Source organism: Heptranchias perlo, unplaced genomic scaffold (genome assembly GCF_035084215.1).
Source record: "Heptranchias perlo isolate sHepPer1 unplaced genomic scaffold, sHepPer1.hap1 HAP1_SCAFFOLD_219, whole genome shotgun sequence".
Classification (NCBI taxonomy): domain Eukaryota; kingdom Metazoa; phylum Chordata; class Chondrichthyes; order Hexanchiformes; family Hexanchidae; genus Heptranchias; species Heptranchias perlo.
Genome location: NW_027139233.1, coordinates 134 through 288491, shown reverse-complemented (window position 1 = coordinate 288491; position 288358 = coordinate 134). Strand labels below are relative to the sequence as shown.

At 45.7% G+C, this 288358-nt stretch overlaps 3 protein-coding genes across 8 annotated transcripts; 1 reads left to right on the top strand and 2 right to left on the bottom strand.

The window, feature by feature from the left end:
* Positions 1-13192: 13192 nt before the first annotated feature.
* On the bottom strand, positions 13193-36263 carry nprl2 (NPR2 like, GATOR1 complex subunit). Its single transcript, XM_067978070.1, has 11 exons — positions 35771-36263; positions 31527-31618; positions 29685-29853; positions 28889-28997; positions 25525-25661; positions 23590-23687; positions 20763-20799; positions 20479-20572; positions 16652-16769; positions 15749-15891; positions 13193-14747 (listed from the first exon to the last, which is right to left on the bottom strand). The coding sequence occupies exons 1-11, from the start codon at positions 35840-35842 to the stop codon at positions 14680-14682; spliced, it is 1137 nt and encodes a 378-aa protein (XP_067834171.1). The 5' UTR covers positions 35843-36263; the 3' UTR covers positions 13193-14679.
* Positions 35786-48178, top strand: cyb561d2 (cytochrome b561 family, member D2). 3 transcript variants are annotated; one of them, XM_067978072.1, is made up of 3 exons: positions 35786-36387; positions 39686-39723; positions 45233-48178. In XM_067978072.1, the coding sequence occupies exons 1-3, from the start codon at positions 36264-36266 to the stop codon at positions 45734-45736; spliced, it is 666 nt and encodes a 221-aa protein (XP_067834173.1). In that variant the 5' UTR covers positions 35786-36263; the 3' UTR covers positions 45737-48178. The 3 variants fall into 3 exon arrangements, with proteins under 3 accessions (XP_067834173.1, XP_067834175.1, XP_067834174.1); XM_067978074.1 differs by lacking the exons at positions 35786-36387; positions 39686-39723 and adding an exon at positions 40066-40417; XM_067978073.1 differs by lacking the exons at positions 35786-36387; positions 39686-39723 and adding an exon at positions 42407-44145.
* Positions 48179-139548: 91370 nt separating this feature from the next.
* Positions 139549-255581, bottom strand: LOC137310114 (protein SSUH2 homolog). Of its 4 annotated transcripts, none has more exons than XM_067978079.1 (12): positions 255465-255581; positions 184569-184667; positions 183774-183846; positions 182982-183111; positions 177319-177379; positions 174980-175104; positions 172387-172449; positions 154633-154715; positions 153137-153229; positions 145202-145307; positions 144664-144771; positions 139549-141868 (listed from the first exon to the last, which is right to left on the bottom strand). In XM_067978079.1, exons 1-12 carry the CDS (start codon positions 255505-255507, stop codon positions 141728-141730), a joined length of 1125 nt encoding a protein of 374 aa, XP_067834180.1. In that variant the 5' UTR covers positions 255508-255581; the 3' UTR covers positions 139549-141727. The 4 variants fall into 4 exon arrangements, with proteins under 4 accessions (XP_067834180.1, XP_067834178.1, XP_067834181.1 ...); XM_067978077.1 differs by lacking the exon at positions 255465-255581 and adding an exon at positions 196945-198258; XM_067978080.1 differs by lacking the exon at positions 255465-255581 and adding an exon at positions 192847-193900.
* Positions 255582-288358: the final 32777 nt, after the last annotated feature.

The window sequence follows — 288358 nt, the reverse complement described above, 5'->3', positions numbered from 1 at the left end:
CGTGCTGTAACCTTTCTATGATTCTATATCATCAAGGTTGACAATTCAGTGCAGTACTGTGAGAGTGCTGCACTGTCGGAGGTGCCGTCTTTCAGATGAGACATTAAACCGAGGCCTCGTCTGTCCTGTCATTCCTGTAAAAGATCCCATGGCACTATTTTGAAGAAAAGCAGGGGAGCTCTCCCCGTTGTCCTGGTGAATATTTATCCTTCAACCAACATTGCTAAAAAACAAATAACCTGGTCATTATCACGTTGCTGTTTGTGGGACCTTGCTGTCCGCAAATTGGCTGCTGCGTTTCTTATATTACAGGTGTGTGTAAAGTGCTCTGCGGTGTCCTGAGGTTTTTTTCTTTTTACTGATTGCTCAAGCAGCTAATGAACTGCTAGCAATGATGAGCAGTGCGTTAATACAGCTGTGGAGCGAGCAATATTTCTGTCAATTGGCTCAACATCGACTACAAAAAGGCTCGATTTAACCATGAGCCTGTGCGTTCGCTGTCCTTCCGATCTATTTCAGCGTGACCTCCCACATTTACACCATCACTTTTAATTTGAATACAGGACACTTCACTTCCAGTTCAGCATTGGCTTACATGTGAAGGTGGACAGCTATTAAAGCAACTTTGTGATGATCGTAAATTAATGATTTTAAGATCATAAGAACATAAGAAATAGGAGCAGGAGTAGGCCATACGGCCCCTCGAGCCTGCTCCGCCATTTAAGATCATGGCTGATTTTTGACCTCAACTCCACTTTCCCGCCCTATCCCCATATCCCTTGATTCCCTTAGTGTCCAAAAATATATTGATCTCAGCCTTGAATATACTCAATGACTGAGCATCCACAGCCCTCTGGGGTAGAGAATTCTAAAGATTCACCACCCTCTGAGTGAAGAAATTTCTCCTCATCTCAGTCCTAAATGGCCTACCCCTTCTCCTGAGACTATGCCCCCTAGTTCTAGACTCTCCAGCCAGGAGAAACAGCCTCTCAGCATCTACCCTGTCAAGTCCTCTAAGAATTTTATATGTTTCAATGAGATCACCCCTCATTCTTCTAAACTCCAGAGTGTATTGGTCCATTCTACTCAATCTCTCCTCATAGGACAACCCTCTCATCCCAGGAATTAATCTAATGAACCTTCGTTGCACCGTCTCTAAGGCAAGTATATCCTTCCTTAGGTAAGGAGATCAAAACTGCACACAGTACCCCAGGTGTGGTCTCACCAAAGCCGTGAACAATTGCAGCAAGACCTCCTTACATTTGCTACCTTCCATTCCACAGGGACCATTCTAGAATCGAGAGAATTCTGGAAGATCACAACCAATTCATCCACCATCTCTGCAGCCACCTCTTATAGAACCCTCGGATGTAGGCCATCAGGTCCAGGGGATTTGTCGATTTTTAGTCCCATTAGTTTCTCCAGTACTTTTTCTCTACTGATATTAATTACTTTAAGTTCCTCACTCTCATTGGACCCTTGGTTCCCCACTATTTCTGGTATGGTTTCTGCATCTTCTACTGTGAAAACAGATACAAAATATTAGTTTAACATTTCCTTGTTCCCCATTATAATTTCTCCTGTCTCTGCCTCTAAGGGACCCATGTTTACTTTTGCTAATCTCTTCCTTTTTATATACTTGTAGAAACTCTTACAATCCGTTTTTATATTTCTTGCTAGTTTACTCTCATTCTGTTTTCTCTCCCTCTATCAATTTTTTGGTTGTCCTTTGCTGGTTTCTAAAACTCTCCCAATCCTCAGGCTTACTACTCTTCTTGGCAACATTACAGGCCTCTTCTTTTAATCTAATACAATCCTTAACTTCTTTAGTTAGCCATGGATAAATCACTTTCCTTGTGGAGTTTTTATTTCTCAATGGAATGTACATTCATTGAGAATTATGAATTATTTCTTTAAATGTTCGCCATTGTTTATCTACGTCATATCCTGTAATCTAATTTCCCAATCAATCTTAGCCAACTCGCCCCTCATTCCTATGTAATTGGCTTTGTTTAAGTTTAAGACTCTAATTTTGGACTTAAGTACGTCACTCTCAAACTCAATGTGAAATTCTATCATATTATGATCACTCTTCCCCAGATTACTAATTAAGAGATTACTAATTAACCCTGTCTCATTACACAAGACAAGATCTAAAATAACCTTTTCCCTGGTTGGTTCCACGATGTATTGTTCGGGGAAACTGTCTCGAATGCATTCCATGAACTCGTCCTCCAAACTGCTTTTGCCAATTTGATTTGCCCAGTCTATATGAAGATTGAAGTCCCCCACGATTATTACATTACCTTTGTTACGTGTTCCTATTATTTCTTGATTAATACTCTGTCCAACAGTATAAAAACTACTCCCACCAGTGTTTTCTGCCCCTTATTATTTCTTAGCTCCACCCATACTTCCTGATCCTTTCTCACTACTGTCCTTATGTTATCCTTTGCCTCCGCCTCAGCCGCCTCAGCCGCCACCACCTCTTTTTCCATTTTGCCGATCTTTTCAAAAAATCAAGCACCCTGGAATATTTAGTTCCCAACCTTGGTCACCCTGCAACCATGTCTCGGTAATGGCTACTAGATCAAATCCATTTATCTCTATTTCGGCCATTAATTCATCTATCTTGTTACGAATGCTTCGTGAATTCAGATAAAGTGCCTTTAATTTTAACTTTGTACCTATGTCGTTGGTTCCTACGTGGACCACGACAACTGGATCCTCCAAGTTCTTCTCCAGCCGCGGATTTTGCTGAATTCTCCTGGGTTCAGCCTCAGTTGAGTACATTTACTTTCTCAGACAGGGCTCTTTCCGCACAGTGACCAGGTGAAGTGGCCCTGGCTGGAGGCCAGGTGAGATGCACCATCTTAATGGCAGGATAGGTCTTGCATTTACATAGAACCATTCACAAGCTTAGGACATGGCAAGATGCTTTACAGCCAATGAAGTAGTTTTGGTGTAGTTACTGCTGGAATGTAGGAAACACTACAGCCAATTTGCGTACAGCAAGATCCCATAAACAGCAATGAGATAATGACTAGATCATCTGGTTTTTTTTAAGTGATGGTGGTTGAGGGATAAATATTGGCCAGGACACCGGGAGAACTCCCCTGCTCTCCTTCGAATTTTTTTTTATTCGTTCATGGGACATGGGCGTTGCTGGCGAGGCTGGCATTTATTGCCCATCCCTAATTGCCCTTGAGAAGGTGGTGGTGAGCCGCCTTCTTGAACCGCTGCAGTCCGTGTGGTGAAGGTTCTCCCACAGTGCTGTTAGGTTCGGAGTTCCAGGATTTTGACCCAGCGACAATGAAGGAACGGCGATATATTTCCAAGTCGGGATGGTGTGTGACTTGGAGGGGAACGTGCAGGTGGTGTTGTTCCCATGTACCTGCTGCTCTTGTCCTTCTAGGTGATAGAGGTCGTGGGTTTGGGAGGTGCTGTCGAAGAAGCCTTGGCGAGTTGCTGCAGTGCATCCTATGGATGGTACACACTGCAGCCACAGTGCGCTGGTAGTGAAGGGAGTGAAAGTTTAGGGTGGTGGATGGGGTGCCAATCAAGCGGGCTGCTTTGTCCTGGATGGTATCGAGCTTCTTGAGTGTTGTTGGAGCTGCACTCATCCAGGCAAGTGGAGAGTATTCCATCACATTCCTGACTTGTGCCTTGTAGATGGTGGAAAGGCTTTGGGGAGTCAGGAGGTGAGTCACTCGCCGCAGAATACCCAGCCTCTGACCTGCTCTTGTAGCCACAGTATTTGTATGGCTGGTCCAGTTAAGTTTCTGGTCAACGGTGACCCCCAGGATGTTGATGGTGGGGGATTCGGTGATGGTAATGCTGTTGAATGTCAAGGGGAGATAGTTAGACTCTCTCTTGTTGGAGATGGTCATTGCCTGGCACTTGTCTGGTGCGAATGTTACTTGCCACTTGTGAGCCCAAGCCTGGATGTTGTCCAGGTCTTGCTGCATGTGGGCTCAGACTGCTTCATTATTTGAGGGGTTGCGAATGGAACTGAACACTGTGCAATCATCAGCGAACATCCCCATTTCTGACCTTATGATGGAGGGAAGGTCATTGATGAAGCAGCTGAAGATGGTTGGGCCGAGGACACTGCCCTGAGGAACTCCTGCAGCAAAGTCCTGGGGCTGAGATGATTGGCCTCCAACAACCACTACCATCTTCCTTTGTGCTAGGTATGACTCCAGCCACTGGAGAGTTTTCCACCTGATTCCCATTGACTTCAATTTTACTCGGGCTCCTTGGTGCCACACTTGGTCAAATGCTGCCTTGATGTCAAGGGCAGTCACTCTCATGGTGCAATGGGATCTTTTACATCCACCTGAGAGGGCAGACGGGGCCTCGGTTTAACATCTCTTCTGAAAGACGGCACCTCCGACAGCGCAGCACTCCCCCAGTCCTGCACTGGAGTGTCAGCCTGGATTATGTGCTCAAGTCTCTGGAGTGGGGCTTGAACCCACAACCTTCTGACTCTGAGCCGCAAGTGCGAACCACTGAGTCAAGGCCGACACCATAGGAGGAAGCCCTGGGGTCTGCCCATGTCTGGGGTCGGAGAGGCCACTGTGGGAGGGCCCAGAAAGCAGAGTGCTGGGTTTGACTTGATAACTTGTCTTTTGCCAGTAGGGCAGTTAACTCTTTAATCTGTAAATACAGAAAGTGCAAATAGGTTTAGAGAAATTTCAACTTGAGAACACTTTCCAATTTATAAACTTCCCATTTTACGACTAACCCCTACTGTGCAATGGATGAGCTAACCCGTGATCGGCCTCCAAGGCCTGTCAGAATATTCAACCATCTGCTGCTTCTCCTTCCTACTTTGGTGCCTTTTTGAACATACCGGAAGATTGGCTTGATCACATCTCAGAAATGAGCTGGCCAACCTTTAGATTTTTGGGGATCTGATTGGCAGAAAAACTGCCCTTCACAGATGGCGTTCAGCCAATCAAAGGTCAACTCTGTGGAGGTCCCTCCCACCTCCAAAAGAGATGGTAAGAGCCAGAAGGCAGGATCAAATTGGTCAAGTGTGTAAACTGAAAACATAGTTACAGTAATACAACAGGACACAATGACAAATAGGCCAGGGTTGGGGGGGAGGGAAGAGATGGGGCAAGGTTTTATTGTTACTTAAAATTATTATAGAAAGAAGAAAGACATGGATTTATGTTGCAACCTATCAGCTCCCCTCCAAAAATGTCTCAAAACACTTCACACAATGAGTTGCTCTCGCAGTGTAGTCAGTGTTATGTAGGCAGACGGGGCAGCCATTTTGGCACTGTAGAAAATTAATCCCCCTGCCTCCCTCCTCAAAATCTACCCAATCACATTGCAGCATAAAAACACATTCTGCTGTACAGCCCCCCTCGTACGCCTCCCCCTTGGGCTCAGACTGAGGCTTGGGCTTTTGATAATAGTTAAAGGTCTCATTAAAGTTAGTTTTTAAACTGACAATTTAAAACCACGATTTTAGGTTTTATTTTTAAATGCTGAAGTCGGGAGAAAATCACTGGAGAAAACAGTAAAATTGGAGAAAAAGTTTTTATTTTCAACAATTGTTAAAACTCAAGAAAACCAGCAAAGACTTAAAAGAGGCAGTCAAGCTAAATGACAACCCACAATTACAGAGTTCATGGACACCAATTGTGGATTGTCAAATTCTCACTTAACCCCTAGATAATGTGTTTAAAATAAAAGTAAAATTAAAAATCTCACATTTCTTGCTGTGGCTCAAGTCACTTACCTGCCACTATGATTGTGGGATAAAAAAAATTCTTGGAGATTATGCACAGGGGAACACTTACGGTTTTACTTTTAATAAACAATACCTTGGTGTCAGACTTTGATTGATGACCTGAGTTTTCAGGAAACTATCAATGTGGGCACTGCTATCTTCACCTCATACCTAACTAGGAATGAAAGATTGGTGTTTGTGGCCATATAAAGAATATAGCCCTCACAGAGGTACCTAAAGAGGATTCTGGTCTCCTTAAATATTCCGAATTGTACAGTCTTCATTAATTTTACTGACTCCAGAGAATTAAATTACTTTATTGGCTCCAGAGAAAAGAAAGACTTGCATTTATATAGTGTCTTAGACATCCTGAATGCTTCAGAGCCAACAAATTACTTTGAAGTGGAGTGACCATTATTCTGTAGGCAAATGTGGCAGCCAATTTGCACATAGCAAGGTCCCACAAACAGCAATGAGATGAATGAACAGATGATGTTTGTGATGTTGGTTGAGGGATAAACGTTGGCACCGGGGGGAACTCCCCTGCTCTTCGAATCGGGCCATGGGATCTTTTACGTCCACCTGAGAGGGCAGACAGGGCCTCGGTTTAACGTCTCATCCGAAAGACGGCACCTCTGACACTGCAGCACTCCTTCAGTACTGCACTGGGAGTGTCAGCCTGGATTATGTGCTCAAGTCTCTGGAGTGGGGCTTAAACCCACGACCTTCTGACTCAGACCCACTGAGCCATGGCTAGTTTGTGCGCTGATGGCACGATGGGATGTGCAAGCATTTCCAGACCCGACTTTTAGATGCAAAAGGACTGGAAAAGATCAACAGGTCCACCAAGCATGTCCCATTCCAACACCATCAACCTATCCCCTTGTTTTTGTTAAAAAACAATTGGCAAATTGAAGGCTTTTTCCTCACATTCAGGAAGATACTGGTTTTTACTGATTCACCACCCAAAAAAAACTTGTGAATTTATCAACAACGTGCATTTATACATCACCTTTATCTTACAAAATATCCCAAGGCATTTCACAGAGGCATAAGGAGAAACAGACACCGAGCCAAACAAGACATTAGGAATTTGGTCAAAGAGGTGAGTTGGTAAGAGGATCATAAAGGAGGAGAGGGAGACAGAGGGATTTGGCAGGGGGGGGGGGGATTTCCAGAGAGTGGGGCCTTTGTGGCTGAAGGACTAGCCGCCATTGTGAAATGAAGAGATTGGGGGACAGAAAAAAAGGGAAGCAGAGTTGGGGGAGGGGGTTATAGGGCTGGAGGAGGTTATAGAAATAGGGAGGGACAAGGCCAAAGAGAATTAAACACAAGGATGAGAATTTTAAATCGGAGGCATTGGGGGGCAGGGATCTAATGTAGTTCAGCGAGGACAGGGGTGATGGGTGAGTGGGGCAGGATACAGACAGCAGCGTTTGATGAAGCGGATGGGCTGAATTTACAGAGGGTGGAGAGTGGGAGGCCGGCCAGGAGAGCATTGGAATAGTCGAGTCTGGAGGTGATAAAAGGCATGGACGAGGGTTTCAGTGGTAGATGAGCTGAGATAGGGATGGGGACAGGCGATGTGATGGAGATGAAAGTAGGCAGTATTTATGATGGAAAGAATATTGTGTTAGAAACTCAAGCAGGACACCAAACATATGCTTCTAAAATGGCCATGAGTTTACCTGCACAAACCTGCAACTCCATTTGCGGCGCACTGATGAAGAAGCCTCCACAAGCCTTGGACCTCATTTAACAGGCCTGCCCAGACTCTTCCCTACCTGCCCTGAACTGTTCCACCTCACTTCCACCCTCACAGACCTGCCCATCTGCTCCCTCCCCATTCCTGCCTCAAGCACCAGTCCCAGGTGATGCACCCAGCGTTAAGAAAAAGAGCTGCCATGGCCTCTTCATCCCATCAGCAACAACGTGCATTTATACTGCACCTTTTAATATGAAAAACTCTCTAAGGCGCTTCTCACAAATGGAAACAGACAGCAGATCATGGAGAGAGAGGTTCTGAAGGGCGACCGATGCCTGGCCAAAGTGATGGATTTTCAAAAAGCTTTTAAAAGGACAGAGAAGGCAGAGATCCAAAACCATTTACAAATGTTGATGCTGCAGATTTATGTGCAATACTCTAGTGCTGTAGAAGTGTTACTTCACAAAAAAGATTTATTGTTACTAATTCTTAAATTGCTGCTGAGTTTTTAAGAGAATTACTGTTAAGAGTCACATGTAATGTAACCTAATTAATTAAGTTTGAAATCAGTTTGCAATAGAGATGTTTTTTTTGATTATCCAACTCAACAGTAGGTTGTTCACCGCTCATAGCTGCTAGGATATGGGGACCATGGCCTGAAATCTTTGCTGACAATTTCACTTAGTCTCACAAACGGCTCCAGGAAATGATAGAATGGAATGCATCACATTTCAAGATCAAACTCTGTGTACGTGTGTGGGGGATTACAGTGCAATTATTAAGATATGTGGCCTTTCTCTACTCCTCTCAGTGGATAATTGGTGTGGTCCATTTCCACAAAGGTGCTGCTGTCTTCCCCCAGTGGGTTTTCACAATGCAAGAGCCAGACCAGAGTTCCGGGGCTGGGGGGGGGGGAGGGGCACTTTTACAGCCAAGCTCAATTTGTCTTCTCCTGATGGCCACCTATGCCTGCATCACTGGATTCCTTCCCTCCCCCCTCCCTCCCTAGTCTAGGACACTCAGGACATTTGCAGCTCCCACCAGTCTCAGCTGGGTTCAGCTCATTTTGCATTGAGGATTGAACTTGCAACCGTGCCCATATGGCTCAGTTACATCAGACACTCTATCCACTGAAGCATTGGGGAACCCCCGTGCCAAAACTTGGTAAGGAGTTGTGTGCGATTCATTGTGGAGACTCAACATATATTCATGTGTGTTTTCGACAAGTCGCTCCACATAGAGCTAGGTCTTGTAACTGAATGTAGGCAATGTAGGAAACCTGCATTCTCTGTGGAGAATTCTCCTGTGTACTGGATATTGGGACCATAATTCGGTTGTCACGACTTATTTAATTTGGGGCTTGATAATACTGGAGTCTCTTTCTTATCACTTGATGGCACGGACCATCTCCCAAAGAACCAACAGAAGTGTCTCCAAACTTAAAGATGTGAAAGTTTGGTCCATTTGCCACCACCAATAACCATTTATCAAAATCACTATTCTCAGTCTCCACCCTAATTCTACATTGATCCAATTGCTCTTCTAATGTATTAGGCACATTCCAGGTTCCTCCTCTGATACCCAGTGAGTGACTGGGTGCAGTGGCTGCCTGGTGCCACTAGGAAGAGAAGACAAGGAGCTGCTGCTCATAGGCTTGTGGTAAATAGCAGCAAAGAAAAAGTCTATTTCGCTCTTGGAGGCAGATGCACCTAAGAAAGACTTCACTCGTCACTGGACAGGTTTGCAAGGATTGCTGGAGCAGACTCCTGAGGTTTTATTTGGAAGCACTGCTAACACTCAGCAGCTTCAGGATAAAACTGGGGACTAGGATTCTTCTCATTTGGCTCCAAGAAACTCTGCATGTCAATGCCCCAACAGGTAGGGTGATCTGGGCTGGACTGGCAGCAGGAAATTTACCAGAGCTCTTGTACTGGTAGGCTGTTTTGGCTGGTTAAATTCCAGTTGGACCTGGGTGCCCACTTGGGAGGCTGTAAGCCTCAGCTCTGCCCCTCTACATTTAAGCATTCAAGGTGTGTCCCTACAGGGAGAAGAGTGCATACTCTACATTGAGCAAACAAACTCTAACCTGTGTGGATTTCTTCTTGGCTTGGATACTCAAACAGGGCGATAGGTTTGTGGGTGTCTAAAATTATTGTAATGACTTACACGACTGGACTTTTTCAGAAAAAGGATACTGCTTTGCTCCACTAACTGCTGAATTTACCTCCCTCTAACAGGCAGGGATATCTGGACTAGAAGAAAGGACTTGCATTTATATAGTGCCTTTCATGACCTGAAGACATCCCAAAACGCTTAACAGCCAATGAAGTACCCTTGAAGTGTGATCACTGTTGTAATGTAGGAAACGCAGCTGTCAATTTGCACACAGCAAAGTCCCACAAACAGCAATGGGATAATGCCCAGATAATCTGTTTTAGTGATATTGGTTGAGTGATAAATATCGGCCAGGACACCAGGGAGAACTCCCCTGCTCCTCTTCGAACTACTGTTGTGTTATTATTACCGTAGAGGGCAGACGGCACCACGGTTAAACATCACATCTGGTAGACAGCACCTCCGAGAGTGCAGCACTCCCTCAGCGCCTCACTGGAGTGTCAGCCTAAATTTTGTGCTCAAATCTCTGGAGTGGGACTTGAACCCACAATCTTTTGACTCAGAGGTGAGAGTGCTACCCACTGAGCCACGGCTGACACCTACACTGAAGGAATGTATTGGCAGATCAAGATATGTAGAACCTAATAAGTGCTGCCCAAAAGGACCGAGTATGGCCAAGCGACTAGGAACGGTGATAAGAATGGGATACCAAGCACTTCTCTATCTCCAAGGATGACCACTACCACTAGAAACATGGATCCAAACCAAACGAGATTGACTAGTAAATAAAGACAATTGGGAGGGAAATCTCCACCCTGAAATGTAACGAATTGGAGGCATCCAAGTCCGACACAATTCATCTCCTTGAAGGTTAAGTTTCTATTGATTTTAAAAGGTGACTCAGGAAACATGCACGAAAACCATCCGAAAGAGATACTAAGTACAAAGTAAAAAGCAGAAAGCATGGATTCAGTAAGAACTGAATCAAGGTCATTCATTTGCAGTTTTCACAGAAAAATGGGCAGGATTGTAGGAAACAAGGGGGATAACTTTAATTCCAAAGAATGGGTGGGGTTGGGAGGTTAAAATAAGAGCTTTTTCCAGCGCGACTGCATCTTGGCTCCATCGCGCCCAGTTCTGGGTTAAACGTGGGCCGTTTGGATGCGTTCACGCAGCCGAAACCCGCAAGTCCAGTCCTCAATTAATGCCGGCAGACGCATCATTAAAAAGGGGCAATTTACCTACTTGAAATAGGTAATTTTTTGTTGATTCTGAGCCTGAAATGTATTTTACTTCACCTGCACGGTTTTTCCATGGCTTCTGAATCTCGCCATTGAAACGGAGGCGAGATGCAGCCGATTTGGCCTTTTAATCCTGTGATTGACATATTAATAACAGCTCAGGTATTGCAGCTAGTCTCTCAGGCAAACATTTGGCTAAGAGTCCCTTGTATTGGGTCTCTAGTCACTCTTCCAGCCATCACTCAATTAAATTAAAAATTCAGAAAATAATCAATTGTTAACATCCTGAATCAATCTTGAGTATGTGCACAAGCTTATATATATTTTTAAAAAAGAATGATGACAAAATCTGAAATATTGGAATATTCTGTAGTCAAGTACTTGAAAGAATCATAAAATTTTATTACAACTTGACTCTTTTGCTAAGTTATAGCACTCCAAATATGTTTCCAATTCTCATCCATTCTTAACCTTTATGATATCCATCTCTTCCCTCTCTCCATCTTTGGCAATTGGCTTTCTATAGATATTTATTACAAGCTTAGACTCCCACAACTATTTGGATTGTGTTTCTTCCCACCCCACTTCCAGTAAATACTTCATCCCTTTCTCTAATTTTATCCTTCTCTGTCATATCTGTTCTAATAAATCTATTTTCCACACCAGAGTTCCTAAAGGTCCTTCTTTGTCCTCAGCTGAGTCTTCCCTCAGCAGTGGTTGACGGGCCCTTTGATTGAATCCACTACATTTCCCGTGTGCAGCGGAAAATAACTGCCAGGAACATCTGTTATGCTTTTCATCTTTTAATGCTAATGCCAGTGCTGTTAGGAAGTTCAAAATACGAATATTACCTATATTGCACTGATCATTAAATCTCTTCTCTCCTGCTCAGCCTGGTATATGTTCCTTATTCCTGGCCTGAATCTGAAGCCAGCTCTTCATGCCGTCCTCCCCGTGCAGTCTCAATGCAGACCAGCATGTACTGCAGTGGGTGAGAGATGCTCATGGCTCCCATTGACTCCCTGCTCAACTTCAGTATGTTGGCTACAGGTGTTTCCTTGTTTAATATTGGTTTATGTTGTTTGCTGGCTTCTCCCCACCAATATGGTCAGTATTTAAAAACCTAAAGTTGGTTGTAAACATAAGGAAGTGTAGTGTAGAGTACCTTAAAAATACAGCAAGGTGTGTAACCTGCAAAGAGTAAACATCTGTGGAAATCCAGGATGGTGGAAACACACATAGAATCAACACTAGAATCCTCAGAGCAATAGGCAACCCCAAAGAATGAATCCCAAATAACATGAAACACAGAAGCCAAGCAAAAATGATTGAATAGTTAGTTAACAAATCTACTTGAATTACACTTGTGGCTGGTGGCGGGAGTACGTGTCCTGCAAATAGCTCGGCAAACTTCCAACCCGACGAGAAAACTACCAATTGGACTTGTTGCCGAGTTCTTGGGAAGCACCAAGACACCCCATCCAGAAATCGGATAAATCCCAAGCTCCTACCTTATTGCCCCTTCCCCCATTCGTCTCTCTTTCTCCCTCCCACAACCTGCTTCTGTTCTCCTCCATCTCACGTTCTTCTCTCCCTCTCCCCTCTATTCCTCCCCATCTTTCATTTTACCTCTCTCCTTTCCCTCCTCCTCTCCAGTCCTTATCTTCTCTCCCCTCCCCATTCCTCTCCCTCGCTACGTCTCCCTTCCACTCCTCCTCACTCAGTCTGCCTTCACTGTCCTTCCTCTCTCTCTCCCTGTCTTGGTTCAATTATCTCCCTTGGTTGACCTGAAACGTTTCATTGGTTTTGACTCCCCATGTGCAATGCCAGGGGAGATCAACCAGCAAAAAACTGCAACCAATGAAAAGAAATCTCTCCCCCACAGCACCCCCATTGCATCACTTTCTACATCTCTCGGTATAATAATCGTGGCCCCCACTCAACAGAGCAAAAAAAAAAATCAAACCCCACCCACTGAGCAAAAACTGGGAACCAAGCCAATGAGCATATACTCGAGAACAACCCCCCCAAAAATGATCATAAGCCCAAATGCATCCACGCAGCATGGGACCACAAACACTCCAAAATTCCAGAGACAACAAACCTTCTCCTCCCACCAATGAGCAGAAATTCTGGCATAGGACCTCAAACACTTATTCACCCCCATCTCAGAAACCCAGAAACAAAAATAACTGCCTTTGATTGAGCTGTGATCGCAGATTCCAATGCACTCACTCCACTTGTGGGTTTCCCCACGGGAAAAATCTACCCGCCCGCTGAGTTCTCGGCTCCAAGTAAAAATCATGCCCAAGATTCTTCAACATAAGAAATAGGACCAGAAGCAGGCCATACGGCATGCATACACGCATTCAATTCAAAGAAAGGTGAGCGATTTCCACTATTTTATTCCACTATACATTGAGGATAAAGAGAGAAATAATGGATAGCTAGGAGCAACTTCCAATCTGCAAATTAATGGGTTATATAAAGGATTCAGTGGACCGAGTTAGGCTGAAATCCAATCGAGAGGTTCCAATAGTTTTGATGTAGACTAATGGATGCCCAGGAGGAAATGAGTAGCAGTAGATTATGTAGAGGTCAACAGATACCAGTACTGCCAGTGAGGGGTTTGTGTAACAGCATTTTAAAGCCACATACTGAGAGGTTTATGGGGGGTGGTTCTGTTCATGTGGGTTTATTTTCTGACGTTGGTTACAGAAAGGGAAAGAAAGTGGAGGTGAAAAAGAAAGTGGGAAAAAGAAATTAATGAAAGAAAGAAGGAATGAAACAGCAAGGTACCTTTCAGGTTGTCCAAAAGCTCTTTACAGCCAATTAATTACTTTTGAAATGCAGATATTGTTGTTATGTAGCTAAACACAGTAGCTAATCTAAGCAAAGCAAGGTCCCAGAAACAGCAAATGAATCACTAAGCAGATAATCTGTTTTTGGTGGTGATGGTTAGGATAGAACATTGGCCAGGAGACCAGGGAATACCCCTGCTCTCTGAATAGTGCAATGGGATCTTTTACATCCACTTGAACAAGCAGACTGGGCCTCAGTTTTCCTGATAACCCTGCAGTAACACACCCAAGTGGTCATTCTTCAGTGTTGGCAGGCACTTCAACTGTGAGGGCATCACAGCTAACTTGATCTTATCCACAAATACACACACCGCAGGGGTCCATGGATAATGATCAGGAGTAGGGACTCTAGCTGATTTTCTTCCTGAGCCCAGGAGCACTAAGGCCAATTAAAGCACCCCTACCACTGTCCCAGCTAACTCAGCACAGACCAGGGACTGAACCTGATTATCTTGGGGTTTGTATGGCCCAGCACTAAACACAATCAGTACACATTACACAGCACAGTGGCTAGCTGAGGAATATTTACAAGGAAGTTTGGGGAGGAGGGGGGAGTTAACACAAAGAATGCATTATAAAACATGGGGGGGTGGGGAAGAAGGGAGGATTTGAATGAAACAGCTGGGGGAAGGGTCTGGTCTATCCTGGATACCCATGAATAAGGTGAATGCATACAGAAGGAAATAGCGGAAGGTAAGGACCATGTAATACAATTTAAACACATTATTGAAGAGGAAAGTGGCTCCTTTCCTCCTGTTGGTTCTGGCTTAGAATCTACTTAAGGAGAAATACTTTCATACACATCTTTACTTATTTTTAAACTTAATGTAGGAGGGTCAGAAGATTTCATCAGTGCTGCGGGCCAGCACAGCTCAGTCAGCACCATCTATTACTACTTTCTTGCATTCCTTTACAAAACTGTCCTTCGGTCTGGCAACTCTTGAGCCCAGACAACTTCATGCAATTGCAGAGTCCAACACTCAGTGATTGTCCTGACAACGTGCTGCACTCTCACTTCCAGCACACGATGATATTCGAGTCGTTCTCCAGCCTCTCGTCCAATTCCTTGTAACTAATTCCTGAGAGGAACAGAACAAAAAACAGTAGACTACAATTCACACAATGAAGTATCAAACAGTCCTAGCAGCTGGTCTCAGATACAGCAGAGGTTAGGTGTGGAGTAAAGTGGTGTCAGCCGTGGCTTAGTGATAGCACTCTCGTTTCGGAATCAGAAAGTCGTGGGTTCAAGCCCTACTCTAGAGACTTGAGCACCACATCTAGGCAGGCACTTCAGTGCAGCATCGAGGGAGTCTGCCCTCTCAGGTGGTTGTGAAAGATCCCACAGCCACTGTTTGAAGAGGAGCAGGGGAGTTCTCCCAGTGTCCTGGCCAATATTTATCCCTCAACCAACATCTCAAATAGATTATCTGGTCATTTATCTCACTGTTGCTTGTGGGAGCTTGCTGTGTGCAAATTGGCTGCTGTGTTTCCTACATTAGAATGGTGACTGCACTTCAAGGTGCTTCATTGGCTGTAAAGCACATTGGGTCATCCTGAAGTTGTGGAAGGCACTATATTAATACAAGTTTTTTCTTTCTCTTCTTATCCCTCTTCACAGTCCCATCAAACACTCCCAGGGCAGGTATAGCACAGGTTAGATACAGAATGAAGCTCCCTCTACATTGTCCCATCAAACAATCCTGGGGAAGGTACAGCACAGGTTAGATACAGAGTAAAGCTCCATCTACACTGTCCTGACGATATGCTTCAACCTCAATCTCAGAGATGCATTAGTGAGACTTTTTTTCCATTTCCCACACCAGCCATCCTGTGGCCTCTGACTGTGGCTCCCAACTGTAGTGATAATTAGAGGCGGTTTTGTGCTGTGGGCCCATACATACTATACTACTCAAAATGAATTCACGTAAGACCCTTACCGCCAGGACGAGGAGATCTTAACCCCATTGTCTGGACTGTGAACACACATCTCAGTCCTGAAATCGTCTTATTCCCTGCATCACTCTGTCCCCTCGTCTGATTTAATTCCAGTAAGGGATTGAGCCCATACAGGATGGCTTACCTGTTTTGCAGCAGATCTCATCGTAGCTGTGAGAGCCGGTGTAGAGACGCGGTGGTTGGCTCCTCTCGTCCCGGTTGATCTTTACTGGATACTTGTGCAGTCGGCGAATCAGACCTTTCATCAGACCAAACTGAATAAGCTTCCTGCAATCAGAGGAGAGTGAGGCAGGCTGGGGATTCTGCAGCGAGTGACTCACCTCCTGACTCCCCAAAGCCTCTCCACCATCTACAAGGCACAAGTCAGGAGTGTGATGGAATACTCTCCACTTGCCTGGATGAGTGCAGCTTCAACAACACTCAAGAACCTCGACACCATCCAGGACAAAGCAGATCGGCACCCCAACCATCACCTTAAACATCCACTCCCTACACCACCGATGCACCGTGGCTGCAGTGTGTACTATTTACTGGATGCAATCCAACTTGCCAAGGCTTCTTTAACAGCACCTCCCAAACCCACGACCTCCACCACCTAGAAGGACAAGGGCAGCAAATGCATGAGAACACCACCACCTTTAAGTCACACACCATCCTGATTTAGACATATATCGCTGTTCCTTCCTTCATCATCACTGAGTCAAAATCCTGGAACTCCCTACCTAACACCACTGTGGGAGAACCTTCATTGCACGGACTGCAGCGGTTCAAGAACAAGGCTCACTGCCACCTTCTCAAGGGCAACTAGGGATGGGCAATAAATCGCCCACATCCCAAGAATAAATGAACAAAAAAACATTAAATAAAACCAACAAGACCAGACTGAGAGGGTAGGGAGCCCATCATCCTCATTCATGAGACTTCCTTGCATAGATAAATTATGCTGAAACAGTACAATGAGGGAGTTACAGTTTGTCCACAAATAGCCAAGATAAGAGAAACCGGAATCCCAGGCTCAACATCTCACCTCTCGTCCACGTGTTGAAGCTGCTGAGCATAGCGGGAGCAGAGATCACGGGCTGTGGTGCCGGGGCTGAGCCCACAGTATAGCTGGAATACATCTCGCAGACTGGCACGCTTGTGTCCTGTGGGAAAAGGCAGCAATTAACAGGTCTTAAAAGGCCTCCCACAAGAGCCCATTGGTGGCAATTTGAAACTGCACTTACCTCTAGTGGCATTGAGAATATAGGCAACTTTAGGGCATTCAGTCCAATAAACCCACTCTCTAAATTGACTGATCGCAATTCCAGGGATTAACTTATGTCTCACACAGCAACAGCATTACCTCTTTGTATTAGTACTGTACTCTCTTTCTCTAGTAAACAATTTTACAACACCAAGTTATAGTCCAGCAATTTTATTTTAAATTCACAAGCTTTCGGAGGCTACCTCCTTCCTCAGGTGAACGATGTGGAAAAGTAGTGATTACTACTAATTCTCACCACTAATTCTCACCTGAGGAAGGAGGTAGCCTCCGAAAGCTTGTGAATTTAAAATAAAATTGCTGGACTATAACTTGGTGTTGTAAAATTGTTTACAATTGTCAACCCCAGTCCATCACCGGCATCTCCACATCATCTCTTTCTCTAGCACAGTATAGTACCATGTACATAAAAACACAGAATGCTGGAAATACTCAGCAGGTCAGGCAGCCTCTGCTGAGTGTTTCCAGCATTTTCTGTTTTTATTTCAGCTTTCCAGCATCAGCAGTATTTTGCTTTTGATATGGTTCCTGCATGTTTCTTTTTTAAAACCACAAATACTGGGCTGATGGTATCAACAATGTTTCCCAAAAAATCCCCTAGATCAGTACAATTTATGACTGTTCTATTCAATATATTAACCAAGGGATTGGTGTTTGTAGCATTGTACACCAATCACCGTCCACTAATTTGGTAGAGCGATTATCCCATTTAAAATAAATTGGTTAACACCTGCATTACAATAGCCCACTGAGCAACATCATACATACATGGTAAGCATTTGTTCACTATTATTACCAACATTAGTTCCTAGGCTATAGTCCCTCACTCCCACATCAGTTATTTTATATTGTACTCACTTGCCATCTACTGGCTCAGTTTCCAACAGATCCAAATCCTTGAGTCTATTTGGACGGTTTTTCATTAGTTGTTCTGCCTCTAATTTTAGCATCAGCAAACTCAGCTCGCTTAATGTCTTATCCAATTAGGAACATAGTAACAGGAGTGGGCCATTCAGCCCCTCGAGCCTGTTCCGCCATTCAATTAGGTCATGACTGATCTGTGTCTTAAACTTCATTTACCTGCCTTGGTTCCGTAACCCTTAATTGCCTTGCCCAACAAAAATTAAGGGATATGGGCCAAAGGCAGGTATATGGAGTTAGATCACAGATCAGCCATGATCTTATCAAATGGCGGAGCAGGCAGGAGGGGCTGAATGGCCTACTCCTGTTCCTGTGTTCCCATCAATCTCAGTTTTGCAATTTTTAATTGACCCCCAGCCACAACAGCTTTTTTTTGGCAGGGGTTTGGGGGAGGGGGAGGGGTGTGGGGTGTGGAAGGGGAGAGGAGAAAGAGTTCCAGAAGTGCTTCCTGACATCACCCCTGAACGGCCTAGCTCTAATTTTAAGGGTATGCCCCCTTGTTCTGAACTCTCCTACCAGAGGAAAGAGTTTCTTTCTATCTGCCCTTTCTAAACCTTTAATCATCTTAAACACTTCAATTAGATCACCCCTTATTCAAGGGAATACACGTCCAATTGACGTAACAATTAAAATGAAGCTAACAGGGGCCCCCACTTAAAGAGTGATTAACTTATGACCTCTTTCCATCTTGAAAAGTTTCAATTTATTGGAAATTGTCTCTTTCCTGTTTTGTCCCACCCACTTTAACCGCTGGGCGTGCCGGGGTACCGTGTCCGCCGGCGCTGGGCTACCATTTTACAGGTCTAGATTGCCCTCTAGTACCTTGTCTAAATGGCCATTAACCTGAGTATTTGACTGTGGAGAGCCCAATGCCCAATCCTGTTCTAATCCGATGTCACACACACACACACCTCCAACAAAGGTCACTGGATGGTGACCAGGAATGGGAACCCTGGGCGATTTGCTTTTTGCTCCCTAACTCAGGGTTTTCCTCACCCTGACTGAGATCAGCACAGTGGATCAAATATGGGACAGATCTTCATGGCGCAGCTACACACAAGAAACTCGCTAGACCTCTGGACAGCCATCTCCTGTTTAAGTTAATTTCCTACACAGTGCTCTGTTCCACTTCCTATGCCATATCATGGCCACTAATCTCAGATATGGACCCCTGTTAAATAGATTTGAAAATCTAACTATATGAAATGGCCCCATTTCACTTGTCCAATAGACCAAGAGCATCTGGGAAAACTCCCGCAAGTCAGCTAGCACCACTTTCCCTCCATGCTAGCAGTGCCTTATGAAGTTGTACTTCTCCAGATATTCTCCACTATATTTTTTTTATTCATTCATGGGATGTGGGCGTCGCTGGCGAGGCCGACATTTATTGCCCATCCCTAATTGTCCTTGAGAAGGTGGTGGTGAGCCGCCTTCTTGAACTGCTGCAATCCATTCTCCCACAGTGCTGTTAGGAAGGGAGTTCCAGGATTTTGACCCAGCGACGATGAAGGAACGGCGATATATTTCCAAGTGGGGATGGTGTGTGGTATCTCAGTCATTTCAAAGATTTTTCTCTACATTTCTGTTAAATTTATTAGTTCCAGGTATGATCAGCTATTTTATTTAAATGGAGTTATGTTTGTTAGGGACATCTCATGAGTTTAGTGAATTTTTCAAAATGCTGTTAAAGAAAAACAGCTTGCACCTGTAAAAAGATCTGGGGCCAGGACCATTCCAGGGCCAGGATTTGGGGAGGGCAATAAGAGTTACTCATGAACCAGTGTGTAATTGCTTTCTGTTAGGTCTGTGTAAGTGGTCCTGACAAGCCCATGGTTGTGATCTTCTACAAAAAGTTAGTGCATGCCCTTTGCTTTATGGCTTCACATGGTTACTCTTGGACCGGGAGTATGTTGAATTATAAAGGCACTTACAGGAGATAACCATGTATTATTTGATAAATGTATGGCTAGTGATGCCAGTTGGGTAACCATGGGCTCCCAAGCTTGCTCAATTGATGTAGGGAGGTGGGGAGGAATTTCCCATCTTTCCTGAAATTAGCCCCATGTTTTTTGCCTCCCCCAAAAGTCAGTGGGAGGAGAGGGCAGTGCATGAAGTCTAATAGATTGGGTGATTATGGCTGGGCATGATGGGCTTTTCTCATTTATTTGCAATTTAAAACTATAAGGTGGTCAAGTTGTGTAATCTTCATCGAGTTACATCGAAACTACAGCACAGAAACAGGCCATTTGACCCAACTGGTCTATGCCTATTAGCATACCCTTCTATTCCTTTCTCCCTCATGCTTATTTAGCTTCTCCTTAAATGCATCTACGCTATTTGCCTCAAATACTCCACGTGATAGCGAGTTCCACATTCTAACCACTCTCTAGGTAAAGAAGTTTCTCCTGAATTCCCTATTGGATTTATTAGTGACTATCTTATATTGATGACCTCTAGTTCTGGACTCCCCACAAGTGGAAACATTTTCTCTACGTCTACCGTATCAAACCCTTTCATTATCTTAAAGACCTCTATCAGCCTTCTCTTTTCTAAAGAGCCCCAGCCTGGGCTGAAAGGGCATGCAGTTCGGAGTGGGCATGATGGGTGTAGACAGCAAGATGCCATTTAATTTTCAATGCTTTTTCACTGAACAAAAACATTCACCATACCTGGTTTAGTGACATACACCAGGCACTCCTCCTGCAAGGACTTGTCATCCACCAGATCCTGCACCCTGGGAGTTGGGCAGTACACATTAGAATACTGCAGAGGGGAAAGGAACAGAAAGCAGTTAAACAGCAACAAAACTAGCGATCAACGTGGTTAGTGCAGGTTCAGTACAACAAGGGTTTGTTTTGCACTAAGGGGAGAGGGAAGGTGGCACAGAAGCAGCAGCTAATTCCAAGCTACAATTTGGGAATATAGATATACCAACTGCCGTCAATACACTCACCTGGAATATTGGGACTAAAGTCACAACTCCATAGTATCTGTAAGACAAGAGCACACATAACATTCAGTGTGAGACTTGCACTGAACAATGCTGGCACCATTCCAGGAGCACACATACCACACTGATCTGGGCAAGATATAATCTCCCATGCCGAATAAGCTGGACAGACCCATTTTAAAGGTAGGGCAAATTAAGAAATCATGAAGAATGGAATGAAATAAGGTCCCTAGGCTTATCTTCCCAAATGACCATAGAACATTCTGAGCTGCTATACACTCTACCCCAATCCACTGAATGTTCTAAGAGGGGTAAAACAACCACACGTAAATTACCTAATCCCAAATTCCCAGATCCTGCTCACCAGTTTATGAAGCTCCTAAAAGGCATTAAAATGTCAAAAAGATTTAGACAGAGAGGATGGGCTCTGACTGTTTCGCTGCAGAAGGAAAAGCCAAAGAACGAGTTCCAACTAAAAGAATGAGGGTTTTGACTAGAGTCAGTGGAACACAAGATGGGAAGGAGAGGAGGAACAATGTAAATTCAAAGCTAATGGGAAGGAGAAACCCCATCAGCATGAGGCAGAGGAGAATGAGAAAGAGCGTCATGGGCACTCTTGGACTAGCACAGAAATGCACATCAACAGAGTCTGGTAGGCGAAGAAATGGAACACTTTGCCCATAATTTTATTAAATCTAACTTCGCTCTAAATTTTAAAGATACTGATAATTTTACACCATAAGTCCTGGCCAGAATGGAGATGATTGGGTAATTCCCCCGTCAATCACACCTGGAGACTACACTGCTGTAAGTAACTGGGATAATTTGTATTATGTAACTATCCTCCACTGACTGCATTTGGCTGGAGAAATAATCCTGCTGCACTCGGGAGACTCTCGGGAGAGTTTCAGTCACGAGTTCTGTCTGCTGTAGTTCATAAAGGCTCTATTTAAATAAGCTGAGTAAATAGACTATTTGCTGTAAGTCCTGTCCCACCTCCACTCATTGGCTGATACAGTGGTGTCAATACTCACACTGTAATTTTATTTGGACATCTGTGTTAGTAACAAGCAGTTAGTCAAACAAAGATGTATGGACATATCGTCTCATAACATCACCTATCCTCATTTTCTCGAGTCAATCCATAGTGCAGAGCAGTGGCAAGTTTATTTTGTACTTGGGATGTGCCAATCGTTGCTCTGAAGAGGTGGTGGTGGGCCTTCTCCTTAAACCCCCGCTCCTGTTAAGAACAGAATGCGATGATTTTGACCCAGTGACGATGAAGGAATGAAGTTCAAATCAGGATGATGTGTGACTTTTAGCATAACTTGGAGATGATGGTGTTCCCATGATCTTACTGTTCTTGTCCTTCTTGGTGGTAGAGGTTGTGGTTAAGGGAGGTGCTTTGAAGTAAGTTTTGTGAGTTGCTGCAGTGCATCCTGTAGATAGTACGTACTGCAGTAATAGTGTGCCAAGGGCCTTTTCTTGTTGAAGATGGTCATTAACTGACACGAATGTTACCTGCTACTTATCAGCCCAAGCCTGGATATTACCCACATCCTGCCGAAGGCTGGCTTAGGCTGCTCCATTATCAGAGAAGTTGTTACTGGAGCTAAACACTGCAGAATGGTCAGCGAACAGCCCTACACCTGACCCTATGACAGCGGGAAAGTCATTGATGGAACAGCTGATGGTGGTTGTGCTGAGGACATATTAGTGAGGAACGCCTGCAGTGATGTCCTGGGGCTGTGATGACTGGCCTCCAACCACCACAACCATCTTCCTGTGTGTCAGGTATGACTCCAGCCACTGGAGGGTTTTCCCCTTGACCCCCACTGACATCAGTTTTGCTAGGGTTCTTTAGTGCCATACTCCGTTAAATGTTGCCTTCAGGTCGAGGGCAACTCCCCCTGGTAATCAGCTCTTGGGCCAGTTCCTGGATTAAGGCGGTGACATTTTGTGGTGACATGTTGTGGTGACGGTCAGTGCACTGAGCGACGAATCCAGCAAGGGGCTCAGAGGGGATCATGAGGCTGATGCATCCCAGATCACCGTTCAGAATGGCTGAATTTCTTGCAGGAATAGGTATGTAGGATTCCAGCTGTCTGGCCACCACCTCGCCTCCCCTCATCTGTCACAGGTGTTTCTGTGGGTTACAGTATGTTTGGTGTGTGATTTTGAGTTGAACTTCTCATTCTTTACTGTACGTACAAGTTGGGGGGAATGGTTAAAGCTTTTAAATGACCAATTTTGCTACAGGTTTTGAGGCCCATATGGATAAGCAAAATAGTTCAATAAGTAGTTAAAGGGAAAATCCAAACACACAACTGCACATTGAAATTACATGGAAATCAAGGATGGCAAAATATTTCCAAAGTAGAGATCTGTCTTTCAGCCGGATGGCCATTATATACATGTATTTGATTTGGGAATGTTTCAATAGGCAGTGTAGAGAGAGCTTTACTCTGCATCTGACCCATGCTGTACTTGGCCAGAGGATATTTAGTTGAATAGTGTAGAGAGCTTTATCCTGTACCAAATCGATTTTATAACCCAACTTGGCAATGCTTGAGCTGACACTGGATGTTAAAAACAAAAAAGTGCTCTATTCCCTATCACTGACAAGTCTCACCCTGATCAGCACACTTCAAACCAGTCACTGGCAGGGGCTGGTGTGGAGAGGAAGGCCAGAAACTGAACAGAAGGAAAACTCTGCTTTGCAGGTGGTGAGTTTCCCATTAAAGCTCTGTTTGCATAACTAGTCAACTAACCAAAAGGTAAAATGGGATTAAATAGTTTGCAAGAGACTGAACCGCTCTGTCCTACTCACAGTAAATTCTGTACTGCAATCCGCACCAAGTTCAACTCCACGTCTGCTTCAGCAGAGATCTTCTGGATATGACGGAATCCATCGATGTATGGCAGAATCTGAGGGAGATAGCAACAGCCAAAACTTAGCGCAAAGCCACCGACACAACTATTTGATAATCATCAGTGGACAGTAGCTGTCCACACACCCAGGCAAGTCCCTGCAGTGCATTTAAGTGTTCGGTGGCTCCTATAATGAATTGCTTTGCCTTCTATATATCTGCATTTCTGTACACAGTGGTGAGAATGTGGAACTCGCTGTCACATGGAGTGGTTGGAGCAGGTCGCACTGGCATAGTTAAGGGGAGAAGGAACTAGAGGGATATGGGGGCAGGGTAGGAAGATGTATTTAATTTGAGCCAAACAGCTTCTGTGCTGTGGATTTTATATAATTCAATGCATATCCGACAAGAATAATTTTAATAAAAAGGGATTTTTTCTTTGCATCAGCAAAGCATGACTGTCACTCACATAAGAGAAAGACACACACACAGTGAGAGAATCACGTGACGAGATCAGCCAGACACAGCTCGAGGGCTGAAGCATCAGATCAACCAGTCACACGAGGACAGGGCCACGTCACTGCGAGGCCAACCAGCCGTGTGGTCGCAAGGTTAGCTAGTCAGAATGACAGGGCTGTGGGGTTGTAAAAGAAGAATGAACTTGTATTTTTATAGCACCTTTCACAACCTCAGGTCGTCCCAAAGCGCTTTGTGGCCAATTAATTACTTTTGAAGTGTAGTCACTGTTTTAATGTAGGAAATGTGAACCAATTTGCACACAGCAAGATCCCACATCAGTAATGAGATAAATGACCAATTAAACTGTTTTATTAGTGTTGCTTAAGGGTTACATATTGGCCAGGATACCAGAAGGACTCGCCTACTCCTCTTCAAATAGTGCCATGGGATTTTTACATCAACCTATGAGGGCAGATCGGACCTCAGTTCAACGTCTCATCTGAAAGACGGCACCTCCAACAGTGCAGCACTCCCTCAGTACCGCACTAATGTCGGTCGAGCTTATGTGCTTAAGCCTAGGAGTGAGATTTAAGAACCCAGAACCTTCTGACTCAGGAGGTGAAAGTGCTACCAATGAGCCACGGCTGACACCTAAGGTCAAGCAGTCACACCGTAACAGGACCGAGCCTTTGCAAGGTCAGCCAGTTATACAACAACAGAGCCAAGGTGCTATGAGGTCAGGCGGAGACACATTGACAGGGACGAGTGTTTGTGAGGCCAACCAGTCACACAGTGACAGGAGGTGAGCCACGTGGGGTCAGCTAATCTCACAAGCCACTACAACATCCAACTGCTTCTTAAATGATTCCGGAGTTTACACTGCCACTACTCTATCCTGGAGTCCTTCCATGTGTTGAGCACTGTGTGTGAAAAATTTCCTGATACGAGCTGTAAATTTATTAGTTTGACCCTGTGTCCATTTGTCCTACTCTTATAATTTAAATTAAGTAATACCCCAGATTTATCTTTTCCATACCATTTATCATCCATAAGATCACCTCTCAGATGTCGACTTTCAAGAGCCCAATCTTCTCCTGTCTTTCCCATAACTCAGACACTAGGGATCAGTCTTGTGGCTCTTCTCTACACTGCATCCAATGGTTGAATGTCTCACTTGTGTCAGTGACTGGTACTCAAGGTGTGGTCTGACCAGAGCTCTGTATATTTGAATCATGACTTCTGCTAACTTGTGTTCTAATGCAGTGCAACAACTTCCCTGGTGTGTCCAGGGAAGGGGGCAGTTCCTTGGCCAGACAGCCTTTTACAGTGTCTAGAATTTCTTATGGAAAGCCAAGGCTCCTGGTGGAGTGAGGTTTTCACATACTTACAGCATTCAGACATACAACTCCCTGTTCTTCTCACGACCTCCTTCTCACCTGCTGCGTAGTGAGGTCCCAGTGGATTTTGATAAAATCCTCTTTACACTCGGTGAAGACCGGCACGTCATACTCTTGTACCACAGGCTGGTCCTTCCGCTGGGCAATCACCTTCAAGTGAATGGTATTGGATTCATCTGCGAGAAGGACAAACCACAACCTGCTTGGAACATAGCACCATGCATCTCCTTCCCCAGCAGCAATGCGAACCATTCAAAAAATGGGATTGCTTCGCCTCCCTAGCCCCATGCGCCCCTTCAACAGAGAGTGGGATATCAAACTCCCTATTAAATCACTTTCCAACTGGAAGGAGTCACAGAGAGTTCAAAACCACAATGTGGTTCACTCTTAACTGTCCTCTGAAGTGGCCTAGCAAGCCACTCAGTTGCATCAAACCTACAACAAAGAATAACTGTAAAGAAGGACTGTAGTGGTTCAAGAAGGCGGTGCACCACCACCTTCTCAAGGAAAATAGGTAATAAACGTAGGCCTTGCTAGTGACACCCACATCCAGAGAATGAATAAAAAAAACTTGCTCAAGGGCTAATGGTCAAGACGTGTCTTCAAGATTTACATTTCTGAGCCACTATCATTGGCAATTGGTCTTTGTTAGTGTGTGACTATCACATCCACTCAAATACGACCAAACACACAAAGCAATCACAGCAACATTAACAGGTAAAACACACCAAGAAACCACATGGGGCATGGGACAGGAACCTCACAATTCAGTAACAGAGAAGCACCATCCTCCAAGAACATCTAAATAAATTACAGTTGCCAAGATACTGTGCAGACAACTTGTCCAAGGACTAAACAAATACCCAAACAAGGAAAATGATAAGGAATCTAACTGAAGACAATCAGCACTAAAAATGCTGTGACCAACTACTCATAAAATACTTGTATATAACCGAGGCACAAATAAACTTCAAACAATGAAATCACAATACCCCTACTACACAACAGGAAGATGGTAGTGGTTGTTGGAGGCCAATCATCTCAGCCCCAGGACATTGCTGCAGGAGTGCCTCAGGGCAGTGTCCTAGGCCCAGCCATCTTCACCTGCTTCATCAATGACCTTCCCTCCATCATAAGGTCAGAAATGGTGATGTTCACTGATGATTGCACAGTGTTCAGTTCCATTCACAACCCCTCAGATAATGAAGCAGTCCGTGCCTGCATGCAGCAAGACCTGGACAACATCCAGGATTGGGCTGATAAGTGGCAAGCAGCATTCGCGCCAGACAACGACCATCTCCAACAAGAGAGAGTCTAACCACCACCCCTTGACATTCAACAGCATTACCATCGCCAAATCCCCCACCATCAATATCCTGGGGTTACCACTGACAAAAAACTTAACTGGACCAGCCACATAAATACTGTGGCTACAAGAGCAGGTCAGAGGCTGGGTATTCTGCGGCGAGTGACTCACCTCCTGACTCCCCAAAGCCTTTCCACCATCTACAAGGCACAAGTCAGGAGTGTGATGGAATACTCTCCACTTGCTTGGATGAGCACAGCTCCAACAACACTCAAGAAGCTCAACACCATCCAGGACAAAGCAGCCCGCTTGATTGGCACCCCATCCACCACCCTAAACATTCACTCCCTTCACCACCGGCACACAGTAGCTGCAGTGTGTACCATCCACAGGATGCACTGCAGCAACTCGCCAAGGCTTCTTCGACAGCACTTCCCAAACCCGCGACCTCTACCACCTAGAAGGACAAGGGCAGCAGGCACATGGGAACAACACCACCTGCACGTTCCCCTCCAAGTCATACACCATCCGGACTTGGAAATATATCGCCGTTCCTTCATCGTCGCTGGGTCAAAATCCTGGAACTCCCTTCCTAACAGCACTGTGGGAGAACCTTCACCAAACGGACTGCAGCGGTTCAAGAAGGCGGCTCACCACCACCTTCTCAAGGGCAATTAGGGATGGGCAATAAATGCTGGCCTTGCCAGCGACGCCCACATCCCATGAACGAATAAAAAAAAAAGCACTGCATAAAAGGAACAGCAGTACAACTAGAGGAAACATGGCAACTGGCCCATCATAAACTAATACCATGTGTTCGACTACCAGCAGTGCAAACCGGCAGCAAATCTAACCATAAAATCAAGGGTTGGTACTTTAAAGCATCTGGTGCAGTAACAGCTGGAATAGCATTCCAATCATTCCTGCCCATTTAAACTACTGGCCCCAAGGTTTGTGATCATGGGAACTACTACAAAAAAAATGGGATTGCTTCTTTCAAACACACTGCTTTGCCTCCCTAGGGTACGGCAGCCTAGTGGTTATTGTACTGAACCAGTAACCCAGAGATCATTGGAATAAATTGGATAGCCCAGTGGTGAAGGATAGAATACTAGAGCCTGGTCTTCAGTTGCTTCCAAGCCTTTATTCAAAGAGGTTAACATTACTCTCCCACACCCTAGATAAGCTCTCTTATAAATGGATACGAGAGTTCCCAATTGATTCGCACCACTTGAATACAATTAACACTAATTGATATAAATCATATGGATACAATTAACAACCATGAGTTCAAATCCCACCATGAGAATTTGTGAAACTGAATTTAATAAACCTGGTAATTTGTGGGCAGGCAGCAGAAAAAAAACCATGAAAGCTGCCGGATTGTGGTAAAAGCCTAACTGGTTCACTAAGGTCCTTCAAGGAAGGGAACGTGCCATTCCCTTCCTGGTCTGGACTACATGTGACTCCAGCCCGATGTAATTTGACTCTTAATTACACAGAATTTACAGCATAGAAACAGGCCATATTGCCCAACTGGTCCATGCTGGTTTTTATGCTCCACACAAGCCTCCTCACACCCTACTTCATTTCACCCTATAAACCTAACCACCTATTCCTTTCTCCTTCATGTGTTTATCTAGCTTTCCCTTAAATGCATCTATGCTATTCGCCTCGACTACTCCCTGTGGTAGCGAGTTCCACATTCTAACCACTCCCTGGATAAAGAATGTCCTCGAGGCTAGAAGGGATGGGCAGCAAGTATTGCCTTGCTGGTGTCGCCCACACCCCACGAACAAATAATTTTTAAAAAGATCCTGTTGATGAGAGAGTTAGCTGATCGCAATTGCAGTGGAAGGTGCTGCAATTGGCCTCAGTACCCCTGTGCAAGGGAGTGGGGAAAAAAAAATCAGCCCGGGTGGCCATTCCTCATTACTACCCAGTGCCTCCTATGGGAAAGTGCGTGTATCAGAAGTTGATCAGGACAAGATTGGAATATGCATACATTCTTTTATAATTTAAACCTATACATACATACCTATAGGTCTCAGCAAACTTCATAGGCCATACAAAAAACTCAAGTACCCATGGGCGTACCTATTGGCAATGAACACTCTCCACGGGCATTCAACTCCTCCAGAATAATGGTCATTAGCGGGACCAGTTTCTGCTTGCTGTCCTCGTTGGAGATGAAACCGCTCTCCAGCTAGAAAAAGAAAGCCATTATTACAGAATGGACTTCGCAGTGTCAAAGGAAGCTGCTTCATCTAGCCCAATATACTTCACAAAATCCACTTTCAGCAATGCCACTGGGATGAGACTCCCCCGTTTCACATCTGACCCTTTACTGATAGTGGAGAGGAGATTTATCATCAAATCTGGCTTCAACTCCCAAGTTCTTGGCCTGAAAGGACAGTACGCAAACCTATTGTGCCACCTGGTTCCAGACAGTTTTAAAACACTTTGGCATGTATGCCAGCCCAAACAGCGACTATCTTTACCAGTGTCCATTCTGTAGTGCCCAACCACTAAATGGACCGGGGAGAACTGCACAAAAAGCACCTGGAAGCTTTGGCACTTAACTCTAGTCCATCTTGTCTGAGTACTGACACCTCAGTGACACAGCCATGGGGCCTACTAATAATTTTTACAATCACAAAATGCCATGTAGTAAATAGCAGTCCAGGTGTTAAGGTTACTTTAGATAGTATTGTCTTGCCAATTCCAATAAAGTTGCCTGTAAATATTTTATACCCGTGGAATTTTCAGAATGCATCCAGGACTGCTTCCTAGATCAGTATGTTTCTAGGGAAGAGTGACATACCACTAGTAGAGAGAAGTTTCCAGAAGGCTGAATGGCCTTTCTCACCCTAGGCTATTCCTGTGTTCTTACCTCCAGTGTTGTGAGGTAGCCTGCCAACTTTTTAACTATTGGCTCCAAGGAGCAGGTCTTGGCCTTTGCATCACAAACAAAGCCCAGATTGAAGAGCAGCGCGTTTCGGACATACTTCTTGTGTTCTATGCACATAGGGCAGCCAATCAGCTTCTTGTCCATAGCAGTGCTTCACAGCAGAGAAAGGGAAAAAAAAGCCTGATTAACAGAAATACAGAACCTAGGAACAGGAGTAGGCCATTTAGCCCCTCGAGTCTGTTCCGCCATTCAGTGAGATCATGGCTGATCTGTGACCTAACTCCATATACCCGCCTTAGCCCCCTATCCCTTAATACCTTTGGTTAACAAAAATCTATCAATCTCAGATTTAAAATTAACAACTGAGCTAGCATCAACTGCTATTTGTAGAAGAGAGTTCCAAACTTCTACCACCCTTTGTGTGTAGAAATGTTTCCTGACTTCACTCCTGAAAGTCCTGGCTCTAATTTTTAGGCTATGTCCCCTAGTCCTAGACTCCCCAACCAGAGGAAATAGTTTCTCTCTATCTACCCTTAGTTCCCCTTAATATCTTGAAAACTTTGATCAAATCACCCCCTAATCTTCTAAATTCCAGAGAATACAACCCTAGTTTGTGTAATCTCTCCTTGTAATTTAACCCTTGGAGTCCAGGTATCATTCTAGTAAATCTACGCTGCACTCCCTCCAAGGCCAATATATCCTTCCTAAGGTGCGGTGTCCAGAACTGAACACAATACTCCAGATGTGGTCTAACCAGGGCTTTGTATGGCTGTAGCATAACTTCTACCCCCTTGTATTCTAGTCCTCTAGATATAAAGGCCAGCATTCCATTAGCCTTTTTGATTATTTTCTGTCCCTGTCCATGATATTTTAATGATCGGTGTACGTGGATCTCTAAGTCTCTTTGCACCTCTACTGTTTTGAGCTTTTCACCATTTAGACAGTACTCTGATCGATCCTTTTTAGGTCCAAAGTGGATGACCTCACACTTGCCTACACTGAAATCCATTTGCCACAGTTTTGCCCCTTCATTTAATCTAACAAAATATACCAGTTAGCTTGAGCGTGATGGCCCCTATACCTGGCACCACTGTGTACTCCGCCCTCTCAGGTATACGTAAAAGACCCCATGGTACTATACGTAGAAGGGCGGGGGAGATCTCCCCGGTCAGTGTCCTTCCCCAGCCATCAGGGAAGATCTAACAGCCAGAAATGAAGCCAAAACTTGTGACTTTCAACAATTAGTGCTAGGAGTAAAATAAGTCAATAGAACCAGAGGGGAGATGAGGAGACTTTTTAAAAAATGAGTTATGATGATCTGGAATGCACTGCCTGAATGGGTGGTGGAAGCAGATTCAACAGTAACTTTCAAAAGGGAATTGGATATATACTTGAAAAGGAAAAAATTGCAGGGCAATGGGGATAGAGCAGGGGGAGTGGGACTAATTGGATAGATCTTTCAAAGAACTGCCATAGGCACAATGGGCCGACTGGCCTCCTTCTGTGCTGTACGATTCTAACTGAAAACGCTGCTGTTTATTTGTTGTCACAGGTGCTGGGGAAATCCATACAGGGCAGATTACACAGCACCAGGAGCTCCAGCCTATTACAACAGCACTTCTGTTTGAATAAACCTATGATCACGCCTAAGGCATCAAGGGGTATGGGGAGAGAGTGGGAATATGGTATTGAGATAGAGGATCAGCCATGATCATATTGAATGACGGAGCAGGCTCGAAGGGCCAAATGGCCTACTCCTATTTTCTATGTTTCTATATAAAGAGGGCATGAGCGTGTAAGGGGTTTATAAATTGTGCAACTTACACAGTAATGAGTTTATTCTGTAACTCTGGCTTGGTTATGATGTACACCTGGACTGTGTCAAACAGCTCCCTTGAGATGTACTCCTCAGGCACCTGTAATAGATCCAGATATGTGATTCAAAGACTGATTGAATAGCCAGGTGATATCAATTTTTGCTGATTCCTAAATACTTGGAGTCACCAGACAACAGGTTACCTAATAAACCAGCTACAGTGAACGAGCCGCCATCGTTTATGCTGAAACGAAGGACATCTTAAATGTAATAGCAGCTCTGTGCCCAGGCTCCCAGTATAAATTCATTAAAGCCAGTATTCTCACTGATATACTGGAAAAAAACTTTGATGTTGTATGATAGGCTTCTAGTCTGATACTCTTAATTAATCACCTTAAGTTATTTCTCCCCACTACCAGTAACAAACCTGTAATCTCCTTCACCCTAGTGTTAAACTGCTCTTAAAATGGACTGAGTACTGCCAGCGGCCCCTGATGCTCAGGTCTTACGCAGTCAATGGCAAAGAAAAGAAAATTTGCCAGACTTGCTACGGTCAGTGGCAAGGAAGACCAAAAACAGATGTCATCACCGGCAGCGGGTGACCCACACGTCAGGAGTCGCTAGCTCAAGAGCTATATAAAAGCAGCTTTATACAGCTGACAATGTGCTCTCTAAGGTGTCAGCCGTGGCTCAATGGTAGCACTCTCACTTCTGAGTCAGAAGGCTCTGTGTTCAAGTCCCACTTCAGACAGTTGAGCATAAAATCTAGGCTGATGCTCCAGTGCAGTACATCTGGAGGTGCTGTCTTTTGGATGAGACGTTAAATCGAGGCCTCGTCTGCCCTCTCAAGTGGAAGTAAAAGATCTCATGGCATTATTTTGAAGAGCAACAGGGGAGTTCTTCCCGGTGTCCTGGTTAATATTTATCCCTCAACCAACATCACTAAAAAACAGATTATCTGGTCATTATCACATTGCTGTTTGTGGGACCTTGCTGCGTGCAATTTGGCTGTCACATTTCCTACATTGCTCTTACAAAGAGTCGAATGGCCTCTTTCTGTGCTGTAACCATTCTATGATTCTAACAAGTTTGGAAGGACAGAATCTCCAACTGTACTGTACTGCTGGGTGTGGTTCACGTTACTGGAATCCTAGTGACAGCACTGTCGGTCTCATCACCCGTCACGCTACAGTCGCACCTTTTGCCAAGTTCAAAAGCAGATGGGAGGTGGCATCAAAGCTTCATGTTTTGATAGTTTCTTTCTGATGAAGATTTATTGGGAACATTAATAATCGCCTCCACATTATGAGATACAGGAACAGAAAAAAAACATTTAAAAAAAAACCCAGACCACTGCAGTTCTGATTGACATTTTAGAAATTTCAGTCCAGAGCTGAAATTTGGGTGACAAACCCCAATTCATAACCTGAAAAGAAATCCAGGTACTAAACAACTACGTGAATGCTCTGCACCCCTGACATGCCAGCATGGCTATTATAGCTGGTGTCTCTGGATGGAAGTGAACCATTCCAGACTCAACCCAGGCAGGCCGCCATCGCAGGCCCATCCTGCTGCTGGAAGATATACCAGTGAAGTACCGCAGGTGATCACACCCTGTACTCCGTACATGCAGCAGCTGACTTCAGTACCAGTGGGGTAAGAGAGGCCCTGAGACCCGCCTGATAAGGTGGGTTTCATTGGCACCGATGATGGCGGAATTAATGGTGCTGCCGAGGGTGGGGCACAGCTGGCGGGCAGGTGGGGCGCAGCTGGCTGTCTTGGATGCTGCTTCTGCTGCATGGGGAGACCGGGGGGGGGGGGGGGGGGGGGGGAGACGGTGTGACCGGGGGGGGGGGGGGGGGCGGTGTGACCGGGGTGGTGGGGGGGGGGGTGGGCGGTGTGACCGGGGTGGGGGGGGGGGGGGTGGGCGGTGTGACCGGGGTGGGGGGTGGGCGGTGTGACCGGGGTGGGGGGTGGGCGGTGTGACCGGAGGTGGGGGGTGGGCGGTGTGACCGGGGTGGGGGGGGGGGGGGGGGGCGGTGTGACCGGGGTGGGGGGGGGTGGGCGGTGTGACCGGGGGTGGGGGGGGTGGGGTGGGCGGTGTGACCGGGGGGGGGGGGGGGGGTGGTGGGCGGTGTGACCGGGGGGGGGGGGCGGTGTGATTTGGCGTGGGGGGGGGGGGCGCGGTGTGATTGGCGTGGGGGGGGGGGGGGGGGCGGTGTGACCGGGGGGGGGGGGGGGGGGGGCGGTGTGACCGGGGTGGGGGGGGGGGGCGGTGTGACCGGGGTGGGGGGGGGGCAGGCGGTGTGACCGGGGTTGGGGGGGGGGCGGGCGGTGTGACCGGGGGGGGGGGGGCGGCGGTGTGACCGGGGGGGGGGGGGGAGGGGGGGGCGGTGTGACCGGGGGGGGGGGAGGGGGGGTGTGACCGGGGTGGGGGAGGGGGGGGGGGGGGCAGGCGGTGTGACCGGGGTTGGGGGGGGGGGGGGGGGCGGTGTGACCGGGGTTGGGGGGGGGCAGGCGGTGTGACCGGGGTTGGGGGGGGGGGGGGGGGGGGGCGGTGTGATTGGGGTGGGGGGGGGCGGTGTGACCGGGGTGGGGGAGGGGGGGGGCGGTGTGACCGGGGGGGGGAGGTGGCGGTGTGACCGGGTGGGGAGGTGGCGGTGTGACCGGGGGGGGGGGGGGGGGGGGGGGGGGGGGTGGCGGTGTGACCGGGGGGGGGGGGGGGGGGGGGGGGGGTGTGACCGGGGTTGGGGGGGGGGGGGGGGTGGCAGTGTGACCGGGGGGGGGGGGGGGGGGGGGGGGGGGTGGTGGCGGTGTGACCGGAGGGGGGTGGCGGTGTGACCGGGGGGGGGGGGTGTGACCGGGGGGGGGGGGGGTGGCGGTGTGACCGGGGGGGGGGGGGGGGGGGGGGTGTGACCAGGGGGGGGGGGGGTGGCGGTGTGACCAGGGGGGGGGGGGGGGGGTGGCGGTGTGACCAGGGGGGGGTGGCGGTGTGACCGGGGGGGGGGGGGGGGGGGGGGGGGGGGGGGGGGGTGGCGGTGTGACCGGGGGGGTGGCGGTGTGACCGGGGGGGGGGGGGGTGGCGGTGTGACCGGGGGGGGGGGGGTGGCGGTGTGAACCGGGGGGGGGGTGGCGGTGTGACCGGGGGGGGAGGGGGGCGGTGTGTGTGACCGGGGGGGGAGGGGGGGCGGTGTGTGTGACCGGGGGGGGGGTGGGGGGCGTGTGTGACCGGGGGGGGAGGGGGGGGGTGTGTGACCGGGGGGGGAGGGGGGGGGGGTGTGACCGGGGGGGGAGGGGGGGGGGTGTGACCGGGGGGGGGGGGGGGGGGGTGGGTGGCGGTGTGACCGGGGGGGGGGGGGGGGGGGCGGTGTGACCGGGGGGGGGGGGGGGGGCGGTGTGACCGGGGGGGGGGGGGTGGCGGTGTGACCGGGGGGGGGGTGGCGGTGTGACCGGGGGGGGGGGGGGTGGCGGTGTGACCGGGGGGGGGGGGGGGCGGTTGTGACCGGGAGGGGGTGGCGGTGTGACCGGGGGGGGGGTGGCGGTGTGACCGGGGGGGGGGGCAGGCGGTGTGACCGGGGTTTGGGGGGGGGCGGTGTGACCGGGGTGGGGGAGGGGGGGGCGGTGTGACCGGGGTTGGGGGGGGGGTGGCGGTGTGACCGGGGGGGGGGGGTGGCGGTGTGACCGGGGGGGGTGGGTGGCGGTGTGACCGGGGGGGGGGGGGGGGTGGCGGTGTGGACCGGGGGGGGGTGGCAGGCGGTGTGACCGGGGGTTGGGGGGGGGGGGGCGGTGTGACCGGGGTGGGGGAGGGGGGGGGCGGTGTGACCGGGGTTGGGGTCGGGGGGCGGTGTGACGGGGGGGGGGGCGGGGGGGCGGTGTGACCCGGGGGGGGGGGGGGTGTGACCGGGGTTGGGGGGGGGGGGGGGTGTGACCGGGGGGGGAGGGGGGGCGGTGTGACCGGGGTTGGGGGGGGGGGGGGGTGTGACCGGGGGGGGGGGTTGTGACCGGGCGGGGGGGTGACCGGGGTGGGGGGGGGCGGTGTGACCGGGGGGGGGGGTGACCGGGGGGGGGGGGGGGGGGGGTGACCGGGGGGGGGGGGAGTGACCGGGGGGGGGGGGTGACCGGGGTGGTTTGTACAGGTGCTCTCCGGGGACCGGGACTATTTGTGCCCGGGCTGGAAGCCCCTCAGGTGACACCGGCTGTCTCTCTCCGCCCGGACCCCTCGGGTGGTCCCGCCTCTGTCTCTCCCCGGTACCTGGAACGTGATTTTCGGCCCAAGGGTCGGGTGAAACTCGCTGAAAAACACACACTCGATTCTGCAGCCCATGGCTCGGCCCGGGGGGGGGGCCCGGCTCCTCCGCTTTCCTGGGCCCGGGGGGGGGGCCCGGCTCCTCCGCTTTCCTGGGCCCGGGGGGGGGGGGGCCCGGCTCCTCCGCTTTCCTGGGCCCGGGGGGGGGGGGCCCGGCTCCTCCGCTTTCCTGGGCCCGGGGGGGGGGGGCCCGGCTCCTCCGCTTTCCTGGGCCCGGGGGGGGGGGGGCCCGGCTCCTCCGCTTTCCTGGGCCCGGGGGGGGGGGGCCCGGCTCCTCCGCTTTCCTGGGCCCGGGGGGGGGGGGCCCGGCTCCTCCGCTTTCCCGGGTCTGGGGCCCGGGTCCCGACAGTTGGTACCAAGTCCTGTGTCACGTGACGAGGCCGCACACCGGCTTCAAACGTGATGACGTAAGCACGCAGCAGGCGAGGTGCCGGTCGCGATGGCGGAACCAGGCACCGAGTTCTGGCTGTACCGCGTGCTGCGAAAGACGGCTGGGACAGTGGCGCACCTTCTGGGCCTGGGATTCACAGTTGTGATCGGGGTGGTCAGTAAGCCGGGGACCAGTGAGTATCCGACAAGTGAAAGCGAGGGCCGAACCCCTGCTTCAGGAGAGGGGGAGCCCCGTACGGAGTGCGCAAGCCACGTCAGTGCACAATATTTAATTAAAGGGGAGGGGCTCCAGGGGTATTGTGACATCATGGGGAGGGGCTCCAGGGGCATTGTGACATCACGGGCGAAGGGCTCCAGGGGTATTGTGACATCACGGGGGAGGGGCTCCAGGGGTATTGTGATATCACGGGGGAGGGGCTCCAGGGGTATTGTGATATCACGGGGGAGGGGCTCCAGGGGTATTGTGATATCACGGGGGAGGGGCTCCAGGGGTATTGTGATATCACGGGGGAGGGGCTCCAGGGGTATTGTGACATCATGGGGGAGGGGCTCCAGGGGTATTGTGACATCATGGGGGAGGGGCTCCAGGGGTATTGTGACATCATGGGGAGGGGCTCCGGGGGTATTCCGACATCACGGGGGAGGGGCTTTAGGGGTATTGTGACATCACGGGGGAGGGGCTCCAGGTGTATTAGAATCCGAATCATAGCATCTTAGGTCAGAAGACGGCCATTCGGCCCCTTGTGCCTGTGCCAGCTCTTTGAAACAGCTGTCCAATTTAGTCCCACACCTGCTTTTTCCCCCATAACCATGCAAATTAATCCTCTTCAAGCACGTGTCCAATTGCCTTTTGAAAGTTTCTATGGAATCTGCTTCCACCACCCTTTCAGTGTGTTCCAGATCTTAACACCTTCTGTGTGAAAAAAAAAATCTCATTTCCCCTCTAGTTTTTTTTGCCAATTATTTTAAATCTATGACCTCTGGTTACTGACCTACTTTTCTCCCTACTTTATCAAAACCCCTCATAATTTTGAATGCCTGTTAGGACTCCCCTTAACTTTCTCTGTTGTAAGGAGAACAATCCCAGCTTCTCCAATCTCTCCACATAACTGAAGACCCTCATCCCTGGTATCATCCTCTGTACCCTCTCCAAGGGGCCCCAGGTGTAATGAGTCATCATAGAGGAGAAATTCCACGTCTGTTTTGCCAACACGAGGGAGGATTTTCAAATGTGCTGTGCCACCATACAGGAAGGAGCTCTTAAGTTGTTTTGTCCTCCTGGGCTGCTTCGGTTTATACCATGGAGCTGGGGGCACATATATAAAGTTTAAGTCTATGTTCCAATTTGGGATGTAGCCACCAATGAGGCAATATCGCCAACAATGGCCCATTGTAACCCTCCAGGTCCATACAATTCAAACAGGACAAGACAGCAAATAGGAAATATAAGGATGCATAGAAACTGAGTTGTCTGTGCAAGAGATGCCCAAACTTTGGACCCCAGCCTTCTAGTCCAGGAAACCTAGTCCTAATTGTGCAGGTTTGTCCTGTTCGAGTTTCATGGCCCTGGAGGTTTGGAAAGGGCTGCTTTCACTGCTGCGGCCTCATTGATGGACAAATCCAAAAATCATAAGGCAAGATCTGTTAGCTCGGCCACTAGAGTTATCTGCAACTTAATAGGGACATAGATTTAACCTTTATATATGAACCCGATACTCCATGGTACATACACCGATGCAGCACATGAAGACAAAAGCTTGGACACCTCTGCCCTGTGCTATGCGAGTTGCATTGCTAGGGCTTGCGGACTGAGCTGCAAGTGGCCCATAGACGTTGTCTTATTGTGTGACATGTTGATTGAAGACTATGAAGAAGTCAGCACCTAACTCCTTCTCCACTCCAGCGTTTTCCACATATGGCACGGCATTGAGTCAGTAGAGTATGCTTTTTCCAACATCTCTCAGGCCCGCTTCAAGATATCTTCCTCTGTTACATTGTGGTTGTGCTGGCGCTGCTCCAATTCTCGCTCCTACTTGGAGAAGCTGATCACTCATGCTTCCCATTTCCACCTGTCCCTCACCTTTGCCCGGATCATCTCTTCCCTTTCTGAACTTTTCATTCTCCATCTCTAGCAGTGAGCTCAATACAGATACATTTCTATTACTAGCTCCCACATCTACTTGGATTACATTTCTTCCCATCCTCCTGCAATCCATTTCTCTTGGTTTCTCTGATTCTGTTGCATCTGCTCCGATACCTTAGCCATTGTCCATGTGTGAGCCTTGACAGCAAGTCTTGGCAAGCAATTTGGTCACGGAGGTAACACAGCTGAGTCCAATGCTCACACGTGTGATCGGCCAGGGTTTCTACTCCTCATTACCCCACTCCCTCCACCACAGCTATGGGGTGTTTAGGCTAACTATAGATCAAAGCTTTTTGGTCTCCAATGGAATCCATATTCTAATACTGAGGAGGAGGTTAAGAATGAGCGAGTGGCCGTTTCTGGAACCGCTGAGGCCAAAAGGGAGTCCCTTGTTCTGGTAATTCCCCAAATACGGAGCCCGATGGTTGAATTGCCAGATGGAAGTGAGGGTAATTGCAGCCAGCCAGTGTTCTGAGCAGATTGCCGAGATCATTTGAGCTAGAGTGAGCATCTGGGATTTCTACTTCCTGAGAGGTTTGAAAAGCTCTGTAACCCAGAAGAAGCTCTCCACTCATCTTCAGGAGAGGAGAGAGAAAAAATTAAATCTAAAACTTCCTTCCTATTAGTGCTCTTGGGAAGAGCCGGCACGGGCACAATGGGCCGAATGGCCGCCTTCACCTCAGGAAGGATATATTGGCCTTGGAGGAGTTTCAGTGCAGATTCACCAAATGATACCCGGGCTAAAAGGGTTAAATTATGAGGACAGGTTGCATAGACTAGGCTTGTATTCCCTCGAGTATAGAATAAGGGGTGATCTGATCGAGGTGTTTAAGATGATTAAAGGATTTGATAGGGTAGAGAGAGAGAAACTATTTCCTCTGGTGGGGGAAATCCAGAATAAGGGGGCAGAACCTTAAAATTAGAGCCAGGCCGTTCAGAGGTGATGTCAGGAAGCACTTCTTCACACAAAGGGTAGTGGAAATCTGGAACTCTTCCCCAAAAAGCTGTTGAGGCTGGGGGGTCAATTGAAAATTTCAAAACTGAGATTGATAGATTTTTATTAGGTAAGAGTATTAAGGGATACAGAACCAAGGCGGGTCGATGGAGTAAAGATACAGATCAGCCATGATCTAATTGAATGGCAGAGCAGGCTCGAGGGGCTGAATGGCCTCCTCCTGTTCCGATGTTCCTACCCTATCAATCTACCTTCTGTGCTTTATGATTCTTTGAAAGTGTTTGTGACCCAGTGTTATGATGAAGATGTCATTGTATTTTATCTGAGGTCCCTGAAAGAACAGCTGATGATTTCACTTTATTTTTTGTTCTAGGTTTATTTTCTTGGCATCCATTTCTGATGGCTCTAGCTGTGAGTAATCTACTCTTGTATATTGTGCTTGGAGATATTTATCAGAGGCTGCCTTTTGGATCAGGTTTTTTTTTTGCTTTGAAGGATATGCTACTCTCCAAAGATAGCTCAATCTTCCCCCGTCCCCATCTCTCTTAAATCCACACACATTCTCCATCCAGGAACAGGGAGCAGGTTCATACCGAGGTCTCTGCTCTCTTCAGCAGCTCTGCTCACCTACACAGCTGAGACAGGAATTCAGCGGAGTGGAGGGCCGAGCCTGCGTTCTGTCTCTGTGTGCTGGCCCACTGCACCGCCTCGGTATCATCCTGATTTTAATTTTATTGCAAAACAAAGTTGCATCCTGAGAACTTATGTCCCACCTGCCTCTCTCCGTCACGTGAATGCAGGTTTTAACCAGAAACGCTGCCCGCTTTGGACATCAGTGAGTCGGCACGTTCTTTCAAAGCTGTGTCTTGCTGGGGCCCCTGACTTGTCTCCTACACGGAGGGTGGAACAGTTGAATCCCAGAACGACATGCCATGCAGACTCACTTCAGTTTGTAGTTCCACTAGTAGGTTGCCTGTGACATTGCTCAGGTTGATTCAGAGGATATGCTGTTTTATAAGGACAGGAGCGTAGGAATTGTTAACGGAAAAAGACCAAGGTCCATCTATTTCGCCTTCTACCATCCTGATAGTCACCCACTACAAAGGTAATGGAGTTGTTGATTAATCATAGCAATCAATCTCTAGCATTATACCGTGTAACGCACAAAGTATTATTCTGTTGTTACGGTGAAGCTGTGTTTCAGCTGGTCTGTCCTGTTGAGACCACAAGGTCTATTTGCTGTAAATAAGATCATCCTGAGGCCAGCTGGTAATTTATTCTGTAGATTGGCAGCTGCTTGTAAACCTTGGGCCATTGTTATCGAGGTCAGAAAAAACAACAGGAAATGACTGGCTTTTTTTTAAACACTATTGACACTTGGAGGTGTGTCCAGTAGCTGTAGATAGATAGGTCAAGGAGCAAGCTGGCAGCTATGACATTTCCATGCCCGTGAGTTGTGTGGCCTTCCACAGGTGAGACCTGATGAATGAAGCTCTGAAGCAGCGGAGTGAACATGGCAGGACTCGAGTGAGGCACGGCTACAAGACATGTATTAAAAATTGTACATTCTATAGTGAGCCAGCAGCATAATGGTGCGATATTTTAATGGGCCAATGTGCTGTGGTAAGATGTGGGCTTTTAGCCAATGATTCCTTAAAGCAGAGAAGGTTATAAGGGGAGATTTAATTGAGGTGTTCAAGATGATGAAGAGTTTTGATAGAGTAAATAAGGAGGGTCGGTAACCAGAGGACACAGATTTAAGGTAATTGGCAAAAGAACCAGAGGGGAGATGAGGAGAAATTTTTTTACACAGTGAGTTGTTCTGATCTGGAATGCACTGCCTGAAAGGGCAGCGGAAGCAGATTCAATAGTAACTTTTAAAAGAGAATTGGATAAATACTTGAAAAGGAAAAATTTATTAGGCTGTGGGGAAAGTGCAGGGGGAGTGGATCTAATTGGATAACTCTTTCAAAGAGCTGGCATAGACACGTTGGGCCGAATGGCCTCCTTCTGTGCTGTATGATTCTGCAATTCCCATGTTCTAGATTTCACGCCGAGTGAAGAATGAAGCTTCCCTGCCAGGAGTGTAGACCTGGCCACGTTTCCACACCTCCTAGTGCCCAATTCAACAGCATTGGTAGAGATTTGAGAGCTGCCCCTCCTTTATCAGCCTGGGTACGGTGCACGGTGCGAGGGGCAGGGTCCAGCCAGATGTGGTGCTTGGCGAAAGGGAGCAGGATGTTGCCCTTTCTGCCAAGAAATGGGATGGGAGACCAAACAAAAAAAGGAAGAAGGAGCTTATAGTAATTTCTGAAAGCTTAAAGAATTCTTGGTTCTATTCTGACCATTCTTATTTTCCTGTAACTTATACATTATTCAGGAGAGCAGAGGTTATCTGTTTGTCACAGGAAAACTCATGCAAAATTCTCTTTGTTTCTCTATTCTGGTATGAGAGAATACAGAATGTTAAACGTGTGAAGTTATTGATCAATGATTTATCTCCTGCAATCTTGCTCAACAGCTCTTGAGGAGCATGGGGCAACTTCCCTCAGAGTTTCTTTCCCCTAAATCAACAAACTTTTGCTTTTTGAGAGGTTATTGGCAGCATTTACTCTGACTGTTATTAATTTTATATGAGAGATATTAATACAGCATATAAATCTTTGCAAGGGTTGTCAGATGTGCATACGTACTGAGAATTGGGATGCGGGAAAGACAACACTAATTGATGGGTGAATATTACACCACTAAAGAATGGATAGAGAAAGCAAAGAAAGAGAGACGTGCATTTATATAATGCTTCACGACCTCAGGACACCCCAAAGCACTTTACAGCCAATGAAGTACTTTTGAAGTGAAGTCACTGTTGTAATGTGGGAAATGCGGCAGCCAATTTGCGCACAGCAAGATCCCACAAACAGCAATGTGATAATGACCAGGTAATCTGTTTTAGTGATGTTGGTTAAGGGATAAATATTGGCCCAGGACATCAGGGAGAACTCCCCTGTTCTTCTTTGAAATAGTGCCATGGGATCTTTTACATCCACTTGAGAGGGCAGACGTCTCATCCAAAAAATGGCACCTTCGACAGAGCAGCACTGGAGTGTCAGCTTGGATTTTGTGCTCAAGTCTCTGCAGTGGGACTTGAACCCATGACCTTCTGACCCAGAGGCAAGACTGTTACCCACTGAGCCACAACTGACATCTATTCATCGGCTCAGCCGGGTGAGGGTTATTGAAAGGTTGTGAACGATGGAGCTATGAGGTGAATGCTGGGTTATCAAGGGCACTCTCCGCTATTAACAATCGAGGAAATAAAACCAAACAGTAATTGATAGGAAATGTTGTAATATTGACAAACTAAAATATATTCCAGTAGTATTAAGGAGTATAAGGAGCAATGTGCCAGTGCTTGAGGTTAGTTTGATATGTTTCACATAACCAGCTTAGAAATGCTTGGAAGATATAATGTGAGGGAGGAATAGCTAGAAAGTGACAGCTTCTGAAAATTACAAGTGTGAATTTAACTTTGGATAATGGGAGGTCTGAGTCAGTTTAGATGAAAATGTGTATCATCAAAGTAAGGAAATTAATAACCAGAAATTGCTGTAGATTATCAGGAGAGGAAGAGATTAACATGGAACGGATGGGGAAAGGGAGGGTGATAATTATGGAGGCTATTAGTTACTCTAAATTAAAATGGAGTTGAAGGCAGAAAAGAATCATTGAAAAGGTCATTTCATGGAGCTAATGCAGGACTCTTTCTTGATATGGCTTGTTACAATGAGGATCTAGAGTGCTCCAACTTGATGTGTATTTAGCAGTCCGTTTAAGGGGGAGGAACACAATCACCGGTGATTTTCAAGCTTTTTGATGATGTGACATAAGCAGAGGCTAGGTGGAACAAAACGTATTGTGGACTTCAGTGAAGGCAATCGTCAGAAGGTTGAAAACTGGGGGAGGGGAGAGGAAGGGAAATAGAAGGCAAAATACAAACCTCTCTCTCCCCCTCTCTCCTCCTCTCTCTTTTCATATAAAGATTTGAAAAGTTAGAAGTTCCTATAAAGGAAAAACACAACTTTTAAAAGACTTAAGGAAACAAGGGAGGTTAGAAAATCGAAAAGAACAAAGAGGTTCCCCTGCTGGCTCGGTGGTTGATTGCATTACATGGTGTGATACTGAGTAATACAGACCAGCAGGTGTTGCAATTAGCCTCAGTGTTCAAAGGCGAGGGAGAGGGGAAAGAGCAGCCAGAATTCCTACTCCTGATCTCTGTCACTATTATGGAAAGTTTGCATTTATGAGCATTGGGCTCAAGTGTGATGCTCCCAAAGGCCAGAATAGCCAATATTCACCGTCTGGGTGAGTTGCTGCACAGACTCTGTTCCAACATCACTTCAGGAGAGAAGGGAAGGGAGAACATTGAGAGGATAACTGTTTAAAAGCATAAACTGGGATGGGAAAAAAACATTGTACAAATCTTAATCTAAAAAATAATGGTCTTTTTAGAAACAAAGAGGAAAAGTGCGTAAGATAGTATATTAGAAGGAATAAGAGAGGAACGTTATGAAGAGCAATGATCATAGAACTATTCAATAAATTAAAAATGAAAATGTTAATGGGGGGAGAGAGAGGATCCTTTATCAGCGTTTTCCTGTATCCTGTCCAGGAGTTTATGAGAGCTGCTAGAAGAGCTGCTGCAAGTATAGAAGCCGCATTCAAATCATGGATGGCGTCTTAAGAGCTGCAGAGGAGGCAAGAGGCAATAAAGAGACCAAGCTTCTTATGGGTAGCTTTAGAAATGGAGGAGATTGAATCAGAAGAGGCACTGAGGTAAAGAACACCAGTACATGAAGGAGTAAGAGGAGTCATCAATGGTATGACGTGATTGTCATTGGTTGGGCAAGTGAGAGATGTGGAGAATTGAAGGAAACAAGATTTCCATTGTCCAGATCAATGGGCATGAAAGAGATTGCGATTTGGTGCTTCAAACACAGCACGGTGAGAGTAACAGAGGTTGTGTGCACTGAGCTCATGCTTCGCAAGGAAGTTGATGAAGTTGATATTGATGAAGTGGGATTCATCAATAAAAGAGTGTCGAGCTAGAGGGTGATTGGAAAAGATCATTATGTGGAGAAGAACTAAAATGGGAGGGAAAGAGAAAAAGAGTTCTGGGGATCCCCTGAGTTGATGGGTAAAGAGTGAGAAGGTTAAAAAAATCAACTACTTCACAGATAGAACAATTTGACAGGAAACTAGATAGCCATGGGGGAAGATCATGTAATGGTACCTTGTTTAGGAGGCACGGTGCGAGACCCTGTAAGAGGCTTTGGAGGTGTTCAAGAGAGTAACAAGTGGGTCACTAATGTGTTTAAAAACAAGAGTTACGGAGGAGGGTAACTTAGATAGAATGATCATGCTGAAAACTACATTGGCAATGGAGGCCAGAACTTTCAAGGTGATGGATAATCTGAGAGTTAACAGCAGGTTCCACATCTTTAAAAAGTATATCTAAAGGCCACAGGACAGTAGCTGCAAAGGTAAGATCAACTTTCTTAGGGATAGGAAGAACACAAACAAGGAGAGGGAAAGCCGGACTAGGAGTAGGAGAGACTGAAGAGATGTGTAGGACATGGACAAGTTGGAGGCACATGTCTTGAAGACAATAGGGTGGACAGGAGCAGAGGCCTTATTAGAATCCCTAGAGTGGAGGATCTGACTGACATAGTGGGGATAAAACCTGACTTTGGCCCAGTGATAGAATGAAATGGAGTGAGTTGAAAGGGAAAGGCGAGCCAAAAAGTTCAGCGTTTTCCTTCAGAGAGTTAGCCAAATCGCCAGGACAGAAGAGGCAGGAAAGGAGGATTCACAGAAGTTTTGAGATGTGCAGAAATTTAACTGTGCTTCTGTTTTCTCCTAGTTTTCTTTCATTATGACTCAAGCCATTCTGCTGTTCTCTCCAGAGAGTTCCCCTATTCTGTCCTACTCGAGGAAAATCAAAGTCCGATCCCACTGGGTGTTGCAGGGGCTGACCACAGTATGTGCTGTACTAGGTTTAGCCATTATCAGCTATAACAAATACCTGAACGACAAACCACATTTTACCAGCTGGCACGGTCTGGTTGGCCTGGTAACCGTCCTGTACATTTGCGTGCAATCTGTTGGCGGGGTGTCGTTGCTGTACCCCAAACTAATGAGGAAATGGTCCCTGGCCAAACTGAAACTCTACCACGCAACCTCTGGGCTGGTCGGCTACCTGCTGGGCTGCACCAGTCTCCTGCTGGGCTTGTGTTCGGCATGGTTCACCGAGACCGTGACTGGCATTAGCTGGTACCTAGCAGTTTGCTGCCCTGTCCTGTTGGCATTGGTCCTCATGAACCAAATCACCAGTGCCTACCTGAAGAAAAAGAGGATGCAGCCTTGAATAAACTCTTCCGTCCTGTCAGCAGACTCTCAGCAACCACCTGGACTCTTGCTAACCTGTAATTCTAAGGCAGTAGAACTCTCAAAACCAACTTGAATGAGTCCACGAAGACTCCCGATCAACGCAGGCGATTGATGCCCAAGTGAGCAGTACAGGCAGATCAGTGCTAAACTTGGGTGTTAAGATCCTACCCCATACTGACTGGGGCTGGAAGATGGAAAAGTGGATCTGATCATTGACCTGATTGTTTCCCGGCTGGTGCTTTGTGATGCGCCTGAGAGTGTCGGGGTATCTTCATGTACGCTTCATCTCTAATGGAAATGCCCCTGTGTGTTGCCACTGCAGTGAGCAGTGCTGGATCCTGGTTACGGTAATCTTCTCTGAATGTTCCTTTTGTCCGTTCTTAATGATTGAAGTTCAAGAACCTATTCAACAAAATGGAAACAAACTTTGTTCTCATGAGCCGATGTTAATTACTTGGAGTGAAGATCAGTGTGCAAACCATCAGTGTTGTGCTGTATTTAAACTAAACCTTCTGCATTGAGGGATCTATTATATTAACCTGGAATTGTTTAAAACCTATCGTTTTTAACTCTTTAGTTGTTTATCAGCTCTCACCATGTACAGTAATGATATCTCTTATACCAAGCCTTCTTCATTCCCTCATCGTAGTCATTTACAACCAGGGGAAAGGGTAACTTCGGTCTTGTTTGGGATAGGCTGTTTATTTATTAATGTTTTAATTTTAATTGTGCTGTTTAATTCTCAACTTGCACATTCCAAATCCATTGCCGTGTAAATGTTTAATCTTGTTTGCTTTGTGTGTGTGCCTGTTTGTTCCTCAGTGTTCCTCCTGCAGTATTGTATAAGTGCTTTGCCCCATTTGTCATATATTGAGGGTTTTTTATTGCTGGTTGGACATTGTTTGAGTTGGGAAGATCGGTCTGTACAGCACTGGCATGGACTAAGGCCATACCAATAGTCAACGGGGATGAAATTGGATCTGGAGGGGGACTCAAAACAGGCCGACTGTTATACGAGACGCCCGATAATCAGTTCCATCGAAGTCAGTGGAAGGGAACATGAGCTGGAGCGTTTAACAGGCGCCCAATGCAGGACCGTCTGTTTGGGACCCCCACACAGGACCCCGATATCCTGGCCCAGCTTTATTCAGCTGCAATGCAGATCTTCGGCTCCAGAGAACTGCTTTCAGCTTCAACAAACAACTTAAACTTGACATTATGGTGAGACCAGCCCTGGAGAGTAATTGTACTGTGGTCCCGTGTCCTTGTGATTCTGTGCCCTGAAAGGGACCGCATCGACCCCAGCAGACGTGAGGTTCTTACTGCGAGGGATTTGCCTGCACCTGGCCTCTTGCAGTTGCTTTTGCCTGTACTGCAGCAACCAGAGGCTGGACGTGTTCAGACAGTAAGAGACCAAAGAGTTTGGTAGAGATAGACTGTCACCCTGAACAAGGGGCGATGTGAGATTGAACTGTAACTCAAAGCAGTCTTTATTTTAATATCTGAGAATATCTACAGGCACCGAGGTGATTTTTCTGGGTGACTGATGATGTACAGTATTCTGATTCTCAGACTTAATGTACAGTCCTCAATCCCACGGATGGTCAAGGAGAGTCCTGCAATAGAACTAAACACAGTGGAGTAAGTGACCTCCAACAATATCTTTTTTTTCAAAAAATATACATTATTCATAAAATTTGCAGCAATACATACAATACAGTTGTCATCACATTCCAAACGTACACAATACAGAGTATACAATTTGCAGGTTACATCAAGTACAGTTCAATGAACACATTGTACATAATTACAGTTCATGACACTCGAGGGTGCCTCATTGCATTACACTCAATACAGATTATTGATTTCAGATTCATTACAGATACATTACAGATTCATTACAGGTACATTACATCAATTTGAATTTTACATTCTGCCTGGGGGGGGTGGGGTTTCCCTGATTGCAGCCCCTCTGTGTACAATGGCGGGAAGGCTCTAAATGGTTGCCTTTCCCCACAGAGCCTTTGCGGCGGCCGCACCCAGTCTCAGTGCGTCCCTGAGCACGTAGTCCTGGACCTTGGAATGTGGACCTCCAACAGTATCTGAGCATCACGGGCATCTTTCTGTGCTAACCCAACTCTCCCGAGTCAGCACAAAGTGACTTCCTGTTTGTTTGGGATCCCAATAAGGTTAGTATTGAAACATCCTGTCACCAAGATAGCTTCAATATATCCTGTTGGTTGGAGTGAACTTAATGATGGTGCTAAAGGCCTGTCAGATTCAAACGTTTCTGCTCTATTGTTGGATTTTATTCCTAATCAGCTTGTGGCTGAATTCCATTGGTTTACTGGGGCTGTTTGTACTGAGCCATGCAGTCAGTGTCTGAATAAGCACAATAAATGATCACCTTTCATCGGTCTGCCTGAGTGCTTCGTGACCTGTGTTCACTTAGGCCCTGATTCCTTTGTAAGAAATGCAATGTGAGTGGCCTGGCCCAGAAAGACACCGTTCAGCAGGGGCATCCCCTGATTTCCTTGGGCGAGAACTCCCAGGTTGTTCCCTTTCCTCAGTCCACTACTGTTTCATTTCTCTTCGTGTTGGCACTGTGACAAACATGTAGCATTTTTGTTTGGCTGGGTGGCTGTCCCTTTAAATTCAGTCACCACACATGGGGAGGAGGGAGGGGGGGTTGTGGCAGGTAATTATTTTTGAGTCCCAGCGTCACTTATGAAAATCGAAGCAAGCCACGGTGAGTGGCATAAAATGGCCGGATCTGTTCATTAAGCTGAGTTAGTGAGTCAGGAGATAGTGAGATTGATTGGCATCTTCACAGTGAGAGATAAGTTAACTCCTGTAGTCAGAAAAGATTATAAAAAAGAATAAGACTACATATAAAAATTATCTCTAAAATAGCCCATTGTAAATATATCGTTGTGTAATATTAATACAATTAGATTATTCACCTGTTCATTGTTTTAAAAACTTGCTTAATATTTTAAACTTGAATGAGGCCTGATGTGACTCTACTGCTTTCAAAGTTTGGAGGCATAGAATAAATTCAAGTAGTTTAGAGATAATTACCAGACAGGGATTGCTGTTTGTTATTCCGGGAACGTAACTGAAAACTCACCCAGGTCTTAAGGCTACGATAGATTATCTTGAAGATACGGGGAGTTGGGACTCGCTGATGGGATGATTGAAGATCTGAAAGCCAAAATAGTGTAGAGTAAGAAAGGTAGAAAAGACTCAGAAACAGTGGTGGCTTTCATAGAGCGCACACAATTTAAACCCAGCAGAATATTACATTTTAAAATAGTTAATAAAAGGGGGCGGGGGGAATGGCACAAAGATGATTTGAGAAAGTGATTGGATTAATTATCTTGTATAACTGCAAAAGAATTTCAACTAAAGGATGAAGAGCTTCAACGAGAGTTACTGAGACACAAGGAAGAGAAAGATTGATGCAGACACACAGGGATCCGGTGACTGACGGGTGAAGGGCGCTGACCGATCGCCCGTGTCCCCGGTGAAGGGCTGGCCGCGATTTTGAGGCACCGGACTGAGGTTAAATGTGGGGCGCGATGGTGGAGAGAGGAGGCCGGCCCAGAGTAGCTCTGTGTTCAGGTGAACTTGCCTTGGGCGGACCATTCCTGCTGCATGGCCCCATGGAGCAGGTCGGAGGGGCTGGGTGCCTGGGACAGGTGGGTGTCCAGCCTCAGGGCCTTTCACCACTTCACACTATTCCCCAAAGGCAGAGTGTGAAGGCACAAAAACAACCACAACTCGGGCAGTTAGGTGAATGAGCAGACTACTATGTGACCTCCTGACAAGTCCTGGTGCATATTCAGCTTCTCCCTACAGTCAGCTGGAGGGAGATACACAGTTTGGTGTCTTCTCAGAGCCACAGAGTAAAAACCCAACTGTAACAAAACGGGGTTTAGTGCAAGCGATTGCTGGCCCAAACAACTGGGGCCAGATACCAAACCCAGCCGTAAAACATGAGACTGCAGAGCGTGAAAGGATATCTGATGGTAGGAATAAGGCAGCATCCTATCACAAGTACGCCGACCCCCGAAGGATTAGGTGATACTGGCTGTACCCTGACAGTGTTATGATCAATACAAAGAAGCAAGGATCACCACCTTTCATGATCTCACTGGCCAAAGACCAACAGAATACCACTCGGGGTCCGGAGTAAAGAAGTAAGAGTATCCAGGCTTTTACCATCCTGCTGAGGAATGATTTGAACGATGGGAATGTTCTGACTAAGAATGAGAAAGCTTTGGTGGTGACTGGAAATCAGGCAAAGGTTTCAGAGCCAAGCCAGTCCGAAATATGGTAATGGTGGGAGCACTGAAGGAGTAATCAGGTCCTGGGGTGATGCCAAGCCATGTAAAAACACGCGAATGGGTCGGAGGTTTCAATGTCCTGCAAGATGCAATCAGCCAGAGTATGGAAAGAAAGACTTGCATTTATATAGCACCTTTCACAACCTCAGGGCGTCCCAAAGCACTTTACAGCGAATGAAGTACTTCTGAAGTGTTGTCACAGCAGTATCAGCCTAGGTTATATGCTTAAGTCTCTGGAGTGGGACTTGAACCCACGACCTCCTAGATACTTAGGGGCAAGGGTGCTGCCCGCTGAGCCTCGGCTGACATTTCAGACTGAAAGGCGTTAGCAGAAGCTCAGCAGATTGGCTCTACAATCGAGGGCATGTGGGCTTTATTGGGATGGTATAGTTATGAGGATGGACTTTTGGCCAGACATTACAAATCCAAACCCACTGAGGGACAGGAATCGGAGGAGTACCAAGAGATTGTGGTATTGCTGGCATACCTGAACGATTTACGAAAGGGAGCCAATGTTTTGGAAACTTTCACTGTTTACTAATTTGCTTGTTTGACTTTTAACTAAATTCACTTAATATGATGCTCTACCACTTAATGAAAATGGGAGAGATTCTAAAGGGGCATAGGATAATTACAGTAGTTAAAATAATTAATGGAAAGATTGGTCTGTTTGTTACTCTGGATACATTACCAAAGGCTCACCTAAGTAGTGGGGATATTTTGTAAGGTATAGGGAATTGGGTCTGACTTTTGAGAGTGATCTGAAATTCAGCAGCTGGAGGATCTAGAGTAAGATGGGTAATGACCCAAACATGTAACCCTTCCTTTGAATGGTTGAAACGAAAATGTTCCCCACAGCCACAATACTGCAAAGCTTTACTCCCACTGATTACAATCCCAAACCGCACAAAAGGGGTTTCTACCCACTCTGGATCTCTGATAATGAAAACCTTCCTTTTGATGGGGAAGTAGTCATTCTGCCGCAGATCATCTTAGCGGCCTGGCTAGCTTCAGTCAATCTGGAAGGTGCATTTCTCTGCGTCGTGATCAGGGAGTCTCACAGGATGTACTTTCAGTTCAACATGGGCAGACTGGACCACCAGTACACAGCACAGCCATTTAGATCGAGTCCATCCCATGATTTTCATCAAATCTCTTGGTTTCTGGAATATTGGCTGGTCTGAGTGTTGAGGATGGAACCGTTGAATAAAGCAGACCAGACTGTATTGTCTCTGCTCGAGTGCATAGGAGTCAACATCAACAGGAAGAAATCTCATAGGGCTCTCCCATACCCTTCGTAGGGACCTGGCTCTCGATGGCAACAGACATAGTGGGATAGAACTTCACTTTCAGGCTGCCCGTTCCTGCCGGGTGGGAGGTATGAGCCATTTTGTGGCACGGGTCTCATTTCCATGCTGCCAGCGAGCTGCACGCCACTAATGGGTGCCCCGCTGCAGCTCGCTGGCGTCAGGACGGCGCAATATCAGACGGCCCAGGCACCGTACTAGTGCCAAGCGGAGGGAGGTGACTGGGAAGTAGGGGCACTCCTATTCCTCATGGCTCCAAAATTATAACCTGCAGAAAAACATCTTGGGGCCATTTGGAGCGTCCGGCAGCAGTTTCTTTAAGGGCTGCTGGTTAGGCCAATCTACACCAGGACACATGGGATTGGGGGGAATACACTGGCATGGATTGAGAATTGGTTAACAGACAGGAAACAGAGAGTAGGCATAAATGGGTCTTTTTCCGGGTGGCAGGCAGTGACTAGTGGGGTACCGCAGGGATCAGTGCTTGGGCCCCAGCTATTCACAATATATATCAATGATTTGGATGAGGGAACGGAATGTAACATTTCCAAGTTTGCAGACGACACAAAGCTGGGGTGGAACGTGAGCTGTGAGGAGGATGCAAAGAGGCTCCAATGTGATTTAGACAAGTTGGGTGAGTGGGCAAGAACATGGCAGATGCAGTATAACGTGGATAAATGTGAGGTTATCCACTTTGGTTGTAAAAACAGAAAGACAGATTATTATCTGAATGGTGATAGATTGGGAAAAGGGGAGGTGCAACGAGATCTGAGTGTCCTTGTACACCAGTCGCTGAAAGCAAGCATTCAGGTGCAGCAAGCAGTTAGGAAGGCGAATGGTATGTTGGCGTTCATTGCAAGAGGATTTGAGTACAGGAGCAGGGATGTCTTACTGCAGTTATACAGGGTCTTGGTGAGACCACACCTGGAGTATTGTGTGCAGTTTTGGTCTCCTTATCTGAGGAAGGATGTCCTTGCCATGGAGGGAGTGCAACAAAGGTTTACCAGACTGATTCCTGGGATGGCAGGACTGACGTATGAGGAGAGATTGGGTCGACTAGGCCTATATTCACGAGAGTTTAGAAGAATGAGAGGTGATCTCATCGAAACATGTAAAATTCTAACAGGACTAGACAGACTAGATGCAGGGAGGACGTTCCCGATGGTTGGGGAGTCCAGAACCAGGGGTCACAGTCTCAGAATACGGGGTATGCCATTTAGAACCGAGATGAGGAGAAATTTCTTCACTCAGAGGGTGGTGAACCTGTGGAATTCTCTACCATAGAAGGCAGTGGAGGCCAAGTCATTAGATGTATTCAAGAAGGAGATAGATATATTTCTTAATGCTAAAGGGATCAAGGGATATGGGGAAAAAGTGGGAACAGGGTACTGAGTTAGACGATCAGCCATGATCATTTTGAATGGCGGAGCAGGCCCGAAGGGCCGAATGGCCTACTCTTGCTCCTATTTTCTATGTTTCTATGACACATAGGCCCCACATGTCCCTTAAAATTGCAGCCGGGGTCCTATCTACATCATGGGTCCCCAATTCACACAGCAAAGAGGCCCAGCACCTGAAACAGGTGGGTGCTCAGACTGCTCATGGGAGGGCCCTTTAAAAATGGCATCAGCATTAATGGGCAGTAAATCTATCGATTCAATTCTGAGGCAGTTACTGCCCTGTTATGGCCCCATTACGGCCCCGTTACTGCCCCGTTACGGCCCCGTTACTGCCCCGTTACGGCCCCGTTACGGCCCCGTTACTGCCCCGTTACGGCCCCGTTACTGCCCCGTTACTGCGCCATTAATGCCAATTCTGGCTAGTTAAAATCGGCCCTAGTATCTTTTTCAGATTCAAAGCGATCCCAACTCAACGGTCAGCACTGAGAATGGGACCCACACTCTGAGCACAGCATTCCTGTAAAGGCCAGGATCGATGGCATCAGCCATCATCATCGTGCCCCACATACAGATGTTCCTTGTGTTCTGCATAGTTAAATCTGCTGCAGTGCCCATCAGTACATAGGATCATAGGAACAGGAGTAGGCCATTCAGCCCCTCGTGCCTGCTCCGCCATTTGATAAGATCATGGCTGATCTGTGATCTCACTCCATATACCTGCCTTTGGCCCATATCCCTTAATACCTTTGGTTGCCAAAAAGCTATCAATCTCAGATTTAAATTTAACAATTGAGCTAGTATCAATTGCCGTTTGCGGAAGAGAGTTCCAAACTTCTACCACCCTTTGTGTGTAGAAATGTTTTCTAATCTCGCTCCTGAAAGATCTGGCTCTAATTTTTAGACTGTGCCCCCTACTCCTAAAATCCCCAGTTGTAAGGAATCTTACAACACCAGGTTATAGTCCAACAGTTTTATTTGAAAATCACAAGCTTTCGGAGTTTACCTCCTTCGTCAGGTGAGTCAGCGGAAATAGTTTCTCTCTATCCACCCTATCCGTTCCCCTTAATATCTTATAAACTTCGATCAGATCACCCCTTAATCTTCGAAACTCCAGAGAATGCAACCCCAATTTGTGTAATCTCTCCTTGTAACTTAACCCTTGAAGTCCGGGTATCATTCTAGTAAACCTACGCTGCACTCCCTCCAAGGCCAATATGTCCTTCCGAAGGAGCGGTGCCCAGAACTGCTCACAGTACTCCAGGTGCGGTCTAACCAGGGTTTTGTATAGCTAGTATCCTCACTACTCTCTGAGTACTTAACATAGGCTCTGACATCCTCCTACCATGGACTTGGACTGACACCAATGTTAAATGGCCTCAACCTACAAGCTATGCAAATCAGATATAACTCTCACAATCCTCCATCCCCAAACCAATTGCTGCTTAACATGAAGGACAAGAAATTCAGCTGGCTGATTTTTGGGTGCGTGGGGGGGGGGCGCAGGGTACAATCCCTGTGCCTGAATGGATTGGCCTGAGGCGCACCCAATATTGGACCGCGGGCCTCATTGCCGTAGAGCTGGCGAGCTGCAGACAGAAGCAGGCAGATGGGCGGTCAAACGGGATGGAAAATTGGGCTGCTGCAAAGTCAGCAACTGCCCTCAGGAAAGTGATTAAAAGGTGGTGGGGAGGCTGGGAAGGAGGGCGATCAGATTGGGAAGGGGACAATTGGGTCGGAATGGGGGCGCAATCAGGTTGGGAGGTAGCGGTGGCCGGGATTGGAGTGGGGGGGGGTGGTTGGTGACGATCGGGGGGGGGTGGGGTTGGCAGTCGGGGGTGGGGGGGTGTTGGTGCCGATCGGAGGGGTTGGTGGCGATTGGGGGAGTCGGTGACAATCGGGGGAGGGGTGGCAATTGGGGGGGTCACGATCGAGGGGTGTTGGTGACGATTGGGGGGGACAGTGGCGATCAGGGGGGACATCGGGGGGGTGGCAATTGGGGGGGGTTGGTGACGATTGGGGGGGACGGTGGCAATCAGGGGGGACATCGGGGGGTGGTCCTTCGGGGTGGGGTGGTGACGATCAGGGGGGACGGTGGCGATTGGGGGGACATCGGAGGCGTGCCAATTGGGGGGGTTGGTGAGGATTGGGGTTAACGGTAGCGATCAGGAGGACGGTGACGATCGGGGGGGGACATCCGGGGGGATGGCCCTTCGGGGGGGATGGCCCTTCGGTGGGGGAGTGGGGGTTGTTGACGATCGGGGGGATGGAGGCGATTGGGGGGGGGGGATGGTGACGATCGGTGGGGAGTGGTGATCGGATGGGGGGGGCAGTAGCAATCGGGGGGGTTTGGTGACGACCGGGGAGGGGGGGTACGATGGCGATCGTGGGGATTGGCGATAGGAGGTGGGTGGCGGACAGTGACCAGCAGCAGCCTGCATGCTTTGAAGGTGGGGTCTGGAGGAACACTCCTGCTCCTCCTGGCTCCACATTCAGGTCAGTATATTTTGAAAACTTACCTTGTTGGTTGCAGCCTGCAGTGGTCCATTTAAGGATGGTCTGTTAGTCCGCGTGTAGGCCTGGTTTTCCTGAGTACAGTTGGTGTCAGCGCAAGCTGCCTCAGGGCAAACCAATCTTGCAGTGGGGACCTGAAACAGGTGTAATTTGCATATGCAAAGTGCCTAAGGCCTGTTAGAGGCGTGGGAACTGCACGCCGACTTATTGGCCTTTACCAATATGGCGGGTGGCGCACTGCTGGCTTGTAATGAGAGGCACTTCTTGCCTGCCATATTGGAGGCTGAGGAGTCCATTTAAGAACATAAGAAATAGGAGCAGGAGTAGGCCATACGGCCCCTCGAGCCTGCTCCGCCATTCAATCAGATCATGGCTGATCTTCGACCTCAACTCTACTTTCCCACCTGATCCCCATATCCCTTGAATTCCTCGAGTCCAAAAATCTATTGATCTCAGCTTTGAATAAATTCAACGACCCAGCATCCACAGCCCTCTGGGGTAGAGAATTGCAAAGATTCCCAACTCTCTGAGTGAAGAAATTCCTCCTCATCTCAGTCCTAAATGTCCGACTCCTTATCCTGAGACTATGCCCCCTAGTTCTAGACTGTCCAGCCAGGGGAAACAGCCTCTCAGCATCTACCCTGTCAAGCCCCCTCAGAATCTTATATGTTTCAATGAGATCACCCCTCATTCTTCTAAACTCCAGAGAGTATAGGCCCATTCAACTCAATCTCTCCTCGTAGGACAACCCTCTCATCCCAGGAATTAATCTAGTGCCCGAAAAAAGGGCTGTGTGCAGCCGAATTTCTAGGCCATCGTGTCCAAATTGCTAGCAATGGCTGTCAAAGAGAAGTATGCCTGTTTGTCAGTGAAGTAGAACAAGGGAGATAGGGGGTGGAGCAGTGCAACCTTAGAGTGCTATCCTTTCATTTCTGGAAACCAATTCCAGCCCAGAATCCTGGGGCAATCTCTCCATCCTTTGTAATTTTGTACTGGGAAAGGCCATCTTGTGTTAGAGCTTTGTATTTTTTGTATAATAATAGATTTTTAAAAATATAATAAAGCAAAATAATAATAGTGTTCTAGGTAATCCTATTCCTTCTTTGTGCTTGTGTAACATGTGATGGGGGTCAAAATAATTCTGAGCTGCTTCCTATTCCATTTATGCACTGAGATCAAATTAGTTATCCCATTAAAGAATCTTTTTGAGGTACTAAGCAGATAGTGCTTACGATGTAATTAGTTTGTGTGGCCATTATCTGAATGCACTGTATCTTTCTCCAAAGGGATGTGCATTGGGATATCCAGCGGATGTAATTCAATCCTAGTTCAGTCTACTTTATCCGTCTGCTCTGCAGTTATTTTCTTGTAGTGATGGAACGGGATGCTCTTTTTGGTCCACTAAAAATCGATTTTCTTTTTAACCTTTTGAAGGATAATGTTTGCCATTAAGTGGCATTACCTCAGACACAAATTCAATCTTCAATAGCGGGTGGGTACAGCATTGAAAAACATGGAGCAGCTTATCCATAAACATCTGACATTTGACCCTGCTGCCTGTCACATGATGCAACAAAAATGGAGTTGTTGATTAATCATAGCAATCAATCTCTAGCATTATACCGTGTAACGCACAAAGTATTATTCTGTTGTTATGGTGAAGCTGTGTTTCAGCTGGTCTGTCCTGTTAAGACCACAAGGTCTAGTTGCTGTAAATAAGATCATCCTGAGGCCAGCTGGTAATTTATTCTGTAGATTGGCAGCTGCTTGTAAACCTTGGGCCATTGTTATCGAGGTCAGAAAAAACAACAGGAAATGACTGGCTTTTTTTTAAACACTATTGACACTTGGAGGTGTGTCCAGTAGCTGTAGATAGATAGGTCAAGGAGCAAGCTGGCAGCTATGACATTTCCATGCCCATGAGTTGTGTGGCCTTCCACAGGTGAGACCTGATGAATGAAGCTGCCACCTTACTCAGTGTCTCATCATCTTCAAAAGTGACCTCAAAACTTACCTCTATGACCTTGCTATCAGTTACCTCTCCCAACTTCTGCTTCTTGTGGGAAAGGGGCCATATAATTGGAAGCCTAGGTTGTTACTGAATGTTGGAGGAAGGGAAGACAGGGAATTGCACAGAGCCAAAGTCCTGAAAAAGAACGAGTCAGAGAAAGGAGGGAGAGGGAAAACAGAGCTGTAGGCCAGTTAGCCTGACATCAGTAGTAGGGAAAATGCTAGAATCTATTCATAGAATTATAGAACCATAGAAATTTATGACACAGAAGGAGACCACTGTGTTTGTGCCAGCCGAAAAAAAGCTATCCAGCCTAATCCCACTTTCCAGCTCTTGGTCCATAGCCTTGTAGGTTACGGCACTTCAAGTGCATATCCAAGTACTTTTTAAATGTGATGAGGGTTTCTGCCTCTATCACCCTTTCAGACATTGAGTTCCAGACCCCCACCACCCTCTGAAAAAAATTCTCCTCACCTCCTCTCTAATCCTTCTACCAATCACTTTAAATCTATGCCCCCTGGTTATTGACCTCTCTGCTAAGGGAAATAGGTCCCTTCTATCCACCCTATCTAGGCCTCTCATAATTTTATACACCTCAATTAAATCTCCCCTCAGTCTCCTCTGTTTCAAAGAAAACAACCCCAGCCTATCCAATCTTTCCTCATAGCTAAAATTCTCCAGTCCTGGCAACACCCTCGTAAATCCCCTCTGTTCCCTCTCTAGTGCAATCACATCTTTCTTGTAATGTGGTGACCAGAACTGTACACAGTACTCAAGCTGTGGCCTAACTAGTGTTTTATACAGTTCTAGCATAACCTTCCTGCTCTTATATTCTATGCCTTGGCTAATAAAGGAAAGTATCCCATATGCCTTCTTAATCACCTTATCCACCTGTTCTGCTACCTTCAGGGATCTGTGGACATGCACTCCAAGGTCCCTCACTTCCTCTACACCTTTCAGTATCCTCCCATTTATTGTGTACTCCCTTGCCTTGTTTGCCCTCCCCAAATGCTTTACCTCATACTTCCCTGGATTGAATTCCATTTGCCACTTTTCTGCCCACCTGACCAGTCCATTGATATCTTCCTGCAGTCTACAGCTTTCTTCCTCACTATCAACCACACGGCCAATTTTTGTATCATCTGCAAACTTCTTAATCATGCCCCCTACATTTAAGTCTAAATCATTAATATATACCACAAAAAGCAAGGGACCTAGTACTGAGCCCTGCAGAACTCCACTGGAATCAGCCTTCCAGTCACAAAAACACCTGTCGACCATTACCCTTTGTTTCCTGCCACTGAGCCAATTTTGGATCCAACTTGCCACTTTCCCTTAGATCCCATGGGCTTGTACTTTTTTGACCAGTCTGCCATGTGGGACCTTGTCAAAAGCCTTGCTAAAATCCATGTGCACTACATCAGATGCACTACCCTCATCGACCCTCCTTGTTACCGCCTCAAAAAATTCAATCAAGTTAGTCAGACATTATTATCAAGTTAGTCTCATTATTATTCAGGATGTGGTAACAGGGCACTTAAAAAATCATAATATGCAGAGTCAGCTTGGTTTTATGAAAGTGAAATCATGTTTGACAAATCTATTAGAGTTTTTTGAGTGTGTAACTAGCAGGGTAGATAAGGGGGAACCAGCGGATGTAGTATATTTGGATTTTCAAAAGGCATTCGATAAGGTGCCACACAAGAGGTTATTACACAAGATTAGGGGTCATGGGATTTGGAGGAATATATTAGCGTGGATTGAGGATTGGTTAATGGACAGAAAACAGACAATAGGAATACACTGGTTATTTTCGGGTTGGCAGGTTGTAACTAGTGGGGTGCCACAAGGATCAGTGCTTGGGCCTCAGCTGTTTACAATATCTATCAATGACTTAGATGAGGGGACTGAGTGTAATGTATCCAAGTTTGCTGACAATACAAAGTGGGAAGGACACAAAGCTGTGAGGAGGATGCAAAAAGGCTGCAAAGGGATATAGACAGGTTAAGCAAGAAGGTGGCAGATGGAGTATAATGTGGGGAAATGTGAAATTATCCACTTTGGTAGGAAGAATAGAAAAGCAGAATATTTTTTAAAAGGTGAGAGACTAGGAAATGTTGGTGTTCAGAGGGATTTGGGCGTCCTTGTACACGAATCACAGCAAGTTAGCATGCAGGTACAGCAAGCAATTAGGAAGGCAAATGGTATGTTAGCCTTTATTGCAAGGGGGTTGGAGTATAAGAGTAAGGAAGTCTTGCAATTATATAGGGCTCAGGGGAGACCACGCCTGGAGTACTGTGTACAGTTTTGGTCTCCTTACCTTCGTTGCATCCCCTTTGGTCTCCTTACCTTCGTTGCATCCCCTTTAAGGCAAGTATATCCTTGCCTTAAAGGGGATGCAACGAAGGTTCACTAGATTAATTCCTGGGATGACAGGGTTGTCCTGTGAGGAGAGGTTGAGTAGAATGGGCCTATACTCTCTGGAGTTTAGAAGAATGAGAGGTGATCTCATTGAAACGTATAAAATTCTACAGGGTAGTTGCTGAGAGATTGTTTCCCCTGGCTGGAGAGTCTTGAAATGGGTTCATTGTGTCAAGAATAAGGGGGTTGGCCATTTAGGACAGAGATGAGGAAAAATCTCTTCACTCAGAGGGTTGTGAATCTTTGGAATTCTCTACCCCAGAGGGCTGTGGATGCTCAGTCGTTGAGTATATTCAAGGCTGAGATCGCTAGACTTTGGACACATAGGGAATCGAGGGATATGAGGATCGGACGGAGTTGAGGTTGAAGATCAGTCGTGATCTTATTGAATGGCGGAGCAGGCTCGAAGGGCCGTATGGCCTACTGCTGCTCCTATTTCTTATGTTCTCATGAGGCTGTATGACTAGTCTTGATTTTCAATGAAATGAGGACAGGGAGAAGGAAGATGTGTAAGATGGGATATTTTATTATTATGTTTTACTAGAAGTGGGAAAATCTCTTTTGGCCCATCTTCTGGTTTATAATGAGTCTGTTTTTCTTCCTAAGATTTACAACGTTGGAATTTTCTGAAACAGGAAAGTTGCTGAGCTTTTTCAGATTCGATTTTATTTTGAAACACTTTTAAACTCTTGCTCGATGGAGCTATTTGTTTGTGGTTTGTTTCAGGGTCATTTCAATCTAAAGTCTGTCGAGTGGTTATGATGCTGATCCGGGCAGTGCCGATCTTTCAGACTGAAGTGTGATGATGTCACGCTGCATGACCATGTGACAATTCTATGGGGGCCTAAATTGTGTAGCGACCATTCTGTAGGCGCTACGCGGACACCTAAGCCCCGAAAATGGCGTCCGATATGCGCGCACATACCTCCGGCATGACGTGCGCAGGACGCCATCTTGGTAAAGGCGTTTGCACACGTGCACTTAACGAATGCCAGCATCATGTAGAGTAGGGAGATTATGATGTAAATCAGTGTTCAACACTGATTTAAAGGGACCGCTGCTGTTTTGGAACTCCATGCTCCAGCCTTAACCTTGCACAGCTCAATAAGTCTTAAACGGCATGGAGAAACCCCCCACCAGCGCTATTTAAAGGGATCATGCAGGAATTACAGGTTAGTTGCTGAATTATTGAGTCTGGCTGCTGATGTATTTGTACCTGTATTTGGAGGTCTCCTACACTTGAATACTAGGACGAGGGGACATAGCCTAAAAATTAGAGCCAGGACTTTCAAGATTGAGGTTACATGCAAAGAGTGATAGAAGTTTGGAACTCTCTTCTGCAAATGGCAGTTGATGCTAGCTCAATTGTTAATTTTAAATCTGAGATTGATAAATTGTTGTTAATAAAAGTTATTAAGGGATAGGGGGCGAAGGTGGGTATATGGAGTTAGGTGTCAGATCAGCCATGATCACATTGAATGGCGGAACAGGCTCGAGGGGCTAAATGGCCCACTCCTGTTCCTATGTTCCTATAATAAAGTTTCAATACTCAACAGGGAGTGGACTGGCTAGCTGACAGGCACCAGCAAGGGCACTGGCAGAGTGGCAGGGGTGGGACAGAAATGCTGTCACCCTGAGAGAGGACAGCGGGTTTCATGTTCCATGGAGCCACTGCCATTTACCTTCTCCTGCAAAAAAGCGGGAAGTGTGTCGATGAGTGTCCTGCAAGATGTTTGGGTGATGTGCCTGTCATGGTTGAATAGCTGCGCGTGTGTGTGACCTGTGAGTTGTGGGAGTGCAACTTGCAACAGTGGTAATGTGTGAGGGTGGGAGGAAGCATCTGATTGGAAGAGTTGAGTACTGATGGAAAGAGTTTGCTGGTATGTGGGTGATGGGGGTGATGGGGGTGTGCAGTGCGTGGAGCAGTGGATGCGGCTAGTGGTGCAGTTGGTAGGAGACGCCACTTGAAACTCGAACTCACTCACCTTGACAACTCGTGTCAAATCATTGAACTTCTTCCTGTACTGCATCCATGTTCGTGGTGCTGTGCGCCTGGCATTGACTTCGTCCCCTACTGTCCCCCACTGCCGGGAGCATATGTCTGGAGGGCCTCTTGCCCCACTGCGGATATAGGATGCCCCTCCTTCTGTCCACTTCATGCACCAAGGCCTCGAGTGCATCCTCAGGGAACCTTGGTGCACGGTCTCTCGCAGGCCCGGTACAAACTCAGATCGGCAGATTGGTGGGGTGTGGCCTGCCGATTGGAGGATGTGGGATGTAGTTTTGTGAAACCTTTATTCAATATTTTAAAATAAAACAACAGTTTTTAAACATCTGTGTTTTGCGTGTGCGATGTCTGATCTCCGTTCAGACCCCTATCTTATATTTTGAAAATATTAGAGTCCCACAAACTTTGAGCAGCCAAGTTGTTGCTCATTAAAAATTCCAGAGTTCCCATCATCACCAGGCTTCACTATAGTCCAGCACAGATTCACTTCACAATGGATTTAAAGCACTTCCTGCAGCCACAGTGCACCTCCCGTTAAAGAGGTACAGGCTGCCTTAAGGAGGTACAGACTGCCTTAAAGAGGTACAGATTGCCTTTAAGAGTTGCAGGCTGCCTTTAAGAGGTACAGGCTGCCTTTAAGAGTTGCAGGCTGCCTTTAAGAGGTACAGGCTGCCTTTAAGAGTTGCAGACTGCCTTTAAGAGTTGCAGGCTGCCTTTAAGTGGTGTTAGTCACTCCCGATATCGAGGCCCTCTGCTGGTGTGTGCAGCCACTCAACAGCGCAGGTAGCGCTGGCTGCTCGCAGCAATCATAGAAATCATCAGGCAGTATGAATGTTGCGTGCTGCCTGCATCTCAACGACAGGGCGTGGGTTAATCGCAGATCGCGATCCCAGCGCACGTTTTCGGGGATTATCCAATATAACCCCCTATTCTCTGAAATGGGTGTTAATTCACTAACATAAAGCTCCAGGATATCCACTACTCCCTATAACCCCCCGGGTACTCTGCCTTTCTCCAATTCTGGTCTCTTGCACATCCCCCACTCCCTTCACCACACCACTGGCGGCTGTACTTTCAGCTCGTCTAGGCCCTAAGCTCTGGAATTCCCTCCCTAAACCCCTCCGCCTCTCTCTCCTCCTTTAAGATGCTCCTTAAAATCTACCTCTTTGACCAAGCTTTTGTTCACCTGTCCTAATATCTCATGTGCCTCGGTGTCAAATTTTGTTTGATAATCACTCCTGTGAAGCGCCTTGGGACGTTTTACCACGTTAAAGGCGCGATATAAATGCATGTTATTCTTGTTATTGGATATCTGGGAGATTGTTGGTTACCTGACCCTATTCCTCTATTGTGATTGCTTCATGATCATGTGAAATACTGTGATAAATTATGTATGACTGTTGCTGCCACATTAAAGAGAACTGTTCCAGGAATCATCATTGCTCGAAGGCAGGGTCAGTGAGAGTCAGATAAAAGACACAGAGCACAGAATGTGCCGAGCGTTTCATAATCACCATGGACTGAATCTCATTTTCACTTGAAGGATTTGATATTGCTTCCGAGCCCCGTGATTATATCAAGTTACTAAGGAATGGGTAGCACACAGGCTGGAATGGGTTACAAGGGACTGACACAGTGAAGGGTTCCAATCCCAGAAATTGAGAGCACATCTCAAACAGTTTGTTGGATGTGAAATTGAATATGGCGGAAGTTTTGAGGAGTGGGGAGCGGTGTTGGGGAGTGATGTGCAATGTAGGAGAGACTCGATGAACGGTGCTATTGAATGGAGGGGGTTTGGTCTCCCTTCAACCCACAGTGAATTTCTGATCTCTATTCACTGTAGTGTGGGGGAGGAGGGTTAATTGGAGATCGGACATCTCCTCACAGCGGAAAAGGAACCTTTGAGTGAGGGAACATTGGAGGGAGCCTCATCTGGGAGCTGACCTCCTAGTGAGTGGCCCAGAATGGAGAGAGAGAGAGAGAGAGAGAAAGAAAGAAAGACCTGCATTTTTTTAGCGTCTTTCACCACCTCGGGATGTCCCAAAGCGCTTTACAGCCAATTAAGTACTTTTGAAGTCCAGTCACTGTTGTAATGTAGGAAACGCGGCAGCCAATTTGCACACAGCAAGATCCCACAAACAGCAATGTGATAATGACCAGATCATCTGTTTTAGTGATGTTGGTTGAGGGATAAATATTGGCCAGGACATCATGGAGAACTCCCTTGGTCTTCTTTGAAATAGTGCCGTGGGAACTTTTACATCCACCTGAGAGGGCTGACGGTTTAATGTCTCATCTGAAAGACGGCACCTCCAACAGTGCAGCATTCCCTCAGTACTGCACAGGTGTGTCAGCCTAGATTTTGTGCTCAAGTCTCTGCATTGGTGAAGCACAGGGGAGCAACGGTGCAGTCAGTGCATGGCTCTCCACAGGGACTAAAGAGAGAATAGAAGAATTCATGCTCTCGAATGTAAAACGAATGGTGATTTATGATCCTAGTGTAACACTCACTGGGGGTAATTTTAACTTTGGCCTAAGGTGGAAAATGGGGTGTGGTGTATAATGAGCGGCTAATTCGACATCCCTGGTTTTTACACCATCGGCCAAAGTTAAAATGACCCCTTCCCCTGCTCCGTGCTTCAGCTGGTGAAAATGATGACAGGTCTGTGTGGAAATCCACCTTCACAGCCCCGCACCACACCTGAGGTGTTACAAGCAATGGGATCGCAGTCACCCAATCGTCATTGTTACAATAAAAAAAATATAAGTGCATTAAAACCGAGACAAGTTCGAGAGGCAGATTGGAAGCAACGTCCAGGGCAGCTGGTGTCAAGTTCCATTTGATGACTTCAGTCCTCGCTGAGAGGAGGTTTCAAGATGGCATCGAGACCCCTCTGGAGCAGCTCATGCACGTTACGCCAGTCCTTGGGGAGACGTGACGTGAGAAAAACAAAATCCCCCTCATTAGGGCAGGGTGTGACCTCCCAAGGCCAGGATTCTCCCTGTCAATCTGCTTTATTGGAGACTGGTGGAGGGGTGAGATTGGAAATAAAAATGTCATCGGGACTTTTGAAACCCAATTGCTTTGCGGATTCTTTCTCTGCTTTTGCAGGAGTTTGTTTTGAGCATTTTGCGGGGACCTGCCAGCTTAGATATCCACCGAGTTTCAGCCATGATTAGGAGGGGAAAGAAGGAAAGAGAACAAACCAGTTTTAGTATTAATTAGGTGAGGGAAAAGGCTACAGACCACTTGAGGAGGTGGTAAGGCTAGTGTGAAAAACAGAGGCCCTTCAGCCCTCCCCTCAGAATCTCGATTCAAATTGAGACCTGAAGATCCTCTGATCAGGATTTGTTCAGCCAGAGAGAACGTAATTTTTACCCTTCCGTTCAGGCTGAATGTAATTCTCTCTGAGCTATCTTTCTGAGACACAGAATTGAGGTAATTCCACCTTGAGCCAGTGAACTGGAATGCAGCTCCTAGTGGCACGTAACAAAGTCAATGAGATGACCAAGTGAGTAGTCCAAATCAACTCCAACATGCAATGAGGAGGGTTTGGGTCGACCTTCAAACCATATTCTCCTCGAGAATCATAGTCCTGAAATCTTGGGCCTGAGAGCAGATGCAGAACAAATTGGAAGTGTTTCCATCTCCTGTGCACCTCCAAAACCCAATGGCTAAAAGCTCCGAGTGCAAACAGTGTAATCGAGCTGGTAGAGTATATGGGCGCTAAATTGGGCCATGTAGTGCCCGTTGTTTTGGGGCTACGCAGCCTCCTGGAGATCCAAAATGGCGCTTCTAGCGTGACATGCGCTGGACGCCATCTTGGTGCAACGCTGATTTAGAGTGATAGACACCATTTTGGCACTTAACGCTCCACTCAATGCACAGCCTTAACCCTGACCATCTGAACATGGAGGACCCCCACCGGCGCTATTTAAAGGGACCATGTAGGATTTACAGGTTAGTTGCTGGATTATTGCTTCTGGCTGCCGATGGATTTGTACCCGTTTTTGGAGGTGTCCTATACTTGAATACTAGGACGAGGGGACATAGCCTAAAATTTAGAGCCAGGACATGCAGGAGTGAAGTTAGGAAACGCTTCTACACACAAAGAGTGGAAGAAGTTTGGAACGCTCTTCTGCACACAGCAGTTGATGCTAGCTTAATTGAGAATTCTAAATCTGAGATTGATAGATTTCTGTGAACAAAGGGTATTAAGGGATAAGGGGCTAAGGTGGGTATATGGAGTTAGGTCACAGGTCCACCATGATCTCATTGAATGGCGGAACAGGCTCGAGGGGCTAAATGCCACTGCCACCCTGCCTCCTGTTACGCACCACCTTCTCCTGCAAGAAAGCGGGACGTGTGACTGGGTGATGTGCCTGTCATGGTTGAATAGCTGCCTGTGAGGAGTGGGTGGGTGGCTTGCAAGAGTGGTAATGTGTAAGGGTGGGAGGAAGCATCTGATTGGAAGAGTTGAGTACTGATGGAAAGAGTTTGTTGGTATCTGGGGGATGGGGGGGTGTAGTGGTGGTACAGTTGGTAGGAGATGCCACTTGACAGTTGACCTCACTCACCTTGACCACTCGTGTCAAAGCATTGAACTTCTTCCTGTACTGCATCCATGTTCATGGTGCTATGCACCTGGTATTGACTGCGTCCCCTACTGTCGCCCACTGCCTTTTGGGTATATGTCTGGAGGGCCTCGTCACCCCCCACCCCCACCGCAGATATAGGATGTCCCTCCTTCTGTCCACCTCCTGCACCACGGCCTCTCGTGCATCAGCAGAGAACCTTGGTGCACGGTCTCTCGCAGGCCTGGTACAAACTCAGATCAGCAGAATGGTGAGGTCTGGCATGCAGATTGGAGGATGTGGGATTTAGTAATGTGCAACCTTTATTCAATGTTTCAAAATAACCCAAAAGTTTGTAGATATAGGGAGGGACCTGCATCTGTGTTTTACGTGTGCGATGTCTGATCTCGTTCAGACTCCGTGCAGACAGCAGACTATTATTTTCAGCAAATAACAGGTACCGGCTACCTTTAAGAGATTTTAAGAGACAGCCTGCCTTTAAGAGATTCGGGCTCCCCCTTGCTGGCGGAAAGTGTGAATGTCATTAAATCCCCATGGCAACGTTGGTGTGGAAGGCTGCGTTTGGGTAAGTGTTCAGGCCGGACGGATGCCTCGTCCAGCCTGTGACGGCAGCACTGGGCGCAGGTTAATCGCGGATCGCGATACCCGTCCCCGGTTTCAGGGCCTATTCAATTTAACCCCCGATACTGTGGTAAAGAAGCTTTAGTTGTCTCTCTTGTCAGCCAATTACTAATGGAGAGTACTACCAATCAAAGAGTTTCCTATTGATCCTCTATAATTTCAATATTTGATCCAGATGTCCACGATTCCTGCAATCAAGATGAGCTCATCGCATCATTGAAAATAAATTCACTAATGCCAGCGTAATCTGGCAAAATTTTCTCGGGCGGGACCACTGCCCGGTGGTCTCAGGGATAGACAAGAACCATTGGATCTGAAGGTACCAGAAAAAGTCTCCACTTCAAAGAGAAAATGCTGGGGGTGGAGAAGAATAAAAATACACGGAAAGCTCCCGTCACCATTTGAGAAAGTTGCAACTGCCCCGATTCGCCATCTCCAAAATCCGTCCAACCGGCACAGAAGCAATCTCAGATTTATCCCAAATTAGGTTCACAGAAGAGCCTGCTGTACAATCAACATCGTTAAAACAGATTACCCCGGTCATTATCTCAATGCCCATTGTGGGAGCAAATTAGCTGCCCCGTTTCCCACATTACAACAGTGACCACCCTTCAGAAACAGTACTTCACTGGCTGTAAAGGGTTTTGGGACATCCTGAGGTCGTGAACGGTGCTATATAAATGCAATTCTTTCTTTATACGAAAGCAATGGCAGGTATCTGTCCAAATTCCCCTCACCGTCCCAGTAACTGGAGCCATCTTTGTAGCTGCAGGAATTGAAGAGCTTGTAAGGAAAGCTCTTGGTCTCCTGTCCTTATGCGGCTCGGTGTCATTTTTCTCTGATTACGCTCCTGTGAAGCGCCTTGGGATGTTTTACTACATTAATTACGCTGTATAAATGCATGTAAAGGTAAATGAGAACTGGGGCCTGCTTAAATCCCCACCCAGCAGTGCCAACCAGCGACAGAGATCCAGCCAGCAATAGATCACATCTGAACAGCACAAGCAGACAGACTTTCAGCTGCGGCAGCAAGGGCTGCTTGTTAGGCTCAAAATAAAGAAACAAATGGGCCCAAGAGCAAAATACTGCCGATGCTGGAAATCAGAAATAAAAACAGAAAATGCCAGAAAGTAGGTCACAGCTTGAGTACTGCACACAGTTCTGGTCACCACATTACAGGAAGGATGTAATTGCACTAGAGAGGGTGCAGAGGTGATTTACGAGGGTGTTGCCAGGACTGGAGAATTTTAGCTATGATGACAGATTGGATAGGCTGGGGTTGTTTTCCTTGGGACAGAGGAGACTGAGGGGAGGTTTAATTGAGGTGTACAAAATTATGAGGGGCCTAGATAGAGTGGATAGGAAGGACCTATTTCCCTTAGCGGAGGGGTCAATAACCAGGGGGCATAGATTTAAAGTGATTGGTAGAAGGATTAGAGGGGAGCTGAGGAAAGGTTTTCTCACCCAGAGGGTGGTGGGGGTCTGGAACTCACTGCCTGAGAGGGTGGTAGAGGCAGAAACCCTCAACTCATTTAAAAAATACCTGGATGTGCACCTGAAGAGCCATAATCTGCAGGGCTACAGACCAAATGCAGGAACGTGGGATTAGGGTGGGTGGCTCGTTTTCGGATGGCACGGACACAATGGGCCGAATGGCCTCCATCTGTGCCATAAATTTTCTATAATTCTATGATTCTATGAAACACTCAGCAGGTCAGGCAGCATCTGTGGAGAGAGAAACAGAGCTGACGTTTCAGGTCGATGATCTTTCGTCAGAACTGGAAGAGCTGGAGATGAATAGTTTTTAAGCAAATACAGAGCCAGGGAAAGAACAAAAGGGAAGGTGTGTGAAGATGGAGGGCAGGAGTGATGATGATGCAAGGCAAAAGGGGGTGGTATAGTTTGATTTTTAAGCAGCAGCATCCTAGAAATGTGATTAATTTTAAAGTTCATTGGACATTCCAATATCTACAGATTACTGGTATCCAGCACTCGGCTCAGTTGGTAGCACTCTCACCTCTGAATCAGGAGGCCCTGAGTTCATAGTCCCACTCCAGACACTTCAAGGCACAAAGTTGAGGCCGACACTCCAGTGCAGTCCTGCGGGAATGCTGCACTGTCGGGGGTGCTGCCTTTCGGATGAGACATTAAACCGAGGCCCTGTCTGCCCTCTGTCAAAGATCCCATGGCCACTATTCAAAGAAGAGCAGGGGAGTTTTCCCCAGTGTCCTGGCCAATACTTATCCTTCAATCAATATCTCTTAAAACAGTTTAAATGGTTATTTATCTCATTGCTGTTTGTGGGATCTTGCTGTGCGCAAATTGGCTGTCACGATTACTTCATTACAACAGTGACTACACATCAAACGTATGTCATTGGCTGTAAAGTGCTGTGTGTGTCATGAGGCCTTGAAGGGTGCTGTATAAATCCAAGTTTGTTCTTTACAAATGTAAAATCTGCTCATGAACTGCTAAACCCATGAGCTGCCTGTTTGTGGAGGTACTTGGTAGATTGGAGCTTTTGACCTCTAGTTGCTGTTCTCCCCTCATGTTCTTGACTGTGTCCTGATTTGTTTCCGTTAATCCTCTAAAGGGATTTCTCCAGCCCGATTGCGATGAAAGGCCTCCACTCAAAACATTAACCCATCGATTCCCGATGCCGACCGACCTGCGATGTACGTCTGACCTCTTCTGTTCTATTTCAGATTTCCAGCAGTCTCGTTTCAAACGTTACCAAGATGTTTGTCATTCCTGCTGGACATCCTCAATCTGCACGTGTTGCCTGCCTTGCTCTGTCCGCCATTAACTCATCACCCCCAGTACAAAAATCACAAGAGAACAATTTAATAAAAAGATTATGGCAAAACATCTTCAGGTGTTAACAATGTGAGTCTCTGTGAAGAACACGTCCCCTTTTAGCATTGACCGTGGTCCCTCGAATGCTTACTTGCTTAAGGTTTTAATGTTGTGATAGTCACAAATAAAAACTTGTGGAGGAGTCCAAAACTAGAGGTCATAAATATAAAATAGTCACTAATAAATCCAATAGAGAATTCAGGAGAAACTTCTTTACCCAGAGAGGGTTTGAATGTGGAACTTGTTACCACAAGGAGTGGTTGAGGTGAATAGTGTAGATACATTTAAGGGGAAGCTGGATAAACACATGATGGAGAAAGGAATTGGAGGGTATCCTGATAGGGTGAGATGAAGTAGGGAAGGAGGAGGCTCAAGTGAAGCATAAACGCCAGCATAGACCAGTTGGGCCGAATGGCCTGGTTCCGTGCTGTAGTTTTGAGTAAAAAGAGAAGAGCTCTAAATACTGGAAATCTGAAATAAAAATGGAAAAGTACTGTGACTTGTGCATGTAAAGTTATTACCAGCTCTGTCAGTGCGCAGTCTGTCAGTGCGCAGTCTGTGTGCACGCAATTTAAGGCTTTTACTTTAATACAAATACAAGCAAGTAGGCCTGTGTCTCTGTCTTTGAAATGGAGGCAATGATGTATGTCCACAAGGGGGCAGCACACTCCTGTGTACAGTGCCTCAATCTCGGCTACAGATTCACACTTACACGTCTCATTTACAAAAGTCTGAGTGTGTTTCTCTCTGGCTATAGCCAGAACTCTGCTCTTTTTACACGGTAGTACACGTTCTACACGTTTGGCCCATATCTTTACTTGTGTTAGTGTGTGTGCGAAGATGTTGAAGAAATTTGCCGCTTGACAGCTTCGAGTGGATAAAACATGTTGCCCCCACCGTGTGAATGATTTACAATAACCAGTGTATGGCTCTGGTATGAAGAACTTTCATTTATATAGCGCCTTTCACATTCTCAGGATGTCCCAAAGCGCTTTACAGCCAATGAAGTGCAGTCACTGTTGTAATGCGGCAGCCAATTTGCACACAGAATGGTTCCACAAACAGCAATGAGATAAATGACCTGATAATCTGTTCTTAGTGTTGTTGGTTGAGGGATGAATGTTAGTGACGACACCTGCTCTTCTTCGAATAGTACTTTATCTACACACTGGTTCATTTACACACTGATTTATTTATGCGTGCTGGCTTATTTACAACTGATTCATTTACATCCAATAGTTTATTTACATGCGGATTCATTTACACATTGATTTGTTCACACTGATTTATTTACACATTGATTTGTTCACACTGATTTATTTACACATTGATTTGTTCACACTGATTTATTTACACGTGCCCATTTATTTACTCATTGAATTATTTACACACTGATTAATTTACATGCACTGATTTATTTACGTGCACTGTTTATAAGGTTAGATCTCATGGGATCCAAGGTGAGGTAGCCAATTGGATACAATTGTGGTTGTAGAGGGTTGTTTTTCAAACTGGAGGCCTGTGTCCAGCGGTGTGCCTCAGGGATCGGTGCTGGGTCCGCTGTTATTTGTTATTTATATCAATGATTTGGATGAGAATTTAGGAGGCATGGTTAGTAAGTTTGCAGATGACACCAAGATTGGTGGCATTGTGGACAGTGAAGAAGGTTATCTAGGATTGCAACGGGATCTTGATAAATTGGGCCAGTGGGCCGATGAATGGCAGATGGAGTTTAATTTAGATAAATGTGAGGTGATGCATTTTGGTAGATCGAATCGGGCCAGGACCTACTCCGTTAATGGTAGGGTGTTGGGGAGAGTTATAGAACAAAGAGATCTAGGAGTACAGGTTCATAGCTCCTTGAAAGTGGAGTCACAGGTGGATAGGGTGGTGAAGAAGGCATTCGGCATGCTTGGTTTCATTGGTCAGAACATTGAATACAGGAGTTGGGATGTCTTGTTGAAGTTGTACAAGACATTAGTAAGGCCACACTTGGAATACTGTGTACAGTTCTGGTCACCCTATTATAGAAAGGATATTATTAAACTAGAAAGAGTGCAGAAAAGATTTACTAGGATGCTACCGGGACTTGATGGTTTGACTTATAGGGAGAGGTTGGATAGACTGAGACTTTTTTCCCTGGAGAGTAGGAGGTTAAGGGGTGATCTTATAGAAGTCTATAAAATAATGAGGGGCATAGATAAGGTAGATAGTCAAAATCTTTTCCCAAAGGTAGGGGAGTCTATAACGAGGGGACATAGATTTAAGGTGAGAGGGGAGAGATACAAAAGGGTCCAGAGGGGCAATTTTTTCACTCAAAGGGTGGTGAGTGTCTGGAACGAGCTGCCAGAGGCAGTAGTAGAGGCGGGTACAATTTTGTCTTTTAAAAAGCATTTGGACAGTTACATGGGTAAGATGGGTATAGAGGGATATGGTCCAAGTGCAGGCAACTGGGACTAGCTTAGTGGTATAAACTGGGCGACATGGACATGTTGGGCCGAAGGGCCTGTTTCCATGTTGTAAACTTCTATGATTCTATGATTCTATGATTCTATTCTATTTACACTCACTGATTTATTCACACACTGGTTTATTTATACACTGATTTATTTACGTGCACTGTTTATTTACACACTGATTTATTCACACACTGATTTATTTACGTGCACTGGTTTATTCACACACTGATTTATTCACACACTGATTTATTTACGTGCACTGGTTTATTTACGTGCACTGTTTATTTACACACTGATTTATTCACACACTGATTTATTTATGTGCACTGGTTTATTTACACACTGATTTATTTACGTGCACTGTTTATTTACACACTGATTTATTTACACACTGATTTATTTACGTGCACTGTTTATTTACACACTGATTTATTCACACACTGATTAATTTACGTGCACTGTTTATTTACACACTGATTTATTCACACACTGATTTATTTATGTGCACTGGTTTATTTACACACTGATTTATTTACGTGCACTGTTTATTTACACACTGATTTATTTATGTGCACTGTTTATTTACACACTGATTTATTCACACACTGATTAATTTACGTGCACTGGTTTATTCACACACTGATTTATTTACACACTGATTTATTTACGTGCACTGGTTTATTCACACACTGGTTTATTCACACACTGATTAATTTACGTGCACTGTTTATTTACACTCGCTGATGTATTTACACATGCTGGTTTGTTTACACGCTGATTTATTTACATGCAATGATTTATTTACACACGCTGACTTATTTACACACTAATTTATTTATACACACTAGCCTACCTTTTCCAATCAGCTGAATTTCTGGGGTCAGCCTAATTATAATATTTTGGATGAGCTCCAGGAATGGAGAATGCTTCTCATGGGAAGTTCTCCCACTCGGAGATGAGAAATCACATGCAGCTTAAGGAGCAGGCATCCAGACACGTAAAAATTGCTCAGCAGCAAGCCTTTTTGTGTAAAAAAAATTGTCAGGAAGGAGTGGATCACAGATGGACCCAGTTCCCCAGTGAGGTTGTAGAAATTCTATTTGAGGAAGTCAGGCAGAGACGAAGGCCGTCTCCAACACTGAAAGGCGTTGGGCTCCCAAGAAGTGTAACCCAGGAAAAATGGCAGGTGGCTGCTCCTAGTGTGAATTTTTATATATTTGTACTGTGGATGTGGGTGACACTGACAAGGCTCATTTACTGCCCATCCCTAGTTGCCCTGAGAAGGTGGTGATGGGCTTTCTCCTTGAACTGCTGCAGCCCTTGTGGTGATGGTGCTGCCGTGATGGTGTTAGATAGGGAATTCCAGGATACTGACCAGGCGACTGTGAAGGAAAAATGATGTAAGTCCAAGCCAGGATGGTGTGTAACTCGGAGGGGAATGTGGAGGTGATGGTGTTCCTGCAACATTAATGTCCTTGCTATTCTGGGTGGAAGAGGTCACAGGGGCCGGTGTTGTTGAAGTAACTCTGGTGAGTTGGTGCAGTGCATTCTGTAGGTAGTACATACTGCAGCCAGTGTACCGCTGGTCAATAGGCCGGATATTGAATCCAATACCAGGGGTGCTGATCAAGAAAATGTCTCTGTCCTGGATGGTGTTGAGTTTCTACAACACCATGCACATGGGAAACAGTGCAGGAAAAAGTTCAATTACCTTACCAGGTCAACAAAGGTATAGTAAGCATGCTTGGAACTTACAATTACCTACCCCTCACATAATCTTAAAGTACTTACAAAAGTTACCATGAATGCCCATGGAATGCTCTTTACACTGCCAGTCTTCATGTGGCATTATTCCTCCATTCACATACTCACACCCATTCAGCTCAAAGGACCCTTCCATCTAATATAAACTGACTGTTGCACCACCCCAACAATGAGATGCATTCTAATACTTGGGTATTGCTGCATGTCATCTTAACAATCACAGCATCTTGTTCTCTTCTTAAATGAGAAGACAGCTCATAACAACCAGGAGAGATCTAGACAGGTGCTAGACCCCACCATCTTAAGATCTCTTACCCCACCTGAGAAATTGGCTCTCAAAATACCAGGAAGGGAGGCTGGAGGTAGTACAGCAGGAGGGCATTCCTTCTCTTCGTAGCCCACCTCAAATGGGCGGGCTCTTCATTTATTTGAGGCATTGGTCCTGCTTGCTGTTCTAACACACCTGATATAAAAGACACCCATTTGAAAAGGGTTTCTGGAATTTCTAGGCAGTGATGAGTACCCTAGAGGTCATGTTAAGTAATATAAAGAGAAGTGTATTTTAGCCTGGCTGTAGACTGTGGCACCTCAGCTGCTCCTGGTGCAGTCTGGCCCCGCTGGCTTTGTGGCACTAGGACTGGCACGGGATGAGGGGATGGCATGGGATGAGGGGGTGACGGGGAGAGGGGGTGGCATGGGACGAGGAGGTGACGGGGAGAGGGGGTGGCATGGGACGAGGGGGTGACGGGGAGAGGGGGTGGCATGGGACGAGGGGGTGATGGGACGAGAGGGTGACGGGGAGGGGGGTAGCATGGGACGAGGGGGTGACGGGACAAGAGGGTGATGGGGAGGGGGGTAGCATGGGACGAGGGGGTGACGGGACGAGGAGGTGACAGGGGAGGGGGGTAGCATGGGACGAGGGGGTGATGGGGAGAGGGGGTGGCATGGGACGAGGGGGTGATGGGGAGAGGGGGTGGCATGGGACGAGGAGGTGACGGGGAGAGGGGGTGACGGGACGAGAGGGTGACGGGGAGGGGGGGTAGCATGGGACGAGGGGGTGACGGGACGAGGAGGTGACAGGGGAGGGGGGGTAGCATGGGACGAGGGGGTGATGGGACGAGAGGGTGACGGGGAGGGGGTAGCATGGGACGAGGGGGTGATGGGCACGAGGGGGTGTCATGGGACGAGGGGGTGATGGGATGAGGGGGTGACAGGGGACAAGGGGGAGGCACGGGACGAGGGGGTGTCATGGGATGAGGGGGTGACGGGATGAGGGGGTGACAGGGGACAAGGGGGAGGCACGGGACGAGGGGGTGGCACAGGATGAGGGGGTGTCATGGGACGAGGGGGTGACGGGACGAGGGGTGTCATGGGACGAAGGGGTGACGGGACGAGGGGGTGACAGGGGATGAGGGGGTGATGGGGTGCATGCTGTCAGAGGACAGTATGCTCCTCTCCCATGGTGCCACTGCCACTTACACGGGACAGAGCCTCAGCCCTTCCACAGACCTGCGGGACAGCCAACTGTAGGAGTGCCATGACGTCTTGGAAGCCCCAATTCATGCTTGCCTTCAAGCTTAGTGAACTGCAGGAAATGGTGGAGCCCAGAGACAGCGTGGCCTGAGTATGTACATCCCTGAGAGATGCTACCACAGATGCCAGAGACTGGTTAGTGGGCCCGAGTGCAGTCTCCATAGAGGTCACCATGGTAGACTGCAGTGACTCCATGCCATGTGTAAGCATCATAGCAGAGCTGGAAATAGACTTCTCCGTACTCCCCAACATGTTGTTTGAGCTGTGACGTTTGCACTGGATACAAGAGTTTTATTTATATACAAAGAACAGACCAATGGATGTCCATTGCAATAAGATGACCTGCCGGGAAACGATTTCCTGCAAGTCATTTCTATAAACTGACCCACTGGTTTAGCAAGACGGTAATTTATGAGTGTTTTGCATAAGTGGGATGAATAAAAGTCTTCAGGATTGAATAGTTGCTTTGTTCTGTCATATTGGTCAACCTCTGCCTAATCAATCCCCTTAGCATAGGTGCAGAAACTGTTAATGGGCTGAAATAGGCCTTAAATCTTTTCTCAGGCTGTAAAGTACTAATATGTATTTATAAAGAAGTAAGATTATGCAGAAGCAAGCATAGATCGGCAGATTAGAAAGTAGTACAGACTTTCATTTTCATTTTTTCTGCATCCAGCATAACAAGTATTTCAGGGTCATTAGAGGCTGTAGATCATACATGCTTTTCAGGGTCATTAGAGGCTGTATGTCATACATGCTTTTCAGGGTCATTAGAGGCTGTTGATCATACATGCTTTTCAGGGTCATTAGAGGCTGTATGTCATACATGCTTTTCAGGGTCATTAGAGGCTGTTGATCATACATGCTTTTCAGGGTCATTAGAGGCTGTTGATCATACATGCTTTTCAGGGTCATTGGAGGCTGTATGTCATACATGCTTTTCAGGGTCATTAGAGGCTGTAGATCATACATGCTTTTCAGGGTCATTGGAGGCTGTATGTCATACATGCTTTTCAGGGTCATTAGAGTCTGTAGACCATACATGCTTTTCAGGGTCATTAGAGGCTGTATGTCATACATGCTTTTCAGGGTCATTAGAGGCTGTATGTCATACATGCTTTTCAGGGTCATTAGAGGCTGTAGATCATACATGCTTTTCAGGGTCATTTGAGTCTGTAGATCATACATGCTTTTCAGGGTCATTAGAGGCTGTAGATCATACATGCTTTTCAGGGTCATTAGAGTCTGTAGATCATACATGCTTTTCAGGGTCATTAGAGGCTGTAGATCATACATGCTTTTCAGGGTCATTAGAGTCTGTAGATCATACATGCTTTTCAGGGTCATTAGAGGCTGTAGATCATACATGCTTTTCTAAGCAGCATGGACTTCCAGCAAAACCCTGCAAATCTTCCAGAATCATAGAGTCATAGAGTTATAGAGTCATAGAGTTATACAGCACGGATAGAGGCCCTTCGGCCTATCGTGTCCGCGCCGGCCATCAAGCCCAGTCTAATCTAATCCCATATTCCAGCATTTGGTCCGTAGCCTTGTATGCTATGGCATTTCAAGTGCTCATCCAAATGCTTCTTGAATGTTGTGAGGGTTCCTGCCTCCACAACCCTCTCAGGCAGTGAGTTCCAGACTCCAACCACCCTCTGGGTGAAAAAGTTCTTTCTCAAATCCCCTCTAAACCTCCCGCCTTTTACCTTGAATCTATGCCCCCTTGTTATAGAACCCTCAACGAAGGGAAAAAGCTCCTTAGTATCCATCCTATCTATGCCCCTCATAATTTTGTACACCTCAATCATGTCCCCCCTCAGCCTCCTCTGCGCCAAGGAAAACAAACCCAATCTTCCCAGTCTCTCTTCATAGCTGAAGCGCTCCAGCCCTGGTAACATCCTGGTGAATCTCCTCTGCACCCTCTCCAAAGCGATCACATCCTTCCTGTAGTGCGGCGACCAGAACTGCACACAGTACTCCAGCTGTGGCCTAACCAGTGTTTTATACAGCTCCATCATAACCTCTTGCTCTTATATTCTATGCCTCGGCTAATAAAGGCAAGTATCCCATATGCCTTCTTTACCACCTTATCTACCTGTTCCGCCGCCTTCAGGGATCTGTGAACTTGCACACCAAGATCCCTCTGACCCTCTGTCTTGCCTAGGGTCTTCCCATTCATTGTGTATTCCCTTGCCTTCTTAGTCCCTCCAAAGTGCATCACCTCGCACTTTTCCGGGTTAAATTCCATTTGCCACTGTTCCGCCCATCTGACCAACCCATCTATATCGTCCTGCAGACTGAGGCTATCCTCCTCGCTATTTACCACCCTACCAATTTTTGTATCATCAGCGAACTTACTGATCATACCTTTTACATTCATATCCAAATCGTTAATGTAGACCACAAACAGCATGGGCCCCAGCACAGATCCCTGTGGTACCCCACTGGCCACAGGCTTCCAGTCACAAAAACAACCTTCGACCATCACCCTCTGCCTTCTGCCACTAAGCCAGTTTTGTATCCAAAGTGCCAAGGCACCCTGGACTCCATGGGCTCGTACCTTCTTGACCAGTCTCCTGTGTGGGACTTTATCGAAGGCCTTACTGAAATCCATGTATACCACATCCACTGCGTTACCCTCATCCACACGCCTCGTCACCCCCTCAAAAAATTCAATCAAATTAGTCACACATGATCTTCCCTTGACAAAGCCATGTTGACTATCCCTGATTAATCCTTGCTTCTCCAAGTGGAGACTAATTTTGTCCTTCAGAATTTTTTCCAATAATTTTCCTACCACTGATGTTAGGCTCACTGGCCTGTAATTCCCCGGTTTTTCCCTACTCCCCTTCTTGAATAATGGTACTACATTAGCGGTTCTCCAGTCCTCTGGCACATCCCCTGTGGCCAGAGAGGTTCTGAATATATGTGTTAGAGCCCCCGCAATCGCCTCCTTTGCCTCACACAGTAGCCTGGGATACATTTTGTCCGGGCCTGGGGATTTATCCATTTTTAGGCCTGCTAAAACCGCCAATACCTCCTCCCGCTCGATGTTAATATGTTCGAGTATATCACAGTCCCCCTGTCGTATTTCTATGTCTACGTCGTCCTTCTCCATAGTGAAAACAGATGCAAAAAATTCATTTAGAACCCCTCCTACATCTTCCGGCTCCACACACAGATTGCCATTTTTGTCCCTAATGGGCCCTATTTTTTCCCTAGTCATCCTCTTACCCTTAATATACTTATAAAACATCTTAGGATTTTCCTTTATTTTGCTCGCCAGTGTTTTTTCATGGCCCCTCCTTGATCTCCTAATTTCTTTTTTTAAGTATCCCCCTGCACTTTTTGTACTCCTCTAGGGCTTCCTCCGTCTTTAGCCTTTTGTATCTGCCAAAAGCCCTCCTTTTTTTCCTAATCCATTCTCGTATATCCCCTGACATCCAAGGTTCCCTGGAGTTCTTGGAACCACCCTTGACCTTTACGGGAACATGTTGCCATTGTATGGTCTCAATCTCCCTTCTGAAAGACTCCCATTGCTCCGATGCGGATTTTCCTATAAGCAGCTGATCCCAGTCCATTTTGGCCAGATCCTGCCTTATCCTATTAAAATCGGCCTTCCCCCAATTTAGAACCTTTATTTCCGGCCCCTCCCTGTCCTTTTCCATGACCACCTTAAATCTCACCGAATTATGGTCACTGTCACCAAAGTGCTCACCGACTAGCACTTCTTCCACTTGGCCGGCCACATTCCCTAGAATTAGGTCCAGTACCGCCCCCTCTCTTGTAGGACTTTCTACATGCTGGCTCAAAAAGCTCTCCTGGATGCACGTTAAGAATTTTGTACCCTCTAAGCCTTTTACACTCTGAGTATCCCAGTTAATATTGGGGAAGTTGAAATCCCCCACTATTATTACCCTATTATTTGCACAATTTTACTCTATTATTTGCACAATTTTACCCTATTATTTGCACCCATTCAGCACGCAGACTGTACCAGCACAGATCTCTGATCCCAAACAATCCACCAGCCATACGTGGTTGAGTTTATAGCATAGTCATTTATCTTTACCCTTAATACAAGTTTGAGGACTAGGAAATACTGAGATGTCTGATTAATATTTTTTATTCATCAAATCAGTGATACAACCCATTACATGCAGTGCCCATGAGACTGGTACTGAAGGTACCACATGTGTAATCCATGTCAGTGTCACTTTGACTGCTCACACTAGCCTAAGCAAGACTGAGTAAAAGTCCCGAAGGGACTCCGGTGTGTTGTATCTTTACAGGGTTAATTACGCCTTCCGAACATGATACTATTACATCACCTTACCCTACCTGTGTCTAATTAATACATGAGTACGTTTACCTAACATGTCACTGCATTTCCCTTAATTATGTCTGTGAAATACCATCAGTCTTGTTCTTTGTTCCCTCTTCATACATGGCCTTCATTCTGATTTAGTCGCGATGCATTGCACATCTAGCTCTGTTCATTCTTTGTACTCAACATTCTGAAGCCAGACCCTCTGGCATTCTGCCTAGTAATCAATGTTCTTTCGCATCACTTACTACAGACTGTTACTGGGCTCAGCCTGTGATGGTATTTTGCCACTGGACTTGTCCTATTTAACTCTTACAGCTGCGACAGAATTAGCAAAATAAGCCATTTATGCTTATATGGCTATTTTACCTAGTATGTCGACTCTTACATACGTGAGCTTTTTATATTAACTTATGAAATTAGTTCAGGTCTGCATCGAATGTTCACAGTGGATTCAGTGGAATCAGCAACCTGGAGTTTGTTAAAAAGCCAGAGTCCTTAGAGTTGGGACTATAAACTGTGAGATTATAAACTGTGAGATTATAAACTGTGAGACTATAAACTGTGAGATTATAAACTGTGAGATTATGAACTGTGAGATTATAACATGTGAGATTATAAACTGTGAGATTATAACCTGTGAGATTATAAACTGTGAGATTATAAACTGAGATTATAAACTGAGAGATTATAAACTGTGAGATTATAAACTGTGAGACTATAAACTGTGAGATTATAAACTGTGAGACTATAACCTGTGAGATTATAAACTGTGAGATTATAAACTGTGAGATTATAACATGTGAGATTATAAACTGTGAGATTATAACCTGTGAGATTATAAACTGTGAGATTATAAACTGAGATTATAAACTGTGAGATTATAAACTGTGAGATTATAAACTGAGATTATAAACTGTGAGATTATAAACTGTGAGATTATAAACTGTGAGATTATAAACTGTGAGATTATAAACTGAGATTATAAACTGTGAGATTATAAACAGTGAGATTATAAACTGTGAGATTATAAACTGTGAGATTATAAACTGAGATTATAAACTGTGAGATTATAAACTGTGAGATTATAAACTGTGAGATTATAAACTGAGATTATAAACTGTGAGATTATAAACTCTGAGATTATAAACTGTGAGATTATAAACTGTGAGATTATAAACTGTGAGATTATAAACTGTGAGATTATAAACTGTGAGATTATAAACTGAGATTATAAACTGTGAGATTATAAACTGAGATTATAAACTGTGAGATTATAAACTGTGAGATTATAAACTGAGATTATAAACTGTGAGATTATAAACTGTGAGATTATAAACTGTGAGATTATAAACTGAGATTATAAACTGTGAGATTATAAACTGTGAGATTATAAACTGTGAGATTATAAACTCAGATTATAAACTGTGAGATTATAAACTGAGATTATAAACTGTGAGATTATAAACTGTGAGATTATAAACTGTGAGATTATAAACTGTGAGATTATAAACTGTGAGATTATAAACCGTGAGACTATAAACTGTGAGTTTATAAACTGTGAGATTATAAACTGAGATTATAAACTGAGATTATAAACTGTGAGATTATAAACTGTGAGATTATAAACTGAGATTATAAACTGTGAGATTATAAACTCTGAGATTATAAACTGTGAGATTATAAACCGTGAGACTATAAACTGTGAGTTTATAAACTGTGAGATTATAAACTGAGATTATAAACTGTGAGATTATAAACTGTGAGATTATAAACTGTGAGATTATAAACTGTGAGATTATAAACTGAGATTATAAACTGAGATTATAAACTGTGAGATTATAAACTGTGAGATTATAAACTGAGATTATAAACTGAGATTATAAACTGTGAGATTATAAACTGTGAGATTATAAACTGTGAGATTATAAACTGAGATTATAAACTGTGAGATTATAAACTGAGATTATAAACTGAGATTATAAACTGTGAGATTATAAACTCTGAGATTATAAACTCTGAGATTATAAACTCTGAGATTGTAAACTGAGATTATAAACTGTGAGATTATAAACTGAGATTATAAACTGTGAGATTATAAACTGTGAGATTATAAACTCTGAGATTATAAACTCTGAGATTATAAACTGTGAGATTATAAACTCTGAGATTATAAACTGTGAGATTGTAAACTGAGATTATAAACTGTGAGATTATAAACTGTGAGATTATAAACTGAGATTATAAACTGTGAGATTATAAACTGTGAGATTATAAACTCTGAGATTATAAACTGTGAGATTATAAACTGTGAGATTATAAACTGAGATTATAAACTGAGATTATAAACTCTGAGATTATAAACTGTGAGATTATAAACTCTGAGATTATAAACTGTGAGATTATAAACTCTGAGATTATAAACTGTGAGATTATAAACTGTGAGATTATAAACTGAGATTATAAACTGTGAGATTATAAACTGTGAGATTATAAACTGTGAGATTATAAACTGTGAGATTATAAACTGAGATTATAAACTGTGAGATTATAAACTGTGAGATTATAAACTGAGATTATAAACTGTGAGATTATAAACTGTGAGATTATAAACTGTGAGATTATAAACTGAGATTATAAACTGTGAGATTATAAACTGTGAGATTATAAACTGTGAGATTATAAACTCTGAGATTATAAACTGTGAGATTATAAACTCTGAGATTATAAACTGTGAGATTATAAACTCTGAGATTATAAACTGTGAGATTATAAACTGTGAGATTATAAACTCTGAGATTATAAACTGTGAGATTATAAACTGTGAGATTATAAACTGAGATTATAAACTGTGAGATAATAAACTGTGAGATTATAAACTGTGAGATTATAAACTGAGATTATAAACTGTGAGATTATAAACTGTGAGATTATAAACTGAGATTATAAACTGAGATTATAAACTGTGAGATTATAAACTGAGATTTTAAACTGAGATTATAAACTGTGAGATTATAAACTGAGATTATAAACTGTGAGATTATAAACCGTGAGATCATAAACTGTGAGATTATAAACTGAGATTATAAACTGTGAGATTATAAACTGAGATTATAAACGGTGAGATTATAAACTCAGATTATAAACTGTGAGATTATAAACTGTGAGATTATCAACTGTGAGATTATAAACTGTGAGATTATAAACTGTGAGATTATAAACTGTGAGATTATAAACTGAGATTATAAACTGAGATTATAAACTGAGATTATAAACTCTGAGATTATAAACTGAGATTATAAACTGAGATTATAAACTGAGATTATAAACTCTGAGATTATAAACTGTGAGATTATAAACTGTGAGATTATAAACTGTGAGATTATAAACTGTGAGATTATAAACTGAGATTATAAACTGAGATTATAAACTGTGAGATTATAAACTGTGAGATTATAAACTGTGAGATTATAAACTGTGAGATTATAAACTGTGAGATTATAAACTGAGATGATAAACTGTGAGATTATAAACTGTGAGATTATAATCTGAGATTATAAACTGTGAGATTATAAACTGTGAGATTATAAACTGTGAGATTATGAACTGAGATTATAAACTGTGAGATTATAAACTGTGAGATTATAAACTGAGATTATAAACTGTGAGATTATAAACTGAGATTATAAACTGAGATTATAAACTGTGAGATTATAAACTGAGATTATAAACTGTGAGATTATAAACTGTGAGATTATAAACTGAGATTATAAACTGAGATTATAAACTGTGAGATTATAAACTGAGATTATAAACTGAGATTATAAACTGTGAGATTATAAACTGAGATTATAAACTGTGAGAATATAAACTGTGAGATTATAAACTGAGATTATAAACTGTGAGATTATAAACTGTGAGATTATAAACTGTGAGATTATAAACTCTGAGATTATAAACTGTGAGATTATAAACTGTGAGATTATAAACTGTGAGATTATAAACTGAGATTATAAACTGTGAGATTATAAACTGTGAGATAATAAACTGTGAGATTATAAACTGAGATTATAAACTGTGAGATTATAAACTGTGAGATTATAAACTGAGATTATAAACTGTGAGATTATAAACTGTGAGATTATAAACTGTGAGATTATAAACTCTGAGATTATAAACTGTGAGATTATAAACTGAGATTATAAACTGTGAGATTATAAACTGAGATTTGAACTGTGAGATTATAAACTGAGATTATAAACTGTGAGATTATAAACTGAGATTATAAACTGTGAGACTATAAACTGTGAGATTATAAACTGAGATTATAAACTGAGATTATAAACTGTGAGATTATAAACTGTGAGATTATAAACTGAGATTATAAACTGTGAGATTATAAACTGTGAGATTATAAACTGTGAGATTATAAACTGAGACTATAAACTGTGAGATTATAAACTGTGAGATTATAAACTGAGATTATAAACTGTGAGATTATAAACTGAGACTATAAACTGTGAGATTATAAACTGAGATTATAAACTGAGATTATAAACTGTGAGATTATAAACTGAGATTATAAACTGAGATTATAAACTGTGAGATTATAAACTGTGAGATTATAAACTGTGAGATTATAAACTGAGATTATAAACTGTGAGATTATAAACTGAGATTATAAACTGTGAGATTATAAACTGTGAGATTATAAACTGAGATTATAAACTGAGATTATAAACTGTGAGATTATAAACTGTGAGATTATAAACTGAGATTATAAACTGTGAGATTATAAACTGTGAGATTATAAACTGTGAGACTATAAACTCTGAGATTATAAACTGTGAGATTATAAACTGTGAGATTATAAACTGTGAGATTATAAACTCTGAGATTATAAACTGAGATTATAAACTGTGAGATTATAAACTGTGAGATTATAAACTGAGATTATGAACTCTGAGATTATAAACTGTGAGATTATAAACTGTGAGATTATGAACTGTGAGATTATAAACTGTGAGATTATAAACTGAGATTATAAACTGTGAGATTATAAACTGTGAGATTATAAACTGTGAGATTATAAACTGAGATTATAAATTGTGAGATTATAAACTGTGAGATTATAAACTGAGATTATAAACTGAGATTATAAACTGTGAGATTATAAACTGAGATTATAAACTGTGAGATTATAAGCTGTGAGATGATAAACTGAGATTATAAACTGAGATTATAAATTGTGAGATTATAAACTGAGATTATAAACTGTGAGACTATAAACTGTGAGATTATAAACTGAGATTATAAACTGAGATTATAAACTGTGAGATTATAAACTGTGAGATTATAAACTGAGATTATAAACTGTGAGATTATAAACTGTGAGATTATAAACTGAGATTATAAACTGTGAGATTATAAACTGTGAGATTATAAACTGTGAGATTATAAACTGAGATTATAAACTGTGAGATTATAAACTGTGAGATTATAAACTGAGATTATAAACTGTGAGATTATAAACTGTGAGATTATAAACTGTGAGATTATAAACTGAGATTATAAACTGTGAGATTATAAACTCTGAGATTATAAACTGAGATTATAAACTGTGAGATTATAAACTCTGAGATTATAAACTGAGATTATAAACTGTGAGATTATAAACTGTGAGATTATAAACTGAGATTATGAACTCTGAGATTATAAACTGTGAGATTATAAACTGTGAGATTATGAACTGTGAGATTATAAACTGAGATTATAAACTGTGAGATTATAAACTGTGAGATTATAAACTGTGAGGTTATAAACTGAGAGATTATAAACTGAGATTATAAACTGTGAGATTATAAACTGTGAGAATATAAACTGAGATTATAAACTGAGATTATAAACTGAGATTATGAACTCTGAGATTATAAACTGTGAGATTATAAACTGTGAGATTATAAACTGTGATTATAAACTGTGAGATTATAAACTGTGAGATTATAAACTGTGAGGTTATAAACTGAGAGATTATAAACTGAGATTATAAACTGTGAGATTATAAACTGTGAGATTATAAACTGTGAGATTATAAACTGTGAACTTATAAACTGTGAGAATATAAACTGTGAGATTATAACCTGAGATTATAAACTGTGAGATTATAAACTGAAATTATAAACTGAGATTATAAACTGAGATTATAAACTGTGAGATTATAAACTGAGATTATAAACTGTGAGATTATAAACTGAGATTATAAACTGAGATTATAAACTGAGATTATAAACTGTGAGATTATAAACTGTGAGATTATAAACTGAGATTATAAACTGTGAGATTATAAACTGAGATTATAAACTGAGATTATAAACTGAGATTATAAACTCTGAGATTATAAACTGTGAGATTATAAACTGTGAGATTATAAACTGAGATTATAAACTGTGAGATTATAAACTGAGATTATAAACTGTGAGATGATAAACTGTGAGATTATGAACTGTGAGATTATAAACTGAGATTATAAACTGTGAGATTATAAACTGAGATTATAAACTGTGAGATTATAAACTGAGATTATAAACTGAGATTATAAACTGTGAGATTATAAACTGTGAGATTATAAACTGAGATTATAAACTGTGAGATTATAAACTGTGAGATTATAAACTGAGATTATAAACTGAGATTATAAACTGTGAGATTATAAACTGTGATTATAAACTGAGATTATAAACTGAGATTATAAACTCTGAGATTATAAACTGTGAGATTATAAACTGTGAGATTATAAACTGAGATTATAAACTGTGAGATTATAAACTGTGAGATTATAAACTGAGATTATAAACTGAGATTATAAACTGTGAGATTATAAACTGAGATTATAAACTGTGAGATTATAAACTGTGAAATTATAAACTGAGATTATAAACTGAGATTATAAACTGAGATTATAAACTGTGAGATTATAAACTGTGAGATTATAAACTGAGATTATAAATTGTGAGATTATAAACTGTGAGATTATAAACTGAGATTATAAACTGTGAGATTATAAACTGTGAGATTATAAACTGAGATTATAAACTGAGATTATAAACTGAGATTATAAACTGTGAGATTATAAACTGAGATTATAAACTGAGATTATAAACTGTGAGATTATAAACTGTGAGATTATAAACTGTGAGATTATAAAATGAGATTATAAACTGTGAGATTATAAACTGTGAGATTATAAACTGTGAGATTATAAACTGAGATTATAAACTGTGAGATTATAAACTGTGAGATTATAAACTGTGAGATTATAAACTGAGATTATAAACTGTGAGATTATAAACTGTGAGATTATAAACTGAGATTATAAACTGAGATTATAAACTGTGAGATTATAAACTGTGAGATTATAAACTGTGAGATTATAAACTGAGATTATAAACTGTGAGATTATAAACTGTGAGATTATAAACTGAGATTATAAACTGTGAGATTATAAACTGTGAGATTATAAACTGAGATTATAAACTGAGATTATAAACTGTGAGATTATAAACTGTGAGATTATAAACTAAGATTATAAACTGTGAGATTATAAACTGTGAGACTATAAACTGTGAGATTATAAACTGTGAGATTATAAACTGAGATTATAAACTGAGATTATAAACTGTGAGATTATAAACTGAGATTATAAACTGTGAGATTATAAACTGTGAGACTATAAACTGTGAGATTATAAACTGTGAGATTATAAACTGTGAGAATATAAACTGTGAGAATATAAACTGAGATTATAAACTGTGAGATTATAAACTGAGATTATAAACTGTGAGATTATAAACTGTGAGATTATAAACTGAGATTATAAACTGTGAGATTATAAACTGTGAGATTATAAACTGTGAGATTATAAACTGAGATTATAAACTGAGATTATAAACTGTGAGATTATAAACTGAGATTATAAACTGTGAGATTATAAACTGTGAGACTATAAACTGTGAGATTATAAACTGTGAGATGATAAACTGAGATTATAAACTGAGATTATAAACTGTGAGATTATAAACTGAGATTATAAACTGTGAGATTATAAACTGTGAGATTATAAACTGTGAGAATATAAACTGTGAGATTATAAACTGTGAGATTATAAACTCTGAGATTATAAACTGTGAGATTATAAACTGAGATTATAAACTGTGAGATTATAAACTGTGAGATTATAAACTGAGATTATAAACTGTGAGATTATAAACTGTGAGATTATAAACTGAGATTATAAACTGAGATTATAAACTGTGAGATTATAAACTGAGATTATAAACTGAGATTATAATCTGTGAAATTATAAACTGAGATTATAAACTGAGATTATAAACTGAGATTATAAACTGTGAGATTATAAACTGTGAGATTATAAACTGAGATTATAAACTGTGAGATTATAAACTGTGAGATTATAAACTGAGATTATAAACTGTGAGATTATAAACTGTGAGATTATAAACTGAGATTATAAACTGAGATTATAAACTGTCAGATTATAAACTGTGAGATTATAAACTGAGATTATAAACTGTGAGATTATAAACTGTGAGATTATAAACTGAGATTATAAACTGTGAGATTATATACTGAGATTATAAACTGTGAGATTATAAACTGAGATTATAAACTGTGAGATTATAAACTGTGAGATTATAAACTGTGAGATTATAAACTGAGATTATAAACTGTGAGATTATAAACTGTGAGATTATAAACTGAGATTATAAACTGTGAGATTATAAACTGTGAGATTATAAACTGTGAGATTATAAACTGAGATTATAAACTGTGAGATTATAAACTGTGAGATTATAAACTGAGATTATAAACTGTGAGATAATAAACTGTGAGATTATAAACTGTGAGATTATAAACTGAGATTATAAACTGAGATTATAAACTGTGAGATTATAAACTCTGAGATTATAAACTGAGATTATAAACTGTGAGATTATAAACTGTGAGATTATAAACTGAGATTATAAACTGTGAGATTATAAACTGAGATTATAAACTTTGAGATTATAAACTGAGATTATAAACTGTGAGACTATAAACTGTGAGATTATAAACTGTGAGATTATAAACTGAGATTATAAACTGAGATTATAAACTGTGAGATTATAAACTGAGATTATAAACTGTGAGATTATAAACTGTGAGACTATAAACTGTGAGATTATAAACTGTGAGATTATAAACTGTGAGAATATAAACTGTGAGAATATAAACTGAGATTATAAACTGTGAGATTATAAACTGAGATTATAAACTGTGAGATTATAAACTGTGAGATTATAAACTGAGATTATAAACTGTGAGATTATAAACTGTGAGATTAAAAACTGTGAGATTATAAACTGAGATTATAAACTGTGAGATTATAAACTGTGAGATTATAAACTGTGAGATTATAAACTGAGATTATAAACTGTGAGATTATAAACTGTGAGATTATAAACTGTGAATTTATAAACTGTGAGATTATAAACTGTGAGATTATAAACTCTGAGATTATAAACTGTGAATTTATAAACTGTGAGATTATAAACTGTGAGATTATAAACTGTGAACTTATAAACTGTGAGATTATAAACTGTGAGATTATAAACTGTGAACTTATAAACTGTGAGATTATAAACTGTGAATTTATAAACTGTGAGATTATAAACTGTGAGATTATAAACTGTGAGATTATAAACTGTGAATTTATAAACTGTGAGATTATAAACTGTGAACTTATAAACTGTGAGATTATAAACTGTGAGATTATAAACTGTGAGATTATAAACTGTGAGACTATAAACTGTGAGATTATAAACTGAGATTATAAACTGTGAAGTTATAAACTGTGAGATTATAAACTGTGAACTTATAAACTGTGAGATTATAAACTGTGAGATTATAAACTGTGAGATTATAAACAGTGAGATTATAAACTCTGAGATTATAAACTGTGAGATTATAAACTGTGAACTTATAAACTGTGAGATTATAAACTGTGAGATTATAAACTGTGAGATTATAAACTCTGAGATTATAAACTGTGAGATTATAAACAGTGAGATTATAAACTGTGAGACTATAAACTGTGAGATTATAAACTGAGATTATAAACTGTGAGATTATAAACTCTGAGACTATAAACTGTGAGATTATAAACTGTGAGATTATAAACTGTGAGATTATAAACTGTGAGATTATAAACTGAGATTATAAACTGTGAGATTATAAACTGTGAGATTATAAACTCTGAGACTATAAACTGAGATTATAAACTGTGAAGTTATAAACTGTGAGATTATAAACTGTGAACTTATAAACTGTGAGATTATAAACTGTGAGATTATAAACTGTGAGATTATAAACAGTGAGATTATAAACTCTGAGATTATAAACTGTGAGATTATAAACTGTGAACTTATAAACTGTGAGATTATAAACTGTGAGATTATAAACTGTGAGATTATAAACTCTGAGATTATAAACTGTGAGATTATAAACAGTGAGATTATAAACTGTGAGACTATAAACTGTGAGATTATAAACTGAGATTATAAACTGTGAGATTATAAACTCTGAGACTATAAACTGTGAGATTATAAACTGTGAGATTATAAACTGTGAGATTATAAACTGTGAGATTATAAACTGAGATTATAAACTGTGAGATTATAAACTGTGAGATTATAAACTCTGAGACTATAAACTGTGAGATTATAAACTGTGAGATTACAAACTCTGAGATTATAAACTGTGAGATTATAAACTCTGAGATTATAAACTGTGAGACTATAAACTGTGAGATTATAAACTGTGAGATTATAAACTGTGAGATTATAAACTGAGATTATAAACTGTGAGACTATAAACTGTGAGATTATAAACTGTGAGACTATAAACTGTGAGATTATAAACTGTGAGATTATAAACTGTGAGATTATAAACTGAGATTATAAACTGTGAGATTATAAACTGTGATATTATAAACTGTGAGATTATAAACTGTGAGACTATAAACTCTGAGATTATAAACTGTGAGATTATAAACTCTGAGATTATAACCTGAGACTATAAACTGTGAGATTATAAACTGTGAGATTATAAACTGTGAGATTATTAACTCTGAGACGATAAACTGTGAGACGATAAACTGTGAGATTATAAACTGTGAGATTATAAACTGTGAGATTATAAACTGAGATTATAAACTGTGAATTTATAAACTGTGAGATTATAAACTGTGAGATTATTAACTCTGAGACGATAAACTGTGAGACTATAAACTGTGAGATTATAATCTGTGAGATTATAAGGTGTGAGATTATAAACTGAGATTATAAACTGTGAGACTATAAAATGTGCGATTATAAACTGTGAGATTATAAACTGTGAGATTATAAACTGAGATTATAAACTTTTTTTATTCGTTCATGGGATGTGGGCGTCGCTGGCGAGGCCAGCATTTATTGCCCATCCCTAATTGCCCTCGAGAAGGTGGTGGTGAGCCGCCGCCTTCGTTCAAGAAGCTGCAGTCCGTGTGGTGAAGGTTCTCCCACAGTGCTGTTAGGAAGGGAGTTCCAGGATTGTGACCCAGCGACAATGAAGGAACGGTGATATATTTCCAAGTCGGGATGTTGTGTGACTTGGAGGGGAACGTGCAGGTGGTGTTGTTCCCATGTGCCTGCTGCTCTTGTCCTTCTAGGTGGTAGAGGTTGCAGGTTTGGGAGGTGCTGTCGAAGAAGCCTTGACAAGTTGCTGCAGAGCATCCTGTGGATGATACACACTGCAGCCACAGTGCGCCGGTGGTGAAGGGAGTGATTGTTTAGGGTGGTGGATGGGGTACCAATCAAGCAGGCTGCTTTGTCCTGGATGGTGTCGAGCTTCTTGAGTGTTGTTGGAGCTGCACTCATCCAGGCAAGTGGAGAGTATTCCATCACACTCCTGACTTGTGCTTTGTAGATGGTGGAAAGGCTTTGGGGAGTCAGGAGGTGAGTCACACTCCACAGAATACCCAGACTCTGACCTGCTCTTGTAGCCACAGTATTTATATGGCTGGTCCAGTTAAGTTTCTGGTCAATGGTGACTCCCAGGATGTCGATGGTGGGGGATTCGGCAACGGTAATGCCGTTGAATGTCGAGGGGAGGTGGTTAGATTCTCTCTTGTTGGAGATGGTCATCGCCTGGTACTTGTCTGGCGCGAAAGTTACTTGCCACTTATCAGCCCAAACCTGGATGTTGTCCAGGTCTTGCTGCATGCGGGCTCGGACTGCTTCATTATCTGAGGGGTTGCGAATGGAACTGAACACTGTGCAGTCATCAGCGAACAACCCAGTTCTGATCTTATGATGGAGGGAAGGTCATTGATGAAGCAGCTGAAGATGGTTGGGCCTAGGACACTGCCCTGAGGAACTCCTGCAGTAATGTCCTGGGGCTGAGATGATTGGCCTCCAACAACCACTACCATCTTCCTTTGTGCTAGGTATGACTCCAGCCACTGGAGAGTTTTCCCCGATTCCCATTGACTTCAATTTTACTAGGGCTCCTTGGTGCCACACTCGGTCAAATGCTGCCTTGATGTCAAGGGCAGTCACTCTCACCTCACCTCTGGAATTCAGCTCATTTGTCCATTTTTGGACCAAGACTGTAATGAGGTCTGGAGCCGAGTGGTCCTGGCGGAACCCAAACTGAGCATCGGTGAGCAGGTTATTGGTGAGTAAGTGCCGCTTGATAGCACTGTCGACGACACCTTCCATCACTTTGCTGATGATTGAGAGTAGACTGATGGGGCGGTAATTGGCCGGACAGTGAGATTATTAACTGTGGGAATATAAACTGTGAGATTATAACCTGTGAGATTGTAAACTGTGTGATTATAAACTGAGATTATAAACTGTGAGACTATAAACTGTGAGATTATAAACTGAGATTATAAACTGTGAGACTATAAACTGTGAGATTATAAACTGTGAGACTATAAACTGTGAGATTATAAACTGTGAGATTATAAACTGTGAGAATATAAACTGTGAGAATATAAACTGAGATTATAAACTGTGAGATTATAAACTGAGATTATAAACTGTGAGATTATAAACTGTGAGATTATAAACTGAGATTATAAACTGTGAGATTATAAACTGTGAGATTATAAACTGTGAGATTATAAACTGAGATTATAAACTGTGAGATTATAAACTGAGATTATAAACTGTGAGATTATAAACTGTGAGACTATAAACTGTGAGATTATAAACTGTGAGATTATAAACTGAGATTATAAACTGAGATTATAAACTGTGAGATTATAAACTGAGATTATAAACTGTGAGATTATAAACTGTGAGACTATAAACTGTGAGATTATAAACTGTGAGATTATAAACTGTGAGAATATAAACTGTGAGATTATAAACTCTGAGATTATAAACTGTGAGATTATAAACTGAGATTATAAACTGTGAGATTATAAACTGTGAGATTATAAACTGAGATTATAAACTGTGAGATTATAAACTGTGAGATTATAAACTGAGATTATAAACTGAGATTATAAACTGTGAGATTATAAACTGAGATTATAAACTGAGATTATAAACTGTGAAATTATAAACTGAGATTATAAACTGAGATTATAAACTGAGATTATAAACTGTGAGATTATAAACTGTGAGATTATAAACTGAGATTATAAACTGTGAGATTATAAACTGTGAGATTATAAACTGAGATTATAAACTGTGAGATTATAAACTGTGAGATTATAAACTGAGATTATAAACTGAGATTATAAACTGTCAGATTATAAACTGTGAGATTATAAACTGAGATTATAAACTGTGAGATTATAAAGTGTGAGATTATAAACTGTGAGATTATAAACTGAGATTATAAACTGTGAGATTATAAACTGTGAGATTATAAACTGTGAGATTATAAACTGTGAGATTATAAACTGAGATTATAAACTGTGAGATTATAAACTGTGAGATTATAAACTGAGATTATAAACTGTGAGATTATAAACTGTGAGATTATAAACTGAGATTATAAACTGTGAGATTATAAACTGTGAGATTATAAACTGAGATTATAAACTGTGAGATAATAAACTGTGAGATTATAAACTGTGAGATTATAAACTGAGATTATAAACTGAGATTATAAACTGTGAGATTATAAACTCTGAGATTATAAACTGAGATTATAAACTGTGAGATTATAAACTGTGAGATTATAAACTGAGATTATAAACTGTGAGATTATAAACTGAGATTATAAACTGTGAGATTATAAACTGAGATTATAAACTGTGAGACTATAAACTGTGAGATTATAAACTGTGAGATTATAAACTGAGATTATAAACTGAGATTATAAACTGTGAGATTATAAACTGAGATTATAAACTGTGAGATTATAAACTGTGAGACTATAAACTGTGAGATTATAAACTGTGAGATTATAAACTGTGAGAATATAAACTGTGAGAATATAAACTGAGATTATAAACTGTGAGATTATAAACTGAGATTATAAACTGTGAGATTATAAACTGTGAGATTATAAACTGAGATTATAAACTGTGAGATTATAAACTGTGAGATTAAAAACTGTGAGATTATAAACTGAGATTATAAACTGTGAGATTATAAACTGTGAGATTATAAACTGAGATTATAAACTGTGAGATTATAAACTGTGAGATTATAAACTGTGAGATTATAAACTGAGATTATAAACTGTGAGATTATAAACTGTGAGATTATAAACTGTGAGATTATAAACTGTGAGATTATAAACTGAGATTATAAACTGTGAGATTATAAACTGTGAGATTATAAACTGAGATTATAAACTGTGAGATTATAAACTCTGAGATTATAAACTGTGAACTTATAAACTGTGAGATTATAAACTGTGAGATTATAAACTGTGAAGTTATAAACTGTGAGATTATAAACTGTGAATTTATAAACTGTGAGATTATAAACTGTGAGATTATAAACTGTGAGATTATAAACTGTGAATTTATAAACTGTGAGATTATAAACTGTGAACTTATAAACTGTGAGATTATAAACTGTGAGATTATAAACTGTGAGATTATAAACTGTGAGACTATAAACTGTGAGATTATAAACTGAGATTATAAACTGTGAACTTATAAACTGTGAGATTATAAACTGTGAACTTATAAACTGTGAGATTATAAACTGTGAGATTATAAACTGTGAGATTATAAACAGTGAGATTATAAACTCTGAGATTATAAACTGTGAGATTATAAACTGTGAACTTATAAACTGTGAGATTATAAACTGTGAGATTATAAACTGTGAGATTATAAACAGTGAGATTATAAACTGTGAGACTATAAACTGTGAGATTATAAACTGAGATTATAAACTGTGAGATTATAAACTCTGAGACTATAAACTGTGAGATTATAAACTGTGAGATTATAAACTGAGATTATAAACTGTGAGATTATAAACTGTGAGATTATAAACTCTGAGACTATAAACTGTGAGATTATAAACTGTGAGATTACAAACTCTGAGATTATAAACTGTGAGATTATAAACTCTGAGATTATAAACTGTGAGACTATAAACTGTGAGATTATAAACTGTGAGATTATAAACTGTGAGATTATAAACTGAGATTATAAACTGTGAGACTATAAACTGTGAGATTATAAACTGTGAGACTATAAACTGTGAGATTATAAACTGTGAGATTATAAACTGTGAGATTATAAACTGAGATTATAAACTGTGATATTATAAACTGTGAGATTATAAACTGTGAGACTATAAACTCTGAGATTATAAACTGTGAGATTATAAACTCTGAGATTATAACCTGAGACTATAAACTGTGAGATTATAAACTGTGAGATTATAAACTGTGAGATTATTAACTCTGAGACGATAAACTGTGAGACGATAAACTGTGAGATTATAAACTGTGAGATTATAAACTGTGAGATTATAAACTGAGATTATAAACTGTGAATTTATAAACTGTGAGATTATAAACTGTGAGATTATTAACTCTGAGACGATAAACTGTGAGACTATAAACTGTGAGATTATAATCTGTGAGATTATAAGGTGTGAGATTATAAACTGAGATTATAAACTGTGAGACTATAAAATGTGCGATTATAAACTGTGAGATTATAAACTGTGAGATTATAAACTGAGATTATAAACTTTTTTTATTCGTTCATGGGATGTGGGCGTCGCTGGCGAGGCCAGCATTTATTGCCCATCCCTAATTGCCCTCGAGAAGGTGGTGGTGAGCCGCCTTCGTTCAAGAAGCTGCAGTCCGTGTGGTGAAGGTTCTCCCACAGTGCTGTTAGGAAGGGAGTTCCAGGATTGTGACCCAGCGACAATGAAGGAACGGTGATATATTTCCAAGTCGGGATGTTGTGTGACTTGGAGGGGAACGTGCAGGTGGTGTTGTTCCCATGTGCCTGCTGCTCTTGTCCTTCTAGGTGGTAGAGGTTGCAGGTTTGGGAGGTGCTGTCGAAGAAGCCTTGACAAGTTGCTGCAGAGCATCCTGTGGATGATACACACTGCAGCCACAGTGCGCCGGTGGTGAAGGGAGTGATTGTTTAGGGTGGTGGATGGGGTACCAATCAAGCAGGCTGCTTTGTCCTGGATGGTGTCGAGCTTCTTGAGTGTTGTTGGAGCTGCACTCATCCAGGCAAGTGGAGAGTATTCCATCACACTCCTGACTTGTGCTTTGTAGATGGTGGAAAGGCTTTGGGGAGTCAGGAGGTGAGTCACACTCCACAGAATACCCAGACTCTGACCTGCTCTTGTAGCCACAGTATTTATATGGCTGGTCCAGTTAAGTTTCTGGTCAATGGTGACTCCCAGGATGTCGATGGTGGGGGATTCGGCAACGGTAATGCCGTTGAATGTCGAGGGGAGGTGGTTAGATTCTCTCTTGTTGGAGATGGTCATCGCCTGGTACTTGTCTGGCGCGAAAGTTACTTGCCACTTATCAGCCCAAACCTGGATGTTGTCCAGGTCTTGCTGCATGCTGGCTCGGACTGCTTCATTATCTGAGGGGTTGCGAATGGAACTGAACACTGTGCAGTCATCAGCGAACAACCCAGTTCTGATCTTATGATGGAGGGAAGGTCATTGATGAAGCAGCTGAAGATGGTTGGGCCTAGGACACTGCCCTGAGGAACTCCTGCAGTAATGTCCTGGGGCTGAGATGATTGGCCTCCAACAACCACTGCCATCTTCCTTTGTGCTCGGTATGACTCCAGCCACTGGAGAGTTTTCCCCGATTCCCATTGACTTCAATTTTACTAGGGCTCCTTGGTGCCACACTCGGTCAAATGCTGCCTTGATGTCAAGGGCAGTCACTCTCACCTCACCTCTGGAATTCAGCTCATTTGTCCATTTTTGGACCAAGACTGTAATGAGGTCTGGAGCCGAGTGGTCCTGGCGGAACCCAAACTGAGCATCGGTGAGCAGGTTATTGGTGAGTAAGTGCCGCTTGATAGCACTGTCGACGACACCTTCCATCACTTTGCTGATGATTGAGAGTAGACTGATGGGGCGGTAATTGGCCGGACAGTGAGATTATTAACTGTGGGAATATAAACTGTGAGATTATAACCTGTGAGATTGTAAACTGTGTGATTATAAACTGAGATTATAAACTGTGAGACTATAAACTGTGAGATTATAAACTGAGATTATAAACTGTGAGACTATAAACTGTGAGATTATAAACTGTGAGACTATAAACTGTGAGATTATAAACTGTGAGACTATAAACTGTGAGACTATAAAATGTGAGACTATAAACTGTGAGATTATAAACTGAGATTATAAACTGTGAGATTATAAACTGTGAGATTATAAAATGTGAGACTATAAACTGTGAGATTATAAAATGTGAGACTATAAACTGTGAGACTATAAACTGTGAGATTATAAACTGTGAGATTATAAACTGTGAGATTATAAACTGTGAGACTATAAACTGTGAGATTATAAAATGTGAGATTATAAAATGTGAGACTATAAACTTTGAGACTATAAACTGTGAGATTATAAACTGTGAAACTATAAACTGTGAGACTATAAACTGTGAGACTATAAACTGTGAGATTATAAACTGTGAGATTATAAACTGTGAGATTATAAACTGTGAGACTATAAACTGTGAGATTATAAACTGAGATTATAAACTGTGAGATTATAAACTGTGAGATTATAAAATGTGAGACTATAAACTGTGAGATTATAAAATGTGAGACTATAAACTGTGAGACTATAAACTGTGAGATTATAAACTGTGAGATTATAAACTGTGAGACTATAAACTGTGAGATTATAAAATGTGAGATTATAAAATGTGAGACTATAAACTTTGAGACTATAAACTGTGAGATTATAAACTGTGAAACTATAAACTGTGAGACTATAAACTGTGAGACTATAAACTGTGAGACTAAAAACTGTGAGATTATAAACTGAGATTATAAACTGTGAGATTATAAACTGTGAGATTATAAACTGTGAGATTATAAACTGTGAGATTATAAACTGTGAGACTATAAACTGTGAGATTATAAACTGAGATTATAAACTGTGAGATTATAAACTGTGAGACTCAGCACTATTTATGTGCTGGTGGAACAGTTGAACAGTTGAGTCTCACAGCTGATTGAAATGCTGGAAAATCACAGTGGTGGACGAGGGAAGGGAGACGACAGAAGAGTGAGGCGGGAGACTCGGCTGTGTTCTGCTTCCCAGCTCTGCGATCTACCATCATGCGAATTGCCAGACATTTCAATCAGGTGGAGACTCAGCTGTTCTACCCCTGTGCATGTAGAGCCCAGCCAAGCCAAGCCCAGCCCAGTAGAGCCGAGCCCAGTTGAGCCGAGCCAAGCCCAACCCAGCCCAGTCGAGCCCAGCCCAGTCGAGCCCAGCCCAGTCCAGCCCAGCCCAGTCCAGCCGAGCCCAGCCCAGCCGAGCCCAGCCCAGCCGAGCCCAGCCCAGTTGAGTCGAGCTCACAGTTGACTATCTGTCTTGGCATTTCAATAGCTGTGAGACCTGGCTGTTCTCCCACACTAGCTGTAGCCCCCTGCAGCATAATCCACACTCCTTGTTGTACATCGTAAATAGAAAGAAGGAAGAAAGAACTTGCATTTATACAGTATCTTTCACGACTTCAGGACGTCGCAAAGCACTTTACAGCCAATGAAATACTTTTGAAGTGCAGTCACTGTTGTAATGTAGGCAACGCGGCAGCCAATTTGCACGCAGCAAGGTCCCACAAACAGCAATAAATGGCGGAGATCACCTGTTTTAGGTGTTGCTCTGTATACCACTGGTAATAGAGCATTAAAATGACCAGGAGTCAAATGGTTGTTTCATTTTTGATTCAGTTCTTCCATTGACCTGCAATGCACTATTGTGCCACATTGTGTAAGATCCAATTTCGCACATTTCATGGTTTAATTCTATTAGTGTGTCAAGTTGAAAACAAAGGAACAAAAATGGGACCCTCACTGAGCTGTCCTCTGATAGGCTGTTTCATTAACAGTTGTACTTAATCCTGCTTAAATCAGTGAGGGATGTCAAAGAAAATGTGTCCTTTGATTATTATTTTATCTATGGCAGCAAACACTTCAACGATTTGAAACTCAGCCAAATCAAGAAGAAAACAAGAATCCTGTGAAGATTATCAGAAGGCATTTTCAATTGGACAGATCAAACCGAGTAGTTTCAGACGATTGGTCACCGAACCACTGATCTTCCGTTTATGTGAAGAACTGTGTCACCACAACATCTAGAAATGGAGATCGGATTGACCTGTCCCTCAGGGCATCTATAAATAAAGATCGGATTGATCTGTCCATCAGGGCATCTTTAAATGGAGATCAGATTGACCTGTCCCTCAGGGTATCTATAAATGGAGATCAGATTGACCTGTCCCTCAGGGTATCTATAAATGGAGATCGGATTGACCTGTCCCTCAGGGTATCTATAAATGGAAATCAGATTGACCTGTCCCTCAGGGTATCTATAAATGGAGATCGGATTGACCTGTCCCTCAGGGTATCTATAAATGGAGATCAGATTGACCTGTCCCTCAGGGTATCTATAAATGGAGATCGGATTGACCTGTCCCTCAGGGTATCTATAAATGGAGATCGGATTGACCTGTCCCTCAGGGTATCTATAAATGGAGATCGGATTGACCTGTCCCTCAGGGTATCTATAAATGGAGATCGGATTGACCTGTCCCTCAGGGTATCTATAAATGGAGATCGGATTGACGTGTCCCTCAGGGTATCAAAAAATGGAGATCGGATTGACGTGTCCCTCAGGGCATCTATAAATAAAGATCGGATTGATCTGTCCATCAGGGCATCTTTAAATGGAGATCAGATTGACCTGTCCCTCAGGGAGTCTATAAATGGAGATTGGATTGACCTGTCCCTCAGGGCGTCTACAAATGGAGATCAGATTGACCTGTCCCTCAGGGCCTCTATAAATAAAGATCGGATTGTCCTGTCCCTCAGGGTATCTATAAATAAAGATTGGATTGACCTGTCCCTCAGGGCATCTATAAATAAGGATTGGATTGATCTGTCCCTCAGGGCATCTATAAATAAAGATCGGATTGATCTGTCCCTCAGGGTATCTATAAATAAAGATTGGATTGACCTGTCCCTCAGGGTATCTATAAATAAAGATCGGATTGACCTGTCCCGCAGGGTATCTATAAATAAAGATCGGATTGACCTGTCCCTCAGGGCATCAATAAATAAAGATCGGATTGACCTGTCCCTCAGGGTATCTATAAATAAAGATCGGATTGACCTGTCCCGCAGGGCATCAATAAATAAAGATCGGATTGATCTGTCCCTCAGGGTATCTATAAATGGAGATCAGATTGACCTGTCCCTCAGGGCATCTATAAAAAAAGATTGGATTGATCTGTCCCTCAGGGTACCTATAAATAAAGATCGGATTGACCTGTCCCTCAGGGCATCGAAATATAAAGTTCGGATTGACCTGTCCCTCAGGGTATCTATAAATGGAGATCAGATTGACCTGTCCCTCAGGGCATCTATAAAAAAAGATTGGATTGATCTGTCCCTCAGGGTACCTATAAATAAAGATCGGATTGACCTGTCCCTCAGGGCATCGAAATATAAAGATCGGATTGACCTGTCCCTCAGGGCATCTGTAAATAAAGATTGGATTGACCTGTCCCTCAGGGCATCTATAAATAAAGATCGGATTGACCTGTCCCTCAGGGCATCGAAATATAAAGATCGGATTGACCTGTCCCTCAGGGCATCTATAAATTAAGATCGGATTGACCTGTCCCTCAGGGTATCGAAATATAAAGATCGGATTGACCTGTCCCTCAGGGCATCTTTAAATGGAGTTCAGATTGACCTGTCCCTCAGGGCGTCTACAAATGGAGATTGGATTGACCTGTCCCTCAGGGCATCTATAAATAAAGATTGGATTGACCTGTCCCTCAGGGTATCTATAAATGGAGATCGGATTGACCTGTCCCTCAGGGCATCTATAAATAAAGATTGGATTGACCTGTCCCTCAGGGTATCTATAAATGGAGATCGGATTGACCTGTCCCTCAGGGCATCTATAAATAAAGATTGGATTGACCTGTCCCTCAGGGTATCTATAAATGGAGATCGGATTGACCTGTCCCTCAGGGCATCTATAAATAAAGATTGGATTGACCTGTCCCTCAGGGTATCTATAAATGGAGATCGGATTGACCTGTCCCTCAGGGCATCTATAAATAAAGATTGGATTGACCTGTCCCTCAGGGTATCGATAAATGGAGATCGGATTGACCTGTCCCTCAGGGCATCTATAAATAAAGATTGGATTGACCTGTCCCTCAGGGTATCTATAAATGGAGATCGGATTGACCTGTCCCTCAGGGCATCTATGAATAAAGATTGGATTGATCTGTCCCTCAGGGTATCTATAAATAAAGATTGGATTGATCGGTCCCTCAGGGTATCTATAAATAAAGATCGGATTGATCTCTCCCTCAGGGTACCTATAAATAAAGATCAGATTGATCTGTCCGTGAGGGTATCTATATTTTTAAGATCGGATTGATCTGTCCCTCAGGGCATCCATAAATAAAGATTGGATTGATCTGTCCCTCAGGGTATCTATGAATAAAGATTGGATTGATCTGTCCCTCAGGGCATCTATAAATAAAGATCGGATTGATCTGTCCCTCAGGGTATCTATAAATAAAGATCAGATTGACCTGTCCCTCAGGGCATCTATAAATAAAGATTGGATTGATCTGTCCCTCAGGGCATCTATAAATAAAGATCGGATTGATCTGTCCCTCAGGGTATCTATAAATAAAGATTGGATTGACCTGTCCCTCAGGGCATCAATACATAAAGATCGGGTTGACCTGTCCCTCAGGGCATCTATAAATTGAGATCAGATTGACCTGTCCATCAGGGCTTCTATAAATAAAGATCGGATTGATCTGTCCCTCAGGGCTTCTATTAATAAAGATCGGATTGACCTGTCCCTCAGGGTATCTATAAATAAAGATCGGATTGACCTGTCCCTCAGGGCAACTATAAATGAAAATCAGATTGACCTGTCCCTCAGGGCATCTATAAATAAAGATTGGATTGACCTGTCCCTCAGGGTATATATAAATAAAGATTGGATTGACCTGTCCCTCAGGGCATCTATAAATAAAGATCGGATTGACCTTTCCCTCAGGCCATCTATAAATGGAGATTGGATTGACCTGTCCCTCAGGGCATCTATAAATAAAGATTGGATTGATCTGTCCCTCAGGGTATCTATAAATAAAGATTGGATTGATCTTTCCCGCAGGGCATCTATAAATAAAGATTGGATTGACCTGTCCCTCAGGGTATCTATAAATAAAGATTGGATTGACCTGTCCCCCAGGGCATCTATAAATGGAGATTGGATTGACCTGTCCCTCAGGGCATCTTGAAATAAAGATTGGATTGATCTGTCCCTCAGGGTACCTATCAATAAAGATCAGATTGATCTGTCCCTCAGGGCATCTATAAATAAAGATTGGATTGATCTGTCCCTCAGGGTATCCATAAATAAAGATAGGATTGATCTCTCCCTCAGGGCATCTAGAAATAAAGATTGGATTGACCAGTCCCTCAGGGCATCTATAAATGGAAATCTGATTGACCTGTCCCTCAGGGCATCTATAAATAAGGATTGGATTGATCTGTCCCTCAGGGCATCGATAAATAACGATCGGATTGATCTGTCCCTCAGGGTATCTATAAATAAAGATTGGATTGACCTGTCCCTCAGGGCATCAATAAATAAAGATTGGATTGATCTGTCCCTCAGGGTATCCATAAATAAAGATTGGATTGATCTTTCCCTGAGGGTATCTATATTTCAAGATCAGATTGACCTGTCCCTCAGTGCGTCAAGAAATAAAGATTGGATTGATCTGTCCCGCAGGGCATGTATAAATAAAAATTGGATTGACCTGTCCCTCACTGCATCTATAAATGGAGATCAGATTGACCTGTCCCTCAGGGCGTCTATAAATAAAGATCGTATTGATCTGTCCCTCAGGGGATCTGCAAATAATGATTGGATTGACGTGTCCCTCAGGGGATGTATAAATAAAGATCGGATTGACCTGTCCCTCAGGTCATCTATAAATAAAGATTGGATTGACCTGTCCCTCAGGGCGTCTATAAATAAAGATTGGATTGACCTGTCCCTCAGGGTATATATAAATAATGATTGGATTGACCTGTCCTTCAGGGCATCTATAAATAAAGATCGGATTGACCTGTCCCTCAGGGCATGTATAAATAAAGATCGGATTGACCTGTCCGTCAGGGCATCGAAAAATAAAGATCGGATTGACCTGTCCCTCAGGGCATCTATAAATAAAGATCGGATTGATCTGTCGCTCAGGGCATCTATAAATGGAGATTGGATTGATCTGTCCCTCAGGGCATCCATAAAAAAAGATTGGATTGATCTGTCCCTGAGGGTATCTATATTTCAAGATCGGATTGACCTGTCCCTCAGGGCGTCTATAAATAAAGATCGGATTGATCTGTCCCGCAGGGCATCTATAAATAAAAATTGGATTGACCTGTCCCTCAGTGCATCTATAATTGGAGATCAGATTGACCTGTCCCTCAGTGCATCTATAATTGGAGATCAGATTGACCTGTCCCTCAGGGCATCTATAAATAAAAATCGGATTGACCTGTACCTCAGGGCATCTATGAATGGAGATTGGATTGATCTGTCCCTCAGGGCATCTATAAATAAAGATCGGATTGACCTGTCCCTCAGGGTATCTAGAAATAAAGATTGGATTGATCTGTCCCTCAGGGTATCTATAAATAAAGATCGGATTGACCTGTCCCTCAGGGCATCTATAAATAAAGATCGGATTGATCTGTCCCTCAGGGTATCTATAAATGGAAATCAGATTGACCTGTCCCGCAGGGCGTCTATAAATAAAGATTGGATTGATCTGTCCCTCAGAGCATCGAAAAATAAAGATCGTATTGATCTGTCCCTCTGGGTATCTGCAAATAAAGATTGGATTGACGTGTCCCTCAGGGGATGTATAAATAAAGATTGGATTGACCTGTCCCTCAGGGTATCTATAAATAAAGATTGGATTGATCTGTCCCTCAGGGCATCGAAAAATAAAGATTGGATTGATCTGTCCCTCAGTGTATCTATAAATAAAGATTGGATTGATCTGTCCCTCAGGGCATCGAAAAATAAAGATTGGATTGATCTGTCCCTCAGGGCATCTATAAATAAAGATTGGATTGACCTGTCCCTCAGGGCATCAAAAAATGGAGATCGGATTGACGTGTCCCTCAGGGCATCTATAAATAAAGATCGGATTGATCTGTCCATCAGGGCATCTTTAAATGGAGATCAGATTGACCTGTCCCACAGGGCGTCTATAAATGGAGATTGGATTGACCTGTCCCTCAGGGCGTCTACAAATGGAGATCAGATTGACCTGTCCCTCAGGGCCTCTATAAATAAAGATCGGATTGTCCTGTCCCTCAGGGTATCTATAAATAAAGATTGGATTGACCTGTCCCTCAGGGCATCTATAAATAAGGATTGGATTGATCTGTCCCTCAGGGCATCTATAAATAAAGATCGGATTGATCTGTCCCTCAGGGTATCTATAAATAAAGATTGGATTGACCTGCCCCTCAGGGTATCTATAAATAAAGATCGGATTGACCTGTCCCGCAGGGTATCTATAAATAAAGATCGGATTGACCTGTCCCTCAGGGCATCAATAAATAAAGATCGGGTTGACCTGTCCCTCAGGGCATCTATAAATTGAGATCAGATTGACCTGTCCATCAGGGCTTCTATAAATAAAGATCGGATTGATCTGTCCCTCAGGGCTTCTATTAATAAAGATCGGATTGACCTGTCCCTCAGGGTATCTATAAATAAAGATCGGATTGACCTGTCCCTCAGGGCAACTATAAATGAAAATCAGATTGACCTGTCCCTCAGGGCATCTATAAATAAAGATTGGATTGACCTGTCCCTCAGGGTATATATAAATAAAGATTGGATTGACCTGTCCCTCAGGGCATCTATAAATAAAGATCGGATTGACCTTTCCCTCAGGCCATCTATAAATGGAGATTGGATTGACCTGTCCCTCAGTGCATCTATAAATAAAGATTGGATTGATCTGTCCCTCAGGGTATCTATAAATAAAGATTGGATTGATCTTTCCCGCAGGGCATCTATAAATAAAGATTGGATTGACCTGTCCCTCAGGGTATCTATAAATAAAGATTGGATTGACCTGTCCCCCAGGGCATCTATAAATGGAGATTGGATTGACCTGTCCCTCAGGGCATCTTTAAATAAAGATTGGATTGATCTGTCCCTCAGGGTACCTATCAATAAAGATCAGATTGATCTGTCCCTCAGGGCATCTATAAATAAAGATTGGATTGATCTGTCCCTCAGGGTATCCATAAATAAAGATAGGATTGATCTCTCCCTCAGGGCATCTAGAAATAAAGATTGGATTGACCAGTCCCTCAGGGCATCTATAAATGGAAATCTGATTGACCTGTCCCTCAGGGCATCTATAAATAAGGATTGGATTGATCTGTCCCTCAGGGCATCTATAAATAAAGATCGGATTGATCTGTCCCTCAGGGTACCTATAAATAAAGATCAGATTGATCTGTCCGTGAGGGTATCTATATTTTTAAGATCGGATTGATCTGTCCCTCAGGGTATCCATAAATAAAGATTGGATTGATCTGTCCCTCAGGGTATCTATGAATAAAGATTGGATTGATCTGTCCCTCAGGGCATCTGTAAATAAAGATCGGATTGATCTGTCCCTCAGGGTATCTATAAATAAAGATCAGATTGACCTGTCCCTCAGGGCATCTATAAATAAAGATTGGATTGATCTGTCCCTCAGGGCATCTATAAATAAAGATCGGATTGATCTGTCCCTCAGGGTATCTATAAATAAAGATTGGATTGACCTGTCCCTCAGGGCATCAATACATAAAGATCGGGTTGACCTGTCCCTCAGGGCATCTATAAATTGAGATCAGATTGACCTGTCCATCAGGGCTTCTATAAATAAAGATCGGATTGATCTGTCCCTCAGGGCTTCTATTAATAAAGATCGGATTGACCTGTCCCTCAGGGTATCTATAAATAAAGATCGGATTGACCTGTCCCTCAGGGCAACTATAAATGAAAATCAGATTGACCTGTCCCTCAGGGCATCTATAAATAAAGATTGGATTGACCTGTCCCTCAGGGTATATATAAATAAAGATTGGATTGACCTGTCCCTCAGGGCATCTATAAATAAAGATCGGATTGACCTTTCCCTCAGGCCATCTATAAATGGAGATTGGATTGACCTGTCCCTCAGGGCATCTATAAATAAAGATTGGATTGATCTGTCCCTCAGGGTATCTATAAATAAAGATTGGATTGATCTTTCCCGCAGGGCATCTATAAATAAAGATTGGATTGACCTGTCCCTCAGGGTATCTATAAATAAAGATTGGATTGACCTGTCCCCCAGGGCATCTATAAATGGAGATTGGATTGACCTGTCCCTCAGGGCATCTTTAAATAAAGATTGGATTGATCTGTCCCTCAGGGCATCTATAAATAAAGATTGGATTGATCTGTCCCTCAGGGTATCCATAAATAAAGATAGGATTGATCTCTCCCTCAGGGCATCTAGAAATAAAGATTGGATTGACCAGTCCCTCAGGGCATCGATAAATAACGATCGGATTGATCTGTCCCTCAGGGCATCGATAAATAAGGATTGGATTGATCTGTCCCTCAGGGCATCGATAAATAACGATCAGATTGATCTGTGCCTCAGGTCATCAAAAATAAAGATTGGATTGACCTGTCCCTCAGGGCATCAATAAATAAAGATTGGATTGATCTGTCCCTCAGGGTATCCATAAATAAAGATTGGATTGATCTTTCCCTGAGGGTATCTATATTTCAAGATCAGATTGACCTGTCCCTCAGTGCGTCAAGAAATAAAGATTGGATTGATCTGTCCCGCAGGGCATGTATAAATAAAAATTGGATTGACCTGTCCCTCACTGCATCTATAAATGGAGATCAGATTGACCTGTCCCTCAGGGCGTCTATAAATAAAGATCGTATTGATCTGTCCCTCAGGGGATCTGCAAATAATGATTGGATTGACGTGTCCCTCAGGGGATGTATAAATAAAGATCGGATTGACCTGTCCCTCAGGTCATCTATAAATAAAGATTGGATTGACCTGTCCCTCAGGGCGTCTATAAATAAAGATTGGATTGACCTGTCCCTCAGGGTATATATAAATAAAGATTGGATTGACCTGTCCTTCAGGGCATCTATAAATAAAGATCGGATTGACCTGTCCCTCAGGGCATGTATAAATAAAGATCGGATTGACCTGTCCGTCAGGGCATCGAAAAATAAAGATCGGATTGACCTGTCCCTCAGGGCATCTATAAATAAAGATCGGATTGATCTGTCGCTCAGGGCATCTATAAATGGAGATTGGATTGATCTGTCCCTCAGGGCATCCATAAAAAAAGATTGGATTGATCTGTCCCTGAGGGTATCTATATTTCAAGATCGGATTGACCTGTCCCTCAGGGCGTCTATAAATAAAGATCGGATTGATCTGTCCCGCAGGGCATCTATAAATAAAAATTGGATTGACCTGTCCCTCAGTGCATCTATAATTGGAGATCAGATTGACCTGTCCCTCAGTGCATCTATAATTGGAGATCAGATTGACCTGTCCCTCAGGGCATCTATAAATAAAAATCGGATTGACCTGTACCTCAGGGCATCTATAAATGGAGATTGGATTGATCTGTCCCTCAGGGCATCTATAAATAAAGATCGGATTGACCTGTCCCTCAGGGTATCTAGAAATAAAGATTGGATTGATCTGTCCCTCAGGGTATCTATAAATAAAGATCGGATTGACCTGTCCCTCAGGGCATCTATAAATAAAGATCGGATTGATCTGTCCCTCAGGGTATCTATAAATGGAAATCAGATTGACCTGTCCCGCAGGGCGTCTACAAATAAAGATTGGATTGATCTGTCCCTCAGGGTATCTATAAATAAAGATCGGATTGATCTGTCCCTCAGGGTATCTATAAATAAGATCGGATTGATCTGTCCCTCAGGTCATCGAAAATAAAGATTGGATTGACCTGTCCCTCAGGGCATCTATAACAAAAGATTGGATTGATCTGTCCCTCAGGGCATCGAAAAATAAAGATCGTATTGATCTGTCCCTCTGGGTATCTGCAAATAAAGATTGGATTGACGTGTCCCTCAGGGGATGTATAAATAAAGATCGGATTGACCTGTCCCTCAGAGCATCTATAAATAAAGTTCGGATTGACCTGTCCCTCAGGGCATCTGTAAATAAAGATCGGATTGACCTGTCCCTCAGGGTATCTATAAATAAAGATTGTATTGACCTGTCCCTCAGGGCATCGATAAATTGAAATCAGATTGACCTGTCCCTCAGGGCATCTATAAATTAAGATTGGATTGATCTGTCCCTCAGGGCATCGAAAAATAAAGATTGGATTGACCTGTCCCTCAGGGCATCTATAAATAAAGATCGGATTGACCTGTCCCTCAGGGCATCTATAAATAAAGATCGGATTGACCTGTCCCTCAGGGCATCGAAAAATGGAGATTGGATTGACCTGTCCCTCAGGTTATCAAAATATAAAGATCGGATTGACCTGTCCCTCAGGGTATCGATAAATGGAGATCGGATTGACCTGTCCCTCAGGGCATCAAAAAATAAAGATCGGATTGACCTGTCCCTCAGGACATCTATAAATAAAGATCGGATTGACCTGTCCCTCAGGCCATCTATAAATGGAGATTGGATTGACCTGTCCCTCAGGGTATCTATAAATAAAGATCGGATTGACCTGTCCCTCAGGCCATCTATAAATGGAGATTGGATTGACCTGTCCCTCAGGGTATCTATAAATAAAGATCGGATTGACCTGTCCCTCAGGGCATCTACAAATAAAGATGGGATTGAAGTGTCCCTCAGGCCATCTGTAAATGGAGATTGGATTGACCTGTCCCTCAGGGTATCGATCAATAAAGAATGGATTGATCTGTCCCTCAGGGTATCTATAAATAAAAATGGGATTGATCTGTCCCTCAGGCTATCTATAAATAAAGATTGGATTGACCTGTCCCTCAGGGCATCTATAAATAAAGATTGGATTGATCTGTCCCTCAGGGCATCTATAAATAAAGATTGGATTGATCTGTCCCTCAGGGCATCTATAAATAAAGATTGGATTGATCTGTCCCTCAGGGCATCTAGAAATAAAGATGGATTGATCTGTCCCTCAGGGCATCTATAAATAAATATTGGATTGATCTGTCCCTCAGGGCATCTATAAATAAAGATCAGATTGACCTGTCCCTCAGGGCATCTCTCAATAAAGATTGAATTGACCTGTCCATCAGGGCTTCTATTAATAAAGATTGAATTGACCTGTCCATCAGGGCTTCTATTAATAATGATTGGATTGATCTGTCCCTCAGGGCATCTATCAATAAAGATTGGATTGATCTGTCCCTCAGGGCATCGATAAATAAAGATTGAATTGACCTGTGCCTCAGGGCATCTATAAATAAAGATTGGATTGATCTGTCCAGCAGGGCTTCGATTAATAAAGATCGGATTGACCTGTCCCTCAGGGCATCTAGAAAATGGAGATCGGATTGACCTGTCCCTCAGGGTATCCATAAATGGAGATCGGATTGACCTGTCCCACAGGGCATCGAAAAATGGAGATCAGATAGACTTGTCCCTCAGGGCATCTATAAATGGAGATCGGATTGACCTGTCCCTCAGGGCATCTATAAATGGAGATCCGATTGACGTGTTCCTCAGGACATCTATAAATGGAGATCAGATTGACCTGTCCCTCAGGGCATCTATAAATGGAGATCGGATTGACCTGTCCCTCAGGGCATCTATAAATGGAGATCGGATTGACCTGTCCCTCAGGGCATCTATAAATGGAGATCCGATTGACGTGTCTCTCAGGGCATCTATAAATGGAGATCAGATTGACCTGTCCCTCAGGGCATCTAAAAATGGAGATCGGATTGACCTGTCCCTCAGTGTATCTATAAATGGAGATCAGATTGACCTCTCCCTCAGGGTATCTATAAGTGGAGATCAGATTGACCTGTCCCTCAGGGCATCTATAAATGGAGATTGGATTGACTTGTCACTCAGGGCATCAAAAATGGAGATTGCATTGACCTGTCCATCAGGGCATCTATAAATAAAGTTTGGATTGACCTGTTCCTCAGGGCGTCTATAAATAAAGATTGGATTGACCTGTCCCTCAGGGCATCTATAAATGGAGATCGGATTGACCTGTCCCTCAGGGCGTCTATAAATAAAGATTGGATTGACCTGTCCCTCAGGGCATCTATAAATGGAGATCGGATTGACCTGTCCCTCAGGGCGTCTATAAATGGAGATTGGATTGACCTGTCCCTCAGGGCGTCTATAAATGGAGATTGGATTGACCTGTCCCTCAGGGTATCTATAAATGGAGATCGGATTGACCTGTCCCTCAGGGCATCTATAAATGGAGATTGGATTGACTTGTCACTCAGGGAGTCTATAAATAAAGATTGGATTGACCTGTGCCTCAGGGCATCTAGAAATAAAGATAGAATTGACCTGTCCCTCAGGGCATCCATAAATAAATATTGAATTGACCTGTCCATCAGGGCTTCTATTAATAAAGATCGGGTTGATCTGTCCCTCAGGGCATCTATAAATAAAAATTCGATTGACCTGTCCCTCCGGGCATCTATAAATAAAGATTGAATTGACCTGTGCCTCAGGGCATCTATATATAAAGATTGGATTGATCTGTCCAGCAGGGCTTCGATTAATAAAGATCGGATTGACCTGTCCCTCAGGGCATCTATAAATGGAGATCCGATTGACGTGTCCCTCAGGGCATCTATAAATGGAGATCAGATTGACCTGTCCCTCAGGGCATCTATAAACGGAGATCAGATTGATGTGTCCCTCAGGGCATCTATAAATAAAAATTGGATTGACCTGTCCCTCAGGGTATCTATCAATAAAGATTGGATTGATCTGTCCCTCAGGGCATCTATAAATAAAGATTTGATTGATCTGTCCATCAGGGCTTCTATTGATAAAGATCGGATTGACCTGTCCCTCAGGGTATCTATAAATAAAGATTGAATTGAACTGTCCCTCAGGGCATCAATAAATAAAAATTGGATTGACCTGTCCCTCAGGGTATCTATAAATGAAGATCGGATTGACCTGTCCCTCAGGGCATCTTGAAATGGAGATTGAATTGACCTGTCCCTCTGGGCATCTATAAATAAAGATTGGATTGACCTGTCCCTCAGGGTGTCTATAAATGGAGATCGGATTGACCTGTCCCTCAGGGCATCTATAAATGGAGATCAGATTGACCTGTCCCTCAGGGCATCGATAAATGGAGATCGGATTGACCTGTCCCTCAGGGCGTCTTTCAATGGAGATCGGATTGACCTGTCCCTCAGGGCGTCTATAAATGGAAATCGGATTGACCTGTCCCTCAGGGCATCGATAAATGGAGATCGGATTGACCTGTCCCTCAGGGCATCAAAAATGGAGATTGGATTGACCTGTCCATCAGGGAGTCTATAAATAAAGATTGGATTGACGTGTGCCTCAGGGCATCTATAAATAAAGATAGAATTGACCTGTCCCTCAGGGCATCCATAAATAAATATTGAATTGACCTGTCCATCAGGGCTTCTATTAATAAAGATCGGGTTGATCTGTCCCTCAGGGCATCTATAAATAAAAATTCGATTGACCTGTCCCTCCGGGCATCTATAAATAAAGATTGAATTGACCTGTGCCTCAGGGCATCTATATATAAAGATTGGATTGATCTGTCCAGCAGGGCTTCGATTAATAAAGATCGGATTGACCTGTCCCTCAGGGCATCTATAAATGGAGATCGGATTGACCTGTCCCTCAGGGCATCGAAAAATGGAGATCGGATTGACTTGTCCCTCAGGGCATCTATAAATGGAGATCGGATTGACCTGTACCTCAGGGCATCTATAAATGGAGATCGGATTGACCTGTCCCTCAGGGCATCTATAAATGGAGATCCGATTGACCTGTCCCTCAGGGCATCTAAAAATGGAGATCGGATTGACCTGTCCCTCAGGGTATCTATAAATGGAGATCAGATTGACCTGTCCCTCAGGGCATCTAAAAATGGAGATCGGATTGACCTGTCCCTCAGGGCGTCTATAAATGGAGATTGGATTGACCTGTCCCTCAGGGCATGTATAAATAAAGATTGGATTGATCTGTCCCTCAGGGCATCTCTCAATAAAGATCGGATTGATCTGTCCCTCAGGGTATCTATAAATGGAGATCGGATTGACCTGTCCCTCAGGGCATCTATAAATGGAGATCGGATTGACCTGTCCCTCAGGGCATCTATAAATGGAGATTGGATTGACCTGTCCCTCAGTCTGTCTTTTGATGGAGATCGGATTGACCTGTCCCTCAGGGTGTCTATGAATAAAGATCGGATTGATCTGTCCCTCAGGGTATCTCTAAATAAAGATTGAATTGACCTGTCCATCAGGGCTTCTATTAATAAAGATCGGATTGATCTGTCCCTCAGGGCATCTATAAATAAAAATTGGATTGACCTGTCCCTCAGGGCATCTATCAATAAAGGTTGGATTGATCTGTCCCTCAGGGGATCTATAAATGGAGATCAGATTGATGTGTCCCTCAGGGCATCTATAAATAAAAATTGGATTGACCTGTCCCTCAGGGCATCTATCAATAAAGATTGGATTGATCTGTCCCTCAGGGCATCTATAAATAAAGATTTGATTGATCTGTCCATCAGGGCTTCTATTGATAAAGATCGGATTGACCTGTCCCTCAGGGTATCTATAAATAAAGATTGAATTGACCTGTCCCTCAGGGCATCAATAAATAAAAATTGGATTGACCTGTCCCTCAGGGTATCTATAAATGAAGATCGGATTGACCTGTCCCTCAGGGCATCTAGAAATGGAGATTGAATTGACCTGTCCCTCTGGGCATCTATAAATAAAGATTGGATTGACCTGTCCCTCAGGGTATCTATAAATGGAGATCGGATTGACCTGTCCCTCAGGGCATCCATAAATGGAGATCAGATTGACCTGTCCCTCAGGGCATCTATAAATGGAGATCGGATTGACCTGTCCCTCAGGGCGTCTTTCAATGGAGATCGGATTGACCTGTCCCTCAGGGCGTCTATAAATGGAAATCGGATTGACCTGTCCCTCAGGGCATCGATAAATGGAGATCGGATTGACCTGTCCCTCAGGGCATCAAAAATGGAGATTGGATTGACCTGTCCATCAGGGAGTCTATAAATAAAGATTGGATTGACCTGTGCCTCAGGGCATCTATAAATAAAGATAGAATTGACCTGTCCCTCAGGGCATCCATAAATAAATATTGAATTGACCTGTCCATCAGGGCTTCTATTAATAAAGATCGGGTTGATCTGTCCCTCAGGGCATCTATAAATAAAAATTCGATTGACCTGTCCCTCCGGGCATCTATAAATAAAGATTGAATTGACCTGTGCCTCAGGGCATCTATATATAAAGATTGGATTGATCTGTCCAGCAGGGCTTCGATTAATAAAGATCGGATTGACCTGTCCCTCAGGGCATCTATAAATGGAGATCGGATTGACCCGTCCCTCAGGGCATCGAAAAATGGAGATCAGATTGACTTGTCCCTCAGGGCATCTATAAATGGAGATCGGATTGACCTGTACCTCAGGGCATCTATAAATGGAGATCGGATTGACCTGTCCCTCAGGGCATCTATAAATGGAGATCAGATTGACCTGTCCCTCAGGGCATCTAAAAATGGAGATCGGATTGACCTGTCCCTCAGGGTATCTATAAATGGAGATCAGATTGACCTGTCCCTCAGGGCATCTAAAAATGGAGATCGGATTGACCTGTTCCTCAGGGCGTCTATAAATGGAGATCGGATTGACCTGTCCCTCAGGGCGTCGATAAATGTAGATTGGATTGACCTGTCCCTCAGGGCATCTCTCAATAAAGATCGGATTGATCTGTCCCTCAGGGTATCTATAAATGGAGATCGGATTGACCTGTCCCTCAGGGCATCTATAAATGGAGATTGGATTGACCTGTCCCTCAGTCTGTCTTTTAATGGAGATCGGATTGACCTGTCCCTCAGGGTGTCTATGAATAAAGATCGGATTGATCTGTCCCTCAGGGTATCTCTAAATAAAGATTGAATTGACCTGTCCATCAGGGCTTCTATTAATAAAGATCGGATTGATCTGTCCCTCAGGGCATCTATAAATAAAAATTGGATTGACCTGTCCCTCAGGGCATCTATCAATAAAGGTTGGATTGATCTGTCCCTCAGGGCATCTATAAATGGAGATCAGATTGATGTGTCCCTCAGGGCATCTATCAATAAAGATTTGATTGATCTGTCCCTCAGGGCATCCATAAATAAAGATTGAATTGACCTGTCCCTCAGGGCATCTATAAATAAAGATTTGATTGATCTGTCCATCTGGGCTTTTATTGATAAAGATCGGATTGACCTGTCCCTCAGGGTATCTATAAATAAAGATTGAATTGACCTGTCCCTCAGGGCATCTATAAATAAAAATTGGATTGACCTGTCCCTCAGGGTATCTATAAATGAAGATCGGATTGACCTGTCCCTCAGGGCATCTATAAATGGAGATTGAATTGACCTGTCCCTCTGGGCATCTATAAATAAAGATTGGATTGACCTGTCCCTCAGGGTATCTATAAATGGAGATCGGATTGACCTGTCCCTCAGGGTATCAATAAATGGAGATCAGATTGACGTGTCCCTCAGGGTATCTATAAATGGAGATCGGATTGACCTGTCCCTCAGGGCGTCTATAAATGGAGATCGGATTGACCTGTCCCTCAGGGCATCTATAAATGGAGATCGGATTGACCTGTCCCTCAGGGCATCTATAAATGGAGATCGGATTGACCTGTCCCTCAGGGCGTCTATAAATGGAGATCGGATTGACCTGTCCCTCAGGGCGTCTATATATGGAGATCGGATTGACCTGTCACTCAGGGCATCTATAAATAAAGATTGGATTGATCTGTCCCTCAGGGTATCTATAAGTGGAGATCGAATTGTCCTGTCCTTCAGGGCATCTATAAATAAAGATTCGATTGATCTGTCCCTCAGGGTATCTATAAATGGAGATCGGATTGACGTGTCCCTCAGGGTATCTATAAATAAAGATTGGATTGAGCTGTCCACCAGGGCCTCTATAAATGGAGATTGGATTGACCTGTCCCTCAGGGCGTCTATAAATAAAGATTGGATTGACCTGTCCCTCAGGGCATCTATAAATAAAGATTGGATTGACCTGTCCCTCAGTGCGTCTATAAATAAAGATTGGATTGATCTGTCCCGCAGGGCATGTATAAATGCAGATTGGATTGACCTGTTCCTCAGGGCATCGATAAATAAAGATTGGATTGACCTGTCCCTCAGGCCATCGATAAATAAAGATTGGATTGACCTGTCCCTCAGGGCGTCTATAAATAAAGATTGGATTGACCTGTCCCTCAGGGCGTCTATAAATAAAGATTGGATTGATCTGTCCCTCAGGGCCTTTATAAATGGAGATTGGATTGACCTGTCCCTCAGTCTGTCTATAAATGGAGATCGGATTGACCTGCCCCTCAGGGCGTCTGTAAATGGAGATTGGATTGACCTGTCCCTCAGGGTATCTATAAATGGAGATTGGATTGACCTGTCCCTCATTCTGTCTATAAATGGAGATCGGATTGACCTGTCCCTCAGGGTATCTATAAATGGAGATCAGATTGACCTGTCCCTCAGGGCGTCTGTAAATGGAGATCGGATTGACCTGTCCCTCAGGGCATCTATAAATGGAGATTGGATTGACCTGTCCCTCAGGGCATGTACAAATAAAGATTGGATTGATCTGTCCCTCAGGGCATCTCTCAACAAAGATCGGATTGATCTGTCCCTCAGGGCATCTATAAATGGAGATCGGATTGAACTGTCCCTCAGGGCATCTATAAATGGAGATTGGATTGACCTGTCCCTCAGTCTGTCTTTTGATGGAGATCGGATTGACCTGTCCCTCAGGGTGTCTATGAATAAAGATCGGATTGATCTGTCCCTCAGGGTATCTCTAAATAAAGATTGAATTGACCTGTCCATCAGGGCTTCTATTAATAAAGATCGGATTGATCTGTCCCTCAGGGCATCTATAAATAAAAATTGGATTGACCTGTCCCTCAGGGCATCTATCAATAAAGGTTGGATTGATCTGTCCCTCAGGGGATCTATAAATGGAGATCAGATTGATGTGTCCCTCAGGGCATCTATAAATAAAAATTGGATTGACCTGTCCCTCAGGGCATCTATCAATAAAGATTGGATTGATCTGTCCCTCAGGGCATCTATAAATAAAGATTTGATTGATCTGTCCATCAGGGCTTCTATTGATAAAGATCGGATTGACCTGTCCCTCAGGGTATCTATAAATAAAGATTGAATTGACCTGTCCCTCAGGGCATCAATAAATAAAAATTGGATTGACCTGTCCCTCAGGGTATCTATAAATGAAGATCGGATTGACCTGTCCCTCAGGGCATCTAGAAATGGAGATTGAATTGACCTGTCCCTCTGGGCATCTATAAATAAAGATTGGATTGACCTGTCCCTCAGGGTATCTATAAATGGAGATCGGATTGACCTGTCCCTCAGGGCATCCATAAATGGAGATCAGATTGACCTGTCCCTCAGGGCATCTATAAATGGAGATCGGATTGACCTGTCCCTCAGGGCGTCTTTCAATGGAGATCGGATTGACCTGTCCCTCAGGGCGTATATAAATGGAAATCGGATTGACCTGTCCCTCAGGGCATCGATAAATGGAGATCGGATTGACCTGTCCCTCAGGGCATCAAAAATGGAGATTGGATTGACCTGTCCATCAGGGAGTCTATAAATAAAGATTGGATTGACCTGTCCCTCAGGGCATCCATAAATAAATATTGAATTGACCTGTCCATCAGGGCTTCTATTAATAAAGATCGGGTTGATCTGTCCCTCAGGGCATCTATAAATAAAAATTCGATTGACCTGTCCCTCCGGGCATCTATAAATAAAGATTGAATTGACCTGTGCCTCAGGGCATCTATATATAAAGATCGGATTGACCTGTCCCTCAGGGCATCTATAAATGAAGATCGGATTGACCCGTCCCTCAGGGCATCGAAAAATGGAGATCAGATTGACTTGTCCCTCAGGGCATCTATAAATGGAGATCGGATTGACCTGTACCTCAGGGCACCTATAAATGGAGATCGGATTGACCTGTCCCTCAGGGCATCTATAAATGGAGATCAGATTGACCTGTCCCTCAGGGCATCTAAAAATGGAGATCGGATTGACCTGTCCCTCAGGGTATCTATAAATGGAGATCAGATTGACCTGTCCCTCAGGGCATCTAAAAATGGAGATCGGATTGACCTGTTCCTCAGGGCGTCTATAAATGGAGATCGGATTGACCTGTCCCTCAGGGCGTCGATAAATGTAGATTGGATTGACCTGTCCCTCAGGGCATCTCTCAATAAAGATCGGATTGATCTGTCCCTCAGGGTATCTATAAATGGAGATCGGATTGACCTGTCCCTCAGGGCATCTATAAATGGAGATTGGATTGACCTGTCCCTCAGTCTGTCTTTTAATGGAGATCGGATTGACCTGTCCCTCAGGGTGTCTATGAATAAAGATCGGATTGATCTGTCCCTCAGGGTATCTCTAAATAAAGATTGAATTGACCTGTCCATCAGGGCTTCTATTAATAAAGATCGGATTGATCTGTCCCTCAGGGCATCTATAAATAAAAATTGGATTGACCTGTCCCTCAGGGCATCTATCAATAAAGGTTGGATTGATCTGTCCCTCAGGGCATCTATAAATGGAGATCAGATTGATGTGTCCCTCAGGGCATCTATCAATAAAGATTGGATTGATCTGTCCCTCAGGGCATCCATAAATAAAGATTGAATTGACCTGTCCCTCAGGGCATCTATAAATAAAGATTTGATTGATCTGTCCATCAGGGCTTTTATTGATAAAGATCGGATTGACCTGTCCCTCAGGGTATCTATAAATAAAGATTGAATTGACCTGTCCCTCAGGGCATCTATAAATAAAAATTGGATTGACCTGTCCCTCAGGGTATCTATAAATGAAGATCGGATTGACCTGTCCCTCAGGGCATCTATAAATGGAGATTGAATTGACCTGTCCCTCTGGGCATCTATAAATAAAGATTGGATTGACCTGTCCCTCAGGGTATCTATAAATGGAGATCGGATTGACCTGTCCCTCAGGGTATCAATAAATGGAGATCAGATTGACGTGTCCCTCAGGGTATCTATAAATGGAGATCGGATTGACCTGTCCCCCAGGGCGTCTATAAATGGAGATCGGATTGACCTGTCCCTCAGGGCATCTATAAATGGAGATCGGATTGACCTGTCCCTCAGGGCATCTATAAATGGAGATCGGATTGACCTGTCCCTCAGGGCGTCTATAAATGGAGATCGGATTGACCTGTCCCTCAGGGCGTCTATATATGGAGATCGGATTGACCTGTCACTCAGGGCATCTATAAATAAAGATTGGATTGATCTGTCCCTCAGGGTATCTATAAGTGGAGATCGAATTGTCCTGTCCTTCAGGGCATCTGTAAATAAAGATTCGATTGATCTGTCCCTCAGGGTATCTATAAATGGAGATCGGATTGACGTGTCCCTCAGGGTATCTATAAATAAAGATTGGATTGAGCTGTCCACCAGGGCCTCTATAAATGGAGATTGGATTGACCTGTCCCTCAGGGCGTCTATAAATAAAGATTGGATTGACCTGTCCCTCAGGGCATCTATAAATAAAGATTGGATTGACCTGTCCCTCAGTGCGTCTATAAATAAAGATTGGATTGATCTGTCCCGCAGGGCATGTATAAATGCAGATTGGATTGACCTGTTCCTCAGGGCGTCGATAAATAAAGATTGGATTGACCTGTCCCTCAGGCCATCGATAAATAAAGATTGGATTGACCTGTCCCTCAGGGCGTCTATAAATAAAGATTGGATTGACCTGTCCCTCAGGGCGTCTATAAATAAAGATTGGATTGATCTGTCCCTCAGGGCCTTTATAAATGGAGATTGGATTGACCTGTCCCTCAGTCTGTCTATAAATGGAGATCGGATTGACCTGTCCCTCAGGGCGTCTGTAAATGGAGATTGGATTGACCTGTCCCTCAGGGTATCTATAAATGGAGATTGGATTGACCTGTCCCTCAGTCTGTCTATAAATGGAGATCGGATTGACCTGTCCCTCAGGGTATCTATAAATGGAGATCAGATTGACCTGTCCCTCAGGGCGTCTGTAAATGGAGATCGGATTGACCTGTCCCTCAGGGCATCTATAAATGGAGATTGGATTGACCTGTCCCTCAGGGCATGTATAAATAAAGATTGGATTGATCTGTCCCTCAGGACATCTAAAAATGGAGATCGGATTGACCTGTCCCTGAGGGTATCTATAAATGGAGATCAGATTGACCTGTCCCTCAGGGCATCTATAAATGGAGATCGGATTGACCTGTCCCTCAGGGCGTCTATAAATGGAGATTGGATTGACCTGTCCCTCAGGGCATGTATAAATAAAGATTGGATTGATCTGTCCCTCAGGGCATCTCTCAATAAAGATCGGATTGATCTGTCCCTCAGGGTATCTATCAATAAAGATTGGATTGATCTGTCCCTCAGGGCATCTATAAATAAAGATTTGATTGATCTGTCCATCAGGGCTTCTATTGATAAAGATCGGATTGACCTGTCCCTCAGGGTATCTATAAATAAAGATTGAATTGAACTGTCCCTCAGGGCATCAATAAATAAAAATTGGATTGACCTGTCCCTCAGGGTATCTATAAATGAAGATCGGATTGACCTGTCCCTCAGGGCATCTTGAAATGGAGATTGAATTGACCTGTCCCTCTGGGCATCTATAAATAAAGATTGGATTGACCTGTCCCTCAGGGTGTCTATAAATGGAGATCGGATTGACCTGTCCCTCAGGGCATCTATAAATGGAGATCAGATTGACCTGTCCCTCAGGGCATCGATAAATGGAGATCGGATTGACCTGTCCCTCAGGGCGTCTTTCAATGGAGATCGGATTGACCTGTCCCTCAGGGCGTCTATAAATGGAAATCGGATTGACCTGTCCCTCAGGGCATCGATAAATGGAGATCGGATTGACCTGTCCCTCAGGGCATCAAAAATGGAGATTGGATTGACCTGTCCATCAGGGAGTCTATAAATAAAGATTGGATTGACGTGTGCCTCAGGGCATCTATAAATAAAGATAGAATTGACCTGTCCCTCAGGGCATCCATAAATAAATATTGAATTGACCTGTCCATCAGGGCTTCTATTAATAAAGATCGGGTTGATCTGTCCCTCAGGGCATCTATAAATAAAAATTCGATTGACCTGTCCCTCCGGGCATCTATAAATAAAGATTGAATTGACCTGTGCCTCAGGGCATCTATATATAAAGATTGGATTGATCTGTCCAGCAGGGCTTCGATTAATAAAGATCGGATTGACCTGTCCCTCAGGGCATCTATAAATGGAGATCGGATTGACCTGTCCCTCAGGGCATCGAAAAATGGAGATCGGATTGACTTGTCCCTCAGGGCATCTATAAATGGAGATCGGATTGACCTGTACCTCAGGGCATCTATAAATGGAGATCGGATTGACCTGTCCCTCAGGGCATCTATAAATGGAGATCCGATTGACCTGTCCCTCAGGGCATCTAAAAATGGAGATCGGATTGACCTGTCCCTCAGGGTATCTATAAATGGAGATCAGATTGACCTGTCCCTCAGGGCATCTAAAAATGGAGATCGGATTGACCTGTCCCTCAGGGCGTCTATAAATGGAGATTGGATTGACCTGTCCCTCAGGGCATGTATAAATAAAGATTGGATTGATCTGTCCCTCAGGGCATCTCTCAATAAAGATCGGATTGATCTGTCCCTCAGGGTATCTATAAATGGAGATCGGATTGACCTGTCCCTCAGGGCATCTATAAATGGAGATCGGATTGAACTGTCCCTCAGGGCATCTATAAATGGAGATTGGATTGACCTGTCCCTCAGTCTGTCTTTTGATGGAGATCGGATTGACCTGTCCCTCAGGGTGTCTATGAATAAAGATCGGATTGATCTGTCCCTCAGGGTATCTCTAAATAAAGATTGAATTGACCTGTCCATCAGGGCTTCTATTAATAAAGATCGGATTGATCTGTCCCTCAGGGCATCTATAAATAAAAATTGGATTGACCTGTCCCTCAGGGCATCTATCAATAAAGGTTGGATTGATCTGTCCCTCAGGGGATCTATAAATGGAGATCAGATTGATGTGTCCCTCAGGGCATCTATAAATAAAAATTGGATTGACCTGTCCCTCAGGGCATCTATCAATAAAGATTGGATTGATCTGTCCCTCAGGGCATCTATAAATAAAGATTTGATTGATCTGTCCATCAGGGCTTCTATTGATAAAGATCGGATTGACCTGTCCCTCAGGGTATCTATAAATAAAGATTGAATTGACCTGTCCCTCAGGGCATCAATAAATAAAAATTGGATTGACCTGTCCCTCAGGGTATCTATAAATGAAGATCGGATTGACCTGTCCCTCAGGGCATCTAGAAATGGAGATTGAATTGACCTGTCCCTCTGGGCATCTATAAATAAAGATTGGATTGACCTGTCCCTCAGGGTATCTATAAATGGAGATCGGATTGACCTGTCCCTCAGGGCATCCATAAATGGAGATCAGATTGACCTGTCCCTCAGGGCATCTATAAATGGAGATCGGATTGACCTGTCCCTCAGGGCGTCTTTCAATGGAGATCGGATTGACCTGTCCCTCAGGGCGTCTATAAATGGAAATCGGATTGACCTGTCCCTCAGGGCATCGATAAATGGAGATCGGATTGACCTGTCCCTCAGGGCATCAAAAATGGAGATTGGATTGACCTGTCCATCAGGGAGTCTATAAATAAAGATTGGATTGACCTGTGCCTCAGGGCATCTATAAATAAAGATAGAATTGACCTGTCCCTCAGGGCATCCATAAATAAATATTGAATTGACCTGTCCATCAGGGCTTCTATTAATAAAGATCGGGTTGATCTGTCCCTCAGGGCATCTATAAATAAAAATTCGATTGACCTGTCCCTCCGGGCATCTATAAATAAAGATTGAATTGACCTGTGCCTCAGGGCATCTATATATAAAGATTGGATTGATCTGTCCAGCAGGGCTTCGATGAATAAAGATCGGATTGACCTGTCCCTCAGGGCATCTATAAATGGAGATCGGATTGACCCGTCCCTCAGGGCATCGAAAAATGGAGATCAGATTGACTTGTCCCTCAGGGCATCTATAAATGGAGATCGGATTGACCTGTACCTCAGGGCACCTATAAATGGAGATCGGATTGACCTGTCCCTCAGGGCATCTATAAATGGAGATCAGATTGACCTGTCCCTCAGGGCATCTAAAAATGGAGATCGGATTGACCTGTCCCTCAGGGTATCTATAAATGGAGATCAGATTGACCTGTCCCTCAGGGCATCGAAAAATGGAGATCGGATTGACCTGTTCCTCAGGGCGTCTATAAATGGAGATCGGATTGACCTGTCCCTCAGGGCGTCTTTCAATGGAGATCGGATTGACCTGTCCCTCAGGGCGTCTATAAATGGAAATCGGATTGACCTGTCCCTCAGGGCATCGATCAATAAAGGTTGGATTGATCTGTCCCTCAGGGGATGTATAAATGGAGATCAGATTGATGTGTCCCTCAGGGCATCTATAAATAAAAATTGGATTGACCTGTCCCTCAGGGCATCTATCAATAAAGATTGGATTGATCTGTCCCTCAGGGCATCTATAAATAAAGATTTGATTGATCTGTCCATCAGGGCTTCTATTGATAAAGATCGGATTGACCTGTCCCTCAGGGTATCTATAAATAAAGATTGAATTGACCTGTCCCTCAGGGCATCAATAAATAAAAATTGGATTGACCTGTCCCTCAGGGTATCTATAAATGAAGATCGGATTGACCTGTCCCTCAGGGCATCTAGAAATGGAGATTGAATTGACCTGTCCCTCTGGGCATCTATAAATAAAGATTGGATTGACCTGTCCCTCAGGGTATCTATAAATGGAGATCGGATTGACCTGTCCCTCAGGGCATCCATAAATGGAGATCAGATTGACCTGTCCCTCAGGGCATCTATAAATGGAGATCGGATTGACCTGTCCCTCAGGGCGTCTTTCAATGGAGATCGGATTGACCTGTCCCTCAGGGCGTCTATAAATGGAAATCGGATTGACCTGTCCCTCAGGGCATCGATAAATGGAGATCGGATTGACCTGTCCCTCAGGGCATCAAAAATGGAGATTGGATTGACCTGTCCATCAGGGAGTCTATAAATAAAGATTGGATTGACCTGTGCCTCAGGGCATCTATAAATAAAGATAGAATTGACCTGTCCCTCAGGGCATCCATAAATAAATATTGAATTGACCTGTCCATCAGGGCTTCTATTAATAAAGATCGGGTTGATCTGTCCCTCAGGGCATCTATAAATAAAAATTCGATTGACCTGTCCCTCCGGGCATCTATAAATAAAGATTGAATTGACCTGTGCCTCAGGGCATCTATATATAAAGATTGGATTGATCTGTCCAGCAGGGCTTCGATGAATAAAGATCGGATTGACCTGTCCCTCAGGGCATCTATAAATGGAGATCGGATTGACCCGTCCCTCAGGGCATCGAAAAATGGAGATCAGATTGACTTGTCCCTCAGGGCATCTATAAATGGAGATCGGATTGACCTGTACCTCAGGGCACCTATAAATGGAGATCGGATTGACCTGTCCCTCAGGGCATCTATAAATGGAGATCAGATTGACCTGTCCCTCAGGGCATCTAAAAATGGAGATCGGATTGACCTGTCCCTCAGGGTATCTATAAATGGAGATCAGATTGACCTGTCCCTCAGGGCATCTAAAAATGGAGATCGGATTGACCTGTTCCTCAGGGCGTCTATAAATGGAGATCGGATTGACCTGTCCCTCAGGGCGTCGATAAATGTAGATTGGATTGACCTGTCCCTCAGGGCATCTCTCAATAAAGATCGGATTGATCTGTCCCTCAGGGTATCTATAAATGGAGATCGGATTGACCTGTCCCTCAGGGCATCTATAAATGGAGATTGGATTGACCTGTCCCTCAGTCTGTCTTTTAATGGAGATCGGATTGACCTGTCCCTCAGGGTGTCTATGAATAAAGATCGGATTGATCTGTCCCTCAGGGTATCTCTAAATAAAGATTGAATTGACCTGTCCATCAGGGCTTCTATTAATAAAGATCGGATTGATCTGTCCCTCAGGGCATCTATAAATAAAAATTGGATTGACCTGTCCCTCAGGGCATCTATCAATAAAGGTTGGATTGATCTGTCCCTCAGGGCATCTATAAATGGAGATCAGATTGATGTGTCCCTCAGGGCATCTATCAATAAAGATTGGATTGATCTGTCCCTCAGGGCATCCATAAATAAAGATTGAATTGACCTGTCCCTCAGGGCATCTATAAATAAAGATTTGATTGATCTGTCCATCAGGGCTTTTATTGATAAAGATCGGATTGACCTGTCCCTCAGGGTATCTATAAATAAAGATTGAATTGACCTGTCCCTCAGGGCATCTATAAATAAAAATTGGATTGACCTGTCCCTCAGGGTATCTATAAATGAAGATTGGATTGACCTGTCCCTCAGGGCATCTATAAATGGAGATTGAATTGACCTGTCTCTCTGGGCATCTATAAATAAAGATTGGATTGACCTGTCCCTCAGGGTATCTATAAATGGAGATCGGATTGACCTGTCCCTCAGGGTATCAATAAATGGAGATCAGATTGACGTGTCCCTCAGGGTATCTATAAATGGAGATCGGATTGACCTGTCCCTCAGGGCGTCTATAAATGGAGATCGGATTGACCTGTCCCTCAGGGCATCTATAAATGGAGATCGGATTGACCTGTCCCTCAGGGCATCTATAAATGGAGATCGGATTGACCTGTCCCTCAGGGCGTCTATAAATGGAGATCGGATTGACCTGTCCCTCAGGGCGTCTATATATGGAGATCGGATTGACCTGTCACTCAGGGCATCTATAAATAAAGATTGGATTGATCTGTCCCTCAGGGTATCTATAAGTGGAGATCGAATTGTCCTGTCCTTCAGGGCATCTATAAATAAAGATTCGATTGATCTGTCCCTCAGGGTATCTATAAATGGAGATCGGATTGACGTGTCCCTCAGGGTATCTATAAATAAAGATTGGATTGAGCTGTCCACCAGGGCCTCTATAAATGGAGATTGGATTGACCTGTCCCTCAGGGCGTCTATAAATAAAGATTGGATTGACCTGTCCCTCAGGGCATCTATAAATAAAGATCGGATTGACCTGTCCCTCAGGGCGTCTATAAATAAAGATTGGATTGATCTGTCCCGCAGGGCATGTATAAATGCAGATTGGATTGACCTGTTCCTCAGGGCGTCGATAAATAAAGATTGGATTGACCTGTCCCTCAGGCCATCGATAAATAAAGATTGGATTGACCTGTCCCTCAGGGCGTCTATAAATAAAGATTGGATTGACCTGTCCCTCAGGGCGTCTATAAATAAAGATTGGATTGATCTGTCCCTCAGGGCCTCTATAAATGGAGATTGGATTGACCTGTCCCTCAGTCTGTCTATAAATGGAGATCGGATTGACCTGTCCCTCAGGGCGTCTGTAAATGGAGATTGGATTGACCTGTCCCTCAGGGTATCTATAAATGGAGATTGGATTGACCTGTCCCTCAGTCTGTCTATAAATGGAGATCGGATTGACTGGTCCCTCAGGGCGTCTGTAAATGGAGATCGGATTGACCTGTCCCTCAGGGCGTCTGTAAATGGAGATCGGATTGACCTGTCCCTCACGGCATCTATAAATGGAGATTGGATTGACCTGTCCCTCAGGGCATGTATAAATAAAGATTGGATTGATCTGTCCCTCAGGGCATCTCTCAATAAAGATCGGATTGATCTGTCGCTCAGGGTATCTATAAATGGAGATCGGATTGACCTGTCCCTCAGGGCATCTATAAATGGAGATCGGATTGACCTGTCCCTCAGGGCATCTATAAATGGAGATTGGATTGACCTGTCCCTCAGTCTGTCTTGCAATGGAGATCGGATTGACCTGTCCCTCAGGGTATCTCTAAATAAAGATTGAATTGACCTGTCCATCAGGGCTTCTATTAATAAAGATCGGATTGATCTGTCCCTCAGGGCATCTATAAATAAAAATTGGATTGACCTGTCCCTCAGGGCATCTATCGATAAAGGTTGGATTGATCTGTCCCTCAGGGGATCTATAAATGGAGATCAGATTGATGTGTCCCTCAGGGCATCTATAAATAAAAATTGGATTGACCTGTCCCTCAGGGCATCTATCAATAAAGATTGGATTGATCTGTCCCTCAGGGCATCTATAAATAAAGATTTGATTGATCTGTCCATCAGGGCTTCTATTGATAAAGATCGGATTGACCTGTCCCTCAGGGTATCTATAAATAAAGATTGAATTGACCTGTCCCTCAGGGCATCAATAAATAAAAATTGGATTGACCTGTCCCTCAGGGTATCTATAAATGAAGATCGGATTGACCTGTCCCTCAGGGCATCTAGAAATGGAGATTGAATTGACCTGTCCCTCTGGGCATCTATAAATAAAGATCGGATTGACCTGTCCCTCAGGGTATCTATAAATGGAGATCAGATTGACCTGTCCCTCAGGGCATCTAAAAATGGAGATCGGATTGACCTGTTCCTCAGGGCGTCTATAAATGGAGATCGGATTGACCTGTCCCTCAGGGCGTCGATAAATGTAGATTGGATTGACCTGTCCCTCAGGGCATCTCTCAATAAAGATCGGATTGATCTGTCCCTCAGGGTATCTATAAATGGAGATCGGATTGACCTGTCCCTCAGGGCATCTATAAATGGAGATTGGATTGACCTGTCCCTCAGTCTGTCTTTTAATGGAGATCGGATTGACCTGTCCCTCAGGGTGTCTATGAATAAAGATCGGATTGATCTGTCCCTCAGGGTATCTCTAAATAAAGATTGAATTGACCTGTCCATCAGGGCTTCTATTAATAAAGATCGGATTGATCTGTCCCTCAGGGCATCTATAAATAAAAATTGGATTGACCTGTCCCTCAGGGCATCTATCAATAAAGGTTGGATTGATCTGTCCCTCAGGGCATCTATAAATGGAGATCAGATTGATGTGTCCCTCAGGGCATCTATCAATAAAGATTGGATTGATCTGTCCCTCAGGGCATCCATAAATAAAGATTGAATTGACCTGTCCCTCAGGGCATCTATAAATAAAGATTTGATTGATCTGTCCATCAGGGCTTTTATTGATAAAGATCGGATTGACCTGTCCCTCAGGGTATCTATAAATAAAGATTGAATTGACCTGTCCCTCAGGGCATCTATAAATAAAAATTGGATTGACCTGTCCCTCAGGGTATCTATAAATGAAGATCGGATTGACCTGTCCCTCAGGGCATCTATAAATGGAGATTGAATTGACCTGTCCCTCTGGGCATCTATAAATAAAGATTGGATTGACCTGTCCCTCAGGGCATCTATAAATGGAGATCGGATTGACCTGTCCCTCAGGGCGTCTATAAATGGAGATCGGATTGACCTGTCCCTCAGGGCGTCTATATATGGAGATCGGATTGACCTGTCACTCAGGGCATCTATAAATAAAGATTGGATTGATCTGTCCCTCAGGGTATCTATAAGTGGAGATCGAATTGTCCTGTCCTTCAGGGCATCTATAAATAAAGATTCGATTGATCTGTCCCTCAGGGTATCTATAAATGGAGATCGGATTGACGTGTCCCTCAGGGTATCTATAAATAAAGATTGGATTGAGCTGTCCACCAGGGCCTCTATAAATGGAGATTGGATTGACCTGTCCCTCAGGGCGTCTATAAATAAAGATTGGATTGACCTGTCCCTCAGGGCATCTATAAATAAAGATCGGATTGACCTGTCCCTCAGGGCGTCTATAAATAAAGATTGGATTGATCTGTCCCGCAGGGCATGTATAAATGCAGATTGGATTGACCTGTTCCTCAGGGCGTCGATAAATAAAGATTGGATTGACCTGTCCCTCAGGCCATCGATAAATAAAGATTGGATTGACCTGTCCCTCAGGGCGTCTATAAATAAAGATTGGATTGACCTGTCCCTCAGGGCGTCTATAAATAAAGATTGGATTGATCTGTCCCTCAGGGCCTCTATGAATGGAGATTGGATTGACCTGTCCCTCAGTCTGTCTATAAATGGAGATCGGATTGACCTGTCCCTCAGGGCGTCTGTAAATGGAGATTGGATTGACCTGTCCCTCAGGGTATCTATAAATGGAGATTGGATTGACCTGTCCCTCAGTCTGTCTATAAATGGAGATTGGATTGATCTGTCCCTCAGGGCATTTATAAATAAAGATCGGATTGTCCTGTCCCTCAGGGCATCCATAAATAAAGATCGGATTGACCTGTCCCTCAGGGCATCTATCAGTGGAGATCAGATTGATCTGTCCCTCAGGGCATCTATAAATGGAGATCAGATTTACCTGTCCCTCTGGGCATCTATAAATGGAGATCGGATTGACCTGTCCCTCAGGGCATCTCTTAATGGAGATTGGATTGACCTGTCACTCAGGGCATCTCTTAATGGAGATCAGATTGACCTGTCCCTCTGGGCATCTATAAATAAAGATCGGATTGATCTGTCCCTCAGGGCATCTATAAATAAAGATCGGATTGACCTGTCCCTCAGGGCATCTATAAATGGAGATTGGATTGATCTGTTCCTCAGGGCCTCTATAAATGGAGATTGGATTGATCTGTCCCTCAGGGCATCTATCAATAAAGATCGGATTGATCTGTCCCTCAGGGCATCTATAAATGGAGATTGGATTGACCTGTCCCTCAGGGCGTCTATAAATGGAGATTGGATTGACCTGTCCCTCAGGGTATCTATAAATAAAGATCGGATTGACCTGTCCCTCAGGGCATCTATAAATAAAGATCGGATTGACCTGTCCCTCAGGGCGTCTATAAATAAAGATCAGATTGTCCTGTCCCTCAGGGCATTTATAAATAAAGATTGGATTGACCTGTTCCTCAGGGCGTCGATAAATAAAGATTGGATTGACCTGTGCCTCAGGGCGTCTATAAATAAAGATCGGATTGTCCTGTCCCTCAGGGCGTCTATAAGTAAAGATCGGATTGACCTGTCCCTCAGTCTGTCTATAAATGGAGATCGGATTGATCTTTCCCTCAGGGCATTTATAAATAAACATCGGATTGTCCTGTCCCTCAAGACATTTATAAATAAAGATCGGATTGACCTGTCCCTTAGGGCGTCTGTCAATGGAGATCAGATTGATCTTTCCCTCAGGGCATCTGTAAATAAAGATCGGATTGACCTGTACCTCAGGGCATCTATAAATGGAGATCAGATTGACCTGTCCCTCAGGGCATCTATAAATAAAGATCGGATTGATCTGTCCCTCAGGGCATCGATAAATAAAGATCGGATTGACCTGTCCCTCAGGGCATCTCTAAATGGAGATTGGATCGATCTGTCCCTCAGGGCCTCTATAAATGGAGATCGGATTGACCTGTCCCTCAGGGCATCTATAAATGGAGATTGGATTGACCTGTCCCTCAGTGTATCTATAAATGGAGATCGGATTGACCTGTCCCTCAGGGCCTCTATAAATGGAGATTGGATTGATCTGTCCCTCAGGGCCTCTATAAATGGAGATTGGATTGATCTGTCCCTCAGGGCCTCTATAAATACAGATCGGATTGACCTGTCCCTCAGGGCATCTATAAATAAAGATTGGATTGACCTGTCCCTCAGCGCGTCTATAAATAAAGATTGGATTGACCTGTCCCTCAGGGAATCTATAAATAAAGATTGGATTGACCTGTCCCTCAGGGCATTGATGTAAGACGGGAGGGGTTTTCATCGGAACAGGAGGAGGCCATTGAGCCCCTCGAGCCTGGTCCGCCATTCAATTCGATCATGGCTGATCTGTATCTTAACTCCATCTACCCGCCTTGTTTCCGTAACCCTTAATGCTCTCCCCCAACAAAAATATATCAATCTCAGTTTTGAAATTTTCAATTGACCCCCAGCCTCAACAGCTTTATCATGTCTCCTTTTGTGTGGGATCCCGATCTTCAAATGTTTCAGGATCTCAGGTTGATGATAAAGATTGACACCATCAGTAAATTGTCCTTGGGATCGCAAGATTCATGGGATTCCTTGGATCTGGGGAATCTCCTTTCAAAGCTCTGCCTGACATTCGGATGAGACCCTGGTGAAGCTGGAATGACTCTTTTCACACTTTGTTTGATGCTCAAACCGTGGGAAGCTGCAGGAAACACCGATGGCTGGAGACACCTAACTTGAGAGGCATTTGTTTAATAACAAAAGAACTAACTTTCATTTATATAACCCTTTTCACGACCTCAGGATATCCCAAAGCGCTTTCCAGCCAATGAAGTACTTTTGAAGTGTAGTCACTGTTGTAATGTAGGAAACGTGGCAGCCAATTTGCCCACAGCAAGATCCCACAAACAGCAATGAGATAATAATCTGTTTCAGTGATGTTGGTTGAAAGATAAATATTGACCAGGACTCCGGGAGCAACTCCCCTGCTTTCCTTCGAAATAGTGCCACGGGATCTTTTATTTCCACCTGAGAGGGTAGATGGGGCTTCGGTTTAACGACTCATCTGAAAGACGGCACCTCCAACAGTGCAGCACTCCCTCAGTACTGCACTAGGCGTGTCAGCCTAGATTATGTACTCACAACTCATGAGTAGCATCTTCAAGAGTTGCAATTGTGATTTTAAGTTCTGGCGCAGATGTCGAGCGACGTCCTTGCATGCCAAGAATGCAAATTAACATTGCTGGCCTGTACCGGCAGGCTCAGTGCATAACTGACCCGCAGCCAGGACAAAATGGCTGCCATTGACAACCGGGGCCTGTAATTGTTGCCCCTGTGGGCACCGCGACCAGCTTGTTTTTATTATAATGGCGTCTCTAGAGGCAATATATGTGTCAGTCAATGAGTCAGAGGCGGAGCGGGACTTGAGAGTCTCCGAACTCATGACCGAAACTACAGCAAGCTGAGTCTCCCGAGTACAGCAGGATTATTTCTACAGCAAGCTGAGTCTCCCGAGTACAGCAGGATTCTTTCTACAGCAAGCTGAGTCTCCCGAGTACAGCAGGATTCTTTCTACAGCAAAATGCAGAGAGTGGGGGATAGTTACATAATACAAATTATGTGCGTAAAATCGATCCCAGTCACTTACAGCAGTTGCAGTCTCCAGGTGTGATTGATGGGGGAATTACCCAATCATCTCCATTCTGGCCGGGACTTGTGGTGTCTCTATTTACAGCCATTGCAATATAAATACAACATGAGGACTGGGGAGGTGGGGGGTGGGTGTTGAAGTGTCCACAACAGGCTCTGGAGGGCTGCTAAGGTAGAACGGCAGGAAGCATCTGCTGGATGGAAACGCTCAGTGACTGGGCTCGGTGCCACTATTATATGCTGGGTGACGGTGTGTTGGACAATGCTAGAATAAAACACTGATAAGACTATAAATAAACTGGACTTTATTTATAAAAAGAATGGTGTTAATTTATATCACACAATCATTTATTTGGGCACCACAAAACATGTGGCACACTTTATTCGACCCTGAGGTCTGCAAATGGCGCCCATGTGCCAGGATTATCGACTCCAAACCCAGGCGGCGTAAACAGAGACTTAACATTCACAGAGAGAAATAAAATCAACAGGACTTTAAAGGAGAAGAAAGTTCATGGAGAGTACTTTCTGTTTGAACCACTCTTCCGTCTCTCTGTGTGGTAGATCTTACCTTCAGCAGCCCGTTTTACACCACTCCCGATTTTTATTTAGTTGAAGGTTGAAATCGGGAGAGCTGTAAAACAGGCTGCCGACTCACTGTCACCCGTTCTACACGACCGCACAAGATCTACCCTTATGTACCCATTGAACTTTGGGCCCGTCAGAGAGCTGCCATTTCAGGTTGCTTCCTTACATGGTGCTCTGATGGTGTCAGGCACAGAGCAGCTCCATTCACTTTAATGGGGGATGAAATTTCAGACCAGCCTGCGGTCCTTCCTAGAGCTTCTTAACCCCAGAGAAAGCTCCAGGCTCAATGTCCCGGGTCCTCGGACACTAACAGATCTCTAGGATCACGCAGCTCCCGGAGTTACTCCAAGCCTGGTCCAAGTTTCCACTGAGCCACTCCACAGTTTAGAGGAAGGCCATTCGCCCCATCTAAGCTTGTCCGTCCAGAAAGAACCTACAGTTCAGCCTTGGCAGCATCCAATAGTTAAATGACTCCATGAGCTGACATTAACAGAGTGACTAAAGGTGACCCAAAATACTGTGGGATAGATTTTGACTTTGTGCGAAAGTGTAAAGCAGGTGATCGGGAATCGGCAGCCTGATCTACATCTCTCCCAAAGCCAATGGATGTAAAATGTGCTGCTGATTCACTATCACCTGTTTTATACGATCACGCAAAGTCAATATTACCCCCACAATGTGAGTGAAACTGCAATGTTAACATTTAACAATGGTAAGGGACACACCTCTACATTAAGGCATTATTTGAACTGAGAGTACTCCCACCTAGACTTTCCTGCCCTTTAATGGTGAGTCTGGGACAAAGGGCATGATTTTAAAATGCCAGTGGGATGGCAGCAGGTGAGGGGGGGGGGGGAATGGGCGTGCTGGTAATCCGAATATTACAAACTTACCGTTCCCCACGCGATCGCAACTTAATTGGTGGCCATTAACCTTGTTTCCGGGTTTGCCGTCCGAAAGTTGCACAGTGGGCGGACTGCGCACCCGCATGACAGGCTGTCAGCTGGAGCATCTAGATTTAAAGGGCCATTGCTCCAATGGATTTTGCTGGAGCAAAGAGCCAGAAGGCCCAATGGAGCAGCACAGGGGCAAGGCTGCGCCAAGATTCAGCGATGCCTCAATTCAGGTGCTACTGGCCAGGGTGAGGAGGAGAAGGGAACAATTTCACCCGCCTGACAGGAGGAAGAGCCCTCCCTCTGCCATCAAGAAGGCCTGGCTCGAGGTGGCAGAGGAGGTCACCAGCAGGAGTAACATCTCCCGCACCTGGATCCAGTGCAGGAAACGTTTCAATGACCTAACTAGGTCAGCAAAAGTGAGTACACTTACTGATTCTCCTACATTCCGTGTTCCACATCACCGCCCCCACCCCACAACTCATTCTGCACCGCCAAGACTACCCCATCACATCACTCCTCAAACCCACTTAAAGCTCATCCTGCACTTCCTGAGCACTTCCTCACCTCCCCATTTGTGAGCCCACCACTACCACTCAACACAATCCTGATCCAATGTAATGTCTCTGTCTCATACTCACCCTCTGATGCATCTCTTTCACGGTCAGCCTCACCCAAAGCAATGCATTCATCAGCTGACCACTTCACCATCACTCACTCACACGTCTGTACTTTCTCCCCTTCTAGAAGAGAGCTCAAAATACATGTGAGAGGGCGAGGACTGGAGGGGGCCACAACAAATAGTGGTCCTCACAGACGCAGAGCAGGAGGTGCTGGAGTTCAGCCGCATCCTCGAGCGCCTGTCCGTCGGGGACGTGGAGACTGGCACCCCACAAACGTCTGGTGAGACAACTTTAACATTCATCACATACATGAACTGATGTTAACAATGCTTGGCATGTTGAACACCTCAGTATGCTCATCACAATATGACACATCTGTGATGATGCTTAATATTGCCTTTTGTTCTCTTACAGGCCCTTCAACGACCGCAGTGACGGCAGAGGGCGATTCCTCAGAGGAGCTCCCGGCCTCTGGGAGCGCACCGTCACATCATAGCGAGCCATCCACCAGCGCAGATACTCACACCTTGGTGGGTCCTAGTAGTCAGTTAGTTGGGTTGGCACCTGGTGAGTCACACGCACAAGAGAGCACGAGCAGACACTGGCGGCAGGGGCAGCTGCGGAGAGTCCGTGTCGGTGGGCACACTCCTCTCCAGGCTCTGATCAGCTGGACACAGATGCTGAACCCGAGGTCCATCCTTTAAAAGGAGAATGAGGGGTAGCACCACATTTGCGAGGTACTGGAACAGGTGCAGAGGATGGAGGAGTCTAACTCCTGCATGAGTGGAATGATGGCACAGATAAGTGCGGGAATGTCTGAGATAGCGTCACAGGGACGTGAGCAACTTTTTGAGATAGTGTCACAGGTAAATGCGGGAATGTCTGCGATGGAGGGAAGGCTAGCCTCCGTTGAGCTTCAAGCATGGCTCACAAATGAGTCCATTCAGGCCCTGACAACGGTCGTTCAGACTCACGGTGAACAACATTCTACCTCCTTAAACAGGCAGACAGAAACTTTACAACTGGGTTTCCAAGGCATCATAGATGTCCTCCAAACTGTTCTCCAGCAGGGTGGTAGGAGTGATGTGGGCCTGGTCTAGGAGAGGGATGATGGCCAAAGGGGACATGGAAGTGGGGACGCCACTCAAAGCGCTTCCTAGGCTCACCCGTTGTTCCCCTCTCAACCAGTACCCGCAATGCTGTCTCCTCTCCAGGTGGCCTAGTCTGCCCCTTCACAGGTGCAGGTGGAGCAGTCTTTGGAGTGGTCCTCACGGGCTCCAAAACCCAGTAGGCCGAAAGCATCTAATTGGTCAGGGCATGAACATGAGCAACCTGCCACTACCTCTGCTGCAGCCACAGGGGATGTACCACGTAGAAGTAGTAGGAAGAGAAAGGCTAAGGATTTGTGATCACGAAGGGGATGCACAAGGGTGTCTGACAGACTGTCATGTTCTTTATTGAGATTTGTTTTTTGTTATATTCACATTAAATGTTATCATTGTCACCACTACTGCCACGTCTTGCCCATTCTTGACTGGCTTTTGTGATAGGGCTCTTTCATTAGCTTCATAATAAACGGCGACACTTGATGCCACCCAGTGGGTGAGTCGACAGTGGGTGTATGTGTGGTTGCAGGACTGTTTAGTGTGGGGAGGCAGGGGGGAGTGGGTAAGGGGGCTGGTGTTGGCACTACTTTTTCTAAGTGTTCTGGGAACTGGACTATCCTCACTTTCCAGATGTCCTTATGAGAATCATTCAAATATTAGTGACTTTTTGGTCTCACGAGCAGCCAGGTGAGCCGCTGCTCTGCCCATGGGCTCGTCCTCCTCCTCCTCCTCCTCAATGTTGATGGAAGATTTGGATGCTGGATGAGGGTGTGGGGCCTCGTCAACCGGTAACCCTCTCTGTTGCTCCATGTTGTGCAGGACCCAACAGCCAACTATAATTCTGCCCAATCTCGCTGGTGCATATTGAAGCTCTCCCCCAGAACGATCGCATCTTGAGCAGCCCAATCGCATGTTCATTCATAGACCTGGTGAATATTCATTCATAGACCTGGTGAATATTCATTCATAGACCTGGTGGCGATGCGGCTGACGTTGTATCGACGCTGTTCCTCGCTGATGGGGTTCCTCAGAGGTTTCATGAGCCATGTGTGCAGGGGGTATCTCTTGTCCCCGAGGAGCCAGTTCTTAAGGATGTTTGGTGAGGAAATCTTTTGCGGTGGTCACAAACGAGCTGAGCATTGATGGAGTAATACCCCTTTCTGTTGATGAACAGTCCTGGCTTGTATGGAGGTGCTCATATTGCTATATTTGTGCAATCAATTACACCCTGCACCCGTGGGAAGCCAGCCACAGAGTGGAATCCCACTGCCCTCTCCATCTGGCTGAGGTTGTCCATGGGGAAGTTGACGTATTGCAAGGCTCTGTGAAACAAGCCTTCGGTGACCTGTCTTATGCACTTGTGTGCAGACATAGAAACATAGAAACATAGAAAATAAGAGTAAGAGTAGGCCATTCGGCCCCTCGGGCCTACTCCGCCATTCAAAATGATCATGGCTGATCGTCTAACTCAGTACCCTGTTCCCGCTTTATCCCCATATCCCTGATCCCTTTAGCATTAAGAAATATATCTATCTCCTTCTTGAATACATCTAATGACTTGGCCTCCACTGCCTTCTGTGGTAGAGAATTCCACAGGTTCACCACCCTCTGAGTGAAGAAATTTCTCCTCATCTCGGTTCTAAATGGCATACCCCGTATCCTGAGACTGTGACCCCTGGTTCTGGACTCCCCAGCCATCGGGAACATCCTCCCTGCATCTAGTCTGTCTAATCCTGTTAGAATTTTATATGTTTCGATGAGATCACCTCTCATTCTTCTAAACTCTAGTGAATATAGGCCTGGTCGACCCAATCTCTCCTCATACGTCAGTCCTGCCATCCCAGGAATCAGTCTGGTAAACCTTCCTTGCACTCCCTCCATGGCAAGGACATCCTTCCTCAGATAAGGAGACCAAAACTGCACACAATACTCCAGAGGTGGTCTCACCAAGGCCCTGTATAACTGCAGTAAGACATCCCTGCTCCTGTACTCAAATCCTCTTGCAATGAAGGCCAACATACCATTCCCCTTCCTAACTGCTTGCTGCACCTGAATGCTCGCTTTCAGCGAATGGTGTACCAGGACACCCAGGTCTCGTTGCACCTCCCCTTTTCCCAATCTATCACCATTCAGATAATAATCTGCCTTTCTGTTTTTACAACCAAAGTGGATAACCTCACATTTATCCACATTATACTGCATCTGTCATGTTCTTGCCCACTCACCCAACTTGTCTAAATCACATTGGAGCCTCTTTGCATCCTCCTCACAGCTCACATTCCACCCCAGCTTTGTGTCATCTGCAAACTTGGAAATGTTACATTCCGTTCCCTCATCCAAATCATTGATACATATTGTGAATAGCTGGGGCCCAAGCACTGATCCCTGCGGTACCCCACTAGTCACTGCCTGCCACCCGGAAAAAGACCCGTTTATTCCTACTCTCTGTTTCCTGTCTGTCAACCAATTCTCAATCCATGCCAGTATATTCCCCCCAATCCCATGTGCTTTAATTTTGCACACTAACCTCTTGTGTGGGACCTTATCAAAAGCCTTCTGAAAATCCAAAAACACCACATCCACTGGTTCTCCCCTATCTATTCTACTAGTTACATCCTCAAAAAACTCCAGTAGATTGGTTAAGCATGATTTCCCTTTCATAAACCCATGCTGACTTTGTCCAATCCCATTAATGACGACTGAGAGACCCCGGCAATGTCACAGGTGGCACCCTGGAATGATCCGGAGATGAAGAAGTTGAGGGCAGTGGTCACTTTAACTGCGACGGGTAATGAGATGCCCCAGGCCCAGCCGGGAGCAGCTTAGCATGAAGGAGACTGCAGATGTCTGCAACCACCTGGCGACTCACTCTCAGCCTCCGTATGCACTGCTCCTCAGAGAGGTCCTGGAAGCGGAGCCTCAGTCTGTAGCCCCTCTGACGAGGGTAGTGCCTCCTGCGACGTCACTCTCTCTGTTGTTCCCCTCTCTGCTCTTGAGCAGGTGCCTGTGGCGCAGCACGGTGTTGTGGAGCACCAAGTGGTGGAAGTGCACGCCGTGCCTGGTGAGGATGGTGATGTTCCTCGTCCTCGGATGTACTGGTGAATGCAGCCACCACGCCCCCTCATCCTGATGATGTCAGTTTGAGGGGGTCCAAAAAGTAGGTAAGTATGCGTAAACAGAACAATTCTGAGTGTAAACCACGAATTTCAAGTCTAAACACAAAGATCTCACAGCCAAAGTTTGTCTGAGTGCCCTGCTGCAATAACTGACCTTTTATCCCCATCTGTCAAACAGGGATTTAAATGGCCAAATGGCTGCCGGCTGCAACACGACTCATGCCCCATGGCGTGTTTCACACAGCACGGGAAACACGTTGAAACAGCGTTGAAATCGCTTGCCATCATTGTTAATTAGATTTATGTACATTTCAAGTACTTTAAGTACTTGAATTCCTAGTTTAAATATCGTCCCGTCGGCACTCCGGGTTCGGGGACGCGCGTGAACCTAGATGACTCTGGGTCACACGTGTTTTACGGCGGGTTGGAGCCGGGATTCCTTCCCACTCTAGAAAATCCCGATTTTCTTTGCTCCCCGCCCCCAACGCACCCCACTTTACTTTTAAAATCGTGCCCAAAGTGTCAGCTGGTGGTTATGGTTATGTCTTTCATCAATCACTCTGCCTCTCTGAGGCAGTGTACGTGGACATGGACTTTGTGCTGCTCCACACCATCACAAATGGTGCTCAACCTTTCCGCCATCCTTGTGAACAAAGTTATTGAACTAATTCATTTACAGTTGAGCAAATCTATCTCCTTTTATCAGAAATCCCTCTCATCTGAAAAGCGCGGTGTTGTGATTCAAGTTATTGCTAGTCGATCTCTCGTGGCGTTGCAAATGAGTTTTGATGTAGCTCGATGTAATTCATAACAGAAGAAGTTGACAGAAAGTGCGTGTAGAAGTTGGTTTTTAATATATCATGAGTCGATCTCCTGTAGTATTGCACATGGAGAGTCGAGATTAATTGTAGTCTCCTGGTAAAGTGGAATTAGAAGGTGGGGGATAATTGGACCAAGGTGTGCAGATGTCATTAAGTCTCCAATTTAAAGTCTTACTTCCTGTCCTTATTTTATATCTATTTCTTATTAAAAATCTTATGTCTGTGCCTGACCAGCGGCCAGGTGCAGAGGTGGAAGGAAAATAACCCTTTATTGTCTTGGCTTTCTGCTGTCACATTTTTGTCATATGTTTTATGTCAACTTTTTTCTCATTATAAATGACCAAGTCCACATATATAATGGGTTTTGGCTATGTAAACATGTTGCTCTGATCGCACAATCTGGCCACCAGTTTCCCACAAATCATTCAAAATACATTCAGAATTTTTTTATCTGCCACTTTCTTCTCAGTAACTGAAATTTCTAATGTCCAAAATAAGGGTTTAAACAAAATTTTAAAAATCAAAAAATTGCATATTTTGTTACAATAACATGATTAAATTTATCAATTTAATTGTCTTATGTGCCTTTAAATGCCTTGATTAAAGTTTTTACTTTATTATAGATATAATGCACACTGATAGTTTTATTGTATGAGATACACTGTTAGTATTTAGAATATTTACATATACACAGTCCTACCTACCCAAACAGTGATAAATACATACTATTTGTACATATTTTACAAATTTTAGGAGAGTTTTGAACAATGTGTGACTCACTCTTTCTTCTTCCCCCCCTCCTCCTCTGACTGTACTGACTCACACTGGGATATAATCTCACAAACACCGCCAGCCCTGTGGTACTTGCCCAGGCTGACATTCCTCATGTGGAAGCCAAGACAGTAAAGGGTTATTTTCCTTCCACCTCTGCACCTGGCCACTAGTCAGGCACCCAGGTGTGTGGGGTCGTAAGCCCAGGCCCGGTGGTCCCACTGAAACCCAGCCGCTGATGTGGGCCTGAGAGCCAGCAACCAGGCCTCCATTCCTGAGAATTAATTGGAGCCCTGAAAAAAAAAGGTTTGACTTACCTTTTGAGGTCTTCGATTAGGGTGGGGGGGGGGGAGAGGAGTGGTGAGGGGGGTGTGGAGTCAGGCACAGGGGCTATTGTCTCCGTTGGGTGCCTCGCCAGATGGGTGCAAGCTAGGTGTACCTGAGGCGGGAGCAGGGGGTCCCAGTCAGGCTCCTTCTGTTTCATTTGCATGACTGCCGTCACTGCCCCATGTACAAGCACTCAAACTCTCCCTGGAAAACCCCCTTTTCCTGGAGCAAACCAAAAGGGCGCCAAGACCTAGCACATCGGGTCTCTGCACATTTTTCCTCTACTGTACATCCCAACAGTAAGCACACTTGGGGATCACAACAAAGGACAATTGGCTCTACGTACCAGCAGGCTATTCGACCAGGCTACCACCACCTTCTCAACAGCAACTAGGGATGGGCAATAAATGAACACATCAATAAAAAAACACAGCCAGCCCTGGACTTGCCCACGTACAACATCCAGATGTGCACACTTCCCAGCACGGGTGGGGGGGGGGGTGTCACTGGGTTGTGAACAGATGTGCAAAAGCCTGACTAATTTCTCCCCTCCCTAACCCAGGGTGCTGAGGCCAACAGGAGCACCTCAACTACTGTCCTGACTGACAAGATGGATTGGACCCTTGACCTGACGACCTCCCTGGTTTGCTCGATTCTGTGCTCCATTGGGCATTGGCCGAACTTGAGGTGAGTGATTATTTTTTTCCCGATGCTTTTTAAATGCATCCTAGAGAAGTAAAACTACAGGGTTCCTGGGAGATGGTAAAACAAACATGTGAATTTCCTTATCACACCTCTCAAAACACTTTGAGTACAATAAAACGACGACGAAGGGCAGCGATTGTTTTGTAGGCAAAGGCCGCAGCTAATATGCCCACTTTAAGATCCCACAAGCAACAGTGAGATGATTGTGTACTTTAACCTGTTTTTTTTTGCTGGTGTTGATCGAGGGAGGCACGTCAGCCCGAACTGCAGAAGAATGCCTCTTGCTCTTCAAAGGAACACCGTGGGATCTTCCCACCCACCTAGTGCAACAGGCAGACAGGGCCTCGGTTTAACATCATCCTCCGAAGGACATTAAAGGACGGAGATCAGAGAATGGTACAGTGACACTTGCTGGGATAGTCCGGAGCATAGACATTGTTTTCTGCACCGTACACAAAGTAGCTGTGCTCTCGTCCTTTCCACTGGAAGTGCACTTTGGTCACGGGAATCAGTTCGATTGTTTGTCGCTGCAATTAAGGAGAGATGGATTAGTCACGGTGCCTTGCATGGGGGAGTGGAGAATCCTTCAAACTCCTCCCAATAAAACACAATACACACTATGTCTTGCAGAATTACAGGCAGTGAATTCCCTCCCCCGCGGGTCTCTCTACCTCTCTCACCTCCTTTAAGACCCTCCTCAAAACCTACCTCTTTGACCAAGCTTTTAATCACCTGTCCTACTGTGTCATTATGAGGCTCGGTGTCAAATTTTGTTTGGTAACACTCTGTGAAGCACCTTGGGACGTTTTACTACTTTAAAGGCATTATGTAAATACAAGTTGTTGTTGTTGTGAAGGTGATTCTTTCTCTTATGACTTTGTTTTGTACTCATTCCCAGGGAATGGAACACTTTTTCATTTCAGCCATCTAATGTGAGCACCGAGCATGGCACAGGCAGCTACAGACTAAAGCTCCCTCTATCCTCAGCCTCAGAAGAGATTGCCCTACTGCTCCAGTAGGATATTTTCCATTTCCTGTACCCCTTTCTGAGGGGCAGTTCTGTGCTCCTGAGGCTGCCCAAACCCATTTCACATCTGCAGACTTTCATCCCATCGGTCAGGGCTGGATTTGAACCTTGAGCCTCAAAAAAATTAAAGGCTAACATCTAAACCACTGCCCCATTCAACCCTCAAAGACAATGCAGCACCTTTTATTGTCATCTGGTTATATGTCGGCGATGTTTGTTAAATTGTCAGGGCAATGCTTAACTACAGTAAAAAAGCAAGTATTAGCAGAGGCACAGAATACATATCTAAACAGGTTGCTGCCATAAGGTGTTGCTCAGACCCCATATGGAATGCAATTTTGATAACCTAATTATTACCCTTGAGAGAGTACAGAGTAAGCGATGAAGATAATTCCTGGCATTGGGCAATTATGGCTGTGAGGAAAGGTTAAAGGGAAGATAAGGTCAATAGGGAAGAACTACTTCCACTGGCCAGTAACGAGAGGGCATAAATGTAAGAACATCATCAAAAGAATGAAGAGAGAAGTGAGGGGAAATGTTCTTTTTACACAGAGGGTTGTTAAGACATGGAATCCACAATAGCTTTTAAAAGGGATGTGGATAGATATTTGGAAAAGGAAAATTTAACAGAGTATGGGGCAAGGGTGGGGCAATGGGACCAGGTGGATGGCTGTTTCAGAGAGCCAGCACAGGCACGATGGGCCGAATGGCCTTCAGCGCTGTGATATTCTATCATTTTAGGTTGGCCTTGATTTTCTTGGAAAAGAGATTTCAAGATGGATGAATCGTTTTTTTTCAAAATTCTGAAGGGGATATTTTCAGGATTAAGAAGACCAAATCATCCTGTGAGCACGTAATTGGGGAGTCACTGGGAAAGATGTTAAGGTTGTTGCTGTCTGGAAAAGTTAATGATAGTGAGGCAGGTGTAAAAGAATGTGGTTAGTTGGTGTGATGGAATGGGTGGTGTAGCTGGTACAAACCATTTGTGCAGAGTCTGGATATTAGAGAGCACAATGTTCACCACTCCGCAGAGCAAAGAAGGCCCAGAAAGAGAGAGGGACTAACAAACCAAGTCGTTCATTACAGTAACAGGTTCGATTACAAGTTTCAGTATAAGGTCACAGACTCGACGGGCACAATTTTAACATTGAAAAACGGGTGTTTTGGTGGGGGGGGGTTATTCAAAATTGCAACCATTTCAGACCCACCCCCAACCCGCCCATTTCCGGTTTTCACAGGGGCGGGATGAGGGGCGAGCGACCAACCCGCTCCCAGGAGGCGGGTCAGGCCTTAAAACCTTATAAGGAGGCTTTGGGCCTCCATTTTCCTACAGTTTCCAATTTCAACCCCAGGGAGCCGGGATTCCCAGGCCTTCTCCTTCACGCCATGTGAAAGGAGGTGAGAAGGCCCGAAACTAACAGGTAGGTGCCTTTCTGGCACAGCATGTGGGCCCGGAGGAGCAGGAATGCTTCCCCCAGGCCCAATAAAGCTACCTGCAGCAACCCCCCAACGATTGCGGACCCCCGATCTCCGCGCCCCCCCCCCGCCATGTTCGCGAACCCCCGACCTCGATCCCTGATCCCCCCGCAACAATCGCAGACCCCCGACCCCGATCTCCGCCCCCCCAACGATTGCAGACCCCTGACCCCGATCTCCGCCCCCCCCCAACGATTGCAGACCCCTGACCCCGATCTCCCCCCCCAAAACGATTGCAGACCCCTGACCCCGATCTCCGCCCCCCCCAACGATTGCAGACCCCTGACCCCGATCTCCGCCCCCCCCAACGATTGCAGACCCCTGACCCCGATCTCCGCCCCCCCCCCAACGATTGCCGACACCCGACCCCGATCTCCGCCCCCCCCCAACGATTGCAGACCCCCGACTCCGATCTCTGCCCCTACCCCTAATGATCGCGGACCCCCGATGCCAATCCCCCTCCCAATGATCACGGACACCTGTGACGACCCCCGATCCCGACACCACCCCCGTGACTGAACCCTGATCCCTCCCTCCATGTCTGACTCCTCCGTGCCAACCCATGCTGAACACATCCTCTCCCTGGCTGGTCTCCCGTCCGACTGAGGCCAGCCTGTCAATCAGGCTGGTTGGTCGGTCAGGAAACCGACAAAAAAATTAAAAGACATCCTTACGTCAAAATCATACGGACGTCCAGGAAACTCGTACGTCCGGGTTTCCCATTCGCAATTTGACCCCCCCTGCCCCCTTCCCGGCTCGGAATCAAAATCATGCCCCATGTTGGGTTGCTGTATCTACCGTCTCCTGGCCCATTCTCACCTGTTGGAGTATACACGCTGTCCTTCCAAACTTCTCCTGGTGTTCCTGAACCCCTTGTTGGGAGATCTGATCAATGAGAGAGTCTGGAAAACCAACTATAGTATAGACCTGAGGGAAGAAAACAAAACAGGGACAAAGCATTTCTTAAATTTGAATCCCATCAATTCAACTATTTCATTTTCTTTAAGTGTAAATGTGCTCGTTTAGGTGAAGGAGTGATTGCTGGGAGGTGGAATGTTTCTTCCCAATTATTGTCACCCAGAACCTTCAAGCCAAGTACTTTCTATTATTGAGACGGGCCAATGCTGCATAGTGTACGGCACATTCAAGGTTGAATAGAGTTAGACAGGAGATGAGATAAATCAGGAAGCAGTGGTTAGGAGACATACACGGCAACCAGCAACATTTTAAGCTGACAGTGTTTTAACTCATGTTTGTACAGCACTGCCCAAGGCCGATACAGCTGACAAGAGACCCTCAGTGCCGACACACAGCTGTGCGACGGCGAGCAAGCTCTCCAGGAACGGCCCTCTCTTACCTGATAGCTTTCATCGGCGAAGACATTCCGCCCGGTCACTTTACTGAAGAGTGTGACAGGAAGCCCGATTTGCTGGTCAGCCACTTGTTCGAAGACGTTATTTGTCCTGGTCAAACACAAGAACAGACTCATTGACGTGTGGCACGACCTGGAGGTGTGCACTGTGTGATACTAGCCTGCCAACATCACTAAAACAGATTATCCGGTCATTATCTCACGTAGCTGTTTGTGGGATCTTGCTGTGCACATATTGGCTGCCACTTTTCCTACATTAAAACAGCGACTACCCTTCAAAAGTACTTAACTGGCTATGAAGTGCTTTGGGATGTCCTGAGGTCGTGAAAAGCCCAATATAAGTGCAAGTTCTTTCTTTACCAACACTCGGGGCCCTGAGATACCTGGGGGTCTCCTCCTCTGGCACAAGAGCGGCAGAGAGGAATTCCCCCTCCCCTCTCCCCCCTTAGACCAGCTCCCGGCCGGAGACCCCATCCTCAATCCCGGAGACGGGGTCATTTACAAAGTTGGGGCAGCCGCCTGCAAGGGCGTATTGCTGGCGCCCACTCTCTCCAATCCCATCCTCCTGTAAGATGAACAGTCCACAGCCACTCCGCCTGAGGCCCCCCCCACCCCGCCCCGAGGCACAACAGGGCCCAAGAGAAAAGAAAACTTGTTTTTGAGTCTTGGGCTCCAGACGGAGCCACCTGGCCTTCAGTCAAGGTCATCAAGCCCTTCCCGAATTGACCACCTTAGACGAGGTAACGTTTGGGACCTTCAGAGGGCCTCGACTGGTCTTAAAGGCAGCTGCCAGCTCTCAGATGCCAAGAGTTCCACTCAGTCCTTTCAGCAAGGGGAAGAATTTCCCAGGGAACATAGAAACAGGAGGAGGCCATTCAGCCCCTCGAGCCTGTTCCGCCATTCAATTAGATCATGGCTGATCTGTATCTTTACTCCATCGACCCGCCTTGGTTCCGTAACCTTCGATACCCTTACCCAACAAAAATCTCTCCATCTCAGTTTTGAAATTTTCAATTGACCCCCAGCATTCACAGTTTTTTGGGGGAGCGAGTTCCAGATTCCCACTCCACTTTATGTGAAGAAATGCTTCCTGACGTCACCCCTGAACGGCCGAGCTCTAATTTTAAGATTATGCCCCCTTGTTCTGGATTCTCCCACCAGAGGAAATAGTTTCTCTCTATCTACCCTATCAAATTCTTTAATCATCTTAAACACTTTAATTAGATCACCCCATAATCTTCTATGTTTAAGGGAATACAAGCCTAGGAAATCCCCCCCTCGGCCCCGTCACACCCCCTTGATGTAGTGGGGGCCACGGGCAGAAGATATGCTCACACCCCTTCCCCGCCCCCCGACTGGAATTTAAAGGGATGATCTAAACGGGTAGAATCCCGGGGGAGCCAGGTTCTGCCTCAAACTACAGGCTCCTCCCCTCCCCCACCCCGCGGAAATGGGACTTTCCGCCCTCTCCAGCCCCAGGGATTCCGGGACCTCGTTGTGTTTGTCTGAAATTCCTCCCCGCCCTATTTTGGCGGAGGTGCGAACCTGTTGAATATAAACGGGTTAACTCCCCTACCAGAAGAGGAATTTCAGACAAAGCTCACAGTCAGACGACCAAACAAACCACACGGTCAGACAACCAGACAAACCACACAGTCAGACGACCAGACAAACCACACGGTCAGACGACCAGACAAACCACACAGTCAGACGACCAAACAAACCACACGGTCAGACAACCAGACAAACCACACAGTCAGACGACCAGACAAACCACACGGTCAGACGACCAGACAAACCACACAGTCAGACGACCAGACAAACCACACGGTCAGACGACCAGACAAACCACACGGTCAGACGACCAGACAAAGCTCACAGTCAGACAACCAGACAAACCACACAGTCAGACAACCAGACAAACCACACGGTCAGACAACCAGACAAACCACACAGTCAGACGACCAGACAAACCACACGGTCAGACGACCAGACAAACCACACAGTCAGACGACCAGACAAACCACACGGTCAGACAACCAGACAAACCACACGGTCAGACAACCAGACAAACCACACGGTCAGACAACCAGACAAATCACACAGTCAGACGACCAGACAAACCACACGGTCAGACGACCAGACAAACCACACGGTCAGACAACCAGACAAACCACACAGTCAGATGACCAGACAAAGCTCACAGTCAGACGACCAGACAAATCTCACAGTCAGACGACCAGACAAATCACACGGTCAGACAACCAGACAAACCACACAGTCAGATGACCAGACAAACCACATGGTCAGACGACCAGACAAACCACACGGTCAGACGACTAGACAAACCACACGGTCAGACGACCAGACAAACCACACGGTCAGATGACCAGACAAACCACACGGTCAGACGACCAGACAAACCACACGGTCAGACGACCAGACAAACCACACGGTCAGATGACCAGACAAACCACACGGTCAGACGACCAGACAAACCACACGGTCAGACAACCAGACAAACCACACGGTCAGACGACCAGACAAACCACACGGTCAGACAACCAGACTAATCTCACGGTGCCATTTTGGGACCTTTTGCTTCCCTGAGATCCATCTTAGCAAACCACTCGGGGCTGTTTCAGTTACATTTTACATAGAATCACATAGAATTTACAGCACAGAGGAAAGCCCTTTGGCCCAACTGGTCTATGCCGATGTTTATGCTCCACATGAGCCTCCACCCTCCCTACTTCATCTCACCCCATCAACATATCCTTCTATTCCTTTCTCCCTCATGTGTTTATCTAGCTTCCCCTTAAATGCATTTATGCTATTCGCCTCAACTACTCCTTGTGGTAACAAGATACACGTTCTAACCACTCTCTGGGTAAAGAAGTTTCTCTTGAATTCCCTATTGGATTTATTAGCGACTGTTTTATATTTATGAAGTCTAGTTTTGGACTCCCCCGCAAGAGACTAGTTTTGGATTCCCCCGCAAGTGGAAACATCTTCTCTATGTCTACCCCTATCAAACCCTTTAATCTTAAAGACCTCTGTCAGGTCACCCCTCAGTCTTATCTTTTCTAGAGAAAAGAGCTCCAACCTGTTCAATCTTTCCTGATAGGTATAACTTCTCAGTTCTGGTATCATCCTAGTAAATCTTTTTTGCACCATCTCTAGTGCCTCTATATCCTTTTTATAATATGGAGACCAGAGCTGTTCACAGTACTCCAAGTGTGGTGTAACCAAGGTTCTATACAAGTTTAACATAACTTCCCTACTTTTCAATTCTAACCTTCTAAAAATGAACCCCAGTGCTTGATTTGCTTTTTAAGGCCTCATTAACCTGGTCGCTACTTTTAGTGATTTGTGTGTCTGTACCCCCAGATCCCCTTTGCTCCTCTCCCCCCTTTAGACTTATTATTTAAGCAGTATGTGACCCCCTTATTCTTCCTACCAAAATGTAATACCTCTCACTTATCTATATTGAAATTCATTTGCCAATTACACGCCCATTCTGCAAGTTTATTAATGTCTTCCTGTATTTTGTCGCATTCTTCCTCGGTATTAACTATATCCCCCAATTTGGTGTCATCCACAAATTTTGAAATTGTACTTCCAATTCTCGAGTCCAAATCGTTAATGTAAATTGTGAACAACAGTGGTCCCAGCACCGATCCCTGTGGAACACCACTTCCCACCTTTTGTCAGTCTGAGTAACTACCCTTAACCCCTACTCTCTGTTTTCTGTTTTGTAGCCAGCTTGCTATCCATTCTGCTGCCTGTCCCCTGACTCCACATGCTCTGACCTCAGTCATCAGTCTACAATGCGGTATCTTATCGAAGGCTTTTTGAAAATCCAAATATATCACATCTACTGTATTACCCTTGTCTACTCTTTCTGTTACTTCTTCAAAGAATTCAATAAGGTTGATCAAGCATGACCTTCCCTTTTGGAATCCGTGCTGAATATTGATTATATTTTCAGTTTCTAGATGTTTATTTGTCACATCTTTGAGTAAAGATTCCATTATCTTTCATACCATCGACGTTAAGCTAATTGGTCTATAGTTCCCTGGACTGATTCTATGTCCCTTTTGCGGGGGTAATTTGAAGATGTTGCCGCTGGGTGAACAATGGGCGCTGGTGAATCGGTGGCCCATTTTACACACTGCCCGGTTTTCTTGCTCCATTGAAGTCAACGAGAAAAGAAAATCGGGCAGCCTGTAAAACGAGCATCCGATTCGCTATCGCCTGTTGTTCACCTGACAGTGAAAGTTAAAATGGGCCCCACCCATGAAATTATTGTCTTATATTAATATTCACAATACTATTCAGGCATACTCCAACGTGGGCAGTTTATTTTTAGGCCGTGGTTTATTATATAGTTCAATTTTTCAGTGAATGATGATGCCCTGGAAGTTTAACCGAAACACTTTAAATCATGAAGCCTGGGAGTGAGGCCGGACTGTAATGGAGGACACCAGCCGGGTTAAGAAGGTGCAGGAAAGAAGAAGAGGTAAATCAGGAAATAGCGGTTAGATATCGCCGAGCTTGGGTTGTAAAAGCCTGTAGATTGCAGACGGTAAGGGTAAGAAGGGATATGGATCAAAGGCGGGTAAATGGAGTTTGACATACAGATCAGAGAAGATCTAATTGAATGGTGGAACAGTCTCGAGGGGCTGAATGGCCTCCTCCTGTTCCTATGAAGAATGAGAGAGGTGAAGAGTTGCGGAATTTTGAGGTGTTGGGAAAGAAGGTGTTAGAGTAGGAGATGAGCCCTGATTGGACACGCCGAGAATGCAGGGAGGAGGAAGAGCAGGTAGGACTATATTTAGTAGGGGTGGGGGGGAGTTTCCACAGCCGTTTATGTGGTTACCCCAGAGTTTTTGCTGGAGTTATATTGAGAAGAACGGGAGAACTCGCAGGGAAATGTTACCCCTGGGAGTTCAGGAACAACAAGAGAGGCAAGTTCTCAGGAGTGGTGACCAAGGTAGTTCAACTGTAAATTTAACTGCTGTGGAGGACTGGGTGTCAACAGTCTCCAGATACGGCACGACTTAGAGCCGCTGGTGGAGGAGAGAGTGTGGGGCTGGGTTTCCCCTCCTCGCGGCGGGGAGCAGTGGGACGGGACTCCCCCTGCCCCTCTGACCCCTGCAGTAACCCCCCAAACAATTTTCCTTGGTCGGCATTAATTCAGGGTGGGCTCCTGGCAGGGTTCGAGACCGGGGCCTTTAGCAGGGAGGGGATTGGGCTGAAATGGAGGGAGGCGAAGGCCCCTCCCTCCAGTTACCAAATTCAAGGCCATTAACCCCCACAATCCTGGGCCGACTGGCTCCTTCAATCAAAGAGGCGGATGGGAGGGAAGGAGCTCTGAGAGGTGGTCCTGGCGAGGGGGAAATAAACCTTGGGGCAGGCAGGCAGTGGTAGGCCCTGCTCCCTAATCTTGCCCCATCCCCCACCACTATCCCGCCTGATTGCCACCCCTTCCTTCCTTTTGAGTGGACTGGATTCAAACCCAACCAGAAAGAAAAAGTACTTCGTCTTGGTGACCCGCGAGAGAGACTCAGCCCTTGGACTTCTAACATCCCGACATCTACCTGACACAGTGGCCTTTTCATTTGAGTGCTGGCAGGCTGCTCGACTGTGGTGGGGCGGGAGGGGTTGTGACTGACAACCCTGACCAATATCTGTCCCTTGCCCTAGCCCAGGGCGCCAACGTCAACTGTATCTCTCCGACTGGCACCCCACGCTGAGACCCCAACTATCTCAGCAGAGAGCAGGGGAAACGGACCTTCCTGACTTGTACCACACAGGCCGGGGGTGAGCCCCACACCCCAGTATTGTCCAGCAGGCGTCGCTGGATGGTGGTCGCTGGAAGTGGCCACCCTGGCTCTCTAACCCAGGGGTATTGAGGCCGATTGCATGGCGCCCTCTCACCCCCTCTCTCCCGCCCTCTCACCCCCTCTCTCCCGCCCTCTCACCCCCTCTCTCCCGCCCTCTCCCCTCTCCCAGCTACAGGTAACCGATCCCCATTTTAAAAATGTCACACTTACTGTAAATATGGGTGTACCACGTCGAATAGCCATAGTAAGCGTTTATTAATATAAAATATATGTATCCACATATTAAAGATTGATTCTGCAGTGGTTGTAATGGTTATACAGGGTCCGTAGCGAATTCTACACAGATCTAATGAGCAATCTTGTGTGGAATGTCCGGAGAGTAATAAACAACCTAAGACATCAAGGCCTGAACAACAAATGGTAACAGCCAACCTTAACTAAACAAGCTCACGGGTCTACAGTGCACACGCAGAACATGAGGACATATGGGACCCACATTTGTCCTACGTAATTAAACCTATAACAGAAACAACACACTGGAGCTCCTGGGGAACCTCAATCTAGTCTTGCTGAGGCTAGTGTAAGCAGTCAAGATGACATGCTTGCTGAGGAGTCCTTGGTACGTGAGTTTTGCTACCGTTTCCTACATAACAACAGTAACTACACTTCAAAAATACTTCATTGGCTGTAAAGAGCTTTGGGACGTCCTGAGATCATGAAAGGCGTGATATAAACACAAGTCTTTCTTTCTTTGTGTATCATATGCACTGTATGTAAGGTATAGTGTTTTGTTATTGGCTGCAAATAGTGATACCACAAGTCCTGGCCAGAATGGAGATGATTGGCTAATTCCCCTGTCAATCACCCCTGGAGACCACACTGCTGTAAGTGACTGGGATCGATTTTACACATGTGATTTGTATTCTGTAATGATCCTCCACTCACTGCATTTTGCTGGAGAAATAATCCTGCTGTACTCGGGAGACTCACTACAAGTCCCACCCTGCCTCCAACTCATTGGCTGACACAGCGGTGTCAATATTCACTCTGATTATTATTTAATTGACTTGATTTAATAAGGAGTATTACCCAGGTGTTTCAGCATTTCCTAGCACTCAAACTTGGAGTAGAGGTAAAGGATATACGACAATATCCTGTAATAGGCATGATTTTGACCCTGAGCCGAGGTGGGGGGGGCAAATTGCGGATGGGAAATCTGGACGTCCCGGACAGCCTTACGATTTTGACGTAAGGTTGTCTTTTTTTTTGTTGGTTTTCCGTCCCACTGACCGTCTGATTGACAGGCTGGTTTCAGTCGGACGGGAGAGCAGTCAGGGAGAGGACATGTTCAGGTAGTCTGCAGGGAAGTCTTTAATTGTATGGATTGGGGGGGGCATGGGTGGGGATAGGCCACTGATGGGGATAATGGGCATGGGCCACTGATGGGCATGGGCCACTGATGGGCATGGGGCACTGATGGGCATGGGGCACTGATGGGGCACTGATGGGCATGGGGCACTGATGGGCATGGGGCACTGATGGGCATGGGTGGGGATGGGCCACTGATGGGCATGGAGCACTGATGGGCATGGGTGGGGATGGGCCACTGATGGGCATGGGGCACTGATGGGGCACTGATGGGCATGGGTGGGGATGGGCCACTGATGGGCATGGAGCACTGATGGGGCACTGATGGGCATGGGGCACTGATGGGGCACTGATGGGCATGGGTGGGGATGGGCCACTGATGGGCATGGGGCACTGATGGGCATGGGTGGGGATTGGACACCATACTCCAGCTGTGGACGAACTAATGTTTTATAGAGGTTCATCATAACTTCCTTGCTTGTGTACTCTATGCCTCTATTTATAAAGCCCAAATTCCCGTATGCTTTTTTAACCACTTTGTCAACCTGTCCTGCCATCTTCAAAGATTTGTGCATATATACCCCCAGGTCCCTCTGTTCCTGCACCCCCTTTAGAATTGTACCTATATGACAATATCCTGTAATATCGCCACATAAGGGTAATAGGTATACATGACAATATCGCACATAAACCCAACACTTACCATTTTACTGTCAGCTGAATGTAGAATAGCAACTGGCCACTGGCTTTGCAGACATGGCAGGTCCGAGTGCCTCGGCCGAGACAAGGGCCACACCTGAGCATAAGGACACTGGTGTTACCTGGAGCAAACTCAATTCCTTCTACAAACACTTTGTAAGGCAAGACATTGTCAATTGAATAAACTGTGCTGCATTTAGATGGTGGGGCCACTTCCATGTGATGCAGTTCCCAACATGTGCTGGTTCCATAGGCCCCATTTACATCCTGGAGCTGGACTTGGTGAGAGCCAGCAGCAAAAGGCTGACAACTGCATACGCGCAAAAGTTGTTCAGAAACCTGACACGCGACCTTAAGGGGTAAAATTTCCCCGAGGATCTGTGCCACTGGCGAGACCTGGCACACAGAGGGTGGCTTCATATAGTCATAGAGCAAAGAAGGAGGCCGTTTGGCCCATCATGCCTGTGCCGGCTCTTTGAAAGAGCTATCGAATTAGTCCCACATGCCCCGCTCTTTCCCCATAGCCCTGCAAATTTTTCCTTTTAGGAATATAGGAACAGGAGTCGGCCATTCAGCCCCTCGAGCTTGTTCCGCCATTCAATTAGATCATGGCTGATCTATATTCTAGCTCCATCTACCCACCTTGGTTCCATAATCCTTAATAACCTTGCCTAACAAAAATCTATCAATCTTAGTTTTGAAATCTTAATTGATCCACAGCTATTTGGGGGAGAGAGTTCCAGATTTCCACTACCCATTATGTGAAGAAGTGTTTCCTGACATCACCCCTGAATGGCCTAGCTCTAATTTTAAGATTATGCCCCCTCGTTCCAGACTCTCCCTCCAGAGGAAGTGGTTTCTCTCTATCCACTCTATCAAATTTTCAAGTATGTATCTATAATATTGGACAATGTCAGGCTCAGTGCCCGCGATCTTACACCCGCAATGTCCCAGTAAGCTGCCCATGAGGTCCCGATGAGGCCTATCTGAAAACGTACCCCTCCGGCTTCAGGCTGCAAACCACTGCCCGGTACCAGAGGAGGGCCGCACTGACTGGCAATGCCAAAGCCGCCTGGCTGACCGGTGAAGGCGGGCCGAGCTCTCATCCGTTCCTCGTGCGCAATTCCAGAGCAGTGAGCTTTGGCGGGCTGTTCAACCATGAGGAGCGCGATATCGTGCCCACCCCGGCACCCTCCCCCACCTCATCCATCACGCAAGTACTTTCCAACAAGCGTCGCTGGATCGCGATCAGGAGTGTGAACCCTGCCCGATTTGTCTTTTCTCTAACCCAGGGGTACTGAGGCCAATTGTACCATGCCCTTTCCTCCCCCCTCACCTACACAGCTGCAGTCAGCTAACACCCCAGTCTGGGGATCAGACCTGGTGTCCACGCTGCACGTTGCCTTTACAAAATTATTCTTTTCTTTCAACAGGTCAGAAATTTAACGCTGGACGGAATTCTTTGCGGTTCTGTTTAAAAAAAGGGGCCTTTTTATTTACCTTTTCTTTCCTCTCCCCCCACACTGGATGCATCTTTTATTTCCACGTAGAATCCCTCGGCCTCCACACGACAGGCATTTTAACTGCATTAAAAAAAAAACAACTTGTACTTGACGCGTACATCGGAACCAGCTCCCATTTGTCTGACAGCCTCCGCTGAATCATCCAGCGATCGCTCGGCAAAAGAACTCACTCTCACATTAAACAACAGAGGACAGGCCCCAGCCCTGATCTGGGAACTGTGCGTCACCTCAGGCTGCAGCAGAGGAACTGGGTGGGTGTGGTCATTTTACCCTAACCCGCCCGGCGGGGAACTGTGCCTGAAGAATTGAAGTCATTGGAGAGTAATATTAGGCGGGGTGTAAAATCCACCCAATCCCATGGGTTTGCCACCCAGCGAGTGAGGTTAAAATGACCTCGTGGTGCGGGAATTTGACTGAATTTATCAGACACACCAGTAGAAAGCAAGAGTGTGCTAGGCAGGGGAGTGTCTGACATTCACCCCTCTCCAAAGCTGCAAACTCTCCCTTCACCCTCAACGAGTGTCAGCCATGGCTCAGTGGGCAGTACTCTCACCTCTGAGTCAGAAGGGTGTGGGTTCAGGCCCCAATCCAGAGACATGAGCACCAAATCCAGGCTGACACTCCAGGGGAGTGCTCCACTCTCAGAGGTGCTGTCTTTACAATGAGACATTAAATCGAGGCCCTGTCTGCCCTCTCAGGTGGACGTAAAGGATCCCATGGCCACTATTTTGAAGAAGAGCAGGGGAGTTCGTCCTTGTGTCCTGGTCAATATTTATCCCTCAACCAACATTACTAAAAAACTAATTATCTAGTCATTATCACATTGCTGTTTGTGGAATCTTACTGTGCGCAAATTGGTTGCCACATTACAACAGAGACTACACTTCAAAAGTACTTATTTGGCTATAAAGCGCTTTGGGACATCCTGAGGTCGTGAAAGGCTCTATATAAATGCAATATATATATAATATAAATTCTTTCTTGCACGTCACCTCAGTCTGGAACAGAGGAACTGGCCTAAGAGATGGGTGCGGGAATTTGACTGAATTTATCAGACACACCAGTAGAAAGCAAGAGTGTGCTAGGCAGTGCGGTGCAGGGGAGTGTCTGACATTCACCCCTCTCCAAACTCTCCTGGGTGAACACATGACATCCAGTCACTCACAGGTCTGTTCTTTCGCCTCTTATAGATGCAAGGGAGAGGGAGAGGACTGGAGGTGGCCGACCGCAAATAGTGCAGCTCACTGATGCAGAGGAGGATGCCATGGCAATAAATGGCACGTCTGCGTCCCTCTCAATCGGAGACGGAGAGACAGGGATCTGAGCAACCTGCTTCTACCTCTACTGAAGCCACAGGGGATGCACCATGTCGAAGCGATAGCAAGCGTAAGTTCAAGAAATTATAATTCACCAAGGGTGCACACATGGGCGTTTGAAGAAACATTATATTTTGAAGTTTCCTTTTTTTAAATCGCCACATTAAATGTATTGATTAGCATCACTTCCACATCTTGCCCATTATTGCGTCCCGAGTGCTAACTCACCCTTTCATTTGCTTCATGATGAATGTCAATATATAACGATACCCATTGGGCAGATGTGCAATGGGTGTCTGTGTGGTTGAAGGACTGTTTTGTGTAAAGTGGGAGGGGGTGATGGTGGTGGGAGCCAGCCGGAGTGTACTAAGTGAACCATTGAAATGAGGGTATCCCGGGCAACAATGTACGCGGCTGGTCAGGCGATCTTCATATTGCTCATCGTCCTCCTCCTCCTCCTCCTCCTCTTCGATGTTCTCGTCATCAGTTGATGATTGATGAGCGCCTTCGTTGTCCTCCACCTCTAATCCTCTCTGCTGCGCTATGTTGTGCAGGACGCAGCACGCCACTATGATTCTGGAGCCCCTCGCTGGCGAGAGCTGGAGGGCTCCTCCAGACCTATCCAGGCACTTCTACAACATGCCTATGACTTGCTCGATGACACACCTGGTGGTCACGTGGCTCTGGTTGTAGCGTTTTTGCGCCTCATCGGTGGGGTTCCTCACAGGTGTCATGAGCCAAGTTTGAAGGGGGTATCCCTTGTCTCCAATGAGCCGGCCCTTAAGTCTGTCTCCTGGTAGGAAGAGGTCTAGAATGTTGGACTGCCGCAGTACAAAGGCATCATGACAGCTGCATGAACCTCTTCTTGTGGTCGCACATCAGCTGTGCATTGATGGAGTGAAACCCTTTTGGTTGATGAAAACTCCTGGTTCATGCGGTGGTCCTTGGATTGCCAAGTGTGTGCAATCGATGGCACCCTGCACCTGTGGGAAGCCAGCCAGAGAGGCGAAACCCACTGCCCATTCATTCTGGCTACTGTCCTCATGGGGGAAGTTCACGTAAGTGGAGGTCCTGGCAATCAAACCATCCATGTATTAGAGCCTTGTACACTTATGTGCAGTCAACTGAGAGATGTCTCTGGTGGCGCACTGGAAGGAACCAGAGGCAAAGAAATTGAGGGCAGTGGTGACTTTGACAGCGATGGGCAATGCGTGGCCACCAGGCCCAGCAGGGAGCAGCTCTCCTTGAAGGAGGCTGCAGATGTCTGCAACCACCTCACGGGTCAACCTGAGCCTGCGTAGACACTGCTCCTCAGATAGGTCAAGGAAGCTCAGCCTCCGTCTGTAGACCCTCTCACGTGGGTAGTGCCTCAGCCCCTCTGTTGCTGTCCTCTCTGCTGTTCTTCACGCTCCTCCCCTCTCTGTTGTTCTCCAGCTCTGTGTTGTGCACCTCTCCCTTGTGCACCTGCAGAACCCGACACATCACGAGGTCGCTGCTGTGGATGGTGATTGTCTTCCTCCTACAATGTCCTAACGAATTCACTGCGTTCCCCCATCCTGACCTGGTCAGTTTGAAAGGCTCCAAAGTTGTGAAAAAGCTGTATTGAACACAAGAACTCTCTGCCAAACGTTTGCCAGAGGGAACCGAGACACCAGCTGCAATCACTGAGCTTTTATTCATATCGAACAATCAGAACTTTAAAGACCCCCATGAACTGTTGCTTAATCTCACCTCCGATTCACGATCCCTGGGAATCCCGTGCTGGAGGTGTTAAATTTGATAACTCTGATAACTACACGTCCGCCTGAACTAATTAGGTACCTGCCTCGGGTGAGTAGGTTCCTCGCATGCATCCAAACACACCTCCGTTAAACCTGAAAGTGGGCATGTTGGAGCCAGTTTGTGGTCGCGTTGCAAAAATCATTCATTTTAACTTCATACCCGCCCCTAACCCATCTGTTCTTCATAGTATCATAGTATGGTACAGCACAGAGGGAGGCCATTTAACCCATCGTGCCTGTGCTGGCTCTTTGAATGATCTATCCAAATAGTCCCAATCCCCCGCTCTTTCCCCATAGCCCTGCAAATTTTTCCCCTTCAAGTATTTATCCAATTCCCTTTTGAAAGTTACTATTGAATCTGCTTCCACCTCCCTTTCAGGCAGTGCATTCCAGATCATAACAACTCACTGTGTAAAAAAAATGTTTCCTCATGTCGCCTCTGGCTCTTTTGCCAATCACCTTAAATCTGTGTCCTCTGGTTACCGAGCCTCCTGCCACTGGAAACAGTTTCTCCTTATTTACTCTATCAAAACCGTTCATGATTTTGAACATCTCTATCAAATCTCCTCTTAACCTTCTCTGCTCTAAGGAGAACATCCCCAGCTTCTCCAGTCTCTCCACATAACTGAAGTCCCTCATCCCTGGTACCATTCTAGTAAATCTCCTCTGCACCCTCTCTAAGGCCTTGACATCCTTCCTAAAGTGTGGTGTCCAGAATTGAACACAATACTCCAGCATAGGCCTAACCAGTGTTTTATAAAGGTTTAGCATAACTTCCTTGCTTTTGTACTCTATGTCTGTATTATGAAAGGGAAATCGTGTTTGACAAATTTATTAGATTTTTTGAGGATGTGACTAGCAGGGTAGATAAAGGGGAACCAGTGGGTGTAGTATATTTGGATTTTCAAAAGGCATTCGATAAGGTGCCACATAAAAGGTTGTTACACAAGATAAGAGCTCATGGGCTGGAGGTAATATATTAGCATGGATATAGGATTGGTTAAAAGACAGAAAACAGAGAGTAGGGATAAACGGGTCATTTTCAGGTTGACAGGCTGTAACTAGTGGAGTGCCACAAGGATCAGTGCTTGGGCCTCAGCTATTTACAATCTATAGTAATGACTTAGACGAAGGGACCGAGTGTAATGTATCCAAGTTTGCTGACAATACAAAGCTAGGTGGGAAAGTAAGCTGTGAGGAGGATGCAAAGAGTCTGCAAAGGAATATAGACAGATTAAGTGAGTGGGCAAGAAGGTGGCAGATGGAGTATAATGTGGGGAAATGTGAGGTTATTCACTTTGGTAGGAAGAATAGAAAAACAGAATATTTTTTAAATGGTGAGAAATTATTAAATGTTGGTACTCAGAGAGACTTGGGTGTCCTCGTACAAGAAACACAAAAGGTTAGCATGCAGGTACAGCAGGCAAATAGGAAGGCAAATGGCATGTTGGTCTTTATAGCAAGGGGGTTACAGAGGAAGTTATACAGGGCTTTAGTGAGACCTCACCTGGAGTACTGTGTACAGTTTTGGTCTCCTTACCCAAGGAAGGATATACTTGCCTTGGAGGCGGTGCAATGAAGGTTCACTAGATTAATTCCTGGGATGAGAGGGTTGTCTCATTGAAACATATAAGATTATGACGGGACTTGCCAGGGTAGATGCTGAGATATTGTTTCCCCTGGCCAGAGAGTCTAGAACTAGGGGGCTGAGTCGCAGGATACGGGGTCGGCCATTCAAGACTGAGATGAGGAGGAATTTCTTCACTCAGAGGGTTGTGAATCTTTGGAATTCTCTACCCCAGAGGGCTGTGGATGCTGAGTCGTTGAATATATTCAAGGCTGAGATGGACAGATTTTTGGACTCTCAGGGAATCAAGGGATATGGGGATTGGGTGGGAAAGTGGTCAGATTGAATGGCGGACCAGGCTCGAGGGGCCATATGGCCTACACCTGCTCCTCTTTCTTATGTTCTTATAAAGCCTTATAAGGATTCCATATGTTTTTGTAACGACTTTCTCAATTTGTCCTGCCAACTTCAAAGATTTGTGTACATACACCCCCAGGTCTCTCTATCCCTGCACTCCCTTTAAAATTAGTTTATATTGCCTCTCCTCATTCTTCCTACCAAAATGTATCACTTTGCACTTCTCTGCGTTAAAATTCATCTGCCATGTGTCTGTCCATTTCACCAGTCTGTCCATGTCCTCCTGAAGTCTGTTACTATCCTCATCATTGTTTACTACATTTCTGAGTTTCGTGTCATCTGCAAACTTTGAAATTATACTCTGTATACCCAATGTCCACACCCCATATTGATCCTATAGTATTCCCATTTTATTGATCCTACAGTATTCCCATTTTATTGATCCTACAATATTCACATTTTATTGATCCTACAGAATTCCTATTTTATTGATCCTACAGTATTCCCATTATATTGATCCTACAGTATTCACATTTTATTGATCCTACAATATTCACATTTTATTGATCCTACAGAATTCCTATTTTATTGATCCTACAGTATTCACATTATATTGATCCTACAGTATTCCCATTATATTGATCCTACAGTATTCCCATTATATTGATCCTACAGAATTCCCATTTTATTGATCCTACAGTATTCCCATTTTATTGATCCTACAATATTCACATTTTATTGATCCTACAGAATTCCTATTTTATTGATCCTACAGTATTCACATTATATTGATCCTACAGAATTCACATTATATTGATCCTACAGAATTCCCATTTTATTGATCCTACAATATTCACATTTTATTGATCCTACAGAATTCACATTATATTGATCCTACAGTATTCACATTATATTGATCCTACAGAATTCCCATTTTATTGATCCTACAGTATTCACATTTTATTGATCCTACAGTATTCCCATTTTATTGATCCTACAGTAATCACATTTTATTGATCCTACAGTATTCCTATTTTATATATATCAAAAAGAGCAATGGTCTTAATACTGACCCCTGGCGAACACCATTGTATACTTCCCTCTGGTCTGAAAAACAACCATCCACCACTGCTCTCTGCTTTCTGTCTCTAAATCAGATTTAAAATGCACATGGTGAAGTATCCCGTCTCATATAGTGTCCAGACATTTTAGCAAGAGGACGAATGCTGGAGGGTGGGGTAGGTCGGGGTTGAGGGGGGGAGAGGGAGTGAAGCTCCTGTGTCTGTGTTTGAAGCAAAACAGAACACACAAGGCCATGAGATAAGAAGAGCCTGTGAACGGTAATAGCTTGTAGAACAGAGATGAAGGTTAAGGTCATTAGTTATGTTACATTAAACAGCTCGGGCCCGATTTTAGCACCCGCTACCGGGTGCGTTCTCGGCGGGGGGGCCCCGAAAATCCCGGAGCGGGACCGGATCGCGCCTCGATCCCGCCCACTTCCGGGTTCCGCGCTGACGTGCAGGGGTGCGTGCGCAGCCCCCGCTGGTGGGAATCCCGCAGGCAATTAATGCCAACGGGATGCAACTTGAGTGTATTTACTTTGGTTGTTCAGGTCATTAACTGACCTGATTAAGGGACTGTGTGTGATTTTGGATAAACATGGGACTGTTTCACACACTGGGGGAAACAGTCCCACTTGAAATGGATGTGTTGCAGCCGTCAGCCTGTGACAGCTGCAAAGGTCCATTTGACAGGTGGGGGGGAGACCCTCAGCCATTGCAGGAGGCCACTCTGTCACTTGGGACAAAGTTTGGCCTCCACCACCCTCCTCCTGACGGTCAAAGTCACCAACCTGCACACTTACCCCGGGGTCCGGAGACATTGCGGACCCCCTCAGATGTACATCTTGCGGATGGGGGCCGCCGTAGCTGCAGTCATGACCTCCTCGGAGGGCGAACAGCATCACCAGCCTCGCCATCCACGCCGTCCACCTCTGACACGTGGAGCTCCACAACAGAGTGCTGTGACACATCCATCTGCACAGCAGGAGGGAGGGCTACCGCAGAGAGAGATGCGTCGCAGGAGGCACTACCCTCGCCACACGTTCCACAGACTGAGGCTCAGCCTCCTGGACCTCTCTGAGCAGCAGTTCACACGGAGGCTCAGAGTCACTCGACATGTAGCCGTGGACATCTGCAGCCTCTTTCATGCCGAGCTGCTCCTGGCTGGCCCGAGCACCATCTTCTTACCTGTCGCTGTCAAAGCCACCACTGCCCTCCCGAACTTCTGCTCCACAGCCTTCCAGGCTGCAACCGCGGACATCCCCGATGTCTCTCAGTCGTCTGCGCAGAAGAGCCCTGCAAATACACCTACACCCACTCTGCAGTGACACAATGGGTGGCATCAGGTGTGGGTCTTCATAGTGATCCTCAGGAAAGGGCATTATTGCACAAACCGGACAGGATTCGCGAAGACGTGGCAGTAGTGGTGCCAATATAATGTGTGATGTGAGTTGTTCTTTAATTCAATATAAGTAAGAACCATGACAAACCCTCAAACACCCTTGTGCATCCCCTTCATGCTCACGACACATTTGCCTTACGCTGCCTACTGCACATATGTGATGCATGCCCTGTGGCTGCAGCACAGGTGGTGGCAGGTTGAGTGAGGCTGACTGTGAAAGAGATGCACGAGAGGGTGAGTATGGGATAGAGCCATGAGATTGTATGAGGATTGGGTTGAGTGGTAGTGGCGGGATGAGTACTCGCGAGGTGAGTAGGTGCAGGTAAGATGAGGATGAGGTTTGAGTGGGTATGAGGGGTCATGTGACAGAGTAGTGTTGGCAGAGCCGAAGGAGATGTGGGGTGGGGGCAGTGATGTGGCAGACGGAGTGTAGGGGAAAGACTATGTGTTCTCACTGTGGCTGACCTACTGAGGTCATTGGAGCGCCTCCTGCACTGTATGCAGGTGGGCGATATGTTGGTGGCGCAGGTAACCCCCTCTGCCACCTCGAGCCAGGCTTTCTTGGTGGCAGAGGTGGGCCGCTTCCTCCCGCCCGCCGGGGAGAAGATCTCTGTCCTCCCCCTCCTCCTCACCCCATCTAATGATACCTGGGGTGAGGCATTATTAAACTGGGAGCAGCCTTCCCCCAGGGCTGCTCCATGCTGTAATTTTTGCTGTTTGTGGCAGCATCTGTCAGTGGAGGACTGCTCCTTTAAATAGAGCGCCTCCAGCTGACAGATCTTACTGCGCATGCGCAGCCCGCCCGAGTCGCAAATCAGCATCGGGGAACCCGGAGGAGCAGGTAAGTGGATCCAATTAGTGTGTTGCCTGCTACGATCGCGTGGGCAACCCACTAATTTCACCGGGCGCGTTGAAAACGCGCCCGCTGGCCTACCCGCCGAGAACCCGCACCCCTGGTAAAATCGGGCCCCTCATCTTGAGTTGGTAGGGTGTCGTCAGCCTGGCGGGACAATTAACAACGAGGAGATAAGGCCAGAGATGCTACGTGCAGAACAAAGCAGCCAAATAGTATAAAGATAGGACATACTCCCTCCCAAAAGTTAGAGCTTTTGGGACAGTCGGAAGCACACACCCCATATTGATCCTACAGTATTCCCATTTTATTGATCCGACAGGATTCACATTTTATTGATCCTACAGAATTCCTATTTTATTCATCCTATAGAATTCCTATTTTATTGATACTACAGAATTCCTATTTTATTGATACTACAGAATTCCTATTTTATTGATACTACAGAATTCCTATTTTATTCATCCAACAGAATTCCTATTTTATTGATACTACAGAATTCCTATTTTATTGATACTACAGAATTCCTATTTTATTGATCCTACAGTATTTTTTTTTATTCGTTCATGGGATGTGGGCGTCGCTGGCAAGGCCAGCATTTATTGCTCATCCCTAATTGCCCTTGAGAAGGTGGTGGTGAGCCGCCTTCTTGAACCGCTGCAGTCCGTGTGGTGACGGTTCTCCCACAGTGCTGTTAGGAAGGGAGTTCCAGGATTTTGACCCAGCGACGATGAAGGAATGACGATATATTTCCAAGTCGGGATGGTGTTTGACTTGGAGGGGAACGTGCAGGTGGTGTTGTTCCCATGTGCCTGCTGCTCTTGTCCTTCTAGGTGGTAGAGGTCGTGGGTTTGGGAGGTGCTGTCGAAGAAGCCTTGGCGAGTTGCTGCAGTGCATCCTGTGGATGGTGCACACTGCAGCCACAGTGCGCTGGTAGTGAAGGGAGTGAATGTTTAGGGTGGTGGATGGGGTGCCAATCAAACGGGCTGCTATGTCCTGGATGATGTTGAGCTTCTTGAGTGTTGTTGGAGCTGCACTCATCCAGGCAAGTGGAGAGTATTCCATCACACTCCTGACTTGTGCCTTGTAGATGGTGGAAAGGCTTTGGGGAGTCAGGAGGTGAGTCACTCGCCGCAGAATACCCAGCCTCTGACCTGCTCTTAAAGCCGCAGTATTTATGTGGCTGGTCCAGTTAAGTTTCTGGTCAATGGTGACCCCCAGGATGTTGATGGTGGGGGGTTCGGCGATGGTAATGTAGTTGAATGTCAAGGGGAGGTGGTTAGACTCTCTCTTGTTGGAGATGGTCATTGACTGGCACTTGCCACTTATCAGCCCAAGCCTGGATGTTGTCCAGGTCTTGCTGCATGCAGGCAAGGACTGCTTCATTATCTGAAGGGTTGCGAATGGAACTGAACACTGTGCAATCATCAGCGAACATCCCCATTTCTGTCCTTATGATGGAGGGAAGGTCATTGATGAAGCAGCTGAAGATGGTTGGGCCTAGGACACTGCCCTGAGGAACTCTTGCAGCAATGTCCTGGGGCTGAGACGATTGGCCTCCAACAACCACTACCATCTTCCTTTGTGCTAGGTATGACCCCAGCCACTGGAGAGTTATTCCCAATTCCCATTGACTTCAATTTTACTAGGGCTCCTTGGTGCCACACTCGGTCAAATGCTGCCTTGATGTCAAGGGCAGTCACTCTCACCTCACCTCTGGAATTCAGCTCTTTTGTCCATGTTTGGACCAATGCTGTAATGAGGTCTGGAGCCGAGTGGTCCTGGCGGAACCCAAACTGAGCATCGGTGAGCAGGTTATTGGTGAGTAAGTGCCGCTTGATAGCACTGTCGACGACACCTTCCATCACTTTGCTGATGATTGAGAGTAGACTGATGGGGCGGTAATTGGCCGGATTGGATTTGTCCTGCTTTTTGTGGACAGGACATACCTGGGCAATTTTCCACATTGTCGGGTATATGCCAGTGTTGTATCTGTACTGGAACAGCTTGGCTAGAGGCGCAGCTGGTTCTGGAGCACAAGACTTCAGCACTACAGCTGGGATATTGTCGGGGCCCATAGCCTTTGCTGTATCCAGTGCACTCAGCCGTTTCTTGATATCACGTGGCGTGAATCGAATTGGCTGAAGTGTGGCTTTTGTGATGGTGGGGATATCGGGAGGAGGCTGAGATGGATCATCCACTTGGCACTTCTGGCTGAAGATGGTTGCAAACGCTTCAGCCTTGTCTTTTGCACTCACGTGCTGGACTCTGCCATCATTGAGGATGGGGATGTTTGCAGAGCCTCCTCCTCCCGTTAGTTGTTTAATTGTCCACCACCATTCACGACTAGATGTGGCAGGACTGCAGAGCTTTGATCTGATCCGTTGGTTGTGGAATCGCTTAGCTCTGTCTATAGCATGTTGCTTCCGCTGTTTCGCATGCATGTAGTCCTGAGTTGTAGCTTCACCAGGTTGGCACTTCATTTTTAGGTACGCCTGGTGCTGCTCCTGGCATGCTCTTCTACACTCCTCATTGAACCAGGGTTGATCCCCTGGCTTGTTGGTAATGGTAAAGTGAGGAATATGCCGGGCCATGAGGTTACAGATTGTGCTGGAATACAATTCTGCTGCTGATGGCCCACAGCACCTCATGGATGCCCAGTTTTGAGCTGCTAGATCTGTTCTGAATCTATCTACAATGCTCGGCCATTTCAGAGGGCAATTAAGAATCAACCACATTGCTGTCGGTCTGGAGTCACATATAGGCCAGACCGGGTAAGGACGGCAGGTTTCCTTCCCTCAAGGACATTAGTGAACCAGATGGGTTTTTACGACAATCTGGTAGTTTCATGGCCACTGATATTACTGATACTAGTTTTATTATTCCAGATTTTATTTAATTATTTGAATTTAAATTCCTCAGCTGCCGTGGCGGGATTTGAACTCATGACTCTGGATTATTAGTCCAGGTATTCTATTTTACTGATACTACAGTATTCCTATTTTATTGAAAATACAGTGTTCCTATTTTATTGAAAATACAGTGTTCCTATTTTACTGATACTACGTTATTCCTATTTTATTGATACAACGGTATTCCTATTATATTGAAATTACGGTATTCCAATTTTATTGATACTGTGGTACTCCTATTTTATTGATACTATGGTAGTCCCATTTTCATAGAATCATACAATCGTTACAGCACAGAAGGAGGCCATTCGGCCCATCGAACCCATGCTGGCTCTTTCTATGAGCATTCCAATTAGTCCCATTGCCCCACTCTTGCCTCGTAGCCCTGCACATTTTTTTCTCTTCAAGTATTTATCCAATTCTTTTTTGAAATCCACGATTGAATCTGCTTCCACCACCCTTTCAGGCAGCACATTCCAGATAATATCTACTCGCTGCATAAAAAAGTTACTCCTCATGTCACCTTTGGTTCTTTTGCCAATCACCTTAAATCTGTGTCCTCTGGTTCTCCACCCTATTGTCAATGGAAACAGTTTCTCTTTATTTACTTTATCTAAACCCTTCATGATTTTGAACACTTCTATCAAATCTTCTCTTAACCTTCTCTGCTCTAAGGGGAACATCCAGCTTCTCCAGTCTATCCACGTAACTGAAGTCCCTCATCCCTGGTACCATTCTAGTAAATTTTTTCTGCACCCCCTCTAAGGCCTTCACATCCTTCCTAAAGTGCGATGCCCAGAATTGGATACAATACTCCAGTTGTGGCCGAACCAGTGTTTTATAAAGGTTCAACATAACTTCCTTCTTTTGTACTCCGTGCCTCTATTTATAAAGTCCAGATTCCCGTATGTCTTTTTAACCACTTACTCAACCTGCTCTGCCACCTTCAAAGACTGGTGCACATATACCCCAGGTCTCTCTGTTCCTGCACCTACTTTAGAATTGTACCATTTAGTTTCTATTGCCTCTCCTCATTCTTCCTGCCAAAACATATCACTTCGTACTTCTGTGCATTAAATTTCATCTGCCATGTGTCCGCCCGTTCCACCAGCCTGTCTATATCCTCTTGAAGTCTATTACTATCCTCCTCACTGTTTAACTACACTTCCAAGTTTTGTAGTATTTTATTGATACTATGTTATTCCTATTTTATTGATCCCACGATACTCCTATTTTATTGATACTACGGTATTCCTACTTTCGTGATACTACTGTATTCCTATTTTATTGATACTATAGTATTCCTATTTTATTGATCCCACGATATTCCTATTTTATTGATATTACGGTATTCCTATTTTATTGATACTACGGAATTCCTATTTTATTGATATTATGATATTCCTACTTTACTGCTATTACAATATTCCTATTTTACTGATATTACAGTCATCCTGGAGTGAGCCTTTGGCTTAGTGGCAGCATTGCCACCTCTCAGTCACAAGTTGAAGGGTTCAAGCCCCACTCCAGACAGTCCCTGTGAATGGGTGCTTTGTGACCATTGACTCAGAAGCAGTATTCCTGATGCCCAGAGCTCCGGCTCTGATCGCTGGGTCCCCCAGGTTGGGAACCTCTGATCTATTCAATCAGTCAGCTCTTCAAAACACTCTTCCATTTGTCAAACACCCTGTTAAACATATAATCAAAAGCTGTTACCACGGTAAACAAATAAATATCAGATTTTTCTTGCTCTTTTACCAGCAGCGAAATTCTGCACAGATCAAAAGAAATGAGAGAAAGGTTCCGTCTGCCCAACTCCTCTGGAATGTACAAACCGGAAAAAGTTCAAATAGTGACCGGCAGGTTGCGTTTGATGAGTTTGGTTAAGTTCTATGAGAGTTGAGGGCAGGAAGGAAATGAATGAATGATTCATTCCCCTAAGTGGGGCAACAGCAGACAGGAGGAGGCATACAGGGAATGCTTTACACCTGGGTAATAACCTCTTAATTTCTGTTTGAGAGTAACTTTGGAGGATAGAACAAGACTACACAAAGTCCTGAGACCGTGGCAAGAACATGAGAACGTAAGAAGTAGGAGCAGGAGCAGGCCATACAGCCCCTCGAGCCTGCTCCGCCATTCAATCAGATCATGGCTGATCTTCAACCTCAACTCCACTCTCCCGCCCGATCCCCATCATAACCAAACTCATCAAACGCAACCTGCCGGTCACTATTTGAACTTTTTCCGGTTTGTACATTCCAGAGGAGTTGGGCAGATGGAACCTTTCTCTCATTTCTTTTGATCTGTGCAGAATTTCGCTGCTGGTAAAAGGGCAAGAAGAGTCCAAAGATCGATCGATCTCAGTCTTGAATATACTCAATGACTGAGCATCCACAGCCCTCTGGGGTAGAGAATTCACCCTCTGAGTGAAGAAATTCCTCCTCATCTCAGTCTTAAATGACCGACCCCTTATCCTGAGACTATGCCCCCTAGTACTAGACTCTCCAGCCAGGGGAAACGGCCTCTCAGCATCTACCCTGTCAAGCCCCCTAAGAATTTTATACGTTTCAATGAGATCACCTCTCATTCTTCTAAACTCCAGAGAGTATAGGCCCATTCTACTCAATCTCTCCTCATAGGACAACCCTCTCATCCCAGGAATTCATCTAGTGAACCTTCGTTGTGTCCCCTCTAAGGCAAGTATATCCTTCCTTAGGTAAGGAGACCAAAACTGAACACAGTACTCCAGGTGTGGTCTTACCAAAGCCCTGTACAATTGCAGCAGACCTCCTTACTCTTATACTCCAAGCACCTTGCAGTAAAGGCCAGCATACAATTTGCCTTCCTAATTGCCTGCTGTACCTAGAGTCATAGAGTCATAGAGTTATAACCTGCATGTTAACTTTCTGTGATTCATGTACAAGGACATCCAAATCCCCCTGCCCATCAACATTTCTTAGTCTCTCACTTTTTAAAAAATATTCTGCTTTTCTATTCTTCCTACCAAAGTGAATAATCTTACATTTCCCCACATTATGCTCCATCTGCCACCTTCTTGCCCACTCACTTAACCTGTCTATATCCCTTTGCAGCCTCTTTGTGTCCTGCTCACGGCTTACTTTCCCACCTAGCTTTGTATCATCAGCAAACTTGGATACATTACACTCGGTCACTTCATCCAAGTCATTACTATATATTGTAAATAGCTGAGGCCCAAGCACTGATCCTTGTGGCACCCCACTAGTTACAGCCTGCCAACCTGAAAATGACTCGTATTATTCCTACAATCTTCAAGACAATATTAACACACACTGGAGGTACAACTTTAAAACATAAACTCATTAGATCACATCCCCCCTAATCATTTGCACAGTCATTTTATTTTATTTTTTTGTATTCATTCTCAGGATGTGGCATCGCTGGCAAGGCCAGCATTGGGGGGCTGTCAGTCATCGGGAAGTGGGGGGCCGATGTCAGTCATCGGGGAGGATCAGGGTGGGGTTCGGGGATCAGTGATCGGGGGGGGATCAGTGATTGGGGGGTTCAGTGATCAGGGGGCTTCAGTGATCGTTGGGGGGACCTCGATCGTTGGGGGGGACCTCGATCGTTGGAGGGACCTCGATCGTTGGGGTGACCTCGATCGTTTGGGGGGGACCTCGATCGTTGGAGGGACCTCGATCGTTGGAGGGACCTCGATCGTTGGAGGGACCTCGATCGTTGGAGGGACCTCGATCGTTTGGGGGGGACCTCGATCGTTGGAGGGACCTCGATCGTTGGAGGGACCTCGATCGTTGGGGGGGACCTCGATCGTTTGGGGGGGACCTCGATCGTTGGGGGGACCTCGATCGTTTGGGGGGGACCTCGATCGTTTGGGGGGGACCTCGATCGTTGGAGGGACCTCGATCGTTGGGGGGACCTCGATCGTTGGGGGGGACCTCGATCGTTTGGGGGGGACCTCGATCGTTTAGGGGACCTCGATCGTTTGGGGGGGACCTCGATCGTTGGAGGGACCTCGATCGTTGGGGGGACCTCGATCGTTTAGGGGACCTCGATCGTTTGGGGGGGACCTCGATCGTTGGGGGGACCTCGATCGTTGGGGGGACCTCGATCGTTGGGGGGATCTCGATCGTTGGGGGAGACCTCGATCGTTGGGGGGGACCTCGATCGTTGGGGGGACCTCGATCGTTGGGGGGACCTCGATCGTCGGGGGGGACCTCGATCGTCGGGGGGGACCTCGATCGTCGGGGGTGACCTCGATCGTCGGGGGTGACCTCGATCGTCGGGGGGGACCTCGATCGTCGGGGGGGACCTCGATCGTCGGGGGGGACCTCGATCGTCGGGGGGGACCTCGATCGTTGGGGGGACCTCGATCGTTGGGGGGACCTCGATCGTTGGGGGGGACCTCGATCGTTGGGGGGGACCTCGATCGTTGGGGGGACCTCGATCGTTGGGGGGACCTCGATCGTTGGGGGGACCTCGATCGTTGGGGGGGACCTCGATCGTTGGGGGGACCTCGATCGTTGGGGGGGACCTCGATCGTTGGGGGGGACCTCGATCGTTGGGGGGGACCTCGATCGTTGGGGGGGACCTCGATCGTTGGGGGGGACCTCGATCGTTGGGGGTGGGGGGCGGCGACCGTTGGGGAGTCTGCGATCGTTGGGGGAGGGGGTCGGATGTTGTTGTTGGGGGGGACGGTGATCGTGGGGTGGGGGGGGTCGGATGTTGTTGGGGGGGGGGACGTTGATCGTTGGGGGGGGGGTCGGATGTTGTTGTTGGGGGGGACGGTGATCGTTGGGGGGGGGGTCGGATGTTGTTGTTGGGGGGACGGTGATCGTTGCGGGGGGGTCGGATGTTGTTGGGGGGGACGGTGATCGTGGGGGGGGGTCGGATGTTGTTGGGGGGGACGGTGATCGTGGGGGGGGGGTCGGATGTTGTTGTTGGGGGGGACGGTGATCGTTGGGGGGGGGGTCGGATGTTGTTGTTGGGGGGACGGTGATCGTTGCGGGGGGGTCGGATGTTGTTGGGGGGGACGGTGATCGTGGGGGGGGGTCGGATGTTGTTGGGGGGGACGGTGATCGTGGGGGGGGGTCGGATGTTGTTGTTGTGGGGGGACGGTGATCGTGGGGTGGGGGGGGGTCGGATGTTGTTGGGGGGGACGGTGATCGTGGGGGGGGGTCGGATGTTGTTGGGGGGGACGGTGATCGTGGGGGGGGGTCGGATGTTGTTGTTGCGGGGGGACGGTGATCGTGGGGTGGGGGGGGTCGGATGTTGTTGTTGGGGGGGGACGGTGATCGGAGATCGTGGGGTGGGGGGGGTCGGATGTTGTTGGGGGGGACGGTGATCGTGGGGTGGGGGGGGTCGGATGTTGTTGGGGGGGACGGTGATCGTGGGGGGGGGTCGGATGTTGTTGGGGGGGACGGTGATCGTTGGGGGGGGGGGGGTCGGATGTTGTTGGGGGGGACGGTGATCGTGGGGTGGGGGGGGTCGGATGTTGTTGGGGGGGACGGTGATCGGAGATCGTGGGGGGGGGGGGGTCGCTGCAGGTAGGCTTGTTGGGCCTGGGGGAAGCACTCCTGCTCCTCCGGGCCCACAGGCTGTGCCAGAACGGCACCTACCTGCAGTTTCGGGCCTTCTCACCTCCTCTCGCGTGGCGTGAAGGAGAAGGCCTGGGAATCCCGGCCCCCCGGGGTTAAAAGCAAAAAATCTGTAAAAAAGGAGGCCCCCAGCCTCATTAAAAGCTTTTAATGCTTGACCCGCCTCCTGAGAGCGGGTTGGCCGCCCACCCCTCGTCCTGCCCCCAACCCTCCCGCTTTTCCAGGCTAAAATCATGCCGATGATCTCAGGACTATTAGTCCAGGTCTCTGGATTACTAGTCCAGTTTCATTACCACTACAGTACCAGGTAGAGGGCACGCCCTGGTATGTGTCAATGGCCAAGACGAGCCCATCACAGAGAATACTCAGTGCCCCCCAGAGGGCGAAATGCCTGAACTAGCGAGGTATTGAGGTACGAATTGCTCCAGATTCAATCTGTAGTCTGTGCTGAGTTAGTTAATCTCATTTGGGGCGGCCGCCACAACTGGACTCGGCATCTCTGAGCTACAGAGGGTGTGTTGGGTGGGGGGGGCGGGGGAAGCTCCAAGAATCCTGCTCTTTCATTGCCATCCATCAGCTCCCTGCCGGAAGGCAGGCGTGTGCACGCCGATGCTCAGTGAGAACAGAATCAAGCTAGGCCGCGATGCCCACTGCAGTCGAATAGCCCGACAACACTTTCACTGGTGAACGGCAAGGTGCTGGCAGTCTGCTGACTCCCATGGCTCTGTATCCCGGCGAGAGTTAGTGCCATCAGGAGAGGAGGGGAGAAAATCGGTGCAGAAAAAGCCGTCAAGGAAAGGATTTTGAGGATAGTCAGTCCCGTCACAGGTAGGCCCGAGGTAAATAACTGTGAGATGTAAAGACTAGGCCGTACAGTCCACTACCCACCTTTCCTTTTCCACCGCACTGCGAGCACCGGTATTTCCCCCTGCCCTTGCACTTGTGGCAACGCTGAAACAAAACACAAGTTAATCAAATGAACCCCTGGTCTCACAGGCCTCCAAAATCTCATCTATTCCAGTTAAACGGCAGCTTTAGTCTCACTCTTTGAACATTAGTTTGGGGTAAATTCCCCTCTTCAGTGTTAAAACAGGACAGGCTGGATTAGAACAGGACAGGCTGGATTAGAACAGGACAGACTGGATTAGAACAGGACAGGCTGGATTAGAACAGGACAGAATGGATTAGAACAGGACAGGCTGGATTAGAACAGGACAGGCTGGATTAGAACAGGACAGAATGGATTAGAACAGGACAGGCTGGATTAGAACAGGACAGAATGGATTAGAACAGGACAGAATGGATTAGAACAGGACAGGCTGGATTAGAACAGGACAGGCTGGATTAGAACAGGACAGAATGGATTAGAACAGGACAGGCTGGATTAGAACAGGACAGGCTGGATTAGAACAGGACAGGCTGGATTAGAACAGGACAGACTGGATTAGAACAGGACAGACTGGATTAGAACAGGACAGGCTGGATTAGAACAGGACAGGCTGGATTAGAACAGGACAGACTGGATTAGAACAGGACAGGCTGGATTAGAACAGGACAGGCTGGATTAGAACAGGACAGGCTGGATTAGAACAGGACAGAATGGATTAGAACAGGACAGACTGGATTAGAACAGGACAGGCTGGATTAGAACAGGACAGGCTGGATTAGAACAGGACAGACGGGATTAGAACAGGACAGACGGGATTAGAACAGGACAGACTGGATTAGAACAGGACAGGCTGGATTAGAACAGGACAGGCTGGATTAGAACAGGACAGGCTGGATTAGAACAGGACAGGCTGGATTAGAACAGGACAGACTGGATTAGAACAGGACAGGCTGGATTAGAACAGGACAGAATGGATTAGAACAGGACAGACTGGATTAGAACAGGACAGACGGGATTAGAACAGGACAGACTGGATTAGAACAGGACAGGCTGGATTAGAACAGGACAGAATGGATTAGAACAGGACAGACTGGATTAGAACAGGACAGACTGGATTAGAACAGGACAGGCTGGATTAGAACAGGACAGGCTGGATTAGAACAGGACAGACGGGATTAGAACAGGACAGACTGGATTAGAACAGGACAGGCTGGATTAGAACAGGACAGACGGGATTAGAACAGGACAGACTGGATTAGAACAGGACAGACTGGATTAGAACAGGACAGGCTGGATTAGAACAGGACAGGCTGGATTAGAACAGGACAGACTGGATTAGAACAGGACAGGCTGGATTAGAACAGGACAGGCTGGATTAGAACAGGACAGACGGGATTAGAACAGGACAGACTGGATTAGAACAGGACAGGCTGGATTAGAACAGGACAGGCTGGATTAGAACAGGACAGGCTGGATTAGAACAGGACAGACGGGATTAGAACAGGACAGACTGGATTAGAACAGGACAGGCTGGATTAGAACAGGACAGACGGGATTAGAACAGGACAGACTGGATTAGAACAGGACAGACTGGATTAGAACAGGACAGGCTGGATTAGAACAGGACAGAATGGATTAGAACAGGACAGGCTGGATTATAACAGGACAGGCTGGATTAGAACAGGACAGACTGGATTAGAACAGGACAGACTGGATTAGAACAGGACAGGCTGGATTAGAACAGGACAGACTGGATTATAACAGGACAGGCTGGATTAGAACAGGACAGACGGGATTAGAACAGGACAGGCTGGATTAGAACAGGACAGGCTGGATTAGAACAGGACAGACGGGATTAGAACAGGACAGGCTGGATTAGAACAGGACAGACTGGATTATAACAGGACAGGCTGGATTAGAACAGGACAGACTGGATTAGAACAGGACAGACGGGATTAGAACAGGACAGACGGGATTAGAACAGGACAGACTGGATTATAACAGGACAGGCTGGATTAGAACAGGACAGACTGGATTAGAACAGGACAGACGGGATTAGAACAGGACAGACGGGATTAGAACAGGACAGGCTGGATTAGAACAGGACAGACTGGATTAGAACAGGACAGACTGGATTAGAACAGGACAGGCTGGATTAGAACAGGACAGACTGGATTAGAACAGGACAGATGGGATTAGAACAGGACAGACAGATTCGCTGCAGTGAGGTCGACTATATAAGTTAGGAATAGAGAAATTGGGATAGGATAGAACAGGGATATTTCAGGACAGCAGAGATTCAGACCGGAGGACTGGTAAAATCGGGCTAGGTTAGGTTAGGATAGTCTGGAGCAGACAGGTTAGACTGGGTTGGGATTGGGTTGGATTAGGATGGAACAGATTGGGATAGGGACATCCTGAGGATGTGAAAGGCGCTTCATAAATGCAGAATCTTTCTTTAATCTATTAATGTTTCACATTTATTACTGTAATCTTAGTTCTGGTTTCAACCTCACTGTGAGAAAACTGAACAGTCCTGGGGGAGTTTTCCTGGATTTACCGGCAGTTTTTGGGTTAATGCACGACAATTACCTTCACAGCCGCGGTGTGGGGAACTGGGACTTTCTTTGTAAAGTCCTGAAACATTGGTGGGTTCTGAACTGCTACATCCCATGGTAGGGGAGGAGGTCCATAGGCATTGCTGTCCACAGACTGACCTGGAAACAAAGAATTTACAACCTGTAGAATTCCAATCATACGTCAAAACGAGAGAGAGAGTCTGAGGGGTAAATCACTCATAATATGACAAGGGGGACTATTTACAGCACACGCCCCTTCAGCTGTAACCATCGATATGCCTACTCCTTGTTTTCTGGGCCTATAATGTCCCAGCTGTGGCTCAGTGGGTAGCCCACTCACCTCTGAGTCACACGATCATGGGTTCAAGTCCCACTCCAGAGACTTGAGCACATAAATCTAGGCTGACACTCCAGTGCAGGTGGGGGTGCTGTCTTTCAGATAAGATATTAAACCGAGACTGTCTTAGGTGTGACTTAACTTTACCATGTCGCCTTACAATGCTTCTTAACTACACCACAGTGAGCTTGGCAAACATCACCGAGGGACACTGTACTGTGTTTTGGCAACTGTTGATGTATTTTCTAAGTGCAGAGTCATGCTCACATCTGACCAGGGCCTCATCTACCCTGGGCTTCCCTCCCCTTCCCCCCACTGCGATACCTGTCTGATCCCCACCCCCCCCCAATCTCTTCCCAGTGCCGGGAGACTGTTCCTTCTGGTCCCCGGCAGCAGCCCCTTTGCCACCTGAAATGCCGATCCTGCCCACTGGCCAGCTAGGGCTTCCCGCCGGGAGGGAGACTGACTGACAGCCTGCATGCAGGTGAGGATTGGGATGTACAATCTCCCGGGTCAGGCTATTTCCAGTCCATCTTGGCCCCCTGGCCTCACCGATCCCGTTCTCCATTAAAATCACCCCTGATCTGTCTGTCATTCCTCTGTTGATGAATAGTTATCATTAATAACCGATTGTATTTTTATATCTGGTTACGGGCTGTATTTTTACTTATAAAAACAACTGGATTAAAAAAAATGCAAATTTACAACAACTTGCATTTATATAGAGCCTTTAACGTAGTAAAATGTCCAAAGGCACTTCACAGGAGTGCAATCAGACAAAAATTGACACTGAGAGACAAAAGGAGATATTTTAGGACACGTGACGAGAAGGCTGGTCAAAGAGGTTTTAAGGAGCGTCTAAAAAGGGGATAAAGAGGCGGAGAGATTTAGGGAGAGAATTCCAGAGCTCAGGGCCCAGACAGCTGAAGGCACGGCCGCCAATGGTGGAGTGAGGGAAGTGCGAAGGGATGCGCAAGAGGCCAGAGTGAGAGGAGCCCTCAAATGGTGCCGCCGTGTAGTTGCTATTGACCTGCTCACTGATGAGGCACAGCGGTGTCACTGAGGCACTGGGGTCAAACCAAAGGTTACCGACAGACACTGTGGTATAAACTGGCATCATGCTAACTTGGTCAGCATCGATCCAGGTAGATACAGTGCTCTCTGGAATACTGGAGATGTGTCACTCCAGATAGACATTTGATATCAGTTTCTCGTATCTCAGTAAATGATGCTCCGTGAAGTGCTTCTATTGGAACACAGGAACTCGAATAGGCCATTCGGCCCCTCAAGCCTGTTCATGGCTGATCTGTATTTTAACTCCATCTACCCCATCACCAGAGTCACTCACAGCCCATCTCCCCATCACTAGAGTCACTCACAGCCCATCTCCCCATCACTAGAGTCACCCACAGCCCATCTCCCCATCACCAGAGTCACTCACAGCCCATCTCCCCATCACTAGAGTCACCCACAGCCCATCTCCCCATCACTAGAGTCACTCACAGCCCATCTCCCCATCACCAGAGTCACTCACAGCCCATCTCCCCATCACAACATTCAAGAAGCATTTGGATGAGCACTTGAAATGCCATAGCATACAGGGCTACGGACCAAATGCTGGAATATGGGATTAGAGTAGACAGGGCTTGATGGCCGGTGCGGACACGATGGGCCGAAGGGCCTCTATCCGTGCCGTATAACTCTATGACTCTATGACTCTACCCGCCTTGGTTCTGTAAACCTTAATATTCGGACCCAACAAAAATCGAGCAATCTCAGTTTTGAAATATTCATTTGATCCCCAGCCTCAACAGCTTTTTGGGGAAGAGTTCCAGATTCCCACTCCCCTTTATGTGAAGAAGTGCTTCCTGACATCACCCATGAACAGCCGGGCTCTAATTTTAAGGTTATGCCCCCTTGTTCTGGACTCTCCCACCAGAGGAAAGAGTTTCTCTCTCTCTATCCTATCAATGCTTTAATCATCATTTGGAGGTTTTGCTAAATACGACACTCACCGGTAAACGGCACGTGTGTCCATTCAGTTAGACGGGATTCGGTGAAGGTCTCAAGACGATACTAAAAGAGACAAAAAGTAATCAGGTCATTTTAGAACGCATTGTCTATAAAACTGCACAAAAGAGTCAGGGGGACCATGCTATGGCCCAGAGTCACTCACAGCCCAACCCCCCATCACCAGTCACCCACAGTCCATCTCCAGAGTCACTCACAGCCCATCTCCCCATCACTAGAGTCACTCACAGCCCATCTCCCCATCACTAGAGTCACTCACAGCCCATCTCCCCATCACTAGAGTCACCCACAGCCCATCTCCCCATCACCAGTCACCCACAACCCATCTCCCCATCACTAGAGTCACTCACAGCCCATCTCCCCATCACTAGAGTCACTCACAGCCCATCTCCCCATCACTAGAGTCACTCACAACCCATCTCCCCATCACTAGAGTCACTCACAGCCCATCTCCCCATCACCAGTCACTCACAGCCCATCTCCCCATCACTAGAGTCACTCACAGCCCATCTCCCCATCACCAGTCACTCACAGCCCATCTCCCCATCACTAGAGTCACTCACAGCCCATCTCCCCATCACTAGAGTCACTCACAGCCCATCTCCCCATCACTAGAGTCACCCACAGCCCATCTCCCCATCACTAGAGTCACTCACAGCCCATCTCCCCATCACTAGAGTCACTCACAGCCCATCTCCCCATCACCAGTCACTCACAGCCCATCTCCCCATCACCAGTCACTCACAGCCCATCTCCCCATCACTAGGGTCACTCACAGCCCATCTCCCCATCACTAGAGTCACTCACAGCCCATCTCCCCATCACTAGAGTCACTCACAGCCCATCTCCCCATCACTAGAGTCACTCACAGCCCATCTCCCCATCACTAGAGTCACTCACAGCCCATCTCCCCATCTCCAGAGTCACTCACAGCCCATCTCCCCATCTCCAGAGTCACTCACAGCCCATCTCCCCATCACTAGAGTCACTCACAGCCCATCTCCCCATCACTAGAGTCACTCACAGCCCATCTCCCCATCACTAGAGTCACTCACAGCCCATCTCCCCATCACTAGAGTCACTCACAGCCCATCTCCCCATCACTAGAGTCACTCACAGCCCATCTCCCCATCACCAGAGTCACTCACAGCCCATCTCCCCATCACTAGAGTCACTCACAGCCCATCTCCCCATCACTAGAGTCACTCACAGCCCATCTCCCCATCACTAGAGTCACTCACAGCCCATCTCCCCATCACCAGTCACTCACAGCCCATCTCCCCATCACCAGTCACTCACAGCCCATCTCCCCATCACTAGAGTCACTCACAGCCCATCTCCCCATCACTAGAGTCACTCACAGCCCATCTCCCCATCACCAGTCACTCACAGCCCATCTCCCCATCACCAGTCACTCACAGCCCATCTCCCCATCACCAGTCACTCACAGCCCATCTCCCCATCACTAGAGTCACTCACAGCCCATCTCCCCATCACTAGAGTCACCCACAGCCCATCTCCCCATCACTAGAGTCACTCACAGCCCATCTCCCCATCACTAGAGTCACTCACAGCCCATCTCCCCATCACCAGTCACTCACAGCCCATCTCCCCATCACTAGAGTCACTCACAGCCCATCTCCCCATCACCAGGGTCACTCACAGCCCATCTCCCCATCACCAGGGTCACTCACAGCCCACTACCCCATCACCAGGGTCACTCACAGCCCATCTCCCCATCACCAGAGTCATTCACAGCCCATCTCCCCATCACCAGAGTCACTCACAGCCCATCTCCCCATCACTAGAGTCACTCACAGCCCATCTCCCCATCACTAGAGTCACTCACAGCCCATCTCCCCATCACCAGGGTCACTCACAGCCCATCTCCCCATCACTAGAGTCACTCACAGCCCATCTCCCCATCACTAGAGTCACTCACAGCCCATCTCCCCATCACCAGAGTCACTCACAGCCCATCTCCCCATCAGTAGGGTCACTCACAGCCCATCTCCCCATCACTAGAGTCACTCACAGCCCATCTCCCCATCACTAGAGTCACTCACAGCCCATCTCCCCATCACTAGGGTCACTCACAGCCCATCTCCCCATCACTAGAGTCACTCACAGCCCATCTCCCCATCACCAGTCACTCACAGCCCATCTCCCCATCACCAGTCACTCACAGCCCATCTCCCCATCACTAGAGTCACCCACAGCCCATCTCCCCATCACCAGTCACCCACAACCCATCTCCCCATCACTAGAGTCACTCACAGCCCATCTCCCCATCACTAGAGTCACTCACAGCCCATCTCCCCATCACTAGAGTCACTCACAACCCATCTCCCCATCACTAGAGTCACTCACAGCCCATCTCCCCATCACCAGTCACTCACAGCCCATCTCCCCATCACTAGAGTCACTCACAGCCCATCTCCCCATCACCAGTCACTCACAGCCCATCTCCCCATCACTAGAGTCACTCACAGCCCATCTCCCCATCACTAGAGTCACTCACAGCCCATCTCCCCATCACTAGAGTCACCCACAGCCCATCTCCCCATCACTAGAGTCACTCACAGCCCATCTCCCCATCACTAGAGTCACTCACAGCCCATCTCCCCATCACCAGTCACTCACAGCCCATCTCCCCATCACCAGTCACTCACAGCCCATCTCCCCATCACTAGGGTCACTCACAGCCCATCTCCCCATCACTAGAGTCACTCACAGCCCATCTCCCCATCACTAGAGTCACTCACAGCCCATCTCCCCATCACTAGAGTCACTCACAGCCCATCTCCCCATCACTAGAGTCACTCACAGCCCATCTCCCCATCTCCAGAGTCACTCACAGCCCATCTCCCCATCTCCAGAGTCACTCACAGCCCATCTCCCCATCACTAGAGTCACTCACAGCCCATCTCCCCATCACTAGAGTCACTCACAGCCCATCTCCCCATCACTAGAGTCACTCACAGCCCATCTCCCCATCACTAGAGTCACTCACAGCCCATCTCCCCATCACTAGAGTCACTCACAGCCCATCTCCCCATCACCAGAGTCACTCACAGCCCATCTCCCCATCACTAGAGTCACTCACAGCCCATCTCCCCATCACTAGAGTCACTCACAGCCCATCTCCCCATCACTAGAGTCACTCACAGCCCATCTCCCCATCACCAGTCACTCACAGCCCATCTCCCCATCACCAGTCACTCACAGCCCATCTCCCCATCACTAGAGTCACTCACAGCCCATCTCCCCATCACTAGAGTCACTCACAGCCCATCTCCCCATCACCAGTCACTCACAGCCCATCTCCCCATCACCAGTCACTCACAGCCCATCTCCCCATCACCAGTCACTCACAGCCCATCTCCCCATCACTAGAGTCACTCACAGCCCATCTCCCCATCACTAGAGTCACCCACAGCCCATCTCCCCATCACTAGAGTCACTCACAGCCCATCTCCCCATCACTAGAGTCACTCACAGCCCATCTCCCCATCACCAGTCACTCACAGCCCATCTCCCCATCACTAGAGTCACTCACAGCCCATCTCCCCATCACCAGGGTCACTCACAGCCCATCTCCCCATCACCAGGGTCACTCACAGCCCACTACCCCATCACCAGGGTCACTCACAGCCCATCTCCCCATCACCAGAGTCATTCACAGCCCATCTCCCCATCACCAGAGTCACTCACAGCCCATCTCCCCATCACTAGAGTCACTCACAGCCCATCTCCCCATCACTAGAGTCACTCACAGCCCATCTCCCCATCACCAGGGTCACTCACAGCCCATCTCCCCATCACTAGAGTCACTCACAGCCCATCTCCCCATCACTAGAGTCACTCACAGCCCATCTCCCCATCACCAGAGTCACTCACAGCCCATCTCCCCATCAGTAGGGTCACTCACAGCCCATCTCCCCATCACTAGAGTCACTCACAGCCCATCTCCCCATCACTAGAGTCACTCACAGCCCATCTCCCCATCACTAGGGTCACTCACAGCCCATCTCCCCATCACTAGAGTCACTCACAGCCCATCTCCCCATCACCAGTCACTCACAGCCCATCTCCCCATCACTAGAGTCACTCACAGCCCATCTCCCCATCACTAGAGTCACTCACAGCCCATCTCCCCATCTCCAGAGTCACTCACAGCCCATCTCCCCATCTCCAGAGTCACTCACAGCCCATCTCCCCATCACTAGGGTCACTCACAGCCCATCTCCCCATCACTAGAGTCACTCACAGCCCATCTCCCCATCACTAGAGTCACTCACAGCCCATCTCCCCATCACTAGAGTCACTCACAGCCCATCTCCCCATCACTAGAGTCACTCACAGCCCATCTCCCCATCACCAGAGTCACTCACAGCCCATCTCCCCATCACTAGAGTCACTCACAGCCCATCTCCCCATCACTAGAGTCACTCACAGCCCATCTCCCCATCACTAGAGTCACTCACAGCCCATCTCCCCATCACCAGTCACTCACAGCCCATCTCCCCATCACCAGTCACTCACAGCCCATCTCCCCATCACTAGAGTCACTCACAGCCCATCTCCCCATCACTAGAGTCACTCACAGCCCATCTCCCCATCACCAGTCACTCACAGCCCATCTCCCCATCACCAGTCACTCACAGCCCATCTCCCCATCACCAGTCACTCACAGCCCATCTCCCCATCACTCGAGTCACTCACAGCCCATCTCCCCATCACTAGAGTCACCCACAGCCCATCTCCCCATCACTGGAGTCACTCACAGCCCATCTCCCCATCAGTAGGGTCACTCACAGCCCATCTCCCCATCACCAGTCACTCACAGCCCATCTCCCCATCACTAGAGTCACTCACAGCCCATCTCCCCATCACCAGGGTCACTCACAGCCCATCTCCCCATCACCAGGGTCACTCACAGCCCACTACCCCATCACCAGGGTCACTCACAGCCCATCTCCCCATCACCAGAGTCATTCACAGCCCATCTCCCCATCACCAGAGTCACTCACAGCCCATCTCCCCATCACTAGAGTCACTCACAGCCCATCTCCCCATCACTAGAGTCACTCACAGCCCATCTCCCCATCACCAGGGTCACTCACAGCCCATCTCCCCATCACTAGGGTCACTCACAGCCCATCTCCCCATCACTAGAGTCACTCACAGCCCATCTCCCCATCACTAGAGTCACTCACAGCCCATCTCCCCATCACTAGAGTCACTCACAGCCCATCTCCCCATCACTAGAGTCACTCACAGCCCATCTCCCCATCACTAGAGTCACTCACAGCCCATCTCCCCATCACCAGTCACTCACAGCCCATCTCCCCATCACCAGTCACTCACAGCCCATCTCCCCATCACTAGAGTCACTCACAGCCCATCACCCCATCACCAGTCACTCACAGCCCATCTCCCCATCACTAGAGTCACTCACAGCCCATCTCCCCATCACCAGAGTCACTCACAGCCCATCTCCCCATCACCAGGGTCACTCACAGCCCATCTCTCTGAAATGGAATGGTGCAATCCTGCAGTGGACAGAATCGAGTCTGGCGGGGAGTGGGAGGGGGAAACGGGGGGCGGGGGGAGGAAGATGTTGATGTTGAAACGAGTGTCTTACCCTGTACATGTTGAATGGTGTGAGATCCTGAAAGACCATGTCTCGGGCAGGACCAGTGCTGTAACAGCAGTGAGCAGCAGCAAACTGCGTTAATGCCTCTCTCGCTGCATCTTCAGTGATGGAGGGAATTCTGGGGGAAATAAACAGTCGCAGGAATGTCAAGTCTGCTTCCCAGGGGTTTCCAGTAAAAGCTTTATCCCCATCTTCACTCCGGTTGGCAGGAGAGTCCTCCCCCGGTGTCCTGGCCAAAATATATCCCTCAACCAACTTCACAAAAAAACAGATGATCTGGTCGTTATAACATTGCCCAGTTCCACCGTCACGGTGCGTGAATTAAAAACAAGCAAAACCGACCAGCTCAGGGAGACTGGAGTTTCCTGGTGTTTGAGTAGATTTATTACTATAATGTTCGTGTTTGTTTCAGTATCACGGTGTGTGAGCTGAAAACAGACAAAACCGACCAGCCAAGGGGAGGTTGGAGATTGAAGGTTTAAAAGTAGAGGTTGTCCAAGGGAATGAATTGCTGATTCTTTTGCTCTAATGCAGCTTTAAACCGTCATAATCATTAATCATCGAATCAAGCAGCCACTTTAATAATGATGGTGACTGAGTCTCCAACACTGAGAAATATAGGGAGTGACATGTGGGACCGAAGACAGAGACTATTTTAAAGAGTGAGAGAGGTTGAAATGGGTGATATTTTTGAACTGAGTCGAGAGAGTCTCCCTCTAGTGTGTTAATGGTGTGAGTGAGGGCTGACTGTTTATGACCCCCCCTGAGCAGACACTGTACCTCCACTCTAGCTGGGGCTGCGGCCGCTCCTGCTTGTCTGAGAGGTGAACTGGTGGAGATATGTAGTTTCCATCTGTAACCAATAAGAAAGGTTCAATTCTCAAAGTCCCACCATTTACACCCGACTAAATATCCAGAATGAGGGACGAGGTGCTGGACTTCACTCAATGGGCCAGATACCAAAAATGAAGTTTGCTGATGTTGAATAGCCTCTGGCATTCTTTGGGGTGAATTATAGGCTTCACCCTGTGTTCTCTGCCCCTGTGGTGAACACCCAGGCCCGTGGCAGGGGTACGGGTTCCACATGCGCCAGGCTGCCCTCCAGTACTTCGCCCAAGTGGCCATTCTTCACGCGTGAGTTCGGGTGGTGAGTGTTGGCAAGCTGTTTGACCGTGAGGGGCTTCGCAGCCGATCCTGTCCACACCTGGAATTTCCAGTGGGAGTCACCGGATAGCGATCAGGAGGAGGGACCCTCCGCAGGCCAGGGGCATTGCTGCCACCACCCCCACACCCCCGGACTGAAATGGTTGGCTCAGCACAGAACAGGGATTGAACCTCTGACTTCCCTGGTTTGCCTGGCTCAGATCAATACCAGACAGTGAACTTACCAACTGAGGAGATCTGGGCAGCGGTTTCTGGGATAAGATCCTACTCCGTCTCTTAACAATATTCCTTTTGTCTGGAGCATTAATGGAGAGATCGCTGTCCGAGAATCGGTGAGAGGCTATGTACTCCAGTGCTCGCACTTCACTGTACCTGTGGGTTACGTGTGTAGATATTTCAGTCCATACATACCACCTCCTGCAACAGTTCCCTCGTAGCCCGTCACGTTGTCCAGCATTTCAATAGGGGGCGCTGTTGGGCCTTCCTCATCCTCCAAGTCCTCAGGTCCATCTGCACGAGATCAGGACAGTTAAAAGGGTGTTGGTGATGACAAGGGGCCCTCTGGAACTACTCTGGCTGACCTTAGTGAGCTGGACCTATCCAATACTTTATATAAAGTCACTGGTTTTACACATGGGGGTGGAAATCCGTCTGGGTCGTCAGCGCAAAACAGGCAGTGTCGAATGGGCCGTCCGTTATACACCCCGCTTGGTATTCTGGTCTATTGAAGAAAGGCAGACTTGCATTTATATAGCGCCTTTCACAACCTCAGTACGTCCCAAAGTGCTTTACAGCCAATTAAGTACTCCTGAAGTGCAGTCACTGTTGTAATGGCAGCCAATTTACACACAGCAAGGTCATAATGACCAGATAATCTGCTTTCACTGATGTTGGTTGAGGGATAAATTTTGGTCAGGACACTGGGGATAACTCTTCTTCAAATAGTTCCACGGGATCTTTTAGGTCCACTGAGAAGGCAGACAGGGCCTCGGTTTAACGTCTCATTCAAGAGATGGCACCTCTGACAGTGCAGCACTCCCTCAGTACTGGAGTGTCAGCCTGGATTATGTGCTCAAGCCTCTGGAGTGGGACTTGAACCCACAACCTTCTGACTCAGAGACGAGAGTGCTACCCACGGCTGACAGCTTTGATGGCATTGGAACTGAATATTGGGCGGGGAGTATAATGGACAGGGGGTATAACGGACGGTCAATTCGATACTGTCCACTTTGCTTATATATACATTATGTGTGTGTATATATTATGTGTGTGTATATACTGTGTGTGTGTATATATTATGTGTGTGTATATACTGTGTGTGTGTATATACTGTGTGTGTATATATTATGTGTGTGTATACTGTGTGTGTGTATATATTATGTGTGTGTATATACTGTGTGTGTATATATTATGTGTGTGTATATACTGTGTGTGTGTATATATTATGTGTGTGTATATATTATGTGTGTGTATATACTGTGTGTGTGTATATATTATGTGTGTGTATATACTGTGTGTGTGTGTATATTATGTGTGTGTATATACTGTGTGTGTGTATATATTATGTGTGTGTATATACTGTGTGTGTGTTTATATTATGTGTGTGCATATACTGTGTGTGTGTATATACTGTGTGTGTATATATTATGTGTGTGTATATACTGTGTGTGTGTGTATATATTATGTGTGTATATACTGTGTGTGTGTATATACTGTGTGTATATATTATGTGTGTGTATATACTGTGTGTGTGTATATATTATGTGTGTGTATATATTATGTGTGTGTATATATTATGTGTGTGTATATATTATGTGTGTGTATATATTATGTGTGTGTATATATTATGTGTGTGTATATATTATGTGTGTGTATATACTGTGTGTATATATTATGTGTGTGTATATACTGTGTGTGTATATATTATGTGTGTGTATATACTGTATGTGTGTATATACTGTGTGTGTATATATTATGTGTGTGTATACTGTGTGTGTGTATATATTATGTGTGTGTATATATTATGTGTGTGTATATATTATGTGTGTGTATATACTGTGTGTGTGTATATATTATGTGTGTGTGTATATTATGTGTGTGTATATACTGTGTGTGTGTATATATTGTGTGTGTATATACTGTGTGTGTATATATTATGTGTGTGTATATACTGTGTGTGTGTATATACTGTATGTGTATATATTATGTGTGTGTATACTGTGTGTGTGTATATATTATGTGTGTGTATATACTGTGTGTGTGTATATATTATGTGTGTGTATATACTGTGTGTGTATATATTATGTGTGTGTATATACTGTGTGTGTGTATATATTATGTGTGTGTATATACTGTGTGTGTATATATTATGTGTGTGTATATACTGTGTGTGTATATATTATGTGTGTGTATACTGTGTGTGTGTATATATTATGTGTGTGTATATACTGTGTGTGTATATATTATGTGTGTGTATATACTGTGTGTGTGTATATATTATGTGTGTGTATATATTATGTGTGTGTATATACTGTGTGTGTGTATATATTATGTGTGTGTATATACTGTGTGTGTGTATTATGTGTGTGTATATACTGTGTGTGTGTATATATTATGTGTGTGTATATACTGTGTGTGTGTATATATTATGTGTGTGTATATACTGTGTGTGTGTATATACTGTGTGTGTGTATATACTGTGTGTGTATATATTATGTGTGTGTATATACTGTGTGTGTGTATATACTGTGTGTGTATATATTATGTGTGTGTATATACTGTGTGTGTGTATATATTATGTGTGTATATATTATGTGTGTGTATATATTATGTGTGTGTATATACTGTGTGTGTGTATATATTATGTGTGTGTATATATTATGTGTGTGTATATACTGTGTGCGTATATATTATGTGTGTGTATATACTGTGTGTGTATATATTATGTGTGTGTATATACTGTGTGTGTGTATATATTATGTGTGTATATATAATGTGTGTGTATATATTATGTGTGTGTATATATTATGTGTGTGTATATATAATGTGTGTGTATATATAATGTGTGTGTATATATTATGTGTGTGTATATACTGTGTGTGTGTATATATTATGTGTGTGTATATACTGTGTGTGTGTGTATATATTATGTGTGTGTATATACTGTGTGTGTGTATACTGTGTGTGTGTATATACTGTGTGTGTATATACTGTGTGTGTGTATATACTGTGTGTGTGTATATACTGTGTGTATATACTGTGTGTGTGTATATATTATGTGTGTATATACTGTGTGTGTGTATATATTATGTGTGTGTATATACTGTGTGTGTATATACTGTGTGTGTGTATATATTATGTGTGTGTATATACTGTGTGTGTGTATATACTGTGTGTGTGTATATACTGTGTGTGTGTATATATTATGTGTGTATATACTGTGTGTGTATATATATTATGTGTGTGTATATACTGTGTGTGTGTATATACTGTGTGTGTATATACTGTGTGTGTGTATATACTGTGTGTGTATATACTGTGTGTGTGTATATACTGTGTGTGTGTATATACTGTGTGTGTATATACTGTGTGTGTGTATATATTATGTGTGTATATACTGTGTGTGTGTATATATTATGTGTGTGTATATACTGTGTGTGTATATACTGTGTGTGTGTATATATTATGTGTGTGTATATACTGTGTGTGTGTATATACTGTGTGTGTGTATATACTGTGTGTGTGTATATACTGTGTGTGTGTATATACTGTGTGTGTGTATATATTATGTGTGTATATACTGTGTGTGTATATATATTATGTGTGTGTATATACTGTGTGTGTATATACTGTGTGTGTGTATATATTATGTGTGTGTATATACTGTGTGTGTGTATATATTATGTGTGTGTATATACTGTGTGTGTATATACTGTGTGTGTGTATATATTATGTGTGTGTATATACTGTGTGTGTGTATATACTGTGTGTGTGTATATACTGTGTGTGTGTATATACTGTGTGTGTGTATATATTATGTGTGTATATACTGTGTGTGTATATATATTATGTGTGTGTATATACTGTGTGTGTATATATGGGGCTCGATTTTCAAAGGGTGCCAGGATGGCAGCGGGGGTGGGGGTCAAAGGGCGTGCGGCAAACCCGAATAATAAAAACTAACCGTTCCCCACGTGATCACGACTTAATTGGTGCCCCTTAACGTGGCTTCCGGGTTTGCCGTCCGAAAGCTGCGCAGTGGGCGGACTGTGCACCCGCATGACAGGCTGTCAGCTGGTGCATCTAGATTTAAAGGGCCATTGCTCCAATGGATTTTGCTGGAACAAAGAGCCAGAAGGCCCAATGGAGCAGCACAGGGGCGTGGCTGCTCCAAGATTCAGCGATGCCTCACTTCAGGTGCTACTGGCCGGGGTGAGGAGGAGGGAACTATTTTACCTGGTCGACAGGAGGAAGCGCCCTGCTTCTGCCATGAAGGAGGCCTGGCTCGAGGTGGCAGAGGAGGTCACCAGCAGAAGCAACATATCCCGACCCTGGGTTCAGTGCAGGAAGTGTTTCAATGACCTAACCAGGTCAGCAAAAGTGAGTACACTTACTGATTCTCCTACACTCCGTGTTCCACATCACCCTCCACCCCCACCCTCCCACCAATTCATTCTGCACTGCCAAGACTACTCCATCACATCACTCCTCACACCCGATTACAGCTCATCCTTAACTTACCTGCACTTCCTGAGCACTTCCTCACCTCCCCATTTGTGATCCCACCACTACCACTCAACACAATCCTGATCCAATGTAATGTCTCTGTCTCATACTCACCCTCTGATGCATCTCTTTCACGGTCAGCCTCACCCAAAGCAATGCATTCATCAGCTGACCACTTCACCATCACTCACTCACACGTCTGTACTTTCTCCCCTTCTAGGAGAGAGCTCAAAATACATGTGAGAGGGCGAGGACTGGAGGGGGCCACAACAAATAGTGGTCCTCACAGAGACGGAGGAGGAGGAGGATCTGGAGATCAGTCACACCCTCGAGTCGAGATTGGCACCCCACAAACTTCTGGTGAGACAACTTTAACATTCATCACACACACCATGAATTGATGTTAACAATGATTGGCATATTGAACATCTCAGTATGCTCATCGCAATATGACACATCTGTGATGATCTTAATATTGCCTTCTGTTCTCTTACAGGCCCTTCAACGACTGCAGTGATGGGAGAGGGCGATTCCTCAGAGGAGCTCCCGGCCTCTGGGGGCGCACCGTCACATCTTAGTGAACCATCCACCAGCGCAGATACTCACACCTCGGTGAGTCCTAGTGAGTTACCACACAGGTGAGCACGAGCAGACACTGGTGGCAGGGGCAGCTGCGGAGAGTCCGTGTCGGTGGGAGCACTCCTCTCCAGGCTCTGCTCAGCTGGACACAGATGCTGAACCCTGGGGGCCATCCTTTAAAAGGAGAATGATCGAGGGACAGCAGCACATTTGCGAGGTGCTGGAACAGATGCCACACACACTCTCCACAATCGCGCAGAGGATGGAGGAGTCCAACTCCTGCATTAGTGGAATGGTGGCACAGGTAAGGGAGGGAATCTCTGAGATAGTGTCACAGGTACAGGAGGGAATCTCTGAGATAGTGTCACAGGGACATGAGGGAATCTCTGAGATAGTGTCACAGGTACAGGAGGGAATCTCTGAGATAGTGTCACAGGGACATGAGGGAATCTCTGAGATAGTGTCACAGGGACGTGAGGGAATCTCTGAGATAGTGTCACAGGGACGTGAGGGAATCTCTGAGATAGTGTCACAGGGACGTGAGGGAATCTCTGAGATAGTGTCACAGGGACGTGAGGGAATCTCTGAGATAGTGTCACAGGGACGTGAGGGAATCTCTGAGATAGTGTCACAGGGACGTGAGGGAATCTCTGAGATAGTGTCACAGGGACGTGAGGGAATCTCTGAGATAGTGTCACAGGGACGTGAGGGAATCTCTGAGATAGTGTCACAGGGACGTGAGGGAATCTCTGAGATAGTGTCACAGGGACGTGAGGGAATCTCTGAGATAGTGTCACAGGGACGTGAGGGAATCTCTGAGATAGTGTCACAGGGACGTGAGGGAATCTCTGAGATAGTGTCACAGGGACGTGAGGGAATCTCTGAGATAGTGTCACAGGGACGTGAGGGAATCTCTGAGATACTGTCACAGGACGTGAGGGAATCTCTGAGATAGTGTCACAGGGACGTGAGGGAATCTCTGAGATAGTGTCACAGGGACGTGAGGGAATCTCTGAGATAGTGTCACAGGGACGTGAGGGAATCTCTGAGATAGTGTCACAGGGACGTGAGGGAATCTCTGAGATACTGTCACAGGACGTGAGGGAATCTCTGAGATAGTGTCACAGGGACGTGAGGGAATCTCTGAGATAGTGTCACAGGGACGTGAGGGAATCTCTGAGATAGTGTCACAGGGACGTGAGGGAATCTCTGAGATAGTGTCACAGGGACGTGAGGGAATCTCTGAGATAGTGTCACAGGGACGTGAGGGAATCTCTGAGATAGTGTCACAGGGACGTGAGGGAATCTCTGAGATAGTGTCACAGGGACGTGAGGGAATCTCTGAGATAGTGTCACAGGGACGTGAGGGAATCTCTGAGATAGTGTCACAGGGACGTGAGGGAATCTCTGAGATAGTGTCACAGGGACGTGAGGGAATCTCTGAGATAGTGTCACAGGGACGTGAGGGAATCTCTGAGATACTGTCACAGGACGTGAGGGAATCTCTGAGATAGTGTCACAGGGACGTGAGGGAATCTCTGAGATAGTGTCACAGGGACGTGAGGGAATCTCTGAGATAGTGTCACAGGGACGTGAGGGAATCTCTGAGATAGTGTCACAGGGACGTGAGGGAATCTCTGAGATACTGTCACAGGACGTGAGGGAATCTCTGAGATAGTGTCACAGGGACGTGAGGGAATCTCTGAGATAGTGTCACAGGGACGTGAGGGAATCTCTGAGATAGTGTCACAGGGACGTGAGGGAATCTCTGAGATACTGTCACAGGGACGTGAGCAATTGTTTGAGATAGTGTCACAGGGACGTGAGGGAATGTCTGAGATACTGTCACAGGACGTGAGCAATTGTTTGAGATAGTGTCTCAGGTAAGTGCGGAAATGTCTGAGATAGTATCGCAGGTAAGTGCGGGAATGTCTGTGATGGAGGGAAGGCTAGCCTCTGTTGAGCTTCATGCACGGCTCACAAATGAGTCCATTCAGGCCCTGATGACGGCTATTCACACTCAGGGTGAACAACATTCTGCCGCCTTAAACAGGCTGACAGATACTTTAGAAGTGGCCTTCCAAGGCATCACACATGTCCTCCAACTGTTCTCCAGCATGGTGGTAGGAGTGGTGTGGGCCTGGCCCAGGGGAGGGATGATGGCGAAAGGGGTCATGGAAGTGGGGACGCCACTCAAAGTGCTCCCACGTCTCACCTGTTGCCCACCTCTCAACCAGTACCCGCAATGCTGTCTCCTCTCCAGGTGGCCTAGTCTGCCCCTGCACAGGTGCAGGTGGAGCAGTCTTTGGAGGGGCCCTCATGGGCTCCAAAACCCAGAGGGCGTAGGCCGAAAGCATCTAAGCAGTCAGGGCATGAACATGAGCAACCTGCCACTACCTCTGCTGCAGCCACAGGGGATGTACCACGTAGGAGTAGTAGGAAGAGAAAGGCTAAGGATTTGTGATCACGAAGGGGATGCACAAGGGTGTCTGACAGACCGTCATGTTCTTTATTGAGATTTGTTTTTTGTTATATTCACATTAAATGTGATCATTGTCACCACTACTGCCACGTCTTGCCCATTCTTGACTGGCTTTTGTGATAGGGCTCTTTCATTCGCTTCATAATAAACGGCGACATTTGATGTCACCCAGTGGGTGAGTCTACAGTGGGTGTATGTGTGGTTGCAGGACTGTTTAGTGTGTGTGGGGGGGAGGGGGGGTGCTGGTGTTGGTGCTGCTCTTTCCAGGTGGTGTGAGGACTGGACACTTATCACCTTCTGATCTTACAAGAACTGTTCACATATGAGTGACTCCCTGGCCTCACAAGCAGTCAGGTGAGCTGCTGCTCTGCCCATGGGTTCGTCCTCATCCTCCTCCTGCTCCTCATCCTCCTCCTGCTCCTCCTCATCCTCCTCCTGCTCCTCATCCTCATCCACCTCCTCCTCCTGCTCATCCTCCTCCTGCTCCTCCTCATCCTCCTCCTGCTCCTCATCCTCATCCACCTCCTCCTCCTGCTCATCCTCCTCCTGCTCCTCCTCATCCTCCTCCTGCTCCTCATCCTCATCCACCTCCTCCTCCTGCTCATCCTCCTCCTGCTCATCCTCCTCCTGCTCCTCCTCCTCCTCCTCCTCCACTTCCTGCTCCTCCTCCTCCACTTCCTCCTCCTCCTGCTCCTCCTCAATGTGGATAGCAGATGTGAATGGTGGATGAGGGCATGGGGCCTCATCAACCGGTACCCCTCTCTGATGCACCATGTTGTGCATGACACAACACACTACTATAATACGACCCACACTCACTGGTGAGTATAAAGCGCTCCCCCAGAATGATCAAGGCACCGAAATCGCATCTTGAGCAGTCCTATCGCATATTCAAATATAGACCTGGTGGCGATGTGGCTGTCATTGTATCGACACTGTTGCTCGTTGATGGGGTTCCTCAGATGTATCATATGCCACGTGTGCAGGGGGTATCCCTTTCCCCGAGGAGCCAGCCCTCAAGGATGTTCGGTGCGTGAAAGAGGGGCGGGATGTTTGGATTCCCTCATAATGAATGAATCGTGGCAGCTGCCAGGGAATCTGGCGCACACGTGAAGGAATCTTTTGCGGTGGTCACAAACGTGCTGAGCGCTGATGGAGTGATACCCTTTCTGTTGATGAACAGTCCTGGCTCGTGTGGAGGTGCTCGGATTGCTATACGCGTGAAATCGATTGCACGCGTGGGAAGCCAGCCACAGAGTGGAATCGCACTGCCCTCTCCGCCTGGCTGAGGTCGTCCATGGGGAAGTTGACGTATTGTGAGGCCCTGCGGAACAAGCCGTCGGTGACCTGCCTTATGCACTTGTGTGCAGACGACTGAGAGACCCCGGCGATATCACCCTGGAATGATCCAGAGGCGAAGAAGTTGAGGGCAGTGCTGATTTTAACTGCAGCGGGTAATGAGGTGTCGCCAGGATGCAGCTCGGCATGAAGGAGGCTGCAGATGTTTGCGATCACCTGGCGACTGACTCTGAGCCTCCATATGCACTGCTGAGAGGTCCAGGAAGCTGAGCCTCGGTCTGTAGACCCTCTGACGAGGGTAGTGCCTCCTGCGACATCGCACCCTCTGTTGTTCCCCTCTCTGCTCTTGTGCAGGTGCCGAGGATTGGCACTCGGTCTCATGTTCCCAAACATGTGAAAGGCCTGCCCACGCTCACTGACGAGGAACCGAAGGACGGTTATTGCCTTGAAAACAGTACATCAGGCCTTTGGGTGAGGAGGAAAGGGGAGAGAAATGGCAAAACATAGAGCTACAATGAGGCAGCAAGGTTTTAATGGAGGTGGTTTCTAGTCTGTTAGAATTTGCTTTCTGACTTACCTGGGCCCAGCCAGCCTATGTGCGCCCCCTTCACTGCTTTGCTGTCAGTGGGGAGAGATCTATGAACCTTGCTGGATTCTGAATGTCTTGCCCGGGGGTAATGGGGGGGAGGGGGGCAGTGTTGGCGAGAGGCGATTTCCAAAGGACGTTCAAAATTCAGGGTCTGAATCTTCTGCTGTTAAGAGAGCAGCCAATGTGGGGGCATGTACCCGGGTACCCGGGTGAGGGCATTCTCATATAGACAATTCATTCCCGAACATGATGGGAAAGCAATCGATCACACTGCACCTGCCGTAACCAGCGTCTGATAACAGGGAGACGCCTAACCACAAACCTCACTGGTGCAAGTAACAACAAGTCGACTAGCAATCGTGCAAATCACTTGCTCACATACTGCACCCAGACGTAACACACATGTCAGCCGCAAAGCCTTGAATGTGAAGCCTGTTTTCTTCTGTCAATGTTACAGGGATGTGTGACAACCTCAGCGTAATCTGTGACACTGTCTGAGAGTGAGGTACACTTTTAGAAATAATAATCCGGAACAGAATCAATAGTCACTTGGACGAGTGCGGATTAATAAAGGAAAGCCTGCACAGATTTGTTAAAGGCAAATTGTGTTTAACTAACCTGATAGAGTTTTTGGATGAGGTAGTAGAGAGGGTAGATGAGGGCAATGCAGTTGATGTGGTGTATATGGACTTTCAAAAGGCGTTTGATAAAGTGCCGCATGGTAGGCTTGTCATCAAGATTGCGGCCCATGGAATAAAGGAGGCAGTAACAACATGGATACAGAATTGGCTAAGGGACAAGAAACTGAGAGTAGTGGTGAACGATTGTTTTTCGGACTGGAGGGAGGTGTACAGTGGTGTTCCCCAGGGGTCGGTACTAGGACCACTGCTTTTCTTCATATATAGTAATGACTTGGACTTGGATGTACAGGGCACAATTTCAAAATTTGCAGATGATACAAAATTTGGAAGTGTAGTAAACAGTGAGGAGGATAGTGATAGACTTCAAGAGGATATAGACAGGCTGGTGGAATGGGTGGACACATGGCAGATGAAATTTAACGCAGAAAAATGCAAAGTGATACATTTCGGTAGGAAGAACGAGGAGAGGCAATATAAACTAAAGGGCACAGCTCTAAAAGGGGTACAGGAACAGAGAGATCTGGGGGTATATGTGCACAAATCGTTGAAGATGGCAGGGCAGGTTGAGAAAGATGTTAAAAAAGCACACGGGATCCTGGGCTTTATAAATAGAGGCACAGAGTACAAAAGTATGGAAGTCATGATGAACCTTTATAAAACACTGGTTTGACCACAGCTGGAGTATTGTGTCCAGTTCTGGGCACCACACTTGAGGAAAGATGTGAAGACCTTAGAGACGGTGCAGAAGAGATTTACTAGAATGATTCCAGGGATGAGGGACTTTAGTTACGTGGATAGACTGGAGAAGCTGGGTTTGTCCTCCTTGGAACAGAGAAGGTTGCAAAGAGATTTGATAGAGGTATTCAAAATCATGAAGGGTCTAGACAGAGTAGATAGAGAGAAACTGTTCCCATTGGTGGAAGGGTCAAGAACCAGAGGACATGGATTTAAGGTGATTGACAAAAGAACCAAAGGTGACATGAGGAAAAACTTTTTTACGCAACGAGTGGTTAGGATCTGGAATGCACTGCCCGAGGGGGTGGTGGAGGCAGATTCAATCATGGCCTTCAAAAGGGAACTGGATAAGTACTTTAAAGGAAAAAATTTGCAGGGCTACGGGGAAAGGGCGGAGGAGTGGGACTAACTGGATTGCTCTTGCATAGAGCCGGCGTGGACTCAATGGGCCGAATGGCCTCCTTCCGTGCTGTAACCTTTCTATGATTCTATGATTCTATGATACACACACTGTAATCTGTGACAGTGCAGGGTGACATTACCCACAGTGTTTCTTTATATTCATTCATGGGATGTGGGCATTGCTGGCAAGGCCAGCATTTATTGCCCATCCCGAATTGCCCTTGAGAAGGTGGTGATGAGCCGCCTTCTTGAATCATTGCAGTCCGTGTGGTGAAGGTTCTCCCACGGTGCTGTTAGGAAGGAGGTTCCAATATTTTGACCCAGCGACGATGAAGGAACGGCGATATATTTCCAAGTTGGGATGGTGTGTGACTAGGAGGGGAACGTGCAGGTGGTGTTGTTCCCATGTATCTGCTGCCCTTGTCCTTCTAGGTGGTAGAGGTCGCGGGTTTGGGAGGTGCTGTCGAAGAAGCTGTGGTGAGTTACTGCAGTGCATCCTGTGGATGGTACACACTGCAGCCATGGTGTGTCGGTGGTGAAGGGAGTGAATATTTAGGGTGGTGGATGGGGTGCCAATCAAGCGGGCTGCTTTGTCCTGGATGGTGTCGAGCTTCTTGAGTGTTGTTGGAGCTGCACTCATCCAGGCAAGTGGAGAGTATTCCATCACACTCCTGACTTGTGCCTTGCAGATGGTGGAAAGGCTTTGGGGAGTCAGGAGGTGAGTCACTTGCCGCAGAATACCCAGCCTCTGACCTGCTCTCGTAGCCACAGTATTTATATGGCTGGTCCAGTTAAGTTTCTGGTCAATGGTGACCCCCAGGATGTTGATGGTGGGGGATTCGGTGATGGTAATGCCGTTGAATGTCAAGGGGAGGTGGTTAGACTTTCTCTTGTTGGAGATGGTCATTGCCTGACATTTGTCTGGCGCGAATGTTACTTGCCGCTTATGAGCCCAAGCCTGGATGTTGTCCAGGTCTTGCTGCATGCGGGCTCGGACTGCTTCATTATCTGAGGGGTTGCGAATGGAACTGAACTCTGTGCAGTCATCAGCGAACATCCCCATTTCTGACCTTATGATGGAGGGAAGGTCATTGATGAAGCAGCTGAAGATGGTTGGGCCTAGGACACTGCCCTGAGGAACTCCTGCAGCAATGCCCTGGGGCTGAGATGATTGGCCACCAACAACCACTACCATCTTCCTTTGTGCTAGGTATGATTCCAGCCACTGGAGAGTTTTCCCCCTGATTCCCATTGACTTCAATTTTACTCGGGTTCCTTGGTGCCACACTCGGTCAAATGCTGCCTTGATGTCAAGGTCAGTCACTCTCACCTCACCTCTGGAATTCAGCTCTTTTGTCCATGTTTGGACCAAGGTTGTAATGAAGTCTGGAGCCGAGTGGTCCTGGCGGAACCCAAACTGAGCATCGGTGAGCAGGTTATTGGTGAGTAAGTGCCGCTTGATAGCACTGTCGACGACACCTTCCATCACTTTGCTGATGATTGAGAGTAGGCTGATGGGGCGGTAATTGGCCGGATTGGATTTGTCCTGCTTTTTGTGGACAGGACATTCCTGGACAATTTTCCACATTGTCGGGTAGATGCCAGTGTTGTAGCTGTACTGGAACAGCTTGGCTAGAGGCGCAGCTAGTTCTGGAGCACAAGTCTTCAGCACTACAGCCGGGATGTTGTCGGGGCCCATAGCCTTTGCTGTATCCAGTGCACTCAGCCATTTCTTGATATCACGTGGAGTGAATCGCATTGGCTGAAGACTGGCTTCTGTGATGGTGGGGATATCGGGAGGAGGCTGAGATGGATCATCCACTCGGCACTTCTGGATGAAGATGGTTGCAAACGCTTCAGCCTTGTCTTTTGCACTCACGTGCTGGACTCTGCCATCATCGAGGATGGGGATGTTTACAGAGCCTCCTCCTCCCGTTAGTTTTTTAATTGTCCACCACCATTCACGACTGGATGTGGCAGGACTGCAGAGTTTTGATCTGATCCGTTGGTTGTGGAATCGCTTAGCTCTGTCTATAGCATGTTGCTTCCGCTGTTTAGCATGCATGTAGTCCTGAGTTGTAGCTTCACCAGGTTGGCACCTCATTTTTCGGTACGCCTGGTGCTGCTCCTGGCATGCTCTTCTACACTCCTCATTGAACCAGAGTTGATCCCCTGGCTTGTTGGTAATGGTAGAGTGAGGTTACAGATTGTGCTGGAATACAATTCTGCTGCTGCTGATGGCCCACAGCGCCTCATGGATGCCCAGTTTTGAGCTGCTAGATCTGTTCTGAATCTGTCCCATTTAGCATGGTGATTGCGCCACACAACACATTTGATGTTGTCCACAGTGCGAAGATGGGACTTCATCTCCACGAGGACTATGCAGTGGTCACTCCTACCAATGTCATGGACAGATGCATCTGCGACAGGTAGATTGGTGAGGACGAGGTCAAGTAGGTTTTTCCCTCGTGTTGGTTCATTCACCACCTGCCGCAGGCCCAGTCTGGCAGCTATGTCCCCCAGGATTCGGCCAGCTCGGTCAGTAGTGGTGCAACCGAGCCACTCTTGGTGATCGACATTGAAGTCCCCCACCCAGAGTACATTCTGTGCCCTTGCTACCCTCATTGCTTCCTCCAAGTGGTAACATTAACATTACCCACAGTGTACGGTAACATTAACATTACCCACAGTGTACAGTAACATTACCCACGGTGTACAGTAACAGTAATATTACCCACAGTGTACAGTAACATTACCCACGGTGTACAGTAACAGTAACATTACCCACGGTGTACAGTAACAGTAACATAACCCACAGTGTACAGTAACAGTAACATTACCCACAGTGTACGGTAACATTAACATTACCCACAGTGTACGGTAACATTACCCACAGTGTACGGTAACATTAACATTACCCACAGTGTACAGTAACATTAACATTACCCACAGTGTACGGTAACAGTAACATTACCCACGGTGTACAGTAACAGTAACATTACCCACAGTGTACGGTAACATTAACATTACCCACAGTGTACGGTAACATTACCCACAGTGAACGGTAACATTAACATTACCCACAGTGTACAGTAACATTACCCACGGTGTACAGTAACAGTAACATTACCCACAGTGTACGGTAACATTACCCTCAGTGTACAGTAACATTAACATTACCCACAGTGTACAGTAACATTAACATTACCCACAGTGTACAGTAACATTACCCACAGGGTACGGTAACATTAACATTACCCACAGTGTACAGTAACATTAACATTACATACACTGTACAGTAACATTACAGTGTACAGTAACATTAACATTACCCACACTGTACAGTAACATTACCCACAGTCTACAGTAACATTAACATTACTCACAGTGTACGGTAACATTAACATTACGCACACTGTACAGTAACATTACCCACAGTGTACGGTAACATTAACATTACCCACAGTGTAGAGTAACATTACCCACAGTGTACGGTAACATTAACATTACCCACAGCGTACAGTAACATTACTCACAGTGTATGGTAACATTAACATTACCCACAGCGTACATTAACATTACTCACAGTGTACGGTAACATTAACATTGCCCACAATGTACAGTAACATTACCCAGTGTACAGTAACATTAACATTACCCACAGTGTACAGTAACATTAACATTACCCACAGCGTACAGTAACATTACTCAGTGTACAGTAACATTAACATTACTCACAGTGTATGGTAACATTAACATTACCCACAGCGTACAGTAACATTACTCACAGTGTACGGTAACATTAACATTACCCACAGTGTACGGTAACATTAACATTACCAACAGCGTACAGTAACATTACTCACAGTGTACAGTAACATTAACATTACTCATAGTGTACGGTAACATTAACATTACCCACAGTGTACAGTAACATTACTCACAGTGTACGGTAACATTAACATTACCCACAGTGTACAGTAACAGTAACATTACCCACAGTGTACGGTAACATTAACATTACCCACAGTGTACAGTAACATTACTCACAGTGTACGGTAACATTAACATTACCCACAGTGTACAGTAACATTACAAACAGTGTACAGTAACATTAACATTACCCACAGTGTACGGTAACATTAACATTACCCACACTGTACAGTAACATTACCCACAGTGTACGGTAACATTACTCACAGTGTACGGTAATATTAACACTACCCACAGTGTACGGTAACATTGACATTACCCACAGTGTACGGTAACATTAACATTATCCACAGTGTACAGTAACATTACCCACAGTGTACAGTAACATTAACATTACCCACAGTGTACGGTAACATTACTCACAGTGCACGGTAACATTACATACACTATACAGTAACATTACCCACAGTGTACGGTAACAATATCATTGTCCACAGTGTACGGTAACATTAACATTACGCACACTGTACAGTAACATTAACATTACCCATAGTGTACAGTAAGATTACCCACAGGGTACGGTAACATTAACATTACCCACAGTGTACAGTAACATTACCCACAGTGTACGGTAACATTCCCTACAGTGTACGGTAACATTACTCACAATGTACAGTAACATTACACAGTGTACAGTAACATTAACATTACCCACAGTGTACAGTAACAGTAACATTACCCACAGTGTACAGTAACATTACTCACAGCGTACAGTAACATTACCCACAGTGTACAGTAACATTAACATTACCCACGGTGTACGGAAACAGTAACATTACCCACAGTGTACAGTAACATTACCCACAGTGCACGGTAACATTAACATTACCCACAGTGTACGGTAACATTAACATTACCCACAGTGTACGGTAACATTACCCACAGTAACATTAATATTACCCAGTGTACAGTAACATTAACATTACCCACAGTAACATTAACATTACCCACAGTGTACGGAAACAGTAACATTACCCACAGTGTACAGTAACATTACCCACAGTGTACAGTAACATTAACATTACCCACAGTAACATTAACATTACCCACAGTGTACGGAAACAGTAACATTACCCACAGTGTACGGTAACATTACCCATAGTGAACGGTAACATTAACATTACCCATAGTGAACGGTAACATTAACATTACCCACAGTGTACGGAAACAGTAACATTACCCACAGTGTACGGTAACATTACCCACAGTGTACAGTAACATTAACATTACCCATAGTGAACGGTAACATTAACATTACCCACAGTGTACGGTAACATTAACATTACCCACAGTGTACGGTAACATTAACATTACCCACAGTGTACGGTAACATTAACATTACCCACAGTGTACGGTAACATTAACATTACCCACAGTGTACGGTAACATTAACATTACCCACAGTGTACAGTAACATTAACATTACTCACAGTGTACAGTAACATTACCCACAGTGTACAGTAACATTAACATTACCCACAGTGTACAGTAACATTACCCACGGTGTACAGTAACAGTAACATTACCCACGGTGTACAGTAACAGTAACATAACCCACAGTGTACAGTAACAGTAACATTACCCACAGTGTACGGTAACATTAACATTACCCACAGTGTACAGTAACAGTAACATTACCCACAGTGTACGGTAACATTAACATTACCCACAGTGTACGGTAACATTACCCACAGTGTACGGTAACATTAACATTACCCACAGTGTACAGTAACATTACCCACGGTGTACAGTAACAGTAACATTACCCACAGTGTACAGTAACATTACCCATGGTGTACGGTAACATTCCCTACAGTGTACGGTAACATTACTCACAATGTACAGTAACATTACACAGTGTACAGTAACATTAACATTACCCACAGTGTACAGTAACAGTAACATTACCCACAGTGTACAGTAACATTACTCACAGCGTACAGTAACATTACCCACAGTGTACAGTAACATTAACATTACCCACGGTGTACGGAAACAGTAACATTACCCACAGTGTACAGTAACATTACCCACAGTGCACGGTAACATTAACATTACCCACAGTGTACGGTAACATTAACATTACCCACAGTGTACGGTAACATTACCCACAGTAACATTAATATTACCCAGTGTACAGTAACATTAACATTACCCACAGTAACATTAACATTACCCACAGTGTACGGAAACAGTAACATTACCCACAGTGTACAGTAACATTACCCACAGTGTACAGTAACATTAACATTACCCACAGTAACATTAACATTACCCACAGTGTACGGAAACAGTAACATTACCCACAGTGTACGGTAACATTACCCATAGTGAACGGTAACATTAACATTACCCATAGTGAACGGTAACATTAACATTACCCACAGTGTACGGAAACAGTAACATTACCCACAGTGTACGGTAACATTACCCACAGTGTACAGTAACATTAACATTACCCATAGTGAACGGTAACATTAACATTACCCACAGTGTACGGTAACATTAACATTACCCACAGTGTACGGTAACATTAACATTACCCACAGTGTACGGTAACATTAACATTACCCACAGTGTACGGTAACATTAACATTACCCACAGTGTACGGTAACATTAACATTACCCACAGTGTACGGTAACATTAACATTACCCACAGTGTACAGTAACATTAACATTACTCACAGTGTACAGTAACATTACCCACAGTGTACAGTAACATTAACATTACCCACAGTGTACAGTAACATTACCCACGGTGTACAGTAACAGTAACATTACCCACGGTGTACAGTAACAGTAACATAACCCACAGTGTACAGTAACAGTAACATTACCCACAGTGTACGGTAACATTAACATTACCCACAGTGTACAGTAACAGTAACATTACCCACAGTGTACGGTAACATTAACATTACCCACAGTGTACGGTAACATTACCCACAGTGTACGGTAACATTAACATTACCCACAGTGTACAGTAACATTACCCACGGTGTACAGTAACAGTAACATTACCCACAGTGTACAGTAACATTACCCACGGTGTACAGTAACAGTAACATTACCCACGGTGTACAGTAACAGTAACATAACCCACAGTGTACAGTAACAGTAACATTACCCACAGTGTACGGTAACATTACCCACAGTGTACGGTAACATTACCCACAGTGTACGGTAACATTAACATTACCCACAGTGTACAGTAACATTAACATTACCCACAGTGTACAGTAACAGTAACATTACCCACGGTGTACAGTAACAGTAACATTACCCACAGTGTACGGTAACATTAACATTACCCACAGTGTACAGTAACATTAACATTACCCACAGTGTACAGTAACATTACCCACAGTGTACAGTAACATTAACATTACCCACAGTGTACAGTAACATTAACATTACCCACAGTGTACGGTAACATTACCCTCAGTGTACAGTAACATTAACATTACCCACAGTGTACAGTAACATTATCATTACCCACAGTGTACAGTAACATTACCCACAGTGTACAGTAACATTACCCACAGGGTACGGTAACATTAACATTACCCACAGTGTACAGTAACATTAACATTACATACACTGTACAGTAACATTACAGTGTACAGTAACATTAACATTACTCACAGTGTACGGTAACATTAACATTACGCACACTGTACAGTAACATTACCCACAGTGTACGGTAACATTAACATTACCCACAGTATAGAGTAACATTACCCACAGTGTACGGTAACATTAACATTACCCACAGCGTACAGTAACATTACTCACAGTGTATGGTAACATTAACATTACCCACAGCGTACATTAACATTACTCACAGTGTACGGTAACATTAACATTGCCCACAATGTACAGTAACATTACCCAGTGTACAGTAACATTAACATTACCCACAGTGTACGGTAACATTAACATTACCCACAGTGTACAGTAACATTAACATTACTCACAGTGTACAGTAACATTACCCACAGTGTACGGTAACATTAACATTACCCACAGTGTACAGTAACATTACCCACGGTGTACAGTAACAGTAACATTACCCACGGTGTACAGTAACAGTAACATAACCCACAGTGTACAGTAACAGTAACATTACCCACAGTGTACGGTAACATTAACATTACCCACAGTGTACGGTAACATTAACATTACCCACAGTGTACAGTAACATTACCCACGGTGTACAGTAACAGTAACATTACCCACAGTGTACAGTAACATTACCCACGGTGTACAGTAACAGTAACATTACCCACGGTGTACAGTAACAGTAACATAACCCACAGTGTACAGTAACAGTAACATTACCCACAGTGTACGGTAACATTAACATTACCCAGTGTACGGTAACATTACCCACAGTGTACGGTAACATTAACATTACCCACAGTGTACAGTAACATTAACATTACCCACAGTGTACAGTAACAGTAACATTACCCACGGTGTACAGTAACAGTAACATTACCCACAGTGTACGGTAACATTAACATTACCCACAGTGTACGGTAACATTACCCACAGTGAACGGTAACATTAACATTACCCACAGTGTACAGTAACATTACCCACGGTGTACAGTAACAGTAACATTACCCACAGTGTACGGTAACATTACCCTCAGTGTACAGTAACATTAACATTACCCACAGTGTACAGTAACATTAACATTACCCACAGTGTACAGTAACATTACCCACAGGGTACGGTAACATTAACATTACCCACAGTGTACAGTAACATTAACATTACATACACTGTACAGTAACATTACAGTGTACAGTAACATTAACATTACCCACACTGTACAGTAACATTACCCACAGTCTACAGTAACATTAACATTACTCACAGTGTACGGTAACATTAACATTACCCACAGTGTAGAGTAACATTACCCACAGTGTACGGTAACATTAACATTACCCACAGCGTACAGTAACATTACTCACAGTGTATGGTAACATTAACATTACCCACAGCGTACATTAACATTACTCACAGTGTACGGTAACATTAACATTGCCCACAATGTACAGTAACATTACCCAGTGTACAGTAACATTAACAGTACCCACAGTGCACAGTAACATTAACATTACCCACAGCGTACAGTAACATTACTCAGTGTACAGTAACATTAACATTACTCACAGTGTATGGTAACATTAACATTACCCACAGCGTACAGTAACATTACTCACAGTGTACGGTAACATTAACATTACCCACAGTGTACGGTAACATTAACATTACCAACAGCGTACAGTAACATTATTCACAGTGTACAGTAACATTAACATTACTCATAGTGTACGGTAACATTAACATTACCCACAGTGTACAGTAACATTACTCACAGTGTACGGTAACATTAACATTACCCACAGTGTACAGTAACAGTAACATTACCCACAGTGTACGGTAACATTAACATTACCCACAGTGTACAGTAACATTACTCACAGTGTACGGTAACATTAACATTACCCACAGTGTACAGTAACATTACAAACAGTGTACAGTAACATTAACATTACCCACAGTGTACGGTAACATTAACATTACCCACACTGTACAGTAACATTACCCACAGTGTACGGTAACATTACTCACAGTGTACGGTAATATTAACACTACCCACAGTGTACGGTAACATTGACATTACCCACAGTGTACGGTAACATTAACATTATCCACAGTGTACAGTAACATTACCCACAGTGTACAGTAACATTAACATTACCCACAGTGTACGGTAACATTACTCACAGTGCACGGTAACATTACATACACTATACAGTAACATTACCCACAGTGTACGGTAACAATATCATTGCCCACAGTGTACGGTAACATTAACATTACGCACACTGTACAGTAACATTAACATTACCCATAGTGTACAGTAAGATTACCCACAGGGTACGGTAACATTAACATTACCCACAGTGTACAGTAACATTACCCACAGTGTACGGTAACATTCCCTACAGTGTACGGTAACATTACTCACAATGTACAGTAACATTACACAGTGTACAGTAACATTAACATTACCCACAGTGTACAGTAACAGTAACATTACCCACAGTGTACAGTAACATTACTCACAGCGTACAGTAACATTACCCACAGTGTACAGTAACATTAACATTACCCACAGTGTACGGAAACAGTAACATTACCCACAGTGTACAGTAACATTACCCACAGTGCACGGTAACATTAACATTACCCACAGTGTACGGTAACATTAACATTACCCACAGTGTACGGTAACATTACCCACAGTAACATTAATATTACCCAGTGTACAGTAACATTAACATTACCCACAGTAACATTAACATTACCCACAGTGTACGGAAACAGTAACATTACCCACAGTGTACAGTAACATTACCCACAGTGTACAGTAACATTAACATTACCCACAGTAACATTAACATTACCTACAGTGTACGGAAACAGTAACATTACCCACAGTGTACGGTAACATTACCCATAGTGAACGGTAACATTAACATTACCCATAGTGAACGGTAACATTAACATTACCCACAGTGTACGGAAACAGTAACATTACCCACAGTGTACGGTAACATTACCCACAGTGTACAGTAACATTAACATTACCCATAGTGAACGGTAACATTAACATTACCCACAGTGTACGGTAACATTAACATTACCCACAGTGTACGGTAACATTAACATTACCCACAGTGTACGGTAACATTAACATTACCCACAGTGTACGGTAACATTAACATTACTCACAGTGTACAGTAACATTACCCACAGTGTACGGTAACATTAACATTACCCACAGTGTACAGTAACATTACCCACGGTGTACAGTAACAGTAACATTACCCACGGTGTACAGTAACAGTAACATAACCCACAGTGTACAGTAACAGTAACATTACCCACAGTGTACGGTAACATTAACATTACCCACAGTGTACGGTAACATTACCCACAGTGTACGGTAACATTAACATTACCCACAGTGTACAGTAACATTAACATTACCCACAGTGTACAGTAACAGTAACATTACCCACGGTGTACAGTAACAGTAACATTACCCACAGTGTACGGTAACATTAACATTACCCACAGTGTACAGTAACATTACCCACAGTGAACGGTAACATTAACATTACCCACAGTGTACAGTAACATTACCCACGGTGTACAGTAACAGTAACATTACCCACAGTGTACGGTAACATTACCCTCAGTGTACAGTAACATTAACATTACCCACAGTGTACAGTAACATTAACATTACCCACAGTGTACAGTAACATTACCCACAGTGTACAGTAACATTACCCACAGGGTACGGTAACATTAACATTACCCACAGTGTACAGTAACATTAACATTACATACACTGTACAGTAACATTACAGTGTACAGTAACATTAACATTACTCACAGTGTACGGTAACATTAACATTACGCACACTGTACAGTAACATTACCCACAGTGTACGGTAACATTAACATTACCCACAGTGTAGAGTAACATTACCCACAGTGTACGGTAACATTAACATTACCCACAGCGTACAGTAACATTACTCACAGTGTATGGTAACATTAACATTACCCACAGCGTACATTAACATTACTCACAGTGTACGGTAACATTAACATTGCCCACAATGTACAGTAACATTACCCAGTGTACAGTAACATTAACATTACCCACAGTGTACGGTAACATTAACATTACCCACAGTGTACAGTAACATTAACATTACTCACAGTGTACAGTAACATTACCCACAGTGTACGGTAACATTAACATTACCCACAGTGTACAGTAACATTACCCAAGGTGTACAGTAACAGTAACATTACCCACGGTGTACAGTAACAGTAACATAACCCACAGTGTACAGTAACAGTAACATTACCCACAGTGTACGGTAACATTAACATTACCCACAGTGTACGGTAACATTACCCACAGTGTACGGTAACATTAACATTACCCACAGTGTACAGTAACATTACCCACGGTGTACAGTAACAGTAACATTAACCACAGTGTACAGTAACATTACCCACGGTGTACAGTAACAGTAACATTACCCACGGTGTACAGTAACAGTAACATAACCCACAGTGTACAGTAACAGTAACATTACCCACAGTGTACGGTAACATTAACATTACCCACAGTGTACGGTAACATTACCCACAGTGTACGGTAACAGTAACATTACCCACAGGGTACGGTAACATTAACATTACCCACAGTGTACAGTAACATTAACATTACATACACTGTACAGTAACATTACAGTGTACAGTAACATTAACATTACCCACACTGTACAGTAACATTACCCACAGTCTACAGTAACATTAACATTACTCACAGTGTACGGTAACATTAACATTACCCACAGTGTAGAGTAACATTACCCACAGTGTACGGTAACATTAACATTACCCACAGCGTACAGTAACATTACTCACAGTGTATGGTAACATTAACATTACCCACAGCGTACATTAACATTACTCACAGTGTACGGTAACATTAACATTGCCCACAATGTACAGTAACATTACCCAGTGTACAGTAACATTAACAGTACCCACAGTGCACAGTAACATTAACATTACCCACAGCGTACAGTAACATTACTCAGTGTACAGTAACATTAACATTACTCACAGTGTATGGTAACATTAACATTACCCACAGCGTACAGTAACATTACTCACAGTGTACGGTAACATTAACATTACCCACAGTGTACGGTAACATTAACATTACCAACAGCGTACAGTAACATTATTCACAGTGTACAGTAACATTAACATTACTCATAGTGTACGGTAACATTAACATTACCCACAGTGTACAGTAACATTACTCACAGTGTACGGTAACATTAACATTACCCACAGTGTACAGTAACAGTAACATTACCCACAGTGTACGGTAACATTAACATTACCCACAGTGTACAGTAACATTACTCACAGTGTACGGTAACATTAACATTACCCACAGTGTACAGTAACATTACAAACAGTGTACAGTAACATTAACATTACCCACAGTGTACGGTAACATTAACATTACCCACACTGTACAGTAACATTACCCACAGTGTACGGTAACATTACTCACAGTGTACGGTAATATTAACACTACCCACAGTGTACGGTAACATTGACATTACCCACAGTGTACGGTAACATTAACATTATCCACAGTGTACAGTAACATTACCCACAGTGTACAGTAACATTAACATTACCCACAGTGTACGGTAACATTACTCACAGTGCACGGTAACATTACATACACTATACAGTAACATTACCCACAGTGTACGGTAACAATATCATTGCCCACAGTGTACGGTAACATTAACATTACGCACACTGTACAGTAACATTAACATTACCCATAGTGTACAGTAAGATTACCCACAGGGTACGGTAACATTAACATTACCCACAGTGTACAGTAACATTAACATTACCCACAGTGTACGGTAACATTAACATTACCCACACTGTACAGTAACATTACCCACAGTGTACGGTAACATTACTCACAGTGTACGGTAATATTAACACTACCCACAGTGTACGGTAACATTGACATTACCCACAGTGTACGGTAACATTAACATTATCCACAGTGTACAGTAACATTACCCACAGTGTACAGTAACATTAACATTACCCACAGTGTACGGTAACATTACTCACAGTGCACGGTAACATTACATTACCCACAGTGTACAGTAACAGTAACATTACACACGGTGTACAGTAACAGTAACATTACCCACAGTGTACGGTAACATTAACATTACCCACAGTGTACGGTAACATTACCCACAGTGAACGGTAACATTAACATTACCCACAGTGTACAGTAACATTACCCACGGTGTACAGTAACAGTAACATTACCCACAGTGTACGGTAACATTACCCTCAGTGTACAGTAACATTAACATTACCCACAGTGTACAGTAACATTAACATTACCCACAGTGTACAGTAACATTACCCACAGTGTACAGTAACATTACCCACAGGGTACGGTAACATTAACATTACCCACAGTGTACAGTAACATTAACATTACATACACTGTACAGTAACATTACAGTGTACAGTAACATTAACATTACCCACACTGTACAGTAACATTACCCACAGTCTACAGTAACATTAACATTACTCAGTGTACGGTAACATTAACATTACGCACACTGTACAGTAACATTACCCACAGTGTACGGTAACATTAACATTACCCACAGTGTACAGTAACATTACTCACAGTGTACGGTAACATTAACATTACCCACAGTGTACAGTAACATTACAAACAGTGTACAGTAACATTAACATTACCCACAGTGTACGGTAACATTAACATTACCCACACTGTACAGTAACATTACCCACAGTGTACGGTAACATTACTCACAGTGTACGGTAATATTAACACTACCCACAGTGTACGGTAACATTGACATTACCCACAGTGTACGGTAACATTAACATTATCCACAGTGTACAGTAACATTACCCACAGTGTACAGTAACATTAACATTACCCACAGTGTACGGTAACATTACTCACAGTGCACGGTAACATTACATACACTATACAGTAACATTACCCACAGTGTACGGTAACAATATCATTGCCCACAGTGTACGGTAACATTAACATTACGCACACTGTACAGTAACATTAACATTACCCATAGTGTACAGTAAGATTACCCACAGGGTACGGTAACATTAACATTACCCACAGTGTACAGTAACATTACCCACAGTGTACGGTAACATTCCCTACAGTGTACGGTAACATTACTCACAATGTACAGTAACATTACACAGTGTACAGTAACATTAACATTACCCACAGTGTACAGTAACAGTAACATTACCCACAGTGTACAGTAACATTACTCACAGCGTACAGTAACATTACCCACAGTGTACAGTAACATTAACATTACCCACAGTGTACGGAAACAGTAACATTACCCACAGTGTACAGTAACATTACCCACAGTGCACGGTAACATTAACATTACCCACAGTGTACGGTAACATTAACATTACCCACAGTGTACGGTAACATTACCCACAGTAACATTAATATTACCCAGTGTACAGTAACATTAACATTACCCACAGTAACATTAACATTACCCACAGTGTACGGAAACAGTAACATTACCCACAGTGTACAGTAACATTACCCACAGTGTACAGTAACATTAACATTACCCACAGTAACATTAACATTACCTACAGTGTACGGAAACAGTAACATTACCCACAGTGTACGGTAACATTACCCATAGTGAACGGTAACATTAACATTACCCATAGTGAACGGTAACATTAACATTACCCACAGTGTACGGAAACAGTAACATTACCCACAGTGTACGGTAACATTACCCACAGTGTACAGTAACATTAACATTACCCATAGTGAACGGTAACATTAACATTACCCACAGTGTACGGTAACATTAACATTACCCACAGTGTACGGTAACATTAACATTACCCACAGTGTACGGTAACATTAACATTACCCACAGTGTACGGTAACATTAACATTACTCACAGTGTACAGTAACATTACCCACAGTGTACGGTAACATTAACATTACCCACAGTGTACAGTAACATTACCCACGGTGTACAGTAACAGTAACATTACCCACGGTGTACAGTAACAGTAACATAACCCACAGTGTACAGTAACAGTAACATTACCCACAGTGTACGGTAACATTAACATTACCCACAGTGTACGGTAACATTACCCACAGTGTACGGTAACATTAACATTACCCACAGTGTACAGTAACATTAACATTACCCACAGTGTACAGTAACAGTAACATTACCCACGGTGTACAGTAACAGTAACATTACCCACAGTGTACGGTAACATTAACATTACCCACAGTGTACAGTAACATTACCCACAGTGAACGGTAACATTAACATTACCCACAGTGTACAGTAACATTACCCACGGTGTACAGTAACAGTAACATTACCCACAGTGTACGGTAACATTACCCACAGTGTACAGTAACATTAACATTACATACACTGTACAGTAACATTACAGTGTACAGTAACATTAACATTACCCACACTGTACAGTAACATTACCCACAGTCTACAGTAACATTAACATTACTCACAGTGTACGGTAACATTAACATTACCCACAGTGTAGAGTAACATTACCCACAGTGTACGGTAACATTAACATTACCCACAGCGTACAGTAACATTACTCACAGTGTATGGTAACATTAACATTACCCACAGCGTACATTAACATTACTCACAGTGTACGGTAACATTAACATTGCCCACAATGTACAGTAACATTACCCAGTGTACAGTAACATTAACAGTACCCACAGTGCACAGTAACATTAACATTACCCACAGCGTACAGTAACATTACTCAGTGTACAGTAACATTAACATTACTCACAGTGTATGGTAACATTAACATTACCCACAGCGTACAGTAACATTACTCACAGTGTACGGTAACATTAACATTACCCACAGTGTACGGTAACATTAACATTACCAACAGCGTACAGTAACATTATTCACAGTGTACAGTAACATTAACATTACTCATAGTGTACGGTAACATTAACATTACCCACAGTGTACAGTAACATTACTCACAGTGTACGGTAACATTAACATTACCCACAGTGTACAGTAACAGTAACATTACCCACAGTGTACGGTAACATTAACATTACCCACAGTGTACAGTAACATTACTCACAGTGTACGGTAACATTAACATTACCCACAGTGTACAGTAACATTACAAACAGTGTACAGTAACATTAACATTACCCACAGTGTACGGTAACATTAACATTACCCACACTGTACAGTAACATTACCCACAGTGTACGGTAACATTACTCACAGTGTACGGTAATATTAACACTACCCACAGTGTACGGTAACATTGACATTACCCACAGTGTACGGTAACATTAACATTATCCACAGTGTACAGTAACATTACCCACAGTGTACAGTAACATTAACATTACCCACAGTGTACGGTAACATTACTCACAGTGCACGGTAACATTACATACACTATACAGTAACATTACCCACAGTGTACGGTAACAATATCATTGCCCACAGTGTACGGTAACATTAACATTACGCACACTGTACAGTAACATTAACATTACCCATAGTGTACAGTAAGATTACCCACAGGGTACGGTAACATTAACATTACCCACAGTGTACAGTAACATTACCCACAGTGTACGGTAACATTCCCTACAGTGTACGGTAACATTACTCACAATGTACAGTAACATTACACAGTGTACAGTAACATTAACATTACCCACAGTGTACAGTAACAGTAACATTACCCACAGTGTACAGTAACATTACTCACAGCGTACAGTAACATTACCCACAGTGTACAGTAACATTAACATTACCCACAGTGTACGGAAACAGTAACATTACCCACAGTGTACAGTAACATTACCCACAGTGCACGGTAACATTAACATTACCCACAGTGTACGGTAACATTAACATTACCCACAGTGTACGGTAACATTACCCACAGTAACATTAATATTACCCAGTGTACAGTAACATTAACATTACCCACAGTAACATTAACATTACCCACAGTGTACGGAAACAGTAACATTACCCACAGTGTACAGTAACATTACCCACAGTGTACAGTAACATTAACATTACCCACAGTAACATTAACATTACCTACAGTGTACGGAAACAGTAACATTACCCACAGTGTACGGTAACATTACCCATAGTGAACGGTAACATTAACATTACCCATAGTGAACGGTAACATTAACATTACCCACAGTGTACGGAAACAGTAACATTACCCACAGTGTACGGTAACATTACCCACAGTGTACAGTAACATTAACATTACCCATAGTGAACGGTAACATTAACATTACCCACAGTGTACGGTAACATTAACATTACCCACAGTGTACGGTAACATTAACATTACCCACAGTGTACGGTAACATTAACATTACCCACAGTGTACGGTAACATTAACATTACTCACAGTGTACAGTAACATTACCCACAGTGTACGGTAACATTAACATTACCCACAGTGTACAGTAACATTACCCACGGTGTACAGTAACAGTAACATTACCCACGGTGTACAGTAACAGTAACATAACCCACAGTGTACAGTAACAGTAACATTACCCACAGTGTACGGTAACATTAACATTACCCACAGTGTACGGTAACATTACCCACAGTGAACGGTAACATTAACATTACCCACAGTGTACAGTAACATTAACATTACCCACAGTGTACAGTAACAGTAACATTACCCACGGTGTACAGTAACAGTAACATTACCCACAGTGTACGGTAACATTAACATTACCCACAGTGTACAGTAACATTACCCACAGTGAACGGTAACATTAACATTACCCACAGTGTACAGTAACATTACCCACGGTGTACAGTAACAGTAACATTACCCACAGTGTACGGTAACATTACCCTCAGTGTACAGTAACATTAACATTACCCACAGTGTACAGTAACATTAACATTACCCACAGTGTACAGTAACATTACCCACAGTGTACAGTAACATTACCCACAGGGTACGGTAACATTAACATTACCCACAGTGTACAGTAACATTAACATTACATACACTGTACAGTAACATTACAGTGTACAGTAACATTAACATTACTCACAGTGTACGGTAACATTAACATTACGCACACTGTACAGTAACATTACCCACAGTGTACGGTAACATTAACATTACCCACAGTGTAGAGTAACATTACCCACAGTGTACGGTAACATTAACATTACCCACAGCGTACAGTAACATTACTCACAGTGTATGGTAACATTAACATTACCCACAGCGTACATTAACATTACTCACAGTGTACGGTAACATTAACATTGCCCACAATGTACAGTAACATTACCCAGTGTACAGTAACATTAACATTACCCACAGTGTACGGTAACATTAACATTACCCACAGTGTACAGTAACATTAACATTACTCACAGTGTACAGTAACATTACCCACAGTGTACGGTAACATTAACATTACCCACAGTGTACAGTAACATTACCCAAGGTGTACAGTAACAGTAACATTACCCACGGTGTACAGTAACAGTAACATAACCCACAGTGTACAGTAACAGTAACATTACCCACAGTGTACGGTAACATTAACATTACCCACAGTGTACGGTAACATTACCCACAGTGTACGGTAACATTAACATTACCCACAGTGTACAGTAACATTACCCACGGTGTACAGTAACAGTAACATTAACCACAGTGTACAGTAACATTACCCACGGTGTACAGTAACAGTAACATTACCCACGGTGTACAGTAACAGTAACATAACCCACAGTGTACAGTAACAGTAACATTACCCACAGTGTACGGTAACATTAACATTACCCACAGTGTACGGTAACATTACCCACAGTGCACGGTAACAGTAACATTACCCACAGGGTACGGTGACATTAACATTACCCACAGTGTACAGTAACATTAACATTACATACACTGTACAGTAACATTACAGTGTACAGTAACATTAACATTACCCACACTGTACAGTAACATTACCCACAGTCTACAGTAACATTAACATTACTCACAGTGTACGGTAACATTAACATTACCCACAGTGTAGAGTAACATTACCCACAGTGTACGGTAACATTAACATTACCCACAGCGTACAGTAACATTACTCACAGTGTATGGTAACATTAACATTACCCACAGCGTACATTAACATTACTCACAGTGTACGGTAACATTAACATTGCCCACAATGTACAGTAACATTACCCAGTGTACAGTAACATTAACAGTACCCACAGTGCACAGTAACATTAACATTACCCACAGCGTACAGTAACATTACTCAGTGTACAGTAACATTAACATTACTCACAGTGTATGGTAACATTAACATTACCCACAGCGTACAGTAACATTACTCACAGTGTACGGTAACATTAACATTACCCACAGTGTACGGTAACATTAACATTACCAACAGCGTACAGTAACATTATTCACAGTGTACAGTAACATTAACATTACTCATAGTGTACGGTAACATTAACATTACCCACAGTGTACAGTAACATTACTCACAGTGTACGGTAACATTAACATTACCCACAGTGTACAGTAACAGTAACATTACCCACAGTGTACGGTAACATTAACATTACCCACAGTGTACAGTAACATTACTCACAGTGTACGGTAACATTAACATTACCCACAGTGTACAGTAACATTACAAACAGTGTACAGTAACATTAACATTACCCACAGTGTACGGTAACATTAACATTACCCACACTGTACAGTAACATTACCCACAGTGTACGGTAACATTACTCACAGTGTACGGTAATATTAACACTACCCACAGTGTACGGTAACATTGACATTACCCACAGTGTACGGTAACATTAACATTATCCACAGTGTACAGTAACATTACCCACAGTGTACAGTAACATTAACATTACCCACAGTGTACGGTAACATTACTCACAGTGCACGGTAACATTACATACACTATACAGTAACATTACCCACAGTGTACGGTAACAATATCATTGCCCACAGTGTACGGTAACATTAACATTACGCACACTGTACAGTAACATTAACATTACCCATAGTGTACAGTAAGATTACCCACAGGGTACGGTAACATTAACATTACCCACAGTGTACAGTAACATTAACATTACCCACAGTGTACGGTAACATTAACATTACCCACACTGTACAGTAACATTACCCACAGTGTACGGTAACATTACTCACAGTGTACGGTAATATTAACACTACCCACAGTGTACGGTAACATTGACATTACCCACAGTGTACGGTAACATTAACATTATCCACAGTGTACAGTAACATTACCCACAGTGTACAGTAACATTAACATTACCCACAGTGTACGGTAACATTACTCACAGTGCACGGTAACATTACATTACCCACAGTGTACAGTAACAGTAACATTACACACGGTGTACAGTAACAGTAACATTACCCACAGTGTACGGTAACATTAACATTACCCACAGTGTACGGTAACATTACCCACAGTGAACGGTAACATTAACATTACCCACAGTGTACAGTAACATTACCCACGGTGTACAGTAACAGTAACATTACCCACAGTGTACGGTAACATTACCCTCAGTGTACAGTAACATTAACATTACCCACAGTGTACAGTAACATTAACATTACCCACAGTGTACAGTAACATTACCCACAGTGTACAGTAACATTACCCACAGGGTACGGTAACATTAACATTACCCACAGTGTACAGTAACATTAACATTACATACACTGTACAGTAACATTACAGTGTACAGTAACATTAACATTACCCACACTGTACAGTAACATTACCCACAGTCTACAGTAACATTAACATTACTCAGTGTACGGTAACATTAACATTACGCACACTGTACAGTAACATTACCCACAGTGTACGGTAACATTAACATTACCCACAGTGTACAGTAACATTACTCACAGTGTACGGTAACATTAACATTACCCACAGTGTACAGTAACATTACAAACAGTGTACAGTAACATTAACATTACCCACAGTGTACGGTAACATTAACATTACCCACACTGTACAGTAACATTACCCACAGTGTACGGTAACATTACTCACAGTGTACGGTAATATTAACACTACCCACAGTGTACGGTAACATTGACATTACCCACAGTGTACGGTAACATTAACATTATCCACAGTGTACAGTAACATTACCCACAGTGTACAGTAACATTAACATTACCCACAGTGTACGGTAACATTACTCACAGTGCACGGTAACATTACATACACTATACAGTAACATTACCCACAGTGTACGGTAACAATATCATTGCCCACAGTGTACGGTAACATTAACATTACGCACACTGTACAGTAACATTAACATTACCCATAGTGTACAGTAAGATTACCCACAGGGTACGGTAACATTAACATTACCCACAGTGTACAGTAACATTACCCACAGTGTACGGTAACATTCCCTACAGTGTACGGTAACATTACTCACAATGTACAGTAACATTACACAGTGTACAGTAACATTAACATTACCCACAGTGTACAGTAACAGTAACATTACCCACAGTGTACAGTAACATTACTCACAGCGTACAGTAACATTACCCACAGTGTACAGTAACATCAACATTACCCACAGTGTACGGAAACAGTAACATTACCCACAGTGTACAGTAACATTACCCACAGTGCACGGTAACATTAACATTACCCACAGTGTACGGTAACATTAACATTACCCACAGTGTACGGTAACATTACCCACAGTAACATTAATATTACCCAGTGTACAGTAACATTAACATTACCCACAGTAACATTAACATTACCCACAGTGTACGGAAACAGTAACATTACCCACAGTGTACAGTAACATTACCCACAGTGTACAGTAACATTAACATTACCCACAGTAACATTAACATTACCTACAGTGTACGGAAACAGTAACATTACCCACAGTGTACGGTAACATTACCCATAGTGAACGGTAACATTAACATTACCCATAGTGAACGGTAACATTAACATTACCCACAGTGTACGGAAACAGTAACATTACCCACAGTGTACGGTAACATTACCCACAGTGTACAGTAACATTAACATTACCCATAGTGAACGGTAACATTAACATTACCCACAGTGTACGGTAACATTAACATTACCCACAGTGTACGGTAACATTAACATTACCCACAGTGTACGGTAACATTAACATTACCCACAGTGTACGGTAACATTAACATTACTCACAGTGTACAGTAACATTACCCACAGTGTACGGTAACATTAACATTACCCACAGTGTACAGTAACATTACCCACGGTGTACAGTAACAGTAACATTACCCACGGTGTACAGTAACAGTAACATAACCCACAGTGTACAGTAACAGTAACATTACCCACAGTGTACGGTAACATTAACATTACCCACAGTGTACGGTAACATTACCCACAGTGTACGGTAACATTAACATTACCCACAGTGTACAGTAACATTAACATTACCCACAGTGTACAGTAACAGTAACATTACCCACGGTGTACAGTAACAGTAACATTACCCACAGTGTACGGTAACATTAACATTACCCACAGTGTACAGTAACATTACCCACAGTGAACGGTAACATTAACATTACCCACAGTGTACAGTAACATTACCCACGGTGTACAGTAACAGTAACATTACCCACAGTGTACGGTAACATTACCCTCAGTGTACAGTAACATTAACATTACCCACAGTGTACAGTAACATTAACATTACCCACAGTGTACAGTAACATTACCCACAGTGTACAGTAACATTACCCACAGGGTACGGTAACATTAACATTACCCACAGTGTACAGTAACATTAACATTACATACACTGTACAGTAACATTACAGTGTACAGTAACATTAACATTACTCACAGTGTACGGTAACATTAACATTACGCACACTGTACAGTGACATTACCCACAGTGTACGGTAACATTAACATTACCCACAGTGTAGAGTAACATTACCCACAGTGTACGGTAACATTAACATTACCCACAGCGTACAGTAACATTACTCACAGTGTATGGTAACATTAACATTACCCACAGCGTACATTAACATTACTCACAGTGTACGGTAACATTAACATTGCCCACAATGTACAGTAACATTACCCAGTGTACAGTAACATTAACATTACCCACAGTGTACGGTAACATTAACATTACCCACAGTGTACAGTAACATTAACATTACTCACAGTGTACAGTAACATTACCCACAGTGTACGGTAACATTAACATTACCCACAGTGTACAGTAACATTACCCAAGGTGTACAGTAACAGTAACATTACCCACGGTGTACAGTAACAGTAACATAACCCACAGTGTACAGTAACAGTAACATTACCCACAGTGTACGGTAACATTAACATTACCCACAGTGTACGGTAACATTACCCACAGTGTACGGTAACATTAACATTACCCACAGTGTACAGTAACATTACCCACGGTGTACAGTAACAGTAACATTAACCACAGTGTACAGTAACATTACCCACGGTGTACAGTAACAGTAACATTACCCACGGTGTACAGTAACAGTAACATAACCCACAGTGTACAGTAACAGTAACATTACCCACAGTGTACGGTAACATTAACATTACCCACAGTGTACGGTAACATTACCCACAGTGTACGGTAACATTAACATTACCCACAGTGTACAGTAACATTAACATTACCCACAGTGTACAGTAACAGTAACATTACACACGGTGTACAGTAACAGTAACATTACCCACAGTGTACGGTAACATTAACATTACCCACAGTGTACGGTAACATTACCCACAGTGAACGGTAACATTAACATTACCCACAGTGTACAGTAACATTACCCACGGTGTACAGTAACAGTAACATTACCCACAGTGTACGGTAACATTACCCTCAGTGTACAGTAACATTAACATTACCCACAGTGTACAGTAACATTAACATTACCCACAGTGTACAGTAACATTACCCACAGTGTACAGTAACATTACCCACAGGGTACGGTAACATTAACATTACCCACAGTGTACAGTAACATTAACATTACATACACTGTACAGTAACATTACAGTGTACAGTAACATTAACATTACCCACACTGTACAGTAACATTACCCACAGTCTACAGTAACATTAACATTACTCAGTGTACGGTAACATTAACATTACGCACACTGTACAGTAACATTACCCACAGTGTACGGTAACATTAACATTACCCACAGTGTAGAGTAACATTACCCACAGTGTACGGTAACATTAACATTACCCACAGCGTACAGTAACATTACTCACAGTGTATGGTAACATTAACATTACCCACAGCGTACATTAACATTACTCACAGTGTACGGTAACATTAACATTGCCCACAATGTACAGTAACATTACCCAGTGTACAGTAACATTAACATTACCCACAGTGTACAGTAACATTAACATTACCCACAGCGTACAGTAACATTACTCAGTGTACAGTAACATTAACATTACTCACAGTGTACGGTAACATTAACATTAACCATAGCATACAGTAACATTACTCACAGTGTACGGTAACATTAACATTACCCACAGTGTACGGTAACATTAACATTACCAACAGCGTACAGTAACATTACTCACAGTGTACAGTAACATTAACATTACCCACAGTGTACGGTAACATTAACATTACCCACAGTGTACAGTAACATTACTCACAGCGTACGGTAACATTAACATTACCCACAGTGTACAGTAACATTACAAACAGTGTACAGTAACATTAACATTACCCACAGTGTACGGTAACATTAACATTACCCACACTGTACAGTAACATTACCCACAGTGTACGGTAACATTACTCACAGTGTACGGTAATATTAACACTACCCACAGTGTACGGTAACATTGACATTACCCACAGTGTACGGTAACATTAACATTATCCACAGTGTACAGTAACATTACCCACAGTGTACAGTAACATTAACATTACCCACAGTGTACGGTAACATTACTCACAGTGCACGGTAACATTACATACACTATACAGTAACATTACCCACAGTGTACGGTAACAATATCATTGCCCACAGTGTACGGTAACATTAACATTACGCACACTGTACAGTAACATTAACATTACCCATAGTGTACAGTAAGATTACCCACAGGGTACGGTAACATTAACATTACCCACAGTGTACAGTAACATTACCCACAGTGTACGGTAACATTCCCTACAGTGTACGGTAACATTACTCACAATGTACAGTAACATTACAGTGTACAGTAACATTAACATTACCCACAGTGTACAGTAACAGTAACATTACCCACAGTGTACAGTAACACTACTCACAGCGTACAGTAACATTACCCACAGTGTACAGTAACATTAACATTACCCACGGTGTACGGAAACAGTAACATTACCCACAGTGTACAGTAACATTACCCACAGTGCACGGTAACATTAACATTACCCACAGTGTACGGTAACATTAACATTACCCATAGTGTACGGTAACATTACCCACAGTAACATTAATATTACCCAGTGTACAGTAACATTAACATTACCCACAGTAACATTAACATTACCCACAGTGTACGGAAACAGTAACATTACCCACAATGTACAGTAACATTACCCACAGTGTACAGTAACATTAACATTACCCACAGTAACATTAACATTACCCACAGTGTACGGAAACAGTAACATTACCAACAGTGTACGGTAACATTACCCATAGTGAACGGTAACATTAACATTACCCATAGTGAACGGTAACATTAACATTACCCACAGTGTACGGAAACAGTAACATTACCCACAGTGTACGGTAACATTACCCACAGTGTACAGTAACATTAACATTACCCATAGTGAACGGTAACATTAACATTACCCACAGTGTACAGTAACATTAACATTACCCACAGTGTACGGTAACATTAACATTACCCACAGTGTACGGTAACATTAACATTACCCACAGTGTACGGTAACATTAACATTACCCACAGTGTACGGTAACATTAACATTACCCACAGTGTACAGTAACATTAACATTACTCACAGTGTACAGTAACATTACCCACAGTGTACGGTAACATTAACATTACCCACAGTGTACAGTAACATTACCCACAGGGTACGGTAACATTAACATTACCCACAGTGTACGGTAACATTACCCACAGTGAACGGTAACATTAACATTACCCACAGTGTACAGTAACATTACCCACAGGGTACGGTAACATTAACATTACCCACAGTGTACGGTAACATTACCCACAGTGAACGGTAACAGTAACATTACCCACAGTGTACGGTAACATTAACATTACCCACAGTGTACGGTAACATTACCCACAGTGAACGGTAACATTAACATTACCCACAGTGTACAGTAACATTACCCACGGTGTACAGTAACAGTAACATTACCCACAGTGTACGGTAACATTACCCTCAGTGTACAGTAACATTAACATTACCCACAGTGTACAGTAACATTAACATTACCCACAGTGTACAGTAACATTACCCACAGTGTACAGTAACATTACCCACAGGGTACGGTAACATTAACATTACCCACAGTGTACAGTAACATTAACATTACATACACTGTACAGTAACATTACAGTGTACAGTAACATTAACATTACCCACACTGTACAGTAACATTACCCACAGTGTACAGTAACATTAACATTACTCACAGTGTACGGTAACATTAACATTACGCACACTGTACAGTAACATTACCCACAGTGTACGGTAACATTAACATTACCCACAGTGTAGAGTAACATTACCCACAGTGTACGGTAACATTAACATTACCCACAGCGTACAGTAACATTACTCACAGTGTATGGTAACATTAACATTGCCCACAATGTACAGTAACATTACCCAGTGTACAGTAACATTAACATTACCCACAGTGTACAGTAACATTAACATTACCCACAGTGTACAGTAACATTACTCAGTGTACAGTAACATTAACATTACTCACAGTGTATGGTAACATTAACATTACCCACAGCGTACAGTAACATTACTCACAGTGTACGGTAACATTAACATTACCCACAGTGTACGGTAACATTAACATTACCAACAGCGTACAGTAACATTACTCACAGTGTACAGTAACATTAACATTACTCATAGTGTACGGTAACATTAACATTACCCACAGTGTACAGTAACATTACTCACAGTGTACGGTAACATTAACATTACCCACAGTGTACAGTAACAGTAACATTACCCACAGTGTACAGTAACATTAACATTACCCACAGTGTACAGTAACATTACTCAGTGTACGGTAACATTAACATTACCCACAGTGTACAGTAACAGTAACATTACCCACAGTGTACGGTAACATTAACATTACATACACTGTACAGTAACATTACAAACAGTGTACAGTAACATTAACATTACCCACAGTGTACGGTAACATTAACATTACCCACACTGTACAGTAACATTACCCACAGTGTACGGTAACATTACTCACAGTGTACGGTAATATTAACACTACCCACAGTGTACGGTAACATTGACATTACCCACAGTGTACGGTAACATTAACATTATCCACAGTGTACAGTAACATTACCCACAGTGTACAGTAACATTAACATTACCCACAGTGTACGGTAACATTACTCACAGTGCACGGTAACATTACATACACTATACAGTAACATTACCCACAGTGTACGGTAACAATATCATTGCCCACAGTGTACGGTAACATTAACATTACGCACACTGTACAGTAACATTAACATTACCCATAGTGTACAGTAAGATTACCCACAGGGTACGGTAACATTAACATTACCCACAGTGTACAGTAACATTACCCACAGTGTACGGTAACATTCCCTACAGTGTACGGTAACATTACTCACAATGTACAGTAACATTACACAGTGTACAGTAACATTAACATTACCCACAGTGTACAGTAACAGTAACATTACCCACAGTGTACAGTAACATTACTCACAGCGTACAGTAACATTACCCACAGTGTACAGTAACATTAACATTACCCACGGTGTACGGAAACAGTAACATTACCCACAGTGTACAGTAACATTACCCACAGTGCACGGTAACATTAACATTACCCACAGTGTACGGTAACATTAACATTACCCACAGTGTACGGTAACATTACCCACAGTAACATTAATATTACCCACAGTGTACAGTAACATTAACATTACCCACAGTAACATTAACATTACCCACAGTGTACGGAAACAGTAACATTACCCACAGTGTACAGTAACATTACCCACAGTGTACAGTAACATTAACATTACCCACAGTAACATTAACATTACCCACAGTGTACGGAAACAGTAACATTACCCACAGTGTACGGTAACATTACCCATAGTGAACGGTAACATTAACATTACCCATAGTGAACGGTAACATTAACATTACCCACAGTGTACGGAAACAGTAACATTACCCACAGTGTACGGTAACATTACCCACAGTGTACAGTAACATTAACATTACCCATAGTGAACGGTAACATTAACATTACCCACAGTGTACGGTAACATTAACATTACCCACAGTGTACGGTAACATTAACATTACCCACAGTGTACGGTAACATTAACATTACCTACAGTGTACGGTAACATTAACATTACCCACAGTGTACAGTAACATTAACATTACTCACAGTGTACAGTAACATTACCCACAGTGTACGGTAACATTAACATTACCCACAGTGTACAGTAACATTACCCACAGGGTACGGTAACATTAACATTACCCACAGTGTACGGTAATATTATCATTACCCACAGTGTACGGTAGCATTAACATTACCCACAGTGGACGGTAACATTAACATTACCCACAGTGTACAGTAACATTACCCACAGTGTACGGTAACATTAACATTACCCACAGTGTACGGTAACATTAACATTACCCACAGTGTACGGTAACATTAACATTACCCACAGTGTACGGTAGCATTACTCACAGTTTACGGGAACATTAACATTACCCACAGTGGACGGTAACATTAACATTACCCACAGTGTACGGTGACAGTTAAAATTACCCAGTGTACAGTAACATAACCACAGTGTACGGTAAGGTTAACATTACCCACAGTGTACAGTAACAGTAACATTACCCACGGTGTACAGTAACAGTAACATTACCCACAGTGTACGGTAACATTAACATTACCCACAGTGTACGGTAACATTACCCACAGTGAACGGTAACATTAACATTACCCACAGTGTACAGTAACATTACCCACGGTGTACAGTAACAGTAACATTACCCACAGTGTACGGTAACATTACCCTCAGTGTACAGTAACATTAACATTACCCACAGTGTACAGTAACATTAACATTACCCACAGTGTACTGTAACATTACCCACAGTTTACAGTAACATTACCCACAGGGTACGGTAACATTAACATTACCCACAGTGTACAGTAACATTAACAGTACATACACTGTACAGTAACATTACAGTGTACAGTAACATTAACATTACCCACACTGTACAGTAACATTACCCACAGTGTACAGTAACATTAACATTACTCACAGTGTACGGTAACATTAACATTACGCACACTGTACAGTAACATTACCCACAGTGTACGGTAACATTAACATTCCCCACAGTGTAGAGTAACATTACCCACAGTGTACGGTAACATTAACATTACCCACAGCGTACAGTAACATTACTCACAGTGTATGGTAACATTAACATTACTCACAGCGTACAGTAACATTACCCACAGTGTACGGTAACATTAACATTACCCACAGCGTACATTAACATTACTCACAGTGTACGGTAACATTAACATTGCCCACAATGTACAGTAACATTACCCAGTGTACAGTAACATTAACATTACCCACAGTGTACAGTAACATTAACATTACCCACAGCGTACAGTAACATTACTCAGTGTACAGTAACATTAACATTACTCACAGTGTATGGTAACATTAACATTACCCACAGCGTACAGTAACATTACTCACAGTGTACGGTAACATTAACATTACCCACAGTGTACGGTAACATTAACATTACCAACAGCGTACAGTAACATTACTCACAGTGTACAGTAACATTAACATTACCCACAGTGTACAGTAACAGTAACATTACCCACAGTGTACGGTAACATTAACATTACCCACAGTGTACAGTAACATTACTCACAGTGTACGGTAACATTAACATTACCCACAGTGTACAGTAACAGTAACATTACCCACAGTGTACGGTAACATTAACATTACATACACTGTACAGTAACATTACAAACAGTGTACAGTAACATTAACATTACCCACAGTGTACGGTAACATTAACATTACCCACACTGTACAGTAACATTACCCACAGTGTACGGTAACATTACTCACAGTGTACGGTAATATTAACACTACCCACAGTGTACGGTAACATTGACATTACCCACAGTGTATGGTAACATTAACATTATCCACAGTGTACAGTAACATTACCCACAGTGTACAGTAACATTAACATTACCCACAGTGTACGGTAACATTACTCACAGTGCACGGTAACATTACATACAGTATACAGTAACATTACCCACAGTGTACGGTAACAATATCATTGCCCACAGTGTACGGTAACATTAACATTACGCACACTGTACAGTAACATTAACATTACCCATAGTGTACAGTAAGATTACCCACAGGGTACGGTAACATTAACATTACCCACAGTGTACAGTAACATTACCCACAGTGTAGAGTAACATTCCCTACAGTGTACGGTAACATTACTCACAATGTACAGTAACATTACAGTGTACAGTAACATTAACATTACCCACAGTGTACAGTAACAGTAACATTACCCACAGTGTACAGTAACATTACTCACAGCGTACAGTAACATTACCCACAGTGTACAGTAACATTAACATTACCCACGGTGTACGGAAACAGTAACATTACCCACAGTGTACAGTAACATTACCCACAGTGCACGGTAACATTAACATTACCCACAGTGTACGGTAACATTAACATTACCCACAGTGTACGGTAACATTACCCAAGTAACATTAATATTACCCACAGTGTACAGTAACATTAACATTACCCACAGTAACATTAACATTACCCACAGTGTACGGAAACAGTAACATTACCCACAGTGTACAGTAACATTACCCACAGTGTACAGTAACATTAACATTACCCACAGTAACATTAACATTACCCACAGTGTACGGAAACAGTAACATTACCCACAGTGTACGGTAACATTACCCATAGTGAACGGTAACATTAACATTACCCACAGTGTACGGAAACAGTAACATTACCCACAGTGTACGGTAACATTACCCACAGTGTACAGTAACATTAACATTACCCATAGTGAACGGTAACATTAACATTACCCACAGTGTACAGTAACATTAACATTACCCACAGTGTACGGTAACATTAACATTACCCACAGTGTACGGTAACATTAACATTACCCACAGTGTACGGTAACATTAACATTACCCACAGTGTACGGTAACATTAACATTACCCACAGTGTACAGTAACATTAACATTACTCACAGTGTACAGTAACATTACCCACAGTGTACGGTAACATTTACATTACCCACAGTGTACAGTAACATTACCCACAGGGTACGGTAACATTAACATTACCCACAGTGTACGGTAATATTATCATTACCCACAGTGTACGGTAGCATTAACATTACCCACAGTGGACGGTAACATTAACATTACCCACAGTGTACAGTAACATTACTCACAGTGTACGGTAACATTAACATTACCCACAGTGTACAGTAACAGTAACATTACCCACAGTGTACGGTAACATTAACATTACCCACAGTGTACAGTAACATTACTCACAGTGTACGGTAACATTAACATTACCCACAGTGTACAGTAACAGTAACATTACCCACAGTGTACGGTAACATTAACATTACATACACTGTACAGTAACATTACAAACAGTGTACAGTAACATTAACATTACCCACAGTGTACGGTAACATTAACATTACCCACACTGTACAGTAACATTACCCACAGTGTACGGTAACATTACTCACAGTGTACGGTAATATTAACACTACCCACAGTGTACGGTAACATTGACATTACCCACAGTGTACGGTAACATTAACATTATCCACAGTGTACGGTAACATTACTCACAGTGTACGGTAACATTAACATTACCCACAGTGTACAGCAACAGTAACATTACCCACAGTGTACGGTAACATTAACATTACCCACAGCGTACAGTAACATTACTCACAGTGTATGGTAACATTAACATTACTCACAGCGTACAGTAACATTACCCACAGTGTACGGTAACATTAACATTACCCACAGCGTACATTAACATTACTCACAGTGTACGGTAACATTAACATTGCCCACAATGTACAGTAACATTACCCAGTGTACAGTAACATTAACATTACCCACAGTGTACAGTAACATTAACATTACCCACAGCGTACAGTAACATTACTCAGTGTACAGTAACATTAACATTACTCACAGTGTATGGTAACATTAACATTACCCACAGCGTACAGTAACATTACTCACAGTGTACGGTAACATTAACATTACCCACAGTGTACGGTAACATTAACATTACCAACAGCGTACAGTAACATTACTCACAGTGTACAGTAACATTAACATTACCCACAGTGTACAGTAACAGTAACATTACCCACAGTGTACGGTAACATTAACATTACCCACAGTGTACAGTAACATTACTCACAGTGTACGGTAACATTAACATTACCCACAGTGTACAGTAACAGTAACATTACCCACAGTGTACGGTAACATTAACATTACATACACTGTACAGTAACATTACAAACAGTGTACAGTAACATTAACATTACCCACAGTGTACGGTAACATTAACATTACCCACACTGTACAGTAACATTACCCACAGTGTACGGTAACATTACTCACAGTGTACGGTAATATTAACACTACCCACAGTGTACGGTAACATTGACATTACCCACAGTGTATGGTAACATTAACATTATCCACAGTGTACAGTAACATTACCCACAGTGTACAGTAACATTAACATTACCCACAGTGTACGGTAACATTACTCACAGTGCACGGTAACATTACATACAGTATACAGTAACATTACCCACAGTGTACGGTAACAATATCATTGCCCACAGTGTACGGTAACATTAACATTACGCACACTGTACAGTAACATTAACATTACCCATAGTGTACAGTAAGATTACCCACAGGGTACGGTAACATTAACATTACCCACAGTGTACAGTAACATTACCCACAGTGTAGAGTAACATTCCCTACAGTGTACGGTAACATTACTCACAATGTACAGTAACATTACACAGTGTACAGTAACATTAACATTACCCACAGTGTACAGTAACAGTAACATTACCCACAGTGTACAGTAACATTACTCACAGCGTACAGTAACATTACCCACAGTGTACAGTAACATTAACATTACCCACGGTGTACGGAAACAGTAACATTACCCACAGTGTACAGTAACATTACCCACAGTGCACGGTAACATTAACATTACCCACAGTGTACGGTAACATTAACATTACCCACAGTGTACGGTAACATTACCCAAGTAACATTAATATTACCCACAGTGTACAGTAACATTAACATTACCCACAGTAACATTAACATTACCCACAGTGTACGGAAACAGTAACATTACCCACAGTGTACAGTAACATTACCCACAGTGTACAGTAACATTAACATTACCCACAGTAACATTAACATTACCCACAGTGTACGGAAACAGTAACATTACCCACAGTGTACGGTAACATTACCCACAGTGTACAGTAACATTAACATTACCCATAGTGAACGGTAACATTAACATTACCCACAGTGTACAGTAACATTAACATTACCCACAGTGTACGGTAACATTAACATTACCCACAGTGTACGGTAACATTAACATTACCCACAGTGTACGGTAACATTAACATTACCCACAGTGTACGGTAACATTAACATTACCCACAGTGTACAGTAACATTAACATTACTCACAGTGTACAGTAACATTACCCACAGTGTACGGTAACATTTACATTACCCACAGTGTACAGTAACATTACCCACAGGGTACGGTAACATTAACATTACCCACAGTGTACGGTAATATTATCATTACCCACAGTGTACGGTAGCATTAACATTACCCACAGTGGACGGTAACATTAACATTACCCACAGTGTACAGTAACATTACTCACAGTGTACGGTAACATTAACATTACCCACAGTGTACAGTAACAGTAACATTACCCACAGTGTACGGTAACATTAACATTACCCACAGTGTACAGTAACATTACTCACAGTGTACGGTAACATTAACATTACCCACAGTGTACAGTAACAGTAACATTACCCACAGTGTACGGTAACATTAACATTACATACACTGTACAGTAACATTACAAACAGTGTACAGTAACATTAACATTACCCACAGTGTACGGTAACATTAACATTACCCACACTGTACAGTAACATTACCCACAGTGTACGGTAACATTACTCACAGTGTACGGTAATATTAACACTACCCACAGTGTACGGTAACATTGACATTACCCACAGTGTACGGTAACATTAACATTATCCACAGTGTACGGTAACATTACTCACAGTGTACGGTAACATTAACATTACCCACAGTGTACAGCAACAGTAACATTACCCACAGTGTACGGTAACATTAACATTCCCCACAGTGTAGAGTAACATTACCCACAGTGTACGGTAACATTAACATTACCCACAGCGTACAGTAACATTACTCACAGTGTATGGTAACATTAACATTACTCACAGCGTACAGTAACATTACCCACAGTGTACGGTAACATTAACATTACCCACAGCGTACATTAACATTACTCACAGTGTACGGTAACATTAACATTGCCCACAATGTACAGTAACATTACCCAGTGTACAGTAACATTAACATTACCCACAGTGTACAGTAACATTAACATTACCCACAGCGTACAGTAACATTACTCAGTGTACAGTAACATTAACATTACTCACAGTGTATGGTAACATTAACATTACCCACAGCGTACAGTAACATTACTCACAGTGTACGGTAACATTAACATTACCCACAGTGTACGGTAACATTAACATTACCAACAGCGTACAGTAACATTACTCACAGTGTACAGTAACATTAACATTACCCACAGTGTACAGTAACAGTAACATTACCCACAGTGTACGGTAACATTAACATTACCCACAGTGTACAGTAACATTACTCACAGTGTACGGTAACATTAACATTACCCACAGTGTACAGTAACAGTAACATTACCCACAGTGTACGGTAACATTAACATTACATACACTGTACAGTAACATTACAAACAGTGTACAGTAACATTAACATTACCCACAGTGTACGGTAACATTAACATTACCCACACTGTACAGTAACATTACCCACAGTGTACGGTAACATTACTCACAGTGTACGGTAATATTAACACTACCCACAGTGTACGGTAACATTGACATTACCCACAGTGTATGGTAACATTAACATTATCCACAGTGTACAGTAACATTACCCACAGTGTACAGTAACATTAACATTACCCACAGTGTACGGTAACATTACTCACAGTGCACGGTAACATTACATACAGTATACAGTAACATTACCCACAGTGTACGGTAACAATATCATTGCCCACAGTGTACGGTAACATTAACATTACGCACACTGTACAGTAACATTAACATTACCCATAGTGTACAGTAAGATTACCCACAGGGTACGGTAACATTAACATTACCCACAGTGTACAGTAACATTACCCACAGTGTAGAGTAACATTCCCTACAGTGTACGGTAACATTACTCACAATGTACAGTAACATTACACAGTGTACAGTAACATTAACATTACCCACAGTGTACAGTAACAGTAACATTACCCACAGTGTACAGTAACATTACTCACAGCGTACAGTAACATTACCCACAGTGTACAGTAACATTAACATTACCCACGGTGTACGGAAACAGTAACATTACCCACAGTGTACAGTAACATTACCCACAGTGCACGGTAACATTAACATTACCCACAGTGTACGGTAACATTAACATTACCCACAGTGTACGGTAACATTACCCAAGTAACATTAATATTACCCACAGTGTACAGTAACATTAACATTACCCACAGTAACATTAACATTACCCACAGTGTACGGAAACAGTAACATTACCCACAGTGTACAGTAACATTACCCACAGTGTACAGTAACATTAACATTACCCACAGTAACATTAACATTACCCACAGTGTACGGAAACAGTAACATTACCCACAGTGTACGGTAACATTACCCACAGTGTACAGTAACATTAACATTACCCATAGTGAACGGTAACATTAACATTACCCACAGTGTACAGTAACATTAACATTACCCACAGTGTACGGTAACATTAACATTACCCACAGTGTACGGTAACATTAACATTACCCACAGTGTACGGTAACATTAACATTACCCACAGTGTACGGTAACATTAACATTACCCACAGTGTACAGTAACATTAACATTACTCACAGTGTACAGTAACATTACCCACAGTGTACGGTAACATTTACATTACCCACAGTGTACAGTAACATTACCCACAGGGTACGGTAACATTAACATTACCCACAGTGTACGGTAATATTATCATTACCCACAGTGTACGGTAGCATTAACATTACCCACAGTGGACGGTAACATTAACATTACCCACAGTGTACAGTAACATTACTCACAGTGTACGGTAACATTAACATTACCCACAGTGTACAGTAACAGTAACATTACCCACAGTGTACGGTAACATTAACATTACCCACAGTGTACAGTAACATTACTCACAGTGTACGGTAACATTAACATTACCCACAGTGTACAGTAACAGTAACATTACCCACAGTGTACGGTAACATTAACATTACATACACTGTACAGTAACATTACAAACAGTGTACAGTAACATTAACATTACCCACAGTGTACGGTAACATTAACATTACCCACACTGTACAGTAACATTACCCACAGTGTACGGTAACATTACTCACAGTGTACGGTAATATTAACACTACCCACAGTGTACGGTAACATTGACATTACCCACAGTGTACGGTAACATTAACATTATCCACAGTGTACGGTAACATTACTCACAGTGTACGGTAACATTAACATTACCCACAGTGTACAGCAACAGTAACATTACCCACAGTGTACGGTAACATTAACATTACCCACAGTGTACAGTAACATTACTCACAGTGTACGGTAACATTAACATTACCCACAGTGTACAGTAACAGTAACATTACCCACAGTGTACGGTAACATTAACATTACATACACTGTACAGTAACATTACAAACAGTGTACAGTAACATTAACATTACCCACAGTGTACGGTAACATTAACATTACCCACACTGTACAGTAACATTACCCACAGTGTACGGTAACATTACTCACAGTGTACGGTAATATTAACACTACCCACAGTGTACGGTAACATTGACATTACCCACAGTGTACGGTAACATTAACATTATCCACAGTGTACAGTAACATTACCCACAGTGTACAGTAACATTAACATTACCCACAGTGTACGGTAACATTACTCACAGTGCACGGTAACATTACATACACTATGCAGTAACATTACCCACAGTGTACGGTAACAATATCATTGCCCACAGTGTACGGTAACATTAACATTACGCACACTGTACAGTAACATTAACATTACCCATAGTGTACAGTAAGATTACCCACAGGGTACGGTAACATTAACATTACCCACAGTGTACAGTAACATTACCCACAGTGTACAGTAACATTCCCTACAGTGTATGGTAACATTACTCACAATGTACAGTAACATTACACAGTGTACAGTAACATTAACATTACCCACAGTGTACAGTAACAGTAACATTACCCACAGTGTACAGTAACATTACTCACAGCGTACAGTAACATTACCCACAGTGTACAGTAACATTAACATTACCCACGGTGTACGGAAACAGTAACATTACTCACAGCATACAGTAACATTACCCACAGTGTACAGTAACATTAACATTACCCACGGTGTACGGAAACAGTAACATTACCCACAGCGTACAGTAACATTACCCACAGTGCACGGTAACATTAACATTACCCACAGTGTACGGTAACATTAAAATTACCCACAGTGTACGGTAACATTACCCACAGTAACATTAATATTACCCACAGTGTACAGTAACATTAACATTACCCACAGTAACATTAACATTACCCACAGTGTACGGAAACAGTAACATTACCCACAGTGTACAGTAACATTACCCACAGTGTACAGTAACATTAACATTACCCACAGTAACATTAACATTACCCACAGTGTACGGAAACAGTAACATTACCCACAGTGTACGGTAACATTACCCACAGTGTACAGTAACATTAACATTACCCATAGTGAACGGTAACATTAACATTACCCACAGTGTACAGTAACATTAACATTACCCACAGTGTACGGTAACATTAACATTACCCACAGTGTACGGTAACATTAACATTACCCACAGTGTACGGTAACATTAACATTACCCACAGTGTACGGTAACATTAACATTACCCACAGTGTACAGTAACATTAACATTACTCACAGTGTACAGTAACATTACCCACAGTGTACGGTAACATTTACATTACCCACAGTGTACAGTAACATTACCCACAGGGTACGGTAACATTACCCACAGTGTACAGTAACATTAACATTACCCATAGTGAACGGTAACATTAACATTACCCACAGTGTACAGTAACATTAACATTACCCACAGTGTACGGTAACATTAACATTACCCACAGTGTACGGTAACATTAACATTACCCACAGTGTACGGTAACATTAACATTACCAACAGTGTACGGTAACATTAACATTACCCACAGTGTACAGTAACATTAACATTACTCACAGTGTACAGTAACATTACCCACAGTGTACGGTAACATTTACATTACCCACAGTGTACAGTAACATTACCCACAGGGTACGGTAACATTAACATTACCCACAGTGTACGGTAATATTATCATTACCCACAGTGTACGGTAGCATTAACATTACCCACAGTGGACGGTAACATTAACATTACCCACAGTGTACAGTAACATTACCCACAGTGTACGGTAACATTAACATTACCCACAGTGTACGGTAACATTAACATTACCCACAGTGTACGGTAGCATTACTCACAGTTTACGGGAACATTAACATTACCCACAGTGGACGGTAACATTAACATTACCCACAGTGTACGGTGACAGTTAAAATTACCCATAGTGTACAGTAACATAACCACAGTGTACGGTAAGCTTAACATTACCCACAGTGTACAGTAACATTAACATTACCCACAGAGTACGGTAACATTAACATTACCCACAGTGTACGGTAACATTAACATTACCCACAGTGTACGGTAACATTAACATAACCACAGTGTACGGTAAGGTTAACATTACCCACAGTGTACGGTAACATTAACATTACCCACAGTGTACGGTAACATTAACATTACTCAGTGTACGGAAACAGTAACATTACCCACAGTGCACAGTAACATTAACAATACCGACAGTGTACGGTAACATTAACATTACTCAGTGTACGGAAACAGTAACATTACCCACAGTGTACGGTAACATTAACATTACTCAGTGTACGGAAACAGTAACATTACCCACAGTGTACGGTAACATTAACATTACTCAGTGTACGGAAACAGTAACATTACCCACAGTGTACGGTAACATTAACATTACCCACAGTGTACGGACACAGTAACATTACCCACAGTGCACAGTAACATTAACATTACCCACGGTGTACGGAAACAGTAACATTACCCATGGTGTACGGTAACATTAACATTACCCACAGTGTACGGACACAGTAACATTACCCACAGTGTACGGTAACATTAACATTACCCACAGTGTACGGTAACATTAACATTATCCACAAATTTACGGTAATATTATCATTACCCACAGTGTACGGACACAGTAACATTACCCACAGTGTACGGTAACATTAACATTAACTACAGTGTACGGTAACATTCACATTATCCACAAATTTACGGTAATATTATCATTACCCACAGTGTACGGTAGCATTAACATTACTCACACCGTACGGAAACAGTAACATTACCCACAGTGTACGGTAACATTAACATTACCCACAGTGTACGGAAACAGTAACATTACCTACAGTGTACGGAAACAGTAACATTACCCACAGTGTACGGTAACATTACTCACAGTGTACGGTAACATTAACATTGCCCACAGTGTACAGTAACATTACTCACAGGGTACGGTAACATTAACATTACCCACAGTGTACGGTAACATTAACATTACGGAGTTTACAGTGACATTACCCACAGTGTACGGTAACATTAACATTACCCACAGTGGACGGTGACATTTAACATTACCCATAGCGTACAGTAACATTACCCACAGTGTACGGTAACATTACCCACAGTGTACGGTAACATTAACATTACCCACAGTGTACGGTAACATTAACATTACGGAGTGTACAGCAACATTACCCACAGTGTACAGTAACATTACCCACAGTGGACGGTAACATTAACATTACCCACAGTGTACGGTGACATTTAACATTACCCATAGTGTACAGTAACATTACCCACAGTGTACGGTAAGATTAACATTACCCACAGTGTACAGTAACATTAACATTACCCACAGTGTACGGTAACAGTAACATTACCCACAGTGTACGGTAACATTAACATTACCCACAGTGCACAGTAACATTAACATTACCCACAGTGTACGGTAACAGTAACATTACCCACAGTGTACGGTAACATTAACATTACCCACAGTGTACAGTAACATTAACATTACCCACAGTGTACGGTAACATTAGCATTACCCACAGTGTACGGAAACAGTAACATTACCCACAGTGTACGGTAACATTAACATTATACACAGTGTACGTGCACGGTAACAGTAACATTACCCAGTGTACAGTAACATTAACATTACCCACAGTGTACAGTAACAGTAACATTACCCACAGTGTACAGTAACATTAACATTACCCACAGTGTACAGTAACATTAACATTACCCACAGTGTACAGTAACATTACCCACAGTGTACGGTAACATTACCCATAGTGAACGGTAACATTAACATTACCCACAGTGCACAGTAACATTAACATTACCCACAGTGTACAGTAACAGTAACATTACCCACAGTGTACAGTAACAGTAACATTACCCACAGTGTACAGTAACATTAACATTACCCACAGTGTACAGTAACATTACCCACAGTGTACAGTAACAGTAACATTACCCACAGTGTACGGTAACATTAACATTACCCACGGTGTACAGTAACATTACCCACAGTGTACAGTAACAGTAACATTACCCACAGTGTACAGCAACAGTAACATTACCCACAGTGTACAGTAACAGTAACATTACCCACAGTGTACGGTAACATTACCCATAGTGAACGGTAACATTAACATTACCCACAGTGCACAGTAACATTAACATTACCCACAGTGTACAGTAACAGTAACATTACCCGCAGTGTACAGTAACAGTAACATTACGCACAGTGTACAGTAACAGTAACATTACCCACAGTGTACGGTAACATTAACATTACCCACAGTGTACAGTAACATTACCCACAGTGTACGGAAACAGTAACATTACCCACAGTGTACTTTAACATTAACATTACCCACAATGTACGGTAACATTAACATTACCCACAGTGTACGGCAACATTAACATTACCCACAGTGTACGGCAACATTAACATTACCCACAGTGCACAGTAACATTACCCACAGTGTACAGTAACATTAACATTATCCACAAATTTACGGTAATATTATCATTACCCACAGTGTACGGTAGCATTAACATTACTCACACCGTACGGAAACAGTAACATTACCCACAGTGTACGGTAACATTAACATTACCCACAGTGTACGGAAACAGTAACATTACCCACAGTGTACGGAAACAGTAACATTACCCACAGTGTACGGTAACATTACTCACAGTGTACGGTAACATTAACATTGCCCACAGTGTACGGTAACATTAACATTACGGAGTGTACAGTAACATTACCCACAGTGTACGGTAACATTAACATTACGGAGTGTACAGTAACATTACCCACAGTGTACGGTAACATTAACATTACCCACAGTGGACGGTGACATTTAACATTACCCATAGTGTACGGTAACATTACCCACAGTGTACGGTAAGATTAACATTACCCACAGTGTACAGTAACATTACCCACAGTGTACGGTAACATTAACATTACCCACAGTGTACGGTAACATTAACATTACGGAGTGTACAGCAACATTACCCACAGTGTACAGTAACATTACCCACAGTGGACGGTAACATTAACATTACCCACAGTGTACGGTGACATTTAACATTACCCATAGTGTACAGTAACATTACCCACAGTGTACGGTAAGATTAACATTACCCACAGTGTACAGTAACATTACCCACAGTGTACGGTAACATTAACATTACCCACAGTGTACAGTAACATAAACATTACTCACAGTGTACGGACACAGTAACATTACCCACAGTGTACGGTAACATTAACATTACCCACAGTGTACAGTAACATTAACATTATCCACAGTGTACGGTAACATTACTCACAGTGTACGGTAACATTAACATTACCCACAGTGTACAGCAACAGTAACATTACCCACAGTGTACGGTAACATTAACATTCCCCACAGTGTAGAGTAACATTACCCACAGTGTACGGTAACATTAACATTACCCACAGCGTACAGTAACATTACTCACAGTGTATGGTAACATTAACATTACTCACAGCGTACAGTAACATTACCCACAGTGTACGGTAACATTAACATTACCCACAGCGTACATTAACATTACTCACAGTGTACGGTAACATTAACATTGCCCACAATGTACAGTAACATTACCCAGTGTACAGTAACATTAACATTACCCACAGTGTACAGTAACATTAACATTACCCACAGCGTACAGTAACATTACTCAGTGTACAGTAACATTAACATTACTCACAGTGTATGGTAACATTAACATTACCCACAGCGTACAGTAACATTACTCACAGTGTACGGTAACATTAACATTACCCACAGTGTACGGTAACATTAACATTACCAACAGCGTACAGTAACATTACTCACAGTGTACAGTAACATTAACATTACCCACAGTGTACAGTAACAGTAACATTACCCACAGTGTACGGTAACATTAACATTACCCACAGTGTACAGTAACATTACTCACAGTGTACGGTAACATTAACATTACCCACAGTGTACAGTAACAGTAACATTACCCACAGTGTACGGTAACATTAACATTACATACACTGTACAGTAACATTACAAACAGTGTACAGTAACATTAACATTACCCACAGTGTACGGTAACATTAACATTACCCACACTGTACAGTAACATTACCCACAGTGTACGGTAACATTACTCACAGTGTACGGTAATATTAACACTACCCACAGTGTACGGTAACATTGACATTACCCACAGTGTATGGTAACATTAACATTATCCACAGTGTACAGTAACATTACCCACAGTGTACAGTAACATTAACATTACCCACAGTGTACGGTAACATTACTCACAGTGCACGGTAACATTACATACAGTATACAGTAACATTACCCACAGTGTACGGTAACAATATCATTGCCCACAGTGTACGGTAACATTAACATTACGCACACTGTACAGTAACATTAACATTACCCATAGTGTACAGTAAGATTACCCACAGGGTACGGTAACATTAACATTACCCACAGTGTACAGTAACATTACCCACAGTGTAGAGTAACATTCCCTACAGTGTACGGTAACATTACTCACAATGTACAGTAACATTACACAGTGTACAGTAACATTAACATTACCCACAGTGTACAGTAACAGTAACATTACCCACAGTGTACAGTAACATTACTCACAGCGTACAGTAACATTACCCACAGTGTACAGTAACATTAACATTACCCACGGTGTACGGAAACAGTAACATTACCCACAGTGTACAGTAACATTACCCACAGTGCACGGTAACATTAACATTACCCACAGTGTACGGTAACATTAACATTACCCACAGTGTACGGTAACATTACCCAAGTAACATTAATATTACCCACAGTGTACAGTAACATTAACATTACCCACAGTAACATTAACATTACCCACAGTGTACGGAAACAGTAACATTACCCACAGTGTACAGTAACATTACCCACAGTGTACAGTAACATTAACATTACCCACAGTAACATTAACATTACCCACAGTGTACGGAAACAGTAACATTACCCACAGTGTACGGTAACATTACCCACAGTGTACAGTAACATTAACATTACCCATAGTGAACGGTAACATTAACATTACCCACAGTGTACAGTAACATTAACATTACCCACAGTGTACGGTAACATTAACATTACCCACAGTGTACGGTAACATTAACATTACCCACAGTGTACGGTAACATTAACATTACCCACAGTGTACGGTAACATTAACATTACTCACAGTGTACAGTAACATTACCCACAGTGTACGGTAACATTTACATTACCCACAGTGTACAGTAACATTACCCACAGGGTACGGTAACATTAACATTACCCACAGTGTACGGTAATATTATCATTACCCACAGTGTACGGTAGCATTAACATTACCCACAGTGGACGGTAACATTAACATTACCCACAGTGTACAGTAACATTACTCACAGTGTACGGTAACATTAACATTACCCACAGTGTACAGTAACAGTAACATTACCCACAGTGTACGGTAACATTAACATTACCCACAGTGTACAGTAACATTACTCACAGTGTACGGTAACATTAACATTACCCACAGTGTACAGTAACAGTAACATTACCCACAGTGTACGGTAACATTAACATTACATACACTGTACAGTAACATTACAAACAGTGTACAGTAACATTAACATTACCCACAGTGTACGGTAACATTAACATTACCCACACTGTACAGTAACATTACCCACAGTGTACGGTAACATTACTCACAGTGTACGGTAATATTAACACTACCCACAGTGTACGGTAACATTGACATTACCCACAGTGTACGGTAACATTAACATTATCCACAGTGTACGGTAACATTACTCACAGTGTACGGTAACATTAACATTACCCACAGTGTACAGCAACAGTAACATTACCCACAGTGTACGGTAACATTAACATTACCCACAGTGTACAGTAACATTACTCACAGTGTACGGTAACATTAACATTACCCACAGTGTACAGTAACAGTAACATTACCCACAGTGTACGGTAACATTAACATTACATACACTGTACAGTAACATTACAAACAGTGTACAGTAACATTAACATTACCCACAGTGTACGGTAACATTAACATTACCCACACTGTACAGTAACATTACCCACAGTGTACGGTAACATTACTCACAGTGTACGGTAATATTAACACTACCCACAGTGTACGGTAACATTGACATTACCCACAGTGTACGGTAACATTAACATTATCCACAGTGTACAGTAACATTACCCACAGTGTACAGTAACATTAACATTACCCACAGTGTACGGTAACATTACTCACAGTGCACGGTAACATTACATACACTATGCAGTAACATTACCCACAGTGTACGGTAACAATATCATTGCCCACAGTGTACGGTAACATTAACATTACGCACACTGTACAGTAACATTAACATTACCCATAGTGTACAGTAAGATTACCCACAGGGTACGGTAACATTAACATTACCCACAGTGTACAGTAACATTACCCACAGTGTACAGTAACATTCCCTACAGTGTATGGTAACATTACTCACAATGTACAGTAACATTACACAGTGTACAGTAACATTAACATTACCCACAGTGTACAGTAACAGTAACATTACCCACAGTGTACAGTAACATTACTCACAGCGTACAGTAACATTACCCACAGTGTACAGTAACATTAACATTACCCACGGTGTACGGAAACAGTAACATTACTCACAGCATACAGTAACATTACCCACAGTGTACAGTAACATTAACATTACCCACGGTGTACGGAAACAGTAACATTACCCACAGCGTACAGTAACATTACCCACAGTGCACGGTAACATTAACATTACCCACAGTGTACGGTAACATTAAAATTACCCACAGTGTACGGTAACATTACCCACAGTAACATTAATATTACCCACAGTGTACAGTAACATTAACATTACCCACAGTAACATTAACATTACCCACAGTGTACGGAAACAGTAACATTACCCACAGTGTACAGTAACATTACCCACAGTGTACAGTAACATTAACATTACCCACAGTAACATTAACATTACCCACAGTGTACGGAAACAGTAACATTACCCACAGTGTACGGTAACATTACCCACAGTGTACAGTAACATTAACATTACCCATAGTGAACGGTAACATTAACATTACCCACAGTGTACAGTAACATTAACATTACCCACAGTGTACGGTAACATTAACATTACCCACAGTGTACGGTAACATTAACATTACCCACAGTGTACGGTAACATTAACATTACCCACAGTGTACGGTAACATTAACATTACCCACAGTGTACAGTAACATTAACATTACTCACAGTGTACAGTAACATTACCCACAGTGTACGGTAACATTTACATTACCCACAGTGTACAGTAACATTACCCACAGGGTACGGTAACATTACCCACAGTGTACAGTAACATTAACATTACCCATAGTGAACGGTAACATTAACATTACCCACAGTGTACAGTAACATTAACATTACCCACAGTGTACGGTAACATTAACATTACCCACAGTGTACGGTAACATTAACATTACCCACAGTGTACGGTAACATTAACATTACCAACAGTGTACGGTAACATTAACATTACCCACAGTGTACAGTAACATTAACATTACTCACAGTGTACAGTAACATTACCCACAGTGTACGGTAACATTTACATTACCCACAGTGTACAGTAACATTACCCACAGTGTACGGTAACATTAACATTACCCACAGTGTACGGTAATATTATCATTACCCACAGTGTACGGTAGCATTAACATTACCCACAGTGGACGGTAACATTAACATTACCCACAGTGTACAGTAACATTACCCACAGTGTACGGTAACATTAACATTACCCACAGTGTACGGTAACATTAACATTACCCACAGTGTACGGTAGCATTACTCACAGTTTACGGGAACATTAACATTACCCACAGTGGACGGTAACATTAACATTACCCACAGTGTACGGTGACAGTTAAAATTACCCATAGTGTACAGTAACATAACCACAGTGTACGGTAAGGTTAACATTACCCACAGTGTACAGTAACATTAACATTACCCACAGAGTACGGTAACATTAACATTACCCACAGTGTACGGTAACATTAACATTACCCACAGTGTACGGTAACATTAACATAACCACAGTGTACGGTAAGGTTAACATTACCCACAGTGTACGGTAACATTAACATTACCCACAGTGTACGGTAACATTAACATTACTCAGTGTACGGAAACAGTAACATTACCCACAGTGCACAGTAACATTAACAATACCGACAGTGTACGGTAACATTAACATTACTCAGTGTACGGAAACAGTAACATTACCCACAGTGTACGGTAACATTAACATTACCCACAGAGTACGGTAACATTAACATTACCCACAGTGTACGGACACAGTAACATTACCCACAGTGCACAGTAACATTAACATTACCCACGGTGTACGGAAACAGTAACATTACCCATGGTGTACGGTAACATTAACATTACCCACAGTGTACGGACACAGTAACATTACCCACAGTGTACGGTAACATTAACATTACCCACAGTGTACGGTAACATTAACATTATCCACAAATTTACGGTAATATTATCATTACCCACAGTGTACGGACACAGTAACATTACCCACAGTGTACGGTAACATTAACATTAACTACAGTGTACGGTAACATTCACATTATCCACAAATTTACGGTAATATTATCATTACCCACAGTGTACGGTAGCATTAACATTACTCACACCGTACGGAAACAGTAACATTACCCACAGTGTACGGTAACATTAACATTACCCACAGTGTACGGAAACAGTAACATTACCTACAGTGTACGGAAACAGTAACATTACCCACAGTGTACGGTAACATTACTCACAGTGTACGGTAACATTAACATTGCCCACAGTGTACAGTAACATTACTCACAGGGTACGGTAACATTAACATTACCCACAGTGTACGGTAACATTAACATTACGGAGTTTACAGTGACATTACCCACAGTGTACGGTAACATTAACATTACCCACAGTGGACGGTGACATTTAACATTACCCATAGCGTACAGTAACATTACCCACAGTGTACGGTAACATTACCCACAGTGTACGGTAACATTAACATTACGGAGTGTACAGCAACATTACCCACAGTGTACAGTAACATTACCCACAGTGGACGGTAACATTAACATTACCCACAGTGTACGGTGACATTTAACATTACCCATAGTGTACAGTAACATTACCCACAGTGTACGGTAAGATTAACATTACCCACAGTGTACAGTAACATTAACATTACCCACAGTGTACGGTAACAGTAACATTACCCACAGTGTACGGTAACATTAACATTACCCACAGTGCACAGTAACATTAACATTACCCACAGTGTACGGTAACAGTAACATTACCCACAGTGTACGGTAACATTAACATTACCCACAGTGTACAGTAACATTAACATTACCCACAGTGTACGGTAACATTAGCATTACCCACAGTGTACGGAAACAGTAACATTACCCACAGTGTACGGTAACATTAACATTATACACAGTGTACGTGCACGGTAACAGTAACATTACCCAGTGTACAGTAACATTAACATTACCCACAGTGTACAGTAACAGTAACATTACCCACAGTGTACAGTAACATTAACATTACCCACAGTGTACAGTAACATTAACATTACCCACAGTGTACAGTAACATTACCCACAGTGTACGGTAACATTACCCATAGTGAACGGTAACATTAACATTACCCACAGTGCACAGTAACATTAACATTACCCACAGTGTACAGTAACAGTAACATTACCCACAGTGTACAGTAACAGTAACATTACCCACAGTGTACAGTAACATTAACATTACCCACAGTGTACAGTAACATTACCCACAGTGTACAGTAACAGTAACATTACCCACAGTGTACGGTAACATTAACATTACCCACAGTGTACAGTAACATTACCCACAGTGTACAGTAACAGTAACATTACCCACAGTGTACAGCAACAGTAACATTACCCACAGTGTACAGTAACAGTAACATTACCCACAGTGTACGGTAACATTACCCATAGTGAACGGTAACATTAACATTACCCACAGTGCACAGTAACATTAACATTACCCACAGTGTACAGTAACAGTAACATTACCCGCAGTGTACAGTAACAGTAACATTACCCACAGTGTACAGTAACATTAACATTACGCACAGTGTACAGTAACAGTAACATTACCCACAGTGTACGGTAACATTAACATTACCCACAGTGTACAGTAACATTACCCACAGTGTACGGAAACAGTAACATTACCCACAGTGTACTTTAACATTAACATTACCCACAATGTACGGTAACATTAACATTACCCACAGTGTACGGCAACATTAACATTACCCACAGTGTACGGCAACATTAACATTACCCACAGTGCACAGTAACATTACCCACAGTGTACAGTAACATTAACATTATCCACAAATTTACGGTAATATTATCATTACCCACAGTGTACGGTAGCATTAACATTACTCACACCGTACGGAAACAGTAACATTACCCACAGTGTACGGTAACATTAACATTACCCACAGTGTACGGAAACAGTAACATTACCCACAGTGTACGGAAACAGTAACATTACCCACAGTGTACGGTAACATTACTCACAGTGTACGGTAACATTAACATTGCCCACAGTGTACGGTAACATTAACATTACGGAGTGTACAGTAACATTACCCACAGTGTACGGTAACATTAACATTACGGAGTGTACAGTAACATTACCCACAGTGTACGGTAACATTAACATTACCCACAGTGGACGGTGACATTTAACATTACCCATAGTGTACGGTAACATTACCCACAGTGTACGGTAAGATTAACATTACCCACAGTGTACAGTAACATTACCCACAGTGTACGGTAACATTAACATTACCCACAGTGTACGGTAACATTAACATTACGGAGTGTACAGCAACATTACCCACAGTGTACAGTAACATTACCCACAGTGGACGGTAACATTAACATTACCCACAGTGTACGGTGACATTTAACATTACCCATAGTGTACAGTAACATTACCCACAGTGTACGGTAAGATTAACATTACCCACAGTGTACAGTAACATTACCCACAGTGTACGGTAACATTAACATTACCCACAGTGTACAGTAACATAAACATTACTCACAGTGTACGGACACAGTAACATTACCCACAGTGCACAGTAACATTAACATTACCCACAGTGTACGGTGACATTTAACATTACCCATAGTGTACAGTAACATTACCCACAGTGTACGGTAAGATTAACATTACCCACAGTGTACAGTAACATTACCCACAGTGTACGGTAACATTAACATTACCCACAGTGTACAGTAACATTAACATTACTCACAGTGTACGGACACAGTAACATTACCCACAGTGCACAGTAACATTAACATTACTCACAGTGTACGGACACAGTAACATTACCCACAGTGCACAGTAACATTAACATTACCCACGGTGTACGGAAACAGTAACATTACCCACAGAGTACGGTAACATTAACATTACCCACAGTGTACGGACACAGTAACATTACCCACAGTGCACAGTAACATTAACATTACCCACAGTGTACGGAAACAGTAACATTACCCACAGTGTACGAAACAGTAACATTACCCACGGTGTACGGTAACATTAACATTACCCACAGTGTACAGTAACATTAACATTACCCACATTGTACGGAAACAGTAACATTACCCACAGTGTACGGTAATATTAACATTACCCACAGTGTACGGTAACATTACCCATAGTGAACGGTAACATTAACATTACCCACAGTGTACAGTAACATTAACATTACCCACAGTGTACGGTAACATTAACATTACCCACAGTGCACAGTAACATTAACATTACCCACAGTGTACGGTAACATTAGCATTACCCACAGTGTACGGTAACATTAACATTACCCACAGTGTACGGAAACAGTAACATTACCCACAGTGTACGGTAATATTAACATTACCCACAGTGTACAGTAACATTAACATTACCCACAGTGTACGGAAACAGTAACATTACCCACAGTGTACGGTAATATTAACATTACCCACAGTGTACGGTAACATTACCCATAGTGAACGGTAACATTAACATTACCCACAGTGTACAGTAACATTAAAATTACCCACAGTGTACGGTAACAGTAACATTACCCACAGTGTACGGTAACATTAACATTACCCACAGTGCACAGTAACATTAACATTACCCACAGTGTACGGTAACAGTAACATTACCCACAGTGTACGGTAACAGTAACATTACCCACAGTGTACAGTAACATTACCCACAGTGTACGGTAACATTAACATTACCCACAGTGCACAGTAACATTAGCATTACCCACAGTGTACGGAAACAGTAACATTACCCACAGTGTACGGTAACATTAACATTATACACAGCGTACGTGCACGGTAACAGTAACATTACCCAGTGTACAGTAACATTAACATTACCCACAGTGTACAGTAACATTAACATTACCCACAGTGTATGGTAACATTAGCATTACCCACAGTGTACGGTAACATTAACATTACCCACAGTGTACGGTAACATTAACATTACCCACAGTGTACAGTAACAGTAACATTACCCACAGTGTACAGTAACATTAACATTACCCACAGTGTACAGTAACATTAACATTACCCACAGTGTACAGTATCATTACCCACAGTGTACAGTAACAGTATCATTACCCACAGTGTACGGTAACATTACCCATAGTGAACGGTAACATTAACATTACCCACAGTGCACAGTAACATTAACATTACCCACAGTGTACAGTAACATTACCCACAGTGTACAGTAACAGTAACATTACCCACAGTGTACAGTAACATTAACATTACCCACAGTGTACAGTAACATTACCCACAGTGTACGGTAACATTAACATTACCCACAGTGTACAGTAACATTACCCACAGTGTACAGTAACAGTAACATTACCCACAGTGTACAGTAACAGTAACATTACCCACAGTGTACAGTAACAGTAACATTACCCACAGTGTACGGTAACATTACCCATAGTGAACGGTAACATTAACATTACCCACAGTGCACAGTAACATTAACATTACCCACAGTGTACAGTAACAGTAACATTACCCGATGTGTACAGTAACAGTAACATTACCCACAGTGTACAGTAACATTAACATTACCCACAGTGTACAGTAACATTACCCACAGTGTACAGTAACAGTAACATTACCCACAGTGTACAGTAACAGTAACATTACCCACAGTGTACAGTAACAGTAACATTACCCACAGTGTACGGAAACAGTAACATTACCCACAGTGTACGGTAACATTAACATTACCCACAGTGTACGGTAACATTAACATTATCCACAGTGTACGGCAACATTAACATTACCCACAGTGTACGGCAACATTAACATTACCCACAGTGTACAGTAACATTACCCACAGTGTACAGTAACATTAACATTACCCACAGTGTACGGAAACAGTAACATTACCCACAGTGTACGGTAACATTAACATTACCCACAGTGTACGGTAACATTAACATTACCCACCGTGTACGGAAACAGTAACATTACCCACAGTGTACAGTAACATTAACATTATCCACAGTGTACGGTAACAGTAACATTACCCACAGTGTACAGTAACATTAACATTATACACAGTGTACAGTAACATTAACATTACCCACAGTGTACGGTAACAGTAACATTATACACAGTGTACAGTAACATTAACATTACCCACAGTGTACGGTAACAGTAACATTACCAACAGTGTACGGTAACATTAACATTACCCACAGTGTACGGTAACATTAACATTACCCACAGTGTACGGCAACATTAACATTACCCACAGTGTACAGTAACATTACCCACAGTGTACGGAAACATTAACATTACCCACCGTGTACGGAAACAGTAACATTACCCACAGTGTACAGTAACATTAACATTACCCACAGTGTACGGTAACAGTAACATTACCCACAGTGTACAGAAACATTAACATTATACACAGTGTACAGTAACATTAACATTACCCATAGTGTACGGTAACAGTAACATTACCCACAGTGTACGGTAACATTAACATTACCCACAGTGTACGGTAACAGTAACATTACCCACAGTGTACAGTAACATTCACATTACCCACAGTGTACAGTAACATTACCCACAGTGTACTGTAACATTAACATTTCCCACAGTGCACGTTAACATTAACATTACCCACAGTGTACAGTAACAATACACCCACAGTGTACAGTAACATTAACATTACCCACAGTGTACGGTAGCATTACCCACAGTGTACGGTAACATTAACATTACCCACAGTGTACAGTAACATTACCCACAGTGTACAGTAACATTAACATTTCCCACAGTGTACAGTAACATTAACATTACCCACAGTGTACGGTAGCATTACCCACAGTGTACGGTAACATTAACATTACCCACAGTGTACAGTAACATTACCCACAGTGTACAGTAACATTAACATTACCCACAGTGTACAGTAACATTAACATTACCCACAGTGTACGGTAGCATTAACATTACCCACAGTGTACGGTAACATTGACATTACCCACAGTGTACGGTAACATTAACATTACCCACAGTGTACAGTAACATTACCCACAGTGTACAGTAACATTAACATTACCCACAGTGTACAGTAACATTAACATTACCCACAGTGTACGGTAACATTAACATTACCCACAGTGTACAGTAACATTACCCACAGTGTACAGTAACATTAACATTACCCGCAGTGTACAGTAACATTAACATTACCCACAGTGTACAGTAACATTACCCACAGTGTACGGTAACATTAACATTACCCACAGTGTACGGTAACATTAACATTACCCACAGTGTACAGTAACATTAACATTTCCCACAGTGTACGGTAACATTACCCACAGTGTACAGTAACATTAACATTTCCCACAGTGTACGGTAACATTAACATTACCCACAGTGTACAGTAACATTAACATTACCCACAGTGTACGGAAACAGTAACATTACCCACAGTGTACGGTAACATTAACATTACCCACAGTGTACGGTAACATTAACATTACCCACAGTGTACGGAAACAGTAACATTTCCCACAGTGTACGGTAACATTAACATTACCCACAGTGTACAGTAACATTACCCACAGTGTACAGTAACATTAACATTACCCACAGTGTACGGTAGCATTACCCACAGTGTAGGGTAACATTAACATTACCCACAGTGTACGGTAACATTAACATTACCCACAGTGTACAGTAACATTACCCACAGTGTACAGTAACATTAACATTACCCACAGTGTACGGTAGCATTACCCACAGTGTAGGGTAACATTAACATTACCCACAGTGTACAGTAACATTACCCACAGTGTACGGTAACATTAACATTACCCACAGTGTACAGTAACATTACCCACAGTGTACGGTAACATTAACATTACCCACAGTGTACAGTAACATTACCCACAGTGTACGGTAACATTAACATTACCCACAGTGTACGGTAGCATTACCCACAGTGTACGGTAACATTAACATTACCCACAGTGAACCGTAACATTAACATTACCCACAGTGAACGGTAACATTAACATTACCCACAGTGTACGGTAGCATTACCCACAGTGTACGGTAACATTACCCACAGTGTACGGTAACATTACCCACAGTGTACGGTAGCATTAACATTACCCACAGTGTACAGTAACATTACCCACAGTGTACGGTAACATTAACATTACCCACAGTGTACGGTAGCATTAATATTACCCACAGTGTACGGAAACAGTAACATTACCCACAGTGTACGGTAGCATTAACATTACCCACAGTGTACGGAAACAGTAACATTACCCACAGTGTACGGTAACATTAACATTACCCACAGTGTAGGGTAGCATTAACATTACCCACAGTGTACGGTAACATTAACATTTCCCACAGTGTACGGTAACATTAACATTACCCACAGTGTACAGTAACATTACCCACAGTGTACGGTAACATTAACATTACCCACAGTGTACGGTAGCATTAACATTACTCACACTGTACGGAAACAGTAACATTACCCACAGTGTACGGTAACATTAACATTACCCACAGTGTACGGTAGCATTAACATTACTCACACTGTACGGAAACATTAACATTACCCACAGTGTACGGTAACAGTAACATTACCCACAGTGTACGGTAACAGTAACATTACCCACAGTGTACGGTAACATTAACATTACCCACAGTGTACGGTAGCATTAACATTACCCACAGTGTACGGTAACATTAACACTACCCACAGTGTACGGTAGCATTAACATTACTCACACTGTACGGTAACATTAACATTACCCACAATGTACAGTAACATTACCCACAGTGTACGGTAACATTAACATTACCCACAGTGCACAGTAACATTAACATTACCCACAGTGCACGGTAACATTAACATTTCCCACAGTGTACGGTAATATTAACATTACCCACAGTGTACAGTAACATTACCCACAGTGTACAGTAACATTAACATTACCCACAGTGTACAGTAACATTACCCACAGTGTACGGTAACAGTAACATTACCCACAGTGTACAGTAACATTAACATTACCCACAGTGTACAGTAACATTACTCACAGTGTACAGTAACATTAACATTACCCACAGTATACGGTAACATTACCCACAGTGTACAGTAACATTAACATTACCCACAGTGTACAGTAACATTAACATTACCCACAGTGTACAGTAACATTAACATTACCCACAGTGTACAGTAACATTAACATTACCCACAGTGTACGGTAATATTAACATTACCCACAGTATATGGTATCATTACCCACAGTATATGGTATCATTACCCACAGTATACTGTAATATTAACATTACCCACAGTATACTGTAATATTAACATTACCCACAGTATACTGTAATATTAACATTACCCACAGTATATGGTATCATTACCCACAGTATATGGTATCATTACCCACAGTATACTGTAATATTAACATTACCCACAGTATACTGTAATATTAACATTACCCACAGTATACTGTAATATTAACATTACCCACAGTATATGGTATCATTACCCACAGTATATGGTATCATTACCCACAGTATACTGTAATATTAACATTACCCACAGTATACTGTAATATTAACATTACCCACAGTATACTGTAATATTAACATTACCCACAGTATACTGTAATATTAACATTACCCACAGTATATGGTATCATTACCCACAGTATATGGTATCATTACCCACAGTATACTGTAATATTAACATTACCCACAGTATATGGTATCATTACCCACAGTGTATTGTAATGTTAACATTACCCGCTGGCACCATTATTTTCAAGTCTAAATGGCAGTGGCCTGAAAACTGGTGAGAATCGAGCAAAATGGGGATTGCCGCTCTGTCCAGTGCGGGGACTGGTGGAGCGATGGTCATCAACTTCCATATGTGTTGGTGAGTGGTGAATGTTGGGCGGTCCAAAAGCCGGGGTAGGGGGGACAATATGGACATCCTGGTGATGGCATTCGTCACGTACTCCATAATTTCCTTTCTCTTTTGCACCATTCAAGTTTCCCGATGACCCAGATCCCCAGGAAATTCTGGCCCAATATCAACATGAGTATTTGGTAATTTGCTGATATCAAATCATTGCTTGATGTTTCAACGTTGTCGAAATAATTTTCTGGACGGCCCCCGAGACCACCGGTGGTTCGTGTCAGGTGACAACTCCACACAAGTCCAACTGAAATTTCCTCTGTGTTGACAAGTTTGTCGAAATGTCTCTGGAGCACCAGAGTTGTCTGCCCCCGAGCTCGGAGTTCTCCACTGGCACCAACAGTACAACATCCTTCACACACACTGTTAACAAGCACACTGACAGCACATTAAACTGAGAAAAGAACTTCTCGAAACTGAAACTGCAAATCGAAACAAAATCTATCCCTGCTGGAGTGCAGGCCACTCAGTTTGAGAAACTGCTGTCACAGCGAAAACTGAACCGGGTCCAGTCAATCAACCAAAAATAATCTGAAGCACAAATAACTTCCTGCCTCCGAGCTGCTTTCTCACTCTCTTTAACCATGTCGCTCTCTCCCGTCCTCAATCACTTTTTGCCAGCTCTCTCTCTCTCTGTTTCTCTTTCTCTCTCTCTTGCTCTATCTCTCTGTTGCTCTCTTTCTCTCTCTGTTGCTCTCTTTCTCTCTCTCTGTTGCTCTCTCTTTCTCTCTCTCTGTTGCTCTCTCTTTCTCTCTCTCTGTTGCTCTCTTTCTCTCTCTCTCTTGCTCTCTCTTTCTCTCTCTTTGTTGCTCTTTCTTTCTCTCTCTCTGTTGCTCTCTCTTTCTCTGTTGCTCTTTCTCTCTCTGTTGCTCTCACTGTTGCTCTCTTTTTCTCTCTGTTGCTCTCTCTTTCTCTCTCTCTGTTGCTCTCTTTCTCTCCGTTGCTCTCTCATTCTCTCTCTCTCTCTTGCTCCCTCTTTCTCTGTTGCTCTCTTTCTCTCTCTGTTGCTCTCTCATTCTCTCTCTGTTGCTCTCTCTTTCTCTCTCTCTGTTGCTCTCTTTTTCTCTCTCTCTCTCTCTCTCTGTTGCTCTCTCTCTGTTGCTCTCTCTCTCTGTCGTTCTTACTTTCTCTCTCTCTCTATCCCAGTCTCTCTCATTCTCTCTCTCTCTCTCTCACTTACTCACTTTCCCTTAGTTTCCAGGCCCTGGTCTGTCAGACGAGTTACTGGCCGAGGAACAGTGCTGGAACTGCTGCCGAAAGCTGGAGAATTACCTTCTTTCCTGCTTATTCCTTTTAAAGGGATGCCACCCACCACACCTCCCACCACACCTGTTCCCCTTGTTGAGTTGGGCCCGTGAACAAAATGAGAGAACTTTGTCGACTTACCAGCTTCAGACTGATCGGGATCCATTGGCAAGTCCAACAGCATGAGACGTGTACAACACTGACTGCTGACAGAGCAAGTTATGTTGAGCCAAGAAAAATCACTGCTTTAATTCCCGGGCTGTGGCTTTCTGCCAAGTGTTCACTGTTTACACCAGTTCATAGCAACTGTGCGTCCAAGATATTAAAGCACATGACTGCATGCCTTCCCTGTGACAGGGCTGTGTCACGTCATGTGGACTTTCCTGGAACTGGGGTTCAAAACAATGGGATTAAAGGAGGTTTTATGGGAATAGAAATCTCTGCAGAATCAAACTGACGTGAAGTTGGCTCCTTGCCATGGAACTGAAACAGTTAAAGGGGAGCTGCCTTTGTGAAAAGGTGGATGCCAATTTTTTTTTAGCATGCTTGGGGGAAGGGAGAGGAGCAGGAAGAGCAGTGAATGATTCTCAAACACAGCTGGCACGGTGGGAGGAATTTTCACTTTAACCACTGGGCGAAAATAGAAGCAAAAATCGAGCGGGGGTAAATCGGGGGGGGGGGGGGGGAATCAAGATGGGGGGTAAATCGGGGGGTAAATCGGGCGGGGATAAATCAAGGCAGGGTAAGTCGGGCGGGGGGTAAATCGGGCAGGGGGTAAATCGGGCGGGGGTAAATCGGGTGGGGGGTAAATCGGGTGGGGGTAAATCAGGCAGGGGGTAAATCAAGCCGGGAGTGAAACAGACCGGGGATAAATTGGCCGGGGGGGGGGGGGGGTAAATCGGGCGGGGGGTAAATCAAGGTGGGGGGTAAATCAGGCCGGGAGTGAAACAGACCGGGGATAAATTGGCCGGGGGGGGGGGGGGGGTAAATCGGGCGGGGGGTAAATCAAGGTGGGGGGTAAATCAGGCCGGGAGTGAAACAGACCGGGGATAAATTGGCCGGGGGGGGGGGTAAATCGGGCAGGGGTAAATCAAGGTGGGGGGTAAATCAGGCCGGGAGTGAAACAGACCGGGGATAAATTGGCCGGGGGGGGGGGGTAAATCGGGCAGGGGTAAATCGGGTGGGGGGTAAATCAGGCCGGGAGTGAAACAGACCAGGGATAAATTGGCCGGGGGGGGGGTAAATCGGGCAGGGGGTAAATCGGGCGGGGGGTAAATCGGGCGGGGGGTAAATCGGGCAGGGGGTAAATCGGGTGGGGGGTAAATCAAGGTGGGGGGTAAATCGGGCAGGGGGTAAATCGGGTGGGGGGTAAATCAAGGTGGGGGGTAAATCGGGCAGGGGGTAAATCGGGTGGGGGGTAAATCAGGCCGGGAGTGAAACAGACCTGGGGCATGATTTTAACTCGGAGGTGGGTTCTCAGCGGGAGGGTCAATAATCTGGTGGGAAACCCGGGGAAAAAACTCGTGCTGTTTCCCGTGCAATCGCGACTCAATTGCAGCCACTCAACTCCGCTTCCAGGTTTCACATCCTCAAGCTGCACGGTAGGCGGACTGCGCACCCGCATTACTTAAAGCCCACTATTTAAAGGGCCACTCCAGCAATGCATTTGGAAAGAGAAAGGAGGAAGAAATGAGTGGAGAACATGGTAGAGTGAAGCCAGCACCTAGATTCTCAGACGCCGCCATGGAGACAGTGCTGGGCACGGTAAGAAGCAGGAGGGAGATGCTGTACCCAGCAGACCGCAGAAAGAAACCGGGTCATGTCACCAAGAAGGCGGGGCTGGAGGTGGCGGACGAGGTCAGCAGCAGGAGCACGGTGCCCCAATCATGGCTTCAATGCAGAAAGAGATTTAATGACCTCACCAGGTCAGGAAAAGTGAGTACAGTTACTGATTGACCTTCATTCCGTGGTGAACAGTACCTCCACCCCATGCGTCCTGCTCTCACACTGCCCTGCGATACCTACTCCATCTCATCAAACCTCACACCCACTTAAGGCTCAGTCTTGACTCATCTTCACTTTATGTGCACTTCTTCACCCCCTCCTCCCCATTTGTGAACCCACCTCTCTCACCCACCCCAATCCTGATGCAATGTGAGCAATCTGTCTAATAGTCACCCTCTGATGCATCTCCTTCATTGACTTCCTGACCCAAAGCAATGCATCCATCAGGTGTCCCCTCACTCACTCACATATCTGTACTTTCCCCTCTTGTAGGAGAAGAGAGCACAAAATGCAAGGGAGAGGGCGAGAACTGGAGGGGGGGGCCTCCACAAATCGTGGACCGTACAGAGGCGGAGGCGGAGGCCTTGACAGTGGAGTGCCTGGCCTTTGGGGATGACAAGACTGGCACCCTGCAAACATCTGGTGACAGAATTTTAACATCCCTCACACACAACATGGATTGATGCTATCAATGATTGACCTGTTACACACCTCAGAGTGGTCATCGCAACATTACTTCTGCGATGATTATTAATATTGCTGTATGTTCTCTTCCAGGGGTGTCACGGACTGAAGACATGGACGAGGGCGATTCCTCAGAGTAGCACCAGGCCTCTGGGGGTGCACCGTCACATCTTAGCGAGCCATCCACCAGCGCAGATACTCACACCTCGGTGGGTCCTATTAGACAGTTAGTTGGGTTGTCACTTGGTTAATCATCACACACAAGAGAGCACGAGCAGACACTGGTGGCAGGGGCGGCTGTGGAGAGTCCGCGTCAGTGCTCAGCTTGGCACAGATGCTGAACCCCGGGGGCCATTGTTGAGAAGGAGGATGATCGAGAGACAGGAGCAACTTTGCGAGAGAGTGGAAAACGTGCCATGCACACTCTCCACAATAGCGGAGAGGATGGAGGAGTCCACCTCCAACAATAGTGGATTGGTGGCACAGGTAAGTGAGGGAATTTCTGCGATGGAGAGAATGGAAGCCTCCATTGAGCTTCAAGCATGGCTCACAGCAAAGGCTATGGGACCCAACAACATCCCGGCTGTAGTGCTGAAGTCTTGTGCTCCAGAACTAGCCGTGCCTCTAGCCAAGCTGTTCCAGTACAGTTCCAACACTGGCATCTACCCAACATTGTGGAAAATTGCCCAGGTATGTCCTGTCCACAAAAAGCAGGACAAATCCAATCCGGCCAATTACCGCCCCATCAGTCTACTCTCAATCACCAGCAAAGTGATGGAAGGTGTCGTCGACAGTGCTATCAAGCGGCACTTACTCACCAATAACCTGCTCACCGATGCTCAGTTTGGGTTCCACCAGGACCACTCGGCTCCAGACCTCATTACAGCCTTGGTCCAAACATGGACAAAAGAGCTGAATTCCAGAGGGGAGGTGAGAGTGACTGCTCTTGACATCAAGGCAGCATTTGACTGAGTGTGGCACCAAGGAGCCCTAGTAAAATTGAAGTTAATGGGAATCGGGGGAAAACTTTCTAATGGCTGGAGTCATACCTAGCACAAAGGAAGATGGTAGAGGCCAATCATCTCAGCCCCAGGACATTGCAGCAGGAGTTCCTCAGGGCAGTGTCCTCGGCCCAACCATCTTCAGCTGCTTCAACAATGACCTTCCCTCCATCATAAGGTCAGAAATGGGGATGTTCGCTGATGATTGCACAGTGTTCAGTTCCATTCGCAACCCCTCAGATAATGAAGCAGTCCGTGCCCGCATGCAGCAAGACCTGGACCACATCCAGGCATGGGCTGATAAGTGGCAAGTAACATTCACGCCAGACAAGTGCCAGGCAATGACCATCTCCAACAAGAGAGAGTCTAACCACCTCTCCTTGACATTCAACGGCATTACCATCGCCGAATCCCTCACCATCAACATCCTGGGGGTCACCATTGACCAGAAACATAACTGGACCAGCCACATAAATACTGTGGCTACAAGAGCAGGTCAGAGCTGGGTATTCTGCGGCGAGTGACTCACCTCCTGACTCCCCAAAGCCTTTCCACCATCTACAAGGCACAAGTCAGGAGTGTGATGGAATACTCTCCACTTGCCTGGATGAGTGCAGCTCCAACAACACTCAAAAAGCTCGACATCATCCAGGACAAAGCAGCCCGCTTGATTGGCACCCCATCCATCACCCTAAACATTCACTCCCTCCACCACCGGTGCACCATGGCTGCAGTGTGTACCATCCACAGGATGCACTGCAGCAACTTGTCAAGGCTTCTTCGACAGCACCTCCCAAACCTGCGACCTCTACCACCTAGAAGGACAAGGGCAGCAGGCACATGGGAACATCACCACTTGCACGTTCCCCTCCAAGTCACACACCATCCCGATTTGGAAATATATCGCCGTTCCTTCATCGTCGCTGGGTCAAAATCCTGGAACTCCCTTCCTAACAGCACTGTGGGAGAAGCTTCACCACACGGACTGCAGCGATTCAAGAAGGTGACTCACCACCACCTTCTCAAGGGCAATTAGGGATGGGCAATAAATGCTGGCCTCGCCTACATCCCTTGAACGAATAAAAAAAATGTCCATTCATGTCATGACAATGGCCGTGCGGAGTTAGGATGCCAACCTGTCTGCCGCCTTAAACAGATAGATACTTTAGGCGTGGCCTTTGAACGCGTCACAGATCTGCTCCAAGCTGTTCTCCAGCAGAGTGGTAGGAGTGATAAAGGCCTGGAGACAGATGATAGCAAAAGGGGACATGGAAGTGCGGACTCCAGTCAAAGCACTCCCACGTCTCACCCGTTGTTCCCCTCTCAACCAGTACCTGACATGCTGCCTCCTCTCCAGGTGGCCGAGTCTACCCCTGCACAGGTGCAGGTGGAGCAGTCTTTGGATAGACCCTCACGGGCTCCAAAACCCAGAGGGTATAGGCTGAAAGCATCTAAGCAGTCAGGGCATGAACATGAGCAACCTGCCACTACCTCTGTTACAGCCACAGGGGATGTACCACGTAGAAGTAGTAGGAAGAGAAAGTCAACGGTTTTGTAATCACCAAGGGGATGCACAAGGGTGTCTGATGGAATGTCATGTTTTTCATTTCTATTTGGTTTATATTAACACCACATTCAATATGATTCTCACCACCACTGCCACATCTTGCCCATTCTTTCAGTCCCTTTTGCGAAAGCACCTTTACATGTGGTTGCTCATGAGAGGCGAGTTGATGCCACCCATTGGGTGCGTTTGCAATGGATGTTTGTGTCGTTGTATGACTGTTTTGTGCAACCTGAAGGGTTGTGGCTGTGCTGATCATTGGTGCTCTGAGTAGTTGGCTATTGTCGCTTTGCAGCTCTCCCTGTGAGAATCTATCAAGTACGAATGACTCCCTGGCATGACGAGCAGCCAGATGAGACGAGGCTTTGCCCGATGGTGTCATCACCGTCGTCCTCATCCTCCTTCTCCTCCTCCTCTCTCCCTCCCCCTCCTCCTCGTCTTCTTCTTTAATGTTGATGGCAGGTGCTGCTGCTTGTGGACCATATGGGACCTCCTCCACCAGTAGCCCTCTCTGTTGAGTGATGTTGCGCAGGATGCAGCACGTGAGGTAGTACACACCCTCGCCGGCGCGTACTGAAGGGCACCACATCGATCCAGGCACCTGAAGCGCATCATCAGCATTCCTATAGTTTGCTCTCTGACAGACCTGGTGCTGATGTGACTATCGTTGTACTGTTGCTGTGCCTCGCTGGTGGGGTTTCTCACAGGTGTCATGAGTATCCCTTGTCTCAAAGGAGCTAGCCCTTAAGTGTGAATTGTGCACGGAAGGGAGGGGCAGGATGTTAGATTCACCCAGAATGAAGGAATCATGGCAGCTGCCCAGGGAACTTGGCACACAACTGCAGAAACCTCTTACGGGGGTCACAAACCAGCTGCACATTGATGGAGTGAATCGGGCCGGGTGTGAATCGGGCCGGGTGCGAAACAGACCGGGTGTGAATCGGGCCGGGTGTGAATCAGCCCCAGTGTGAATCGGGCCGAGTGTGAATCGGGCCGGGTGTGAATCGGGCCCAGTGTGAATCGGGCCCAGTGTGAAACTGACCGGGTGTGAAACTGACCGGGTGTGAATCGGGCCGGGTGTGAATCGGGCCGAGTGTGAATCGGGCCGGGTGTGAATCGGGCCCAGTGTGAATCGGGCCGAGTGTGAAACTGACCGGGTGTGAAACTGACCGGGTGTGAATCGGGCCGGGTGTGAATCGGGCCCAGTGTGAAACTGACCGGGTGTGAAACTGACCGGGTGTGAATCGGGCCGGGTGTGAATCGGGCCCAGTGTGAAACGGGCCCAGTGTGAAACTGACCGGGTGTGAATCGGGCCGAGTGTGAATCGGGCCGAGTGTGAAACTGACCGGGTGTGAATCGGGCCGGGTGTGAATCGGGCCGAGTGTGAATCGGGCCGAGTGTGAAACTGACCGGGTGTGAATCGGGCCGAGTGTGAAACTGACCGGGTGTGAATCGGGCCGGGTGTGAATCAGGCCGAGTGTGAAACTGACTGGGGGTGATTTTAAACCCCAAGAACGAATGGGTTGGGGGCGGGTGGGTGTTGAAAATAGTTGTTTTTTGGGTCGCGACCGCAAAATATTTGGACCCAGAGGGAAGCCTGTACTTTTCCGCACCGACGTTAAACCCAGAAATAAAGCCGGGTTGCAGTTGAGACCCAAAAAACAACCATTTTCAACACCCACCCGCCCCCAACTCACTCGTTCTTGGGGTTTAAAATTACCCCCATCATGGGCTCGATTTTAGCGTCGGGTTTCCTGCGGGTTTCCAGCGGGGGTGCCCGAAAATCCCGATATCCAGTCACGTGATCGGATCGCGCCGAGATCCCGGCCACTTCCGGGTACCCCGATGACGTGCGGGGCTGCGCGCGCAGGCCCCGCTGGTGGGAATCCCGCAGGCAATTAAAGCCAGCGGGGTTCCACTTGAGAGCACTTAACTTGCTCGTTGAGGTCAGTTAATGAGCTGAAGCAGCTGTCAAAAGAGGAAGTGTGGGATTTTAGCTTCAAGGCAGTGAGTTTCCCACACTGGGGGAAACAGTCTTCCTTCAACCGGTCGTGTTGCAGCCAGCAGCCTGTGGCAGCTGCCAAGGTGCACTCCACAGCGGGTGGGAGAGCCCTCACCCACGCAGGAGGCCACCGCGTCACGTAGGGCAACCCCTGCCCTCCACCACCCCCCGCCAAGCCAGAGGACAGACCGACGTGAAACCGCAGCCCGAGTGCGAGGAACCACCTACCTACCCTGCACAACCCCTCAGACCAACACCTGCCAGATGGGTGGTGCGTTGACATCCTCGGAGGACGAACAGCATGACCAGCCCCAGCAGCCTCGCAGTCCACGCCGTCCGCCTCGGAGACGTGGAGCCCCCCAACACGGTGCTGTGGCACACCCACCTGCACAGCAGGAGGGAGGGCAACCGCAGAGAGAGATGCGTCGCAGGAGGCACTACCCTCCGCACAGGGTCTACAGACCGAGGCTCAGCTTCATGGACCTCTCCGAGGAGCAGTGCATACGTCGGCTCAGAGTCAATCGCCAGGTAGTCGCCGACATCTGCAGCCTCCTTAACGACGAGCTGCTCCCGGATGGACCAAGCAGCATCTTCTTACCCGTCGCCGTCAAAGTCACCACTGCCCTCAACTTCTTCGCCTCCGGATCCTTCCAGGGTGCCACGGGGGACATCACCGGGGTCTCTCAGTCGTCTGCACACAAGTGCATAAGGCAGGTCACCGATGGGTTGTTCCGCAGGGCCTCGCACTACATCAGCTTCGCCATGGACGAGCGCAGCCAGATGGAGAGGGCGGTTGGATTCCATGCTGTGGCTGGCTTCCCACGGGTACATGGTGTAATCGACTGCACCCACATCGCAATACGGGCACCTCCGCATGAGCCAGGGCTGTTCATCAACAGGAAAGGGTATCACTCCATGAACGCCCAGCTCATCTGTGACCACCGCCAGAGATTCCAACATGTGTGCGCCAGATACCCCGGCAGCTGCCACGATGCCTTCGTCCTCAGGGAGTCCACCGTCCCGCCCCTCTTCCACGCACCCAACACCGGCAACGGCTGGCTCCTCGGCGACAAGGAATATCCCCTGCACACGTGGCTCATGACACCTCTGAGGAACCCCATTACCGAGCCGCAGCGTCGATATAATGACAGCCACACTGCTACCAGGTCTACAATTGAGCAGACCATAGGGCTGCTCAAGATGCGCTTCAGGTGCCTTGATCGTTCCGGGGGAGCGCTGCAATACACACCATTCAGAGTGGGACGAATCATAGTTGTCTGCTGTGCCCTGCATAACATGGCACTACAGAGAGGGGTGCAGCTGGAGGAGGCCCCATGCACACCCGCCACCCACATTGAGCACGGCGATGAGGAGGAGGAGGAGGAGGACGTGGACGCGCCAGAGGATGGTGGACGACCCATGCGCCGAACCACGACTCACCGGGATGCTCGCCGGGCCAGGGAGGCACTCATACGTCAACGGTTCTCCTAGAGTCAGACAGTGCGAGGCGCTCGCATCTCCTCACCTGCACATGCGAGCGGCCATACCAGCCCCCTCCACTGAAGAGTGTCGCCAGTAATCCTGCACCCACAGCAGTGTGCCCAATGGGCGGCAGCAGGTGTTCGCCGTCATGATGGCCTGCACGGAACGCATCTATTGCACAGGCCGCGGAAGAATGGACGAGAGGTGGCAGGAGTGGTGAGAACGATAGTGTTTAATATGTACATGGTGAACGACTATAAACAAAAAGTGTACAAATTAATAGACACCCTGGTGCATTCCCTTTGTGCTTATAAGGCCTTTGGATTTCTTTTGCGGGTACCCCTACGTGGTGCTACCCCTGTGGCTCCAGCAGAGGTAGTGGCAGGTTGCTCCTGTTCGTGCCCTGACCGGGTAGATGCTTTGGGCGGACGGCCCCTGGGTTTCGGTGCCCGTGAGGGCACCTCCACAGACTGCTCCTCCTGCACCGGGGCAGGGGCAGACTTGGCCACCTGGAGAGGAGGCACCATTGCGGGTACTGGTTGAGAGGGGGGCAACAGGTGGGACGTGGGGGCGCCTTGAGAAGCGTCCCCACTTCCATGTCCCCGGTCACCATCATCCCTCTCGTGGCCTCGGCCCACATCACCCCTTCCACCCTGCTGGACGGCAGTTTGGATGGCATGTGTGAGGCCTTGCAAGGCCACCCCTAGTGTATCGTCAGCCTGTTGATGGCGGCGGAATGTTGCTCACCCTGAATCCGTACAGCCGTTGTCAGGGCCTGCACGGACTCGATGTGGAGCTGTGCGTGACGCTCGAGGGAGGCTAGCCTGTCCTCCACCACAGACGTTCCCGCACCTACCCGCGACACTGTGTCGCCGGTACCCTCCTGTACCTGTGCCACCATTCCCCTCATGCAGGAGTTGGACTCCTCCATCGCCTGCGCTATTGTGGACAATGCGCGCGGCACCTCTGCCAGCACCTCAGCAATTAGCTGGTGCCCCTCGACGACTCTCCTTTTCACTGGTGGCCCCCTGGGTTCAGCATCTGGGTCCGGCTGAGCAGAGCCTGGAGATGAGTGCTCCCACCGACGCGGACCCTCCGCGGCTGCCCCTGCCACCAGGGTCTGCTCATGCTCACTCGTGCGCGGTGAATCACCAAGTGCAACCCCAACTAGTTGGCGAGGGGGACCCACCGAGGTGCGTGTCTCTGCGCTGGTGGATGGTTGGCTCTGATGTGACGATGCACCCTCAGAGACGGGCATGTCCTCTGAGGAATCGCCCTCCTCAATCACAGCGCTCGCAGACGGCCCTGCAAGAGAACAGAGGGCACTATGAGGCATGTGCACCAACGTTACAGTGCGCCTGATGGCAGGTGATGATACGGTCACTCGCGATCATGGGTGTTGAGTGTCAGCTTTCCCTTACCGGCCGTTTCTGCAGCGACAGACTCGCCATCTGCGACCGACAGGCAATGTGGCGTGCGGGCGAGGTCGAGCGCCCCCACCTCTGCGTCGGTGAGGTCTACCACGTGCGGCGGGCCACCTCCGGTGCGGGCCCTTTCCCTGTTGTTCTTGCTCCTCTTCTCCTGTCAAGGCAAAACACAGATGTGTGAGTGAGTGCGTATTGCATTGTGAGACGCATCGAGCATCGGTGTGGGTGGGTTGAGCGTGGGGCAGATGGATGGGAGGATGCGTGTGCCACATGCCCATCCCATTGCATGGGGATTGGGGTGTGTGGTAGTGTTCGGGTGGGGACAGGGACGGTGGGTACTTGCGGGCACGGCGAGGATGGTGAGTGAGTGGCTGTGAGGATTGCTGATGGAGCGCAGTGGTGGCTGTGCAGGAGGGGGTTGTGATATGTTTGGCGTGATGGTGGGGACGGGCTGTGGGAGGGTGCGTTGGTGTACTCACCTTGCCAGACCTAGTCAGGTCATTGAAGCGCTTGCGGCACTGCTCCCATGTCCTTGGGGTGTTGCCCCTGCTGCTGACCTCCGCCGCCACCTCTGCCCATGCCTTCCTGGTGGCGGCGGCAGGGCACTTGCGTCCATCTTCTGGGAAGAGCGTGTCCCTCCTCCTCCTCACGCCCTCCAGCATCAGCTGCAGTGCAAGGTCTGAAAAACGTGGCGCAGCCTTTCCCCTCGGGTGAGCCATCATCACAAGCCTATTGATTGCAGCAGGAGGGGCTTTGGGAGACTGCCCCTTTAAGTGGAGCTCCTCCATCGCGTCGACGGTACTGCGCATGCGCAGCCGGCCAGCACGCAGCTGGGGAGCGGAGAACCCGGAAGCAGGGCTTAATCAGTTCAATTATCCCGCGATCGCGCGGGGGGCGCACGCAATTAGCTGTCCGCGTTTTCCACGCTCCCGGAGGACCACCCGCTGGGAACCCGCAGGCCTGCTAAATTCGAGCCCCATGTGTGAATCGGGCGAGGTATAAAGTGGGCGGGTGTGAATCGGGCGAGGTATAAAATGGGCGGGTGTGAATCTGGCGGTTGTGAATCGGGCAAGGTATCAATTGGGCGAGGTGTGAAACAGGCGAGCTGTGAATCGGGCAGGCGTGAATCGGGTGGGTGTGAATCGGGCGGGCGTGAATTGGGCGGGGGGCGTGAATCGGGCGGGGTGTGAATCGGGCGGGGCGTGAATCGGGCGGGGCGTGAATCGGGCGGGGCGTGAATCGGGCGGGGCGTGAATCGGGCGGGGTATAAAACAGACAGCCAATATGCTCCCGTCAGTTTTCCACCCGCTATTAAAAGTGAAGATACACCCCAATGTGATTTACGTCATCACATGAAGACCTTACATTTATATAGCGCCTTTCACAAGCTCAGGACCTCCCAAAGCGCTTTACAGACAATTAAGTACTTTTGAAGTATAGTTACTGTTGTGATGTAGGAAACATGGCAGCCAATTTGCTCATAGTTAGGTCCCTCAAACAGCAATGTGATAATGACCAGGTAATCTCTTTCAGTGATATTGGTTGCGGGATAAATATTGGCCAGGACACTGGGGAGAACACTCCTGCTCTCCTTCGAATCGTGTCATGAGATCCTTTACATCCACCTGAGGGGCCAGACTGGGCCTCGGTTCAATGTCTCATCCGAAAGGCAGCACCTCCGACAGTGCAGCACTCCCTCGGTACTGTCGGCCTGGATTATGTGCTGAAGCCCCTGGAGTGGGGCTTGAACCCATGACCTTCTGACTCAGAGGTGAGAGTGCTGTCACTGAGCCACAGCTGAAACAATTAAAAGGGGCGACAGGGCGACAGGACTACAGAAGAGGGAGAGAAGCAAATCAGCCCGGGTTCCCACTGTCCTGTGAGTCCTGCTGGAGAGCAGGTATTTGTGTCAGGGGGAGGACATGATCGGGTGTGATGCCCCTAATGGAGGAATAGCTTGCCAATACTCATCATCCAGGCTCACTGTTGAAGAATGGTGACTTAGTCAAGATTCTGTCGGGCTGCTCCCGCCTGTGGAACTGTAACCCAACAAGAGTCAGTCCCTACAGGACGGCATCATATTTGCAATGGGCTAGCAGGCACAAGTGCCAATTGCTGAGGTCCTTTAATGCCTGCCCGGCCAATGCAGCGGGAAACTGGGGCGTCCACTCACCTGTCCACCGGAGTGGGGGGCTTTCCCCAGACCCCTCCCCGACCACAGCTCCAATCGGCCACCAATGTAATGCCGGGTCCCAACTGAGGCTCTCTTCTCAGAATAGACCCACAGACAATCAAAGACACCTAGAATAATATTCTTACAGCACAGAGGGAGGCCTTTCGGCCCATCGTGCCTGTGCTGGCTCTTTGAAAGAGCTATCCAATTAGTCCCATTCCCTTGCTCTATCCCCATAGCCCTGCAGATTTTTCCTTTTCAAGTATTTGAAAGTTATTATTGAATCTGCTTCCACCTCCCTTTCAGGCAGTGCATTCCCGATCACAACAACCTAATGTCCTCATAACCTCATTGTTGCTGCAAACCTCTCAGATTGGAGAGAGGTCCATGCTGCCCTAAAGATCCCACTGGGGTCTATCAGCCCGCTCCTTAATCTGGCACAATAAGGAGCTCCCAAGAGGACTCAACTCAGGGTGAATTAGGTGCCTGACAAGAGTAGGCCAGCGTCTCCACGGTGACCAGATTATGGCCATCCACCAGGTCGCTGGCAAACTTTGCCTCTCCCACCAGACCCCTGTCTCCGGATAAGCCCCTCCAGACACTGCCTTATGTTGCACACTTCAGTGTGAGCCTCCAGACTCTGACAGTTTCCTGCAGTCACATCTTCACCCTATGAGTTCACACTCACTTCCTTGACCAAAGGCGGGCCTACACCTACTAGGCCCTATTAATGACCCCGACTGGCTGCTCAATCATCTGCCATTGGTGGGGGTGGGCGCGATGGGTGGGGAGGGGAGAGAGATGGGGAGAGTGGCTGAGTTCCAATCTTACATAATGGCAGGGGAGGGGAAGGGGGGCAGGAATTAGGGTTGCCAACTCTGGTCGGATGTATTCCTGGAGGTTTCATCACATGACCTCCTGTCTCCAATTACCCCGCCCCCACACTCCCGCCATTGGTCACCCGACACGTCCCTCCTCACAGCTCACCGCCTCCCTGCGCCAATTGGATTAATCTGGACTGTCGGTCAAATAGCCTTTTCTCCCATCTTCAATATTTCTATAACTAACAAACGAAAGTGTTTAAAGAAAATGAAAAAAAACTTTTTTTTAAGGCCCCAATGATTTCTCTCCTGGGTTTGCTCACAGCAGCGTCCTGGAGATTAATCTTCAATTCCTGGAGACTCCAGGACAATCCTGGAGGGTTGGTAACCCCTAGCAGAGATATGGGGTTGAAAATATTTTGTTTTTAAACTTAAAATCATCCATTTCACAAGCACTGGGGTTAATCGTACAGTGAGGATGTAAAGGCCACCTCAGTAACACTATTACTGGGGCATTAGAGTGCCTGAGGCCCAGGGAGCACAGAACTGCCTCCATACCTCTAGCGACGAGCAGCTGTGGAGTTAAGATGCCTGGGTGGTGATGCACTGTGGAGATCAGGAAAGCCCTATGCTTGATCCCCGGCCTGTGCTGACCTCAGCCTCAGTGGCGATAGGGAGGATTACAATTAACCTCAGTGTGTGATGGCGATGAGGTTGAAGCTGGGGGTTGGGCGGGGGAAATCAGCCAGGGTTCCCATTGCTGTCCGTTGACCCCTGCCGGAAAGTGAGTCTGTGCCGGGCGAGGATAGGATCAGGATCAGCTACGATGCCCCTCACGGTCAAATATCCTGTCCACACTCTCTGTCTGTGTCAGCACCTGGTCATTTGGGAGGGGTATGGGGAGGGGACAGTGGGGGAAGTGATAGTGGAGGACCCTCTACCCCAATCAGGAGTCATCGTCTTAGGGGGAGGAGGGGGGGAAAATCCACAAAGAAAATCTCACTATCTCCCCCCTCACTATCCCCCCCTCACTCCCTCTCACTATCTCCCCCCTCACTATCCCCCCCCTCACTATCCCCCCCTCACTATCCCCCCCCCTCACTATCCCCCCCCCTCACTATCCCCCCCCTCACTATCCCCCCCCTCACTATCCCCCCCTCACTATCTCCCCCTCACTATCTCCCCTCTCACTATCTCCCCCCTCACTATCTCCCCCCTCACTCACTCTCACTATCTCCCCCCTCACTATCCCCCCCTCACTCCCTCTCACTATCTCCCCCCTCACTATCCCCCCCCTCACTCCCTCTCACCATCCCCCCCTCACTATCTCCCCTCTCACTATCCCCCCCTCACTCCCTCTCACTATCTCCCCCCTCACTCCCTCTCACTATCTCCCCCCTCACTCCCTCTCACTATCTCCCCCCTCACTATCTCCCCACTATCTCCCCCCTCACTATCTCCACCCTCACTATCTCCACCCTCACTATCCCCCTCTCACTATCTCCCCCCTCAATATCTCCCCCTCCTCACTATCCCCCCCTCACTCCCTCTCACTATCCCCCCCTCACTATCCCCCCCCCTCACTATCCCCCCCCTCACTATCCCCCCCCTCACTATCTCCCCTCTCACTCCCTCTCACTATCTCCCCCCTCACTATCTCCCCCCTCACTATCTCCCCCCTCACTATCCCCCTCCTCACTATCTCCACCCTCACTCCCTCTCACTATCCCCCCCTCACTGTCCCCCCTCACTATCTCCCCCCTCACTATCCCCCCCCTCACTATCCCCCCCTCACTATCCCCCCCCTCACTATCCCCCCCCTCACTATCCCCCCCCTCACTATCCCCCCCCTCACTATCCCCCTCTCACTATCCCCCTCTCACTATCCCCCTCTCACTATCTCCCCCCCCTCACTATCCCCCCCCTCACTATCCCCCCCCTCACTATCCCCCCCCTCACTATCCCCCTCTCACCATCCCCCTCTCACTATCTCCCCCCCTCACTATCCCCCCCCTCACTATCCCCCCCCTCACTATCCCCCCCCTCACTATCCCCCTCTCACTATCTCCCTCTCACTATCTCCCTCTCACTATCCCCCCCCTCACTATCCCCCCCCTCACTATCCCCACCCTCACTGTCCCCCTCTCACTATCTCCACCCTCACTATCCCCCCCTCACTATCTCCCCCCTCACTGTCCCCCTCTCACTATCCCCCCCCTCACTGTCCCTCCCTCACTGTCCCCCCTCACTATCTCCCCCCTCACTATCCCCCTCCTCACTATCTCCCCCCTCACTCTCTCCCCCCCTCACTCCCTCCTCACTATCTCCCCCCTCACTATCTCCCCTCTCACGATCCCCCCCTCACTATCTCCACCCTCACTATCTCCCCCCTCACTCACTCTCACTATCTCCCCCCTCACTATCTCCCCTCTCACTATCCCCCCCTCACTATCCCCCCCTCACTATCCCCCCCTCACTATCCCCCCCTCACTCCCTCTCACCATCCCCCCCTCACTATCTCCCCTCTCACTATCTCCCCCCTCACTCCCTCTCACTATCTCCCCCCTCACTATCCCCCCCTCACTATCTCCCCCCTATCTCCCCCCTCACTATCCCCTCCTCACTATCTCCCCCCTCACTATCTCCCCCCTCACTATCTCCCCCCTCACTATCTCCCCCCTCACTATCCCCCTCTCACTATCTCCCCCCTCAATATCTCCCCCTCCTCACTATCCCCTCCTCACTATCCCCCCCTCACTCCCTCTCACTATCTCCCCCCTCACTATCCCCCCCTCACTATCCCCCTCTCACTATCTCCCCCCCTCACTATCTCCCCCCTCACTATCCCCCCCTCACTATCCCCCTCTCACTATCTCCCCCCCTCACTATCCCCCCCCTCACTATCCCCCCCTCACTATCCCCCCCCTCACTATCCCCCCCCTCACTATCCCCCTCTCACTATCTCCCCCTCGTCACTATCTCCCCCCCTCACTATCCCCCCCTCACTATCCCCTCTCACTATCTCCCCCCCTCACTATCCCCACCCTCACTATCCCCCCCTCACTATCCCCCTCTCACTATCCCCCCCCTCACTATCTCCCCTCTCACTATCCCCCTCTCACTCCCTCTCACTATCTCCCCCCTCACTCCCTCTCACTATCCCCCCCTCACTATCCCCCCCTCACTAACCCCCCCTCACTAACCCCCCCTCACTATCTCCCCCCTCACTATCTCCCCTCTCACTATCCCCCCCTCACTCCCTCTCACTATCTCCCCCCTCACTATCCCCCTCACTCCCTCTCACCATCCCCCCCTCACTATCTCCCCTCTCACTATCCCCCCCTCACTCCCTCTCACTATCTCCCCCCTCACTCCCTCTCACTATCTCCCCCCTCACTCCCTCTCACTATCTCCCCCCTCACTCCCTCTCACTATCTCCCCCCTCACTCCCTCTCACTATCTCCCCCCTCACTCCCTCTCACTATCTCCCCCCTCACTCCCTCTCACTATCTCCCCCCTCACTCCCTCTCACTATCCCCCCTCACTCCCTCTCACTATCCCCCCTCACTCCCTCTCACCATCCCCCCCTCACTATCTCCCCTCTCACTATCCCCCCCTCACTCCCTCTCACTATCTCCCCTCTCACTATCCCCCCCTCTTCACTATCTCCCCCCCTCACTTCCCTCTCACTATCTCCCCCCTCACTCCCTCTCACTATCTCCCCCCTCACTCCCTCTCACTATCTCCACCCTCACTATCTCCACCCTCACTGTCCCCCCCTCACTGTCCCCCCTCACTATCTCCCCCTCACTATTCCCCCCCTCACTATTCCCCCCCTCACTATTCCCCCCCTCACTGTCCCCCCTCACTATCTCCCCCTCACTATTCCCCCCCTCACTGTCCCCCCCTCACTGTCCCCCCCTCACTATCTCCCCCCTCACTATCTCCCCCCTCACTCACTCTCACTATCTCCCCCCTCACTATCTCCCCCCTCACTCACTCTCACTATCTCCCCCCTCACTATCTCCCCTCTCACTATCCCCCCCCTCACTCCCTCTCACCATCCCCCCCTCACTATCTCCCCTCTCACTATCCCCCCCTCACTGTCCCCCCTCACTATCTCCCCCCTCACTATCTCCCCCCTCTCACTATCTCCCCTCTCACTATCCCCCCCTCACTCCCTCTCACTATCTCCCCCTCACTCCCTCTCACTATCTCCCCCCCTCACTCCCTCTCACTATCTCCCCCCTCACTATCTCCCCCCTCACTATCTCCCCCCCTCACTATCTCCCCCCTCACTATCTCCCCCCTCACTATCCCCCTCTCACTATCTCCCCCCTCAATATCTCCCCCCTCCTCACTATCCCCCTCCTCACTATCCCCCCCCTCACTCCCTCTCACTATCTCCCCCCTCACTATCCCCCCCTCACTATCCCCCTCTCACTATCTCCCCCCCCTCACTATCCCCACCCTCACTAACCCCCCCTCACTATCCCCCCCTCACTCCCTCTCACTATCCCCCCCCCTCACTATCTCCCCTCTCACTATCCCCCTCTCACTCCCTCTCACTATCTCCCCCCTCACTATCCCCCCTCACTCCCTCTCACCATCCCCCCCCTCACTATCTCCCCTCTCACTATCCCCCCCTCACTCCCTCTCACTATCTCCCCCCCTCACTCCCTCTCACTATCTCCCCCCTCACTCCCTCTCACTATCTCCCCCCTCACTCCCTCTCACTATCTCCCCCCTCACTCCCTCTCACTATCCCCCCCTCACTATCCCCCCCCTCACTAACCCCCCCCTCACTAACCCCCCCCTCACTAACCCCCCCTCACTAACCCCCCCTCACTAACCCCCCCCTCACTATCTCCCCTCTCACTATCTCCCCCCTCACTCCCTCTCACTATCTCCCCCCCTCACTCCCTCTCACTATCTCCACCCTCACTATCTCCACCCTCACTATCCCCCTCTCACTATCTCCCCCTCCTCACTATCCCCCCCCTCACTATCTCCCCCCTCACTATCTCCCTCTCACTATCCCCCCCTCACTATCCCCCCCTTCACTATCACCCCCCCTCACTGTCCCCCCCCTCACGATCACCCCCCCTCATTGTCCCCGTCCTCACTATTTCCCCCCTCACTATCTCCCCCCTCACTATCCCCCTCCTCACTATCTCCCCCCCTCACTATCTCCACCCTCACTATCCCCATCCTCACTATCCCCCTCTCACTATCTCCCCCCTCACTATCCCCCCCTCACTATCTCCACCCTCACTATCTCCACCCTCACTATCTCCACCCTCACTATCTCCACCCTCACTATCCCCATCCTCACTATCCCCCTCTCACTATCTCCCCCCTCACTATCCCCCCCTCACTATCTCCACCCTCACTATCTCCCACCCTCACTATCTCCACCCTCACTATCCCCCCCTCACTATCTCCACCCTCACTATCTCCACCCTCACTATCTCCACCCTCACTATCTCCACCCTCACTATCTCCACCCTCACTATCACCATCCTCACTATCCCCATCCTCACTATCTCCCCCCTCACTATCCCCCCCCCCACTCCCTCTCACTATCTCCACCCTCACTATCTCCACCCTCACTATCTCCACCCTCACTATCTCCACCCTCACTATCTCCACCCTCACTATCTCCACCCTCACTATCTCCACCCTCACCATCTCCACCCTCACCATCTCCACCCTCACCATCTCCACCCTCACCATCTCCACCCTCACCATCTCCACCCTCACCATCTCCACCCTCACTATCCCCCTCCTCACTATCCCCCTCCTCACTATCCCCCTCCTCACTATCCCCCCTCCTCACTATCTCCAGCCTCATTATCTCCCCCCTCACTATCCCCCCCTTACTATCCCCCTCCTCACTATCTCCACCCTCACTATCCCCCTCCTCACTATCCCCCCTCTCACTGTCCCCCCTCACTATCTCCCTCCTCACTATCCCCCTTCCTCACTATCTTCCCCCTCACTATCCCCCTCTCACTATCCCCCTCCTCACTATCTCCCCCCTCACTATCCCCCCTCCTCACTATCTCCACCCTCACTATCTCCCCCCTCACGATCCCCCTCCTCACTATCCCCCCCTCTCACTATCTCCACCCTCACTATCTCCACCCTCACTATCCCCCTTCCTCTCTATCTCCCCCCTCACTATCCCCCTTCCTCACTATCTCCCCCCTCACTATCTCCACCCTCACTATCTCCACCCTCACTATCTCCCCCCCTCACTATCCCCCTCCTCACTATCTCCACCCTCACTATCCCCCTCTCACTATCCCCCTCCTCACTATCTCCCCTCTCACTATCCCCCCTCTCACTATCCCCCCTCACTAACTCCCTCCTCACTATCCCCCTCCTCACTATCTCCACCCTCACCATCTCCACCCTCACTATCTCCACCCGTCATTATCCCCCCCCCTCACCATCTCCACCCTCACTATCTCCACCCTCATTATCCCCCCCCTCACTATCCCCCTCCTCACTATCTCCCCCTCTCACTATCCCCCCCTCACTATCTCCCCCCGCACTATCCCCCCCCTCACTATCTCCCTCTCACTCTCCCCCCCCCCTCACTATCTCCCCCTCTCACTATCTCCCCCTCTCACTATCCCCCCCTCACTATCTCCCTCTCACTATCCCCCCCCTCACTATCCCCCCCTCTCACTATCCCCCCCCTCACTATCTCCCTCTCACTATCCCCCCCCTCACTATCTCCCTCTCACTATCCCCCCCCTCACTATCCCCCCCTCACTATCTCCCCCCTCTCACTATCCCCCCTCCTCACTATCCCCCCTCTCACTATCCCCCCCCTCACTATCCCCCCTCTCACTATCCCCCCCCCTCACTATCCCCCCCCCTCACTATCCCCCCCCCTCACTATCCCCCCTCTCACTATCCCCCCCTCACTATCCCCCCCTCACTATCCCCCTCCTCACTATCTCCCTCCTCACTATCTCCCCTCTCACTATCTCCCCCCCCTCACTATCTCCCCCCTCTCACTATCCCCCCCCGCTCACTATCCCCCCTCTCACTATCCCCCCCCTCACTATCTCCCTCTCACTATCCCCCCCCCTCACTCTCTCCCCCCTCACTATCCCCCCCTCACTATCTCCCCCTCTCACGATCCCCCCCCCTCACTCTCTCCCCCCTCACTATCCCCCCCTCACTATCTCCCCCTCTCACGATCCCCCCCCCTCACTCTCTCCCCCCTCACTATCCCCCCCTCACTATCTCCCCCTCTCACGATCCCCCCCCCTCACTATCTCCCCCTCTCACTATCTCCCCCTCTCACTATCCCCCCTCTCACTATCCCCCCTCACTATCCCCCCCCTCACTATCCCCCCCTCACTATCCCCCCTCTAACTATCCCCCCCCTCACTATCTCCCCCTCTCACGATCCCCCCTCTCACTATCCCCCCTCACGATCTCCCCTCTCACGATCCCCCCTCTCACTATCCCCCCCTCACTATCCCCCCCTTCACTCTCTCCCCCCTCACTATCTCCCCCTCTCACGATCCCCCCTCTCACTATCCCCCCCCCTCACTATCTCCCCCTCACTATCCCCCCCTCACTATCCCCCCCTCACTATCCCCCTCTAACTATCCCCCCCTCACTATCTCCCCCCTCACTATCTCCCTCTCATTATCCCCCCCCTCACTATCTCCCTCACTATCCCCCTCTCACTATCCCCCTCTATCCCCCTCTCACTATCCCCCCCCTCACTATCTCTCCCTCTCACTATCCCCCCCCTCACTATCTCCCCCCTCACTATCTCCCCCCTCACTATCCCCCCTCTCACTATCCCCCCCTCTCACTATCCCCCTCCTCACTATCTCCCTCTCACTATCTCCCCTCTCACTATCCCCCCCCTCACTATCTCCCCCTCTCACTATCCCCCCCCCTCACTCTCTCTCCCCCCCTCACTATCCCCCCCTCACTATCTCCCCCTCTCACGATCCCCCCCCCTCACTATCTCCCCCTCTCACTATCTCCCCCCCTCACTATCTCCCCCTCTCACGATCCCCCCCCCTCACTATCTCCCCCTCTCACTATCTCCCCCTCTCACTATCCCCCCTCTCACTATCCCCCCTCACTATCCCCCCCTCTCACGATCCCCCCTCTCACTATCCCCCCCTCACGATCTCCCCCTCTCACGATCCCCCCTCTCACTATCCCCCCCTCACTATCCCCCCCTTCACTCTCTCCCCCCTCACTATCTCCCCCTCTCACGATCCCCCCTCTCACTATCCCCCCCCTCACTATCTCCCCCCTCACTATCCCCCCCTCACTATCCCCCCCTCACTATCCCCCCTCTAACTATCCCCCCTCACTATCTCCCCCCTCACTATCTCCCTCTCATTATCCCCCCCCCTCACTATCTCCCTCTCACTATCCCCCCTCTCACTATCCCCCCTCTCACTATCCCCCCCCTCACTATCTCTCCCTCTCACTATCCCCCCCTCACTATCTCCCCCCTCACTATCTCCCCCCCTCACTATCCCCCCTCTCACTATCCCCCCTCTCACTATCCCCCTCCTCACTATCTCCCTCTCACTATCTCCCCTCTCACTATCCCCCCCCTCACTATCTCCCCCTCTCACTATCCCCCCCCCTGACTATCTCCCCTCTCACTATCCCCCCCCCTCACTATCCCCCCCCCTCACTATCCCCCTCCTCACAATCTCCCCCTCTCACTATCCCCCCTCTCACTATCCCCTCCTCACAATCTCCCCCTCTCACTATCCCCCCTCGCTATCTCCCTCCTCGCTATCCCCCTCCTCACTATCTCCACCCTCACTATCTCCACCCTCACTATCTCCACCCTCACTATCTCCACCCTCACTATCTCCCCCCTCTCAGTATCCCCCCCCTCACTATCCCCCCTCTCACTATCTCCTCTCACTATCCCCTCCCTCACTATCTCCCCCCTCACTATCCCCCTCTCACTATCTCCCCCTCTCACTACCTCCCCCTCTCACTATCCCCCCCCTCACTATCTCCCTCTCACTATCCCCCCCTCACTATCTCCCTCTCACTATCCCCCCCCTCACTATCTCCCTCTCACTATCCCCCCCCCCTCACTATCCCCCCTCTCACTATCCCCCCCTCACTATCCCCCCCTCACTATCCCCCCCTCACTATCCCCCCCTCACTATCCCCCTCCTCACGATCTCCCCCTCTCACTATCTCCCCCCTCACTATCCCCCCTCTCACTATCCCCCTCCTCACTATCCCCCCTCCTCACTATCTCCCTCTCAATATCCCCCCTCTCACTATCTCCGCACTCACTATCTCCCTCTCACTATCTCCCCCTCACTATCTCCCCCTCACTATCTCCCCTCTCACTATCCCCCTCCTCACTATCCCCCCTCTCACTATCCCCCCCCTCACTATCTCCCCCCTCTCACTATCCCCCCCCCGCTCACTATCCCCCCTCTCACTATCCCCCCTCACTATCCCCCCCCTCACTCTCTCCTCCCCCCTCACTCTCTCCCCCCTCACTATCTCCCCCTCTCACTATCTCCCCTCTCACTATCCCCCCCCTCTAACTATCCCCCCCCTCACTATCTCCCTCTCACTATCCCCCCCCCTCACTATCTCCCTCTCACTATCCCCCTCCTCACTATCTCCCACTCACTATCTCCCCCTCTCACTATCCCCCCTCTCACTATCTCCCCCTCTCACTATCCCCCTCCTCACTATCCCCCCTCTCACTATCTCCCTCTCACTATCTCCCCTCTCACTATCCCCCCTCTCACTATCCCCCCCTCACTATCTCCCCCTCCTCACTATCCCCCTCCTCACTATCCCCCCTCTCACTATCTCCCCTCTCACTATCCTCCCCTCTCACTATCCCCCTCCTCACTATCCCCCCCTCACTATCTCCCCTCTCACTATCCCCCCCCTCACTATCCCCCCCTCACTATCCCCCTCCTCACAATCTCCCCCTCTCACTATCCCCCCCTCTCACTATCCCCCTCCTCACAATCTCCCCCTCTCACTATCCCCCCTCGCTATCTCCCTCCTCGCTATCCCCCTCCTCACTATCTTCCCCCTCACTATCTCCACCCTCACTATCCCCCCTCTCACAAACCCCCCCTCACTATCCCCCCCTCACTATCCCCCTCTCACTATCCCCCCCCTCACTATCTCCCCCCCTCACTATCCCCCCTCTCACTATCCCCCCTCTCACTATCTCCCTCTCACTATCTCCCTCTCACTATCTCCCCCCTCACTATCTCCCTCTCACTATCCCCCTCCTCACTATCCCCCTCTCACTATCCCCCTCCTCACTATCTCCCTCTCACTATCCCCCCTCTCACTATCTCCCCCTCACTATCTCCCCCTCACTATCTCCCCCTCACTATCTCCCCTCCTCACTATCTCCCCCTCTCACTATCTCCCCCTCTCACTATCCCCCCCTCACTATCCCCCCCTCTCACTATCCCCCCCCTCACTATCCCCCTCCTCACTATCTCCCTCTCACGATCCCCCCTCTCACTATCCCCCTCTCACTATCCCCCCCCTCACTATCCCCCTCCTCACTATCCCCCTCCTCACTATCTCCCCCTCTCAATATCCCCCCCCTCACTATCTCCCCCCTCACTATCCCCCCCTCACTATCCACCCCCTCTCACTATCCCCCCTCTCACTATCCCCCCTCTCACTATCCCCCCTCTCACTATCCCCCTCCTCACTATCCCCCTCTTCACTATCTCCCCCTCTCAATATCCCCCCCCTCACTATCTCCCCCCACACTCTCCCCCCCTCTCACTATCCCCCCTCTCACTATCCCCCACCTCACTATCCCCCTCCTCACTATCTCCCCCCCTCACTATCCCCCCCTCACTATCCCCCCCTCACTATCTCCCTCTCACTATCTCTCCTCTCACTATCCCCCTTCCTCACTATCTCCCCCCTCACTATCTACACCCTCACTATCTCCACCCTCACTATCTCCCCCCCTCACTATCGCCCTCTCACTATCCCCCTCCTCACTATCTCCACCCTCACTATCCCCCCTCCTCACTATCCCCCCTCACTATCTCCCCCCTCACTATCCCCCCCCTCACTATCCCCCTCTTCACTATCCCCCTCCTCACTATCTCCCCCTCTCACTATCCCCCCCCTCACTATCTCCACCCTCACTATCTCCCCCCCTCACTATCGCCCTCTCACTATCCCCCTCCTCACTATCTCCACCCTCACTATCCCCCTCCTCACTATCTCCCCCTCACTATCTCCCCCCTCACTATCCCCCCCCTCACTATCCCCCTCTTCACTATCTCCCCCTCTCACTATCCCCCCCCTCACTATCCGCCACCTCACTATCTCCCTCTCACTATCCCCCCCTCACTATCTCCCCTCTGACTATTCCCCTTCTCACTATCTCCCCCCTCACTATCTACACCCTCACTATCTCCACCCTCACTATCTCCCCCCCTCACTATCCCCCTCTCACTATCCCCCCCCCACTATCCCCCTCCTCACTATCCCCCTCCTCACTATCTCCCTCCTCAATATCTCCCACTCACTATCCCCCCCATCACTATCTCCCTCTCACTATCCCCCCCTCACTATCCCCCCCACACTATCTCCCCTCACTATCCCCCTTCCTCACTATCCCCCTTCCTCACTATCTACACCCTCACTATCTCCCCCCCTCACTATCCCCCTCTCACTATCCCCCTCCTCACTATCTCCACCCTCACTATCCCCCTCCTCACTATCTCCCCCTCTCACTATCCCCCCTCACGATCTCCCTCCTCACTATCCCCCTCCTCACTATCTCCACCCTCACTATCTCCACCCTCATCATCTCCACCCTCATCATCTCCACCCTCACTATCTCCACCCTCATTATCCCCCCCCCCTCACTATCCCCCCCTCACTATCTCCCCCTCTCACTATCCCCCCTCTCACTATCCCCCCCTCACTATCCCCCTCCTCACTATCTCCCCCTCTCCACTATCCCCCCCCTCACTATCCCCCCCTCACTATCTCCCCTCTCACTATCCCCCCTCTCACTATCCCCCCCTCACTATCCCCCTCCTCACTATCTCCCCCTCTCACTATCCCCCCTCTCACTATCCCCGCTCTCACTATCCCGCCTCTCACTATCCCCCCCCCTCACTATCTCCCCCTCTCACAATCCCCCCTCTCACTATCCCCCCCCTCACTATCCCCCCCCTCACTATGCCCCCTCTCACTATCCCCCTCCTCACGATCCCCCCCCTCACTATCCCCCCCCCTCACAAACCCCCTCCTCACTATCTCCCCCTCTCACTATCCCCCCCCTCACTATCTCCCCTCTCACTATCCCCCCCCTCACTATCCCCCTCCTCACTATCCCCCCCCCTCACTATCTCCCTCTCACTATCCCCCCTCACTATCTCCCCCCTCTCACTATCCCCCCTCTCACTATCCCCCCCTCACTATCTCCCCCTCTCACTATCCCCCCCCTCACTATCTCCCCTCTCACTATCCCCCCCCTCACTATCTCCCTCTCACTATCCCCCCCTCACTATCTCCCCCTCTCACTATCCCCCCCTCACTATCTTCCTCTCACTATCTCCCCCCTCACTATCCCCCCTCACTATCTCCCTCCTCACTATCCCCCCCCTCACTATCTCCCCCCTCACTATCCCCCCCCTCACTATCTCCCCCCTCACTATCTCCCCCTCTCACTATCCCCCCCCTCACTATCCCCCCTCTAACTATCCCCCCCCCTCACTATCTCCCTCTCACTATCCCCCCCCCTCACTATCTCCCTCTCACTATCCCCCTCCTCACTATCTCCCACTCACTATCTCCCCCTCTCACTATCCCCCCTCTCACTATCCCCCCCTCACTATCTCCCCCTCTCACTATCCCCCTCCTCACTATCCCCCCTCTCACTATCCCCCCTCTCACTATCTCCCTCTCACTATCTCCCCTCTCACTATCCCCCCTCTCACTATCCCCCCCTCTCACTATCCCCCCCCTCACTATCTCCCCTCTCACTATCCCCCCCCTCACTATCCCCCCCCTCACTATCCCCCCCCTCACTATCCCCCTCCTCACAATCTCCCCCTCTCACTATCCCCCCTCTCACTATCCCCCTCCTCACAATCTCCCCCTCTCACTATCCCCCCTCGCTATCTCCCTCCTCGCTATCCCCCTCCTCACTATCTCCCCCCTCACTATCTCCACCCTCACTATCCCCCCTCTCACAAACCCACCCTCACTATCCCCCCCTCACTATCCCCCTCCTCACGATCTCCCCCTCTCACTATCCCCCCCCTCACTATCTCCCCCCTCACTATCTCCCCCCTCACTATCCCCCCTCTCACTATCTCCCTCTCACTATCCCCCCCCTCACTATCTCCCTCTCACTATCCCCCTCCTCACTATCCCCCTCTCACTATCCCCCTCCTCACTATCTCCCTCTCACTATCCCCCCCTCACTATCTCCCCCTCACTATCTACCCCTCACACTATCTCCCCCTCCTCACTATCTCCCCCCTCTCACTATCCCCCCCTCACTATCCCCCCTCTCACTATCCCCCCCCCTCACTATCCCCCTCCTCACTATCTCCATCTCACTATACCCCCGCTCACTATCCCCCCTCTCACTATCCCACCCCTCACTATCCCCCTCCTCACTATCCCCCTCCTCACTATCTCCCCCTCTCAATATCCCCCCCCTCACTATCTCCCCCCTCACTATCCCCCCCTCAATATCCACCCCCTCTCACTATCCCCCCTCTCACTATCCCCCCTCTCACTATCCCCCCCTCACTATCCCCCTCCTCACTATCCCCCTCCTCACTATCCCCCTCCTCACTATCTCCCCCTCTCAATATCCCCCCCTCACTATCTCCCCCCACACTCTCCCCCCTCTCACTATCCCCCCTCTCACTATCCCCCCCCTCACTATCCCCCTCCTCACTATCCCCCTCCTCACTATCCCCCTCCTCACTATCCCCCCCTCACTATCTCCCTCTCACTATCTCCCCTCTCACTATCCCGCTTCCTCACTATCTCCCCCCTCACTATCTACACCCTCACTATCTCCACCCTCACTATCGCCCCCCCCTCACTATCCCCCTCTCACTATCCCCCTCCTCACTATCTCCACCCTCACTATCCCCCTCCTCACTATCCCCCCCTCACTATCTCCCTCCTCACTATCTCCCCCCTCACTATCCCCCCCCTCACTATCCCCCTCTTCACTATCTCCCCCTCTCACTATCCCCCCCCTCACTATCCCCCTCCTCACTATCTCCCTCTCACTATCCCCCCCCTCACTATCTCCCTCTCACTATCCCCCCCTCACTATCTCCCCTCTGACTATCCCCCTTCCTCACTATCTCCCCCCCTCACTATCTCCCCCCCTCACTATCCCCCTCTCACTATCCCCCCCTCACTATCCCCCCCCTCACTATCCCCCTCCTCACTATCCCCCTCCTCACTATCTCCCTCCTCAATATCTCCCACTCACTATCCCCCCCTCACGATCTCCCTCTCACTATCCCCCCTCACTATCTCCCCTCACTATCCCCCTTCCTCACTATCCCCCCTTCCTCACTATCTACACCCTCACTATCTCCCCCCCTCACTATCCCCCTCTCACTATCCCCCTCCTCACTATCTCCACCCTCACTATCCCCCTCCTCACTATCTCCCCTCTCACTATCCCCCCTCACTATCTCCCCTCCTCACTATCCCCCTCCTCACGATCTCCCCCCTCACGATCTCCACCCTCACTATCCCCCCCCCTCACTATCTCCCCTCTCACTATCTCCCCCTCTCACTATCCCCCCCTCACTATCCCCCCCCTCACTATCTCCCCCCTCACTATCCCCCCTCACTATCTCCCTCCTCACTATCCCCCCCCCTCACTATCTCCCTCCTCACTATCCCCCCCCCTCACTATCTCCCCCCTCACTATCCACCCCCTCACTATCTCCCCCCTCACTATCCCCCCCTCTCACTATCCCCCCTCTCACTATCCCCCCTCACACTATCCCCCCTCACTATCTCCCCCTCTCACTATCTCCCCTCTCACTATCCCCCCCTCACTATCCCCCTCCTCACTATCTCCCCCTCTCACTATCCCCCCTCTCACTATCCCCCCTCCTCACAATCTCCCCCTCTCACTATCCCCCCTCGCTATCTCCCTCCTCGCTATCTCCACCCTCACTATCTCCACCCTCACTATCTCCACCCTCACTATGTCCACCCTCACTATCTCCACCCTCACTATCTCCACCCTCATTATCCCCCCCTCACTATCCCCCCCTCACTATCCCCCTCTCACTATCCCCCCTCACTATCTCCCCCTCTCACTATCTCCCTCTCACTATCCCCCCCCCTCACTATCCCCCCTCTCACTATCCCCCCTCTCACTATCCCCCCTCACTATCTCCCCCTCTCACTATCCCCCCTCTCACTATCCCCCCTCTCACTATCTCCCACTCACTATCTCCCCCTCTCACTATCCCCCCCCTCACTATCCCCCTCCTCACTATCCCCCCCTCACTATCCCCCTCCTCACTATCCCCCTCCTCACAATCTCCCACTCTCACTATCCCCCCTCTCACTATCCCCCTCCTCACAATCTCCCCCTCTCACTATCCCCCCTCGCTATCTCCCTCCTCGCTATCTCCACCCTCACTATCTCCACCCTCACTATCTCCACCCTCACTATCTCCACCCTCACTATCTCCACCCTCACTATCTCCACCCTCACTATCTCCACCTCCTCACTATCGCCCTCCTCACTATCCCCCTCCTCACTATCCCCCTCCTCACTATCTCCCCCCTCTCACTTTCCCCCCCCCCCCTCACTATCCCCCCCCCCTCACTATCCCCCCTCTCACTATCCCCCCACCTCACTATCTCCCTCTCACTATCTCCCCCTCTCACTATCTCCCCCCCTCACTATCCCCCCCCTTCACTATCCCCCCCCCTCACTATCTCCCTCTCACTATCTCCCCCTCTCACTATCCCCCCCTCTCACTATCCCCCCCCTCACTATCTCCCTCTCACTATCTCCCCCTCTCACTATCCCCCCTCCTCACGATCCCCCCTCCTCACGATCCCCCCCTCCTCACGATCCCCCCTCCTCACTATCTCCCTCTCACTATCTCCCTCTCACTATCCCCCCTCTCACTATCCCCCCCCTCACTATCTCCCTCTCACCATCCCGCCCCTCACTATCTCCCTCTCACTATCCCCCCTCTCACTATCCCCCCTCCTCACTATCCCCCTCCTCACTATCCCCCCCCTCACTATCTCCCTCTCACTATCCCCCTCTCACTCTCTCCCCCCCTCACTATCCGCCCCCCTCACTATCCGCCCCCTCACTATCCCCCCTCTCACTATCCACCCCCTCACTATCTCCCTCTCACTATCTCCCCTCCTCACTATCTCCCCCTCTCACTATCCCCCCTCTCACTATCCCCCCTCTCACTATCTCCCTCCTCACTATCCCCCTCCTCACTATCTCCCCCCTCACTATCTCCCCCTCCTCACTATCCCCCCCCTCCTCACGATCCCCCCTCCTCACGATCCCCCCCTCCTCACGATCCCCCCTCCTCACGATCCCCCCTCCTCACTATCTCCCTCTCACTATCTCCCTCTCACTATCTCCCTCTCACTATCCCCCCCTCACTATCTCCCTCTCACTATCTCCCTCTCACTATCCCCCCCCTCACTATCTCCCTCTCACTATCCCCCCTCTCACTATCCCCCTCCTCACTATCCCCCCCCTCACTATCTCCCTCTCACTATCCCCCTCCCACTATCCCCCTCTCACTATCTCCCTCTCACGATCTCCCCTCCTCACTATCTCCCCCTCTCACTATCTCCCCTCCTCACTATCCCCCCCTCACTATCCCCCCCTCACTATCTCCCCTCTCACTATCCCCCCTCTCACTATCCCCCCCTCTCACTATCCCCCCCTCACTATCTCCCACTCACTATCTCCCCCTCTCACTATCCCCCCCCTCACTATCTCCCCCCTCACTATCCCCCTCCTCACTATGCCCCCCCCCTCACTATCTCCCTCTCACTATCCCCCTCCGCACTATCCCCCCCCTCACTATCTCCCTCCTCACTATCTCCCCCTCTCACTATCCCCCCGCTCACTATCCCCCTCCTCACTATCCCCCCCCTCACTATCCCCCCCCTCACTATCCCCCCCCCTCACTATCCCCCCCCCCTCACTATCTCCCTCTCACTATCCCCCTCCTCACTATCCCCCCCCTCACTATCTCCCCCTCACTATCCCCCCCCTCACTATCACCCCCCTCACTATCCCCCCCCTCACTATCCCCCCCTCACTATCCCCCCCCCTCACTATCCCCCCCTCACTATCCCCCCCTCACTATCCCCCTCCCTCACTATCCCCCCCCCTCACTATCCCCCCCCCTCACTATCTCCCCCCCTCACTATCTCCCTCTCACTATCTCCCCCCTCACTATCCCCCCCCTCACTATCACCCTCCTCACTATCCCCCCTCTCACTATCTCCCTCTCACTATCTCCCTCTCACTATCCCCCTCCTCACTATCCCCCCCCTCACTATCTCCCCCCTCACTATCCCCCCTCTCACTATCTCCCTCTCACTATCTCCCTCTCACTATCTCCCCCCTCACTATCCCCCCCCTCACTATCTCCCCCCTCACTATCCCCCCCCCTCACTATCTCCCTCTCACTATCCCCCCCCCTCACTATCCCCCCCCTCACTATCCCCCCTCTCACTATCCCCCCCCCTCACTATCCCCCCCCTCACTATCCCCCCCTCACTATCCCCCCCTCACTATCACCCCCCTCACTATCCCCCCCCTCACTATCCCCCCCCTCACTATCTCCCTCTCACTATCCCCCCCTCACTATCCCCCCCTCACTATCCCCCTCCTCACTATCCCCCCCCCTCACTATCCCCCCCCCCCTCACTATCACCCCCCTCACTATCCCCCCCCTCACTATCCCCCCCTCACTATCTCCCTCTCACTATCCCCCCCTCACTATCCCCCCCTCACTATCCCCCTCCTCACTATCCCCCCCCCCTCACTATCCCCCCCCCCCCTCACTATCTCCCCCCTCACTATCTCCCTCTCACTATCTCCCCCCTCACTATCTCCCTCTCACTATCTCCCCCCTCACTATCCCCCTCCTCACTATCCCCCCCCTCACTATCCCCCCCCCTCACTATCTCCCCTCTCACTATCTCCCTCTCACTATCCCCCCCCCTCACTATCTCCCCCCTCACTATCTCCCCCCTCACTATCTCCCCCCTCACTATCCCCCTCCTCACTATCCCCCCTCTCACTATCTCCCTCTCACTATCTCCCCCCTCACTATCTCCCCCCTCACTATCCCCCCCCTCACTATCTCCCTCTCACTATCCCCCTCCTCACTATTCCCCCCCTCACTATCCCCCCCTCACTATCTCCCCCTCACTATCTCCCCCCTCACTATGCCCCCCCTCACTATCTCCCCCCTCACTATCTCCCCCCTCACTATCTCCCCCCTCACTATCTCCCCCCTCACTATCTCCCTCTCACTATCCCGCCTCTCACTATCTCCCTCTCACTATCCCCCCCCTCACTATCTCCCTCTCACTATCCCCCTCTCACGATCCCCCCCCTCACTATCCCCCTCCTCACTATCCCCCCCCCCTCACTATCTCCCTCTCACTATCCCCCTCCTCACTATCCCCCTCTCACTATCTCCCCCCCTCACTATCCGCCCCCTCACTATCCCCCCCTCTCACTATCCACCCCCTCACTATCTCCCTATCACTATCTCCCCTCCTCACTATCTCCCCCTCTCACTATCTCCCCCTCTCACTATCTCCCCTCCTCACTATCCTCCCCCCCTCACTATCTCCCCTCCTCACGATCCCCCCTCTCACTATCCCCCCTCTCACTATCTCCCCTCCTCACTATCCCCCCTCTCACTATCCCCCCCCCTCACTATCCCCCCCCTCACTATCCCCCCCCTCACTATCCCCCCCCCTCACTATCTCCCTCTCACTATCTCCCTCTCACTATCCCCCCCCTCACTATCCCCCCCCATCACTATCCCCCCCCCTCACTATCCCCCCTCTCACTATCTCCCCCTCTCACTATCTCCCCTCCTCACGATCCCCCCTCTCACTATCCCCCCCCTCACTATCCCCCCCTCACTATCCCCCCCCTCACTATCCCCCTCCTCACTATCCCCCCCCCTCACTATCTCCCTCTCACTATCCCCCTCCGCACTATCCCCCCCCCTCGCTATCTCCCTGCTCACTATCTCCCCCTCTCACTATCCCCCCGCTCACTATCCCCCTCCTCACTATCCCCCCCCTCACTATCCCCCCCCCTCACTATCCCCCCCCCTCACTATCTCCCTCTCACTATCCCCCTCCTCACTATCCCCCTCCTCACTATCCCCCCAATCACTATCCCCCCCCTCACTATCCCCCCCCCTCACTATCCCCCCTCTCACTATCCCCCCCCTCACTATCTCCCTCTCACTATCCCCCCCCCTCACTATCCCCCCCCTCACTATCAACCCCCCTCACTATCCCCCCCCCTCACTATCCCCCCCCTCACTATCCCCCCTCCACTATCCCCCCCCTCACTATCTCCCTCTCACTATCCCCCCCCCTCACTATCCCCCCCCTCACTATCCCCCTCCTCACTATCCCCCCCCCTCACTATCTCCCTCTCACTATCTCCCTCTCACTATCTCCCCCCTCACTATCTCCCTCTCACTATCTCCCTCTCACTATCCCCCCCCTCACTATCCCCCCCCTCACTATCTCCCCCCTCACTATCTCCCCCCTCACTATCCCCCCCCCTCACTATCCCCCTCCTCACTATCCCCCCCTCTCACTATCTCCCCCCTCACTATCTCCCCCCTCACTATCCCCCCCCCTCACTATCTCCCTCTCACTATCCCCCTCCTCACTATTCCCCCCCTCACTATCCCCCCCTCACTATCTCCACCTCACTATCTCCCCTCTCACTATCTCCCCCCTCACTATCTCCCCCCTCACTATCTCCCTCTCACTATCTCCCCCCTCAC

Coding starts and splice junctions, on each gene's coding strand:
- nprl2 (XM_067978070.1), bottom strand. CDS start 35,842: ATGGGCTGCAGAATCGAGTGTGTGTTTTTCAGCGAGTTTCACCCGACC. Junction 28,998..29,684: donor GCTACCTCACAACACTGGAG/GTAAGAACACAG, acceptor TTCTTTTTCTAG/CTGGAGAGCGGTTTCATCTC. Junction 16,770..20,478: donor GGTGTATGTCACTAAACCAG/GTATGGTGAATG, acceptor CTTTTCCCACAG/GACACAAGCGTGCCAGTCTG.
- cyb561d2 (XM_067978072.1), top strand. CDS start 36,264: ATGGCGGAACCAGGCACCGAGTTCTGGCTGTACCGCGTGCTGCGAAAG. Junction 36,388..39,685: donor GGTCAGTAAGCCGGGGACCA/GTGAGTATCCGA, acceptor TTTTTGTTCTAG/GTTTATTTTCTTGGCATCCA. Junction 39,724..45,232: donor CATTTCTGATGGCTCTAGCT/GTGAGTAATCTA, acceptor GTTTTCTCCTAG/TTTTCTTTCATTATGACTCA.
- LOC137310114 (XM_067978077.1), bottom strand. CDS start 197,713: ATGAGGTGCCAACCTGGTGAAGCTACAACTCAGGACTACATGCATGCT. Junction 154,716..172,386: donor AGTGCGGTGGAAAAGGAAAG/GTGGGTAGTGGA, acceptor TTTTTAATGCAG/TTAAAATGCCTGTCGTGTGG. Junction 153,230..154,632: donor GGGGGGAGAGGAAAGAAAAG/GTAAATAAAAAG, acceptor CCTTATGCTCAG/GTGTGGCCCTTGTCTCGGCC.